Source organism: Thamnophis elegans, chromosome 2, assembly GCF_009769535.1.
Source record: "Thamnophis elegans isolate rThaEle1 chromosome 2, rThaEle1.pri, whole genome shotgun sequence".
Classification (NCBI taxonomy): Eukaryota; Metazoa; Chordata; class Lepidosauria; order Squamata; family Colubridae; genus Thamnophis; species Thamnophis elegans.
The window spans coordinates 103,926,516-104,185,195 of NC_045542.1; the positions used below are offsets into that span (position 1 = coordinate 103,926,516).

The 258,680-nt window shown below is 38.7% G+C and overlaps 1 protein-coding gene across 2 annotated transcripts; it reads left to right on the plus strand.

Moving 5' to 3' along the window:
* Positions 1-9,002: 9,002 nt before the first annotated feature.
* On the plus strand, positions 9,003-181,063 carry TEX264 (testis expressed 264, ER-phagy receptor). 2 transcript variants are annotated; one of them, XM_032209477.1, is made up of 7 exons: positions 9,003-9,121; positions 17,860-17,900; positions 18,647-18,686; positions 20,687-20,976; positions 57,821-58,042; positions 134,982-135,159; positions 176,118-181,063. In XM_032209477.1, the coding sequence occupies exons 4-7, from the start codon at positions 20,719-20,721 to the stop codon at positions 176,432-176,434; spliced, it is 975 nt and encodes a 324-aa protein (XP_032065368.1). In that variant the 5' UTR covers positions 9,003-9,121; positions 17,860-17,900; positions 18,647-18,686; positions 20,687-20,718; the 3' UTR covers positions 176,435-181,063. The 2 variants fall into 2 exon arrangements, with proteins under 2 accessions (XP_032065368.1, XP_032065369.1); XM_032209478.1 differs by lacking the exon at positions 9,003-9,121 and adding an exon at positions 9,136-9,196.
* The last annotated feature ends 77,617 nt before the right edge of the window (positions 181,064-258,680 follow it).

Below are 258,680 nucleotides of genomic sequence, written 5' to 3' on the forward strand. Positions count from 1 at the left end.
GCTATTTTGTTAATGCAGTTCAGGACTGCACCAGCTTTTTCACTGCTTCCTAACATTGCTTTCTCACATTCACTTAGTGCCGTCCCCTGCACTCCTGATCTTTCTTGCTTCTGTTAATACTGAGCCACACAGGCTAGTTTTACACTTAGAATCCCTGGTTGTATAATTATATAAATATAATGATGAGAATAGTTGGGAATTGTAACCAGGTCTACATCTTGGCCAAAATTAGGCTGGGGGGTGGGATTTAAAAGCACAATGACTATATATGTATATTTTTTGTTCTATTTTTTTTTAAAGGAGGAGGAAGATATATGTTAAAATTAAATATGTACAGTATACTGAAAAGGAATTATAAATACAATCAACATAATGTGGAGCTCGCTCAGAAGCTGAAATATAGTAAGTAAATGAGATGAAGAGTGAGAAGTAGAGGGGAGAGGTGAGGGAAGAAGAGTGGGATAGGAGAGCGGGGGAAGAGGAGGAGAGAAAGGAGGAGTGGAAAGGGGAGAGAGGAAGGGGAGGTAGAGAAGAGAAGGATGACGGGGGGAAAAAGGAGGTAGGGAGGGGGAGGAGAGAGGGAGAAGAAAATGATGGATAAGGTACAAATATGGTGTATGGAGAGCAGAAGAGCCAATAATTGTTTTTGGGAGTTGATGGTAAGATGAATTGATGTAAACATTTAATAATACAATACAATGTTGGCTATATAATAGTATACATGTGATTATACGTTATGAAATGAAAAAAAAAAAACTTTATATAGAAAAAAAGAATCCCTGGTTGCGTTCACCCATTACACTAAGATATGGTGCTGTTTGGTTAGTTTTTGTTTTGCATAATATGTGTAATCAAGTCAGTATGATTTATGTCACAATTCATGGCTTCAATCTTCCCACTGTGGTTTATTCTACAAAGCACAATTAAAATAAGCCACGATTAGGTCGATGTGTGAACATCCGTGGAAATGTGTCACTTTCTCTTACTGAGAGCTGCTGTGTATTTGTCCTATGTCTATTAGCGAGTGCTTCCAAGGCTAAATTTGGAAATTGCAAATCGTGAATGTTTCTAGCTTCCACACCCATGTCTCTCTCTGTTCAAGAGTGCAATTGGAGAACTCCAATAGAGCCAAAGTGGTCTGGGCCCTTGACTGCTTTGGAGATGCCCACACGTCCCCTTTCCTAATTATACAGCTTAGCTATGTAAACATAGATGCATACCACCAAGGGGCTTGTAACTTGGGCAGGGAAAAAAGAACTATTACATTTTCCCCCCTTAATTAGTTGTTATAAATCTTAGTACATTGTCCGGTTTCCATACATTGATGTTTATATCACATCTTCGAAAACACTAAAATTATATTATTTAAATATCTTAGACTATTGAGAATAGAAAAGAGAGAAAATATTGTGTATGTGTGTGTGTGTGTGTGTGTGTACAATACCTATTAAAAGGAAAATGTCTATTAAAATATTTATTAAAAGGCAAAGATAAACAGAGCAAATTTAATAAGAATTACAAAAAAAATAAAAATAAAGAACCACTGAATTTCTAACTCATTCCTTTTTATATATCTGCTGACTTACAATATTTGTCGATACTTGGGCTACCTTCAGTTGTCAGTAAGTGATTATGTTTGCCCTGTTGTGTGATGTGTTGTATGTGTGGGAAAGAGATATTAAATGTTAGCTGCCACAGAATCAGAATATTTCTTAGTGGCATGCTTAAGGCAAATTTGGATACAATAATTAATGTTACATTTCCTTTAAATATGCCTATTTAATATGCAATCTGTTTGTTAATTATGAGCAGGTTATGTGCATGTCCCACATTTCTGTTTAATACTGTATCATATCAAAGCATTTATTTGCTATTCAGCTTCCATGCTGAGATTAGGTGTAGCTAGGTTGAAAGATTGAATTTTTGGAATTTGAAGGACAGAATGCTTGACCTCTGATAACTAAGACAAAAGTGATAATTTGTGACTGTTAGTGAATTCTTACACACATCACAGCAGAACTTTCTTCTGAGCAAACCCGCATGGGACTGAAGTTTTAAGCTCTCTTCCTAAATGCATTGGCTACAAAATCTCACTAAGAGTTTTCATGTGAATTAACCTGCATAAGATTGCATTACCCATCTCCCAGTTCTATGAATACTAATTTGAGAAGCGTAAAACACATTTTAACCCAATTGCTAGTTTAAAAAATGCTTCCTGACACGAAATACTTTCAAACTCTAACAGGGAGTCCACGATCTTCCATACTTTTATAATTGTTTTACACTGCTTGCTCTCTTTAGAAAGTGTTGCCATGAAGTGTAAAAGTGCACCTCAATCTCCTTGAAATGGAAAGATTATGCATTCCAGTAGTGAATGTCCATATACATTGATATAGTGTCTAAACAAATCTATCAGTTCCTCAAACCAGTTCATATAGTGATAAATAAAGAGAAATGCTTAACACAGAGAACTAATCCAGTGTTCTTTCTAATAGAATTAGAATTTCAAAGAAATGCAGCAGAACTCACCTGTCCTGATGATTCCTATATTCAGTGCTTGCTGTTCAAGAATGTGTGGCTGTCTTCACAATACCCGCTATTCTGTCTCAAACCAGCGGCGTTTACTGTAAGAGTACCCAAACACCTGTGAACTGCAGAGACTCCAAAGTGGGGGTGGAGTGGAGAGGCTATGATGTCATTTGAGACAGCATCCATTCATAAAAAGGAGTAGAAGCTGCTAGTTTGCAAATCATCTGTCTCAGGGTCAGCCCTCTTCTTCGATAATATAAAGAGGAGTGAGATATGAGGCCCTCTTGTGGTGAACTGTCTGTTACTCCAACTTTTCCAGAGAGAAAAGAAAAGAAAACTTGGACCTTTGCTCATGATAATCAATTATACATAATGTAGTTCATGATGAATAATTAAAGATATGCCATCTAAGCTACTTACATATAATCAATGAAAAAAAGAAGTTCCTATCTCCAGTCTGCCACTTAAAAGACATGACCCAAAAGGAAATCAGGTGGAGGAACAAACAAATCCAAGAACTAATTCTGAACATTAAATAAATCTGATGGTTGTCTGCATATGGTTCAAGACCAGACAGCGCCTACTTCAGCTGCCCTTTGCTACATGGCTTTGGAAAGATGACCAGCTTTTCAGCTAAATTGAGAAAATGCCCTAGTGGCATTTAAGGGACTTTGAAATCTAGGCTATTTCATTTTACTGATGGGAAATCAGAGATCTTAATTATGTTTCCTAAGTGTGGAATAAATTTGATATATTATGATTTAACTGTGGATTGTTGAATAAACCTTAAATGTTCATATATGTTAAGCCAAAACTGAATTGCTTAACACTGGGATTCCAGATAGCCCAACAGTGCTTTGAAAATGATGCTTTTAGAACACTGGTGCAAAATGAATAGTGTGATTTGCATGTGTTCATCTACTGACAAATAAACTGAAGTGCATCTTAAATATATTATTATTAGCTCAGGGTTCTGAGAAGATAACTCTGAAAATCGAACACTACTGTGCCAAAGGCTAGAAAGCAGAAAACCGTGTGTTCCCCGGCCATTCCCTATTCATGAAAGCCAGCCAGGTAACCTTGGGCCAGAACCTCCCCCCTCCCCCCCCCCTCTCTCTCTCCCTCCCTCCCTCCCTCCCTCCCTCCCTCCCTCCCTCTCTCCCTCTCTCCTCACAGTTGTTGTGGGGAAAATAGGAGGAGGGAGGTATCTTGTACTCAATTCAAATTCAATTCAATTCAAACCTTTATTGTCAGAGTACAACATGTGTACAATGAGATTGGCTGAGCCTTCCTTCATGCACCCCCCTCCCAACACAATACAACTCACAGTGAAAGACAAAAAATCCCTAGCCCAGTGAATCCTACTAACAAACACCCAGTCCTATTGCACCATGTGAACTTATTGCATGTTGTGCTGGCCCCGCATGTCAATCGTACTATGTTGTTGTAAGGTTATTTTTCATTCAGGAGTCTAACAGTGCACGGATAAAAACTATTCATCAGCCTGTTTGTGCGGCTGTCTATGCTTCTATATCTTCTTCCAGATGGGAGGAGAATAAAGAAGAGCTGACCAGGGTGTGAGTCGTCCCTGAGGATTTTCTTCACTCTCCTAAAGCAGCGAGCCCTAGCAATGTCATCTAGTGGTATCAGGGCACAGCCCACAATGTTTTGTGCTGTGCTTACCACTCTCTGTAATGTTCTTCTATCTGAGACTGTCAAACCAGCATACCACACCGAAATGCAATGAGTGAGGACACTTTCTATTGTGTAAAAGGAGGTCATCAGTTGTTGTTCCATTTTATTTTTTTGCAAGACCCTGAGGAAGTGGAGTCTCTGTTGGGCCTTTCTGGAATATGTTTGTGCCTTGAGCAATTAAAAAAAAAACAATAAAGTTCATATTATAAAATGTTTTTTAAATACAAAGGGTCTCAGATAAAAAGCACGTTTAAATAACTTTAGTTGAATGAGAATTGTGGTACATTGATAGTAGTAAAATATATGAAGATTTTCAGATGTAAATTGTACAAGTATATATGAAGGAAGTATATGTAATGATTGTGGTAGAAATGCACAAAAACTATTTGTAACCAATCAACATGCTTTCTACAAGATGCAATGAAAGATGATTCTTTTTAAAACTTTTGTTCAATTAAAACAATAAAAAACTTTTTCTAAAAAAATAATAAAGACAAGGAAGAAAGAGAGAGAGAGAGAGAGAGAGAGGATAGAAAGAAAGAAAGACATATGAAGAAACCAATAAAAGAAAAATCAGGATATAAAACTGCTTGGATCAAACCAGGAAATATACTTGTTTCAGAAAAAAAACCAATCACATCCCTAAATGAGAGGTAACATAGTTGTAGTTGCGATGGTTCCTTTTTAAGCCTTGTTTTCTAGTCAAGTGATCCAAAATGCATGAATTTGCAATTTACAGAAATATACAAAGATGCAACACAAGGGGAGAGCAGAAATGCATATGCATAGACAGAACATGTTGCTTCATTACACAAAATAAAATATAGGCAGCCTATGGTAAAGTGATTGGAAAGATATTCCAGTATCTATCTAGCATCCAAGTTTTCCAGAAACGTTCTGCATTCTTTATATTGCTTTCTAATTGTTATTGATATTTGTAGCCACTAGAGGTCAGTCCGTTCTTACATTTGGTATTTTTCCAACTTTCTTTCCCTAAGCCTTCCTCCCATCGTGATTTCTTTTCCTACAATTCTCTGTTGCTTAATTTAGACAATGAATGAAATCATGATTTTGATATTTGGGAAAAAGCTGTGGTGAGAGTTAATGTCATTCTGTCCATTTCTTTCACTGCGGAAGAGAGAAACCATCCGATTTTACATGTTTGTCTAAGTTGACTACACCCCAAGTGAAAATGGGATTTCACACATCGGAAAGAAGAGGTTTTGGGCAGAGTCCAGAGTCTTCATTAAGATCAAACCTTAGGTGCTCTCTTGGGAGATAATTTTATTTATTCAATTTACATGCCAATCATCTCACTAAGCATCTCTGCACTTTTAGAATCCTTTAAGCCAAGCCATTCATTTTCCCAAATGAAAGTGCTTGGTACCATTTTTATTTTAGCTTTTGAAATAGGATGTGTTTATTTAGTAAAGTTTCCATGGCAACACTATGGAAATGTCCTGCCTCTACTTCTTTCAAGATGATTTTTGACTTCTTAGTGTAGTCAGTAGAGAGCTCGAATCTTAATCAAGTGCAACTTTGAAGAGACAATCATAGGAATTATATACAAAAGATACAATCTGTAATTCAGCTTGGAGGGTTAAAGTTTATATAGCTCTTTAAAAAACAGCTCATTGTATCTTCATAATATTCATATCCTATGAATATTATATCATAATATTCATAGGATATTATAGTTAAAATTTTAACTCTTCATAACTTTTGTCTCTAGGTGAATGGGAGTCAGAATATGGTAACACCCTCTCTACTGAGAAAAACAACAATGATAACAAGTGACAATATCAACATACATTATTTATTTAATCAATTTGTATAGCTGCCCATCTCAACAAGTGAATCAGGGCAGCAATGTTAAAATAACTTTAAAATTGTTTCTATCACAAATACAAAAATTAAAATACACAACAATCAAGGAAGGTATCATGCTCACTCGTTGTTAACACAGCCAGATGGGGCCTTTCACACAATCAGGGCTCCAGACCTATGCACAGAACCAGGCCTTTAGGGCCTCACCCAAGGTCAACGGAGTCAAAGCCCTCCTTACCTCTGGCGGGAGTATGTTCTATATAGGGCAGAAAAGACATGCCTCCTGGGCCTGCCCAAATGGCACCCTTAGCCAATAGGATCCAGGGCATGTTCCTCCTTCCAGATTGGATCGGAGAAATAGAAACAAACAGGAAGAGATGGTCCCTCATCACCAGTCCCAAACAATAAAGGGCTTTAAAGGTGACAACCAACATCTTGAACCGCACCCAGAAGCCCAGTGATGGCCAATGAAATTCACAAAGTCATAGTGTTACATGAACGAGTAGCTGGCTCTTTTTACGATCCCTGCAGCTGAACCAATGAATTCAGCCCTACTTGAAGCTTCCAAATGTTCTTCAAGGACAGCCCCACGTAGAGCACATTGCAGTAGTCCAAACAGGATGTCACAAGGCCATGAGTGACAGTGAGTAGGGCCTCCTGGATACAAGTGGAACACAACCCCAAGGTCTGCAAATGCCCTCCTAGTCATGGTTGTCACCTGCTCTGCAATCAGGAGTCCAGGAAGATGCTAAGATTGTGCACTGGGTCTGCTTGGGGTAGTGCCATCCCATCCAAGACAATGATGGAAGGTTCCTGACACCAGAAGGTCCAAACACCTGAAGCCTTTCAAGCCTTTGGGGAGGAGTTGATGGTGGGATCTTAAATTATCTTCTAAGTTTGGAACAAATGATACTACTTCTCTCCAATAAATTCTAGTTTGCTATAGAATCTGGTACTTCTGCTTCATAGAATAATTGCTCTCTGGATTCTCCAGCATCATCTGAAACTTTCTTGGGTTCCCCATTGTATGTCTATGTATGTGTGTATGGGAGAATTGTTTTCCCCATGACCACACACAGAAAATGTGAGATTCCACAGGCAGTTCTTTAATATTTTATTTGATTTTGGTAATCAGAAGTCATCCTGTGAGGGTGAACATTGTAACATAAAGTTGTTAAATCCATTAAATAAAACAGTACTTTTAATAATACTATCCAACATTTACATTTATTTTAAATGGCTTGATTTTATTCTTTTATATGGGAAATCTCCTTAATGGAAATGAAGCACATGTAATAGAACTGAACTGTGTTTCAGATGTTCAAAACAATTAAAATAGAATAACAGAGTTGGAAAGGACCTTAGAGGTCATCTAGTCCAACACTCTGCATGAGCAGGAGAGAAGCATTTTATACCATCCCTAACAGCAACTTCTTTTCTTTGGTGCAGGACGACGACTCTTTCCCATTTCTGGGAAGAATCTTCTCATTACAACCTCTCTCCCAATCTTAAAATGCGATCTTTCAAGGGAACTATCAGGTTTGAGCAGCAAAAGTCCGGAGAGCCACTTGAAAGAAAACATAATTATTGCCCGGTGTTTGGAAGCCCAGCTTGCTAGTGCCACGTCCTCACTCTAAGATTGCACCTATTTTCATCGGGTAACCCCGATGTAACTTTCCCTAAGGCAGTGGCGGTGAGAACAGAACCTTTTGAATTGCTGCCTGCGCAATTCGCAAAAAAAAAGGGACTTGACACTGCATCTGGACACAGCCTTAAACCAGGCACTAAATAAGGTTTCTATGGCCTCCCTCCCATCCCCACAAGTATAGAGGAAAGCTTCAAAAGGTTCTGTTCTCAGTCACTCCCTTGGGGAAAGTTACATCAGTGGGTTCAGTGGTGGGATTCAAATTTGTTTTACTACCGGTTTTGTAGGCGTGGCTTAATGGGCATGGCTTGGTGGGCGTGGCCAGGGAAGAATACTGTAAAATCTCCATTCCCTCCACACTCCAAAGGAAGGTTACTGCAAAATCTTCATTCCCTCCTGATCAACTGGAGGCAGAGAACAGATGGGGGGCAGGGCCAGTCAGAGCTGGTATTTAGTGGTTCTCCAAACTACTCAAAATTTCTACTACTGGTTTTCCAGAACTGGTCTGAACCTGCTGAATACATCTCTGATGTTGACCATGCCACCTTCTAGGAAAATAGGTGCAATCGCGGGGGGGGGGGAGGGGGGGGAACCAGCTGGGCTTCCAAGCACAAGGCAGCCATTATGTTTTCTTTTACCATTCTAAGTGTACTTTTGCTGCTCAGATCTGATAGGCTTCTTTGAGCAGTCGCATTTTAAGATTGGGAATAGTTGTAAAGAGAAGATTCCTCCCAGAGAAGGGAAAGAGCCATTGTCCTCCACCAAAGAAAGGAAGTTGCTGTTAGGGATGGTGTAAAATGCTTCTCTCCTGCTCAAGCAGGGGGTTGGACTGGATGACCTCTAAGGTCCCTTCCAACTCTGTTATTCTATTTTTTTTAAATTGAATTGGTGCCTGCTCAAGTCGCAAAAAAGAGAGGGAGTTGACACTGCATTCGAACAGGGCCTTAAAACCGGCACTAAATAAGGTTTATCTAGCCTCCCTCCCGCCCCCGCAAGTGCAGAGAGGAAAGCTCCAGCTAAGTCACGGAAAAAAGCTGTAAACCAGCTGAGCGGGGCCCAGCCCGCCTTTTCAGCCACCCCACACGTGCTCGTCGCCCTCGTCCATGTAGGCAGAGCAGGCAGGAGGCCTGCTCCACCAAGGGCTTCCACTACAGGGCTCTGCCTCAATTGCCACCTCCCGCTCGCTCTCCCTCCCAGCAAAGCGCAAAGCGGCCGGCGTAGGTTCCCGGACGCCTCAGCTGCTGGTAGCGCGCTCCTGCCAGGGCACGTGCACGGCGCGGTGGGCGGGGACGCGCTTGGCGGCGGTAGCCGCCTGGCCAGGCGCGTCCCCGCCCGCAGCTTTCTCAGCCCGCGACTTGAGCCGGGAAGCTGCCACTCGCTTGCCGAAGCGCTCCGCTGCCCATCGCTGTGACGGGAAGGGAGGGGGTGAGTCGGAGGGGCGGGCGGGCGAGCAGGAGCCGATCCCGGTGGCTGGATCCTGCAACGCCGGGGAAGGAGAAGGTGTGGCGGGGGGAGCCTGAAGGACCGGGGGGGTCCCAAGTTGATCGTGGGTGGTTTCTTATGGGTGCCTGCTTAGGTGTCAAATGGGCGGCGGGGTGACTGCTGGGCGGAAGGGAAGTGGGGCATGGAGGGTCGGCCTGGCGGGGCTGTTTCCCCCCCCTCCTCCCCGATCCTTGGAGCAAGGTTGTGGGCAACGAAGGTGACAGACAGGAGGTGGGGGGAAGAAATGGGTGGGGAGCGACACTTGGGGATCCGAGGGGAGGGTAGTCCTATGAACAGATGGTCTTGCGGGTTCCTGGGACGGGTGGGATCAGCAGAGGGGTGGTGGTGGTTTGTGGAGAGGAAAAGGGACCCTTGGCGGGGTGTTGGAGGAAGAGGCAAGACGGGCTGGAGTCCCTTTGCTTGGATATCAACAATAGCCAAGCTGGAACTATCAGGTTGTAGGGGGAGCAGAAATAGTTGGCTGTCACTTTTCCTCAATGTTGCTTAGGGCGGGATCCACAACTTGGGCCTGGCTTCTTTAGAGATCAGGAGATACTTGGATATTATGGAGACAAATGGATCAAGCTCTGGGATGAGAACTTTTCTTAGAAGGAAAGCAAGCAAACAAAGCCCCAACAGTTTACCTACCTTGAGTTTACTTTTTACAGTAGGAAACACTAAAGAAATGATACCCGAATGAGGACCTCTGGTTTTCAGTTTTGTCTTATTAACTTATGCGAGTCCCCTATCTTTGTTTATGAACAGTTTTGTATTTTTGTAGGATCCTATTATAATATCATTAATGTATGTAAGCAATAGTTTGCATTCTATTAATACGTAGTAGGTTCCTGTGCTTTTTTCATAACATAGCAACATAACAAGCAATAGTACAGAACCTTTTAAAATGTAAGTTGTCATCTTATTTATCCCGATAAAATATTTGTACCTGAAATTCTGGTAGTCATAAATCTGGTAGAGGAATAGGATTTTTCCAGAGACTTAGCAACTTTAATTATGAAACAAATTAACATCCCATCTTCGCTGTCGATATAAAACTTTAATTCGGGCATCTTTTAAAGTTATTTTTGCATGCTTACTTGGATATATAAATTATTTTAGTTCAATTGATCTGACTTTAGATAAGTACTGTATGTGTAATTTTAATTTGATGAGATGCCTAATCTCACCCTATTGTATATCTATTCATCATTAGTAATTCTCACTGTTTTTTTAACATTTTGGTTTCTTTTTAAGCCTTTTCTTCATGCTCTAGTCTAGAGCTTTTCTTTGGAGGATATAGAATGAAAACATTGGTTTGATTTAAATACTAAGTTTCTCATTCCCTTGCCACACTGAGATGAAGTGTTGAGAGATGAGTAAACATTGCACAATTTCAAATACAGTGAGCTTTAGATGCAGGGAGGATTTAGTTGATGTAACATAATTCAAACGACTCCTTTCTTATTTTTCTGTGGTTTAGTAGTTTATGGCTTTAGGAATATGATTGTAACTGGACTTAAAATCATAGATTACACTTGGATGGAAAAATGTTTGGGTAGGAAAGACAAGTGAGTGACAGCTACTGAATTGGCTTTTAACCAGACTTGTTGTTTGGATCATATTTTGGACTTGTCCCAAGGACTCATTCCATTCTGATAGTTGTCTTTACCAGCAGTTGCCGTGACATAAATATATGGTTACACTGAGCATTGGGAACATCACAAACAGAGGATAAAAAAGAAAAAAACAACCTTCTTTTCATACAAGTCTCTGCAAATACCAGATATTTGATCTTTCTATTTTTCCAAAACAATGTAGCTATTAGTTTAATTGCTGGTAAAGAAAGCATATTTCAGAGGTTTCATTAAAAGCAGTCCTAGTTCTTTAAGGAATAATTGTAAATGTACATTCTGGCCTTGGAAAACTGTGCACGAGCATAATGATGTCATCAAGCTGGTACACATGAACCAGGAAGTAGAATGCTGGTAAAATAAACAGACTGTTTTGGGAGAGACAAAACAGCTCATTGGAGAGAAAAAGATGAACATGATTTTGTAATTTTCATTTTCAAGTAGCCAAGCAAAGCAACACTTCCATGTTGTAATAATTTTGTCTGTTTCATTTTTTTTCATAAAGTAAGATTTTGATATATGTGGAAGATAGTATGTTTAGATATTGTGCCTCTGATTTTCTCTTCCTAGGTTTAAGAATTAAAAATAAACACTGGAAGAATAAATACATAAGTTACCATAGTACAAACTTTATATTATTTAATGAAAAGAAATTTGTATAATATATGACACTGGAATGATAAATACAGTTTAATTAGCTAGTATTTTACCTATTTTTATATATTTAATTGTGTGAAATGGCATCATGCCATTCTTGTCAGGGCAGGAAAAGAAGTGGCTTACTATCTTCTTTACACCAGTTGTAAATACTGTACAATTATAACTTTACCTCTGTCTCTACGTGTCTCTCTTCTTTTTATGTCCTGCCTAATAGTCAAAATCATGTTCATTTCTTTTCTGTTTTCTGCAAAAAGTCCATAAGGGTAGATGTCAATTTGGCCATCTCATCCACCTTCACCAACAATTTCCAATGGTAAATAATGCTGAATCTTTCCATTTTTGTGCATGCAATAATCTGCTGCAGTATAACCTATACAAATCAAAGTTCCAAAACTTTTTTCCAATTTTTTTTATTCTCAGTTCCAAAAGAAAGACCTCTGGTTTCAATTTTATATAAAACTTCAAACTCCTCTGAATCAATGTATGTATTGGAATTCAAAATTTTGTTGTTTTAGATGTCCAGCCAACATGATAAAGTGTCCCAGTTGTTCATATTTTCAGCATAAATTTGAAGTGCCTTTATACATTTTAGACAATTTTTCTGACATATACCAATCATATGTCATTTTATAAACATTATCTTTAAGATTATAACATAATATAAATTTCAATCCTTTCAACTATATATTTTTTCTGTATATTATAACAAAATTTAGCCCATTTTATCATACATTCTTTCACTTGTTCTTCTGTTTCAAATTTCAGTAAAATTTAATACCTTTTAGCAATTACATGTTCATAATTTGTACACTATTTCATTTCAAACTCAGTCTTAACAGTGCTTAAAACTAATTTTTTGTCTACTTTAAATCTTTCTAATAACTGAATGCAAATAAAAAAATAGTTGCTAACTATATTTCTCTGCCACCAGTTCTGTTAATTTTATTTTCCATTTCCCTTGACAAAATTCTAATATCTCATAATAAGTTAGCTATTTGTGATTGCCTATTATTTCTCATGTATAAAATACTTTCTGTGCTGAAAGCCACAAAAGTATTTTGGGACATAACCTGGATTTGCATCCATTCCATATTCTCAGTATGACACATCTAATATAATTGTTTTTGAAATAATTGACATTTTTGTCATACAACCATGCCATTCAAATCTCAGGTCATGTCCTAATCCTCCTTTTTTTCTTTACATCCTATAAGGACTTAAATTTAACTTATGAATTCCCCCCCCTGCCAAACACGCTTAGATCCAGGTAGTCCTCATTTTACAATTGAGCCCAAAATTTCTATTGGTAAACAAGACAGTTGTGAAATGAATTTTGTCTCATTTTACAACCCTTTTTGCCATATTTGTTAAGTGAATCACTGCAGTTATTATATAAATGACATGATTGTTAAGTGAATCTGGATTCCTCATTGATTTTGCTTCTCAGAACGGCACAAAGTTGATCACATGACCCTGGGACACTGCAACTGTCATAAATACGTGCCAGTTGCCAAGCATCTGAATTTTGATCATGTGACGAGGATGATGCCCCAATGGTAATAAATGTGAATAACAACCATAAGTCACTTTTTCAGGTCCTTTGTAACTGTAAGTTACTAAACGAATGGTTATAAGTCGAAAACTACCTGTATCTTATATCTTTTTGCCATGTTTAAATGATGCATCATTTCTCAAAACAGGTTTTGACTGAGGTTATTTAAATATTTTGTGTAAAATGCAAACCAGAGTAGGATCTTGTCCCAAATGCCCTGATTATCCTAATTAAGTCAGGTGGCATTGCCCAGTGCCCAAAGAAGGGCTTAATGTTCTCCCCTATATTGTGAATAGATAAATGGGAGCCTAGACTTGTCCCACGTAAATAGTTCTTCGCTGTCTCTTGTTCAAATATTTTTTTTTTTTGAAATCTTACATGTTCGAAATAATTTTGAAAGCTATAACTTCAATATAAGAGAAATGCGGCTATTTGCTTCTCTGTTTAAGAAGTAACTGCCTTTCTTCATCCTTAGGTAGATTTAGTTGGTTAAAAAGGACAAGACACTCAGAAGAGCAGGATAGGAGAAGCAGCAATTCCTGATATTCCAATGGATGATTTATGGCATGATATCTATGACATTATTGTCTATGACAGTAAAATTAAATAGTAGTGATAAAGCCAATGGTAGTGATATTTCCTGGTAGCTTCCCATCTAGGTAATGTGATCTGACCCTGAGGCCAGATGAAGTCAGCAAACACAGCTTGGGCAACTATGCAAAGAATAATAACATTGGAAATATGCTATGTGGGGCAGTAGTGCCATTTTACTCTGGTTAAGATCTAGGGAACACGTTTGAAGCCACTGCTATTCTTGTCACTTATAAAGATATTAAATGATCCCCGGAGTATAGCTCTACACTTAACTGTTTCCCATTTTAGATATTTTTGAATTTTTGAAGCCACCACTTAAATGCAAAACTTGACTGTGTTATATAGATCATGTTTACCCAGAAATAACCTTGAGTTTAATCATGCATACTCCTAATTAAACATACTCAGGTGTAACCTTTAAATGTAATCTTATAATATGGGCTAATGTACTTGTAATTACAATATAAATGCAGCTAACTTAAGGAAAAAAATATGCAATTTTCAGCAGTACTTCCTTTAGCATTTTTTAAATGTCTTGCTTCTGGGTATCCTGGAGTCATGTAATAAGCCACTTGCAATGGGATAAACAGGATGCTGGATTATAGTGATATAAAGTCATCTTGGCCTGGATACTTTTCTCCCAGGAATGAAAACAAAAGAACATATATACTGTATTTTTCGGAGTATAAGACCCACCGGAGTATAAGACGCACTAAGATTTTGAAGAGGCAAATTAAAAAAAAGTTTTTGCCCTCTGCAGACTTCCCCAAAACACAGTTTTTCATGAAAACTGGCCCTTTTTTCCCCAAAAGGCATGAATAGCCTTTAGGAGGCTTGTAGAGTGCTCCTGGGGGCTGCCGGGGGGGGGGGGGATTGAGCCAAAAAAAGAGGCTTTTTTTTTGCTCATTTCTGCCCTCCCCAGCCCCCAGGAGCACTCTACAAGCCTCCTAAAGGCTATGCAAGGCCATTTTGGTGAAGGGGGCAAAAAATGCTGCATTCAGTGTATAAGCACACCCAGATTTTCAGCCTCTTTTTTGAGGGAAAAAGGTGTGTCTTATACTCTGAAAAATACGGTATAGGTTTTGCACAGACAACTTTTTTATTATTTCTAAAACCATTGGTTTAAATTGGTTGTGTTTTTATATATGTTTGCCTCTGTCCCCATTTGCTGTTTAGATATGCAATGGGATTCAAATTTGCAGAGGTATCCAAATACGCTGAAGGCAATTCAGGAAAGGTAGATACCTCTATACCTGTTTGAATATGCATCTGATTTATCTTTCCTCTCTGGTTTGGAATGTGACCATACTTAGAAACCTGCCTTCTGGGTACAGATGTTGTTTCTTGGCCCCGGATATAGAATGCCATGGTCGGTTTTGTGGGAATGGTCAACATTATGGAATTAATCAGTTCTTAAATTTTTAAGAATCTTACATGTTAAAGCTGCTTTGAAAGCTTTAGGAACAAATAGGCACATATAAATAATACTACCCAATTTTCTAAATAAATTTAGAATTTTGTGGGTTTGGAGCTTAGTTGGGAACCAAACATTCAAAAATGACGGCAGGAGAAATTAGTGAACAGGGAAAGGCTTTAAGAAACTCAGCTCTCTCTATATCGCCTACACATAGTCTTCATTGATGTTACAGGAGAGGAAGGGTGGATTTTAAATGCTTTGTAAGAGTGAATATCCCTTTGGAAGATGGCATTATTACTAAAAGATTTGGCTTTCAATCAGGCATTTGTATTGATCTGCCACTGTCAGTAGTTCACTTGAAGGACTTTTTCCAGCTGAATCATTTGCCCAATTGAGGTAGAGCAGCTAGATCTGAGCTACAAATCCAAATAACTATTAAATCAGGGCTGTCAAACTCCTGGCCCATGGGCCAGATGCCTCATACACTGGCCATGCCCACACCCAGTTTTGTGAAAGGGAAAAAAAAGTCCCAATACTTCACGTGATGCCGCTGTGATGCTGTGAGTTTGACATCCCTGCATTAGATTATCAACAAAGAGATAGAGAAGGCTCTAATTCTGTGCCACCATTTGGTGGTCATCTGCATTTTTGCAGCCCAGATTTGGTAGGTGTAGAATCAGTTGTTGGGTCACGCTTGCCTAGATTTTCTGATGTTTTCTTGCTTCACTTATTGTAAAGTCTTGTATTTGGGGATCTTCTTTAAAATAGTTGAATTTGCTATTCATCAAAAAGTAGAACTGCTAGCTTATCAATTGGCATAAGCTTGCCAGTTGGCATAGGCTTGCCAGTGACTTACCAGCTGTTCAATGTGGCTTGAATCAGGTTGCTTCAAGTAAGCTTTCTTCCATCAGTTTATGAGATTGTAATGTCTCCAGTGGTGGGATCCTGCCGGTTGAACAACCGTTTCGGTGATCGCGTGCTTCATGCATGAGCTTGATGCGCACTTTGTGCGCATGCACGGTTTTAACAAAACTTACTTTCTACGTTACCTCTGGGGAGTAACACAGCTGAGGTGCGGCAATCCGCTCTGCTGTATGAATCAGCTGAAAGGATATAGGTAAGCAAAGCACAGGAGTAGGTGGGTGGGCCTACCTGATCGTTAGAGCAAACCGGTTCGCTCCCCAGCTGATCGCCGGAGCTACCGGTTCACCTGAACCAGTCCAAACTGGCTGAATCCCACCCCTGAATGTCTCCCTTAAAGGCTGTGCTCCAGAATCGCTCTCTGTTCTGAAGTAAAGTGGATAATTATTAGAATGTTCCCACTTTGAAAACAATTCTGTTTTCAATGACTTGGACCTTCTATGAACAGAAGACACCTCTGTTAAAGCTGTTCTTTCCTCCATATCCCTGGGCTTTTGTATAACCCTAAAAAACAACCCTGCTGCCTCAAAAGTTGCATTTTTAAAATTTCAGATTTCAAAAGTTAGTGCAACATTTAAAGCAACTGCAATTTTTATCTCAAGTGTGCTTTACAGCATGGGCTGCTACACTAATGAATAATAGGGAGGTGTGCTTATGCTCCATGTCTAAGGACTTCTCTTTTTTAAAAATTTTTTGAAGCTCTAAAATAGTAATAGCTCTAGTAATGACAAAAGAGAGAGATTTTTAAGTTGAAACTACCAGTTTTTGAACACCTTCTAGAGAATCCTGCTTAGTTCCATCCTAGAGGGCTTTCCAGGGAAAGTGTATGTGTGTGTTTGTGTGTGTGTGTGTGTGTATGTGTATGTGTATGTGTGTGTGTACTGAAATTTGTTAGTTGAATTTTTGTATGTTTTTAAGTTCTATAGCCTCTGACTAAATTTTTATGGAGGGGGAGCAGAAACTGCTCAGAAACTGTTATGGCATGGCAGAAAAAATGTCATAAATAAATAATAATCAAATTTACTGGGAAACCAAATAGAATTCTTTTGATTTGGGGCTGCTTCCTGATGATGGTGTCCAATCTAGGAACTGCTGGTTGCTTGGTTACTTCACCCCTCCTCTGGCCAGCCACCTGTGGGAAGTGTCCTTGGGTTCCCTCAGGAAAGCTTTATTTTTTGGGCTACAAACCCCATCTGACAATTTTCCCCTCCCTTGTTGTCTGGCAGCCCTGAAGCCTTCAAGACGGCCTCAGCCACGAGAGTTGACAGAATGTTTCTGTCATTACCAAGTTGTACTTTTACTTGGAAGATACAATTAAAACTGTACTTGCTTCCATTTGTTATAGCCAGCATGCCTGTCCTTGATTACAACCTACCGTATTCCATTCAGAAGAATCTACAGATTCTGATTCTTTCAATAAAATTATGCAAGCAACATTGTGCGAGCTGCACCCTTTTTGTATATGCATGTGATATCACAATACACAAACAAACCAGGGTGGAGCATGTCTTGTGTGCTGTTACAATATTGCTTTCATCATTTGCTTACCTGAGCTATTTTTGAATGCCTCTGTTTCATCCACATTGAGTGAATCAGCAAAGATTTGAGATTATGGCTTGAAAGAATATACTAAAATCTCTTTCCTTTCTAAACCCTCCTCTTTCCACCACTGTGAACAGAACTCTCCCATAGGCATACTTTTCATTCTCTTGGTATGAGCATTTGTGATCTCTTCCCATCCTCCCAGGTAGAGATTCATTTATAGGAGGAATACTTCTCTATTTCCATTCTTACTGGATCTTTTGCTTATAACAGTGAAATATTATAGAGCAGTGATATTCTAATGTAAAATTTGAAATTATGAAATCAGGCTACATCACTAAACTTTCGGTTTTTTCCCCCCCAGAAAGCAAATATTGAATCTGAAGATCTTGTGATATTCTTCAGGTAAGACCAATGTCTTCATTGAAGAAGCGTTTGTCTCAAATTGTGAAATTTCTGAAAAAAGAATGAAACAGTGGACAAATCTCAGCTTCAAGAAATAATGTTTATGTATCATCTATCTATCTATCATCTATCTATCATATTTATTTGCCACTCACCTTGCCATAATTATGCCTGATTACTTTGAGCTGCAATATCATATTGATATCTCTCTTGAGCCTAAGAACTATATTGAGTGATACCTTTATCAAGATGTACTTTAAAGATAGGTTAATTCATGGTGTCATCCATCGGAAAAAGATCAGATGTGTATATTGCTGCCTCACGAATTATTTGGCCTTCGGGTAGTGGTTGATTCATTACATGCAGGATTTTTTTTCCAGGCATTTTTCTGTATTCATGATTTGTCCAACAATTGTGTGAATCACTCTCAGATAATTGTGCCAGTTTTCGCATAGATGCAAAAGCTTTTCTGCCTGGAAAATATCCCGTTAATTTAAATGAAATTAGGAAAATATTAGTTAGTTAAATGCGTGGATTGTTAGATGCTTTCAAACAATGTACAGTGAGTTAGGCGATCTGTTAATCTGAAGAAATGAAATCAATGTTAAGTTTATACATTTTTGTGCACACGCACAACTGGCATTTGAAATTCTGGGTAACAAAAATCTTTTTTTTTTTACTGTTTTAGAAACTTTACTTTAGAATTTTGCTACTTAATGTAATTATTTTTTCATTCTTTTTTTTAGGAAGATTGCTTTGGAGAGGACAGTTTGGAGAAAGAAACATGTATGTTTAATTCATTTCGAACTCTCACTCCAGTTGCTTTTCTGTAGGTTTCCACTTACGTGCCCCAAACTATAAACATAACACTTGGAATCTTGCAGGGATAAAAACAGGTTGAAGAATGGTATGATTTGCAATATATATCTGATTTCGTAGGATTTGAATTAGAAATCGTACACCTTTGCAATGCTGCTATAACTATCCAGATTCTTACATCATGAATTGTTATTTTGGTAGGTAAAGAAATGGCACTAATGGTTCCATGCATCTTTTCAATTTAATATGTAGTTTGACTCTTTGAAATTAGAGTTACAAGAGTTGGCATTCCAATGTTCTCCAAGTATTTTGGATGACGATTCCTATAATCCTATCAGCAATTACTGGCTGGAGCTAATGAAATCTGAAACACCTGGAGGGCATTGTATTGCCTGTCTCAATAGTACACTAATGGGATAGAAAAGCTTAAGGGAGTTCCAATTCTTGGTGTAAAATGGGACATGGGAAGAACAGAGGTAAGCTGAATCAAGAGAGAATTTCACACTTAAAGAAAGGCTCAGTAATGCAACAATTAAACAATACTTGTTAACTTTGTTTATGTTAACAGTTAGCTATTTCAAATCAGTTTGTTAAGAATTACAACAAAGTCTTGAAACTTATAAGCAACTTTTTGATGTTGTAATATTTCTGAGCTTTACCTTGAAGATTTTGAGAATTAGGAATATATATAAAACAAATGTTGAGTTCATTAGGAGCCCTGTAGGTTTGGAAGCTTTTTCTGCACAAATTTACACGAACGGCACCACGTTTTTTCCTAATAAGATATTATTTTGACATTTTTTTCAAGGAAATGTTTGCTTTTTTTGTTTGCCTGGCATTTGAAATATATAAATGGGTACTATAATACTAATAAACAATTCATTGAAACTTTGATTTTACCGACCTACAAATAATGGACTTTGGAGGCAGTGGGTAATTGTTGTATCTGAAATACTCCTTATCTAGTCGCTCAAATTATGCTAATTTTAATCTTAATTTTATGGCAGCTAAAGAGATTTGTCATTTGTGTACTGGTATAATTACATAAATGATACAATTTGCTGCAATGATATGTTTTGAATTTAACAGACAGTTAGGAGCAACTGACAATTACTGTTTACAAATGTTTGTTAAAATGAGTTTCGTATTAAAGAAGCAGTAATTATTTCAAAACAATTATGTTAATAAAAAAAATACTGGAAAATTATTGCAAACAGATCAATACCAAAAATGTTGACCCTATTATTCAAAGCTTCTTCCTTGCCCTTGGTTAAATGGACAAAACAAAGAAACAGAAAACTAATTCAAATCTTAATGTTCACAGGCAACAGAACAGCAGTGTATTGCTGTAAATAGAGATTTCTCTATTGCTGTTTACTAATTCTTTTAATTATTTCCTTGCTCAAAGAATCAACAGTTCTTGTTCCATCGAAGTAGCAACACCTCAAGAGTTCTGTCTTCTGACTGATATGTTTGTGAGAAGAGTAGAGTCTTAAGAGTCTTCAGAAAGGCCAGCGGGATTGGTCCAATCTAATTTTGGATGGGTGGAATGGGGTTCCAAAAGACAGATACTGAAACAGAGAAGGCATCTTCCTGTGTTCCACTAGATCAGGGATCTCCAACCATGGTTGGCTGAGGAACTCTGGGAATTAAAGTCCACAGGTCTTAAAGTTGCCATGGTTGGAGAGCCCTGCATTAAATGACATACTTTAATTGGCGGGATCAGGAACATATCCTTCTTGCCAGATCAGATGGGTTAAATAAAACAACTAGAAAGAGGGACTATCTTAGTCCCATCTCATGGAAGGCTTTATAACCAAAGCAGGTTTCATAAAGATTACTTTGAATTGTAGGTAAGGGAAGAAGGAATCCCTTTTAACTCTTCTCTTGCACTGTAAGTCTGAGCATATAGAGAAAAGCAACGAGTATCTGCATTCAGTAATCTTGGTCTCCTCTTTTGTCATTAGTTGATATCTGAACATTGGATACATCAGAAGTCATGTCGGACTGGCTTCTAATTGGACTGTTTGTGGCATTGGTGCTGCTTCTGTTGCTGACGATCTTTGGCTTTGCTGTTTATTCGGGACTGTTTACAGAAGTAATTGTGAATGCTGGTTTGCCCCCCATTGGCAACATCACTGTGGCATACAAATTCCAGGTGGGACCTTATGGTGACTCCGGAAGGTTTTTCACAGAGAGCTGCAGCGTCTCTCCAAGGCTGTCTTCTATCGCTATCTACTATGACAACCCTCACACGGTAGGTCACTCTTGAGAACTACGTATTGGTTTGTCAGACCTGAATTCATCACCAAATTTAGCTGTACATAAAATTGCAGAACATAACTACGTTAGTCTATGGTGGCAAAAAATCAGGAGGAATCTGGTAGCAGGAATCTGACAGACACATTTTAAGTTTAAAAATTAATCAGATGTATAGAATGTCTAGGCTGAAAAGAAGGGCTGTTTTGATTGTAAAAATCTGTTTCATTCATGATTCAAATATATGTCCGTTTTTTACTGTTACATGCACTTTATCCTCACAGCAGCCTTGTGAAGTAAATTAAGATGAGGCAGAGTGGCTGGATTATTCATTGAGTGAAGAAATGGCTATCAGTTGTTCAGGGATAGGTAGTCAGTTCATTTCTGCATGAAGAATAATCTAATTGGTCCTACTGCTTAGGGTAACTATATAGTAAAAAATATGACTGACCTAATAATACTGGCCATTTTCAAAAATGAAATCAGCTTGTCTATTAAAACCAAAGGGAATGTTAGAGATGAAAGTTTGTCTTTAAGCTAAAGAGTCATCTTTTGGGACTTGTTTTGGCATATAAATGCTAAAATGCATGTTTCTGCTAGCATTGTTTCTTAGCATCTCCTTTTTAAAGGAAAAAACATGTATTTGCTTTAACTGTGTGACTTTGAGCTTCTGTAAAAATCTCAGGGTGGAATGAGATTGTGATCTGTTCTGAATATGATTAAGAAATCAGTCTGAACTGCCAAAGAATATGTAGATGTTTTGGAGCCTCTTCAAGTGCTCATTATAAGTGAGGGAATATTAGATAATAATGAAAGGTGTCATATGAGATTGTTACCCCAATTTACCTAAGAGCCACAGTGGTGCAGTGGCTAGAGTGCAGTACTGCAGGCTACTTCTGCTGATCACCAGCTGCCAGCAGTTTGGCAGATCGAATCTCACCAACCTTCCATCCTTCTGAGGTGGGTAAAATGAGGACCCAGATTGTTTGGGGGCGATATGCTGACTCTGTAAACTGCTTAGAGAGGTCTGTAAAGCACTGTGAAGTGGTATATAAGTCTAAGCACTATTGCTATTTATCATCCATTAAATTTTAGAATTAGAAAAAAAAACATGGCGTTTCCGCCAGAGTGTCTCCCAAATAGAAATCCTATCAGCCAGAAAATATTCCCACATCAACCACAGGGAATAAAAGCTAATAATATGTTGTATATAGGGAACTTTAAAAAAGGATGTGAGACACATTTGGGAGAAGAGGAAAAAAGCAAAATGGAACAATGCTTCCCAGAGAAAAATCAGCATATACAATCAATACCTGCAGTCTTGGCTTCAGAAACTGTAGCACCATTTTTCTTGCTATCCTTATGAATATCATAAGACTGAGCAAAAACTGATTCAATATGAGTGGAAAATTATAAAAGAAATTGGTCAGTAAATGAAGTACTTTAAAGACTTCCACAACTCTTTAGACTCTAATGGATTTTAGGAAACGCAAGTATAAATCTGGCACTATTAGTAATATTTTAATGAATAGAAGATTCTGTATTCTGCTTTCAGATTCAAGAACTCTAGAGATTCATTTCCAATTAATAGAGCATCTCTAGGAGATTGCAAGGTAACAAATTACCTTAAAGGAGACTGATAACAAATTACCAAAACAAGTTTGTATTGTTGGATATGGTATATAAATATTAAATAATAGTGTATTATATAATAAATGAATCTGTTTTGCAACCTTTTTTTAAACTCAGAGTGATTTAACATAAAAATTACTTGGCATTTGACTTATATATTGCAGACTTCAGCTTCCAAAGAAATTTTTAACTCAATTTTTATTAGTTTCTGATTATTTTGTCTTTGTATGCCTTTGAAAGTGGTATGGATCATCTGCTGCATTTATAATTGAAGATTTTGTTTGTAGTATATTTATGATATGTCTATGGAGATTTTCAGTCATCCAGGTCATAGTTGTCCCAAAAGTACTTTTCCAAGAGGCAACTGGACTTTCTGGTTTTTCTTTGAAGATGTTTCACTTCTCATCCAAGATATGATACTATTTATAGTACTGTATTGTATGGAGAGGAAAAACTACATTTGAGCATTGTCAAGAAAAGTTTTCAAGAAGATACCTATGCTTCTACTTATATGAAGAAAATGAGTGGGAAAAGGTTTCAAAAACTTTTAATAAAGTAAGGCGGCTTACTTAAGAGATCATAGATTTCTTCATCCGTCTTCTGTATTTCACTGATTAAACTTGTTGATATGCTAATTGTGTTGTAAACAGTAGCAATTAGGCTTCTTATTTTGAAGTGAGTATTCCCAAGGTTGCTTATGAATACTATTGCAGTCTCTTCCTCTTGGGATGGGCCTCCTCCCTATTCTCCCAGGCACCAAGAATTATAATGAGCCAGAGTTACTTTTACTGTGGGTCTTGTGGATTTTGGTTCAATGCCTAACTTTTTCTTCATAACCTGGTTTTCTTGATATTTAATTGAAATTTAGTCTTGAACTGAGATGTGGCTAGATTGAACTAACTCAATGTTCTGCTAGTTGTTTAACCAATGCACTTAAACAATTTATGCAGTCATCGGCTGTATCAACAGAGGGATAGTATCAGGAACACAAGAAGTGATAATATCAATTTATACTAAGCTAGCAAAACTACATCTGGAATACTGCTTCCAGTTCTGGTCACCATGATACAAAAAAAGATGCTGAGGGCCTATAAAGAGTCAGAGAAGAGCAACAAAGATTATAAGAGATCTGGAGGCTAAACTGTAGGATGAACTGTTAAGGAAACTAAGTATGTTTAGCCTAACAAAGACAAGCCTTACTATGACATGATAGACGTCTTCCAATACTTGAAGGGCTGTCACAGGGAAGAGGGGATTGATTTGTTCTCCAAAGTACTTGAGGGCAGAACAAGAAGCAATGGCGTGAAGGTAGTCAGAAGGAGATCTAATCTGGAATTAAAAAGAAACTTAATTTTTTCTTTTTAATAAAAAACATTTTAAATAAAATTTATATTTTCAGACAAACACAAACACAAACACACAACACATATAACATAAAAGCCTCTTCAATTACACACAGTGTGTCGATTGGTTACAAAGTCTTTCTGTGTCCTTTCCGTAGTCTTCACTTGAATTTTATCAAAATTCACATATTGACAATGAAGATATCTTTGTATACATTGTTATTATGCTTCCTCCTATTCTAAGTCATTCAATCACTTTAGCATTGATAACATTCTCTAATAGTTTCCAATTCCATGTTTTTCCCCCATTATTAGTATCATCAATCTAATATACATGTATACAAATTGTTATAATTATTAAACATCCATTAAGCCTAGCTATTACATCCTTTCAACATAAAGCATATTAAATTTAAAATAAATTTATATTATGACATTTTATTACATCATCCTGAACTCATCCAATGATATTACGTCTTTATAATCTATTCTATATAGAATTGTTTATCTTTTATAAAAAGGCTTTTCAACATCATCTCCATGATCCTCACTTACAGTTTGTATAAGATTTCATATTATCAATCTAGTATATATTAATGCCTTGTTATCATTATTAATCATTTATTTGACTATAGCTGTTATTACGTTGTACATTGCACTCAAAATTTAACTATATTTAACTAAAATTTATTGTGACATTTCATTTCATCATCCTGTATCCTTCCAGAGATAGTGTAGTCCAATATCTCTTGCCATTTGTAAAGTCTGTATTCTAAATGTTTTCTTGATAAGTCTTATATGGACTTCCCTTAAGAACTTATTGTTCATTGCATGTCTTATAAGAATTCAAAACCCTTTATCTGCTCTTTTTATCAGCTTCACTTTTGTTATCATTAGTGCTTTTGCCGAGATTACTCTCATTATTTCTGCCAAATTTTCTCTCCATTCTTCATCTATTTTCTGACATCCAAAATGAAGATCTGGTTCATCAATTTCTCCTTTCTGTATTTCACACTTGTCATTTTCCTCCACTCTCAGTTTGCTGTCAGTATCAACAATTTTCTTAGTTAGTTAGTTAGTTTATTAAACTTATATGCCGCCCTATTCCCAGAGGGACTCAGGGCGGCTAACAAACCAATAGGGAAGGGGGGCAATACAAAGAAAACAAACAAGACAGAAACAAAATCCAAAAAACAGATTATCACTTTCATATGTCTCTGTTATTTTTTCAGCTCTGTCCTCAAACTTCATCGCTGTCCCTGTACTTTCTGTATTTTGATCTATAATTTCAAGTCTCTTTTCAACTCTCTCTGTAATTATTAAAAATTTTTGAATTTCTAAGAAAATTCTTTGCAAAGTTAGTGCCTTTTCTTCTTCACGTTGTGCCATTTTCCAGGTTATAAACACTGCCAAAACATTGTTTTAAATGCCTTGTATTTTTCGTTGTAGTTTTTGTGTTTCCCTTCCCCTTCTTGGGTTTGTGCGCCGCCCTGAGTCCCGCTGGGAATAGGGCGGCATATAAATAAAATGAACCTCGAACCTCGAACCACTGTTCCTTCAGAACAGTTTAGATCCAAAAGGACCGTCCAGAAACAGAGATATCGACAGCAATCCTGGAGACCCAAGATTGCATGTCGTGTCATTGCGACCTCAAGCCCCGCCACCCAACAAGAAACTTTCTGATAGATCAATTAGTCAATGGAACAGCTGGAGTTGTGGAGCTCCATTGCTGGTGGTTTTTAAGAAAATATTGGATGCCCATTTCTCCAGAATGGTATAAGGACTCCTGTCTTGGGAAGTGGGTTGGATTAGAAGACCTCTAAGGAGACCTCTAAGGTCCTTCCAGCCCTATGATTCTAATCCTGAAAAAAACCCAAATCTTTTCTCTCTTAATTTAACCTTCTGTTTTTAGGGGCTGCTATTTCAAGATTAAAAAATCAGCTTAAGCATATCCCTCAGTTGCTTTCTTAATAATGGACATGGTCATCACATAATATATTGTCTTCTGGACTATTGGGCTTTTGTCAAAATAATGCATATTGCTTTAAAATGGATATGTATGCTTTCTTGTGGCATAACTATTTAGTATTGCATCACTTCAACCTCTGAAATCTCCTGAGCATTGTAGTGTTGTAAAAACATGCCACTCAGAAATCCTATTTATTAAGTTGGCTTGAATGTTTATGTTGATACATCGAGCTAAGGGATAGGGCAATTGAATGGGTAGGTAGAACAGGAGACAGTAATTAAAGGGAACCAGTGCAGCTTATCTTAAATCACAGCAGCATGTAATACAGTTAAAAATCTTCCCAAATACAGTGAAATGTACGTATTCTAAATTGTTGCTAGTTCTCTTATATGGTACCTACAATAAACTTTTTAGATTTTCAATATTTTTCCTCATATTTTTTTTAAATTATATGTTTTAATTTTATATTGATTTTAATGAATAACCAAGCATCCCTAGTAGGTGGCAGTAGTGTAGAAATTGAACACATACTGTATTTTTCAGAGTATAAGATGCTCCGAAGTATAAGACACACCTAGCTTTTGGGGAGGAAAACAAGAGAAAAATATCTGCCTCTGCCTCCCAGCAATTTCCCTCCTTGCAACAAACAGCAAACAGTACAGACAATATACACTGTTTGTAGTGTTACATTTCAGACTATACTTGTACAGATGCTGTTAAAATTGATGTGCTTTCTGGAAGTATAGTTATTCTCTGCTATTTAAAAGAAGGTACAATAGTACTGGGCCTCTGCAGATCAAGCATTTATTTTAAAAAGCTTCTTCATTTTGTTAAACTGTCTAGAACAATAATAAAGCAGTCTTTAAAAAATAAGTCTAATAATTTGAACATTCTATAGGCATTTATAATTATTGACTTACCTCCTTGCAGCAAACAGCCTGATTAGCACAATAAAAAATATATCTGCCTCTGCCTCCCAGCAATTTGCCTCTTGGAGCAAACAGCAAGTTTCACTTTCAATTTCTCCTGATCATCAGCTGTTTCAGGCTGCAGGGATTGCTATAGCCTATTGCAGCCTCGCAAGCCCCTGTTTAATAGCAATAGCAATAGCAATAGCAATAGCAGTAGACTTATATACCGCTTCATAGGCCTTTCAGGCCTCTCTAAGCGGTTTACAGAGAGTCAGCATATTGCCCCCAACAATCTGGGTCCTCATTTTACCCACCTCGGAAGGATGGAAGGCTGAGTCAACCCTGAGCCGGTGAGATTTGAACCGCTGACCTGCTGATCTAGCAGTAGCCTGCAGTGCTGCATTTAACCACTGCGCCACCTGTTTGCTGCAAGGAGGTAAATTGCTGGGAGGCAGAGGCAAAAGGGTTGGGCTACATTCAGTGTATAAGACGCACCCAAATTTTTACCCACTTTTTTGGGGGAGGGGAAGGTGCAAAGGAATGATTCCTTTGGATACAGATATTATCATGGTTTATAATAATATATCATGCTAAATTGTAGTGTGGTTTGTTTGATATTAGTTTAATGTAATGTATTAGCCATGTATAAAATGACAGTTTATTAGCCTTAGTTTATAATAACGATAGACAGCCTTTTGGAGGTGAGGGTGGAGATGGCACATTTTATTTGTTTATAGCTCATTTATATAGTTTCTCATATACCCACAAAACTCAGGCAGTAATAATGAAATCATTAAAGAAATGGAGGTTGGTATGGGCAAGGCAGAGGGCTATGTCATTAATTGCAATAAAGGTGGTCCTCGACTTACAACAGTTCAATTACTGACTGTTTGAAGTTACAGTGCACTGAAAAAAGTGACATGACCATTTTTCACGCTTATGACCATTGTGGCATCCCCATAATCACGTGATTTACACTCGGATGCTTGATAACTGATGGCTGCAGTGTCCCTAGGTCACGTGATCACCTTTTGCGACCTTCTGACAAGCAAAGTCAGTGGGGAAGCCAGAATTCACTTAACAACCGTGTTACTAATTTAACAACTGCAATGATTCACTTAACAAACGATTCAAGAAAGGTCGTAAAATGGAGCAAAACTGTTTTAACAAATTTCTCACTTAGCAACAGAAATTGTGGGCTCAATTGTGGTCATAAGTTGAGGACTACCTGTATTTAGTAACCTTATTTTGACAGGGCAGCAAAAAAGGTGTTTGGGTCTAGGATCTCAGCTTGTCTCTCTCGGCTTATGTCCTGGGATTTTAGTATCTAGATAGTTGCATCTTATTTAACAATTAAGTTATAATTATAACACTTCAACCATCGTTAAAACTTGATGGCATGATAAAATTTCCTGTACTCAAACTAAGATTAAAAGGGAAGTAAAATTGGTTATAAAATAGTTAGATGGTTTATTAAACATAATTTTCTACATTCTATTACTTAAAAGTAAGCAACACTGAATTCAGCGGACCCTACATTTAGGAGAGCAAATGTTACTACATATTTATTTAAATATTCATATTCACTTTTAAATGGCTGTCAATGAAAGTTCTTCCTTTTCTCTGTTTCTTTCTCCAAAATTATAAAGAATATAAATAACTTTACAAAGTCATTATTAATTAATTAATTTAACAGTTGGCTGTTTAATGTTCCTTCTAAAGAACTGCAGCAAACTACAGCAATGGCTTTTGGCAGACACTTTAATGAGATAATTTCATAGCAAATGCCTCGAAAGCAGATCTGCCATATAATTTGCTGGATTCCACCTATAGAGCCCTCATATGGCATTGTCACTTGCCTGGTGTTTGATGTGCAAGATGTCATTTTTGTTGTTCACTTTAAATAATCATCTTTCCTGTTAACTCAAAGCATTAAGTCAGCACTACAAAAGTGATCCAGAAAAACATGGCTTTGGCATGATGACTTCTACAACGTTCTCTCTCTCTCTCTCTCTCTCTCTTCCTCTCTCTCTCTCCCTCCCTCCCTCCCACCCACCCACCCATTATGAGGAGCAAATAACATGGGTTTTGTTATTTGTTAACTAACATAGTTAGTTTGTATTTTAATCTGATTTATATTCTTTCTTTTAAAGTGATGTTTGAGATTTATTAGCTTTTAACATTCCTAAAGTGATAAATAAGCTAGAGACTAGTTCCTGATAAGAAAAGTTTGTTAGTACAAATTGGGGTCTGGCTTATCTCTTGTGAACCCTAAACAACCTTTCTCCTTACAATTTATTCCCCTTCAGAACCTCATTTTAATAAACATGTACGCTATTATCCTGTCCAATCAACTTTTCTCTTTCAGATTTTTTTGTAATGTTAACTATAAAAGGGGATGTAAGCTAAAGATCGGGGTTCCCTCTTTGAATAAGGAATCCCTTTTGTCTGAATATTCTGATAAATCGTAATAAAATGATCTTCCTGTCTCGGTTTGTCTCATTGTAAAATATGCACACCGAGGCACGAGCCTGAAAAAGCCATATTTGGCCATCATCTTCCTCCTCCTCCCCCCTCCCTCTCCCTACTCCCCTCTATCTCCATCATCATCTTCTTTTAATGTCCCCATAATTCCTTGTGGGATGGAGTCTGGCCAACTGAATGGAACTAGCAGAGTGTTTTAATGGCTGGATGCCCTTCCTGTTGCCAATGTGGAGTTTTGTTCAGCAAATATATTCTCAGTGTGCCCAGAGAGAGAAATATCTGCCTCTACCTAGGATTGAATTTACAGCCTCCTGATTGCAAGGCAAGAGCTTCAACTCTAGGCCACCGCACCACTCCATATATGCATATATATGCACGTATGTAATTTATATTTTACTATATTATATTATACAGTAGGTAGGGTAAATAATTCAATAAGAGATAGTTAAAAATTATGAAGAACCTGAAATGAAAAAAACTTTTAATAACAACAGAAATGGTGGAGAGAAGGGCAAGGAGGATCAGGAATTGGGCCGCACCAGTTGAAGATGAACTGCATAGTTTTGGATGGAAACATCTGACTGACTTACATCTATAGATTGCCAAGCAGTTTGACATCATACTGTAAGAAGGTGAAATTGAAGATTGGCTAACATCTAGCAAAACCATCTAATGATGAAAGAGCCAACAAGAGGCAGCACCAGGTAACTATAGGCCAATTCCTACTTACCAACAACTTTTAGATTGCTAACTGGTGTGGTAGCAGATACAGTCCAACAATATCTTGTCGAAAACAGGTCCTTTCCACCCGAGCAGGACAGAAACTACCAAACAGCAGAGAAACAAAAGATCAGCTCCTAATTTACAGGATGACATTGGAAAATTGCAAGAGACAGAAGACCAATTGAAATGTAGCGTGGATTGATTACAAGAAAGCATTCAACTCCTTGCCATATGATTGGATAATCAAATGTTTAGACATAACAGGATTCATTAGAAACATCAGGAACTTTGTACAAAAATCAATGGCACAATAGAAGACATAATTGCTAGTCAGTGGTGATAGACTGTGAAAGGTTAACACCAAGAGAGGAATCTTTCAAGGAGACTCTCTATCACTATTACAGTTTGTAATTGTGCTGATTCCTCTGTTAACAATACTGAACAAGTCAGGCCATGTCTGTCAAATATCAAAAATTTTACTCAAACTATCCCACCTCCTTTACATGGACGATGTGAAGCGGTATAGAAAAATACCTGTTATAATAGAATCATTGCTCAACACTGTCCAAATATTCAGTACAACCAAGAAATTGCAGTGGAGTTTGGAGTAGGCAAATGTGCCCCTCTCACCATCAACAGAAAAAATAGTGGAAACTGAAGGAATCAAGATGCCCTATGAAAATAACATCAGTAATCACTACAAATATTTCAAGCTGACAACATCAATCATACAAAAGTCAAGAATAACGTTAGCAGTGAATATATCATGAGATTGAAGAAGATCTTAAAATCGAAACTCAGTGGAAAAATCCCATCAGGGCAATGACCACCTGGGCAATTCTAATCATTAGAAACATGATGGATGGTATGTCAAATGTGGTACCCAGTTGCTCTGAAGCTCATATTGAAAAATCAACCTGCGCTATGCTGAGGACACTACACTAATAACCGAAAATGCAAAGGATCTGCAAGATCTACTAATGAAGCCCAAGGAGTATATCGACTAATTAAATAGAGAAGACCACACTAATGACAAGAAGTAGAACAACCAGTTTTAAAATACATAAGATATTGAAGTGGTAGACAACTTCTGCCCTTTAGATTCTACTATCAACAGAAAAGGAAGAAGTGGGAAACAAACTAGCAGTTGGTAGAGCAGCCATGAAAGTGTTATAAAAGATATTCAAAAACAATGATGTGTCTCTACCTACAAAGCAGTGGTGGGTTGCAGGCGGTACTCCCCGGTATGGGCGTACCGGAACATGCCCAGAGCACTGGGTACCGTTCCGGTACGGTGCTCCGTAGGCCCCACCCACCTGCCCCAGCTCCTTACCTGTCTTTTAAAGCCTTTGGCGCTTCTGCGCACACGCATGGCGCGTACAGCGTCTGTGCAACGCTCCACCAAGCAGCTGGAGCATCGCGGAGGTAAGATGCATACGTGCACCGCACGCATTCATGTGGAGGACACCGGACGCTGGGCCCGGTTGCAACCGTATAGGTTGCAACAGGATCCAGAACCCACTCCTGCTACAAAGATCAGAACTGTGCAAGCCATTGTATTCCCTGTTTCACTTTGTGGAAGTAAAAGCTCCTGGTCTTTGAAGAAGTAGGATACGAAGAGTATTGATGCTTTGAACTTTAGCATTGGAGCACACTCAGGGCAATACTTTGGATAGTCAAAAGCAAGCAAACAAATAGATCATTGAACAAATCAACCCAGAGTTCTCACTTGAGGCATAAATCTCCAGGCTCAAATTATCCTACATAGGAGACATTATGTGAAGCTTAAAGCTTAATTTACTCTCTGGAAAAGGTTCTAATGCTGGGAAAAGTGAAAGGAAAGAGAAGAAGATGACAACTGGTAGCAGGCTGGATGGACAATGAATATACTGATGAAAGAGCTGAAAGGCCAGGTTAAGGACAGATCATCATGGAGAAAATGTACCTATGTGGTTGGTAGGAGTTAATAACTTGATGGCATGTACTCAGTCAATACACACACCTACACAATTACATTTTGAAAATGACAAATCAAGGTAGTATAGTGGTTAAAGTACTGGTATAGGAGTAGGAGTGGAGGGGGAAGTTCATATGCTACCCCTGCTTTGGAGCAGGGGTGTCAAACTCACGGTGTCATGTTGTTGTCACATGATGTATTGTGACTCCCCCCCTTTGCTTAACCAGGGGAGGGCATGGACAGCAGTGACACATCTGGGCCCGCGGGCTGCAAGTTTGACACCCCTGATTTGGAGGTTTAGGCCATCATTTTCTCTTGGACCAAGAGAGTGCTCTGCCCATCTGCATAATTGGAGTTGGAGAAGTAGGAGACAGTGGTATTTACACTACCTTGAGTTCCTGAAGAAAGGTGGAGTATAAATTTAATGCATATGTACATATGAATTATACTAGGAAAAAAGGTTCTTCCCTGTATATGTTTGCAAGATCCTGAAAGAGTTTGCTAGGAAAATGTGACGGGGTGTCTGCCAGTACTGATCAAGAGGGCAGGGCTGGAGAAAGAAATTGTGCAGAATTTCAAATCAACCAGTGGAAACCTGTCATTAGCCATCTGTGTTAAATTCTGCTTTTTCAACATGGGCGCTCACATTCCTGATGGATGCTGGAGGTGGGTGGAGCTGCTGGAATATTTGAGTCCTTGCATTACAGAGCTTGTTTTTGGAACTTGCTTGTTGCTGTTGGGAAACTCTCTTTCAGTTAAAGTCATGCTTTGCTAGGCAGCAAAAGGACTTCTTCCCAAAGTCATCCAATCACGGGTAAACGGTTTCTAGCACAAATGCCTCAAATGAAAGGCCCATGGATAGCTGTAATCCAGGGGATGGCATTATGCTTTTGATCTTGAAAGGGCTGGCTTAGCCATAAACTCTAGGCACATTCTTTCGTGGCTATAATTTCAACCTGTAACGTTGGAAGATTGGACTGAATAAACTGACTATCTAAGTGGAAGATCTAGATTAGTAATAATACATTGAGAGATATGCTTTTGTAATCTATTCTTCAGACCCTGAAAAAGTTTGAACTGGACTGAAATTCCTCAGAAATCTGAAATATCCTTATATCAGTCCATATAGATTATGTTGTTTCTAAGGCCGTATTTATTTTGAGCCAATAGAAACTTTGATTTATGGATTATTAGTGTAGAATTGTGGATTCCTATGTAAGTTAAGAAAATTTAGAATATAATGTATAGGGAGAGGGACCTGTCACCTTCACTTTAGCAGAGACGTGGTTGATGCTAGTTCAAAGGAAACCATATTTTACAGTGGTATTTGAGAAGGAAACTATATCTATGCACCTTTTTGGTCCTGTGGATTCATGTTCTTGCTCTTGCTAAATATATTTGCCACTGTTGAAGAAGAGAAATTATATGCTGTAAAGAGTAGGTGTATATTTTCTCAAAAGTTGTTTCATGTACACAGCTGTGGTTACTGGATTTCCACCACCCCCTTCTTATGACATACTAGATATCCTGCCTGCCAAAAAATCCCCACTTCATGGTGTAAGATATAGTGACTCCATGGACAGGAGAATTGGAACAGACAAAACTTTGGCAGCTTTTATCAATTCATTCTTATTTTCTGTTAAGTCTTATTCTGAATGTCAGGCAGGTTCACCTTTGAATGTGACTGATTATTTAAGGGCATCTCTCACAAAGGGAATTAATGACAGCATTGAAAAGAAATACTGACTAGATCTATGGAATTCCCCCCCTGCCAGCATAGTTGCTCAAGCTGCTATATTTGAGAATTCTGGGTGTTACATTTCCAATGTATTTGGGAGGCCTGATTATAGTTTTAGGTGTTCTATTGCAAACTTCCTCAACTTCAGATGTCGAAACTTGAAATACGAGGTAGATTTTGCACACTATTGCTGAGAATTTTGGAAGTTGAAGTCCACTCATCTGAAGCATGTCTAGGTGTGAAAGTTTGCACTAATGTTTTTCTTAGGGTGGATTGGAGCATTACCGACAATATTTACTAAGAACAATTGTATACCTCCTGTTTACCTGAAACTGAAACATATTTCCAAGCAAATTTTGGGCTCATCATCTCATTTCACTTATTGCGGTATGAAAACCCATTGATACACATTTCTATGGGATGTAAACTTCACCTTTGGCTTATCCCCAGCTTGGTGTGGGGGCAGCCTGAAACTATTGTTTATGCTCTTCTCCCAATACAAATATTGCCATATAAAGAGTCTACACTCTACAACATTTGGCAATGATGCTGGCAGTGATACAGTTGGGAGAAAAGGATCTGTCCAGCTCACATGAACTGCTTAAATATGCTGCAAACGTACCTCATCCCCTTCATTTTGAATGCCGGTCCTATCCTTTCCTGAAACAGGAAGCAGTCACTCATAGTCACTCATATTTTTATCATCACCCATCAGAAAGCATGCCTTTTGTGTCATAGTGCTTGCTGTCTGGAACACCATAGCACCCATCATTAGGTTATTATGGACTTTATTATCTTTTGGAGATCCCTTAAAACCTGGCTGTTTTTGCAGGCATGGGATTTGGCAGGTTAGTTGAACCCAAATGGACTGGTTGCTTGTTGCCTTGGTGGCCATAAGGATGTTTTTCCTTGTCTTTGATGATTCTTTATAGTCTTAAAATTTGTTAGCCTTCCAGAGTCATGTTTATGAAGTGAATAAACATCAGAATTGATTAAATGAATGAAAGAGTGGCTGGGGGCTGACCTCCATGATTGTTTCAATTTGAAATGCAAGAGACACTAGGCAACTTGCTTGTCCAAATGCCTAATCGGAGCTTTCAAAAGTTACTCATCGATAGTTGTTTTTCTTGTCAAAAGGTGATGCTGGGTTCCTTTTATGAAATTCTCCCAACTTATATTTGCAATAACAACATCACTCATGCTGAGGCAAAGTGGAGCAATTCAATGGGTGTTGCCTTATATCCTGACTTAAGAATGTGGGAGAAAAATGTATATTAATGGGATTGCAAATTTTTAGATCTGCAAGTGAAATTTAATCAAGGGAGTCTGGTTTAGCAATAATGGGCTTCTTTTAAGTATAAACTGTATGTGGATGATCATAATAAATTTAATATATTTCTGTTACAAGAAGTCAGTTGGACTCAGAAAGTTACAGAAATGAGTTTTGTGGGACCCAAGACTAGCAAATTCGTTGAACAGTGAGAGTATTATGCTCTCATATTTGTTTAAAGAAGGAGTTTGAAGTATAATAGCACTGCCTTCATGACTGTTTGTCTTATTTAAAAGATGGAATAATTTGTGTATCTTAGACTGTTGGTCTTGGCTAAGATGAACTAGGATAACAAGCAAAACATAATAACAGCTTACTAACAGCTTTAAAGCAAACATAGAATGTGTAGGTATATATTACAATACATTAAGTTAATGTTCAGGTAGTCAATAAATAATCAAATGTTACTATTCATAGTTTTGCTATTGCTTAATACTAAAAGATAGCTACTTTCTTGGCAACTTTTTTCCCTGCTAGCTATGGAGTATTCTGTTTTTCACAACAGAAGCTGATGAAAGAAACCCATGCACAGCACTATATCATATAAAGAGAAGTCTTAAAGTCATACTTGATAGATATGACATACTTTGACGCTAAACTTGTAAATACAGTAGTTATTTCTAAAAATTAAGAAAATTGTGGCCTCCTCTTAAAAAACTAATGTCAAGAAAGATACATTTTGTTAATAATAGCAATCTCTAAAATAAAAACCAATTTGTAATGTGCATAATCCCTAAGGAAAAACATTGCTGAATAATAAACTAATCCCAGAGTTACTATAATTAATACTCAGGGATGTTGGGAATTGTTTTTCAACAACATCAAGAGGATTATATGTTCTTAAAGCATTTCTAAATTAGCATGCCTCCAATTATATTTTCTTTGATTACATTGTTGATTTTGTGAGGCTTATTGTGCATTCAAAATGGATTTGATAAAGATGACAAGTTTGTTATTCAATTTTTTTCTTGAAAAAAATCCTAGGTGTTAAAGGTAACACTTCCCTTATCATTCATTTATTTCTAGACTTAGATCCCACTTTTCCTCCGGGGGCTCAAGGTACTCTATGCAGCACTCTAATATTTATCCTAATGGGTAGGCTGGACATTGAACTGGATTTTGTGCATGTAGAGTCTGGTTTTAGTGCTGAATTGTGGTCCTTTGTTTTCATGCTCTAGCTTCAGTTACTGATTTATCTCCCATTTTTCCTTTAGGAACCGAAAGGGACTTATATTGAGATTTCTCTTCATGCTATTCTCACAACAGCCACCCAGTGAAGTAGCATTTTGGCCCTTCAGTTTAAGGTGCTGAATGATGTACTCCCTTAACCTTAAATGCCCCACTTCTCATTAATGTTGCTTGATGGATTGCAGTGACATTTAAGTGCTTTTTCTCTTATCCTCTTTATGCACGTGCCTTTTTGGAAGCTTTTCAGCAACTTTTGAGCATTGCTTGCAGGCTTAAAATAGGATAAATTCAGTTCCCATCTGGTGGTTTTTTTCCCCCAGTGTGATGACCAGCTGACTCTTGGTGAGGAGTCTGAGAAGCATCTCCACCTTCCAACTTTTTTTTTTCCAGTTCTCAAAACAGCAACTGGAAAAGCCAGTGGAAACTGCTAGCAGAGCAGTACTTTCTTTCAGTTGCTGCTATAAGGGAAACGAGTAATTGGCAGGACAATACATTTCCCAATAACGTACCCGTGTCTATTCCATGTGTTGGCAACAAGACTTTTCAATCAAGAATGAAAGCATAATAATGGTTTAGAGGGTGGAGAGCTTATGGGCTTCAGAAGCTGCTGAACTTCAATCTTAAGTAGACCTAGCTGGCATGGGTAATTTGAAGGCTGCTAAGAGCACTATTGCCACGATCTCCGGAGGACTACAGATTCCCCACACCTGATTTGTAGCATAGTATCTACAAAAATATACTAAAAATGATGATTGCAAATTTAATAACCCCAAAGAGGTTTTCCCAACAAAGATTTGAAATTTCTGTAAGGTTTTATTATCCTGCCTTTCCTTTATATCCTTTTGAAATGTTAGGTCAGGTATAATGTTCTAGATAGAATGATACCTGTGTCAAATATAGGCAGTCACAGCAATCTAAAATTTCATGTGAATTGTGAGAAAATATAGTATGGATTTTTCATATGGATTATTCTTAATATACGATTATTCGTATGGCTGATTTTCTGTGAGGTAAAAGCTTCTCATATTTGTCATTTTAACGTGTTTTACTTTAGAATAGAATAGAATAGAATAGAATTCTTTATTGGCCAAGTGTGATTGGACACACAAGGAATTTGTCTTTGGTGCATATGCTCTCGGTGTACATAAAAGAAAACAAATATTTGTCACGAATCATAAAGTACAACACTTAACGATAGTTATAGGGTACAAATAAGCAATAAAATCATACTAGGAAACAATCAATATAAATCATAAGGATACAAGCAACAAAGTTACATCATACAGTCATAAGTGGGAGGAGATGGGTGATAGGAACAATGAGAAGATTATAGTAATAGTAATGAAGACTTAGTAAATAGTTTGACAATGTTGAGGGAATTATTTGTTAGCAGAGTGATGGTGTTTGGGGAAAATGTTCTTGTGTCTAGTTGTTCTGGTGTGCAGTGCTCTATAGCTTTGGGAATTGAAACAATTAATGTCCAGGATGTGAAGATTCTTTAATTTTTTCACAGCCCTCTTTTTGACTTGTGTAGTATACAGGTCCTCAATGGAAGGCAGGTTGGTAGTAATTGTTTTTTCTGTAGTTCTAATTATCCTCTGAAGTCTGTGTTGGGTTGCAGAACCAAACCAGACAGTTATAGAGGTGCAGATGACAGACTTAATCATTCCTCTGTAGAATTGTATCAGCAGCTCCTTGGGCAATTTGAGCTTTCTGAGTTGGCGCAGAAAGAACATTCTTTGTTGTGCTTTTTTGATAAAGTTTTTGATGTTAGGTGCCCATTTTAGGTCATTTTACCCAAGTAAAACCAATAAGCAAAAAATTAGCATAAGGTCAAGATATAAAAGAATTAGATTAGGAATCCTGTTTGACTTAGAAAGATGGACTGAAGATGTGAGACTTGGGTGTACAATTTGGGAGATAGCAAAAATTGGTAAAGTGTCATATATATGGGCCAGGCTAGATTTGGAGAGAGGAACTTTTGGGATAATTTTTTCAAAAAAAAACACCCTCTGGCAGTGCTATTTTGGGGATTTTGTATGTTCTTTTCTTCAAAGCAGCAGAAAACTGTCTGAAAACTAATTATGGTGAAGAAAGTTATAGAAGTTGCAGGAACCATGGGTTGGGACCTTATGTAGTTCTGGGGTTCAGCTTTCCCATTCTTTATGAGGGAATATTTGGAGACCTTGATATCATTTTGGTTCTTAATCATAGAATTTCTTTTGAAGAATGTGGAATGTCACAGAATTCCTATAATAAAATATTTTGTGTGTTGCTAAGGCCCAGAAACTATAAATGCAACCTGTGAAGGTAAAAACGGCTAACTGAACCTTTAGAGATTTATGTAGTACTCTTGATGTAAGTATAGAAGTATCATTAGTAGCAATTTGGCAATTGCTTTCTCCATTTTTTCTAAATCCTTGATTTCAATAAACATTCCATTGTTTTCATCTATTTCATGTCAGCTTCTTTCCCTAAACCCGATTCTGAATTCATCTCATATTTCATTACAAATAAACAGTTGTGCCAAGAATGACTGATTTATTTACTTTAGCAAAAGTTATTGGAAATCAAACTGCATTTGATATTGGAGAAGGAAGTATGTAAGTTTTGCTCTTGCGAGCTTTGTAAACCTGATATGTCTGTGTTAATATATAAATACGTTTTAAGTTGGCTGAACAGTTTAATCAAACGGTAAGAGTTTCTTGGTAACTTTATGAACTTCAGAATTTTAGAACTGACTCTATATTTCTTCTTTTATTACCTGGAGGTGGTTGCTAGATTGATGGCAGACTCCCCTCCCCTCCCCTTGCTGTTTGCTCTCCAGCCATTTTTCTTTTTTGGTTATGTTGATTTATTTCTCATTGTGTTCTTTTTCATTGTTTATTTTATTTTCTATTACTTTACTTCTGATCTGTTTACATTCCTCACAGTGGGATAGGCAGCAAATTATTTTAACAAATAAATAAAATAAATCTTCAATGTGTTTAGTGCTTTATAAAATTTGTATGTAAGATGTGTTTGTAAAATCGTGCCATTTTGGGCACATTTTTGCAAGATGCATTGGCTTTTTACATTTTTTACCGACATCCGGGCACGCTCTTTCAGAATGATAAAATCTGTACCTCAGATTTGGATGCTTCCAATCTTTGATTTTTAATATTGTAACTCCCTTCTGAGATACTGGTTTTACTAAGCACATTTTTCTATTTCATCATTTATCTATTTCCATATAGATATGCTCATTATTAATTGACATAGTTGCTCCTTGAGTCTATAAACATCAAAACTGTGTTTCATCATTAAATTGTTCATCCTTAACAGTTTTGCTTTTACTCTTTTAGATCTTATTCTTTATGCTACATAGTCTTTAATCAGAGTTGCATAATTCTCTAAGCTCCTAAGTGTGCTAAAAGTTTAAATTCTAAATAGGATTAATACCTTCTCTTTGTTTTATGGCTTCCTTTGTGCAATGCCTTTTTTTATTGAGTTGAAGTAAATACCAAATTTCCCAAACAATACCTGGATTTTTTGCTTATAAGAATCTTATCAAACTGGAACATATTAAACCATTCTCTCGCCTCTTCTCCAGCAACATGCACACACAAGAGTACCTGCAATTTCTCATTCTTATCAGCTCTTCTAACTAAATGGTGCAGCCTCGGTTTCCATTTTCCTGCCAAATTTGCCAAAAAATTGATCTGAAATCTGCTGTTGATCCCTTATTGTATTTATGCCTTCCAAAATATTTCAGTTTCTTTCCCATATCCTGTTTTATTTGTTAAATCACAGTAAACAGAAATAACAATAAATCCAATATCCATCTAATTTTTACTGCTACATTCCAGCTTACAACGTATGTAGCCTGCACACCCACCTTTGCTCTTTTAAACTACTCCACAACTCCCATTACAATGTATTCCCATTACAGTTTACTCTTACTGAAAAGAAGGACTGGGGGAGACATGATAGCAGTGTTCCAATATCTCAGGGGCTCCCACAAAGAAGAGGGAGTCATGCTATTCTCCAAAGCATCTGAGGGCAGGACAAGAAGCAATGGGTGGAAACTAATCAAGGAGAGAAGCAACTTAGAACTGAGGAGAAATTTCCTCACAAAACCAGTAATCATTGGAATGCAGAGGTAGGTTCCTACCAGTTCTGACTGGTTCTCTCGAACCCGTAATGCTGCCTTCAAACAGAGAGCGAACCAGTTCTCTGTTTTTTTTTAAAAAAGTGGGCCCGCCTCCACCCACCCCTGGGTGATACCTTTATTCCAGTTTCCGAACCACAGCTGATCCGGAGCAACAGCTTCAATTGCCACTCCTCAGCTGTTTTCTCTCTTTTCTGACTAATTTGTTCTGACGCAATTGTTCTGGCGTCTGGCGTGCATGTGCTCAGCGCACCGGTAGTAAACCAGTTAGGAACCCACCACTGGTGGAATGGCTTGCCTTTAGAAGTTGTGGGTGCTCCATCACTGGATGTTTTAAAGAAGGGACAACCCTTGGTCTGAAGTGGTACAGTGTTGCCTGCTTGAGCAGAGGGTTGGACTAGAAGACCTCCAAGTTCCCGTCCAACTCTGTCATTCTGTTCCTCTCAAGCAGTAAAACTTAAAACATACTGTCCTATCGCCTAGGCTGTTTCAAAAGAATATGGATGTGGCCTTGGGAAGGGGGAAGAAACGAACTGTCAAGGGAGGAGAAAAAGAGGAAAGTGTGAGAAAGAAATGGGATAAGATGGGGCAGAGACAATCTCAGATAGGCATTCAAGGTCTTTCAATTGACTGTCTGTCTCTTTTTCTCTCAGAACCAAACATATTTAGTACCCTTACTGTACCTCCTATTTTCTCCATAACGACATCCCTATGAGGGGGATTGGGCCAAGAGAGAGTGATTGGCTAAAATCACTCAGCCTAAAGTGGGCCAAGAACTCACAGGCTCTTGGTTTCTAGGCCAGCACTTAACCATCACACCAAACCGGTTCTCTGGTTATCTTATCCTTCAAAAATAAGAAGCATCCTGGAATCCCCACTGCTTCTGTTTCTTGATTTTGTCTGTCTTGACAATTGCCAAAATACCAGAAAACAACCTTCTGACTAAGATTCTGCCCTCATAAACTGTATAATATATACATTTATAATTGATTGTAGTGATTCTTAAGCATTTATAAGAAGGCCCTATTACCAAGGTGGCGCAGTGGTTAAATGCAGCACTGCAGGCTACTGCTAGATCAGCAGGTCAGCGGTTCAAATCTCACCGGCTCAGGGTTGACTCAGCCTTCCATCCTTCCGAGGTGGGTAAAATGAGGACCCAGATTGTTGGGGGCAATATGCTGACTCTCTGTAAACCGCTTAGAGAGGCCTGAAAGGCCTATGAAGCGGTATATAAGTCTACTGCTATTGCTATTGCTATTGCTATTTTGCTGATTCCTCTGATGTGTGTGGAACTTAATGTAATCATTAAAGTTGGTAACTGTGTCTTTATAAACAAGCAAAAAGCTAAGAAGCAGCCAACTGTTCATAGGCCAGATGTTTAATTTAGTTTATGCGCTGCTCAATTCCAGATGATTCTGTTAAGCTCACACTGTAACAACATTGTGGAACAACCATGTAAGTAATCAGAAATAAAATAGAAAAATAAAAACAAGAGAACAAGATATACATAAAATGAATATAATCCACATTATAAAATTTGTATAACCATTGTGCCCTATGATAAGGCAGTGGGGGACTCTGAATATATACTGTATGTAGGAGCAAGTGGCTACTCTGAGCTACATCTACATTTTTTATGTTCACCAGGATTCACAAGTAGATTTTTCTCCAAATTGATAAAAAAATCATTTGGTTCTATTTGCACATTTGGAGACGGAATATTAGCCAGGGTGTGACTCACATCTGTGCCTGACTACAGCAACTTCATATTCAATTTCCCTGCAGATCTTTCCCTGCCACAGATATGTGGTAGAAACATTTTTGCTATGTCATGCTCTGCAGAAATAATTCAGTTTGAATATTAGGAATGGTACAGTATGTAGATCGCTTGCACAAAGCTGCACATTCTCTTTGAAGTTTGTTATTTCTTTTGTATCAAACTTGTCATAAAAAATGATGTCAGTGTTCCCCAATCTTCAAAGTATCTCCTGATACTTTGATCTACTTATTGTTGTTGTCCCTTCTGATTTAATTAAATATGGGGCATTGAGGGATTGGGGAGGGACCACCAGCACATTTCTACCTGATTTTTTCATCATGCATTGCCTTACTGACATATAGAGATGTTAAAGCATTAGTTCCCTGCATTAGATGGGTATCAAATAGAGAAGGGCTGCCATATGCATTGATAGAGTATAGTATAGCACATGCCAGGGGTGTAACCTCGCAGTTGTGTCATGTGCTGGCTCTGCCCCTGCCTCGTTTAGCAAAGGGGGAAAAAGTCCTGATATGTCACATGACGATGCCATGATGACGCAAGTTTGACACACCTGGCAATATGCTGTGGTTATTGCCTCACCTGACTGTGCTACGCCTTTTTCTGCTTCGGATATTTCCTTAGTTATGATAGCGCAACAAATTTACTGGTCCTAGTCTGTTCCTACTTGTAGAGCTAGAATCCCCACCTTCCTACCAGTCCCACTCTCCCCATGTGCCTTGCTCGCTGCAGGACTCATTTATTCATTCCTTGGTTTTAGCCCTCCCAAATCTCCTAGGTGCCACATAATGGAGTAAACCTGATGTGTTTAAGTTATTAAGAGGAACAAGTACTATATAAAGCCCATTAACCCAGTCCATCAAAAATAGAGAACGCTGGCTGCTACAAAGTTGTAGGAGGAAAGAATTCTCTCCTGTTATATGATCTGTGAGTCCTTGGAAAAAAGTGGCTTCTAATAGGACTTTAAACCTCCCTTAAAGATCGTTCTAAAACTCTTTTCTTCTTCTTTGTGCCTCCTTTTCAGCTACAGTCTTTGTTTGGAAGTGTATATTTACTGATTTTTTTCAGAAAGCAACATTTGAACCTGTCACGGTAAGTGAGGTAGGACCGGGTCTGCCCTATGGAGACTTTAGCAGAGCATAGTTACTAGTTGCCCTGAGCACAGCATACGCCTTTCAAGAGATCTGTGGCCTCAGCTGTTTACTTTTGTGGCTGATTAAGTTCTTTGTATGTTTCCTAACTTTTACTTGAATATAGACAGTAGGCTCAGCAGATGTCTCTCTGATACCAAATTTCAAAACTGGGTATCTTCGCATCACATTAATAAAGAGTGCAACATCATAACGTAGCTGGTATTTTAGAGTTTGGAAAGCCACAAATATTAATCCAAAGGAGGCAGTGGTTATGGTTGAGAAGAGGAAAGAATTTATGTTTCAATTCCATTTTCAATTCTAGTTGAACAGGATCTGCATCAGTTAAGTTGTTTGTTTTTGAGCCTTCCATTAGATTTCATTTGGCCAACTAGTCTATCAACTAGCCAGCCAGATAAAGAAATAAAATATTTGTGGGTTTTTTTTCCCCAAACCCAGCCCAGGAGGGTAACTCTTAAGCTTGGTGAAACTGGGAAATACTTTGTGTTAGCATTTACTGTGTATTCCTTTTACAAAGGAGTTTTTGATTTAGAAAAAACCAGGATCAAACCAGATCTTAACTTGCCAGAGGCTCTGTGTGTGCTAGTGAATGGAAGCAGTCAAGTAGTTCAACCTCCACATTGATTTCCTGTACCTACCTGCTTTGATTTAAGCCTGGAGGAATGTCAAAACTTGTGAAACAGTCAAACCAGTCTTTAGATTAAATTGTAAACGTACCCTGGCCCTTTGAAATGCATTTCCTTTTATACAAGATGCTGCTCTTGACATAAGAGAAGCAGCCAGCACTGCTATAAAATGCATTTTACATGTAATATGCTAGGCTGAAGCCAGTATGCTTGGACCACAGCTTGAATACAGGCAGGTTAACCGATGAGCAACTGTTTTGTTTCTTCTAGTCAAACTGAATTGTCTGGTTTTTTTACATTGCTTATCAAAGTTTGTTATAAAATAAAATAGAAATAGAAATAAAAGTTAAGAAAGTTAAAGAGGAAAGAAAGAGGAGGGATGCAGAGGGAAAGGAAAAAGAAAAAGGAGAAGTGATATGACTTTGTTTTAATGCAGCAGAATACCAAGAGGGGGGGGGGGGAGTTACAACCCCAATTCTTTGCTTTACATTTCTGAACTTTCAACCATCTCTATAACAAGTCATTCTAGTCATCAAAACTTGAAATCAAAGTTTCATTTTTGTGATCTGTTAGGAACAGGAAATGTTCTTGGCTGTCTTTAAACAAATTCGTAGGAATGAACAAGTCACTTTTAGCAAACGTCTTATGTCTTTTTGCATAGGAATATCACAAAATATTTTAAAAACTATTACCACAATATTTTCTATAGCATTTTAAGAAACTGTACATAAACTGGTAATTGTTAAGATTCTTGGACGTGCATTATTTTGTATTCTTCTTGCGGTAGCATCAGAGTTAGAGTAAGAGTTAAAGTAAGCAATAAACATTGTGAAAATTTGAAGGAATCCTAATGAAACTTTAGGTGATATTCCCAGAGTCTCTTGGAGAAATCAGTAAATTGTAGCTGTGAGTTGGTTGCTTACATTTAAAGCTCTGTAATCTTGATTGTAGGTTTGGTACGCCACCTAGTGGGAAAGTATTCTAGTGGGAATAGTGGGAAGGTATACTGCATTAACAAACCAAAGAATCATTTTGATTCATATTGCCAAAGCTGAAATATAATATCATATTCAAATTCACTTAAATGCTTGCCAAATGTTTTACCTTTCTTTCCTTCCTGTTTCAGATCCATTTATGCCATTCACAATGTAGATTAGATTTGAAGAAACAATTAGATTGGGACACTGGTTGTTTTGCAGTCTTCCAGCTATCCTGAATCTTGACCAGGCCGGCACAATTTATGGAAAAGGGGCACATTGGTAAATTAAAAGTCTTCATGGACCACACACAAAAAATAAGAGTGCCAACCAGGTGCTCTGTGGCTGGTAGAGTGATGGAAGTGGTAGAAATGGTGGCAGCTCTAAAAGTATTATTTTTAAAAATCGGGTGGGTGGGTGGGTGGGTGCTAGTACAAAGCTGCTGGTGGGCTGTATGCCACCCAAAGGTTGTATGTTGTGCAGCCCTGATCTAGACTATGTTTAATTGTTGTTTAGATATTTTATTGCAGTTAGTGCAACTTGGGAAAATAGGATCTTTTTCACTTTCTTCTATCTAATTATAAAGACTCAATATTACTTCACGTGTGAGATATACATTAAAAAACAGTTTTAATTACCTTTCATGTTGCAAAAGGAAAACAGTAAGGTGACTGAAATGTAGTTGTAAAGGTGAGCCTGCAAGTATGGCTCTTCCTGGGTTCAATCGCTCATTGCCTTTCCAGTTTAAAGGACAACAGCCAAAGCTGAGATATACAATATTTCCCAATTCATGACCATTTATTTAGTGACAGTTTGAAGTTCCAACGGCATTGCAAAAAGTGACATCTTCAAGAGAGACGTTTAAGGCTTAATGGGCACCAAATGAGAATTGATGATATTACAGTAGAGAGCAAGAGATGATGTGTGATTGGGAGTAGTTGAAACAGAAGTGATTAGTAGGAGGAGCCTTGATTGATTGATTGATTATGTACTATCGAGTAATTTTGAATTCCAAGTGACCACATAATTTTCTCCATGACAATCTGTCTTTCAGGATTCCTCACAAGGATGGACTCATCAGCACTGTAACTGGGTCCATACATCTTGCTGCTCTTCTCTTTCCTTTCACCTTTCCCAGCATTAGGGCCTTTTCCAGAGAGTAGGTCTTCACATAATGTGTGCTGGGAAGGATAGTTTGAGTCTAGTCATTTGTGCTTTGAGTGAGAACCCTGGGTTGATTGGTTCAATGATCTGTTTGTTTTTCTTGGCTGACCATGGTATGCTCAGGAGTCTTCTCTAACACCAGTGTTCAAAGGCGTTGAATGTCACAAGGAATACTTTTTTGATCAGGTAGAGACATAATACAGCATCCAATTTTTTTCCCACTGCCTTCACAGCTGCTCTACCAAGTTCTCTTCTATGACGCATTTTCTTGATTGTTTGTTCCTTTACTCTGGATGTTTGAAAGGCAGAAACTTTCTACCACTTTAATATCAGTTCTAATTGCTGTTGTTGCACCTGTTGTCATTAGTGTAGTTTTCTTTATATTATATTTAATATTAGTCCCCTTTTTTTCCACTGTGCTCTTTGATTTTAGTACTAGGGTGTGCAGATCCTTTGCATCTTCTGCTATCAGGGTAGTGCCATCCCCATAGCACAGATTATGGATGTTTCTTCCTCCAGGAGAGGCATAGCAAGTAATAACTGTCAACATTCATCCTCCATTCAGAAATGAGAATAATAATAAAAGAACTGACTCACAGGTCGCAATGACATGCTTAAGTGAACTCATACCTTTTTGAAACAGCTACCTACAGGGGAAGTATAATAATTAAGAAATATAATGGAATATGCAAGGATTTGCAAGATAATAATAATTTGCCAGAGATACAGAAAGGGATAGAAAACAAGTGCAAATGATTGAAGAGGAAAGTCTCTGTAATTGAAATGATAGCAGTGAATTATTTTAAAGTAAGATTTCGACAAAAGGTAAGAATAATCATGTGTAGTAGTGGGAAGGCTGGAAAGGCTGCGGTAGTTGAAGCAAATGACAGCCAGGTTAACACGAAGCATGCTGTGACTGAAGGGACCATGATGAATAGGTAGAAAGTTGCAGCAGAGAGAAGTGACAAGGCTTGACAACAGATTGATATCCACATTTAAAGCAGAAAAAACAGCTTAAAATATAGTTGAAGCTATGAAAGATGTTCCCTTCCAATTGTTCCTGAATGATTAAGCAATTGAGTATCTTCAGTACGTACCTTCTAGCAGTCTCTGAAATTGCAAGAGAAATGCAAAGTGGCTTGTCTTTTATTGTTTGGTTTTCAATGTTGACATATTGCAAAACATCTATCTTGCGATTTTATTTAGAAGGTTTATATATAGATATAGATCTAAGGGCTCAGTGGCTAAGATGCTGAGCTTGTTGATCAGAAAGGTCGGCAGTTTGGTGGTTCGAATCATTAGCGCCGCGTAACGGAGTGAGCTCCCGTTACTTGTCCCAGTTTCTGCCAACCTAGCAATTTTTAAAGCATGTAAAAATGCAAGCAGAAAAATAGGGACCATTTCGGTGGGATGGTAACAGCATTCAGTGTGCCTTTGGTGTTTAGTCATGCCAGCCACATGACCACGGAGAGGTCTTCGGACAGTGCTGGTTCTTCGGCTTTGAAATGGAGATGAGCACCGCCCCCTAGAGTCAGGAGGGGAACCAATTACCTCCCATAGACCCATTAGATCTCACAGGGTTGGCCTCCTCCGGGTGCCATCTACCAGCCAATGCCATCTGGCTATTACCCGGGGGAGGGCCTTCTCTGTGGCAGCTCTGGCCCTCTGGAATGAACTCCCCGCAGGGATTCGGACCCTCACCTTTCTCCAGGCCTTCCGAAAAGCCGTCAAAACCTGGCTTTGCCGGCAGGCCTGGGGGTGATGAGTTCCCTCCCCTCTCGACATGTATGGTTGTGCGACTGTTGCCTATTTTTATTATTTGTATTTCAGTTTTATGTTCCCCTTTTTCCCCTTTTGAATTGTTCGCCGCCCTGAGTCCTCCCGGAGAAGGGCGGCATACAAATAATAAAATTCTATTCTATTCTATTCTTTACCTTTACCTATAAGGCCCAAACTCCTAGCAGCCAAAAAACAATTTCCCTCAGTCAGAAAAAAAAAATCACTACCATAAAGAAATCGATTTATACTAAAGATGGATCTATCTGTTCATTATCTGGTTGCTGCCTGAAATGTATTTTTTAGTGAAACAACCCAAAAATGCCAAAAAGGGCACATAAAGAAGTTCTAGACAGGGATACCAATAATATAAACTCATGTTTATGTGTACATGACCAGATTAAGATTTAAGTACTGGTATATCACTTATTTTCCCCCCCAAAAAACATTTTTGTGACTCTGAGGTAAAAATGTTTCCTGCAGTATTGAGTTCTGGACACATGGTGGCAATGGTGAGCTGCAAAAAACTTTTTGCTTTAAGTATTCCACTATTTCTGCCAAGATAATTATGGTTGATTTACATTTATTTCTTGGGATGTGGATGGAAAAACCATGCCTGCATTGTATGTGAATTTCAGCATTACTCTAAAATGTCATTTTGTGATATTAATTTTAAATATCTCCTGTGGTAGAAAAAAAAAGATGGCAAAAACATACTTCATTACAATATAAGAGTTAGCAAGTACAAGCAACCATTCAGTAATTGGCTGGACTTAAGAAAGCCACATTCTTTCAAACTGAGCCTATCCCAGGTAGTTTGAGAATAATATTTGAAGCATAAAAGTGTAGGTGCATTGAAATAAATAGAAATAAAATGAATTATAGTTAGTTCAGCTAATATTGCTGGGCTTCTCCTGTCATTAGGCTATGTGTGCTGAATTAAAAGTTTTCTGTAGCTTGGCAAAAGGTGCTTTGGGATACTCTAAGACAGGGATTTTCAAACTCTTGGAGCTGTGGAACTGGCTTAAACATTTTCTCTGGAGCCCCATATTAACAGGCAAAGGTCCAGTAACAGAAAATTGGATGGGTTAGGATCAGAGATGGTATTCAGCAGGTTCTGACCAGTTCTGGAGAACTGGTAGTGGAAATTTTGAGTAGTTCGGAGAACCGGTAAATGCCATCCCTGACTGGCCCCGCCCCCATCTATTCTCTGCCTCCCAAGTCCCAGCAGGAGAGAATGGAGATTTTGCAGTAACCTTCCCCTGGAGTGGGAAGGGAATGGGGATTTTGCAATATCCTTCCCCTGCCATGCCCACCAAGCCATGCCCACCAAGCCACGCCCACAGAACCAGTAGTAAAAAATATTGAATCCCACCACTGGTTAGGATAGAATAGAAACGTAGAGCTGGAAGGCAGTGGTGGGATTCAAATAATTTAACAATCAGTTCTCTGCCCTAATGGCCAGCTGGGTAGGTGGAGCTCAGTGTTCACATGACTGAGTGGGTGTGGCCAACTCAATGTCACCCTCGTCGATTGGTGCTTCGCCTTACCTCTTACAATGTAATCAGGGTTAACCGGAGAAACAGTTTCTGTAAGCAGGTCAACAAATATGAGGCTAGAGACAACACCAGAATGTTTCCTTCCTGCCTTTCTTACAGGATTAGCCCTGTAAAGTGGGGAAAAACAAAAGGAGATTTCTTCCAATAACCGGTTCTCCGAACTTCCTGGAAAGTTACCAACCGGTTTTCCTGAATAGGTGCGAACTGGCTGAATCCCACCACTGCTGGAAGGGACATGGAGGTCTTCTAGTTCAGCTGCTTTCCCAAGGCAGTGGACCTTATACCATCCAATGGTTGTTCAGTCTTTTCTTGAAAACCATTACTCTGGAATACCCTCAAATCTGGGAGGCAATTAACTAATTAAATAATTGTTCTCACTATTTTCAGGATATTTTTCCTTAGTTCCAGACTGGATTTGATGACCTTCCACCCATTGTTTCTTGCCCTACTCTCAATGCTTTGGAAAATAAAACAACCTCTTCTTCTTTGTGAGAGCCCCCCCACCCCAAGTACCAGAAGACAGCTATGTGTCACCCCTAATCCTTCTCTTCTTTAGGCATACATAGTTCGCTTCACCATTCAGTTTAGTTTCCTGACCTCTTATTATCTCTGTTGCTCTTCTCTGCACTTTTTCTAGGGCCTCTACATCTTTTTTTGAATCTTGGTGACCCAAATTGGTTTAAAGTGATTTTTTTTCTTGAAACAGCTTTTATGTCCTTGCAGAACTTAGAAGTTCTGTGGGACATAATTTGAAAAACCCTGGTGCCAGGGTTCCAAATAGCATAAAAAAAAAAAAAAAAAGAATCCGAGGCAAGAGATTCCTCAAAATTCCAATTTATTAAAAGAGCCATGTTGGCAGATCTGGAAAAACCCAAATCTGAAAGCTTCCAGTTTTCCCCACCCAGTTGAAAGTTCAAGCCCCTGCCCCAACATCCACAAGTTCATCAAATGGTCCAATCTTCCACTGCCACGAAGACAGATTCCTCCCATCCAGATCCAGCCAGGTGCAGAGACAAAGATGACCTTGGCTTTCTAAAAAGAATGCTATTATGGCTACATATCACTCAACTCCATATAACCCCCCCGCCCCCCATTTTCCCACAGTAGAAAGTGTGGCAGGTCTGAAATCCAAAAAGAAAAGATGGCTTGCAGGTCTGACACCTGGTCTAGGAAATGGAGAGAAGGAAGGATTTGAAGAACAGTCTCGAGTACACAGAGAGCATAGCCTAGACATGGTTTGGAAAGATGATTTTCTTTTTAAATGGTTCAATATGTACTAACATACTCAGCCTGGAGAAGAAAGAAGCAAGGGAGATCTTTTTGTTTTTGTTTTAATTAATGGCACCCTTGCAGCACTCTTTCCCTCAAATCTTCAGCTTCTGTCTCAGCTTTCTCCTTTGGCTACGCGACTGTCAGTTAACATAACAGATTAACACAATATTTTATGCTTAACATGTTCACAATGCATTCAAGGGTTTAGAGTGCAGCAAGTGCGCTGTTTAGGTGGAATCCTTATAAGACCTTGTAAAAGGAATCCATACTATTATCCTCCTTGCGGTTGGGAAGACTGAGGCTAAGGAATAGCAGCTTACATAAGCTTCAAATAAAAGAAAAAGAAAGTCTATGTCTTGAGTAGTCTGTTTATTATTTATTATTAAGTTTCTATCCTGACCTTTTTGGGGGCGGTATAAATAGACGCAGCTGGCTTAAGGTAGCTGAGTTATAGCATTCCTGGCCAGCTTGTTAATATTCTTTTATGTGCAACAATTCTTTGCTGTAAATAAATAACCCGAAATGAACCGATAACCCGATAGTGAACAGATTTAATTTAATTCTTAATTAGATTCATCTGATCTGTCAATATCTTGAGATGTGTTAATATGAATGAGGAATTAAATGTAGCACCTTCTGAGCATAAGAGGTTTCCGAATTTTAATTCTCTGCATCTTATGACAAAACAATAGAATGGGAGTTTTATAATTGAAGGAGATTTGAGAAGCATTTGATTAGGAAGTTGTGTGCTTTTTATGTGTGATTGTAATTCAGAGGTAGGGCCTTTACGTGTCTCTGTAACCTCCTTTGTAAGCTCTCTAGAATGATTGGCAGATCCTTGCTTTGAAAAAGATCTGCACAAAATATCGTTTCTCCTTTCCTTTTGTGTTCATTTCGAACCACTTGTTTGGATTTTGTTGGTATTGGTCCTGCGTTGTGTTTTCTTGTAAGCACAAAAGAGTTACCCCCTCCTGCTATGCAGATTGTATCCCCTTGGAGCTTTCAAGCTATTTGTCAATGCAGTTAATTCAGATGGATGATTTTCTTGGAACATTTTTCCTCTAAGTGACTAAGTGAATAGTTTGTCCAGGGTCTCCTGTATCATTTTCCTGGGGATAATCAAAGAAAACAAATAGCCTAACCTTGATAACAGCAACCTCATTCAGTGTGTCTTTTTTCTTTCTCTATTGTAATTAGCTGCTCTGAAAATTTAGTTCAAATATTTTTACAGACTTAGCTTTAAGAGATCACATTTTTACTTTCTGTATATTCCTGATACATTAAAATGTCATATCACCCAACCCTTCTGTCAAATTAACTTGGTGGGGAAAGGTAAGTGGGAAGTGAGTACAGGTAGTCCTCGACTTATAACCACAATTGAGCCCCAAATTTCTGTTGTTAAGCAAAATATTTGTTAAGTGAATTTGCCCCATTTTACAACCCTTCTTGCCACAGTTGTGAAGTGAATCACTGTGGCTGTTAAGTTAGGAATATGGTTACTAAATGAATTCTGTTTCCCTGTTGACTTAGCTTGTCAGAAGGTTGCAAAGGTGATTACATGACCACCACCACCCCCAAGACACTGCAGCCATCATAAATTTGAGTCAGTTGCAAAGCATCCAAGTTTTGATCACCTCACCATGGGGATGCTCATAAATGTGAAAAAATGATTGTAAGTCACTTTTTTTGGTGATGATGTAACTTTGAACAGTCACTAACTGTTGTAAGTTGAGGACTATGTATACTGTAAAGTCTAATATCCCATCCTCAAGTCTGTTGCCAAAATGAGCCATTGTTTAATAAGAAATCTTCCTAGCAATAAAGTTGAGAGATGTTGAGTGTTATGCTCCAACAACATCTAGAGAACCACAGATTGCTCACTTTGTATAACTCTTGTACTATAAAAGTCTTGAGTGTGTCTTATTGCAGAATTAAGCCTCCAGGTTTTTCCACTATAATCCTGCAGCTAAATTGTGTGGTGATTTGGAGGGAATATTCTTACACCCCATCTCTCATGCCTATCAAGTTTTTCCTCCTCTGTCATTAGATTGGTGATTTAATTTACGAATATTTTGATGGCTCATTAGAAGAACAAACCCATAGGCTTGTAAGGGTGACATTATTTCATCTCGGTTCTTAAAAGCAGTAATGCAGCACAGTTCTTTAAAAGTTTTATCTTTTCTGTTCAACTGGTTGAACATAGAATATTTTCTATGTATTGGTTTGTTCTGCATTGTAATCTGTAGCATTATAAATTGATTTTGAAAGAAAATTTAGTCTGATCAGATAAGGAAGGGAGTTAATGTTGTTGCATCAGTGTATATTCAGGCCAGATTATATCTGCTCAGTGACCCACATTTTCTCAATTGAGACACAGGGGAAAAATATGTGAAACTTTATCATTTGTTTCTTTTTAGCTTATTTTTTTTATAAATGATTCAGTTTTAACACTGTGGCGACAACCTGAACATGACAGTCCCTGACAAACATCATTCTGCAACTGATGTCCTATATCCGTGATGGCAAACCTAAGGCACATGTACCAGATGTGGCATGCAGAGCCCTCTCTGTGGGCATGTGTGCTCTTGCCAGCTGCTCTTCTGGTTTTCCCAGCCAGCTGGTCTTCCCGGGCGCCGGAGTGCCTAAAAATGGCCCGAAAAACGGCCATATAACAGGAAGTTTTTCGGGCCATTTTCCAGGCTATTTCTGGGCCGTTTTCTGGGCTGTTTCCAAAAACGGTCCAAAAAACAGTCCCCCAAAATGCCCCAAAAGCAGGCATGCGTGCCCCAGTCAACTGGTCTTTGGTTTTCTGGTGCTCCGGCATGCATGAAGACCAGCTGACTGACGCGTTTGTGTGTGCCGGAAAACCAAACACAAGCTGGCCGGCACGAGCATGCGCACTGGCCAGCTGGTCTTCGGGTTTGTGGCGCTTCAGCGCATGCAAATACATGTGCATGCAAATACATGCACATGCATGCACGTTCCAGTTTGGGCACTCGGTGCTGAAAAGGTTTGCCATCACTGTCCTATACAATAAAGCTTCTACCTCTACTGTGATTCTTTCCATAATGAATGGAGGAGATGTATCCTTCAGTGGAGATTAGAGCACAAGATGCCAGGTTTTGGATCTGCCCACAACAAAACATAACATGCCTAGGTGTTTAGTGGGCATGGCTATGTGCTGCAATTCTATAGCATGGATGAGGAAGTTCCAATGCACTGTTAGTTAAAGCGTTTACTTAGGTTGGGCATTGCACTTTCTGGCTCAAAGTTTGATTAAGACGGGGATTAAGGCAGTTGGGGAAACTTCTCTCATAGGATATAAAAATTTGAATTATGGAACAAAATCAGTTAGACTTGGCTACTAGGAGAGAATGTGCTGTGCTGTGGATGGGGATAGAGCAGTTTGGGGAACTTTCCAGATGGAAACATTATTTTGGTTATTTTATGATGCAAATGCAATTTTAGAGATTTTATATAGCCCCCAAACAACAACAACAAAGAAAAAGTTTTTCAGTTCATTTTTCTAACTTTTGTCCTTGACGTAGGAGTGGCCTTGGGGACTAATTTTGAGGAGCAAAGGGGAGTTAAATAATATGGGTAAGAGAATGGTAAGTTTCCCCTGCTTGTTTATTAGTGTCATGAATCACATCTGACTATTAACATTCTTCAGTTCAAGAGACTTTGACTGCTATTTTTTTAAAAATATGCATCATAGATTAATAAGGTGAATACCTTGAATATCTTCAGAAAGGAATCAGAATATGGTGACCTTGTTTCTAAAACTGCAGAGGCTATGCTGATCATTGGATAAATGCCAGTATTTCGCCCAACAAAAACAACAGTCTGGTAGGTAGTGTTGGCAAGTGTTGTCTGCCTCACCTACCTCCATGTCTGCCTTGCTTACTTGTATTCTGGGCCAATCTTACAATGCTTCACCATGAGGACTTCCTCAAAAGTGAGGCACTTGGACCAGGAACAGCTGGATGGAAAGACTGCTGCTTCCATGGCTTTCTTGAATCCCGTGGGCCAGGTGGAAAAGGAGTGGGCAGATCCCCGCCCTGCAAATGGAAAGGCCTTTTGGCTTACCTAATAACAAATTTGTTTGATGAGGATCCAAACACACCATGTTAGCTTCTCACTGTGTAGAATAATAATAAGATATCAGGGGCATTGTTCTTCATTAGCAGATGGAGCAGTGAGGCCTTTGAACTGACAGTAGACAATGGGAGTTTATTTATTGTTTCTGTCATAGCAGACAATTAACTTACATTGGCTCTAATTGGTGTGTCTACTAAGTGTAATTGGCACTGGTGAATAACAAATGGATTTTCTGTTTCAGAAGTCCATGCAGTTTTCTACCAGAGAATGTCAACGCACATTTATGGAAAACATCTGTTTCTCCACTCCTTAGATCTGGAAGAGAGATTTGATAGATATCAAGAATGCTCATTTGCAAATGCAAAATCTGTTATCAAGCTTTGGATTTTAAGGTGCTACTCACCATTCATAAAGCCCTTCATGGTAGTGGATCTGACTATTTGAGAGACCGCCTTCTGCCAATTACCTCCCTTCGTCCCATCAGATCGCATAGAGTAGGCCTCCTTCGAATTCCATCCGCCAGTCAGTGCCGACTGGCGACTACGCGGAGGAGAGCCTTCTCGGTTGCAGCTCCGATGCTTTGGAACGATCTCCCCGTGGAGATTCGCACCCTCACCACCGTCCAGACCTTCCGCACAGCCCTTAAGATCTGGCTATCCCATCAGGCCTGGGGATAAGATCCTAATCTCGACCCGCCCGAATGTCGAATGAATGTTGTGTTTTTATTGGTTATTTTCCTTTATTCACATTTCTTTTGTGTCCTGTCTTACACTCCCCTCCTATGAAATGTAAGCCGCCCTGAGTCCCCTTAGGGAAAAGGGCGGCCTATAAATGTCAATAAAATGACTTAAAAAAAAATGTACAAGATTTGCCCACTTTTTAAAAAGCTGGCATATATCATTGTTACTCAAGAATAAATGGCGAAAGAACTAGTGCTGTTTATGCAAACCCTTAAATGGTGGCTTGTTAGAATTCTTTAGATACAATTGATAAGCAACTAAATAAACAGTAACTTATTTTCAAATTATCTGGGGATGTGTTGCAATTCCATCGTGGCAAAATGGCCCAAGAGGATTTTTCTAACAAATGCTATAAACAATGTCTTGGTAAATTTAATGATTAACTTCACACATGTGAATTGAAACCATTCCTTTAACATTAAATTTTCTAAATAAATGAATACTTTCTGATCTGAAATATATTTATTTGATTGACTGATATCCTATCTTTTTGGGGTATACCTCAAGGTGGTGTATATAAGGCTTTCGCTCCACAACTACAACCTTGTGAGATGGGGTTGACCCAAAGTCTTCCAGCCAGCTTTAATACCTAAGGGGGAACCAAAACCTATAGCTCCCTGTTCTTCTTCTAGCACCTTAATCACTATACAAAATGTTCTCTAATTACATTTTTTTCTCCTGTTACGGACGCATTGTGATTATTTAGTATCTGAGAAATTAGCTATCTACCTAAGTGTTTCCCTGTCCTTTGTGGCTCCATGTATTCCAGGGCTGATTCAGGCATTACAAACAAAGGAGTTATGGAGCCATATTAAAACTATAATTAAGTCATTTTAGTTATGCCAAGCTGAACTTTCACTCTAAAGTCTAAGAATTTTTTTTTAGATGTGCAAAATTAATGAGCTAAGCTGTCCCCTGTCATTTAGTTCCTTAGTGACTGTGAGCAAGTTATTTTCTGCCCTTGTCTAATCAGGGCTGCGAAATGGGACTATATTTCTAGCCAAGAAATAATGCGGCACTATATAATAGAAATTTCAATCCCAAATAAAATATTTTTAAAAAGAATAGCAAAATAGCTAAATGATGCACCAGTGAGGGAAATACCAACAAAATTTTGTGGATCTCTATAGCAAAAAAAAAATAACAAAACACCAGGATAGCATAAGCTTCTATGGATTGCAGTCTATTTCGGCACTTATGCAAGAATAACCTTAGCATGAAACAATTAGTCATTCTAATTTTACATTTCTATATCATACTTATATCATCAATAACATTGATAACTTGGCTTGTTAATTGGCAGGAATTATTTGGAAATTGGATGAAAAATGGCTTGTTTGTGCTTGCCATTAAACTGTATTGTACCTCATTTGTCCACTTCTTAAAGGGGGAATTTTAGAGTGCCATAAGAGAGATGCTTATTAAAGCTGGGGTTATTTTGTTACATATAAATCAACTTCCCACAATACGTATCCAGTTTACACAAGTTTATAAATGCATCTTTGTAGGTATTTGTGTTGTGTTTTAGCGAATATGAAACATCTGATGAAGAGATACCATTCATACAGCCTTGTAACTTGGTAGCTTCCTTAACCAGAGTTTCCCAACCTTTCCAGCTTTGTGGAAAGGAGGGGAAGAGGGGAAGGTTCCTCATGAGTGGTGGGCAAGCACCCATGCACACGCAGCTGTCTTTGTGTGAGCGACAGGCACGCGTACACCTCTCTCACACAAATGGAGCATGCACACACCTGCTTGCCCACTGCTAGTGCAAGTAAGGATGTGCATGTGAATGAATGTGCTCGCCTGCCATTTCTGGAGACTTGTTCCCAATAGCTGAAGGCTTTGTAGTGGGCTGTAAGCCAGGGACCCCTGCCTTTAACAATGTCTTTCCTTAAAACTGATATTTTCAACCTGCCAATCTTCTGGATGACTTTTAAGATTGATTGTTTTGCTGGAAACCTTGGACATGTGTCAAAAAAGGAAAAAGGATTGGCACTATTTTTGGAGTGTTCATTTAAAAAAAAAACCTCACCTTACATTGATTCTGATGAAAACTACCCTGTGGCTGTTATAGGTTTTGAGAAAAGAGCTATAGTTGGGAAAATAGTGATACATAACAAAATTTCTGAAGAAACCAAAATTCTCCAGAACAGAATACAGTCTGAAAAGAAAACTATAACAGGAGAGAATAATAAGACTGGTATATGTTATTATTTTAAATGTAGCATTGTAGTTCTTTCGCCTTCTAATACCAGTTCTTGCTTATTTCCATAGGTGGATCCAGAGAAATGTCGCTATGCTGTAGGTAGTGTCCTGAGTGAAGGAGACGACAAGCCATCTGAGAAAGTGATCAACATGTTTCTGAAGTATGGCTTCAAGATTATCAACTTCCCAGCTCCTAGTCATGTAGTCACGGCAACCTTCCCTTATACGACTCCACTATCCATCCATCTGGCAGTGAACCGTGTCCATTCAAGTCTTGATGTATACATCAAGGTGAGTGAAACAGATCTTTCATTTTGAGCCTGGGAGTTAAAATTCCATTAAAAAAAATTCTGCAGAGGATATATATTGTATGATGTATTTCTAGTTGATCACATAAATTCAGATCGTCTGCTATTCAATAAATGGCAAGCCATTAGTTGTGTTTCTGCTGTTGTGGACAACTAAATAAATATTCAGAAAATGTGAGAACTGTCCAATTGAACAAGTACTTGATTGAATGTTTTTATATACATTCTATGCTACAATAAGAAGCAGCTGGATGTTCTTCAGTGGAACTATCTGAACACAAAGGGCTTGGGACAGGTAGATCTCTGACAAAGGTAAATTCCCCTTTTTAGATACTCATCATTGTATTTCCTATTTGCATTTCTCTTTTCAGGTTATTGGACAAGGTCCCAGCTTTACTTAGCGGAGCATATGTGAATTCATAATTGTTAAATTGTCTTTCCAGTAGGGCACTTCAGAGTAATATTTAACTCATGGCTCTAACCAAGATGGTGAATAATATTAAATAGTAGTGATGATTTTGTGTAGAGTTCTGTAGTAGTCTGGGCATGTTTGCTATGCTCCTAACATTTTTGCTTTTATTTTTCTATGTAATCCCAAGGTGAAAGATATTTTGTTATAACTTTTCTAGCTATTTGAGAAAGGTTAGGGTTGAAATCTTGTTAAAGCTGTTTGAAAGTGAACATGTCTAGGACTCATAACATCTCTTTTCTAGAGATTTTCCTGTATATCTGCCGATAGGTTTTAATAAGGGAGAGAATAATGACGCTTTGTGAGTGAGGAGAAGTTCAGTGGGAACCAGCCCTGTTCTATTTGAAGGGAATATCTCTCTTTTATCTCTTAGACATGAGGAACATTTCCATTCATATCACCTGTACAGCGTGACTGATTCTTATTTCCTGTCAAACTAATTCTCCACTGAAAATTTTAACTGTGGAAAGCACATCACTAAATCTCAACTCTCACTGAAACGTTTGCCATTTAAAAAAAAAAAGTACTATGTGAGAACGCTGTGTTTCACCACACCTGAGATTTTAGATCTCTAAACAGTAGGGTTGCTTTTGGAAAAGGGCCATTCAGTTAGATTGTTTATTATCTGTCTCAGATATGGGCTCATACTTGAATGGCTACATCTTGGAAAAGGGATGATCTGTTTGAAAGCAAAAAATTGTTAAAGGCAAAGGCAACACAATTAAATTAAACTGTTGAATAAGCCTCATCCTCGGGGTTTTCCTCTGCTTTCTTCTGCTGCTTGGAATGTAGATCATGAAGAAAAAAACTTGGGAACAACATGGGCAGACCATGAATATAGACATTTTTTTTAACCTAAAGCTATTTTTATTTTATTTTATTATCAAATTTGCATAGCTGCCCATCTCACCAAATACGACTGTGGGCAGTGTACAATAATTAAATAACAAAACATACAAAACCAGGAAATATGAAACATGTAAAATGAAGATTAAAAGATAAAAAATTATAAAAACAAATATATCAGCCTTAAGCAAAGGGAGGATAAGAATGAGCACCTAGCCACAGAACCATTGGAGCATATCTCTGGTTCCCTGAGAGCACCAAACCTAATTAGATAACCAGGTTTTGAGGGACTTCTGGAATATCAGAAGGAATGGATCTAATCCAGAGATGTCAAACTGGTGGCCCACAGACCGGATGAGTCACATGCAGGCCATACACATCCCAGCTCTGCAAAGGGGAAAAACGTGGCAAAATGTCACATGACACTGCTAATTTGACATCCATCATCTAATCTAAGTGGAAGAATATTCCATAAGGCAAGCGCCATGGCAGAGAAGGCTTGCGGTCTGAGACCCAGCAGGTGTAAGACTGTAGCTGATTATATCTGCACATGCTCTGCCAGATCTAGTCAGGCAGGCTGATGTAATTGGGGAGAGGCAGTCCCATGTGATAAAAGGCTTTAAAGCTTAAATTTAGGACCCGTGCTCAGAAGCAAGCTGGTAAACAGTGCACCTTATGGATCAGAGGTGTAACATTCCCTGTTCTAGAAGCGCACACTGTTGCATTCTTTGCCAGCTGAAGCTTCTGGATACACTTCAAGGCAGCCCCATATAGAATACATTGCAGTAGTCCAATCTGGAGATGACTAGAGCATGAGTAACAGAAGTGGGTTGCTCCTGGTTCGTCCCAGTTCTGCCGAACCAGTAGTGGAATTCAGGCCTGGGTCGCAGAACCAGCAGCGCTTCCCTCAGCATTGCTGGGGCGCTACCATTTTTGTTTTTAGTGACTGCGCGTGCGCAGTTCACTGTCAATTGTTCTGCGCAATTTACATTGAAAAGTGCATGTGCATTGCGCATGGGTTGCGTACCGGTAGTAAAACCGGCAGCAACCCATCCTTGATGAGTAACTGTACTGTTATTAATTATGAACCTTTAAAAAAAAACTATTTAAAAAGACAAAAACTAACAAAAACTAATATTTAGAATACATAAAGAAAGGAAAGAAGAAAGCAAATATACAGAAAAAGAAAAAATATATAAAATAGCTTTCAATTTTTTTTACAGAAGCCACAAGTATAAATGTAAACTATGGTTACAGCGTGACTTTTATTTTTTCTATTATTATTTTTTAATAATCAAAACCATATATCATATGTTTACTTTTTTCTGTTTGATGTAAAAAAATCTATAAAGTGATTCCAGATAACATTAACTGTAGTCATCATATATAAAAACAAAATTCCATATTTTTCCCCAATTGTTTATTGATCAATCTGAATAGAAAAGTCTCTGGTTTCAATTGTATATTAATCTTAAAAAAATATCTGAATTAGTGCATAAAGTTGAGTCCAAAAATTGGCTTTTTTGCACAACTGCTATGCATCCCCACTTGGTCGCATTTCCAACATAAATTTACCTTTATACATTCTAGACAATTTTTCTTGTGATATATACCAATGATATATCATTTTATAATGAATTCTCTTTAAGAATTCAATGTCAATTTCGGCCTTTTCAACCACATATTCTTCCATTATTCCATTTTGCATGTTATAATGAAATTTTTTAGCTTATTTATCATTCTTTCATTTGTTCTTCTGTTTCAAATTTCAGTGGAAATTTTAGCAATAACATGTTCATAACTTGTATATAATTCTGTTTTAAACTCAGTCTTACAATGCTCAAACCCAAATTATCTTCTTTAAATCTTTCTAATAATTATACATAAGAGAACCATTGACAAGCATATCCTTCTGCCAGCATATCTTCTCTTGATTTTATTTTACATTCCCTGTGGCAAAAATCTAATATGTCCCAGCGTTAGTCATTTGTGTTTACTTATTATTTCTCTTCTATAATAGACTTCTTGAATTGAGAGCCACAAAGGTATTTTCAGGCACAACATGGGTTTATATCTATTCTATATTCTCTATATGGCATGTCTAACAAAATGATTTTTAATATCTAAGTAACCTTAGCTTTATCATACTATAAATATCCGCGTCCCTCAACTCTCGTGTCACAATCCTTCTAGTTCCAAAAGCCTTCTGTTTCTCAGCAATGTCTACTTTTGCATCCAAACCAAACAACAAACTGCAAAATATAATTTCAGATATGGTAAACCCAATCCTCTTTTTTTCTTTTATGTCTTACAATATTTTACATTTAACTTTGGTTTCTCCCCTGTCGTTAACTTTCTGCCTTTGTTTAATTAGTACATCAGTTGTCAAAGCAGGTATTTTCTTTCTGGAAAATCTCAGTAGAAATATTGTACCTTCTCCTCAATCTTAAAACCCATCTTGTTCGCCTATTCTGTTTACTCTTGTGTCATCGTATTTCGTTACTTCTGTTTATTAATCCTGAAACCTGCTAATGCACCAAATTCTTTTAGTTTTCCCATTAATATTTCAATTCCGTTTAAAGACGCTTCCAAAATCAGCAACTACTCATCTGCAAATCTTAATTTAAATTTTAAATCTTGCCTCTTCTTAAATCCTCTTATCTTGTGCGTCTCCATTCAAGATTTCCAAAATGAACAGAAGAGGAAAGAGTGGAGAGCCCGGGCTTTTTCCCTTTTGTCTCTCACATGGTTTGACTAGAGCTCCACTAACAATAATTTGTACTTTTTGTGAAGGATACATTGACTATACCCCTTTTATAAAATTCTTTCCAAAAGGCATATCTTCCAAAACTTTAAACAGAAAAGTGCAATTCAAATTGTCAACAGCTTTCTCTGCATTTAAAAAAATTAATTCAGCCTGTTTCCATTATGCTGCTCCAATATTCTAGCTCGGTTCTGATACTATCTTTTAACTGACTTTTATTTTAAAAAAACCACATGGGTCTTCATGAATACATTCTTGCAAAATTATTTTTAAACTTTCAGCTAGGATCATTGTGAACAAGTTATAATCATTATTCAATAAATGATATTGAATTATAATTTCTTATCGAAGTCAAATCTTGTTCTTCTTTTGGTGTTAGTCCTATATTAGCCTCTTTCCAAGTCTGGAATCTTTCCTTTGTGTAAATTAGAATTCATCATATTTTGTAGAGCTTGTGAGAGTTCATCCTCAGATCATTTATAGTAACAAACTGATAATCCCTCTGGTCAAGGTATAGGTAGTCCTCAATTTACAACAGTTTGTTTAGTCAACGTTCGAACTTACAACGGTACTGAAAAATGTGACTGTTTTCCAAAGTTATGACCTTTGCATCCCCGTGACCATGTGATCAAAATTCAGATGCTTGGCAAATGGTTCATATTTATGACCGTTGCTTTGTCCCAAGGTCACCTGTTGTGACCTTCTGACAAGCAAAGTCCTTAACAGCTGGCTTACTAACTTATCAATTGCAATGATTCACTTAACAACTGTGGCAAGAAAGGTTGTAAAACGGGGCAAAACTCAATTAACAAATGTCTCACTTAACAGAAATTTTGCCCTCAATTGTGGTTGTAAGTTGAGGACTCCATGTATTTTTCATAATTTAATCTTTTTATAGCTTCAGAAACGTATAGATCCATTCATGTTTCCCGTGTAGAAATTTGTCGATAAATGTCTTGTAGATTCTGTTTTTCTAAATATTCAACTATTTTCTTCAAAGAGATACCATGTCCTTTATACAAATTAGAATAATAGTGCTGAAATGATTTTTTGTAGCCACATTGCTCGTTAATATAGAGTCAGTTTCAGTATCATTTTTGTTTCTTTGTATTTTTATAATTAATTTACGAGCCATTTCCCTGATTTACTTGCAAATTGATTTTTTGCTTTAATTCATTTATTTTTATTTCCATTTTTCTTAATGTTAACATTGACAGCTGTGTAAAAGTTGGATTTGATGATACGTATAGTCTCTTTGGGCACTGATTTCCACTTCAATACTGTCTCTGCTCCTTCAGAGAAACTAGATCATTAATAGACCCTAATCAGGGGTGAAATACTACCGGTTCGGACTGGTTCATTACCGGTTCACCTGAACTGGTAGTAAAAATATGCTACCAGTTCAGGTGAACTGATATTTCTGATGATCAGCTGTAATGCATGATTTATATTAACTAGAAAGCAGGATTTCACATTTGTGCTTACATTTGCGAACTGGTAGCGAAGCTAAGTAGATTTCACCCCTGGCCCCAATGGAAGCAACAAATAATAAACTGTTCTGAGGGTGTATTCTCTCTGTTACCTCTGCTTTTGGAACAAAGATGTAGCTAATTTTATAATAGCTACATACTGTATGTGCAAGAAGTAGATAAAGTGAATTCGTAATCTAAATCACTTGTTTTGGAATCTGTAGCTGAATCCAGAAGCACTCACCTTGTTTATGGAAGAGAAGCACCCCATTGCAAATATTGTTCATCTTTTGCATGACACAATTATTTATGAAGTGCCTGGGCAAGAATCCCAGTCTTGTGAAAAGCTCTGGCTGCGTCTGGCTTTGTGCGATTTTGAAGATTCATGCCAAGCTTAGCATATCACACTCCATGATTTGCATTGGAATTCCCAAAGTCCTTTTAAAAGCAGTAATCTGTCTTTAGTTGTGGATTCTGTTCATTGAATAGTTTTATTTATTAAGTTCAGTAGTAAGGAGCGCAGGTTTAAATGGCAGCAGAATATGCAGAATGTTGTGGCATCTTGCCATATTCCTTTTGCTTATACTTGATTTTCTCCTGGGATTGCTGTCCTGTAGTGCTGATAAGAGGTAAAACCCTTGGTTCAAGAAACTATGGGATTATGAAGGGTACTTTTTTCAAGAGGCAACTGGACTTCCTGGGTTTTTGTTTTTCTTTGAAGAGCTCAGAGCTGAAGAAGCTTCTTGGATGAGAAGTGAAACCTCTTCAAAGAAAACCCCCATCCAGAAAGTCCACTTGCCTCTTGAAAAAGCATCTTTAGGGCAAACCATCACCTGGATGACATAATCTCCATAGACATTGAACTATGGAAGTACCGCATTTTTTGGAGTATAAGATGTACCTTTTCCCTCAAAAAAGAGGGTGAAAATCTGGGTGTGTCTTATATACTGAATACAGCATTTTTGGCCTCCTGAAACCCTGCCCCCTTTGCAAAAATGGCCATGCATAGCTTTTAGGAGGCTTCCAGAGTGTTCCTGGGGGCTCGGGAGTGTAGAAATGAGTGAAAAACGGACCATTTTTTGCTTGTTTTTGGTCCCCCAGCCCCCAGGAGGACTCTATAAGCCTCCTAAAGGGCATGCATGCCAAAAATGGGCCCATTTTTGTGAAAAACAGACCATTTTGGGGAGGTCTGCAGAGTGCAAAAACTTTTTTTAAATTTGCCTCTTCAAAATCCTGGTGAGTCTTATACTCCAGTGTGTCTTATAGTCTGAAAAATATGGTAGGTACAGCATTTGTTTACCAGTTTCCTTTGTCTATAACTGTGGCCAGTTGTACAAGCTTTGTGATGCTTTGAGCTGATATGGATGGTAGAGAGGGAAAGGAGAAGAGCTTCATCACTGGTGTTAAATGTAGGCTTGCTTTGTGGAGTAGAATTGACATTTTGATGCTGTAGGAAAGGTCCTGGAGAGAGCATCTGTCACAAAAGCGCTGAAAATATTAAAACTAAAAAGAGAGCTGCAGATTATGCTGAAAACACCTGGTAGCTTTTTTAATGAGACTGTTTAATGGAATGCATTCAGAATCTAGATGCTTACATTTCTCAGACTGAATGAATAATGCCATAAATTGAAATTCTCGGAAACAGAAATCGAAGACAGAAACTTATATCTGCTTGGTGTGTTTATCTTTCTTGAGAAACAGAAACAGATGGGGATAGTATTGCAAATTTCAGTCACCAAAGTGGAAGAGCATAGAATGAGAAGCAGGTTGGAATTAGTTGCATAGTTATCCTAGGCACAATGGCAAATGACTCTGTGATAATGTATTTTCTAAATTGCTTTTTAAAACCATCTCACCTGCCCACTATTAATCTTGAAAAAGATTGAAAACTTGATTCAGGGAATCGCTTCTCCTCTCCCCACAAGTGATACATATTTTCTAGCTTGATCATTACACTGGTCGTTACACTAATTCAGATTTATTAGTCAGATCCAGTTAAGATTTTGACAGAAAATTGTCAGGGTTTTGGGCCCATGTTTGAACTATAAATTTAGCTTTTCATAAAATACAAGAGATTATGCTGTTTAAAATCTGCCCGATCTTCACTTCAATCTAGAAAGTATATCCGGCACAAGCTATAAGCTCTCCTATAAACTAAGAAATAAAGTAATGTTGCTCTCCTACTGTACTATTAGCTCTTGGTTTAAGGAATGTGTTATATTTCCCATTCTACATGTGGCAAATATATTCCCAAATAAATCTTGATCTTTTAAATTAAGGGAGCAGCAACATCATTGTTAGAAGTCATTGTAGGTTGGGTAGTATAGAAGCATAATAAAAAACAATAGCAGCAATGCCAAGCTGGGAACAGAGGGTCTCAGAAGAAATCTGTAGAGTGGATTAGTGAAGCTAGCAATTCTACATTCATTGTGATAAATGATTTCCCCTCCTCTGATGTGGCCTTTGACCATACAGATTTGTGAAGAGTGCTATATGCTACTTGAAATTACATTTGTAGACATTGTGATAGCATCTCAGTTCCATATTCCAAAAAATATCTGGGTAAAATAAAGTAAAAGAAATGAAACAGATATAAACACACTTGATGTTTGGTATGCACTTTTATCTAAATAAAGTACAAGAGCTATATTTTGTCTCTCACTGTTGCTTGTTTCTTGGATAGATAGCCTTGCTAAGACCATATTTTATGTAAACATTAAGATCATTAGGCTTTTTAAAAAAATGTCATGTAGTATCTCAGACTTAAGATGGAATAAAGTTAAGAATTCCAGTGGCTTGACAATGTCACTATTCTTCATTTATATACTGAAACATCACTGGATACTAGAAGTTATGTATTTTGGGGAAACTATGATGTATGGTACTATTTGATAATTCTATCAGAATGTAGGAGGTTTTTTTTTAAGAGAAGGAAAATTAATGTTGACTGTGACTGCATATCCATTTTTTGTCTAGGTTGTTATTGAAGCGGGAGAGCAAAAAGACTCATATTGAAGAAACTAGCAGTGCTGTAATGTCCCATTTTCTTTGCAAAGTCAGTTATGTCAATCCCTTCTGGCTTGAAAATCTCATTCTCTCTCCTATACTTTAGCAACTTTTAAAAACGTGGCAGTAGGACATGCAAGCATCCAGGCTTGTCACCATCTGGCCTTTCTGTTTCACCAGGTTTGCACTTAAGCCCTGAACTGTCAAGGTTCTTGTCTCCCTCCCACCATGTGAATTACTTGGAATTCTGCATTTTATTTCTGTTCACATGCCAAAGCAGACGTTTGCAGACTTTCGAGCCGGCGGGAGGTCAGCCTTTTTGAGGTATCATTCCTGAATCAGAGACGTTCTCACATCATCTGGCTGGTGTAGCAAACAGCATCTGCTTCCCTGGCACCTGTTGGAGAGGCAGGGAAAGAAAATAAGGGAGAAACTTCCACAGAAACAGGTGACCTGTGCACATTTGCTGAGGGGAATATGAGTTGCCATGGAGACAACTTCTCCAAATAGCTTCCCTTTACCTCCCCCAAAGCAACTAAGGCACAAGCAAGACATTTCTGATTCTGGTCTTAAAATATTAATGAGAGACTTTGGTCAGGTGAACTGAGCCAAAGAAGAACCTCTTTCTGCTTCTTCATCCCAAGGGCTCTGCAGAAAAGATAAAGCAGCTGATTTCTTCAAAAGGTCCCCATGCTAAAGATGAAATGCAGCTCTGGTTGTCTTTTTAAAAAGAGGAGGGTGAACATTTGGTTCAAACAATCAGCTGCCCTCTAGACCAGTAACTTAGCAGCTCATTTCAAAATGGAAGGAGGTGGAAAAAGAGATAAAAGCAAAAGCAAAAAGCAAAGCAAAGTGATGAAAAAAGAAGCAGTAATGATTGAAGCAGCAGAGTATAATCAGCAGCAACACAAAACTTGGCATGAAAAGATATTGGAGGCATGTAAAGAAAAATAGCAGGGAAAAAACCTCAGAGATTGCAGAGGATAAAAAAAAGGAATGAATTTTAAAAACACTGAAGATTATATAAATTGATGGTGCATTTCATTCCTTAAACGTTATGAGCAGACAGGCAATTTTGGGTTAGGCTAGGAAGGCTGTGGATTAGATTAATGTATCGCAGAATGTAAAAGTTGGAAAGGATTTTGGAGAACTTCTGTTCCAACTCCCAGGTCAGTGCAGGATTCCAGCATCCCTGGCAGATGACAATTTCAACTCTGCTGAAATACCTCTAGCAAAGGAAAGTCCATCAATCCCAAGGCAATCTGTTCTACTGGTCAACAGCTCCCCCCCCCCCTTCCATCAAGTCTGATTCTCGTAGAATGCCTGGACAAGTCCCTGCAATTTTCTTGGCAAGGTTCTTCAGAAGTGGTTTTGCCATTGCCTCCTTCCTACGCCTGAGAGAAAGTGACTAGCCCAAGTCATCCAAGCTGACTTTGTGCCTGAGGCGGAACTAGAACTCAAGCTCTCCCGCTTTCTAGTCTGATGCCTTAACCACTGCACCAAACTGGCGTTCCACAATATTCTTCTTGTTTCGCTTTATTTCCTTCCCCAAAGATATTCAATTAGACTGTAATTTGCAAGTTCCTGATTCTTGGTATATACCTTTCACATATAACTGCAACAATCTCCTTCTCTTTTTGTATAGACTAATATTTTTGAATGCGTTATACTCTCTAATTCTTGTGTTCCACTTGCAAGTTTCATCCTAGAAGACGTTGATCAGTGGACTTAACAGTCTTGTTTTTCTAGCACATCCTGAATGTTGGTTTGAAGAAGTGTTAGAAGAAATATCCAGGTCCAGTTCCAAGCTGGGAGAAAGGCACTGGAGGCAAAATGGAGGCTGGAGGCTGATTGGAAAGAGGGTCCAATTAGTGATGAAGCAGTAGTTCATGGGTGGTTCTGGGCAGCTGACCACATGGAGTTGAGAGTGAGCAGTATTTATGCATTCTTTTGGGCTTTGAACTTGAGCTTCCTGTTCAAGAACATGTATGCTGTTGGCTGTTGTAGGGGTCATAGCTGGCTCTGTAGGTTGTCTGAGCTAAGCTTTGTTGAAGCTTGGTCTGCTGATGCAATGAAGGAGCTTGTTGGGCAATTCCTATTGTGCCTAAGGGCTAATCCTATCTTTGTTCAGACCTTGCTGCAGGGAATTTGCTTATGAATAGAGCTACCTAGATCTCAATAAGTTCTTTACCTCTTAAGTGCTGACATCTGCCATCAAGAAAGGTGGGGACTGCTTTCTGCCTCCAAGAGCATGTTTCTCAATTTCTCATCCAGGAAAATATAATATTCTGCCTTTTAAATATTTCTCAAAATATTTCATTCTTCTAGTAGAGGAATGGGTGCTAACTTCTATAGAAGGCAGCACATTTCTATTAATAAGCTATCTGGCTAACATTTCTATTTTACTCCCTTTTCAAGGACTTCTTGATCATCATCTGTTCTTTCTCTTCTGGGCAAAGGCTGGAAGTTTTGTCTTATTATAGCTTGCATTGTCCATCCTTTAATGCCTATAGTCTATGAAGACTGTTCTTCTTCTAGGGATTTAGAAGCATCATAAACAACAAGGCCCTGAAATCTGTTCTGGAGATCCAAAATATAAGAGCTCCTCTTCACAGTCTTAGAACTTTGGGTCACATTCCTGCATCATGCTGTCTCCTCCATTTGGCTTTCTTCTGTTTCTAAGAAGTTTCTTCATGTAGTTGTCCCCCTGCAAATATCTTGTATCTAATTCAAAACTTTCTCATCTTCCCTGATCAACTGTAGAGTGAATGTTTTGCATCTTGCTGTTTTTAATCCTCTCTTCCTGGAAGAAAAATACAACAGTTTAAGAAAATCTACGGTCTCCTATGAAATTACATATGGAAGGAAACTTTTTATTAGTGTTTCTTAAAATGTTCTCTCCGGAACGTTTGCACTTTAAAAAATTATAGAGAATCCCCAAAGTGTTTTGTTTATATAAGTTATATTTAGCAATGTTTACTGTATTAACAATGAAAATTGCCACATTCACTGCCACTACTACTTCTCACAACTGTTTGATAGAATTTAATACTGTATTATTTTTCAACATAGGCTGGAAAATAATTTTGATTTCGTGGACCTTGACCTGAAAGGGCCTTGGGGGTACTTCCTGGTGTCCTCTGACTAACTGTTAAGAAACATTGCTTTATATGTTTCCATTCCCATGTAGACTTAAGAGTAGAACTTTTATTTGTTAATGTACTTGTCCTGGTCAGGAAATTGAAGGTCACATTTTAGACAATAAGCAACTGCATCTTGAATTATGTACAGCTGAATTAAGACCAGCAGTCTTGCAATTTCATATATAACAAGTGCTATATAAAGGAAGAAAACTGGTTCCCTTAAACTAATGAAAATTTGATAATTGAATTGCAAATCAACATTGTGTGTCTATTCTGCTGTTGAATCAGATTTTCAGTAACTAATTGGCATATTCTCTAAAGAATAGTAGTATTTCATTTCTTGCATGACTCTGAGAATGTTCTGTCCTGTTCTCAAGCTACAGGAGCATCAGTATCATAGGTTTATTGTTAATCACGATTTCTATTAATCAGATGATAATGGCAATGGCAAAACCAATGTGACAGTTCTTTTTTCTCAACTTAGCCAATAAAAACAACATTCAGAAGGACACATTACACATTTACATTCAGGTGAGTTTTGAATCTATCTGCAAGTTTCACTGAAGAGTGATTTCAGAACTATTGCTAATAGAGTTCTACATAGCAGCCTAAATTCTCTTTGTTCCAATATGGGTTTCTTCAAAACAGGTAGTTCTGTTTTGTGTCTGTGTGAGAGAGAATGTGCATGTGTGTGCGCACGTGTGCACCCTGTAACTCTAAATTCCTGAGTTTTGTTGGAATATACTGTATGTATACACATTTATTAGTTTCTTTGTCACATTTCTATATTTCTACAATCAAAAGCCTTTTGGTGGTACACAACATAAACAGTGTAAAATATTTGTTGAATATATAACCCACAGTATGCTTAATAAGCAATTAGCAAGATCAAAATCAACATAATAAACACAATAAAGGCATCATGTAAAACTACTGTATTTTCCAGAGTATAAGATGCACCAGAGTATAAGACGCCAAGGCTTTGAAGAGGCAAATTAAAAAAAAAAAGTTTTTGTACTCTGCAAACCTCCCCAAAGTGGCCCGTTTTTCGTGAAAACAGATCCGTTCCCCCCCCCCGCCCAAAAGGCATGGCCTTTAGGGAGCTTGCAGAGGACTCCTGGAGCCTGGGGCTGGGTATAAAAGTGAGCAAAAAATGGGCCATTTTTTCCTCATTTCTGCCCTCCCCAACCCTCAGGAGCTCTCTAAAAGGTTCCTACAAGCTATGCACGGCCATTTTGATGAAGGGGGCGGGGGTTTGGGAGGCAAAAAATGCTATATTCAGTGTATAAGGCACACCCAGATTTCCAGCCTCTTTTTTGAGGGAGAAAGGTGTGTCTTATACTCTGAAAAATACGGTAATCTACATAATAGCATCAAGCCATTCTGTAGGACTCCTACAAAAAAGAGAGCTACCTGTTTTTACCACTTTTGTAAACAGCGTTGGGAAGGGACATTTCTGGGGAATAGTATTCCAAAATATGGGTTCCATTATGGCTGGAGAAAGTGATTCTACAAGTATCTCGGCACCAAGTCAATCATATAGAATTTAAAGACTTAAAGCAGCAGTTTAATTTGCAACTGATATAGCCTATTAATAGCCAATAACAAGCAGTCTTGAATATGCTCACTTTTTTTTCTGCATTATCTTGTTCCTTGTGTTTTTTCTTTTTCCATGAAACAAAAACAATACTGTCTACGTACATGCATACATGCCTTAAAGGCATTGTAAAGCTAATATATTTGCAGAAAGTCTATTTACATTCTTCAAATGCTTGCTATATATTATTATTATAAAAAGCAAATACCTTTTTAAAACACTACCTAAAACAATAGGATGATTCTTGTAGTAATTGATAATGTTATTGTGGCATTACCTAATATAATATAAATATCAATAACCTCCAGTACTCTGATCACACTGATACATGAAAATGCAAATGATCTGTAGTGAAAATCAAGAAGCAGAGTGAAAAACTGGGACTAAGATTAAATAGAAAGAATACCAAATCCATGACAACAAGTATAGTAACCAGTCTTAAAATTAAAAATGAAGATGCTGAAGTGGTGCATAGCTTTTGTCTTTCAGGAACAACTGTCTACAGTAAAGAAATAATCAACCAAGAAATGTGCCATAGACTAGCACTTGGCAGAGTAGCCATGAAGACCTTGGAAAAAAATACTTAGAAGTTGGGAAGTGTCAAAAGATCAGGATCAGACAGGTGATGGTTTTCCCTGTGTCAGTCTATAGAAGCAAAATTGTACTTTGAAGAAGCAGGATAGAAAGAGTATCAACACTTTTGAATTATGGTGTAGAAAACTCCTGAGAATACCATGGACAGCCAATAAAAGAAATGAATGGATCATAGGACAAATCAACCCTAAGTTCCCATTTGAGGCACAAATTACTAGACTCACATTTTCATACTTCAGACACACTTTGCAATGATCTATCTTTTTTGAGGTCTATAATAGTGCGAAAGATGGAACAACAACAAAGAGAAGACAATGACCAGTGGCAAGATGGGTGGAGTCAATTATAGTAGTGATGGATGTAATATTGGAAGACCTGAAAGACCAGACTGGAAACAGATTGTCCTGGAGAAAGTAGAAAATAGCTGATAGTTGATATCAACCTGATACTCTTGATACTATGTAATTATGACTAACGTTGAGATTTTCAAAACAAGTAGGATGGATTTGTCCCTTCCCCTTTCCCTCCCTTATAGGAAGTTGAATGGTTTTGGTCTTTGTGTTACTACATACTCCAGCCCAACATCAAAGCAGGAATGGATTATGTCTGTTGATATGCAGAACCTTTTGTTTCATCACTGGCAGAAAGCTTGGTAAAGGGCAAGAAGTTGTGTGAAGTAGGTCCAGATTGCTCACTTTCACCAGTCTGCTTTGTGTGGTATGCAGTTTGAGCCTCTCTGCCTCCCACTTTAAAAGGCTTGCTTTTTCACTTATCTCACAGCAACCACGGTGAGCTTCCTTGTCCTATAGTGTGCACTCATTTTAACAAGTGTTATACTTGTGCTTGGCAGTCACTTTTGTACTCTTGAACCTTCCCATATGTGAAAGCAGTGGGGCAAGAGACTCTTCTACTGTTGTCGAACTTGCCTTGGGCAGAAAAGAGATAAGTAGCGCAAACTAAAATATGGCACATTTGTTGCTAGGCAACCCTCTGTCTAGCAGCAAGGTAGATATGGTGTTCCTTGTTTCCTTTTTTCAACTACCATTTCTAATGGGGAAGGAGCACTTTCATATTGTCTTTAGGTAAAAAAAATATCAGAAACTATCCTAAAATAAAGTGTTTACAATCTCTGTGCCCAATGTGTTCTTGCTCAGTTCTCTTGCTCATGCTGAAAAAGATGATCAGAATAGAAAAGAAGAAAGAACGTCAGAGAAAGCCGTGTGATTATGAAAAGACTTTCCTATAACTGGTATTATTATTTTTTGGTTTCTTTTACTCACAAATTCCATCAGATGTTAAACAAATTGTTGACTCAGAAGCATAGATGTTCTGATATATGGAATAAAGAGGAGATAAAAATGTACACAAGCTATTTGAATTCTACCAGTCCTTCCTACCTGTCAAGCTCTCAAAATATCAGGAGACAAAAAAACAACATAACTTTCCTGTCCTTGGGTAAATGTTTTAATGACAGTGATCAGTATTAAAATGTAGCCTGCCATTTCTAGGAGCATTTAACTATTTCCTGAGTGTAATTATTCATCTGTGGCATCAGAAATTAAGCTCATAAGCAGAGCATAGGAATATCTTAACAAAAAAGAAAGAATTCCATGCTTTCCATTGGAAGATCTTTATTGCTCTGAGACCTCTGCCTTATGACAGCTTAGAAGGTGTTTTTCATTACTTTATGGCAGTGTCTCTCACTAAGAATGCCACAATTCCAGGCCATATTTTGTTGGACATCTTCCTTCCTTCTCTCCTTCCTTCCCTCCCTCCCTCCCTCCCTCCCTCCTTCCTTCCTTCCTTCCTTCCTTCCTTTCTTAATACAATTTATTGTATAAATCTGTAGCCAATACTGCACTTATCTAACAATATTATTTTATTTTATTTATATGAATTTTCTACCAGTCTTGTTTAGCTATTTTAACTTTCACAGTTGATCCTTAGTTTTGAACATCAGTTTTTAAAAATTGCTATACTTGTCAGCCATCAGGAATATTTATGAAGACTTCTATAGATAAGACCAATCATGTACTTTGGAGCTGTACTCCAGAAACTGAACAATAGGCTTGCTATCTTCTGCCTCAGAACAAGAACAACCATTGACCATGAACCGTCTTCCAATTTTTTACTGAGCTTTATATTTCCAAGGATGCTTAGTGACAGACAGTTGTCAGTGGTTTTAACCAAAAGGCTTCACAGAGGTTGGCACCCCAGCTGCATGTCAGTTCACATCAGTCTAAACTCTCAGTAACTTCTGGTAATAACTGCAACAAAACCTTTAAAAGATGCCCATAGCCTGATGTAGGATCCAGAGCTTTATTGAATGATTTAATTGCAGGAGAAGGCTGCCTTCTGTATGTGGTACTTAGTAAAACAGAGTTTTGATTGACTATCACATCTATTAATATTTGAAACACGTTGAAAGCTAGGTGATAGCAGGTGATAGGTCAGAATTACAATACATGTTTTTGCTAATAGAAAGAAAAGCTGGTTATTCAAGAAAATGAGGTATTTATAAATTATCCAGAATGTGTTGCTACTAAAACTGAATATTTCTGTACTGTATTGTACAAATGCAAAGACTGGTTGAGATATAGTGCGTCTTTCGGACATTTTTTTTTTAAAACCGACTTAATTAAAATGAGCACTTTCTCTCAGTTGCTATCAGGGAGAATGCATTAAATTGTTATGTTCTTAATGTTACCAAGCTTGCTAATGAAATGTCTCCAGGAAGAGAAGCAAACTCAGAGAACCCTAAGAACCCAACTTTCTGTGTTGGTTCCTAGCCAGCTGCAAATTAATTTACCAATCTGAGATCCTGTTTCCTTCATTCATGCAACCTCTGGGAAATTGCTTAAATTAATTTGATGACCTCTTTTGGACTGCCCTTGGCATTGGATCAGAGACTTTAGCTACTAATTTAGTGGTTTTTTAAAAAAAAACATTTAAGTAATCAGTCGTCAAGAAAAAATAAAATTAACATTATAAAAAAAAAGCCCTACACAAAAGTGAACCCCCCCAAAAATCACATAGTGGAGACTTTACATAAATGCTTTTGTATTTTTAAGGAGTGTGGAAGGAGAGCTTTGCCATGATCAGTGCATTTCCCTCCTTCCCCTCTCTTCCCTTCCAAATCTTCAGTCCTTCCAAAGTCTGAAGACTCTACCCACTCACCAACCATAAAAGGAGGTGTTATGGGTATATCAGTGAAAGGAATTGTGAAGGTATGAATCCTTATGGAAAGTAACCAGGAACAATGAAACCCGCAGGGTGTCTGAATTTGCCAAAGGTCTGTGAAGAAGACACCTCAGCCAGACCTTAGAAAAGAAGAGCAATGTGGGCAGTGACTGGGTGATGATCATGAATGATGTGATAGTTCCATGGCAGAAGCCTCAAAAGGACTTGAGGGATATCAGAAGTGGGTAACCAAGTGGCACATTATTAGTTGGAGACTTAAGAAGGCTAAAGGATGGAGACCCAGCCACACCTGGGAAATTACAAGATCTGGAGAATCACAGGCATAATAACCACATCAGCAAAAATAGACAAAATCCTAGGGGTCTAAAAGTCAACCATTCTTACCAAACAGCACTGTTTCACTGGCAAAAAAAATGTTTTGCCAATGAAAAATCTAGCAGGGACCAAAAAAAAACCCAAACAAAACAATAGAAAGATTTTCCTTGGCTTAGGCTGAAAACCTTTGCTGCTTGAAAAGAAATGGTGAAGCCTAACTGAGAAATAAGAAAGTACAGACACATGAAAGTAGAATGTAGATGAGGGGTACCTACATATAGAAATAAGCCAGAGATATAAAAAGAAGAAATAAACAGCACACTGTAAATATGTAGAAAAAGAAATAAAACATAGACATAAAAAATAAGAAACACCACTAGACACTTAGAAGTAACATATCTACCTAGAAATAATATAATTACAATAGGTAATATCAATATCAACATAGTAGTTTTTTGTTTTTATATAATTAATTCTCCCCTGCAACAAAAGGAGTTAAAATTCATCTGAAGTGAGTCAGTAGGCCTCCCTCTCTCCTCTCATTAATTACAAGCTAGATCAGTGACTACCCCCTCAAAAAAAAAACCCCACCTAAATAAGATAATTTAAAAAGTACAAAGTTCCATTGGCTAATGGTAGAGAAGCTCTGGCTTTGCTTTTCCCTGCAAATGCAGCCATGTATGTTGAAACTGGGGATAAGACAATGCTTTATGTAGCTCATCCCAAGTCTCTCCTACCTATCCCCCCCTCCCCTTAGTACTCTTAGTGTTGCAGTTTAATTTCTGACTCTCACAGGAGCTCAGCCTCCTTAAGTCTTGTAATGCCCCAGATAAATTGGCTACTGAAGGACATCATATGAAGGTTTACAAGGAGTCAGAGCCTCGTGGGAATGCTATAATAATCCTTTCACTCCAATAGTAATTGTTCTAGTTGGGGGCCCTGTCTGGAAAGTTCCTCCATGGTGAAGAACTTGAAGTCCGTTTCTAGCATTTTTTCATAACAAATGAAACAATTGGGTCACTGGCTTCTTTGGAAGCGATATTGGCATGAAAAATAATAAAATGTATAAACCCCTTCTGTCATTTTATGGGTTTCTTTCAAATCTGGACAGCTGACTATCATTTTCTAGGACAGAGGTCTTCAAACTTGGCAGCTTTAAGACTTGTGGACTTCAACTACCAGAATTCTCCAGCGAGCTCTTAGAGTGCCAAGTTTAGGGACCCCTGTTCTAGGAGTTCAGTAATAATTAACAGATCACAGCAAAAGATCATGATTCCGATTCCAAAAAATCAGCTGTAGTTTACTAAGGTATGTGCACTAGCTGAAGAAATTATATAAAAAAGCCTTACTGGTACTTTTGACAATGTGATGTTATTAAAAAATAATAGCCAATATGCGTATCTTTTAGTATCAAAGATGGATAACATGCTGTTAAAAATTCACAACTCAAGTGCTTTTAACTCTATCTACATTTCTTAACAACAAAATCTGGGTAATAATTTTTTGGACTCAAAGTAATATTTCCAAACCAAGCCTATAAAATGTATTTAATCAGGGATTTCCAACCCTGGGCCGGGGCCTATTCAGAACTGGCTCAAGTGAGAGGTAGGCCGGCATGCACAGGTGTGCAGCTTAACTTGTGCTAGCAGTGGGCCAGCGCACATGCACATGCATGCACAACTCCACTTGCATTAGAGTTGTGTGTGCATGCATGTGAGCGCTGGTCCACTGCTTGCATGGCCTGGTTCCATTCTCTCCCCCAGCCGGTCTGCTAAGCCACAAAGGTTGGGGACTGCTTTATTAAATGAACAGAAATGACTTTTGTATGTCATCATCATGTTAAAATTATTTGATTGTATTTATATGAAGCCAGATTGGTGTAATGGTTAAGGCATCAAGCTACAAACGAAGAGACTGTGAATTCTAGTATCGCCTCCAGTATGAAACCACTTGGGTGACCTTGGGCCAGTCCTCTATCACAGCAATCTCCAACCTTTCCAGCTTGGCGGACCAGTAGCCAGGGGATGACTCTCCATAAGCAGTGAGCAAGTGCTCACACAGCTCCATTTGCATGAGTGGTGGGAGCACGTGCCCTCTGCTTGCACAAATGGAGCTTCGCACATGTTCTTGCTGCTCACACGTGGAGGAGCACACATGCACACACTCATCTGCTGCTTTTGTGACCCAGTTCTGAACAGGCTACAGCCCGGTAGTGACCTGCAGTCTGGAGGTTGGAGACCCCTGCTCTATCAGACCTAGGAAGGAGGCAATGGCAAATCACTTCTGAAAAAAAAAATGAATAAAACAGAAGGGATTGGTCTGAGAAACAAATATGGAGTATTGTATGTCTGAGAATAACATTGCAGACCACTTTACCAAGGTTGGGTTGGCAATATATAAATCATGTAACAATGCTATACCTGTTCCTTTAAATCATACTGTAATATGTGATTGGTTGCTGTTTTCCTCAATCGGCCATAAGAGGGAGCCAGAATGACTGTTAGCTCTCTGCTCCTTAGATGCTGGGCTGATCTGATCTGAGTGCCGTGTGCTATTATAGGTTTTGCAACTGCTAGCAAACTTTGAGTTCTGAACTGATTATATGATACTGGACTATGTTATTTGGATTATCCCTTAACTGAAATGTTGGTTTGTGTGTTCTCCAACACAACTTTAACAACACTTCTTTGAACGTAGTCACTCTCCCAATGGGGAGCTCACCTAACAATTAAACAGAAAGGAAAAACAATATGAAGACACAATCACAGATAGAACAGCTTTAAAATGAAAGATTCTTCTCAAGATTTTTGGTTCTTGTTGTTATCCAAAAATATGTATTACCGAATGCTTTAGTCATATATTTTCTTAAAATCTGAATGCAGATTTGGTAACCTTTTAAGCAACAATAATAAAAAAGACAGTACATTATATATAGAAATAAAAAAAGGTGGCTGTCTTTTTTGCTGATTGATAGTGGCAGTATGAAGCAATGCTCTTTTAAGATATATAAAATTTCAAAGTGCTGTATCCTGGACAATGTATAAAGCCCAAGATAGCACCGACTACCCGTTTTCAGATTCTATTGTTTTGAAATAGCATTTCCTTTAACATCAATTGGGTTCACATGAAAATAATAGCACAGATTGTCTTTGGCTTGGTAGGTTTGATGAATCTACCCTTATGGCTTAGTACAGTAGAAGAATCAAGTTATTATTGAGTGTTCAAGGAAGTATGGATAAAAATATCCTGTTTTTTTTGTTATTATGGATACAGCCATAAAAAGGGAGGAGAGAAGGTATAATATTGATTCAGCCAAATCTGAAATATGTTCCTATTTTAATAAAAAGAACTTCTGTGCCTCCTGGCCAACTAATTCCATTCAAGTTCTAAAAATCGTTGGGCAGTAGGGCCGAGTTACTCTTTGCTCTGTAATGAAATTATCATATAAATGGATGGTCCCAGGACTGGGTGGGTAAGTGGAGGAGAAAGAAAATGTACACATTTATCTCCTGTATATGAGAGACAGGATTAAAACTAACAGATTGAGTATGTTTCAAGATTGGCTGATTTGCGAATTTGGATGATTTCCAGTTTGGTTATAGCAAAATAACTAAAGTCACACAAAGCCTTCAGAAATAAAAAGGGAAAAGGGTAGGCGTGTGTCAGTGCTTTTCCCCTAGTTAAATTATAAAAAGAGGTAAATCTTTAATTTAGTAAAATATATCAGATTAGGAGACCTAAACAATTTCCAGTTTATATAAAAAAACAGGCCCTGTGCTGCAGGCATCCAAATGTAGAGGCTGGCTGACTTCTTGGTGACTCTGGGTGTTTACAAATAAACAAAAACAAGACATCCTGTGCCCCATTGGGTCATCCATCATTTCAGAGATATTTCCTTACTTAAACAAAAAATAAAATAAAAATAGAATGATCAAATGTTGGCAAAAAAGCAGTGGGAACAGGAACAATTTCCAACTTCTTGCCAGTTTCTCCATTGAGTTTCCTTGTGGGAATCTGGCAAGGAACATTGGAGATGTCCCTTCCATTCCTTTCCCGGCAGGCAGGGAAGTGGCTGCTGCTGGGTGGGGAAGGGAGTGAAGGATTATGAGATTGGCTGGGAAACTGTCATAGAACATTGAAAATGGAAATAATGTGACTGCAACACCAGCCAGCAGCATTGGAGAAGCCACAACCTCCCCAAATTTCAAACCCTTCCGAAAGTATTGCCTTATAATGCACTGTTTTGCCCAGTTATATAAGGCCATGAGGAAAGTCTTAATAGTATATAGGTATATGATGCAAGTAGCACTAAATCCAGCTACAGTATTTGGCAAATGTAAGTAAAATAATGAAAGGGAGTGTTCCAGTCACTGTGTCCCAAGGCCTGTGAGAACAATGAAGTTTTTAATAGTTTCCTAAACATCATAAGGGTGGGAGCTTCACAATTTTTTTGGGTGGTGGTGGTGATAATTCCAGAGGGCAGCGCTGCATTGGAGACGGCAAGCTTCATGGGTCCTACAAGATAAAACTATTTAATCAACAGGACCCGAAATATATTCCACCTCTTTGATTGTGCCTGGAAGAACAGAAATAATTAGAGTTAAGTGGTCCCTTAGATAATAGTCCCTTTGCTGTGTAGGGCTTTAAAGATGTTACCTTAAATTATACCCACAATCCAATTCACAATCAGTGCAGCTTGCAAAGCAGTGTGGCTGTGTGAACATAACATAGTACTCCAAACATTGTTTGTGCTGCCACATGTAGCTTTTCAGTGGTGTTCAAGGACAGCCCCAAGTGCAATACATTATAGTAATCCAATTGTGAAGTGACTAGGGCATGAGCAACTGTCTGAAAAGCAGAATAACAAAAGTTGGAAGGGACCATGGAGGTGTTCTAGTCCAATCCCTGCTCAAGCAGGAGACCTGATATTATTTGAAGCCTCCCAGTCCAAGAAAGGCACAATTGACCCAAGTGATCATCCTGTGCAAAAGCCCTCTTGGCCCTCTGTGCCTGGCTGGGCACAGAAGGAGGAGTCCCCCTTGTAGAGATGTGCCCAGAGGGATTTCAGGTGCTTCATCAGCCGAGAGCCCAGGGAAGGGGTGGCGGTGTGGCTATTGTTATCCGGGAGTCTCTGTTACCTCGTAGGGTCCCTGCTCCGGAGCTTGTCGGGTGTGAGTCCCTGCTGATAAAGTTGGACCTCAAGGGTCAAGTGGGTTTGCTGCTAACGTACCTGCCTCCCAACTGCGTTGCAGCATCCCTCCCCTCGCTCCTCGAGTCAGTAGCCGAGCTGGCAGTTGAGTTCCCCAGGCTCATAGTTCTGGGGGACTTTAATTTGCCATCGCTCGGTGAACGCTCTGACGGGGCGCAGGAGTTCATGGCTTCCATGACAGCCATGGGCTTGACCCAGGTAATTCGGGGCCCAACTCATGCAGCGGGTCACATGCTCGACCTCGTATTCCTCTCGGAGCAGTGGATGTGTGATCTTGGTCTGAGGGGTAATGAGATCATACCCCTGTCGTGGTCAGACCACTGCCTACTGAGGCTTGACTTCCGGAGGCCAAACTCCCACCGTAGGGAGGAGGAACCGACCAGGTGGTTCCGCCCCAGGCGACTTATGGACCCTTTGAGGTTCCAGACGGAGCTTGGGGTTATTCCTGATACTCTCGCCCACAGTTCGGCGGAGGCTCTGGTTGCCGCCTGGTATTCGGCGGCGTCGGAGTCTCTTGATCGGATTGCGCCACTACGGCCCCTCCGGATCAGCGGATCCCAGAAACCTCCTTGGTTCACCGAGGAGCTCCGGGAGAAGAAGCGCCGGAGGAGACGCCTAGAGCACCTGTGGAGGTCCGATAAGTCCGAGGCGAACCGAGCACTTTTGACTACCTGCACCAAGGATTACGTCCGGGCACTAAGAGCTGCCCAAAGAACACACATCTCCGCCTTGGTAGCGTCCGCCGAGTCACGCCCAGCCGCCCTGTTTAGGATCACCCGCTCCCTCCTCAATAGGAGGGATGCGGGAGACCCCTTGCAGGGTAGGGCTGAGGACTATGCTCAGTTCTTGGCGGACAAAGTGGCTCGGTTTCGGTCGGACTTGGACTCCACCGCAGTAGATCCAGCCGAGACACAGGAGGATTACTTGGCAAACCATCACTGGGTTGAGTTCCAGGATGTTGCCTCTGGGGATGTGGACAAGGCCATTCGAGCTGTAAGTGCCTCCACCTGCATTCTGGACCCGTGTCCCTCCTGGCTGGTTGCCAACAGCAGGGAGGTGACACATGGCTGGATCCAGGCGGTCGTGACCGCCTCCCTTCGGGAGGGGCACTTCCCCGCCGCACTCAAAAGGGCGGTGGTGAGACCCCTCCTGAAGAAACCATCCTTGGATCCAGCCATTTTAAACAACTATCATCCTGTCTCCAACCTCCCCTTTATTGGGAAGGTTGTGGAGAAGGTGGTGGCCTTCCAGCTCCAACGGGCCTTGGAGGAAGCTAGTTATCTTGACCCCTTCCAGTCCGGCTTCAGACCTGGTTACAGCACAGAAACCGCCTTGGTCGCATTGACCGATGATCTCTGGAGGGCCAGAGATGGAGGCCATGCGTCCATCCTGGTTCTCCTTGACCTCTCAGCGGCTTTCGATACCATCGACCATGGTATCCTTCTGCGACGACTGCGGGAGGTGGGGGTGGGAGGCACTGTTTTGCAGTGGTTCTCCTCCTACCTCTCGGACAGGTCGCAGTCGGTGTTGGTCGGGGGGCAGAGATCGTCCCTGAGCCCCCTAACATGCGGGGTGCCGCAGGGTTCGGTCTTATCCCCCCTACTATTTAACATATACATGAAACCGCTGGGCGAGATCATTCGGAGGCACGGGATAAAATACCACCAATATGCGGACGATACGCAATTGTATCTGTCCGCCCCGTGCCAACTCAATGAAGCGGTGGACGTGATGAACCGGGGCCTTGAGGCCGTTAAGAACTGGATGAGCGCTAACAAACTGGTACTCAACCCAGACAAGACCAAGTGGCTGTTGTGTTTCCCTCCCAAGAATTTGGCCAATGTTCCAACACTTAGGCTGGGGGGTCAAATTTTATACCCCTCAGATAGGGTCCGCAACTTAGGAGTCCTCCTGGACCCACAGCTGACGTTTGACCACCAGTTGTCGGCTGTGACCAGGGGGGCATTTGCCCAGGTTCGCCTGGTCCGTCAGTTGCGGCCCTACCTAAACCGGGAGGCCCTCGCAACAGTCACTCGAGCCCTTGTGATCTCTAGGCTGGAATACTGCAATGGGCTCTACATGGGGTTGCCCATAAAGTGCATCCGGCGACTGCAGTTAGTCCAGAATGCAGCCGCGCGAGTGAAGTGGGCGCACCGCGGTTCGCCCACGTTACACCCATCCTCCGCGAGCTGCACTGGCTACCTGGCGATCTCCGGGTGCGCTTCAGGGTATTGATGACCACCTTTAAAGCACTCCATGGTAGTGGATCTGGGTACTTGAGAGACCGCCTTCTGCCGATCACCTCCCTTCGACCGATTAGATCGCACAGATTGGGCCTCCTCCGCACTCCATCTGCCAGTCAATGTCGACTGGCAACTACACGGAGGAGAGCCTTTTCTGTTGCAGCTCCGACCCTGTGGAACGACCTCCCCGTCGAGATCCGTACCCTCACCACCATCCAGACCTTCCGCACAGCCCTCAAGACCTGGCTCTCCCATCAGGTCTGGGGATAGGTTCCCAATTTACCCGCCCGAGTGTTGACTGTTGAATGCAAGTTGTGTTTTTATTATTTTCTTTCTTTTGCTCACATATTGTTTGTCTTTGACCATGCACCCCCTTCCCTTTGATTGTAAGCCGCCCTGAGTCCCCTCAGGGAAAAGGGCGGCCTATAAATCTCAATAAAATGACAAATGACAAAATGACACTGCTACCTGCTACCTTGTTTTTGAGCAGGAGTTGAGAGTCCAAGACGACCCACAGATTGCACATCAATCTTAAATGGGGAAGTGCAACCCTATTGATAGTGGTGGAATATACGTAGGGAGCCATGTGGTCTTGTCAGAATTGAGCCTACTCTGCTTCTTCCGATCTATAACCATACAACCTCAAGGCACCTGACTATGACTTCAACAGCATCACTTGACCAGCCAGGATTGAGATATATAAGAGGGAATTACCAGCATGCTGATAATATTTGACCCCAAATTGAAGGATGACCTGACCCAGTGATTTCATGCAGAAGTTAAATGTAATAATGTTTACTAATCCTACTTTGTACTTTGGCTCAATTTTTTCACAATATCCAACAATTGGAAATGCTGGATATTTCGTAGTACAGGTGGTCCTTGACTTACAACAGTTCATTTAGTGACTGTTCGAAGTTACAACGGCACAGAAAAAAGTGACTTATGACCAGTTTTCACACTTACGACATTTTCAGCATCTCCATGATCATGTGATCAAAAATCAAATGCTTGGCAACAAGCTCATATTTATGACTGTTGCTGTGTCCCAAGGTCATGTCATCCCTTTTGCGACCTTCTAACAAACAAAGTGAATGGCGAAGTCAGATTCACTTAACAACTGGGTTATTAATTTATCAACTGCAGGAATTCACTTGACAACTGTGGCAATAAATGTTGTAAAATGGGGCAAAACTCACGTAACAAATGTCTTACTTAACAATACAAATTTTGAGCTCAATTCTGGTTATAAGTCGAAGGACTATCTCCTTTTCCAATACAATAGTTGTTTCTGCATCATTCTTCCTCTGTAATATGATATGAGAATTGTTGGGAATTTGCATGTCAGTATTTTATAAACTGTATACATATTTAATTAAGTTTTTTTCTTGGTTGTAATTCAGAAGTGATTGTTCAGTGCCACCTTCTGGGGTTTTTTTCTTCTCCGTGTAGCCAATAGTCATAGTATTTCCAGGCAGTCTTACATTCGGATACTAACCAAATTTGACTGTGTTTAATTTATTAAGATCAGCCAATGTCAACTATAGGCAACCACGCAGCAGGGAAAAACAGGAGTGAATTAAATAATTTAAAGACTAAGCATTTTTCCTTGCCCATGTTTTAATGTTATCAATTGCAATTAATAGCCTTCTGGATTCTGTAAAGAAGAAACAGATTATTCCTTATGTGAAAGGTATCAGAAATGACAGTATTGAGTAACTGTTAGCTGACTAAACCTGTTAGACCACTCTGCTAATGATCACTGAATAGAAACTGAACAGACACAGACACACACACATACCCTTATTTGAGACTAAATTTATTAGATCTAATTCCTAATTCTGTTTTTTGTTATCATTATTGTTATTGTTTATTCTAATAATTTATGGCAGTGGTTCCCAAACTTGGCAACTTTAAGACTTGTGGACTTCAACTCCCAGAGTTCTCCAGCCAGAAGAGCTAGCTGGAGAATTCTGGGAGTTGAAGTCCACAAGTCTTAAAGTTGCCAAGTTTGGGAACCACTTATTTATGGTATTAGTTTTTAGGAAAGTCATTTCATCTTCCACTCCATTCTATCCTTGTATTACAGGTAGTGCTTGATATACAACAGTTCATTTAGAGACTGTTCAAAGTTACAAGGGCACTGAAAAAGGTGACTTATGACTGTTTTTCACAATTACAACCTTCGCAGCATCCCAATGATCATACGATCAAAATTCAGATGAACTGATCACAATATTTTAAAAGTACTTGACCTGGGTGGAGGGGTGTGTGTCGGACATTGAAGTATTTGATCTGACTAGAATTATATTTAGGGAGAGTCTTTGAAAGAGATCTAAATAGAGAATTAGATTCTGTTTTTACTTGGAATATATGGTAAGTTTTAAAGTATAATTCTCAGACCCAAAGATGCTTTTCAAGAGGCAACTGGACTTTCGGATTTGTTTGTTTGTTTTTGTCTATTTACCTCTTGAAAAAGCACCTTTGGGACAGCCACGATCTGGATGATTAAGAATCTCCATAGATATAATTCTAAAACTATCTCTAAATGTTGGGCTTTGATTTTTAATGTTGCAAAAGGGGAATATTATTAAATATGCAAGCTAATTTAATTAAATGATATTTAATGCTATTTAATGCTTATTAAATTTACATTGGTGAAGTCCCTTGATGTGCATAGAACTGTGGGGGATATTTTAATTTCAAGGCAGGAAAAGTTCTATTGCTTACAAATACAGTTATTTTAGGATGGAATTTCCATGGATCCAAAAGAACAAGCAGTCTATCACAGGAATCTTATGAGGTTATCATGACTGCAATTATGGCATGTAAAAAAGGGTTTGCATGTAAGGTAATCCCTTAGTCAAACAATTTTGCCTCACCAAAATTTTGGTACTGCTAATTAAAATGGATATTTGAAGATACCTCACTCATTTTTCTGCACATAAAAAAGCAAAAATCACCTTGAAACTTTTATGCTGTATGTATATACTCACTCTAAATACTTTCCCACTGAAAACACAGTCAAGGTGCCAAGAGCATGCTTACAATGCCAATAAGATTGAACTTGCCGTTAGTATCAGGAATGACTGAGTGATGGCCATGTTGAAAGCATTTCTCTTTTTCTTTTCCATTATTGTTGCAGTGCTTCATTTTCTCTTTTTCTTTCTGAATTCTCATTTTATTAAGATAATTTTTTAAATTCCAGAATTGGAGATTGTTCAGTCTGCCTCAGTTTGGGCCTTCCCCTTTCTTTTCTTAACTTCTGTATCTGCGGTATTAAGATACTTGTTTTTCTAAAACAAATTTCCCAATTAGCACTTAGCACTTAGACTTATATACTGATTCATAGTGCTTTTTTCATTGAATAGAATAAGAAAATTTGTACAGTCAAATAAAAGTGGTATAAATGCTGGATGGTTTCTTTCCCTTTTTAATTAAGGGCGGGAAAGGGCTCAAATGCCTCAGCAAACGGAACTCCTGAAAACTTTTGACATTTGACTATTAACATTGAATAGAAATATTGACAGGCTTTCAATTGCCCCCGCTAATAGGCAAGAATGGCTCTTAGCTTCTCTCGTCTTCTGGGTAAGGCTGATGGGATGAAATGCTGCCATGAGCTATTGTACTGTAGAGTTGATGGATGTTTCCAATCTGAATCCCCTGACAGAACAGTAAAATCTTGGCTTTGCATGCTGTGTACTGTTACCTGGTTAAAAAGAGAAGCCTGACAAGTAACTAATGAAAAAAGAAACCCGGCTGGCTGTGTTACCTCATTAGAGACAGATAAAATCCGGAGCTCTTTTCCTTGTTCTTATCTCTCATCTTAAAAGTGGATGAATGAGAGAGATTCTTGTATTCACATTTGGAATTTATCAGATAGTGAAAGAAACAGACAATATGGTATAATGGTTAATGGAGAACTATTTGAAGGCCACGCTCTGGAGGACCTTGGCGTTGCCTCGCTTATTGTCTGGCTTAAATGTGCTTTGATTTTTGTATAACAGATGATTAGTATCTTGTTCCAGGCTAATATTTAGACACTGAGATATTTAGACATACGTTGCCACAAATCCCCACAAGGGACCTGATGCTGATACCCAGAGTTTCTGGATTTTGTCTTCCTTGTTGCTTTCTCCTCATTTGTTTTTCTCCAAGCAGTTAATCAAATATGGGGGTGGGGAGCGTAAAGAATGGTTGCCTTCCAAATATTCCCATTTTGGACAGTGGATATGGATTGGGTCTACATAGAGGAGGTGGGTGAATGGCATGAGATATAATAAGGACAAAAAAAAAAGACCTTGGCTTGTAGAGGCTATCTTTGTCAAGAGCCCTCACAACTCTGGGAGTAATATTGATTGTGTCAATCAATGATACTCAGGGGGTAAACAATGGTCATTGTATGCAATCTAGAATTAAAGTTGCAATTTCCATTGAATATTTCTTAAAAATCCAAATCTGATCATATCTGTGTATCTCAGTTGCACTCATGAATATAACAACAGCGAATAATTGAAATACATTTCTCAACTCAGGTATACAGTAAGTATAAATATTTTTTTATACTTACTACATTTAAACCCAATATCCATGCATTTGTTGATCTAGAGTAATGTCCTTCTAAAGTTTTGACTTCCCACGGTCAGGGAAGTGGCAAATCTGTGGCAGGAGAGCTGCCTCAGTATTCTCTAATATCAGCAAAAAGTTAAGGTGGCAGAGAGAAATGGAGAAATAAATTTATTCTTCCCGACATTGTACAGAAAGAATAAAACTATTAATGAGGCTAAAACTGCTTTTAAATCTTCCAAACCACTGAAGTTTGACTGCCTTTAGCTCTTTGTGATTTGTTTATGTGTTTCTTCTGCTTGTGAGGCTTTTTGAATTTAAGGCATAGAAACCAATGAGCTTCAAATCAAATTATATCAGACTGTGTAGCTTTACATTTCAAAGAGCTTAAGGGAGAATGAGTATGGCTCTGAGTGTGGCTCCTTCTGTTGCTTTGTGGAAACTGAGATAACTTTTTTTTAAAGATTGTATGATTACTGCTGGATTCTAAATCCCTGGCTAGTTTTCTGCCAGTTATTTTATTTGACTTTAATTAATTAATTACTGAAATCCAAAAGGACTCTTAGCATCTTATATTCCCCCCTTGTAGGAAGAAAGTTAAAAATAGAAACAGTATAATTACTGTATAACTGAAAACCTTGATATTTCAGAAATCCTTAGACATTGAACAAACTCATAATCAGGTTTGCCTGTAGTTCCTAACCAGGACTCTTAAAAACCCAAGTGTCAACGGCTTCCTTGAAGCTTAACAGAACTTATCTCTATTGATTACAGAAACTCTAAATGATGGCCATTTATATAAAAATATCAGTTAAAATAGTTTAATGCTAGATCAAGGGTAGGGCATGGTGAAACTAATGCTGACTGGATGTGTGCAACTTTTAATCTTTATTAGTATCATTATTCAACAGCAAGTCTTCACTTTGTCTTTTAAACATAAACAGTGTTTGAGTTCTTTAACACAGCACATTTCTTTCTTGTTACAAATGATAGACTTGGAATGTACAGTGTGACTAGTTATGAATTCCTAAATATTGAATTGTAAATAAGATTAGAGACCACTCTTTGAATCTGAAGTGTGGAATGCATGCCCTTCATAGTTCCTGCCCTCCCTGGGTTGGTTGGTTGGTTGGTTATTCCTTCCTTCCTTCCTTCATTCATTCATTCATTCATTCACTATTTTTTGTGAATGATGAAGGTGTTTTGTGCCTTTGGTGTTCTAGTCTTTATTGCAGCCATTCATATATAAGTGGCAGATTCTGATTTACTCCCTTTAAATAATAAAATTAAATAACTTTGGGAATCTCTTTCTGATAAATTGATTGTAGCACTTTAAATGTTAGTTGGAATGGATATAAAAATTGCAGAAGAGATTGGTTGAAGAACAGATTATAATCTGTTGAAGAGAAGTGAGAATGTTGATTTATGGGCAGGATTCAAAAACTAAGCTAACAGCAGTATTTAATACTAGGTCTTTTGACTTTTAATGATTGAATGCCTTGAAACAACAGTAGAATCTCAATATTGATTAAGGGAGAGGGCAACCATTTTAATTTTTACTTTGTAGCTTGAAGTTTGATTTTTTCAATTGATCTCTATTGATGAAAAACAATGATCCTGAGCTAGTTAATAGAAAGCATAGCTGCTGCAAAGGTCACAAGAATCAGTTTCTAACCTTTTCTTTCCTGGCTGCCTGCGTTTAGGTTTGGGGGGGTTGGGGAGAGAAACACTTACAAGAAGCTTGTTTTCTGTCTCAGCATCTCTCCTATGTGACAGCACAGGCTGGTAATTGGCTTGCCTTCCATCCTGGCACCACAGTGGAAAAGCTCTCAGCTAGTTCACTCTCTTTGGGTGGAAGTAATGAGACCGCCTGGGATAATTCACACAAGTCCCCAGCTGTGCTGATTGCTATTTGGGAAGTGGCTGATTGCAAAAAGGGAGAAGGGCCCGCATAGGCTTTCTGGCTTTCCCCAATGCTGACTGGGCCTCCGTCTCCTTTTTAGGACTACTTTCCAATCACTCATGAAGTCATATGCTACAAAGTCATATTCATATCTTTATGTGAATAGTATTGTGCTTATCTTTCAGACTATCACTCAGAGAGGGTTAAACTCAGTTCCAAATAACACATGCAACAGATGGGAAACATGCCTAGTCCCTAAAATTCCTTTCAGGGAATGAACAACTATACTTAGCTTTCAGAATTATCTTTTGGGAAGATGTTACGTAATTTTTTATTCCACTTTTTTTCCAGGTGGCAGTATTAAGTGCAGATTCTTATTCTTTCTGAGTATCATTCACATTCCTGTGTACCATATTTTTTAATAAGTAGTGGCCTTTTGAATTCTGCTTGATAAAAAAGTGAGTTTGTTCCGCTGAATTAACCTACTGGTTATAGCTGCTTCAGGATCAAAGGGAATATTTTTGCTTTGCTTTGCTTAAAAGACAGATGCATCTCTGAAATTTGAAATGGTCAATTCTCCTTTTAACCCTAATACTATTTATTTAATTGATTAGAATAATTCAATTTGCAGCCCATCAAATCTTCATGAGGCTTGAGTTGCATATAGAAAAGGTTACATACCCAATATAATATAAAAAGAACAAAAATAATGGATAACTACCCAAGAAATGTAAAACATCTAAAAAACATAACATACCAGTGAGTTCACGAAACATCCCAATTTGGGCCTGCTGGAAGAATCAATTCTTCACAGCTTCTTTTCAAATCAGTTGATTAAAATAAGTATTCAGAATTCTTAAAACTTTATACATAATGAAAAATTTGTTCCCTGCTTATCAAGATACCATTTAAGATGAAAATATTGATATCCTCACTCTAGAAAATCCAGTTGGATTTCTTTAACTCTAAGATAAAATTCTTAAACTTAACATTCTCTTTCTAAATCTCATCTTGAACATGATTTTAAAAGCCTTTCCCCCATTTTTGTTTGTTTCTTCAAAATTATTCCAGCTTCTTTCATATATGACATATGTAGTAGTGAATGTGTTTCTTATTCTAATTAATAACAATCCTCCTAAAGTTTAAAGCCATCTTCTATCTCAATAATTTTATTTTTTCTTATCCTTTTACAGTTTGCCAATCATACTTCTTAATGTGGTATATAAAAAGTACACAATATGTAGAAAGTGATAGACTCTAGAGGCATCATTAGCTGGGTTCTGTTTATCTAAGAGCAGCCATGTAACCTCTGTTGTCTCTGCAACTTTGTGCGCCCTCTCATAAATACACATAATTTACAGGATGCACTTTTGTATTCTATGTTTGGAACCATTAGCATTATTTTTCCCTTAGAAATCTTATGGGAAATAAAGTTCATTGTTTCCTTATATAGATTTCTAAGGAGGTCTCAGTTAGAGTTCTGGTGAATAAATTCAAACTAGTCACTTGATAGATAGCAAGATAATAGTTTTTCCTCCTTTCAAAGAAACCATATCCAGGTATTTCTCTTTATAGTTTATAGTTTATATACCCCTATATTGCACACACTACTACTCTCTCTTTGTTGCATATATGTTTTCCACCTTATTACTCTTTCTGTTTCTTATTGTACATGTTACTTTTGTCTCTCTCACTCACATACTACCTTTTCTTTTTATATTTTCCTCAGATTAGATCTTGGTTCTTTTTCATATGACAAAGCTTTGCAATTGTTGGAAAAGCAGGTCAGAGATTTGTCTGGTGGCCATTCTATCTTTCATAGTGACTGCGGTGAGGATTACGGTTGGTGAGGCAAGAGCACGGCAGCAGCAAGAAGCAACGTCCCCGCCGCTGTGTCCAACAGGCGTCTCGCATTTATGTCCGCCATAAATGCGACCCTACCTAGATCGGGAGGCCCTTTAGACAGTCACTCACGCCCTTGTGACCTCAAGACTGGATTATTGTAATGCGCTCTACATGGGGCTGCCCTTGAAGAGTGTTCGAAGACTCCAATTAGTCCAGAATGTAGCCGCGCGAGCGATTGTGGGTGCACCAAGGTACACCCACGTTACACCTATCCTCCGCGAGCTGCACTGGCTACCTATTAGTCTCCGAATCCGCTTCAAGGTGCTGGTCGCTACCTATAAAGCCCTACATGGCATCGGACCTGGGTACCTGAGAGACCGCCTCCTGCCCATTACCTCTCTCAGACCAATTAGATCGCACAGGTTAGGTCTCCAGATTCCATCTGCCAGCCAATGTCGGCTGGCGACTCCCCGGGGGAGAGCCTTCTCTGTTGCAGCTCCGGCCCTCTGGAACGAGCTCCCTGTTGAGATCCGGACCCTTACTACCCTCCCGGCCTTCCGCAAAGCCACCAAGTCCTGACTGTTCCAGCAGGCTGGGGGGAGCTGAGAAGCATCTATCTCCACGGAAATTGTGAATGTTGGTTTTGTTTTTAATATGTTGTCTTTGTCTCATTCCCCCCTTTCCCTTGTCTTTTGTAAGCCGCCCGGAGTCCTTCGGGAGTGGGCGGCATACAAGATAAATAAATAAATAAATAAATAAATAAATAAATAAGCCCGATGGGGAGCTCCGGGGCTTTGCCTTCGTGCAGTTCAGGAATGTCCTGGAGGCGGGAAAAGCCCTGAAGGGGATGAACATGAAGGAGCTCCGCTGCCTCGCCCCCCCCGCCTCCTCCATCCCCACCACTGTGTCCAACAGGTGTCTCACGTTTATGGCAGACATAAACACAAGACGCCTGTTGGACACAGCGGTGGGAACATTGCTTCTCGCCGCTACCGCGCTCTGCCGCCTTGCCCCCCGCCTCCTCCATCCCCGCCGCTGTGTATGACAGGCGTCTCGCATTTATGGTGGACATAAGCGTGAGACGCCTGTCGGACACAGTGGCGGGGATGGAAGAGGCGGGGGGCGAGGTGTCAGCCAGCGAAGAAAGGGGAGAGGAGGAGGAGGAAAGGGAGAGGGGAGCAGGACGGGGCTCCCAGTGTGGGGGAGAGGAGAAAGGGAAGGGGGGCACAGCAGGCAAAAGAAAGAAAGCGCCAGCGGGCTGCCCCTCTCTTCTCAAACAAGGCTGCCCTCCCTGCCTCTGTGTCAGCGGGTTGCCCCTCTCTTCTCAAACAAGGCTGCCCTCCCTGCCTCTGCCCCCTTTCCTCTCTTCTCAAACAAACTCTCTCTCAAATTGAAAGAGATTTTGTTTGAGTGAAGTGAAGAAAGAAACATGCATGCACACACACACACACAAATTACTCACAATAAAAAATTAATTACAAATTAAATTACAATAATTTTGAATTCCTCCCCCCTCCCTCCGTCCGACCCACATACTTTTTCCAGCTGTGTCACAGAGGATTTCAACTCTCCTCTTGTCCGCCATGATGAAAATGTAGAAAATGTAAAAAGAAAAAGGCACGATCTGCTGCTGCGGTGAGGTGAGAGAACCACGTGCCTCCTTTGCATAAGGAATTTTTCACCTTTTAACCCTTGCTTAACTCTGCTCAAGTGATCATAACAATAGTCTAAAGGAGGCACGTGGTTTTCTCGCCTACCCCTGCAGTTAATCACTAAGCAGAGTCATCCACTGTGACTCTGGCAGCAACTACCTCTGCCTTTTTCCTTTTAATTTTTTTTCTTTTCATCATGACAGTGGTGAGGCCCTGCCTCCCCTGACTGCACCTCCCTGCATATATCTTTATCATTCACCCAACACTTAAAAGCAATCAACAAAAGCTCTCTTTCAAAACTCTTCCCTTCAAAATTATTTTAATGACTAACTACACAAAGTAATTATAACTTCTTTTTAAAATTCATCTGATCTCTTTCGATAAACATCTATACTGGTCTTTACAAATAGTCCTGAAGCCTACAAAAATGTTGCCTGGCATGATTGTCATCTTATTGTCTTTCTCCTATGTTTTGATAAAATATGTGAATCCTTTTTAGTGATTTTAAAAAGCAGCTAACACATCATTATTACAGAAAATGGAAGGCATGAGAAAGAAAAATTGTTGGTTATGTCATTCTATTTTTTTCCCTGTTACACACAAACTACCTTGAAAGTGAAACATGAGAGGGCACATAAATAGTACAAAGGAATAATGTTTAGGTGCATAATTTGTATAGTTAAGTAGTAGAATGGAATTCAGTATGGATTTATTATACTTATAGGTAATAGGAAATTTCAATAGATTATTCCCAAGAGAAGAGAGCAATGCATTAAATTTGAATGTGCCCCTTTCTGTTTATCCTTTTCATTCAGTGCAGATGTGTAAAGGGGGAGATTCTTCTATTTGATAATGAGCAAGGTCAGTGTTTGCAATCTGAAGAGATTGCCAAAACAGGCTCAGAAGTAAAAAAAATCCCATATAGGAAGTGCTTTTTATATCTTTTGAACAGTCAGTCTTGTTGCAAAAACCTCTTTCTTTGGCTTGAAGGACTGGCAGGGTAATTTGTTAGGTCATGCAACGCATAGAGAGAAGGGGAATAAACAGCTTTCTACACATATGTATAATCTGTCCAAGTTGATGGTCACTACAGGTCCTGAATTACACTGACTTCTCGCTTTGCAAGGCATTCATATTGCAGTATTCACACTTGCACAATGTTGCACTTAAAGGATTTTACCAAGTTGGACAGCTGTCACTTCCTGGTTCATCTGGTTATACAGTTGTATATGTCTGTGCCTGTATACTAGAATGCAACCTCCTCAAAGTGTGATAGAGACAGATGAGGTGTAAATTGCATAGTGGACTGTCTTCTTTAGGTGAAAATTAAAAACTTTCCTGCTTTTTGTGGCAGTGCTTCTCACTTTCCAGCTTCCTGCAGGCATTAAATTGTTTATCTCCGCCTTTTACTGCAGAAGAAATATTGTACACTGATTCTTTCTTTGTTTCCAGTGGAAAATATTATACACATTCTTCCTATTTTCAGTGCTTGGGCTTGTTATTGACTCTCAAGATGCTTGCCTTACATTTGTCCTAGCAGAAAGTTTATCTTAAATCTAAATTGAAGCTATTCTTCAAAAATTTGATAGTTAAGGAATTCTGCATTCCACCTTTGGATGCAGAATTATAAACAAAATATTTGCTGGAGTGTGGGTTTATTGATAGGCCATTGATCCACCTTTGACATCCTGAACGTGTACCATACATTTTTCAACTTCTAGTTGATTGGACGCAGGGAAGAGTGTGTTAGATTGCAAAGTAGACTATAGATTAGGGTTCCTAAACCTAGGATAAAATCAAACTTTGATTGCAACAGTGGTTTAGTAGCCGAAATGTAGCCAAATTGACTCACATTCTCCTTACTGTTTAGTATGGAATGCTGCGTGCAACTTGGGTATGGTTAAAGTTAAAAACCTAGTCTGACCAGATTTATAAAGAATGGTGGAAATAAAAATAAATTGGCATATCTAGTTATGATGAAGAAATATGGAAAATTGTGACTTGAAATGTATAACATTAAAATGGCAACAAGCATATATTAACAAATGAAATTTTAAATGAATAAAATGTATTTTGTAAGACTGCGATTAAAAGAAAGAAGTATATAATACATACTTATTATTTATTTTAATACAAGGAGATTAAAAAGGATAAAAAAGAAAAAATAGAAGTAATACATATAATTCCACGTGTTAAGCCTTGACCCCACAGAATAATAATTAGTCTTTTCATTATATCTCTTTAAGAGCTAATTCATCCCCAGAGAACAAATACATATCAGCAATCCGAGCTTGTAAATCCAGGGTGGCACTGTTTTTCCATCATAAAAGGGTTATACTGTTTGCTTTCTCCCAGCTAAATAAATCCACAGTTCTTCATATAATGATAGATTCTGAGTGATATAATTCACAGTCATAGTCACATCATTAAACTAAGCACTTTCCCAAATCTATATTAAGAAATCAATGAATATTAAAATTAAAAAAAGGATGATGGAACAAGTATTGATAATATGTGTAAGTGTCCTCTCCATCATTTTATATTTCCAGAATAATGATGCTAGCATCCAAACTTTATTAAACTAAATTCCTCTTTCAATAAAATGATTTAAAATGTTATTGGTAATTAACCGATTTAAAGTACTAATGTCCCTATTACAGAGATGGTATTCAGCAAGTTCTGACCAGTTCTGGAGAACTGGTAGAAGAAATTTTCAGTACTTTGGAGAACTGATAAATACAACTTCTGATTGGCACCGCCCCCATCTATTCTCTGCCTCCCGAGTCCCAGCGGATTGGAGTAACCTTCCCCTGGAGTGGGGAGGAAATGGAGATTTTACAGTATGCTTCCCCTGTCATGCCCACCAGGAATGCCACACCCACCAAGCCACGCCCACAGAACCGGTAGTACAATTTTTTGAATCCTACCACTGCTCTATTATCCTGTTAATGTAAAAAAAAAAATCACACCCACAAGGGATTGTCCCTAAATTTATCAGGTGAATAAAGATCAAAATTATATTTCCAAATAGTTAAATTTTATATTTTTATCAAAACATATTTCAAATAAACTTTGCAGAATTTAATATTGAAAATACAATAGAATCTTGAATGCAAAAGGAACCTAGCCCCTGGCATGAGATCAGGGGAATCGTGAACTATTTTTTTGCAATGGATTTGGGACTTGATCACTTGATTTTCATAAAGAAATGGAAGTTTAGCCAATGCTAACGTCTGAAAATCTGTAAGTTTAAAATCCCCCTCAACACATATGTCATTCCATATAAATCTTCTTAATGATTTATCACTCTGCTGGAAATACATTAAAGTTGTTAACATGGAAATCTCTTTGTGTTATATCAAACTTGATGTAATATTATTTTTTATAATATTTAACTTTCCCATAAATTCACTGGGATTTTAAACTAGTTCTATTAAAATCAATCTGAGATGAACAGTTTGAAATATTCACATATAGTTAACTGATTTCCCCCCTTGGATAATTATTTCAAAATATTTAATAAAACTTAAAGCACCGAATTAATCTTAGTTTTTACTGGTTAGCACAGATACCATAAACCCTACTGGAAGCAAATGAAAGTTATTCCAGTTGCTTGAGTAACCTAATAGTTTACATAATTGTTGTACTATATATTTAATTATTTATGTAAAACATGCAGAATTATCAATTATATAGTAGTTCATTACTATATAACAATAATTTGTGTAAAACCTGAGCCACTTTTATGCCCATAAAGTCTTTCAGTTGTCTGGGAAATAGCTCAGTGATTTCAACATCAAATTAAGAGTATATAAAGGTCATCCTTGCCAGGTTCTGGAAAACATTTCCATAGTACAAGAAAAAGATCCATTTGTGATAAAACTGGCCGATGGATTAGAATATTCTACTTTAATCCACTTTATAAAAAGAAGAAAAATCTATATTTATTTATCTGTAGAATTTTAAGACTACTCACTTGCCAAATTCTTGGGCAGTTCGCATAGATTATAAATAACGAAAACACTGGACAATTTCGCCCCAAAAGTTTTACTTCCTGAAAAACTTTGATTTTATTATGACAGAGACCTTTGAACTGAACACGAATATAATTTTAAAGTGACACACCAGAGGTATTAAAGTCGCGCCCTGCGGGCCGGATGTATCACATGCTGGCCATGGCCACCCGCATTTTAGTGAAGGGAAAAGAATAAGTCACAATATGTCACATGACACCAACGTGACATCCCTGCTTTATCCCAAAGGAATTTAGAGAACTATAGTATATTTTATTGTATAATGTTTCTGACACGCTGCATAAGTTCAATAGTGTAAAAAGTGTTTTACTGCTATTTTACTCAGTGTTGATTCTCTTCATTGTCCAACAGTAGTCAGCCAGCATTGATAGATTCCAGTTGCCCTGATACTGTTTCTTCATTGTGGTAATGTCCTGGTGAAAACTTTCCCCACATTTGTCACTGACTGCACCTAGATTTTTGGAAAAGAAGTCCAAGTGTGATGCAGAAATGAACCTTTAGTGGCATGTTGCACTTCACTATCTTCTATGCTGTAAAACATTTGTCAATCAGCTCAGTATAGTTTAGTGATCTGTTAGAGACAAGAAAATTCTCAAGGACATCCTTGAATGCTTTCCAGGCGATTTTCTCTGGCCCCAAGAACTACTTATCATTGATGACGTATGTGGACCAAGAAAAATGATTCCCTCGATCTTGGCAACAGTTGTTCTTGAAAGCATCTGTCTCAAATAACTAAAATCTTCAAGTTTATTGTTCACCACTTTCATACATTTTTTGATCGGTCCAAGTTTAATGTGAAGCAGAGGCAAAATAACTTTGTTGGGTCATTAACTGGTTCATGTGCCATGTTTTTCTCTCCTGGAACCAAATTCTTTTGGACTCCAAGATCCTTCTCATAATAACTACCATTGAGCCAGATACCACCTATTCTATCCAGGTGCATTTGGTTTTTCTTGTCTAAGTATAGAACCTTACTTTCCTCACCAGTGAATTTCATTTTGATAGATAGGGCCCAGTGTTCAAGTCTGTTGAGACCTTTCTCTATTAGTTCTGTAGTTTGTTGATTTACTTATTTATATTCCGACTTTATTATTTTTATAAATATTTCAAGTTGGTGAACATACCTAATACTTCTTCCTCTTCCTATTTTTCCCAAAGTAGCAACCCTGTGAGGCAAGTTGGATTGAGAGAATGACTGGCTCAAAGACACCCAGATGTCTTTCTTTCATGCCTAAGGCAGGACTAAAATTCATTTATTCTGGCTTCTAATCTGGTACCTAAGAATATGTGACACAGCAAAATAGACTAGCTATTGAAACATATACAGTATGGAATAACTTATTTCATCTCTGAGTGATCACTTTGCTTGCTGCTGTGCAGTGAGATGTAATAAAGATTGTATTCAAGAGAGGGAATATGGTTTCCACGCAAAAATCTATTCTAAAAATAGATTAAAAAATCTATTTTAAAGAGTAAATACAAAGGAAATGTATTGGTTACTGAAGGTAAATCACAATTAGGTGGAATCAGAGGATGTAATAGATTGGGTTATTTTAAATGGGGAAGGAAAGAGTAATTTAGGTTATGGTATGTCAAAACAGAAGGTGGGGAATAATTATACTATTCTAAAAAGATTATTTTATTTTATTTTTTAGAGAGCTTAAAAATTTCTAGTCGTAGATGACTGAGGTGGGTAGTGGATGTATTCCAATGTACCTCCTTTCATGGGACAATCACTCACTTTTCAACAGGGCTAATACCCCATCAGGCCATGAGTGAATTATGTTCACTGTGTTAGGAGGGTGGGAGTTAGAGACAAAAAGGGATGGATTTTAAACCAATTAGAATAAATCTTTCTGCAAATGTTGTGGGCTTCTATTTGTATTCCATAGGGCCTTGTTACAAATAATGAAAAAGTAATGACTGGTTTTAATGAGGCGGAGAATTATCTCTAGGCAAGAGGTATCATTTAATCAGCAATTGCTTTTATCTATTTTAAATTGTGTCTAGTGATGCAGAAGTTAAGACATGAAAAAAGGTTTTATATAATGTTGGAGACAGAGGGTGCCTTTTTATCTCCCCCTTTTTCAGAGCTTTAGATCTTGAAAAAGCTGCATTGGGGGCTGAAAAAAAGAAAGAAAGAAAGATAAGGAATGGATTATTATGGTTTGTTCGCTCATGAAAGGTCTGCTGTGGATGTTTGATCTAGTCATAATAATTGTGATACGAATACCAGGAAGGAATTGGTGGAAATACTGAGTTTCAAAGATGGAAAGGGGATCCTGAGTGCCCTATAATCTGGAAATAAAACATATTTTAGTGAGAAAATAAATTTTTATTTCTTCTGATTGTGTACTTTTTTCTTTTATGTCTGCCCACCCTCCATCAAAATATTTTCAACTTATTCTATATCAAAATATTTAAAATAATTACAGTTATTGTCTTTTATAAATAGCAATAGCACTTAGACTTATATACCACTTCACAGTGTTTTACAGCCTTCTCTAAGTGGTTTACAGAGTCAGCATATTTCCCCCACAATCTAGGGCTGTGATGACGAGCCTACGGCATGCCTTCCAGAGGTGGCACGCGGAACCATTTATTAGGGCATGCAAGACATTGCCCTGTCAGCTGCAGCACGCATATGCACGCTGGCCAGCTGAATTTGGCCTTCATTTTCAGCTGTTTTTCACCCTCCAGAGACTTCAGGCAGAAAAATGGCCCTATGGGCAACCCAGAAGTTCGGGAACGGACTTCTGGGTTGCTCGTAGGGCCGTTTTTCGCTGGGAAAGCCGTTTTGTCCTCCCCAGGCTCCAACAAAGCCTTTGGATCCTAGGGAGGGCAAAAAACAGGCCCATTGTGCGCCAAAAGTGGGGGGATGTCAGGGGCCGTGTGCTCATGCTTGCGGGGGGAGTGCACAAAGGAGTATGGGTGTGGGCATGCCCGCACATGACCCCCTTGCGCTCTGCCCACTTTTGGCACGTGATGGGAAAAAGGTTAGCCACCACTGATCTAGGTCCTCTGAAGATAGATCTACACTTTACATCCATACCCTCCAAATCATGTCATTAAAACTGTCCATATTCTTTCTGTAGGAAGGTGATATGGTACTTATCCAAAATTAAAATTTTGTGGGGTCCTACAAGTCTTTGTATCCTTCTATTGAATAACTTTTAGAATAAGTACTCAGAGCTTATGGGCGAATTCTGTAAAATTCTCCCTCCTTCCTGTTTGCACTTTATTTTCCTTTCCTGAGTGTCTATTACATTTGAAATGAGTAGACTATCAACCATAATATGCTTTTAAAACCAAACTGAAAAGCTCTTTTCACCACAGTTTTCAATGCTTTTTATTGTTGTTATTGTACATTTTACAAATTATCATTTGTAGATTTTGGATATAATAACCATGTACAATTTACTGCTAAATTGGAAGTGAGAGGGAAATCAAAGAGGGAGCATCTGGCTTGTTGAGATGTTGCCAATCATGCATAAACTATGAATCCATTGGAATTTTAATACAACCAGTTGACTGATGTTCTTCCCATATCCAACAGAAGAGACCTATGTGGCCAGAAGGATCAGTATTGTGAAGAAAAAACATTTTCTCCATCATTTTTATTGTATTTATTTTATTAAAGAATAGCATTGTGGAATGCAACAATGCATCTAACGGGCTAGCTTACCATGAGATGGAAGATTGAAGAGAAAGAAATATTACCATTTAATAAATAATAGTATAAGTCTTATATTCTAGTTAGCATATTTCACATAACTACACACTATATACATCCTATAGTATTCAATGCTTGAGGACGGAGACTATAATGAGGATAATGCTTATTTTTCTATTATTATAGTGGCTAAAGCAAGTGCAAAATTAATTTTGAAAAATCAATTTTGAAGATTTGGACCACTAAAATTAAACTTGATTCAATGTGCAACAACAATATCTATTTTAAACCTTATTATAATTTGAATGAAAATTAGTTCGAAAGCATGCAAATACAAGTAGATAAATAGGTACCATTTTGGTGAAAAGGTAACAGCTTTACATGTGCCTCAGCATATTGTCATGCCGGCCTCATGACCACAGAAACATCTTCAGATAATGCTGGCTCCCTCAGCTAGGAAACAGATGAATAGTGTCCCCTAGAGACAGATTCAACTGGACAGGGAAAGCCTTTATTGTTTTATATATCCACATGCTGATTTCCACTCTAATCATGCCAGTTTCATGACAAAGGACACATTAGGCACATTTTATGCCACTTAATAGCCTTTAGTAATTTAGATTGTATTTTCATGAAGTGGGCAAAAGAGCTACATGGGCCTAAATGGGGATCAAATAAGATGTGCATGTTAACTTTTGCTGAAGATACTTTTAAAAGCAGATGGTAAAAATAGTGAAAAGATTGCAGTCTTAATGCAAAATTGCAGTCAATTTTGGGGCATTTTAAGTTATACAATCCCAATAATCCTATGCTTATTGGAGGAGTCAAATACCATCTCAAAATGTTTAAAGATGCTACCGTAGCTTGATCCTCAAACGTTCATTCATCTGCCAAGTATAGACTCGGGGCTTCTGGTAAATATTATTAGCTAGATTCTATCCTGCTTTTATTACTTTAGAAGTAACACAAAGCAAACAAACATACCGTGCATAATATTCTTTCTTCTTTCTATTTTGCCCATAACAAACACTATTGTGAGGTGGGGTTGGCTGAGAGAAAGTGACTGGTCCAATTTCACTCAGCTGGCTTTCATGCCTAAGAAAGAACTAAAATTCACTGTGTAATGTGATTGGGGAGTAATCACCAGAAGATTGACTGTGTAATATGATTGGGGAGTAATCACCAGAAGGTTGACTATCGTTGAAGAACATTTGTAGAGAAGAGTCAAAGCCAAGTTGATCTGGATCCCAGTTCTGGAAGAACCTTCTTTTGTGTGTTTTTACTGGCTCCCAATAGGATTGCAGGGTCCAACCTCCCAATCAGATATTTGTTCTTATAGTTACCTATTCCTTTTATTGGTGAAGTATCATCAATATGCAGATTACACCCAGTTGCCAACATTGCCAACCTAAAGATTCTGTGGAAGACATTAATAGTTGTTTGGGGGCTGTAAGGATCTGAATGGGACAAATCTACTCCGATTAAAATATTCTAAGTTGGAAGCGCTCTTTGTCAGGTTCTGACAGTCTTGATTACTTATTTTTGTGCTACATTCCCCCAAAGTTGTATGTGACTTGAGGGTACTCTGTGATTCTCATTTGTTGCTGAAACAGGGAGAAGCTGTTGCCAGGGACCCTTTAAGCCTGGTATGGTTTGATGCATCAATTATCGCCTTACTTGAACAGGATACGTTGCAACAGTTACTCATGTCTTGAACACAACCTAGTTAGAGTACTGTTCTGACCCCCCTCGTCCCACACCAACACACTCCGAGCCAAAGATAAGTTACGGCATTTAATTAACAAACAGGTCCTTGGCAGCAAACCGGCACAGACAAGCTTGGGCAGCAATCCAGCACAGATAAGCCATGGCAGCAATCTATTGTGTGCCAAGCTCACAATAATGTTCTCCAACATTAATTCCTGCGTTGACTTCTGCAAGAGAGGCGTGTGCACAAGCAGTCCTTTTATAGTCTGGAGAGGAGCATAGTGACCACCAGCTGAGTGCAATTACCTCCTGTAACTGCGCAACTGTTCCTGATGCCTATTAGCTCTTTGGTGCTGGGCATCCAGGAACAACTCACTACTGGCGTCCGGATCACTCTCCCTTGTCTCTTCCCCACTGGTCCAAGGGTCAGGCGCGTCCTCGTGGCCAACCAGCCTCTCTGCGCCCTGCTCGGAGTTGGAACCCTGTCCAGGGTCCTCCACATCCTACAGAGCCGACTCATAGGGCCCCTCGCTGTCGGAGTCTGGTGGCAGCTCCAACAGCTCCTGCTGGGCCACAACAGAGTACTATAAAACATGTTATGTTCATCTGCCTTTGGAGACGAGATCTACAAATACAATTTACAAAGAATGTTGCAGCAAGACTGCTAATGGAGCAAAGGTGAGATGAGTAATATGGATTTTGAAGTCACACTGCACCATGTATTTAAAGATAATGGCCTGCATTGTGAATTGATTTGCACCTCAATTTTGATCAATCAACAATATTGATCATTACATATTTGCAGCTAATTGGAGGCTTTATGCAACATAGAAGCATAATCTTAAATGTTTAACTAATACCCCATATATATTTTGCAGTGCAAAAGTATGCCTAGGGACAAGTAATGTTGTTTTATGACTTACACTGTAATGCACGATTACCTGACATAGCATAGCTTTTACAGTGAAATCACATCTTGTTGAATGTGTAAAGTGAATAAATGTGAATATGATCAGGTAATTTTAAGTTTTTAAATCTCTGAGGATTTAAAAATACATACTAAACTTTTCTAAAAAGAGTCACACATGCTTGTAAACTGAAAGCTAAAGACATTACAGTGCTTATATAGTTGGGTATAGATGTGCAATAAGAAAGCGAAATACCCACATTCATTGTATGTCATTTTATCATTATCCAGATAAAATACAGGATTACTGTATATTTCTTAGATTGTACTACCAGTATTTCTTTCCTAATCTCTGCAGCTGCTAGGAGCAATAATAGCAAATAAAATCCATGTCTTATTATGTCATTGATTATTTTTGCCTGAAAACTATATTTGAATCTTTTGGGATGTTCTGTTAGCGTAGAACACAGTTAGACTTGGAAGGTTCTGATGTTGTAGCCAATCTCAATAAAAATAGTTTTAACCCATCTGGTCCTCCTAGTGGGCATAGGTAAGTATCTTTAACAAGCTCAGGAAAGGAAACACTCTAAACAGCATAGCATTTAATGGGTGAAAATGACAAGGTGCTCCAAATGGCCCTCTTAACTCTCAGCTGTGTGCTTAACAAAAAAGATGCTGCAGAAGAAGATTCCCAGCCAGTTCAGGGGATTTACAAGATTACAAGACTACAGTCACACTTATTTAAGTGTGAAAAGAATTAGTTTTACTGATGAATTATTATCCTTCAATCTACTTACTTTGCAAAGGGAGTTGTTGAAATCAGGCATGATTGAAGCCTGTGGCTGTGTTGCTCTGTTCCATTTAGGTAACAATTTGAAGGACAATCACATGTTCCAAAATGATGATTCTTGCTTACAAACACTATTTATAATACATTATTATTAATGCAGGGACATTTTATGGTAGCTTTCACTGTTTGTACCAGAGCTATTGACAACCTACTTCCATTCTCTCTAGAATCAGCCATTTCTGACCTTTCAATGATAAAACTTTAATCCAACAGGTAAAATGTAATCCTAAATAGTGATGTCATCATCACTGCTGCTTTTTATATGATAATATTTTCCAGAGAATTCTCACACTACACTATATCAGATGTAATATTTATAAGACAGTATGTATGAAAAAATACATATATTTCTTACATTTCTATGGCTATCCACTTCTAAACTTTCATGTACAAGTTAAAAGCAATATAAAAACCTCATTTATTCTAGAAAATACTGCTTTCTGAACAGAAAATGATGTGTGTATATATGATGTACATAAGTGTGTGTTGTTTTTGTTCCTCCTTTTCCTTTCTTCAGTTTCTTAGTTGGTTCTCAAAGACCTCATCATGTAAGATTTTAGGGCTTTCATAATTTTCTAGAGAAAAAAAAATCTCAGGGTATTAGATTTTAGTATTTATTAAACTTTATTTAATCAACTAGAAATGTCCAACTGACAGCCAATTGAACTCACTAAATGTCAGACTAACAGCCTACATAAATTAAATCAATGAGTTAACATAGAAAATAAAATGCATTAGGTTTTCACAATCAATTATTATTTTTTAAACAAGAAGAAAATAGGACCAGACTAAAGCTATTAAAACCCCTACCAGTGATTATGCGTGAAATGCATCTTGGATTTTTCTTTTACTTGTAATGTATTTTGTATATAGCATAATGTAAAGTGTCATGGCATATTTTAGCTGTAAGAGAAGAGAGAAAAATCCACAGCTTCTTGACATTTCAATATCCATGGTGACAAAATAATGTATGAACAACAAGCTTCAAGGAAACAGCTCTTCTTTGGCTTTGGAGGGCAAACCTCCTCTTGTAAATTTTAAGAACCGAGTATGGAAATATCCTAAATGTGGATAATCATGAGATCATGTAGTGCTATAAATTTTAAACTACATCCTTAGATTTATCAAGCATAAGTAAATTAATGGAACAAGTTTCTTTAGAAGACACTTTGCTTGTACCAGTTTTCCCATTGCATTTTGCAGAATATTGTGTCATGCCAAGTGAAAATGAAACCCATCATGAAGTGATTGCTGGGCACTAGAAAGGTATTATCTTAGCACAGTGTTTTTCAACCACTGTGCCGCGGCACACTAGTGTGCCGTGACATAGTGTAAGGTGTGCCGTGGGAAAAACACCTTATATATAGTCAATATAGGCACAGAGTTAAAAATTTTTAACATTTTCTAATGGTGGTGCCTCGTGATTTTTTTCATGAAAAAAGTGTGCCTTTGCACAAAAAAGGTTGAAAAACACTGTCCTAGCATATTAAATCTTAACATACAGAATTTCAGTAACAGTAGACTCTAGTCACTGTGAAATCTGTTCCCTGAAGATTTAGATTGTTTTCTTCAGATGCTAGTAAATGAATATAATGAACAAAATTATTTTGCTTCTGGCCACATTAATTTAATCCACATTTCCCCTACAAACCACCCTTGACATTGTTTCCTTAATCTTGTCACATTATTTACCCATGTATATGGATGACCTTAATATTTTATTGGTACATGGCCTTTATTTTGTTCCCTTCCACAGTTGCTTCATTCTTCAGGCTGTTCATCACAGATCTTGATCCCTTAGACTATGAAACATGAATTAAAACTTAAATCCTTTTAAACAAAGGCTTATGGTGGGGTACAGATTAGGTCATATTTTACTGTGAATTGAAGTTGAATGAATAATCCATGAATGTTGACATATGAAACATGTGTAAGTATTATTTGAATTTTTAAGCAGCTGAACCTGCCAAGCCATTCCTTTAGTACCCTTGTTTGTTTTCTGTTTCCAATAAAGTAGAACAGGACAACTGTGCTGACTGAACAAATTATTCTTATATATCAGCAGAGTTGTTCTGTTTTACTTTGTTGGGACACTGAAGAATTGCCAAGCATCCAAATTTTGATCATGCGACCATGGGGATGCTACAATGGATGTAAGTGTAAAAAACGATCATAAGTCACTTTTTTCAGTGCTGTTGTAACCTCGAATGGTCACTAAATGAACTGTTGTAAATTGAGGACTATCTGTGACTGTCTCCGTCATCCCTTCATAAACAATTTTAGTAGCTTATCACCATCGGTACAATATATCCTCTTTCACCCCATAACTCATCTGTTAACTAAAAAATAAAATCCAACTACCACTCATCCTTTTTTATCAGTAAAAGTCCAGTAAGGGAAGCTAGACATAAGTAATTTTCTATTTTAACCTTGAGCAAATAAGCCAACCCTATATTCTTTCCCTATACTTTTAGCTATCTGAATTTTAGTCCTTCAGATATAGTCCCAGAGCTTGATTCTGATCATCTTTTTTTGCTCCCAAGAATTTTTCAGAACTTTGACAGATTTATTTTGTACATCCATTAGGTAAAATTTGTTTTTTTTTAATCACTTCTTGCAAAGTCTTTCAAGACCTTAATAAACTTATTTTGTATGTTCAATAAGAGAAGCTATCCAAATTAGTTTTCTGGTTTAGTAATTGTACATCTCCCTTAAGTAATAAAACATCCACTGATTTTATTTCTTTATCCAATGCATCCTTTTTCATTTCCTTTTCATTACTGTACACATTTAAATTCACTTTCAAATCAATTTCAAACTCATCGGGTGTATGTTCTTCTTCTGCAATTTCATTAACATACAATCTGTCATATTAACTAATTTCAAAGATCAATATTCAAAAATATTCGTCAAAGCTTTTTGCTCCATTCTTTATTAACAAAACAAATTTATTATCCTCTAGCTCCCTCTAATGTGAAATCTTCAAGGTTACATTATCATGTTTCATTTTAAAAATATCCAAACAATTGCCATTTCCTACAGGAAGTTCAAAATTATAATTCTAAGTCCATTTGGACTTTTAATATTTTATTAACTTTCTAAAATCCATATTCTAAGTATCCTTTTGCTATTTAAGAAAAAAAAATTTTTGCCAGAATTTAAAAATCAAATTAAAAAAATATTTTCCCAAGAAGTTTGAAGCATCCAAAGGAATGGGGAAAAAAATCTGATAAGTGATTAAAAAGTAAAGAGATTATGTTATAAGCATGATTTTAGATGCATCCCTTAACTCCCAGCCACTCATCTCATAAGCCCAACAGCAATTCCTGTTGGGCTCATGAGGAGCAGTTGTCTGGAGTCATGTGGGTTATCTCAACTATCTCTCCTTCCTCTGGAGAGATTTTACCAATCCAGATCCAGCATCCAGCCATAATTTTCCTTATAAATGCTGCCCTGTTGTCAGCAGGACATCAGTTTGCCATAATACTCACCAGAAGTCTATGATTCAATTTATATTTTAATGAATTCAGGTTAAGCTTTAAATTACATTTTAATTAGAGCAAATGCCTGTTGCTAGCAATTAAGAAGACCTCCTCAGTGGAAGAGAGAGCAGCAGTTGAGCAGGAGTTGTGGGGGAGGATTTCAGTCAGGGTGACTGAAAAAATGGAAAGTGATCCCATCCTGGTCCCTGACAGCTAGTATATGACAGTCTAGAAGATATTCAAGTTCAGTAATGAGGATTTTGAAGATGTGGACAAAAAATGGTGTCCTAGAGTCTGAATGAGGAATTATTTGTTAATCCTTTTCTTTTTCCTTTAGGCCCATTACCTCTTCAAATTCTGGACAATTCCCTTAAGGTGATGAGATATCTCATGAAAATAGATTGATATCTTGTTTATATGTCACCATTTTTAGTTATTTAATTCATGACTTCAGAATTATTATTTTAGATTTTTTTTTATCCTGCCTTATAAATAACTCAAGGCAGTGAACTCCCTCCTTCTGTTTTCCCCACGACAGCCAACACCATGAGATGAATGGGGCTGAGAAAGAGTGTCTGGCCTGAAGTTATCCAACTGGCTTGCTATAGTTTGTAGTAGTCCAAATTGTACATGAGATACTTTGACTCTTCTATTTCCTTCATCCTACTATAAGGAATTCCCCCTGAGAAAGTGACATGCATCGTTGAACGATAGGATGACTTGTAATTTGTAGTGGTTGAGAGGAGAGGACTCATATGTTCTTTGATTGCCAGAACTATACTGTATGGAGCAACTCCAGAGGCTGAGACTAATTCTCTGTCAGCCTTCCCCTACTTGATGCCCTTCAGATGTTACAGTGACTTCTCAATGTATCTGGGGAGTCAAATAAGGAATATTTTGTAGGCTAGCAGAAAATGTTTTTAATTTCTAAACATGTTCAACTTTGAGGGGGTCGTTGGTACTCTTTAAGCTTGGTTGTTTTCTTGCAAATGTTTCATTACCCAAACTAGGTAACATCATCAGTGTTAGTAAGGAGTGAGATTTGCTCTCAGTTTATATTCTAGTGGTTTTCCCTGTTAGTGTTGGTGGGGTTGGTCTTAAAGGTACCTCAGTTGGGCTGTTTACTGTTAGCTTCTTTGATTGGGGTATTGTTTACTTGCAGGATCAAATCTGAGTCAGTCGCTGGGACCAGTGCACATTTTCTGGAAAGAGAGAGGATCCCGGATGATGGGCTCTATCAGGAGCCTGAAAGCTTAGAAGAATAAACGTTTGGTTCTGGTGACCAGTTCAGATTGGGTCCTGCAACATTATCCTGAGACAGATATACTGTAGTTACCTTCATTGTTTACTCTATACTCATCTGGGTGCTGATTGCTAGTGGGGGAGGTGTTTTGGTCTTTGTGTTCCCTTTTTGGCTTGTTGATTGTGTCTTTTGCATAGTATGTAGTATGTAGATACTGTTTATGTCTATGTGTCAACTGATGGCTATTTTGTCAGAGTGCCAGGCTTCTGTTCAACTTTCTCAGAAAACAGGGCATGTGCTTGTTGAATTGGAATAAGAAGGCATTCTAAATGCAAAATTCCATAATTTAGCAAGCTGTGTACAATTTGACTATATATTGATTTTAATTAAATATGTTAAAAAGTATGATGTTGTATTGGAGGGAGCTACTAAAGGTTTTAGGCATGGCTTCCAGAATTACATATTGCCAGTGCTGCATTTTGCTTTTCTAACTGCTTTAAAATTGATGGATAAAAATGCTGTTAAGATTGGACTAAGCAAGGAAGAAAGCTTTGTACATTTATCATATGGTCATATATTTATACTATAAATTGTACTGAAATTAGCTTTATATCTATTTATATAGATTTAAAATAAGCTGGTACATTATTACTAGGGAAAACGAAGCAGACCTTTAACTGTTCTGACCTTTGTTGTCATATTCATATTTTACGAACTTGCATAGGTTTGTCACTGTTTTCTTTCCTAGGATTATCTCTTGATTTCTACTGTACATTGTCCATCTTTATTTTCTTGAGTTCAGGAAAGTAGAATTCATTTTTAATTCAATTATAAATTAACTAGATATGCTGACTGAAATTATATTTGTGCTTTTAATAGTTAACGTTAACTCAGATTTTTTACTTTTCCATTTTTACTTTCATAAGGAACTCCTGCAACTTTTTTTTAATGTTTCTATCCCTAGTTTTGGTTACAGTTGTCTTGTATTCCAGTCCTGCCATTTTTCAGATATAGTTGTTGTTTAGATATGATAACAAGATACATCCTTGTTTCACTTCCTTTCCCATTTGAAATTACCACATTTTACCATATTCAGCTCTGGCATTATCTTCTTATTCATTGCACGTTATTTAGAACAACAATGATATGTTCATGCACATCTACTGGCCTCAGCATATCCTGCCTTTTTGGTATGATCTGCAGCGAGGCCTTGTTTAAGTCAGTAAAGCAAAAGTGAATCTCCTTATTTTCTCTTGCTCTCTCCATTATCCCTCAGATTTTCTACCTTTCCCAAAATCTGCTTGTTTATTATCTCCATGCCTAGCTGTGCTCTTTTTTTTGTGGGATCTTAACTTCATGTATTTATGTGCAATTAATGCTATAGTTTGGTACTTTGCATGTTCTTGTCATCTCCTACAGTTCTCTTGCATCTCTTTCCTGCAATATGGATATATACACCAAACTTTTCCAGTCTGTAGGCCACACAGCCTTGTTCTGTATGGAGCTTTAGTATTTTAATGCCTCTTTTCCTGCACCTTCACACAGCTCCATGTGTTTTTCACCTGGACTAGATGCTTCTTATAGAACAGCTAATGTATTGCCTGTCCTAGCTTACTTTCTACTGGAATTGTTTCCTTAGTATATTATCTGTCTACAAATGTTTTCATTCTATTAACCTGTAAAGAATTTGCTAAATTTTCCATCTTCTTTTACAGTGTTAATCTTTTAGATCTTGTCTATGATTACTCTCAATTTTCCGGTAGTTTCTCTGATTTAAACAACTATGTTCCCTTTTCTTGTTTTTTCTCTTATTTGTTGACATTATCCCTTGTTAAAAGCTTACATTCATTTGAATGTCCTTCTTGTGGCTCAAAGCTTTCATCCTCTGCTTTCTCTGAAAGCCACCTGGATGTTTGAAATTTTAGGAATGTTTTTCAATCCCCAATCCCCATTAACTAGAGAAATGTTTCTAAACTTGGGGGATGTCAATGTGTGCCACCCAAACTTATTTAAATGTTATAACCATTTATTTATTTATTAGTTTTATATGCTGCCCATCTTGTCTAGACACTACAAACATCATTTTTAAACCAGTGGACATTAAAATGATAAAACAATGAATAACAACGATAATAAGTACAGTTAAAAGATGGGGAGGAGTAAACAGGGAGAGATGGGATTTTTTATTAATCAAATAGCCACTTCCAGAATGTGTACCGCTATTGGGACACCAGGCCAGTTGACAAAACCAGATCTTCAGGCCCTCACTTTGGAGAGGGGGTACAATGTTCCAAAGGGTAAGAGCCATGACAAAAAGGTTCTCCTGGACCCCACCACCCAAACTTCCTTGACTGACAGGGTCCATAGCATGCCTCTTTTCCTACACAGGTGGGGCAGGCCAATCCCATTGAGATGAGACAGTTCAGCAGATAACCCGGAGCCATGCCATGAAAGGCTTTAAAGGTGATAATCAACATTACAGCTGGTAGCAAATCAGCAACCAATGAAGAATATGGAACATGGGCCACCCCAGGGGTCCCAAGAACTGCCTGAACACTGCATTCTGCACAAGTTGTAGTTTCCAGGTATTCTTCAAGGGTAGTCCTATATAGAGCACATTGCAATAATTCAGGTATAAGATGACCAGGACTGGAATGTCTGAACACAGGACTCCTGATTCAAGAAAGATCATAACTGGTGTACAACACGGAGTTGTGCAAAGGCTCTCCTAGCCATGACTGCCACCTGCAGTTGAAGCATAAAGTCACAAGTCTAGGAGAACCTGCAAGTTGTACCCTGGCTCTGTTTGGGTAGTGCCCAGAGGTGGTATTCAGCAGGTTCGGCCAGTCTGGAGAACCAGTTGCGGAAATTTTGAGTAGTTCGGAGAACCGGTAAATCCCACCCCTGACTGGCCACGCCCCCATCTATTCTCTGCCTGCTGAGTCCCAGCTGATTGGGAGGAAATGGGGATTTTGCAGTATCCTTCCCCTGGAGTGGGGAGGGGATGGAGATTTTATAGTATTCTTCCCCTGCCATGCCCACCAAGCCATGCCCACTAAGCCACACCACACCCACAGAACCGGTAGTAAATTTTTTTGAATCCCACCAGTGGTAGTGTCATCTCACCCAGAACTGAAGATGACAAAAGTCCTGAATCTTGAAGCCCCATGCACCCAAAGCCATTCAGTCTCCCAGGGTTGAGCTGAAGCTTGGTGTTCCCCATCCAGGCCCCCACAGTGTCAAGCCATCATGAGAAAGCAGTGACAGCATCATTTAGGTTACTAAGAGTTAAAATATAGAGTTCATCTGCATACTGATAAGTCTTCAAACCTGGTTGATGGATAATCTTACCCAGCAGCTTCATGTAGATATTAGATGGAGTAGAAAGAGTACCAAGCATGCCTCAGAGGAGCAGCCATGGACTGAATCTGTCATCCCCTATCCCCATTTCGAATCAGTCTTGGAGAAAGGAATCAAATCAGCACATAACCCTATACCACACAGCCGATCCAAAAGGATACCATGGTTGATGGTTTTGAAGGCTATTGAGAGATCAAGGAGAGCAAGGATGGTTGCACTACCCCCCTCTACCCTCTGCTCTTGCCAGAGATCATAAACAAGTAAGACCAGTACTATTTTTGTCCGTAATTGGGCCTGAATCCTGACTGGAAGGGATCAATAACATGTCATTAAAGCAGTATATTTTTTAAAAAAATAAAGAATTGGTCCACCTTCTTTTGCGTTTGATTTTAGAGTTCCTTCTGTATGGCTTGGCTTCACTTCACCTATGATTGCATAGCTCCACTTGGCCTCACACCATGAATTATCCTTAGCTTTACCTCTCTGACCTTACAGCCGTGTGGTGAGGGAAGAGGAAGGTCCATTATCATAGTAATGAACAGATGGATGTGTCTTAAGACTATACGAAACTTATTAAAGTGTCTCAGATAGACACCTTCCTAATTCTCAAGAAGATAAAAGAGGGGGGAAAGAAAGTATGTTCAGACTTAAACGTTTCTGTTCCTATAGCTTTTCTAATGAAGGTAGTTTTAGGCTTATTTGGTATCTCTCTCTCTCTCTCTCTCTCTCTTGTTCTGATCTACTTTGTAGGCCTACTGTATATGGAACTCAGCATTACTCCATGTTACTGACAGTGTTGAGCTTTCTCACCATATCAGGATGGTAGCCCCCTAGAAGGAAAAATGAGCTCTCAAACTGCTGTTTCTTTAGCATATTGAACAAGTTGAGTGCTATTTTTTTCTTTAAAAATATCAAGATCTTTACAGAAATTGGGGTATCACACTTGAATAAAGGGTACAGTATGAAGAATTGCTGCTTGAAAAATGTTCACACTCTTGGCTGCAATTACAGAGAAAGGAGTGTCATACCAACAGGTGGTGGAACAGAGCTTGCTAGCCACTGGGACTTATTTGCCCTTTATCAAAGAAAATTATCCTCTGCCAAACTATTCTAGGCCACCAGCTGCAGGGCAAAAAGCCAGTTTCTGTTTGCTTGTGTTTCTTGTTAGCTGCCCTTTAAAACAGATGGAGAAAGAGATTTGGGCAAAAGACTCCAGAGTCATAGGACAGCTAATTAGTTGGATGAATTGGGAATAGAAGTATATTTTGGCTGCCCTTCACTAGCATATACAGGCTTGGATGAAGCACTAAAGAGGGTTTCATTTTCCTTTCCAGCTTGATACTAAGAAGCAGCTAATGTGGAATCTATGATAGTTTAATCTTAAAATCTTTTGAAATTGTCTACATGGTTTAATCTTTTTGTTCAAGAACAAATATGACTCTCGGTTTCTTCCTTTCTGATGTGTACATTGATCCAGTTTCATGGAGCAATTGTAGTGTGAAAGAAAAGGACAAGGAGCTGTAGCAGACTTAACATGTATGAAATTGTGGCCGCTTTTTGTTAATATAGCTACAGAATGGTGTCTGGATTTTGAGTCTGGTGGTTTTTCCCCCCTACATTTCCCCCCCCCCCCTATATTTGGAGTTCAAGAAAGGAAAGACAACTGTGGACAATATTGAGACTTCATAGATGACTCATTTGATACTATAGAATCCAAGTAACTCAAATTTTAACAAAAATAATATATTAGTTAGATGTTAGAAAAAGCATAGTGATAATTTATTCTTCTTTGTAGAATTTATTTTGGGAGTTAAAAAGGGATACTTTTCACAATTAGTAAATTTGAACATCAGATTCCTTTTCTCTGGTGTGCTTTAGAAACATAATACTACCAGGGTCATTTTCTCTAGTTGTATCTCTGAAATTTAAATCTCATGTTAGCTGTCACCTATACTTATTAAATCCCGCTAAAGTCTTTTTCTGTGCATTGCTAGAGGGGCACTAAAACAGCATCCCTGCTGACAGATTATATCAGCTAATTGACTTGAGAGTCTCGCCTAATAAACTGTGCTGCCTCTATCCAGTCATCCCATTTATTGATTAGCTGCACAATCATCAGAAGTTCTTTCTTAATTTGCCTCTAAACCAGCCTCTTTTCTAATGGCACTATTGATTTACTGCATTATAGAATCACCACTAAATTATGGTAAAGTGTCTTCCTTTCCCTTTCTAGGCGGATTTCATTAATTGCTTATTACTCTGCTTGCTTCCCCCATCAACCCTGACTATTTTTTTACGAGTGACTTATTTTCTGTGTCAGCTCTGTTACTTAGTTAAGCTCCAAACAATCATTTGCCTCATCACCTTTAGATGTTAGCCATAACTTTTAACTAAGCTAAGGACTCCTTTTTCTTCCAGCCTTTCTCTCCCTTTCCCCCCCATCCCATCAGAATGCAATTTTAAAAGTTTGCTGTCATTTGCCCTTACTCATCCAGTGTTTGAAATCAATATCTTTAATATCGACCAAGTTTCATTTTTCTCTTGCTCTTTCCCATCCTTTCTTCTGCTTCCCCTCATTTGCTAATAATACAAGTGGTCCTTGTCTTATAATCATTTGTTCAGCGACCATTCGAAATTATCTTGGTACTGAAAGAATGGACTTAGGACCCATGACTGAAGTTATGGGCATTGTAGTGCTGTCATTGTCAGGTGATCAGAATTTGGATACTTGACAGCCCACTTATAACCACAGGGGTGCTACAACTCCATCACCTGCCTCCCCACAGATCTTGGTTCCTTTGCCTGCTTTGCACAGTGGTTCTCAATGGCAGCAGGCCCAGGAGTGGGGTTGAAATAGAGGCTCAGAGCCTTCAGTCTTAACCAGCTGCCACTCCCTCCAGACCTCTACTTTAGCCTCAGTGCTGCTACTGCTGTCATTGAGAAATGTCACCACAAGACCCACTGCAGCCAGCCATACCAACACCATAACACAAAGCTCCAGTTTCCCCCACTGCCTTGCAATTGACAGGTTCTGCCATGCCTTACTGTATTCCATTGACCTTCCCTGCTTCATGCTGCTCTCTAAGCTATGTATCTTATTCCTTCCACAAATGGCATCCCATCCCTTCAACAAGCCAATATCCAAATCACATTGTTTGGAGAGAGAATGATATGTGTGATTAGGAAAATAGGCTTTCCAAAGTACTGTGACAATGGAGATCCTGCCATTCTCCAAACTGGTTTTCCCCTTTTTTGTCTAAATGGCATCCCATTTCTTCTCCAAATCAGCATCTAAATTGTACTATATAGAGAAGGAATGGCCCATGAGATTTGGAGATTGAGGCTTCCAAAGCAACATGAGAATGGGGCTCCTGAACTCTCCAAGATGGAATCCCATTCTTGCAAGACCTGGGGAATACCATGAGGTTTCCAAAGGATCATGAGAATGGATGCCTGGCTTGGAGAATGTCAGGAGCCCCATTCTTGTAGTGTTTGAGGAACCCTGTTCTCCATATCACTTTTTTTTTCTTCAAATACTGTAATTTGAACATTGGATTGGAGAAGAAATGGAATGCTGACGTGGAATGAGACCAATGGCTTGGAGAATGGTGCAAGGCGGGGAAGGTCAGTGAGGCACTGCAGAGCCTGGGAAGTGCAGGGTAGCAGGGGCAACTGGGGCTTTGCGCAGTGGTGCTGGCATGATTGACTGCAGTGTGGGGCTTTTAACATATTAACAGAGTTGGGACCTTGTAGATCATCTAATCCTACCCCCTACCCAAGCAGAAGATCCTACACCATTTCTGACAAATGGCAGTCCAATCTCTTCTTAAAAGCCTCCAGTGATGAAGCTCCCACAACTTCCGAAGGCAACTTCTGTTTCATTGGTTGATTGTACTCACTTTTAAAAAAAATCTCCTTATTTCTAGGTTGAATCTCTCCTTGTTCAGTTTCCATTCATTATTCCTTGTCTGGCCTTCAGGTGCTTTGGAAAATAGCTTGACCCCTTCCTCTCTCTGGCAGCCCCTCAAATATTGGAACACTGCTATCATGTCTCCCCTGGTCCTTCTTTTCACTAGACTAGCCATGGCCAGTTCCTGTAACCATCTTCATATATTTTTGTCGCCAGTCCCCTAACCATCCTGTTTGCTCTTCCCTGCACTTTTTCTAGAGTCTCAACATCTTTTTTTATAGTGTGGTGACCAAAACTGGATGTAGTATTCTAGGTGTGGTCTTACTGGTCTTGTAGTGGCAGCTGGAATGGAAGTAGAGACCTGGTAGTGGTAGTTGGCTGAGAGTGGAAGACTCCGAGTTTCTGCTTTAGCTCCAGCCCTGGCAGTGCTGCCATTGAATGCCACTATGGAAGGGGGGCAAAAGGACATACATCAGTGGGATATAGGCAGGTGGCGAGAGTTGTGGCATGTCTGCAAATTGTAAGTGCTGCTGGGCTGAGTGGATAGCTGTAGCTTCCCAGGATGTAACAGCTTTGCACACACTGCTGGGCTGGGTTGGGGTGGTTGAGGCTTCCAGGGATGGCAATGACTTTATGACACAGCGCAGCATGCCTCCAGCTTGTCACTTGTGTTTCCCAGGGCCTCCCCAGCCGCCTTAGGTAGTCCCCTACTTCTTTCTTGGCACTTCTTCTGCTTAACAACTTGTGATTTTGTTTAACAATGGCAGCTAATAACGCTGGAGTTGTGGTTGCTAAGCAAAACTGTCATGTGATGTCTTGCTTTATGACTAGTTCATTTAGCAATCAAAATTCTGGTTCCAATTTTGGTTGTAAGTTGAGGACTATTTATATCCACCTCTAACTCATAGTTTCATTAACAGAATCATCCCTCTTCTTGCTTTCTTTGAATTGTATTATTTTATAAGAGATAATAACAGTTTAATATTGATGTCTATGACATATTTGACTTCTTGGGTTCTTGTATCTCTGTGATTTGAATAATAATGAGATAATATATTTTAAATAAAGCCACACTTATTAATTGTCTTGGCTGTAAATAATACACAATAAAGCCTTTGGACAGTCATAAAACACTTTACCAATAGAAGAAAATATATGTAGCTGAGGGTTGAACTGCAAACAACCAAGTTCAGAGAGCACCAAGGACTCCATAAAACATTTTTTTCTTGCTGTGCATTTTTTCCTCATATATTCGGATTTCCATCATCTCCCTTAGCTTTTTAATAGTGGCCTTGATATCTGATTTATTGTTTTGGTTCCAAATTTCTGTGTTTTAAACCTGTAATCCAGGAAAAGTCATTACCTCCATTAAAAGCTGGGGTTGTAGAGACACCTTCTTGGCTATAGCTGCTAGCTGTTCTTTGAACTGGGGTGTGATTTTGAGAGAATTCCTAGATAAGAAGCCCATTTAGATTATAATGAAACCCAAAGCCACTCCAACTTGCTGTGATTGAAAATGAGTCTCTTATTTCCCATTGGGAGTGAAATGGTAGCTCAGCGGTTAAGACACTGGGTTTGTTGGCTGGAAAGTTGGCAGTCCAGGTTCGAGATCTGAGTGCTACACGATGGGGTGAGCTTCCATCCTCGCCCCAGTTCCTGCCAACCTAGTAGTTAGAAAGCATGCAAATGCGAGTATATAAATAGGTTCTGCTTTGGTGGGAAGGTAACAGTGCTCCGTGATGTCATGCGAGCCACATGACTGTGGAAATGTCTTTGAACAGCGTTGGCTCAATGGCCTTGAAATGGAGATGAGCACTGCCCCCTAGAGTCAGCAACGACTAGTGGAGTAAAATCTGCAGGATCTCTCTCTCTCTCTCTCCCCCTCCCTCTCCCCCTCCCTCTCCCCCTCCCTCTCCCCCTCCCTCCCTCCCTCCCACTGCCTCTCTCCTCCTTCCCTCCCTCTCTATCTCTCTGTCATTCACTTTTACAGTATTTCCTACCCTAAGAACATCAACCATGTTTGTTCAGCCTATGGTCAAGTTGCATAAGATTTAGCTGACTCAGCTTGGACAATAACTTGTCTCTTTTAATAGAGATAAAGGCAAAATGAAACCAACAAAAGCAAAAGCAATTGCATTTTGGTATGTTTTAAATACTTACCAAATCAACCAAAATAATGATTTATTGGAGAATATCTTGCTTTATGCAAAAAAATGAGATGCAAAAACCGAATAGTTCTGCTTTCTCCCTTTTGCTTGTCACCTTCTTGTCACTTTCTCTCAGCAATGGACCAATGTTTCCTTTTTTCTTGTTTTTAACCTGATAAACCAGGTCTCTAATTTATTGGCCAAATCTCTTGCATAAATGTTGTCCTTAATATCATTTTTGACAGATTTTAATAATTTTTTAAATAAATTGGAATACGGTAGATATGCTTGTATCCCAACCCTGGGGAAATTGATTTGAAGAACTGATGTTGAAATTTTTAACTAGAATGGGCTTCCGTGAAACATTGCCATCTTTTAATAATTCACAAGGGAAGTAATCATCTCCTGGGACTTTGCCCAAAATTAAGGCCAGAATCAAAGCTTAAACTTCTTAAACCAGGACACTTTGTCCTGAAATTCTAAACTTAATGAGAAATAGTTTATTGACTAGATTAGAGTGGGGAGAATTTCTATAGTACTGATATGTGGTAGGCATTCTGATTTTTTTCTGTACTGTTGGAAATTATTTAGGCGTTACTATAAATGAAACAGTGTATAAAATCTCTTGCAGTCTGATTACCACCTATTTCTTCACACTAAATTGGGGTAAGGTTAAAGGTGAGTGAAAGAGTCAAACCTTTAGCAGAAAAAGCAGAAGAATGTTTAGAATTTTATTGTATATTTAAATAAGTCACAACCAACATTCTTTTCCTTTCTCACACCTCTTAACTGAAGCATGCACTGAGTGTCAAACCATATTTTCTGTAGTTATTTCCCAATAGCAGTAATAAGCTGTTCATTTTAAAGTATGTGGCACTTTACTTTCCTGTTCCTATTAGAAAACTTCTAAGGTATAGAACTGAACTGGGATTCAAAAATTATAGGCAGTTATTGCCATCTTTTTCATCATGAAATGCTAAACCAGAAGCAATTTGTGGCATTTCGGGCATTCCTAAATGCAGTTCCTGGTATCCCTAGAAGTTATGGCCAATTGTAGGAATTACTGCAAGTTGTAATTCAGCAATATATGAAATTTTACAATGAATTAGTTTAATTCATGGGTGCCCCCCCCCCAATATCGCCCTCCTGACATGAATTTTAATACTTATCATCCCTCATCATTGAACCACATCCTCTGGCTTTAAGTGCCGTATTTTTCAGAGTATAAGACACACTTCCCCCCACTTCCCCTAAAATAGGCTGAAAATTTGGGTGTGTCTTATACTCCCAATGTAGCTTTTTCGAAGCTTTCTTTCAGCCCTAATGTGGAGCTAATGAGTGAAGCGATCTTCTGGACTTCCCCTGCTTTTCTCATTGCTTCTGTCTCCAACAATTACCTATGCTTTAGAAGCTATTTTTTATTCCCAACCAGGGGATTTAAAGCGTGCACGCTCAAAACCAACAAACGTATGTGCTGAAACTAACCAGACTAAGAACTCTAGCCAGATGAATACCTGGTAGGCAGAATTTTTTCCCTACTTTCCTCCCCAAAAACTGAGGTGCACCTTTTACTCTGCTGCGTCTTATATTCCGAAAAATACAGTATTTGCTGGAGTGGGGAAGGAAGCTATTAAACAAGACTTTGCTACGGTAGTGGGAAGCTTACTTACCAAAAAGCAACACCGATAGGTTGAAATTGGGCTTGCCAATACTGTTTTTGTTCTACTGGCTATCGTTAGAAAGTCCTGTTTCTGGTCTTCAGAGTTGTGGATAGATAATATGCAAGCTTTCTAAAACCTGCCTTTTTGGTAAAGAGCCTCTTTATTCTGGAATGGGAGCTGAACCATTGCCCAGTCCTAAAATAGCAGATTAAGGATGGAATCAGCAGCCAGCTGAATAAATTATCATCAAAGAGTCCAAAGGAGAATATGTAAATAAAGGATTACTTATGAAAAAGTCTCTCATTTCCAGTATGAATCCTAAAAGGCCATATTTGATACAGTATACACAGTAGCTAAGCTTTGTGAGAAAGCTTTCACAATTTAGGCTTAAAACTTTTGGAAAACTGTTGCCCTTTGGACTGTTTATTTTCATTTAATATAATTTTTAGACTCTTCCTTATTATTTCATTTTGATAACTTAGTTACCTGAAAATTCTAGGATGATTTTGTTGTTGTTGTGGTTGTGCAATATTTTGGAGACACCTGCCTCTTGTTAGAAATACATGCGTATTTCTTTCCTTTCCTAGATAAACTTTTAATGAAGTTGCAGCATATGTTTTGTGATTCAGGAGATTATGCTTTTCTCCCTTGTTTTTAATAACTACAACAGATCAGAATTAATGAAGAAATTAAATTAAATCTTCATGGGTATTTGCATAAAGATAGCAGTTCTGAAATGTTATTAGTTATATGCGTTAGTAAGTAATGTCTTCAGAAGTAACAGGGTAGCATAATGTTATATGAAAAAATGCCCTATTTTCTTAGACCTATGGTTAGTCTGATTCACTGACCAATCTGATGGACCTCAATAGGATCCTGCATAGAATATTTAATTTGAAAAACCAGAGGTCCAAGGGATTTCTCTTGCAATAGTGGAGGATGTATGTAGCTCAAGGTTGAATTCCTGAATGTTAATATTCTCTGAACTTCAATTTCTTCTTGCAGGTGTCTCATTAATAGTCTTCTATGCTGCTTCATAGTGCTTTACAGCCCTCTCTAAGCAGTTTACAGAGTCAGCATATTGTCCTCAACAATCTGGGTCCTCATTTTACTAACCTTGGAAGGATGGAAGGCTGAATGAACCTTGAGCCAGTCAGGATCGAACTGCTGTCGGTTGGCAGAATTAGCCTGTAATATTGCATTCTAACCATTGTGCCACTATTAGCTGACCTAATAAACTAGGTAGCAACATGATAGAGTGAACTTAGTTGATTGTTTACAGAGTATATGGTAGTTTGTCCTACAAGTACAGGCACTCTTCAACTTATGACCACAAATGAGCCTGAAATTTTTGTTGCTAAGTGAGAAATTTGTTAAGTGAGTTTTGTCCCATTTTGTGATATTTCTTGCCACAGTTGTTAAGTGAATCACTGCAGTTGTTAAATTAATAACAAGGTTGTTAAATGAATCTGACATCCCCATTGACTTTGCTTGTCAGAAGGTTGCAAAAAGTGATCACATGACCCTAGGACACCACAATTACTATAAATATGAACAGTTACCAAGCATCCCAATGTAAATTACATGACCATGGGGATTCTGCAATGGAGATAAGTGTGAAAATTGGTCATAAGTCACTTTTTTCAGTGCTGTTATAACTTTGAACTGTCACTAAGCAAACTGTTTGTAAGTCGAGGACTACCTGCACTGTTTCTTCTTTGATTGTTCCTGTTTAATTGTTGCTGATTCCTGTGGATCTCGGGGCTGGTTAATAAGTGGTGTGAAGAAGGATGTGCTTAGGAATGTGCTTAAGTCAAAGGTTTCCTTGATCTTTAGTTGCTTCCTAGTCCATCTGTCTATTAATGACTGATTTGTCAAAGTAGCAAGGCTATAGGAGCTGAATTGCTTTTGGAAGTACCTACAAATAGGGCACATCACATACTTGGTCTTATAGCTGTTAGTTCATACTACCTGTAGTTTGTCTATGAATTTTGTATTATATTTGAGTAGAGTAGGCCAAGATAGAAACCAGCTATAGGCAACATGCAGATAATGTAGGTAATAATGTTTTGGAAACACTTTGGAAATGGTCTAAGGGCTGTTACCATTTGTTTCTTTTCCTCTGTCCTATATTGAATTAAATTTGTCAATTTTACAGGAAAATAAGGTGTAATGAAACAGAGGAAGAGGTCCTTGTTATATTTTTATGAACTCGGGGCAAATAAGGAGCACCATGGCCTGAACCTCACTAGATCTGTGTTCTTCCCGAGAGAGGGGAACCAAGAGAGCTTTTATTGCTGTGGGTGATTATATCTGTCAATACCTGGATAGGAAGAATGTACTCATGTTGGCCCTAGTTGATCTCTTGGCAGCTTTTACTACCATTGACTATGTCCATGGAGATTCTCAGTCATCCAGGTAGGTCATGGTTATCCCGGAGGTTTTTTTTTGTTTTTTTTCCAAAAGGCCAGTGGCCTTTCAAAAGGCCTTTAAAAAAAAGCACCTTTGGTGCTGCCATTGAGTATAGTTTCTTTCTGTGAGTTTTGGAATTTGAGGCAGTCCTGTATAAAAATTCCACACCTTTTAAAATAGGGAGAGGAAAATTTGATTCAATAGGCATTTTATAGGTTTCACCGGGATAATTTGGGATATTGCTTAGAATCTGAAATTCTGATTCCAGTTACTGTCCTAACTTGAGGACTACCCATATGAAAATGCCTTAAATCAGTTAAAAGATATGAATATCTTAGGAACCAAGAGAAACTAGATTCTAATAATTGGTAGGAAAATCATAACAATAGCAGTAACAACAACAGCAAGAAGCAGCAGTCCAGCAGTGGTATCATATATGGGAGCATTTTGTTTTGCTTTTTTGCCAGTAATTTAAATGGAAGCTATTAATCTTTTGCTTTTAACAGCCAAGTGGTTTCTATATGATGCGAAGTAAGGATATCATTGTCTACAAACATGATGTTTATTTAGAAATTTTGTGTATATTACTAAAGTAAGTAAGTTGAGAAGACTTGGGTTTGCAAATGAAGGCAATGACAAACTTTTTCCCTAAAAGGATAATTGTACTTGTGTAAAAGCAGGGTGGGAGTGGGGAAGAGAATGAGGAAAAAAGGAAAGAAATGAATTAAGAAACAAACACCTGAGGTTATTAAAATATTTCTCATTTTCTTCTTCCAGACGATCTCTATTTTAGAGAAAGCAATGTGATTTTTGTGACAAATGACACAACGTATAGAATTTTCAGTTTTTTGGTAGACGCTTTAATGCATTTTCTTCTCTCTCTCTTTTTTTGTACCCACCTTAGTACAGCATTACTCCTCCTTTTGTTCTTGCTTGATTTATGTGAAGTAAACCATCCTCTGCTACCAAATGTGATGTTCCCGTGGGTCGACCATGAGGCCAATGTTGAGAAAAGACAGGAGTCAAGCTTTCTCAGGATGGAGCGACCCAGATTGGGGGTCTGGTAGCCCCTTTTATTGAGATAGGACAAAGGCAGGAGGAGCAATAGCATGTGATAAAAAACAGCCTGTAAAAGTACAATTTCTAATCTACTGCTCAGGAAAGTTCTCTCTATATATGGTCAAATCCTGGGCGTCATTGGTAGGGCACATCTCAGGATGTTATGTTATGCATTATCAAGATGTTATGGCTTTCTCGGAGCCAGTTGTCTCCTGTGTGATTCAGCGTGACCCTGCAGGCCCTAGTGTGACCTAGGCCATGGAGGACACACACCTACACAAGGAACTATATTACAACATCTCCTACTTTTTTATTTTCTTTTTGTCAAAAAGACTTTCCCTCTTCATCTGACAGGGCTGATCACAGCATTCTACACATAAACCAATAGAAAATCACATCATGGCAAAGGGTGGGCAAAGGGGGAATAGAAAGTTACAAGCTGCATGGCATTGGGAGGGGAAAGGGCATGTGTGGGAGTAGCTGGCTCACATAGTTCATGTTACATGAGGCTGCATAGTGAGTCCTGGCCGTTTAGGCCGGAAGGATGTTTCTGGTGTGATGTTTTTGCATCCCTGTGTATGTGTGTTTCAGACAGCAGAAACTGCCCTGCACACACACACCCGGAATGGATTCCAACACTGTTTTTGTTTTTTAAAAGGCAGCGTCTCCTTCTTCATCGCTGGGCATGCGGAAGGGATCTTTCCCTATGAAGGGGTTGACTGTTCATGTAACTCCATGTGGTTGACAATGTGAATATTCTTCTGTGGAGCTAAGCTAGAGAGTATATTCTTACATAGTTAATAAAGAGGGTACACATTGAATACAGCAACACAACAGTATCAGCAAAGCAACAAGGGTTATAACGGTCTTGACAGTATTTCCCAACCAGCTAAAATTTGGTAACCAAGAGGTCATCCAATCCCACCAGGAGTCCGAGGCTTTGTATGTTTGTCCAACTGTTTGAACGGTATCATGTAATATGTCCACACTGGTTTCCATTTGTCTGGACTTGTTCAAATAATGACAACAGGTAGCATTCAACCAAACACATAGTAGGGGGATCTGCGGCGAAAGACGGAGTAGCCGGTCGGGGGAGTGGAGGGTGGAGGGTGCTCTGCTCTGTGTTCCAGGTCAGAGACAGAGACAGCCTCAAGCTGTGGTTACTGCTGGTTGGTCATGGTCAGGCTGCTTCTGTGTTTGTGTAGGTGGTTGTATAGGTGGTTTTGGCAAATATGGTCTTACGTGCCGTCCTGGAATCCAAAGAACTTTGTCTTTTAGTTGGATTGCAGCGTAGTTCCTTTCCCAGGTAATCAGGTCAGCAGGTCCTCGCCACGTCAAGTCAGGCAAGCAGCAATAGTAGGCAGGTGGACGGGAGGTGTCTGCAGTAGGTGGAGCTGCAAAATGACGAGTCGCTGCCGAGGATGATGGGCTTCCGGTAAGATTTTAAAAGTCCAGGGCATAAAGGCAAAAGTTAAGCGTGTGTTGCACTGCTGGGAGGCCAGGGGGCATTTTCCCCTATTGCCAATATATCTGTCCAGGGCACGTTTTAATGTCTGGTTGGCGTGCTCAGCCAACGCCTGACCCTGGCTGTTATAAGGAATGCCAAATTTATGCACAATGCCCCATTGATTACAAAAGGCAGCAAAGACTGTTTTTAATTCTTTTGGGCGTCCCAGCGATGCAAAGGTCCGAATAGAATGATTAATAACATGTTTGGTGGCTTCACCCCTTTGTGGGGATGCCATAATGTAGCCTGAATATGTATCAATGGAAACATGTAAATATTTCCAAGGGGCAAATGGAGGATATTGAGTAACATGCATTTGCCAAATTTGGCAACACTCTGTCCCCCTGGGGTTTACCCCCATAGGGAGAGGGTTTGCCTGCTGGCTACAGGTGGGGCACTGCTGAATAATTGCTGATGCCTCCGCCGACGTAAGGCCAAATTGTTTTATGAGCGCTTTTTTATTCTGGTGAAAGTAAGAGTGGCTATCCCAAGGCGTGATAGCAGAACAAACATTGACATGGGGTGGGGGGGCTGATGCCGCAGCGTCAGCAACATCATTGCCCTCCTGGAGAGGCCCAGGGAAAGGCTGATATGGGAGACATGGAAAAAATAACAGCGAGAGGAGACAAGACCTTGTAAAGTGAGAAACAGAGACAAAAGTTGTGAATCAATAGAAGAAGAGAGATAAGACTCATACAAACAGGTTATAATCTGAGTCACATAAAGACTAGCAAGAATTAAGTTAAAGGTTGTTTGTCAAATAACTGAAAGGCCAAGATGGAAGTGGCCAATTCATCTCTTTGAGCAGATTTTTGTGGCTCTGTGAGCTGGGTGTGCCATGTACCATCCTCCTGCCAGGCACATGCTCCCCGATGTTTGCTCCCATCGGCAAAGACAGTTGTAGCGTCTTTGATAGGAAAAAGCTGTTGAAGGAGGCTTCCACTAGAGCGGAAGGGCTTTTGTAATTAGGGCTGCAAAAAGGGTGGGTTTCTGAGAAATAGTGGACAAGTGTTATGAGATCACATTCTTGGGGAATCAAATTTGGATTGGAGAGGCCACACTGCAGTGCTCCCGTGGGTTGGAGAATTTTATTAACAGCCCGCAAATCATGCAAAAAACGCCATTTACCAGATTTCTTTTCTATAACAAACACAGGGGTGTTATAAGGGCTGTGGGATATCTCTTTCCTCTTCCTCTCTTCTCTCTCTGTCCCTCTCTTCACTTTCTCTTTACCCTCCACTGCCCAACCTGTCCCTATAATTTACCTACTAAATAGGTGCAGTTCCCTTACTGGATCCTTCGCTCACTCAAACACACACACACACAAACGTACACATGCACAAAACCATTTTTCTCCATTCCAATTCGGATCCTATAAATCAATTGCTCTGTGAAACATCTGTGAAAAGAATTCCAAGGGCTTCCCGGGGGGCCGTGGCCTGCAGAGGCCCCGTATCAAACCCATCCCCTCCCTTTAGCTGAGGGGCGGTAACATTGTTGGACAGACCCTTGGCAATTGCCTTGTTAATCTCTCTAAGGTATTCGGAGGTCCAAATGGCAAACTGAGAGGGGGTAAGAAGCATGCCTGACAAAAGGGTTTGGAACAGTCCCTTGCAGTATGAGGATTGCACCCCATAGGTGGAAACTGCTTGCTTAAGATCCTTAACAACCCTATAGGGGATTGAGTTATGAGTGGGCACAACCCCCCCAGCCGCGTTGGTTTGAAAGGAAACGGGGAAACAATCCTGTGCCAATTCCATGTCCCCTTGATTGAAAGCATCGTGCAGAGCGTCTTGGAGAGCGCTACGCCACACTTGCGGGGCGGGGAAAGGGGCGGAAGGGAGAGGGGAAACCTTCTCTTCTGGAGAGGCCAGGGGAATTGGAAAGGCCTCGGAGAGGGCCATTGCCTGGCAAGCAGGAGAGGCGATCTCCTCGTAGTGTGGGGGAGGTGATTCCGAGGGCTTAAAAGCAGCCCCCTGCATATCTTCTTCATGAATTTGAAAGCATCTTACAAGAAGTCTCCAAGTAGTGAGAACTTCTGGCGGGGCTCGAGGTTACTTTAAGAGAGCCCTTCTCTGGGTAAATGGGACAATTCTTATAGATGTAAGCCAATAGAGAGAGGAAATGTTTTTTCAGGGGAATGGGAAGCGGATGACCTATCGCCTGAGAGATTGCAACAGACGATTTCCCGATTTCCCGAAGCTCCAGCAGGTGTGCTGTCTGAGCCTTCGAGAAACCTGAGCCCATACTCACGATTGGGAGGGTACTCCGTTCGCTAACGGCAGGCCCTGGTTGCGAGACTTTGCCAAGTCGGGGATGAGTGAAAGGCTGGTGACACAGGAAGATCACTTCGAACACGTTGCATCACGTCGGGGTCACCAAATGTGAAGTAAACCATCCTCTGCTACCAAATGTGATGTTCCCGTCGGTCGACCATGAGGCCAATGTTGAGAAAAGACAGGAGTCAAGCTTTCTCGGGATGGAGCGACCCAGATTGGGGGTCTGGTAGCCCCTTTTATTGAGATAGGACAAAGGCAGGAGGAGCAATAGCATGTGATAAAAAACAGCCTGTAAAAGTACAATTTCTAATCTACTGCTCAGGAAAGTTCTCTCTATATATGGTCAAATCCTGGGCGTCATTGGTAGGGCACATCTCAGGATGTTATGTTATGCATTATCAAGATGTTATGGCTTTCTCGGAGCCAGTTGTCTCCTGTGTGATTCAGCGTGACCCTGCAGGCCCTAGTGTGACCTAGGCCATGGAGGACACACACCTACACAAGGAACTATATTACAACAGATTTAGTCACTTCATTTCAAAATGTTAATTTGTGTGTACGGACAACAGATTTCATTAGCTATTTTTCACCCTATTTCCATAAATGAAAATGAGCATAAGAGCTATTGACTATTAAAGAGATTGAACTCTGATAGTGATTCTTTGTGTAATTCTGAGGATTGGCTAGTATTCCTCTCAAAGTATTCTTTGAATGTGCACAAGAATACTTGGGGAAGGGGTGTTAAAAATGGGGCCACTTGGGTAAGAAGTAGGCCAACACACACATGCTGATTTCCTTCTGTTTTACATTAGAAGTTAAGAGGGGTCAATGGAAAGAAGAATCAGTCAAATATTGGTTTTAATAATTCGATTGAGGCAGACTTCCCTGCAGAGCTCATCTATTTTTTTCACGTAAAACTGAACAATAGTGAATAGAAAGGTTTGCTTCTTATCACTAAAACACAGTGTATTCTTTTATTTTACTTTAAAGTATATTCTAATCTACAATTTTTTACACTTCTGGTGTGATTTTAATGTGTTCCTATTCCACATTTATCTCTCTGTCCCACCCCACCCCATCCTTCCCTTTCCCGAACAGTTTAATTCTTAAGCTTTTTTGTTCTATCCTTTCAAATCAATGTGCTTTTGGCAATTTTCTTCCCAGCGCTGAGATTGAAATATATCTGTGTTCAGACAGTGGTTCTGTCTGGCTTGTTACTTTCTGCCTAATCAGCTTCTGTCTTTACAAGTTTGAAATTCTATAGATGTGTTGGTCGTGTACACAGTTCTAATGATGATCTAATGAGTTCTAATGATTTCTTTTTAAAAATTGATTAGTTTAGCCATGCTTGAAAAGATTTTGCTTAAATTTAAGTGACATTATATGGTTGCTTTCATAGTAATTAATATGTTGCTTACAGGGTACCATGTAATGTATGGTTATGAACTGGTATCCATTGTTACAGTTTACTTTAAGAAATTTTGTGTTTTAAGTAATGATAAGGCAGTGATTTAATAGCTAAGGGTCATTCAAGGTGAAGGTTGCATAAAGTACTAAAGTATCAGAGTTGGATTGTTTTCAGGAGGATAGTAACAGTGAAAGTAACTTTCACAAACCTAGACAAGTTTGAAGACGTAAAAATATCAGTGTACAGGTAGTACTCGAGTTACGGCCACAATTGAGCCAAAATGTCATGTTGTTAAGTGAGATATTTGTTATGTGAGTTTTGCCCCATTTTACGATATGTCTTGCCACAGTTGTTAAATGAGTCACTGAAGTTATTAAATTAGTAACCCAGTTGTTAAATGAATCTGGCTTCCCCACTGACTTTGCTTGTCAGAAGATTGCAAAAGGTCATCACGTGGCCCCAGGACACAGTAACCATCATAAATACAAACCAGTTGCCAACCATCTGAATTTTGATCACATGACCATGGGGATGCTGCAAAGGTTGTAACTATGAAAAATGGTCATAAGTCACTTATTCAGTGCCATTGTAACTTTTAATGGTCACTAAATGAATTGTAAGTCGAGGGCTTATATTCGAATATGCCATGTGGTCTCACCAATTTGCATTGCTGCTCTCAGTTTCCCCAAGGAACATTGAATGAGTCTCTGCTCCTTGATTGACAGTCAGTTGGTATCTACTGTTTTGCAAGTTCATTCACCTGATAACATTAAATGTACTTACTTTTGTTTTAATTAAAAAAAGAGTAGTACTTATAGAACTACAAATTTTGAGTTCCCAATAAAATTGGTTCTCCATTTTTAGAAACAACTTAGAGAATCTCAAGGGAAGATGCAAAAATATATGGTCCCATTATGTCAAAAGTGTCTCCCACATGCCTGGCCAGAAAGAGTGATCTCTGACTCAAATCTTCATATTAGACTTTCTCAACTTTGTGCACTTCAAAAGAATTATAGGCAATATATGATAGAAACCAGATTGTGTAAGACTCATCTGTACTATCCAGATTTACCCCCAGAGAAGTGTTGTATTTTAATCATTTTAGTAAAGAGATTAGGGAAATCTCAATAGGAGGCATGTATGTGGTTGTTTGCAAGAAGATAGGTCTCTTCTTCCAGCAGCAGAGGTCAAAGTTGCTGTTCCTATCCCTGGGAATTGAAATAAATTGGCTTCTCTACAAGTGAAATAGAAGTTTGGTTCTTTTTGTTACATGGCAGCCTTATGATGGATGAAACTCGAGCTCACTGTACTGCCATCATTGCACAAAACAGAGTAACAGCAAGAGACAAAGAGGGAAGACACTATGAATACTGAGACGGTTATCTAAAAAATGGCTGCTGCTTTGAATGGTTATGAGCCATTCATTTATTTAGAAACATTAAGTTATTAGCTCCTTCTATTGAGACATGGTCAAAAAATTTTGTAACTTAATTTAATGTAGTTTTTATTTTCACATCTTCCTACTGCTAATTCAAAACTCTGCACAGCTATTTCTGGACTTCATATATTGGAGAATTTGCTTCTCATGGTTTTTGGCTAGAAGCATGTTGTATAGCATACTGGCAGAGCCATGATCAGCAGAGGCTATTTGAGGATACCAAGTCTGCCACCCTCTGCTATTTATTTAGGAGAAACTAATCTTCCTTCCCACCCCTTTGCTTTTTCATAAAGAAACTCACCCCAACAATCCTCAGATGTATATTTTGTGCAAATGATAATGCATACAGAGCCATGCAGATGCTAGTGGGCAGGGTGTGGGTGTTCATTAAACAGCCAGATGTTAATTCAATGCAAAGTCCGTTCCCTGCACAACTCATTACGGCCTACCTTCTTTGATCTTATGTGTTTCAGGATTCTTTTTATTTCACATTTTTGCCATCCAATCCCCTCTCCTTATTTAATTGGCAACAAGTTTGTTTAGAAGTGGCACTGCTAATAAAACCTATTAGATTTTATGAAAGTTAAGAACACTGTTAAAATTTGAAACTCTTGTCCAAACATACAGGTAAAGGAAAAGCAGGATACAATAGATTATAGCCACCACTACCCCCTTACATAACTTACTTAATAGAATCATATGATTGCTCATCTTAAAAGTGCGACTCTGGGTGGCTAAAAAATATAAAAACAATATACAGGTAGTCCTCGACAGTGGTGGGTTGCAGGCGGTACGCCCCAGTACAAGAGTACCGGTGCCTGCCCGGAGCATCGGGTATCATTCCAGTACGGTGCTCTGGAGGGCCACCCGCCCGCCCGAGCTTCTTACCTATATTTGAGCTCTTCGGCACTTCCGTACATGTGCACGGAGCGCACGCTGCATAGCAGCTGGAGCGTCATGGAGGCTTGTGGAGGCATCGCAAGAGGTAAGGACATATGTGTGCACTGCACGCGTTCCTGTAGTGGATGCCACTGGTCCTCGAGTTACGATCACAATTGAGTCCAAACTTTCTGTTGCTAAGCAAGACATTTGTTAAGTGAGTTTTGCCCCATTTTATGACATTTCTTGACATATTTGTTAGGTGAATCTGCTTTTCCCGTTGACTTTGCTTGTCAGAAGAAGGTCACAAAAGGTGATCTCATGACCCCAGGACACTGCAATCATCCTAAATATGAGTCGGTTGCCAAACGTCTGAATTTTGATCATGGGGAAACTTCAACGATTTTAAATATGAAAAATGATGATTAATCACTTTTTTCAGTATTGTTGTAACTTTGAAGAGTCACTAAATGAACTTTTTAAAAGTTGAGTACTGCATGTACACCAAACACTAATAGGAGACAAATATCTTTTGGCAATTGAATAAACCAGCAACCCATCCATTTGGGCTCATCTAAACTCTCAGTCTCCTTGTCTGGGAAAATAGCCAGGACTTAAGGGAATTCGAAGCACAGTCTTTATATCCAGTCATAGAAATAACTTATTTTATGTGTGTTTTCAGAACTAATAACTTGGGAGAGGCTTTGAGCAAGAAATAGCTCATAGGAGTTGTTTCTTCATGCTGAAAGCAGGGACTTCATCATTGGCAAGTTCCTCCTAGAAGCACTAGCTGGTATTCTCTTGGATCGGCACTGCTGAGTGCATTAAAAATGGGTCATACAGTAACATCCATTTTCCAGAGTTGCCAAAAAGAAAAGGAAATAAGGACTTGATTCCTAGCATGAACATGTTTTAAAAGCTGAATCACAGAGCACAATATTATCAAGGTTTATATTTGTCAGCTACTGGAGAAAATATCTTTGAAAGTATAAACATTCCATCTTTGCTCACAGTTTGTGGTTATATGATTCACTTTGTCCCAAAAATTCTGAATGGCTTATTAACTTGAAAACAAAATCAACATTAAAAGTAAGCAAAGTTTTAAAAAAGAATACATTAATGATCATAAGAAGTGCTTTATTAATCTCTGACTGCCCATTCTAATCAAATAACTCAATGTAGCTAGCAGGCATAAAAATAGAAACAATAAAAAAACCAATAAAAGATACCAGGTTAAAAAAAAAAAATGAACTCAGTCAGTACAGGGTAAATGTCAGGGTTTTTAAGGCCTTCCGGAATGCCAACAGAAAGGTGACCATCCAAAGATCATAGGTCAGGTACCGTAAGAGAGAAATCTTGCTCTAAGTTCCTATAAAGTGTCTCTGTTTTCATGGAAGGCATCTGGAGCTTACTCACCCTGCTGGATCTGGTGGAATAAGCAGAAGCCATCAGACACAGGCATCAAGTATCTTAGCCCTGTGCCACGTAGGTAATAAACTAGAACCTGGAATTGCAGTCAGAGATTTACTGGAAATGAATGCACTTCAGGTATCAGTGATATTATGATTATGCTGCTAGATGCAACCCCATGCCAGCACAGGACTTGACCCTACAGTTTCATATAGATTTTAAATGGGAGTGGAGAAAGAGGGTCAAGCTCTAAGGCACCTTGCAAACCAGAGTTCCAAAGCTGGTTCTCTCTCTTTCCCTATCAACACTGAATAAACTAATCTCAGAGGAGAGAACAGGAGAACTGTCAAAGAGCAAGAAGATACAATGATATGTGGCATTGAGAGCCATAATTTTTAGCCACTTGTATTTTCAGTGTTTTGAGTTCGATAAAGAAGAATTTGTAGCTCAGGGTAGAAAAGAGTGATCTCTGAGGTTGGTTGTTTTCCTGCAGACTTTCCATTACCCAAATTAAGTAAAACCATCAGTACTAGTAGGGAATGGAGTTTGCTCTCAATTTATATTCCAGTAGCTTCCCTGTCAGTGTTGGTGGGAGTGGTCTTGGAAGGCTGTTTTCTATTAGCTTGTTTGGCATTCCTTGATTAGGATACTGTTTACTTCTTAATTGTTGGTCTGATGTTAATCTTGGTGTCAATCTATGCTCATTGGGATGTTGATTGCTGGTGGGGAAGACCAAAACACCCCCCCTTTGGCACTTGTTCCAGGGTTTCCAAAATGACCATGTTGTCTTGGAATTTGGACAGTTTTATTCTCTACAGTTCAAGGGTGATGGATGGTTGAGGAAGTTTAAGTTGTAATTTGTATTTCAGAAACTGGATTAAAGATTGGACACAACCTGTGTACAATTACAATCTTTGTTGATATAGATGGTACATATTGTGCCTGATGTTTTTTCCCCCATTTATGTGAACATAACATTAAGAGAAATAGTGCAACAATAGTTTTGGGGTGGGAATAGGAAATAAACAGGGAGCAGGAGTGGGCAATATACCTACTACTTGGCATAAAAGTGTATGAGAGAACTGGACAGTAAAGGCAGTGCCATATTTGTCATCTACTGTATGTCTATGAATATTATGTGTAGTTAATTTATCATTCAAAGGGTAGGAGTTGTTGTTCTCCTTCTAGAAATGCTTCCTTTGGGATTGTAAAACAAGCCAGGGATGTCTTGTGAAGAAGCTTTGAAGTGAAAGTACTGAAAACACAGCTAACTGCATTAGGCTCAAAGAACTGACTGACTGCAAAATGTCTCCTGCTGAAAGACCTCACATTAATTGATGAAATGACTATGCCCTGCTTTTCAGAGAGGAGCTAGCAGACCCTATGATATTATATCCCATTCCCAGATAGTAGTCTGTTTGTTGTGATTGTAGTGTAGTAGAAAATAAATTAAAATCTTTAAATCATTAATATAACACACACATACACACCAGGGGTGGGTTTCTCGCCCCGTTCCAACCGGTTCGGTTGGAACGGGGCCAGCGGCATCCTCGTGCACGCGCGTGGTGCACGCATGCGTACTAGCGTCTGTGCGATGCTCCAGCTGCTCCTGGAGGATCGTGCAGGCGCTGTATGCGTCCTGCGCATGCGTGGAAGCGCAGAACTCGTCAAAACTGGGTAAGGAGCGCGGGCGGGCGGATGGGCCCTTTGCCGTTCCCGGAAGTTAATTACTTCCGGGTTCGCCGACCAACCGGTTCGCAGGGACCACCGCGAACCGGTTGAAACCCACCCCTGATACACACCTAATAATCAGTGTTACGGTTATTTTAGTAGGCTAACTGACAATGAAAATAATTAAGGTATTTTACCTGGATTAATTCATGTTTTATTTATCCAGATTTACAAACTCAGTTTCACAGTGCAAGAATTGATCTTCTTACCTAGTTGGATAAGGAAATGTCTGCAAGCAAATGAGCAAGCTCAGAAAGTATCCAGGACTCCTGAGCTACATATATTATTTTTTCTCAAGAATCTCAGATCTCTCCTTCCTTGCCTTCCCCTCCTCTCTCTTCTCCTTCCGCAATATATCAGGATTCGATAGGTCTTTCTACCGTATATGAAAATTAGAATTCTCTGCCATTTAACGTTTGGCCTTTTCCAAAAGCAGCTGAGCTGGGAGTAAGCTTATAGATAAACCTGGAAGAGAAAATGCGGAAACGTAAATTAATGACACCTTTCTCATGATAATTTAGAAATGGAATCAGATTGAAATCTTTCTCAGATTTTTTTTTAACCACTGCTGTATGTCATATGGTCTTTCTGAAATGAATCTCATGCCATTTGGAATTGGTGCTCAAAGCCTGGGCTATATAATTTAGCACAATGAAATATGGATCAGCTCCTTGAAGGAGTTCATTGATCTGCTAAGCACTCTCAGTGCTTTGCAATTGGTTATATGTTTTATTTCAGAGCCTTAAAGCCCTTTCCCATTTTCACAAGATGCTGAACCATTTATAAATTTGATCTCGTGGTGTCTGAAAATGACAAAGAACATTGGATTTGCTGAATATATCATAGTATTCATATTAAAGATGGGAATATCACCCTGGAATACCAAGAAACTACAACCTGGCAATTCCTAATCTTGATATAGTGCTCAGGAATGCATTTATTAATTGTAACACAATGGTAGAGAAAAATATATCTTCAATGCTATGTGCCTTATGTATTTTAGGAGCGGAAACTATGTGCCCATCCTAGACTGGAGATCTACAAAGGAGATAAAATCTATTTTATATGCCCCCTTGCACGTCAAGGGGATTTCTATGTGCCTGAAATGAAAGAGTTGGAGAAGAAAAACAGAGCAGCCGCAGCAGCGATAGAAACTGATGATGATCAAACAGATATTACAGGTACCTATGAATTATAAAGTGTGCACTGCTTTGAAGTGCCAAGGGAAACTCCTTCACTGTTGTTAATAGCATAATATACATGTTAAGAACATAAACAATTCATTTTGTAGATATGCAGCTATCTGCTTTAAAGCAACATACAGTAGCTTCAGCTAACCTAGCATCTTGATTCTAACTGCAAGTAGATTTATTGAATCACAGTCAGAAATCTTTCCTATGATTTTTATCCCCTTAATTATAGATTCAAGAAAAGGACTTTCTACATATTTTACCACAAGAGCTATTTTAATAATGTTTTATGCTGGGATAATGGTATTGACCTTTTCCAAAGTACACGTATATACATAATCTAGAAGCAGACTAGAGTGCCTTCTTTTTTGGGAGGGGGGGGAAGGGAGATATGGCATTGTGCAAGGCAGGATAGTCTTAGTATAACAGGTAAGGATATTGGATTATGATGAGAAGAATGTGCATCAGGTTTCCTAATTGCATAAAATTCCTAATTGCAAAATGCAATTATCCTTAATAATTTTCAGAGATAATATGTACTGATTTATACATGGTTGCCTTGGGTATTATTTACTTTACCCATGCTTTATCTAACAAAGTTTTCAAAGTATTGTAATAGCACGTGCACCTAAGTCAACAGAATCTTTTCACGTTATGGCTAAACTGCTGCTTACTTCAGTTCAAACCTTTTGCAGGATCGAAGAGCAATAGCTGCATCACCTTAGTGTCTTCTAAATTGAATTGAGTGAATCCTAAAGACCTAAAGGATATTTCTCCTTTTGTCAATACTGATTTCTTCCTCCTTATTTTGATGAGAACTGTGCATGTTTCTAATCCTCATGGACTGCCTTAATGTCAAAGAACACTCACAATGTATCATGCTGCTACAACAATTGTGGGATAAAAATGAACAAGCCATGCTTATTATGGGAGCAGAAAAGAAAGGGAAGTACTGTTAGAATTGCTTAATTCTCACTTTGTTCTGAGAGTAACATTGGCAGTCTTCAAAGCAGTGCAAGCTGATCAATACAAATATATTTTGTACTACAGTTCAGTGAATCTCTCTCTATATATATCTTTCTTTTTAACATGTTCAGTGGATTCAGCCTTTGTCCTAAAGCTCCATAGCTAAGTGCCAAAGTTTATGCTGTAAAACAGAAGGTCCAGGTTGAATTCTTGGTATACCAGGAAGATCTGGAAAGGAGTAAACTCTGATGAGCTGCAGCTAATCAGCATAAACTAAGTTAATTAAAACCAGGGTCTTTCTAATCACATAAGTCAATGTCTTGGGTTCTTAATAGTATTGCTTTTTTTCTCCTTTAGTTCTTGGACAGATCAAATTATCTGCTGAAATGGTCAGATATTAATTTTGCTATCTTCTTTGATGCTCTGTATGGTTTGCAATAATCACTAGAAGCTTGACTATCTGACAAAGCACCTAGGGATATTTAAATTGGTAGCTTTTCTTAAATAGTTCTGAAACACAATTTTAGTTGTTTGAATTTCATGCCTCTTTCAACCTTTAGTTTCCGGTTTAGTTGGATTCTAATATCTTTAAATGATGATATTATGACTTAGATCACTCTTTTGGTAAGCAAAAGACATTTTTTGTATAAATTACTGGCCAAGGTTTTTTTTACATTTGATTTGGTAAATTGTGATGGCAAAGAAAATGAAGGGAGAGGAGTATGTTGATCTGGCAGCAAAGCAGAAAAACTCTGCTGTGTCCATCCCCCATCTGTAGAAAGGGAAAACAAAGCTAAACTTTTCATTTTTTAGCAAGACTTTCCTGTGACATATATATTGTAGAATGATCATATTTATGCAGATAAAAATTTCAGTGGAGAATTTGTATCAACATTTGAGAATTTAAACCAGAGGTTCACAGTATATATTTTAGTTTTTAAAAAAAATCATAAACCTGGTGATTGGTTCATATGAAACAAGAAATATTCCATTTGAAAATCTGATAAACAACTTGTATGACAAATGGTTTTTGGAAATTAAAAGAGTGAAGTGATCTGCCTACAGAATTTTTACCACAGCCATAATTTAGATTGTCTAAATATTCTTTACACTGGTAAGCAAGTATAGCAACTTTCATAGAAAAAGGGGTAAGAGCTTATCTGGGAATATACACTTGAAACTGAAGCTGGCTATTTTATGGGTTTCTGGTTCTATTTGGATCAAAATAACAATCTAATTGTTGCAAGCAACGTGAGAGTTATAGCACGGGACTAAATTCTGCATTTGTTACGACAAATCAGAATTCTTGACTGAAATCTTTGAAAAACAAAGATGATACTGAGTTTTCCTGATTTTCCTCCAAAGACAGTCCACAAGTGGATTGAAGTCCATTTGCAGCAAAGCAAGAAAAGGAATGACATGTTCTTTTCCACTAATTTTCCACTAATTTTAATCCCTGAACACTGATATGAAAATCATTACAGCCCCTTCTGCTGTTCAATTGTTCCTGGTTGTGAAATCATGTGATAATCTTTTCAAAGCCTTTCATTCTCCATGCTCCACCCCCACTAGTTCTTAGAGGGAATAGCCTGACCTGGGTAAGGGATCAGTTTGAGGGATCAGTCCCTTTACTGACATTTGAGTGTCCCCCAAGTTCAGTGTCCCACAAAGGCAGGAGGGTTTTTAAAGGTTTTTTTTTTGTCTGCTTTTAATGTTGTTTACTTTTTCATATGTTTTATTAGTTGTTGTTTTTTGGTAGATTAGTGCATTTAATGTTTTCTTGAATAGCTTCCTTAAACCTTCAACAAAGTTTTGTTTGTTAGCTCTCTTATGGCTATGAAATCGTCACAGATAACTATCACTGGCTTTGAAGCTTGTGTTCATGTGTTAGTTGCTGATCTTATTTACACTTTGGATGGAATAAGACCACATGAGGATTGCATGAAGATAAAGATGCCACTTCATCGCTGCTACATTGAGTTGTGTTGCCTCGCCATTTTCCTATTTCCTTGCCCAATTTCTGTTTTGCTACTAACATTTTAGTTGCACTGCAATTCACATTTCTTCAGTTAGTCTTTATTTTATAAATATCTGACACTTGATTTTTTTATAGCAATCTTCACAAACACACAGTACATAATGGATACCTTTGGGCAATTTTTCAATCAAATGTAATATTTTAGCTCAGATTTACTCTCTTTTTCTGTCTACTCTGGAGACCTTCAAAACCAATGTAAAATAATTGCAAAAATAAATAAAAAACCAAGATCCTTCTCTATCCATCTCAAATGCCTTTGAAACCCTAATGGAGAATATATTATAATTTACACTGGTAAGCCAAGATTACCAACAGAAACAGTACTGCATATGTAAGAAAGAAATATTGCTAATGCATGTACAGAAACAACTGACTGACTTTAACATCTTTCAAAACAATGGACTTTATCTCTTATCTGGAGTAAAATACGGATTCCCATTTTATTCATGACATTTGAAGTAAACTGAATGGAGGGCTGTAAAATAATGATTAAACTATATAAATAATTAAGATGCCTGTTTAGCTCCAAAAATATTATACAAAATTAAATCTATGAGAACAAAAAAACCTCCTACTCCAAATGGTTATGCCATTAAGTGATATAAGATCCACATTGCATTCTTTGCCCCAATGCAATTGGAAGTCTGAAACTTTTCTTGTCACCTTCGTTGAGGAATATAATATAATATAATCACAATTTTGAAGACTGGAAAATATCCTGCTGATGTGCAGTCTGTCATGTCATTTCCTTGTTAAACAGAGATGCAAAAATACTGAACTCAAGGACATAGATTATGGACAATATTAAGCATGATGTTCATCCTGTGTAATCTGCTTTTAGGTTGCTATGCATCTGATAACCAATTACAATTGATGTGATTTATACATTCACAAAAATTGTAATCAGCAATAGTTTCATTAGAGGTTGATTGGATGCAGCAGTGGTGTGGGCAGTTTTTTGCATTTCTTGTTATGCCTATGTAACATTGCTGCTCTCCATACTGCTTTGGCTCAGAGTAGGCTTCCAAGTGCAGTTCAAGGTGCTAGTCTACATCTATAATGCCCTCCATGGTATAGGGCCAGGCTACTTACAGGAACACCTTTCTCTTTCCTGCCTGCCCCATCAAATCTATCAGCAAGGGCGTGCCCAGGCCCCTTCTATTAAACAATGCCATCTTGCTGGATTATGAAATCCTGCCTTCTCAGTGGCAGCATCTGCTCTATGGAGCAGCAGAAAGAAGGGAACACTCCAATCCCACCAGCCTTTCACAAGGCATTGAAGGCTATTTCCCAGGCATTGGATCAAAGGTAGATGGACTCCGCTATTCAACATAGTGTAACAATTGGAAGCTACCTTGGGGGTCTTCTAGTCCAACCCGCTGTTCAAGCAGGAAACCCTATAGCATTTCAGACAAAAGGCTGTCCAGTCTCTTCTTAAAATAGTGAAACATTTTAATGATGATAATGATAGAGTACCCACAATTTCTGAAGGCAATGCATTCTACTGATTAATTGTTCTCACTGTTAAGAAATTTCTCCTTAGTTCCAGGTTGCTTCTCTTCTTGATTAGTTTCCATCCATTGCTTATTGCCTTGCTTTCTGGTGCTTTGGAAAATAGGTTGACACATCTTTGTGGTAGCCTTTCAAATACACTGCTATCATGTCTCCCCTAGTCCTTCTTTTCACTAGGCTAAACGTTATCCAATTCCTGCAACCGTTCTTCATATGTTTTAGCCTCCAACCCCTATATCATCAATTTCTCTTCTCTGCACTCTTTCTAGTGTCTCAACTTCTTATTTATATTGTGGTGACCAAAATTAGATGCATTGTTCAAGTGTCGACAGTAATTTATCTTTGGGGGTGGCTGGGTTATGTTTGGTGAACTTGTCCGTTCTAATTTTGTGCACTCAGTTATTTATGTGAGATGGACAACTGTATAAATAAAATAAATAAACAATGAAAAGGCCTTTAATATGATGCAGCATAAAAGTTTGAAACAAATGTAGGTAGAATGGAAATTGATATTTTCCTTTTCTTTCCTTTGTAATTAATTGGATCAGAATGTAGTACTCTACTACTCTATCTTAGCTGGGGTTACTAAAAATGGAATTATTTCTTCATACCATCAATGAAGTCCCTTACCTTCTCTTATTTTTATTTTATGTGGAAACTTCTGACTTTCTTTATTATACAAATAGGTTGTAGTTGAAGGCAAAATATTAAGGTGTAAGCTAACAGTCGTGTCAGTTACACATTTTCTCTACCAAAATGTATTTTACAATATTTTGGTAATTTGTTAGGGTATTTGGTTAATTGCATAATACAGCCTAATATTCACTGCAGATTAGTCCAGTTCTCAGTCAACAAAAGAACATTATCTGGATAGAAAAGTACATACACTTTTATGTCTAATTCACTCCAACAGTCTGTAGAGATTCTCAGTCATCCAGGTCATGATTGTCCCAAAGGTGCTTTTTATGGAGGCAACTGGACTTTCCAATGTACTTTATTATATACTTTATCTAAATCAACCAACATTTTCTGTTTCACTTTCATAACTATGATAACCTAAGTAATTTTAGCAAATGCTAGATTGCATGTTACAATAAGAAGCATATATTTAAAATTAATGCATCAGAGACCCAAATACTTATATTTGGCAAAGAAAACAGGATTCAAAATTATACATATATGGCAAAAGCAAAAGTAAGTAGATGAATCTATGTGTCATAGGAGGATGTTTAGATATGTTGCAATTGGATGGTTCCAAATGATCAAGTTAAGCTCTGAAAGATTCTGAATAATTCTGAGCCTGCCCTTGACTGTTTGTGATCCAGATTAGAATAACTGTGGGAAACTTAAAGAAGTTCTTCCTTTCAATCAGCCAATTTGGTCTAATGGCTAAGGCATGATGTGAGTTCTAGCCTTAACTAGGGCATGAAAGCCAGTTGGGAGACCTTTGACCAGTCACTCTCTCTCAATCCAACCCGCTTCATAGGAAAAATAAGAGGAATGAATATTATATTTATTTATATATATATTTATATATTTATATATTTATATATTTATATATTTATATATTTATATATTTTTATATATATATATATATATATATATATATATATATATATATATATATATATATATATATATATATATATATATAATTATTTATAAAAATAGTAATGGTGGGATGTAAATAAATAAAATTTTAAAAAACCCTTAAAATCACATAGTGGGTCATTGACAGTTCCTATCGTTGTGATCATCATCATCATCATCATAATATCATACATGGAGGAAGAAGAGAAGAACCTATATCTTCTTTATCTTTAATAGGGATTATATTAGAAAGTTTTGTTACTTTTATTTTTAATTAAATACTACTCTCATTTTTAATATTTTTATCCTAACCTCTAAAGGTCCTTTCCTCTTAGCTTTGCATGAACAATAATATTAAAATGTCCAAGGTCTGTTCAAATTAATGATTTCATTTTATGAATTTCCTTGCAGAAGTGTCTGCCATTTTTCCCTAGTGATTTCTGATGCAACTGATGTCATTCAAATGCTAGCGACCTGCAGACCTGCCAACAAATAATTTGCATTTTTTAAATTAGGCAATAATCCTGTGAGTTGAAAAGATAATGCCACATCTCGCCATCTAATCTATTCTTTCTTCTTTTCTATTCCTCATTCCCATATTCAACTTTTATTATAAATAGAAGCTACTGATAATGTTGATAAATTTGTATGGGAGAATAGAGAGTATTGAAGCCTTTGCTGAACTTGGTTTTCTCTAGTCTTATTGTATGGTACCTTTTATATCTGCATATTTAACAGCAAGAACAATTTTTTATTATCATCATCATCATCATCATCATCATCATCATCGGTAACAAGGAAGGAAGCATCACCCAGTATAATTTTCATGAAGCATTCGTCTTGAGCCTCCTTTCCACCCAATCTTTTAATGCTGGTTGAAGCTAGAGCTTACACATTTGCCTGCATTTTGTCTGCTCCTACTTGTGATGGCCAAGGCTTGCTCAATCTCTTGCGAATACTTCTAAGGCAGCAGCAAGTAGAGTGCCCAAGAAAACTGTCTTGCCACTCCTGATAGGTTTCCTCAAAGCCATTGATTATGAAGCTGCTTTTCTTTTGAGGCCATAGGATCATATATGCCCTTTTCCTCTTTCACTTCTTATACCACCAGTTAAGTGCTTGGCCTTTTGTCATTTTTCTGGACATGCCCTGATGGTACCTATAAGACTGGGACTGTATGGTCTCCCTTCAAGACATCAGGATGACTCCAACACTGTTGGTCTTTCGTAAGGCTATGAAGACTTGGTTGGATGTCCAAGCCTGGGTCCCCATGTGTGTTAAGGGCCCCATTTCCTATGGACCTTAACATTCATAGTAAGAGCTTTACTTGGTGCCATGTATATTTATTTCATGTTGTTTTAATTCTTTTAATTATTTTTAATTGTATGCTGCCCAAAGTCACTTATGAGACTCTGGGTGACTATTTAAATCAAATGAATAAATACAACAGGTGCATTCTGATCTGGTGGAGCTTGTGGGAGGGGGAGGAAAAAGTGTTGATCTGAAAGTTTTAAGATTCCCAGGACTGACAGATTTGGATTGATTTCTAAATCTTGTTGTAAAGGACATACTTGTCAGCAGTATAGTAACTAATGTAACCTTGAGGTTTTTGTTGTTGCCTAATCCTGAATACAGGGTTCAGTTTCTGGAAGAATATATTGATTTGTAAGCTTCTTCTGAATCAGACAGTGCCAGATATTGATCCTCTGCAATTGTGCATATGGTGAATTCAGCACATCTGTATATGTGCTGTGGTGGTTCTCTGTCCAAACAAATTCAGTCAGGGTATTTTCATCAGTAAAGCTCCTTTTAGCTTCTGATATATTTATTCCCTTTCCATCTTAGTTTGTGATGAATAAAAGATATGATCATACAACTGATCACTGCATGTGCTTAATCGCTTACTGGTCAGCTTCTAGTTGCAAATCAAGTGTTGGTTCCTGTATGAAACCCTTCATAACACAGGGCCAGGATTTTTAAGAAATTGTCTGTTTCTGATTATCTCTGCCCACCCAAGAAGATCAGACAAGGTTGGCATTCTCTGGAATCTTCCCATTGAACAGTATCATTTTGGGGAACAAACCAGGAAATATGACTTCTATAATGCTGTGCTACACTTGCACTGTGGAACAGCAAATTTTGCATCACTGAGAGAACCCCAATCCTGCTGGCCTTTAAAAAGGCTTTGAAAACCTGGCTCTTCCCTTGGGCAAGGCCCCAGAGTGTGATATAAACCATCAATATATGTCAACATATATCTTGTATATTATTGTGCCTAGTGCTCAAGTTTTCATAGCAGGTTTTGCTGGTTTGTTGGATTTTTATTTTATACACGTAGAAATAAAGACATATATAGATGTGTTGTTTTTAATGTGGTTATTGTCCCAAAGTTGCTTGATAAATGGGTAACCATATAAAATGAATGAATGAATGAATAAATAAATAAATGAATCAGTCAGTCAGTCAGTCAGTCAGTAAGTAAGTAAGTAAGTAAGTAAATATTTGTTTCATTCATTATGGAGGGAACTGCTTTATCATTTCATTGCTTCCCTGACTAGTGGGCCACAATAGTACTCACCTGGTGTATCTCAGATTACCTGGCTATACCTATAAAAAAAGAGCAGGCTTTGGAGCCCAAGCTTTCTAGGCAGGACATCTAACTGATCAGGCTAGGGAGATGATGTTCAGGGCTTGTTATAAACATTTCATTGTACTTTGAATGTAATTATAAAGTAGTATCAATTCTAAAGCTAAGAAACATTTCATATCCACATATCTGAGAACAATGATGTTCCAGAAATAGATGATTTCTTGAAGGCTAATAAAACCTGATGGATATGTTTGGTTTAATAATTCCTGTAAGTCATACACATTTAATGTATGTTTTAGTGCAGGGATGTCAAACTGGCGGTCCATTGGCCGGACACACAGGCCACTCCCACCTCAGCTCCACGAATGGGAAAAACATCGTGAAACGTCACGTGACATGGCGAGTTTGACACCCGTGTTTTAGTGGCTTGTTATATTTTTCATTAATCTTATTCATAATCTTATTCATAAAAAGGTTGGAGACCCTTAATGTGTGTATCTCTATTTTTTTTATTACAGCAGGGAAAACTAGATATAAATTGAGGAAAATTGATTTTACCTGTGCAATTGGAAAAACATTCCTTTTGTTGCTTATTAATAATGAAAGTCATTAGAATGAGATAAATGGTATGATAGAAGCCAAAATGCTTCTGGGCTTTTCTTCAATTATAATTAGTTGTATGTGTTCTTAATTGTCATTTAATTCTCAATCATAAGCTCTGAATCCTGAGAGCATTTACTATGCCCTTGCTCTCAGCAGGGTTATCTCCTGTGCTTTGGTTTGCGAATGAGTCAAAAGTCAAAGTAAATAAAAAATAGCCTCTTAATAGAGTTAGGAAAAGAATTACACTTATTTTAGTGACAAGGGACTGTCTTTTCCTGAGGCATCAGTTAATAAACTTACACCATTTCAGGACTACAGATACATTTTCCAGTTCTGTTTCAAAGAGAGGAAAAAGGAAAGGGGGGAGAGAAATGCTATAGCAGACAAAAAAGGCAATATATCCTACCTCTATTTGAATTTAAGCACAGCAGTTGCTACAAGAAAGGCATAATGTGTTTTCTACCTCAGCAGACTACTTTTGTTTGACAATGCATCTGCCACTAGTTCTTGTTCCCAAGGCAGCCCTGCTCACCAGCACACATCAGCTTTCTTGACAGTATCTTTGTAATCTTCTCTTGACCTTTTCAACTTAACAGTTTCAGGACTTTGCAATGGGTCAATAATTCTGGATGTTTATACCAAAGGATTGAACTCTGGTCCCTTTTTACAGGGAGGCCGGTAGATTGAAACTGTACAGAAATCTGAATATTGCTCAACTTACTTCCTACCCCCTTTCTCTCTCATGCTCTTCGTCTTAAGTGTCTGTTTCTGTCCACCTTGGCACCGTTGGGAGGAAAGCTGTGGCTGGGTTCCAACCCACAAGGAGCTTGCAGCTGCATCGTGTGCGGGGGACGGACCGGCATCCAAGCTTTGGGTTGCTTTCCCCTTGGTATGTGTTGTCATCGCAGGCTGCTGACGGCTTGGGTCTCTGGACCCCTACAGCAGCATCTATCCCTGCCCATCTCCTGGCAGCTTTTGTGTGGGGTTTGAAAAGCTGTGATTAACTGCACTTTGTCTGTTATTACATTGATCTATTATTTAGAAAGCGAGGAGATGAATATTTGATAGAGCTCAGAGCCTGGTTGGAGAAAGAAGGGCAAAACATTCAAGGGGGGAAAATATATGGATTATATGCTTCTACCACAGCAAGACTCTGCCAGATCGGTCAAATTTGTGCTGAAGAAAGCTTTGGGGAATGGTGACTTGATGCAGGGCTTCATTTTGTTTTTGTTTTCTATTCTCCCAGGAAAGCAGCAGGGATTCTCCCCCTTCTTCTCTCTTTTCAGCTTATTTTCCAAGTTACAGGTCTTGGTTATCAGACAACATTTTGAAAAAAAAAATGTTTGTTTGTTTTTGTTATGCAACGCATAGTTCTGGTTCTGGTTATTAAATGATGGTAGATAAATAGATACTGTGCTTATTATTTATTGAGAGTATGCTTAATTTTCCAGCGCTCGTTTTTGAAAAAACTTTTTTCTTCCCCATGCAGATTTTATTCTTTCATTAAAAAAAAGTTTTAACAAAGGAACGGGGAAAAAAAAGATTTGCCTCTTGGTGGTTATTCTTTATTCTGTTCCTTTGTGAGTGTTCTCTATGTACAGGATGAGAGGTGTTACAAACCATAGCTCAAGTAAGAAGCTGTAGAAAGGCTAATTTTCCTTATTCTAAAATTTCACAGTTGAAAGCCTATCTCGGAGCATCATGGTTTACTTGAAACTACATCTTCCAGTAGATATCAAGTCTATTCTTCTCTTTATACATACACACACACACACACACACACACCGAATGCAACAACACCAGCATATCTACACTAATGCATATTTGTTGACCTTTTTCATAGTACTTTGTGATGTCATCATTTCCATCTTACAGTGAGCTACCCTCTAAAATAGGGAATTCCTTGCTGATGAAAACAGCAGGCGGATTGAATCCTGAACATAAATTTATTACATCCCCTGGAGCATATAGTGGCTTTGTGAAGTGATGTGAGAAGGCAAATTCAATGTTCATCAAAGATTCAGCTCTCTTTGTTCTACTTGAAAAGCTTCCTGAACCTGAGATGCATGTTATTTCATAGTTACATTTAGTTCCATAGATTGCTCATTTTTTGGCCTTATGTTTTGTGTCTTCCTCCTACCCCTCAATATACTGATAATATTCAATGCAGTTACATTGGCAGTGCTGGATCAAACTTGTAGGAGCTGAAGTTCTACATTCAAAGGGCTGCAGGTTCCTCACCTCTGCCCTGGCTGAATGACTCACAAACTGATCAAAGATCCTGTTTCCCACCAACACATCATGCTTTGATTTTACCTCACTTAGCTCTGCAGTGGGGTTGGTTTTATTCCGTGTGAGCCTTTGAAGTGTCTATCGTGTCATATTTGAATGATGTTGTGAAAAAGGAATATTTTTGATGGGAATTCTGCATCAAGAGTCTGCCATCTTTCTTGATAACATAGCAGGCATCTCTTTTACAAATTTCAAATGGCAAACAAATGTATGAAATACACTCAGGAAGAATGTGTTACCGCATCAGATGAAAGGCACATCTATTCCTAAATTTCGGAATATTAGCTATCCAGCAAAGCATGGAGAAAGTGCTCAACCGCTGCTGCAAGTATTATTCAGTCATATGCTCCTCTTTGAATTGTCAAATGCTATCTGTAATTTTTTTTCTAATGATATTGTAAATTATTTTTGGGTTGTATCAAAAAATTATTTTCTATTATCTATATGGAATCCATTGCTGTGGGCTAATTCTATATTGTTAGAAGACAAGATTTTTTTTTTTTGCATGATCGATAAAGTTATACAATCTGCCATAGGACCTCTAGGTGATTTCTCTCTCTTTTTCTCTCTCATTTGTTTAATCTCTCACACACTTACTAATATCCTCTTAATGCCATAGGCTTTTCTCAAAGTAAAACTACACTACTTCCCTTTAAAATAAAGGGGTTGGGCATTGCTTTTCTTTTGCCTGTAATTGTATGTCCAGCTCGTCATCTCTATGAATGAGAAAGAATCAGGCAATCATTCATTCCATCATCCAGCTCTTATGCACTGATGCCATGCTTTTCAATTTCATCTAAGTTCTCTTTCAGGCTGAAACTGGCTTGTAAAAGTCACCTAGTTTCAATTCCTTGCAGGCCAGTTTTACACATGATTTTGGCTTTTTGGATAAGCCTTTTTGCCAGATACTCTAAAAATTAACTGTTTCTGATACAGCAAATATTTTCATGCTCCAACATGTTTTGTAATTTGTGCATTCTGCAAGTTCTGCATATCTTATTGCAAACGACATTATAAATATGACTTACATTAAATTAGGTGTTGTTTTGACTGAGCAAACATAACCCATTATTCTTTAGTTAAGGCCAAAGGGCTGTGCAAATTCAGTAGCAAGAATTGAAAAATAAATTGATTTTTATATGGAGCTACAAAACACATTTTGTACACATAAACAAAACCAATATGGGCATAATTTGTGATCATTCCCTTATGACACTAAAAAGTTATTTCTGGAGAGATTTCTTTAACCAAGAGAATGGGGCAGAAGGGTATAAAGCACCATAGTGATGATGACAGTTTATTGTTGATAGATGAAACATTTCCTGCATATTAAATTTACCCCAAAGATTTGAGATTTTTCAGGCTGAACAAGATTTTTATAAATAAAAGCTGCATTGCATTATGCCCTTTTTAAACCTTGGTTCAGATCCCAACACTGTCTAGTATTCATATTCTTTGAGTTTAGTGATGCAGTAATTTGGCCAGCAATTCAGTATTGTTGATAAAGGTGCATAATTGCAGCACAAAATTATATAATTACAGTCTATATCTCATGCTAACTCTTTGACCCTAAATAATCACTGTTTGGCAGATTCTTTGCAGTCAGAATCTTTCTTGTTGCTAAAATTAGTTCCCCATAGACTGCACATATTTGCAACCGTCTCCTTGTAATTGAAAAGACCCAGCTTAGCTCCAAGCTTGTACTTTGCAACAACTGCTTCAGTGGGGCAAGGAAACATCTCTTAAACTAATTGATGTGAATTGGCCTGTATCCGAAAGAGGAACCACACAGTAAATAAAAGAGAAACTACTTTTATTTTATTGATACCTTCAATGTCATGTTGTATAGATTAATCCCTACTGTCTGTCCAAAAGTAGAATACCAATTCTGCTATTTATTGTGATATAATAGGGAAGGGGAGAAAGACAAGCTGCAAATTCTCATCATCTAAATTCAATGGGCTTAGAGAAAAGCAGATAATGCTCAACTCTAGCAAAAGCAAATGGCTATAGGTTGTGGGGCTGCCTGGATCCTGAAAGTTTCCATCTTTTGTTCTGGATGGAATTGCAGTATCCCATAGAAGTCTGGCGCTCAGTTTGACAGCTCCTGCTTTAAAGTGGCAACTATGGTTTGAATGGGCCTTGCCTGATTGCACCCATTTCTAGTTTGGAAGGCTTTATACTTGCCTTGGCTACCTCTGAATCACTGCAGTATATTCAAGACCATTTATAAGCTACATCTGCTTAATGCACTAGCAGATGTAGTTATGGGCACACCTTGGTACATGCATACAAGCCACTTCTTTATAAGCTGCACAGATTCAGGGTGCCAATCGTTATTAACAAAGCCCTCATAGCACAGGGCTTGTGAACCACCTATCTCTGATTATCGTTGCCTATACAAAAAAATTGGAAAGCATAGGCTTACTGAAAGTCCTGTTACTTAAGCCATCTATTGGGACCCAAGAGACAGATGTTCTGTCTCACTGTACCTATCCTATAAAGAATCTCCTGGGGATTCAGATAAACTTAACCATGCCTGCCTTTCAAAAGACTCTGACACTCTGTTTTCTCCCTGAGTTGGGAGCTTTTGTTCCCGACTTGACAGTTTCTGACTCTGAAATTCTCTGGAAAAATATTTTTATTGTATTTTAAGATTTTTTTGTGTGATTTGTTGTTTTTAATAGTGTATGCTGCTAAGACTTGCACATTAAGTGGGTGGCTGTAAAATTGATTGATTTGTTCGTTCATTCACTGAGTAAATGAATGCTGAACTATGAGACCCTTAAGTTATAATTTATATGTTGTAATTTTTCATCTAAACATATGGGCAGGATATGAAATTGATAAAGTGGTGGAAAAGTTCAGAAGTCCATCATTAAACAATTAACTAAATTATTCCTCAGTCACTAGACTCTATGTGGGGTAAACAGATAAAACAATAAAAACTTAACAAATAATGATACATAATACAAAAAAAAAACCCCTCGATTTATTTACCATTTAATATCTATCCTTTTGTTTCCTCTATTCTGTACATATCAACCAGAACGGATGGGAATCTGACTTACAGCTAGCTAAGGATTCTTCTTCCTCAGGAATCAGGTGCTCAAAAGAATCTCAAATAATCTTGCAGGATATTATCTCCGTCATCTCAGAAGACTCTGCCCATCTAGAGTCAAATTTACAGTGAATATGAATAATTTCATCTTCAAAGTGCCTGGCAAACTCTCCATAACAATCTTCCATGCACATTTGACCTAAAAGAAGAAATTGCCTTAAAAAGCACATAGCGTTCTGCAGATATGATAAATGCAGGAATCTATTCCTGCTTTGCCACTCTTACCACCAAGAGATCTTGGACTTGGACCTGCGTCTGTTCATTTTTTTCTCTTTCACCAGCATCCAGGTGTCTTTTCAGATGCATAATCCATCTTGCATCAATAAGCCATTTTAGCTAATTGTATTGGTAGTAAATGTTGAAGAAATCAGATGCTAAGTTGTTTGGTCAGATCTGTGTGAAGTCTCTAAATCTTGCAGGAGCAGTGCAAAACAAAATTATGGATAGGTTGTACTGTTCTGCCAATATGTAAAAGACCATACATATCCTTTTTTTTCTTTCTCAAAAACATTTTCAGAAACATCTAATAAATCAGGTTCTACACACAAGACTTAACAAGACATGTTCGGGATATAGTAGTGGGGTTTCAGATTATATATTAGGCACTGAAGTCAACGAGGCAGAATTGCTATCTTCAAGATGTTTAGCTGCTTACTTAACAAATACTGTTATTCTTTTAATGGCATCTTTTGATACATTTTTACTTAATTGTTTTTTTTAAATTATATACCCTTTTACATATCTACAGGACCTATAAAAGGATCTTTGGCTCTGAAGGAGGGAAAGGAGGCAGACATGTATTCAGCACTTCATAATTTGTAATGCATACATGGGGAAGCAGTGGATCCTGGCAGACACCCTGAAATAACCACTCTAGAAAAGACACCATCCTGGGATATTGCAAGAACAGGGAAATCCTGATGGGACATGCAACTCAATTGCAGATCTTTGACAATCATCCTTTTTCCACTGCAGAAGCAGCCAGTTATAAATGCAAGTCATTGCAGAGATAAGAAGTTGCAGTTCAAGTCTCTGCTTCTGAATCCCTCAGGGGAGGAGCTCTCAACAATACTTCAGATTAATGTTCTGCTGATGCTCCAGGAAGGGATGAAGCAGTGAGGCTATCTAAAACTTTTCCCTTGCTGCTCAGCTACTCTGAGTGTAATTCTGCCGAGTTCCCTGCTTTATGTGCTAGTTCACAGCTTTGTAGCTGAATAGTCTCTGTGCTGCTTCAGTAACGTGGCTTCAGATCTACCCTTTGCTTTGCTGGACTTTTAGGAACTGAGCATGTTGATAGAAATGGAACATCATGGAACCGTTACTGTAGTTTCTTAGCATGATTTGATGTAGAGGAGATAATAACTTATCTAGTAGTTCATTTTGGGATCAGAACAAGTGCTTGAGACAATGAATGGTTGAGCTATCTGTTATCTTCAAGTCTTTTCTGTCAATTTGGGATATCCAGAACAGATCTTTCCTCATAGGAGATATGTCTGCCTGAATGGCCAAAGATGCTAACCAGTGATTCAAACACGATTGAAAATGATGGAATGAAAAAGTATCTTGGTAAACAGAAATATGAATGTATTTATTGTTGCCCTGAATATAGTGGGCCTTTTTGAATGATGGCGTTATCTTAAGGGTAGTTAAATGTTAAAAGTGTATTCTTGTTTTCCTTTCCTATTGCTATGTCTGGTTTCATTATAAAATTAAATGAGTTAATTTATTCAATTAGAGTGTATCTTCGGTTTATTTATTTACATGAAAACTAAATTTATAAACCTCAAAATCATGCTATATGAAAATGTACATATGTTACAAAATGGCAGTTAGTGATGTACAACAACACGATTGTCATTAAGAAACCCAGAGGATGTGTTCTGATGAGAAGTTTACTGTAAAGGATATTTTAGAGGCTATGGCTGCTTCCAGATGGAGGACCTCTATTGCTGTCAATCAAAAGACTCTGTTTACTTTATTCACAGCTTTTTGAATATGTGTGTGTTAAAAGAAGTAAGACAGAAGTTAGTGTGCTTTTAATATATTCATGGATATATTGTCAATATATTTAGGGGGTAAGATTTTTTTTCTTTATAAATACAGAGAGTGATTGTAGAATTGTGAGTGTAGAACTTGAATCTTAGATGTTTAAAAATACTGCAAGAGTTTCTTTAATACGGTAATTTATTTTGTGATATTTTCCAATCCTCATTATTAAGTCTTAAATGATATTTTCCAAGACTCATCATTAAGCCTTAAATGGTACTATGACTAACAGAACCCACTAGCTGGGAATAGTTTTATTATTCTTTTATCATTTTCTGATCCTGAGCTACACCTTGAATTAATATTATTGATATCCCTGGCTATGGAGATTCAATATATTTTTCTTTCCTTGGTCCAGTGAACAGAATGATCCTTGCGTTCCATCACTGTCTTTGTGTAAAGTTTTCCAATTAGGTTTTACACAGAGCTTCATAAGGATTATGAATAATACTCAGGTATATATTTTCAGTCCTCTCATCTTGTATAACAAATCCAGCTTTCTGAAAAAGCATCTGGTATGATGAAACTACTTTCTAAGACTTTCTCTTTGGGTGTTCAGGTATCCTTTTATACTATTAAAATATCTTCCTTGCCACAGATGACAGATGGTCTTTAATCATTGGAATGTTGACTGTTGCGATGCTCTTTCTCAAAAAGCTTCATCCAGAGATTGCTTCAAGTGGAGATGGCTCACATACAAAGTTACCAATAACATCTTTGTTTCTCCTTTTCCAGCTCCTTAATTTGGAAGTCATTTGTTACTTTTCACAATTTCAGTTTCAGCATCCTGTTCATAGTTCTTATCATAATATTCTGTCCATCACTTTCATTCCAGCTTGTTCCTGTCTTCTGAAATGGAAGCTACCACATGCAAGGACATTAGAATCTGCTTATGTAGCCCTCCCAGGATTCATTTAAAAAAAAAAAAGTGAAGTCCTCAAAAACTTGCATTTTTGAGTTGATTGTGTATTTTATTGCATAATATGGATTTTGAAATTCTGTTTATCAAATGAATGATAAATTGCTAAACTCCATGCCTGGTGGAGGCCTTAACTTCTGCTCCTCTTTGACTTCCCTGGACTGTTAATCCTCTTTGAAAGTAAAATCTGGTATTCTTTTTATATGGAATCATTTAGTTCTCATTGTCATAAATTTAGACTAATCAATATTTTGCCTTAGCATTTCAAATGTTAATCTTACTGCAGTGCTAGTAATACAGATTTGCTGTCTCCTTTTCAAATTATCTTTGCCATACGCAGTCAGTCCATTATTATATCACATAAGGTTCTATGCCCACTACTTTGCTATCCAGAAGAATAGAAGGGAAATATCTATTGCTACAATGGATCTATCTATTTGTCTGCCTGTGTCTTTCTTTCTATCTATCTATCTATCTATCTATCTATCTATCTATCTATCCATACATACATACATACATACATACATACATACATACATACATACATGTATACACACACACACACACATATACATCAGATTTTTTCTGTTCAGCATATTACTGCAGAGCAAACAAAAAGGTAAAAAAAGTGTTTTGTATATTTGTTGATGTAGATAAAGAATAGGACAAAGTAAATAGGCTTGAATTATGAAATGTTTCGTGTGAATGTGGATTGAAAATTAATGCTATAAGGTCCTTGAGGGTCCTCTGAGCTTAGTGGGTTTTTTTGCAGACATTTCATTAATAAACTAGGTAACATCATTAGTGTTGGTGGAAATGAGGTTTGCTCTCAATTTATATTCTAGTGACTTGCCTTGTCAGTGGGAGTGATCTTAGTGATTCTTTGTTTGAGCTCTTTACTGTTAGCTGGTTTGGCAGTTTCTTGACTAGAGTATTGTTTGTTTGTTTCTTGATTGTTAATCTAATGTTAATCTTGGTGTTAATATCTGCTCCCCTGGGTGTTGATTGCTGGTGAGATGTTTTGGTTTTTTAATTCCATTTTTGGCATGTTGGTTGTCTCTTTTTGAATAGTATGTAGATGTTGTTTATGTCTGTGTGCCTGTTGATGGTTAATTTCTCAGTGCCAGGCTTCCAGGCACTATCTGGAAGTTTCCCTGTTGAAACTATGGTTAAGTCTGTCCACGTGTTATGAAATTAAGGCATTTTCATCATCCCTTCTGATGGCTAGTTGATGTTCTGCCTGTTTGTCCTATGTAGTGGCTAGTGCATACTTTATATTGCATGTTATAGATGGCTCCGTTTTTTCTTCTGGATCTTTTGGTTTATTTAGGAGGTTTTGGTGGGCTTTGTATGCTATGGTAATGCCATCTGGTTGTAATACACTTTTGCTAGTTTTTGAGATTTTTTGATGTATGGGAGTGTTATCTTTTTCACAACTTGTGTTGGCTGTGCTACATTGCGTTGAGTAATCAGGCACCTTTTGCTGAAGTTGCATGGCTATCCAGTTTGTTGGAAGCTGTTGTATTGAGTTAACTGTCAACAAACAGTAAGCAGACCAACCAAAGAACCACCAAGACCACTCCCACTAACACTGACAGGGCAATCCACTAGAATATAAATTGAAAGCAAACCCCACTCCCTACTAGCACTGATGATGTTACTTAGTTTAGTAATGAAATGTCTACAAGAAAACCACTAAGCTCAGAGAGCACCAAGGCCCCCACAGTTTAGAAGCTACAAATACTCTCTTTTTTCAGTGTTGTAAGAGTGATATATAATGGAAGTAAAGTACACATGAGAGTAAGTAAATATTTAGCCAATGGATCATCATTAAGCAAAAGCAAGACAAGGATGTGTGATGCCCTCTTGGTTGTTTAAGATACTGATAGATAAACATACAACAATGCTTGTAGTTGATAGTACAGATGTGATGATAGGTAAAGGTAGGAGGATTTATCTATGTAGCTCTTTGCTACTTTATTGCAAATAATACACAACAAATGTTTTCTAGATTGTGTGATGTAAAGAAATAGATGTCAAAAATATATCAAACACATCTAATGTATCAGGTTGTGTATCAGGTTGTGTATAATAGAGAAAATGGACTGAATGATTGCAAGTTATACATAAATGGTGAAAAACTAGACCAAGTAGATGAATTTCTATAGTTGGATAGACTATTCATTAAAGATAGGGAAATGCTAAGTGCAAATGAGGTTTCTTACAAAACTAGTGCATAGTTTATGGTTTTCTGCCAGAAATGAATCTTTTGTCAAAAAAACTGAAAATGGATGAAATTACAAGTGAAAATTCCACATGAGTATAAATGTAAGTACAAATATAAAAATAAATTCATTGTAGAGGAAATGAGGTACTTAAGTGTGTGAGGTAAAACGAGATGAGATATGGTAAAAAAAATGAATGGATCTAAATAAATGTAAATTGAATACAAAAGTGAGTAACCAGTATTTAGGAAATACTTGGAAGTTTGATTGCCTAGAGCAGGGGTGTCAAACTCAAGGCTTGCGGGCCGAATCTGGCCTGCAGGGTGCTTAGATCTGCCCTGTGGTGTTGTCCTGGATACAGCAAAGGACTGGCCCGCAATGCCTCTGCCAGCAAAAACAGAGCTTGTTTTCGCTGACAGAGGGTTGCAGGAGGCCATCCCAGCTGGAAATGGAGCTTGATTGGGAGCCCATTTTTGCTGGCAGAGCGCTCGGGCCTCTACAGACGCCCCCCACATGAGTGACATCAAGCTGGCAACGCCCACCCTGACTGTGGCCACCTCGCCCATCCTCCCCGAGGTCAAACTCAACCCTGATGCAACCCTCAGTCAAATCGAGTTTGACACCCCTGGCCTACAGAGAACAAATAAGGATTGAGTTATAAAAAACTATATGGAAGAATGAATGGCTTCAGAGGAAGGAGAACATCAAAAAAGTCTTGGATAGATTCAGTTGATCCCCAGAGAGAGAGATATACGGAGATTAAAAAAAGGTGATGAATAAAACTGTGTATGGATTCAATGAACGCAGTGGAAACAAAGGCAGAAAGACATAGGAAGATTTCAAGAATGGTGCTGATATACACTTGTTTTATGTTTCATTTTCTTAATTTCTTATCTACTGTTGCTTACTTCTTGTCTGTGCTCTGAATAACTGCTCGCTTTGACTGAGATTGCATGATCGCTATGCACATTTGGCCCCTGGGTCTTGTAGGATTTCAAGATTTCCAAGTTTAGTATTTAAATTTGTTCATTAATTCATTATTTCAAATAACAAGTATTTTCACATATATTACAAACTTAGAATGTGAAATACAGCAGTTCTAGCTATGGATTTAACCACTGTGGCCTTAAATCTGGTTTCATTTCTCACTGCTTGTTAACTTTCATAATAGCCTTCCTTATATTACCATCTTAAATTATGGTTCATTATTTTTCCTGTTTCTTTTTTAGCAGTTAAAATAAACTGAGCTTCCACATTAGAACATTTTAAAAGACTGATTCAGTTATAAAACACGTAAAAGTTTTAGATTTCCAGCTATATGACACAAAAGGTAAGTTGAGATGCAGAGATTACAACATGGGGAGAATTAAAAAAAATAACTAAAATTAATAAATGGAAAAATTAGTATGCAAATTCAAAATAATTTCCGATGAAAATATTATAACAATCTATGCTTTCCCTTCTGGTGTACTTTTTCTTGAATAATTGTATCTACTTTCACCTCACTCAAGACTTGCTTAGCGGGATGACAATGATTGCAATGTTATACAGGAGAGGTATAGAATTCTTTATAGAATAGAATTCTTTATTGGCCAAGTGTGATTGGACACACAAGGAATTTGTCTTTGGTGCATATGCTCTCAGTATGCATAAAAAGACAAGATACATTTACTAGTATTTATCTTTCCATTTTATAGGAGTATGGAAACTTTCTTCATAGTGGTAAAGAATATTCTTCTGTTGAGTGATTTTTGCTATTGTACTGCCATACCGGTGTTCCACATATGTCAAGTCATTCAATAACCTGGCTACTTCTCACCATGTTTTTGTTACACACCTATTCTTTTTTATAGTTTTTGTGCATCACTAGGTAGTTCACTTACATGGTGTCCTGATTAGGAACCTTTTAAGGCTAAGAAGGATTTTTGCTAGGAAATTTGATTTCTAGTGTAAATGCTTCTGGGTACAGCTCTCACTGTTTCCTTCCTTCTATGCAGAATATTCCCTCTGTGGTTTTTCTCTTCATTAATTTATTTTTTAGATTTATACCCTGTTTTTTCTTCAGGAGCTGAGAATGTGTACACTGCATTTTTCCTAACAACTTTTCCTGCAACAACAAGTTGGGTTAAAAGAATATAACTGATCCAAAGCAGGGGTGGGTTCCGGCTTCTGTTACTGCCAGTTTGCTCAGGGGCACACTTTGTGTGCGCTTGATGCGCACTATGCACACATGCACAGTAGTGAAAAAAACCAAGATGGCACCGCCTATGGTGCTGCTGATAGAACTGGTTCAAGGGTGTGGCCAGCCGAGTAACTACCTATTCGGCCGAACCGGTAGGAACCCACCTCTGGTCCAAAGTCATCTAGTAAGCTTCCAAAGCTGAGGATGGACTAGAATTTGAAGCTTCACTATCCTAGCAAAGGAAAGTGAAGCTGTTTATATGGTTTTTTTTTTTTTAAAAAAAATCTATTTTCATTTGTTGTCAGTTTCTCTTTTTAAAAAGAGAAGGAGAGAATATGACAGCTAATTCTCTGTGTGAGGGAGTGTTTTTATGTGCCTTGTGGTGCTGCAATTCCTTAGATATTTCTTCAAATATCTGAACGGCTGTCACAAGAAGATGAAACAAAAACAATGGATATAAATAACAAGCAAGCAGATTTCAGTTGGCTGTTAGAAAGAAGTTGCCATGGTAAGAATGACCAACAGTGGAACAGCCTATGGGGCTGTTAGGACACTGATGACCACAGCAAAACCAAAATAGGTACACACACCTTAATGACATAATAACACAAATGCATCAGAGTATCTGATACAAGTACGTAAATCATAGCATTTGCATGATTGTTATTTTACACATGTCATCACTGACCTTAACTTCTACAATGGGCACTAATTCTTCAGGAGAAGCTGGGTTCTCCTTTGTTGAAGGGAGAGGCTGGATGACCACCTATGTGGGGGATGATAGACAATAGATATCTACACAGCCCAGAGGATTATGCTTGATTATTTTTAGGATCTCTCTGAATGTATATGTTCTTTGATTCTGACATTCCTACGGGGGGGGGGAGAGAAAAAGGAGTTTTTTGTTTCAATTTAGTAAAAAATAATTTATGGGAGTAGAATAAAATTCCCATAAGAGTTGTGCAGTGCTTCAATACCAAAGAGATGCCATTGAGCAGCCTGGGGGATAAATGTAGCTCTTTAAAAGCAGCTATATCTTTTCCTGGATTGTGTGACTTCATTCTGCAGCTGCCATTCGAATCATGAACTGCTTTAAAGTTTTCTAGACAAGTGCTGTATTCTTACACACACACACACACACACACACATACACACACACTACTCTAAAATACCTTTTTTTTAAAGTTAAACATGAAACATTGCAGAATTACAAAGAGGACTGTTTCAGAGGTGATAAAAACTGTACAGAATCGTAGAACAGATGAATTTAAAGGACATCTAATCCAGATTCCTGCTCAGGGCAGATAGCCATGAAACAGATGGCCATCCAGTCTCCATTGAAAACATCCAGCATGAGGTGTTTGCTACTGCTTCAAACAAATGTTCCACTGCTTAACACCTCTAACCAGCAGGAAATTCCTCTGTTTCCTCCTGAGTCTTAATTTTGTTCCATTTCAACCTGTTGGTCTTTATCTTGCCCTCAGTTCCAAGCCACGTTAACAGGCTAACAGTTGGTCAAACCAGGCAGCGTATGTAATGCGTCTCTTCTCTCCAAAATGATATGGGTGAGTTTTGGGGAAATTGTAGTGGAAGTGGAGGGAGGGGACTGAAAGGATCATGAAACCATTCATAGAATTCTTGCAAGCAATCTGTGTCTCCTAATATTTGGCATTCAGAGGTAACAGTCAAATTGTGTGTCTGTTGGCACTACAGATGGCAGAAGCCTCAATGTTTTTGAAAAAAGCATTTTTCTCTATAAATAATTTTCTGCATTTAGGAAGATTTGATTATGTGATGACATCACTGAGGACACCGGAAGTAGTTCACATTGAAGGCAATTTGCCGAAATAAACATTCTCCTTGATGTTGTCCACATTTGGACCAATCTGAATTGTTTGTGAACGGTATCATTGCTACAAATCAGAATGTTTTGTTTGGATAATGGACTTGCACAATTGACCCATGCTACAACCTTCTACAACTGAGACAGATTTTTGAATGGGAAGCACCTGAGTGTTTCTGCTGTTTCTGCCTTTTTCCTCAGTTTTCTATTGGTTTCTATTTACCAACATGCACATTCTTCTTTACACTTCTACAAACATTAAACAACTGTTTCCAAAGACCTTCAGGGTTGGGGTTTTTGTTTTTTTGCTTTTAAATTGCTGCACAGTTTATTTCAGTGAGTAAAACTTTTGGGAAAGCAGAATAGAACATGTCTTCCTACCCTGGGTATATGAATGTTTCCATACTTTTCTGTGAAAGTTTACTTTATGGAATTATAGTATAACCAATGGATGACAATTCCTTCTTTGTGGATGGCAATTTTTTCTTTGTGTTGTGCCTTGGTAAAGGTTATATAATTGAACACTGTTCTCATTTTCAGAATTTATGAACTACTTCATCCTCATCAGGTGTACTAGATATCATCCCAATCTCATCAAAACTGCTATGGCTCCAGGGCATGTTCCTATAACAGTGATATCAAAGATACATTCTGGGAATATTGGAGGAATCTTTTATCACTGATCCTAGCTTAAAACTATGTTATCCAGAGTTTGTGTTAGGTTTAGGCTTAGTGTATAACATTTTTCTTGAACAGTTATCAAAATAGACAATCCTAGATACGATTGATTGTCTGAATCTATGCCAGTAAAATTTAAAACCTAGTCATAGGGCAGAAACAGCGTAGACCACTCTGCTTGATGAACTTCACCGAAACATTGATGTATTGGATTTGTGTGTGCGCGCGCGCTTCATACATGATTCTATTAGATGTCTTGGTGATTCCCAGGTTATCTTGGGGTGGAGATGTGCAGATGTGTATTATCATTCCATATTGATAGATTGTATTCCCCAGAAACTTCATGTAGATATTAAATACCCTGGTGGAAATCTACAGTGGAGTAATCATTGTACGATCATTCTTCCCCAGTCCAATAGCAGTCGGAATGGCCTGCTTAGGAAGGAGTGGAGTCATTGCAATGTAGTGCTTCTAAGTCCTAATCTTTGTATACTGTCAAGAAGAATACCAAACTGTACTCAAGGAGATTGAGATGTCTGATAGAATCAAGAGGGCACATTCCCTCTATCCAAGACCTACGAAGGATCATCCAAGAAAATTGCAATTTCTACTGACCATGTCTAAACTATCTTGAGTGCAATAGGAAGAAAGAAATCACATTAAAATGGAGCATATAACATCAAATTTAAAATCCTCTGCCGTATTCCTATTTGCATTCATAATAGTTGGGAAACAAACAGATTTAATGATTATTTGCCACAACTTGCTAATAGCATGTTTAGGTACATCTAAACAAGCTATATATAACATAAAGATATAACAAACTGATTCTTATTATTGATATTTGCTAACATTAACCATTGTATTCTGCTGCATCATTTGCAGGGGTTGGAATTTGGGGGCATCATTTTACAATAGTTCTTTCATACTTCAGCAGGCGGTTCCAGTGAGTAACAACGTTCCATAATTTGGTGCTTTCTCCTATATGATATAACATCCGTACAGAGTCACTGGGCAAGGACATCTGCCAGTTTGAGGTAAAATGTTATCAATTTGCCAATGATACCCAAGTGTAGATCACCACCATGGACCCATCTGGAAATGTCATGAAAACATGTACCAGCGTCTGGAAGTTTTCAGGATCAAGACGGGGCAAAGCAAGCTCAAATCTGTCCAATTTTATTGTCAATAAACAGTGGAGCATTCATCTACCAGTCGTCCTAGCAAACACTCTGGATGAGTTTGCTCCTTTTCCAAAGAAATCAGTCATAATTTGGTAATTCTTCTGGACTGACACTTCTGATTTAAAGAGCAGATGAAAAACCAATGGCCATGGAGCCTTTGCTCAACCTTGATTGGTATAAAGTGGCAGCCCTACTTAGACCAGGATGCCTGGCAATAGGTATTCAAAACCTGATCACCCTGTGCTTGGAATATTGCAATGTATTCCATGTGGGGCAACCTTCAGAAATGACTTGGAATTTTTAATTGATCGATAATAGTGCTGTTAGCCCAGTGGAACAAATCAGTCATTGCCTAGTAACATTAATCCTGAGATTGATATACTGGTTTTCTGTCAATTTCAAGGCTCAAGTCAAATTCCTAGTTATTACTTACTGATTTACAATGTTACACTAGAATGTATTGGCACCTTCTGGTCTAAGTCAGCTCTGTCTGCCTGGTCTGGTCATCTCAATAAGTTTTCCTGAGAACTCTCCTCCTTATGATGAGAAGTAGACTTGAAACTTAGACATGGGGGAAGGTTTTCTCTTTGAGCCCCTCATATTACGGAACCTTATTTATTTTGGAACATTGTTAAAACCTTAATTAGAGTTCAGCTCCACTTGGTTGCCTGATGGGTATTCATCTATGCATTATGTATCTATGTATGTAGATGAACACCAAACAGGCAATAATTTTGCATAATTTATGTGCCAGTGATTGTTTTTTTCTGTTATTTTTACCTGATTGGGTTGGAAACATATATAATAAACAAACAAACAAATAAAAATCTGTAATGCTTGCAAGTGCTGCACAAGATCCACTCAGTATAAGTTGTTCACTAAGCCCCTTGCAATTTGCCATCCAATTAAATTCTGACCCCCTCCCCCAATTATACAGAAAAAATGTCATGGCTGTAGAATGTAAATACATAAAGAAAAAGTGCAAGCAGACCAAAACTAGTTAAAGAATCATTTCTCAGGGCCTTGAGAGCTTTTGTATAACAATTATTTGCCCTGATCTCTACTAACCATAATGTAAAAATATACTATCTTTGTATTTTGTCTCTTTTTGAATTATACTGTATTATGGCTAGTTGCACAGTCAACCAGATGTTTAGATTGGATTTGACAATTACTTTAAGTTACCTTTTCATAGGTTTCTTGAAGAACTCCATTTTAAACTAATAGAACTGTGTAGCACATTTAATTGGAAGGGAAAAGATGCTTCAGAGAGTGCAGGTGGCATGAATATAGCACTTACCTGCCCTTTCATAAGGGTGTAGCCTCCATACTTCATTCAACAGAGATCGCAATATCAAGTAGTTGCAGACTTCTATCTGTTCCAAACAATATGAAGCACTACCGTAACTCTGTAAAAGCGCCTACACATCTCAATTATTGATTCATAAAAAATTAAACTAAGAATCTAAAAATTAACAGCTACTTTAAGAGGCAAAATGTTCCAAAGTGTGTGAGCAACAGAGAATGAGTGTCATTAGACCCCCAAACTCCCTTTCCCTCATGTACAGGAGGGTGCGGGCCCTCAGCATCCTTCCCTAAAAAGATGCCCAGAACAGGTTGAGGTTCTCTGAGAAAGACAGTCCTGCAGGCATGTGATAGCCAAAACAGTTTGGGCTTTACAGATGATAACAAACACTTGGCATTGCTTTAGAGACCTGGATGGGTGTGGAGGGAGATGCCCACCTCTTGGAAATGTGTTGCCTGAATTTTAAGTGTGGAACAACCAAGGTTCCGGGGGAAAACAGATAAGAATAGTTATGATCATCCGTGACACTGGGGCAGGTATTTCAAGGTGCTGCTCTGCAGGTGACTTTGTTTATTACATGGGTCTTTACAGATCAGTTGAGATTGTAGCCAGTGTACCAGTCTCCCTGCTGCATCTGTGTGATAAAGTTGGTGAATCCATCCTTGAGGAAGGTGGTGTTCCCCCTCCTAAATGCAGCAAGAATGGTTCCCATAAATAGAAAACATCACAAAGGATAGAGAATATAACCACTTACAGTGGCTTCTAAGGAGCCTGAATGTCCACAAAAATCACAATTAGCAAATGTATACAAAGCTGGGACTCAGAAACCAATATCCATTGTTATTATATACATAACAATGTGAAGTCACAGCTGCCAATTATTTAGCTGTTACTGTCCTTTTCTCTTTCTTCTTGTTTAATTTTTAGGTGTTTTAAATTTTCTTCAGTTTGCATCTTCTTTTTTCCTTTTATCAAGATAGATAGACAGGCAGAAGGTTTATGTATGTGTTATAAGTTTGTGTAACTTTGTATATACACACATACTTAAACAATACAGTAGAAAGTTTAACATTAAATAATCAATTTAAAACAGTTATCCTATAACTTATACTTTCATGTGGGTTGCAGTGGTTCTTTTTAACATTATATGATATTATATAATTTAGGATGAAAAAGCCAGATAATTCTGTGCCTGTAATATTGACATCATAAATGCTTATTAATATTGATATATTTTTTCTTTCCTTTTTCTTTGTTTAGAACTCAAACTAGTTAGAATGTTATTAATCACTAATCACATCTTATAAAAATCGCACTATTGAAACAATACAATATATATTATAACAATAGAAAAAAATAGAAAAAAAGATTAACTTCATTTACCATAACATTGTTAGTTCTGTGTAGCAATGCAACAGTTGTAATGTTACAATGCAATATTAATTCTCTTCAAAATTAAAAGTGTTCCTTTTATATTCATAATCAATTATTCAAGGTAACTTCAGAACTAAAAATGACGAATGGCTTCCAAGGACAGTTTTATCATCTCAGATTTCACCATCATAGCAATTATTGGACATCTTCTAATTTAACATATGTACACATATTACCTAAGATTGTTTTAGTTGTTCTGGTGACATTATTACAAATACAGAGTAGTTGAGCAAATTTCATGTAACTTCTGAGGCAAAGTCTGAGATAGTCTATGAAACAAACTATGTAGCTCCCATAACAATGAGTGAAATGTGATGAAGAGGAGTTTGAGGAAGAGAGTTGTAGTTTTCTAGTGTTGTTGTTAAATCCATGAACGTCTCCTGACAAAGGATCCATGTAGTGCTTCACCTCTCTTGCCAGTAAGATGCAGCGCTCAAAACCTGACTAGGCACATCTTAAATAGCAGATTCCCCACTCCTATCTTTCTCCAGCCAGAAACATGTTAGAGCTGTTCAAAGATCTGCCCCGTCCTTGTTCAGCCGGGTGTTGGTGATACATTCTTGACAGGCCAGATGGTTAAACTTTGTTGAGAATAGATATATATTACAGGCAGTATTGGTTTTAACAACTTCAGTCTGAGCCCAAGACAACTAGCAATTTAGCTACCTGGTTCCTGAGAAGAGATCTTGGACCCAGAAGCAAAGACTGGGCACATACTTCAAATCTCTCTTTTTTACCTGACCCTCATCTTTCCCCCTACTTCCCTCTGCTTCTAGTGCCGTAATTTTCTCCTGCATATTATGCCCCCCCTCCAAGCTTCCTCTGCACTTCTCAGCCTCAAGACTTTCCCAGGTTTTAGCTGTTCCAATATGAATACATTTTTCTGTTGACAGCAAAAGTAGTAAAACCAATCATTTTTTGAGAAGAACAACATGAATGTATGTATGTTTAATGTGTCTCTTCCTTTGATTTTTCATGTTCTAGTTGCAGTGAATATAGCATAGGTAAAAGCATCAAAACACAACATGTTGAGTGTTTATTAATTCAGAATAATGTGGTTTCATTGCAAGGGTGGTCTATTTAGTGTTTGTACTGCATAGGATGTTGACATGAGCAGACAATGATATTTTTGAAACTACTACTTCTTCTTCTTTTTCTGCTTGCAAGACTACATGGACCGTTACATGATCTTCACGGGGTGTCAGACCAACTTTGACAGAGTGCTGTTGATTGGCAAATATTTCAGTACTTGATAGCTTGTAAGACACCATCGCCCCAGGCAAGAAGTCCAGAGCTCATCCTCCTTCTCAAGAGAATGTGAAAATGCACTGCCTGTCTTGTGCTTCGGTTTCTACTTTTCTTATCACTTATTTCCTCTTCAGGCTTTGCTGAAGTTTGCATGTCCTTGTCCCCTTGGGCAGAAATTACCTGTGAGAATTTTGTTTGGAAATAATCCCTGCCAGCTTCATATGACAGTTGTGCGGAGAAATACTGAAGATTTCATTTAAGCAAATGTCAGTTTTGTGCTCATGAATGAGAAGGCAAATGATTCTGTGTACGAAAGCCAAAGAAAAGGCAATACCTCTCTCATTCACTTCTATGGGTTTTCTTTCTTTTTGGATCCATCGCCTCTGAAATTGTGCTCCTCTGTTCCATCATTCCAAAATCCTGAGAACCTTTCGCAATTTTGAATTGCAATCCACAATGACTTTTTAAAATGCAATTCTTGTTCATTAGATCCCTGATCTAATTGAAGAAAGGAAGGTCATACTTCCTCAGCCTTGCTCAGGTGTTCTACTCTTATGCACGCACCAGCCTCATCTGCATTAGATTCACTGCAAGTACAGAAAAGGGAAATCAAGTCCTTTTACTTTGTCTCATTTTTTAAAAAAATTTAGCCATTTGAAATTATCCTCCCCAACGAATGAAAGAGGCAACATAGGAAGGTCTGTGGAGAATGAGTTTCCACTTCTATTGATCTTGCAGCTTTTGTCATTGTGCCTGTTGGAGAAAGTACCTAGTCTGGGATTGAAAGCTTTGTACATAATACACATTAGAATGTATCTTTAGGGAAGAAGGGGAAGGTCACTTCTCAGAAGGAAATATTTCAGCAAATACCATGTTTTCCCCCAAAAAAGCGTGGTCACCTCATGGCTGCTGCTGTGTTGCAATATTTTGGGGGAGGGCTTATATTCAGGGGAGGTCTTTTTTTAGTGCATGCACTCAAAAGCTCAATTGGGCTTATTATCTGGGGAGGTCTTATTTTTGGGAAACGGGGTATATTTATATACTTTGCTGTTTTGTATACTTCTCCCTCTGCCTATCTCTGGCAACTTTCATAACTTACTTTCCAGGCAAAAGAACTCATGGTTGAAATTCCAGGACTGTCAGTGATCATATATCAAATAGGGGCGGTTGGAATTATAAGTGAAATTTTCATATAGTGTCGTTCTCCAAAAATTGCTGGAAAATTACACCAAATTAGAGAGCAAATAATTAGTTGAAGATATGTCAGAATGACTATTTGAACATGGAAGAAAATAAATGGCTATCTGGATTCTTAATCTGCACTGCATATTTAAACAGCACAATGTTATGTTTTTCATATATTACCAGATGAGAGAGAGGCTTTATGGAGGCCACCAATGTCAGAGTCTGCTTGATGGAATATATATCAACTCCTCTCAGATACAGGCTTTCCCAACTACACTATCAAAAATTGATTTAATTAAAAATGCCATGGCTTGAACTTTTGAACTACTGAATGCAGAATGTGTGTTGTGTTATAGAGTTATGAGCTGTCTGACAGTTCTCCTAAAAAAACTATTAATATATATTGCTATATAAATTATATGCACTTAAAAAAATACTGAGATCTTCAAACTTTGTCCTTGTCTGACCTCATTTAATCCACTAAGAAGGAAATATATCTTATGTACCACTCATATAGACAGATAACGGTGCTAGCTGTCTGCCAGTTGAAACACAAACAAGGACTTCACTCCATGAGTAAAACATCATCAAAAGTCTTGGAGTCTGAAGTAAAAGGAGCAGACAATTTTCCATCCAATATTTGAACTTCTCTGTGGGGATGTTGACAAAATGAGCATGCACTAAGCTTTAGGCACACTCTGTTCCCAAAATACATAGTTTTTGTTCCTCATATGTAACTCATGATTAGGGACAAAAGTGCTGGAAGGGATAGTTTCTTGTCTCTTTTTTTTAAAGTTTTTATTTTTTTATTTTCAAAACAAACACAACACATAAAATCTTCCTTTTTTACATACTGTAGAAAGTGTATCAGTTGGTTACAAAAGACCTTCATGCATCTCTTCCACAGTCATCAAGCATAAATCATATTAACTCAAGTATTTTAACTCAGATATTTATACATGTTACCGTCATCATACCTCCATTTTCATTTGACTATAGTTGTTTAAATGTCCTTCATCATAAAATATACCAAGATTTAATACATAACCCCATACTGGCATTTCATTTACTATTTCCAAAATCCTCCAATGACACTAAATCCTTATATCCTATTCTAGCTAAACATACATAACATTTAATAACAAAGTTTTCTATCCTTCTTTCCAAATCACTTTACTTTACTTTATTTATTTATTTATTTACTTTATTTATTTATTTATCAGCACAAATACTACACAAATGTAACAAAGGCAACAGTAAAATATTGGGCTTTCTGTCTGGATGGTCTCTTGTGATGAGCCGATGGACAGAGAATGGAAGCAGTTAGCTTCCTCCCATAATTGGGGCATACCAGGGGTTGTGACTTTAAGTATATACCTCCCACCCTGGCTGGCTGATAAGGAGTCGTTCTCTGTAGCTCAAATGGTTAACTCCCTGCCTGGGAGGCAATGGAGCACAGGTTCGATTCCCAAACATGGGTATGGCTAGCTGATGAGAGCTAAATAGCTTGAAATAGATCTATACTAGTCTCCCTTTATTTATTTATCAGCATAAATATAACATATGTATGTATGTATGTATGTATGTATGTATGTATGTATGTGTATATATATATATATATATATATATATATATATATATATATATATATATATATATATATATATGATTGTTACATACAGCACAAATACAACAATATATTGTATTGTATATATATCAGCTGACAGTGAACCTTGACATTTGAGCAGTAATTGGCTGCTTTGGAACTGAGGCTGAAATCTGAAATGTCTTAATGATGCTGGGCAGCAAGGGAAGGGCGAGGGAGTGACTTGGTTGCTTGCTATGAGGTAGGGCTGGCTGGGGGAGATCAGCAGTTGATAGATAAACCCTCTTTCTCTCTGAAGGGAGGGGCCTTTGGAGACATGTTGGGATGGGGAGTGGGGCTGAGGTTTTCCTTGTGGTCCACAGTTTCCTTTGTTCCTCCTCTCCTCAGCAAAGTGGCATACAGTTCTGTGAATCAGCTGAGGAGGAGGAGGAGGAGGAGAAAGAGGAAGAGGCTTCACCAGGAGTCTACTGTGGGTTGTTAGGGGAGGAGAAATGGCAGTAGGCTATATTCATACATTAAAAGAAAGATGACTCAATAGATCATGAGTTGTCTAGTTCATTTATATATATTAACAAAGGATGCTTTCTAAATCTAAGAGTGTTCCTCTGTGAAGGTCATATTTCTCCAGCATATGTTTAAACACTGAACTGTTTTCAGGAAACAAATTGTTCTAATGAAGTATTCTGTCCCTGTTTATTTATTTATTACTGAATTCCCATGTCAAATCTGCCAAGAGCTACAATACATACCGTAAGGAACAAAAATAAAGTGCTCCTTTTTCAGAAGATGAGATCTATTCGGAAGAAGACCTGAGCTGGTAGATACTAAAATATTAGTATGCATGGGATGCTTGAAAATATTTTCATATCCCTGTGGGGTAAGCCTGTAACTTATTTTTTCCAATATGAAGTAGATACAATTCCTTTCATGTAGATCAAAGATACATTCATGGCTGCCAATGGAAGTTTTCCATCTTACAATTCAGGCATTGTTCAACCATGTCAAAATAAAATTTTCCACCCAAGTCCTCTTTTTAATCATGTTTGTGTTTTAGATTGTTTCTTTAGGGAATATTAGTTACTGTTGTGGAGGAAATTCACACTGCAGTCTTTAGTGTTTAACATAAATCTTTTTATTTTCTTAGATTAGATATCATAGAATGCATATCCAACCATTTTTCTCTCTCATGCCATTTTGGTTGGAATTCTGTTTATCTATCTTATCTATCCATCCATCCATCCATCCATCCATCCATCCATCCATCCATCCATCCATCCATGCATGCCATCTATTTTTAAAAGGAAAGATTAAAAACTACTGCAAGCTAATATAAACTAAGACAAAGAAAAGAAAAAGTAAGAAATCAAAGAGAAACTGCAGGTAAGGGGCAAAAAGTAAAAACAAAATTGAAGAAAAAGATACAAGGAAATAGCTCCCAATCTTCTTCACACCAAATAAAACACCATTATAAATTTACCTCTTACTCCATGGTTATAATATAACTCTCTTCTTTGTATAATTTATACTCTGATCATCAAAACCGTAAACAGTAAGTTAGTTTCTTGCTTTTTCACACAAATAGTCTAAGGAGTTTCCAGTTAGCAGTAAATGTAGATGTCTTTGCTCTGATCAAAAATATCAATTTAGGCAGTTCAGCAAGTTTAATCATTTTCACCAACCATTCCTCCATTGTGGGTAATGTTGACTCTTTCTATTTTTATGCAAAGAATGATTTTGCTGCAGTTATCATGTAAAAAACCCAAAGTTTTATTATTTTTTTCCAACCGTTTGTCCATCAATCCTAAAAGCAAAATATCTGGTCTCAGTTTTATAATAATCTTTAAAATCCTTTGAATCAGTGTGTGTATCTGAATCCAGAATTTTTTAGTTGTTTTACACACATGGTGACATATATCAACAGCACATCACTTTATAAAAAATATCTTTAAGTTTATAACATGATGTAAATTACAATCCTTTTAGCCATATATTTTCCCATTGTTCCATCTTTATTTTATAACCAACATTTTAATCCACTTTTTAACTCGTTCTTCTATTTCAAATTTCAATAAACATCTATACATTTTAGCTATTACATGGTTGTACATATTTGTAAAAGTTTCCATTTCAAACCCAGTCTTACATGGCTCAAAATCAGAAACTCTTTTATCTACTTTAAATCTTTCTAATAACTGTAAATAAGAGAACAATTGACAACTATGTTCCTCTGCTGCCAGTTCTCTTGATTGCATCTGGCATTCTCCTTGACAAATTCTAATATCTTACAATAAGCGATTTGTGTTTGCTTATTATTTCTTGCTTATAAAATGCTTTTTGTACCGAAAGCCACAAACGTTACTTAGGCACAACTTGGTTTGTATCTATTCCATATTCTCAATATGGTGTGACTAACATCATGATTTTTAAAATCCATATTAACTTTGACCTTGCTATACATCAAAGATCCATGCCACCCAAATCTCAGGTCATGTCCTTCTGAGTCTAAGAGCTTTCTATTTTTCAGCAATACTTATTCTTTCATCCAAACCAACTAGCAAGCTGCATAACACAATTTCAAATCAGATAGATTCAATCCTTTTTTCTTTGCATCATGTAAAACCTTATATTTAACTCAGGTTTTTTTCTTCTGTCATGCAAGTTTAGATCTATTCTTCTGCCACTGTTTAAATGATGCATTGGTTGTCAAAACAACTATTGTCCAAAACAAAAACATCATTCTAAGCAAGACTTTCATTTTTGTCACAGAAATTCTCCCCAGCAATGACATTTGTAGTTTCGCCTATCTTAACATTGTCATTTTTTAATTTCATTTCATCTTCTCCTTCTCTCTCTTAAAAACCATTTTATTTATTCTGTTTGAGCTTTTATTCTCATATTTTTGTTAGTATTGACTTCTGTTTATTAATCTTGAAACCTGCTAATGTACCAAATTCTTTTACTCTACCCATTATTATTTTAATTCTGTTCAACAGGTTTTCCACCACCAAGTTATCTGCAAAAGCTCTTAACTTATAACTTGCTGTTTAAATCTTTACTTCCACAGTCCTCTCATTTTGTCATATATTTCTATTCAGTATTTCAAGGACCAAAATAAACAAGAGAGGAGACGGTGGACATCCCTATCTTATTCCTTTGTATATCTAACAGGGTTTTGTTAGATCTTTGAATAAATCAAAGAGACTTGCTTGAGAAAATTTCAAAACGAACTCCACCATTGATGTTTGCTCTGAAGCAGAAAAATTTGGGTGAGCCAAATATGGCGTCTGGGATTACATTGACAATTGGAGATACCATAACCAAGATATAGAGGCTGACAAATAGCCTTTTTTATACTTCAAGCATGGAACACATCAAAATTTGAATTTATTATCAGGCCAGTCTTGGATAAACATCCTTAGGTTGGAAGAGTGATCAGAAGGATTAATGTCATAAAGGACACATTTGTATTGTGTATTCATTTTGTATGAGAGTGTTACATTAATTATTAAATGGAGTTTAATTAAATTTAACATGCCATTTTTTTTCTCAGTAGAGATTAGGTAAATCCTTGAATTCCCTAAACTTTAATATAATTAGTTATTAGATTTATAGCCCACCTTTATTTTTGATCAACTCAAGGCAGCCTAAATACTTAAATACTTATCAGTCCACAATAGAAAGTGTCCCCACATATTGCATTATAATATGATACGCTGGTTTAACTGCTGTGGACAGAAAGGCACTACAGAGAGTGATCAATTCGGCACAAGTAACCATTGGTTGCCCTATAATATCACTGGATAACACTGCCAGGTCTCACTGCTTTAGCAGAGTAGGGAAGATACTCAGAGATGATTCACACCCTGGTCAGTGTCTCTTTGCACTTCTACCATCGGGCAGAAGACATCAAAGCTTAGCCTGTCAAACAAATAGGTTTAAAAATAGTTCTATCTTTGTCAGACTTTTAAACACAACCGCAATTGTTCCACACACGGAAAAATATATGACTAGTTTTTTTTCTTTTTCTTTCTTTTTCTTTTTTCTTTACGGCTATAATTTTGCACCAGTGAGGCTAAAACCAATTTTGTTGTATTTATTTCATACAATGACAATAAAGACTATAATATTACTATTAATGCTCCCATCTCCTGTTTTCTCCACAACAACCCTATCAGGTTGTTTGGGCTGAGGTAGAGCATCTGATCTGAAGCTACCCATCTGGCTTTCATATCTAAAGGAAAACTAGAAGTCACAGCCTTAATTTCCAGCAGATAGCCCTAGATTAACCATTGAGCAAAATACGCATATCCTTAGAGGGCACTAAGAGAAGTGGGTGCCACAATATTTTTCCCCTAATTCTTTCATTACCACACTTGATTTTAGTCTTTTCTCCCCTTGGTATTAGTCCTTTTTTGCTTGGTTGGACTTGAATCTGCATTATTTTTTTTAAAAAAAATCATTTTTGTAGTGTCTCCATTAAGTAGGTAGAGGTATTTACTCAATTTTAATTTGACTAAAACTTACATAGGCTCAAATCCAATTAGTAATTAGGTGGGAGAACCATCAAAAATATCATACTATAAACTAGATTCAGAAGTTGAAAAACAAAGTATTGCTGCCAAAAAAGCTATCTGACTGTATCCAATTAGTGATCAAGAATGAAACACAATAAAAGAATTTTACATTTATAGTGTCTGAATAGAATTTTCTTTCATTTCCTTCCTTGTTCAGTTGTTTCATCTACTGTATTTGCTTCCTATTCATCACATTTTCCTCCTCCCCCCTCCTCCTCCTCCTCCTCCTCCTCCTCCTCCTCCTTTGCTGTTCCTGTTGAAAGGAGGAACAGGAATGTGTCTATGTGTAATTGTGTTCATCTCTATGAGTAAGAGGGAATAGTTGGTAGATATAAAGGTAGAATCAATCAAGTTTATGAATTATGTGCTTTATTTTTGTAGGCAATACATTTTAATTAATAATATTTATTAAAATATTTTCCCTCCCTTTTTTCCTTCCTTTACAGGATATGTATTAAATTTGTGGTTGTCTGCCTTTGGGGTAAATTTGGTATGAATACATAGGACAATAATTGCACTGTTTAGATATATGTCTTAACTCATATTTTGTTCTTAATTTTTTTAAAAAGGTTTTATGTAAATATATATGTCACTTGTAGTTGCAATTTGGGGGAATTAAGAGCATTTTGACATTCCAATATCTGGCTGAAAATTATATCTTGAATGCATTTGGGTCAATATTAAAGGTTGGAGGGAGAAATGACATTGCCACAGGTCTATGCCACAGGCCACCCAACTAAGCAGAGGAAGTAGATGAACTTTTTGCTAGTCAGCTAACTAAGGTATGTAGGAAGCACACCACAATAGTAATGGGGGATTTTAACTACCCTGACATCAATTGGGAAACAAACTCTGCACCAAGTGGAAGATCCAACAGGTTCCTAACGAACCTAGCGGACAACTTTGTTTCCCAAAAAGTAGAGAAGGGAACAAGGGGATCAGCCATATTGGACTTAATTATCACTAACAGAGAGGAAATGATAGAAGTGTTGAAGCCACAGGAACCCTGAGGGCAAGTGACCATGCAATATTGGAATTCAACATTATGCAAACACAAGTAGTAGAACAAAGTCAAACTAGAGTCTTGGACTTTAAGAGAACTAATTTCAATAAACGTAGACAGAGCTGGGGAAGAATTCCATGGATGAGAATCCTGAAGGGGAAAACAACTCAAGAAGCTTGGGAAATTTTGAAAAATGAGATTACAAAAGCCCAGTCTAGCGCAATACCAATGAAGAAGAAGAATAACAGCTCTCAAAAGAAACCAGCATGGCTGCATAAAGAACTCTCTGACAAATTGAAAGACAAAAAAGATAAATATAAAAAGTGGAAAGAGGGGGACATAACTAAGGCAAAATATCAGCAAATAGCCGAAGCCTGTAAAGATGAAGTGAGGAAAGCTAAGGCTCACAATGAAGAAAGGCTTGCCACAAAAGTAAAAAATAACAAAAGAAAGCTTCTTCCAACATGTTAAAGACCAAGAAAAAAGTTAAGGAAACAATTGGTCCATTGCTGGGAGAAAATGGCAAGAAGGTGACAAGGAACAGGGAGAAAGCAGAACTATTTAACTCATTTTTGCATATGTCTTTACACAAAGGGATAAAACAGTCCAACCTATCAAAAACAGCACCACAAAAATCAGATTAGGAACACAAGTTGAAATAGGGAAGAAAATGGTAAGTGAGAAACTGTCTACCCTAGACGAGTTCAAATCACCAGGACCGGATGAATTACACACCAGGGTTCTGAAGGAACTGGCAGACGAGATCTCAGAACCACTGAACTATATCTTTCAGAGACCCTGGAGCACTGGGGTACTGCCATAGGCCTGGAAAAGAGCTGATGTGGTTTCTATCTTCAAAAAAGGAAAAAAAATAGATCCAGGAAACTATAGACCTATCAGTCTGACCTCAATACCAAGAAAGATTCTGGAAAAGATAATCAAGCAACAAATTAGTGAACATCTAGAAGTAAATAAAGTAATAGCCAAAAGCCAACAAGAGTTTGTCAAAAACAGATCATGCCAGACTAATCTTATTGCATTCTTTGACAAAGTGACAAAATTAGTGGACCAGAGGAATGTTGTCGATATAGTTTACTTCAGTAGGGCATTTGATAAGGTAGACCATAACCTACTACTAGATAAAGTAGAAGAATGTGGGTTAGACAGCATCACCACCAGATGGATTCATAACTGGCTGACCAACCGCACTCAACATGTAGTCCTCAATGGAACTGCATCTACATGGAGGGACGTATGCAGTGGAGTACCCCAAGGGTCTGTTTTAGGCACAGTACTCTTCAACATTTTCATCAATGATTTGGATGAGGGGATAAATGGGGAACTCATCAAATTTGCAGATGACACCAAGCTGGCAGGAATAGCCAACACTCCAGAAGATAGGCTTAAAATACGGAAGGATCTTGGGCACTATCTAACAAAATAAATCCAATGGTGAAAAGAGTAAGGTTATACATTTAGGCAAGAAAAACAAAATGCAGTATAGGTGATTCCTTGCTCAATAGTAGTAACTGTGAGAGGGATCTTGGAGCCCAAGTGGACAACCATTTAAATATGAGCCACCAGTGTGCAGCAGCTTCCAAAAAAGCCAATACAGTTCTAGGCTGCATAAACAGAGGGATAAAATTAAGATCATGTGAAGTCCTAATACCACTTTATAATGCCTTGGTAAGGCCACACTTGGAATACTGCATTCAGTTTTGGTCGCCATGATGTAGAAAAGATGTGAAGACTCTAGAAAGAGTGCAGAGAAGAGCAACAAAGATGATTAGGAGACTGGAGACTAAAACATATGAAGAACGGTTGCAGGAACTGGGTATATCTAGTTTAATGAAAAGAAAGACTAGGGGAGACATGATAGCAGTGTTCCAATATCTCAAGGGTTGCCACAAAGAAGAGGGAGTCAAGCTATTCTCCAAGGCACCTGAGGGTAGAACAAGAAGCAATGGGTGGAAACTAATCAAGAAGAGAAGCAACTTAGAACTGAGGAGAAATTTCCTGACAGTTAGACCAATTAATCAGTGGAACAGCTTGCCTCCAGAAATTGTGAATGCCCCAACACTGGAAGTCTTTAAGATGTTGGTTAGCCATTTGTCTAAAATGGTATAAGGTTCCTGCCTAGGCAGGGGGTTGGACTAGAAAACCTCCAAGGTCCCTTCCAATTCTGCTATTGTATTGTAAGTCTTCAGGCCTTTTTGTAAGACCAGAAGGAAGGATAGGGAACTCACCTCAGGTGGTGGTGAGGAGGACCGTCCAGTGGGCAGGCACCATGGCAGAAAAGACTCTTCTCCCTATTTCAAAAGGTAATCTAGGTGGGATGGATGGCAGACAAGTCAAATAAATAAAGAATCATAGGACATAGTTGGAGTTCTTTAAATGATGGGGTCAGCAACACACCTCTTCTGCCAGCATGGGTGGGGCAAGGTCATCAAATTGGAATAATCTGGTTCCTCAGATAATCTGGACCCATGCCCTGGGTGGCCTTACAGGTGACAACTAATACGTTGAATTGGACACAGAAGCAAACTGTGCTTCTGTGTCCAATTCACTGGCTACTACAGCCAATGTAGCTTGCAGAACAGCGATGTAACATTTCCCTACGTTCTTCCAATGGAGAATGAAGAGACCTTTTAGTGTAATAGATTACTATGGTTTTTAATCTTAATGATTGGAGAATTTAAACTACCTTCAGAGAAATGCAAGGGTGAATGATTGCTGTAGACACTGAATGATGATTTATTTTATTGCCTCCATTTGGTGTTAACTTTCTCTTTTAATTTCAAATAAAGGTTTGGACACCATGAGTGAGACAAGTTCGGTCAGCCTCGAAGGCACAACTGACATCAGTGAGACTTCCGTAGCTACCTCCATCCTATCTCCTTTTGCATCTGGCCACAGTCGAGATGAGGCAGATAATCGCAGTGAGCGTAGCTACAGTGAATCGGGGGGCAGTGGTTCCTCCTTTGAAGAATTGGACATGGAAGGCAATGGTGATGGAATGGCAGGTCTGTCATGTGACCTTGGTTCTGCAGAAGACCGAGACACCGCCCAACTCAAGTGGACCAGGGAGCCTATTGCCCCAGAAGAAAAAAGGGGTGAAGAATAAAGTTATCTGTTTACTTATGTTTTTAGGGACTGAAAAGAGAAACTGCTGATAGTTTTTGATTCTTTTCCGTCCAGCCAAAACAAAATTTGGTTACTGATCCATGTTGAGAGCTTGCTACATTTTGTCTGCAAACAAATATTTGGAGAGTAATATAAAGGAGAGGAAATTATATTCGGTAGAACAATGAATATAATCACATTTTATAGCCAGACTTAAGAAGGTGTGCTGCAGTAGGAAATTGAAAGTGAGATGGGATGCAGTGGTGGTGGTGAGTTCTGTTTGAACCAGCAAATATAAGATTTTACATAGACAACCCCCAATCTTAGCATCTTTTAAATTCTTCCTGCATCCTATTTTGTTTGACCCCCGATTGGCTGCTTTACTATAACATACACACTCGATTTGGTGCTGCATCTAATAAAACCAAAGAACTGTAGCACTTATTATTGAAAGAGAATAGTCCAGACTTTCTTACATGTTTTTATCATAAATGCAGCATATGAATTCTTATTATAATACAGTTGTGCCCTTGAAAAGGTAATGGATTATGTGCAGGTTAGTGTAAACCCAATTAGTCTCATGTTTCTGCTCCATTTCCCTCTCTTATTGGTGCCATTTCTCTCTCTTTTTGGTTTTCATGATATAAACCAAGTTCTTGATAGTTACATTTAATATCTGTGGGAACCAAATTTCTTCTCTAGTTTCTTATGTGAAAGTGTCCATTAGAAAGAAAAATCCATCACTGTTAGTGTTAATGGAGCCCTTTTTCTGCAGTCTCAGGAAGCAGGCTGTTGAGAATGAGGAATTGCAAAGTAAGCCAATGATCAGTAGATGACCCACTTGCCTTTGCCACTACTATTCCTTCACGACTATGATGCGGTAGTAACTGAATGTAGGAAAAGATCAGCCTGCTCAGTGCTGTTCAGAAGACTCAGGTACTATAATAACCATAGATAATTTGAGCCAGCGTGTGAACCACAGCTGAAAGTTATTATATATTATGACTTGGTGAAATTGAGTTCTTCCAACATGATTCCAAAGCACCTTTTACATTAGGATGAAATGACAGGGTTTATCATTTTGCACTGGCAATAGTTTTGAATGCTTGGTCAGAACAGAAAGGTCTCCATAAAAATGGTATTCTGAAGTATTGAACCAAATTTGTCACTCCTGAATCTCTAATAAAGCTCTTCTACAGAGGAATCAATAGCTGAGAAATGTGGCAATAGTTGGAATCCTCACACTTTCATTATTGTTGCTTGAGGAAGCATTGAGACAGCAGGTTGAAGAAAATATTAATATCTGTGTATTAGGGATAAAGTATTGAAATATTTTGCTCTTCTTCAGGACTTCTTGGTTCTCTTGCTTGCATCCTTTACTAGAGATAGATGGCCCACTCTCTTTCTTAATGGGTTTGTAGATAGAGGAGTTCAAAATGTAGCCACCTTCAGACCTGCCTTGCTCTGAGCATTGACTTAGCCTGGGAGAATAATTAATCGAATGCAGTGTTAGAATGGTCTTTTTGAATTTTGTGGTCCATAAGGCCGTTTACTTCCTTCTCTCCAAGCAATCACAATTGATTCCTCCTTTTGTGCTCTGTTGTTGCCTCTAAAGTCTCAATTCCCAGTTTAGCTTTTTATTTCCTAATGCTTAAATCTGTATTCAGATGCTCCAAATTCTGATTTAATGTAACAAACCAAACCAGTACTGTGCATCAGAAGCTTGGAGTAATAACATGGAATTATTTGAATGAAAATCTTCCAACTGTCTCATTTTAGTTTCATTTGTGCAGGTCTCCTATGCATCCCCATCTCCTCAGACATGCTTGAATGTCTAGAGCTTATATGACTGTTCATATCTGTAGCTCTGGCTAGACTTTTGTGCTCCTGAAAAAGGCTACATTAGACATTAGACAAAATCATTTATGCCATTGCTGTGTTTTTCCTGTGTATCCTATAAACACTTCCAAACAACAGGGATACAGTGAAATAAGGAGGCGGCATATAGTTATTAGTGTGCTATGTTCCCAGAGTTTATTTGACATGATAATATTCCTCCCTCCCTCCCTCTCTCCCTTTCTTCCATATATCAGTATCAAAGTATTTTTACTGGATTATGATGTTCCATTTAGGTTTGTGCAAACATTGTTTCCAGCATCTTCTTTTACTCCTCTGCACCATGCCAATCTGGACAGTCTAGAGTTGGTTCAACAACTTTATGTAAATCTTCAGGGCATGCTCAAACTACTTTTTATTCTAGAAAATTTACTTCCAGAAAGACCACTTCCTACTTCTGGGAGTTTTCCTACTTCCTGGAAAACTTCCGGACCACTCTTGAAGCTGTCAAATCTGTGTGGCTTGGAGAAAGGATAGGATCATTTTTCCAGCCATCCTGTCTTTGGAACAATTTGCACATTTTGTTGCGAAGTGTATGTGTTTATCTCACATATTTGTGGATGAACAATACGCATCCTCATATGAATTCCCATGTATGAATATGCATAATCATACATGTTTATAATCTGCAAGTGTTTAGGGCGTGTGTGTTTACAGTGATGCCATATAAATTCACCATTCTGCAAGTGCCAATACACATACCTTCTTTTCTTTGAGTACACATTAATGTGCTGTTTATTTGTTAACTGTTTTATAGATATAGACAAGATGTTCAAGGAAGACACATACAATAATTAAACCTTCTTTCTGATTGTAGAGACTGTTTTGCACACCTGGAAACTAGCCTGTTGGACAACTTCCATAGCAGGGGAATTTCTAAATTAGGAAACTGTTTCTCTGGTTTTCCAGTTTTTCACCAATAGGAAATACAGTAAGGCTGATCAAAAAATAGAATATAAATCTTCAAACATCAAATCCCTCATGCACCTTCTAAAATTCCCCGTGTTAATGAATCAAAATGTTTTCTTTGCTAACCTGAATCATTTAGAGGCTCATGGGCAAATGTTTCATGGGACAATTTTCTTAGGTCAAAAATAAACAGGTTTGTCATATATATATATATTTATAATAGCACAGATAAATGATCCCCCCCCTCCCATTCTTCTTTTCTCTAATGCTAGGCTTTGGGAAAAGTTTTGTCTTGCCCTGGAAGTTAACAAGCAGTGTGAAGTCATTTGGACTGACTTTGTGAAACATGAGGAACAGGTAGGAAGTAACTGGGCATGCCATGTGATAGGATGATGAACTGGGGATGAATTACTGTGAGAAATGTCTTCATTCTGAAGATGGCAGAGTGGAAGCAGTTCCACATTCATTCAGTGTTGGTTGGATATTCCGATTTAACAAGACAGACAACACAAGACTTCTGGTTGCTTTAATACAGTTAGAGAATAACAACACCTTAATCAATCAGATGGATAAATTTGGCACATTGTTTGCTTGCTGTGACTTGGACCAAGAGCAGGGCAAGCTGGCCAGTTACTGCTTCTAGTCATAATCAACTTTATTTGGACTTGGCCATCAAAGTTTTGCTTTCTATAAAGACTTACTGCTGTGGTTTCTTCAGGTAGATACTGACCCTAATGTTTTTCTGGGTTTCTCTCAGCACTCCCTGTTTTGGCCCAGGGGAGGGAGGGCGAGGCTGCTAAAGTAATGCTGCATGACAGTCACTTGGTTTTGGTTAGTGATCATTACTGAATGACTAGCCTTTTGTAGAATTTCAGGTGCCACAGTAGAATTATTAAAAATCTTGGTTACATCTCTTGGGCCAAATTTAGAGTGATTATTCTAACGTTCAAGAAGCAAGATCTATCTGGTAGCATATTCCAGACTGCTTCGGGAATTATGTCATATGACTGCATGTTTCCCAGGCTTGCTTGGGGCATTACTGGAGTTAGTTCATTGTAGGCATTTGCCTGTCAGACAGCTTTAAGATGTCCTTCTTATTCTGTGCTCCATTTCTCTTTCTCTGTTTAACACTTGCTGTGCTTGTGGAGGTACTGTGATAGTGAGTAATACATCCAAGCATCTCAAAAACAACTAATGTTTCATCTCTTGCTCTAAGCACAACTGGCTCTTATGGCAGAAAAAAAGACTCTGTAACCTACAACTGATGCAAAATGCAGCACTTCAAAATGAACACATTGGAAGAAAACGATGCTGATAGATAAAGAAGTCCTGCTATTTTTCTAATTTTATTGTTGCCTGTTGAGACATTTCAGAGGTGAAGACATGCAGCTTTTCTGACATCTTCCTTTTTTTTTTAGCCCAAATATCATCTATGGTGAGCATCTCATTTTCGTTACCATCTCTGTGTTCTGAAAGATCAGTAGCACCTGATTAAAAGCCTGCTGATACTTATAGAAGTCTCTCATTAATAAGGTTGAGGTTATGATGATGAGTAAGAATCATATGGGCGCCTAGAAAACTAAACACGAATGAATGTGGAACAAGATTTTAGACAACACAGAAAGCAGCACATTCTTCCTACGGCTTAACTAGTATCCATGTACTCAAAATTATTAGGAGCATTGAAATATTTGATTCAAATTAACCACCTTAAAGTATTTGGGTTACTTCTATTTTCTGCTGTGCTTTACTTAAAAAAAATTCTCTGCTTCTGTATCCCAACATGTTTTTGAACCTAAATATCTAGATAAAACCGTCTTATTCAAGAGAAAAATGCAGAGTGCTCCCTGCGTATCTCTGCCATCCTCACATAGGACTAATTCGTGTACATCTAGATAGGGTACAGTTCCATGACAACATATCTCTTGAACCGACTGTTGGCAGGAAGAATGGGTCTGATGTGTTATTTTTCATCCATATATGTTCTTTGTTGAAGCATTATTTCATAGGCACACCAACATTATGCCATACAGCTGACCAGAGTTCTGAACCCACCCATTAAAACATATAAAGTTCCTATTGCTAAGGGAGGTAATGCTTTTCATGTGGAACTTGCATGTAAACAGGTAAACTGGAAGAGGTATTACATCTGGATCTTAACCCTACAGATCATCCCTCAGCCAGCAATTTGCACTGTAAAGCGATAAGGAATGACAGCTTAGAGCTTGTTAATTATTAAAATACAAGCTGAGCTGTGAGAGAGGTTTGCTTATTAGTTTGGTCCTGAAGTGAAAATTTTTGTTCTGTTATATATTTAATCATTATTTTGGTATAATGTACAAGGCTTAAAATGATCTATGTGCCAGACTGATTAAAATCTAGGTGTTGGGTAAGCAGGGCTGTGTGGGGGTGGAGGGTAAATCCTTGTTAAAATTAAAAGTGGCTCATAAAAAAAAAAGCCATTGTTCTCTGTATTTTGTGCATGCTCCATACCAGCAAAACAGTGGCAGCCTCCTGGGATGAATGAAATGGAACCTGCCTTATAATTTGTAAATCTGGAAGTATAAATGATTCTTACAACTAAAATACACACCCAACTGAGATACCCAGAGTGGGGAGATGTAGGTTCCTTGTATTTCGAGATTAACATAGAATGTTAAAGGTATCAAAAAGCCTTTGGGAAGCACAGTATCTTGTTCACTTGCAATTGGTATACTATCATCATCATCATCATCATCATCATCATCATCATCATCATCATCATCATAATCATGCCTAGCCGTCATCTAGAGCTGTGTTTTTGCAAATTTGAGATGTGTGCCCAAGAATCCCTCCCAACCCCAGCCAGGCAACATCTCAAAAGTTTCCAAGGTTGAAAAACACTAATCTAGAGTAATGGGTGGGAGCTAGATTTGAGATTTTTGGAGAGAGAATGTGTGAGTGAGTGAGGGAGGGAGTGTGGGAGAGAGAGGGGGGGAGGGAGAGAGGGAGGGGGCTCAGTTTGGGAACAATTATATAAATGGGTGAGTCTGCCTTTCATAGATGCCTAGGAGTGCTGTTTTCTGTTTTTCTGCAGTGGGAAGGGAAGGTGTAAGAGGAGCGTAGTGGAAGTTTGGTTTTAAACTTCATTAAACATTTTATTTATCTATCGTATGGCTTCCACTGCCACATAGCAATAGCAATAGCAGTTAGACTTATATACCGCTTCATAGGGCTTTCAGCCCTCTCTAAGCGGTTTACAGAGTCAGCATATTGCCCCCACAGTCTGGGTCCTCATTTTACCCACCGCGGAAGGATGGAAGGTTGAGTCAACCTTGAGCCGGTGAGATTTGAACCGCCAAACTGCACCTAACAGTCAGCTGAAGTGGCTGCAGTACTGCACTCTAACCACGGTGCCACCTCAGCTCTACATGTGCTGAAAATGATGGGAAAGTGGCAATAGTTTTCAATAAATAAAATGAAAAAGAGCTCAGAAGCTGTCAAAATGAAGTTTGAGGACTAACGTTGGTTGCCATTCCCCAACATATGCTGTATTCATCCATTTATCTGCCTTATACTTCTGAATGAGACCACTGATCTAGGATGCCTAGTGTCGCCTACTTTGGTAGCAACTCATTTGCCAAAGTCTGAACTTATTGTGTAAGTTAAGGCATGTAATTGAAGACTCTAATGGACAATTGTGTGGCATTCCTTCATGAAGAAAATCGGACAGCATTTATTTAGACTGAACAAATGCCTTGCTCCACATAATTATTTATTGTGGTTATTGACAATTACATGTCCAGGAGAAGCGTTGAAATTGTAGTCTTAGGCACATTTATTTGGGAGTATCATAAATCTCACTAACCATAGTAAATTATAATTAGCTTGGGATGCCAAGAGATTTACAAAGTTTAAGTTTTATGTTCTATTTTGGTAGGATTTTGGTTTTCATAATTGCAAAGAATTGTCTTTAGGGATCAAAGAATGATGGCTCTAAGACTGTGATCCTAGAAAAATAGTGTTGTGTGCAACAGCCCTCACCATTTAATTTTCCTCTTAATTCTTTGGCACAATGTCTTTTCCAGGCAATACATCAATATTTCCATGGGTTGGGTTGGAAAATATCAATGCAAGAAATTTATGAGCATGTAGTTGTTAAGATCTAGGATTGATTCCAGGAAGACCTAGATTCAACTCCATCTACATCCAGGAAATCTTCCAGAGCGAATTTGGAAGAGCCGAGGTGGCGCAGTGGTTAAATGCAGCACTGCAGGCTACTGCTAGATCAGCAGTTCAGCGGTTCAAATCTCACCGGCTCAGGGTTGACTCAGCCTTCCATCCTTCCGAGGTGGGTAAAATGAGGACCCGGATTGTTGGGGGCAATATGCTGACTCTCTGTAAACCGCTTAGAGAGGGCTGAAAGCCCTATGAAGCGGTATATAAGTCTACTGCTATTGCTATTGGTCACACTCAGCCCAGTTTGCTTTCCATGTTGTGGCAAAAAGTGGGAGGGAAGGAGTACTTGAATCCCTGAAGGAAAATCAAAATAAACATTTACTTATTCGTTTATTGTACATAGATACCCAGGTAGGATGCTAGATGGAATACATCAATAAGAGAAAAAAAAACATTCTTTTTTAAAAAAGAAAAAAAATGCCAACAGCTAGATGATTGGGAATCTTCAATTTACATACCTTACCAAGGAGACCCTTATCATCCTTCCATGCCCAATGCCAAAGGGAAAAGCCAAGTTTTTAATACCTTTCTAAAAGCCAACGGATTCAGGGCCAACCAAATGCCCTGCATTTGCAATAGAAAAGGAATGTCTCTTAGGCAGAGGTGGGCTGTCTCCAGTTCGAGCGAACCACTAGTTCCAACCACCAGCTGGACCCATCTACTCCCCCGTGCTAGCTTCTCCTATTTATCTCACTCTCTGGCTTCGTTCCCTGCCCATGAAGCCCAGCTGATTGCCATGCCTCACCTGCTCTACTCACCATGGCTGCCTGAGAAGATTTTTTGTATGTTTAAAACCGTGTGAAAGCGAGGTGCTCACATTTCCGGAGAACCGGTTGTTAATGTATGTGCAGCCCACCTCTGCTCTTAGGCCCCTTCGATTGACATTACTTGAAGGAATAGATTTGGAGCATGTCTGTAATATCTTTAGAGCATATGGGATTTGCAGAAACAATGGAAGAAAGGCCCTCCTGCAGATAACCTAGTCCTGCTCCAGGTAGGTCTTTATAAGGGGTAATCAGCATATCAAATTGCTCCTCAACACTAATTGGGAGCTGTTGCAATTCACCATGCAGTGGTGTTATATATTTGCACCAGTGCATTCTGGATTAATTGCCACTTCCAGGTGGACTTCAAGCATGGGCAGACTGGATGCCAATTACTTCTGGATGTTGGCTGCTGAAGTTGGACCAAAAAGGAGGCAATTTTGAGGAAACAGCATGACTGGATTAGAGGAGGATGGTGGCTTCTTGCAGTTTTGATACAAGAGTGTCCAAGATTCTCTTTCTAATCCCTAAAGAAGAAAGAAAAAAAAAGCAACAAAGGAAACACCTTGCCAAAATACTTTTGAAATTCCATTGAAAGGATCATTGTATTATTCTTCTGCACAAAAATGTACGTGCTTTGGGGAATTGATAAAAGCATATAGTATTATACCACAGGAGCAATGCAACTCACTATCCCATTGCCAAGTGAATAATTTGAGATTTACAAGTGAAGGACAAAGAATGTGATGATCTGTTAAAACAGCTGCAATACAATTTAATGTGCGGCACTTAACTCCAATGTTTCTTTGCAGGTTTATTAATGATTCTCGTGTTGATGTATATTCCAATGTACTGTCACCTGTAATTAAATCAAAAAAGTTTGTGTTGCTGGCAGAGGTGTTATGCTTTACACAGGAGTATAAGGAGGTTTGCAGCAGCAATGCTTTGATTGAGCAGATGGCGAAGCAAGGAATCAACACTTCCTGTAACAGTTTCAGAAGTAGGCTCTAGGCCACAGTTTCAGAACTAGGCTCTAAGCCAGGGTGTCAAACTCGCAGCACATGGGCTGGATGCGTCACGTGCTGGCCACACCCACCTCATTTTAGCGAAAGGAGGAAAAGCTGCGATACGTCATGTGATGACGTGTCATCGCAAGTTTGATACCCCTGCTCTAGGTTTCATAGTACCGGTAGCCTGTGTAACTGGAAGAGTAACTTGTTGCTAACAAACTTAGAAGGTAAAGATAAATCAGACAAGCAACACATAATGAGATTGTAACATTCTAATTTTAGCTGAGGGAATCATGATATTGTATTTTCCCAAAAGGAAGGCTACCATGAATTTGAAACAACTCTCTCCCTCATCACCCAGGAAGTGTGAATAGGCAAAAAATATAAAGAAAGATAAAAACTTTATGACACAATGTGCCATCTTGTCAAGTTTGGTTTGCCAACTTCTGCTGAAATCAATGCTGGAGATTGCCACCTACTCAATAAAAGGTGTGGATGTGACATATTTGAATATATGTATCCATCATATCCCTGCTAAGAAGAAATGAAAAATGGCACGGCCAGAACACCGACAAAATATACCTATTGATTGAATAACTATTAAGTAATACTACTTGCCCATTAAATAAAGTATATCCAATTTACAAAATTTATCTCCATCTATGAACATTTCATACAAGAAATACAAATACACAACCACAGAATTATGGAAATACAGATCAAGAGTAAGAAGTTACACTAGAGATAGTTTAATCCAACCTCCCTGCCCAATACAAGAATCCACATCCAGCTTCTTTTTATATACCTCCAGTGTAGATGTACTAAGGCAGGCTGTTCCATTGCTTAACTATCAGAAAATTCTTATGTTCCTGCAAATCTGCTTCCTTGAAATTTTAACCCTTCAGATTCCTAATGGAAATTAACCACAGCCTTCTCTTAACTCAAGTTCCCCAATGCCTCTAACTACTACTCATGTCTTTCATTTTCCAAAATTTTTAGTATATTTTTTTTGGGATATGCTCTAGTCTAGTTTATCCTTCCTAGGATGATATGTCCAGAATTGGACAAAACATTTAAGAATGGCTTATATGGCTCTTCTGATCCCATACTATGTTTTGGTTGATGCACTTTAAGGTTGACTGTGCTTTTATTGCCAATGCATCAGTCTTGGCTCAAGTTCAGCAGATGATTCCCTCAAGACACTGAAAGCTTTTCTTACGAACTGCTGCACTGTATGCCTCCCTTGTTCTAGACTCATTTCCTTTGGTATTTCTTACCCAAAGGAATGAATGGCTGTGTTGCTGTTCCTTTGCAAATTCAACCAGTCTAAGGGCTGATTCTTAGAATGATAAGACATTAGAAGCCGTTTCTAAACTAATCAATAGGTGCAGTTTACCCTTCCCTTGACATAGAATATGAGAAACTTGTTTGAAAAAAAGTTTGAAAATTCTTACTTGGCAGAATTCATGTATTGTTATTTTAACCTTAATAACAGATAATATCTATATCTATATAGATCTATACATTATCTGTCTGTCTGTCTGTCTGTCTATCTATCATCATCCATCTATCTATTATAAAAATACTTCATTTGACACTTTTTTGATGACAGCATGTACATTAACAAGCACGTAAAGAGCACTGCGGCAGCTTTTTACCCTCTAACTGTATATACAGGTCTTGATCTTGGAGAAGATCATAGGAAGCTGAATCTGTTGAAAGACAGAAGATGGAAAGTGCTGAATACATGGGGAAAGCTTTAAAAAAAAAGTTTTCTGAACTGAGCTTATGGCCAGCAAAGTGACACCTGAGACACAGGCTGTTTCTACATAGAGGGTGCATCATTTCACTGCATAATCGAACTCCTTAGTGAACACATTCCAGCTTTCCCCCCTCAAGGGGTGTTCTTTTTCTCTTACAAAAGAAATTTGGGGTGGACATAGAAGGGTATCAAATGTGACATAATCATGGCTGAACCTACCTCATCCCTTTTATCAAATAGCAATAGCACTTAGACTTATATACTGCTTTACAGTGCTTTATAGCCATCTCTTAAGTGATTTACAGAGTCAGCACATTGCCCCCAACAATCTGGGTCCTCATTTTACCCACCTCCAAAGGATGGAAGGCTGAGTCACCCTTGAGCCTGGTGGGATTTGAACTGGCAAATTGCAGACAGCCAGCAGTCAGTAGAAGTAGCCTGCAGTACTGTGCTCTAACCACTGCACCACCAAGGCTCTAATAATGCACAGTAGTTGCAAAATAAAAGCATAATCCACAAACATCCTTGGCAGGTACAGACAGAAACAGACAGACACATGAATGTTTGGAATGGGTTTGGATTGACTGGCCACTATAGAAAGGAATGGTTATTATCAAAGAAAATATGCAGGTCTTTCTCTTATACTGCAGCAAAAGCAGCTGGATCAAAAAACTGGTTAAAATAAAACCAAAGAAAATTGGTTTAAATCAGGGGCGTCAAACTCGATTTCATTGAGGGCCATATCAGGGCTGTGTTTGATCTTGGCGGAGAGGGGGAACATGGCCAGGGGTGTGGCCAGCTCGACATCATTCATATTGGCGTGCAGAGGTGGCCCAATCTCTCTGCCAGCGAAAATGGGCTCCCAAGTTCAGTTTTCAGCTACGACAGCCTCCTGCAACCCTCTGCCAGCAAAAACGGAGCTCGTGAGCTGGCAGAGGCACCACAGGTCAGTCCTTCACTGTTTCCAGGGTGGACCTGCAGACCAGATCTAAGCACCCCTCAGGCTGAATCTGGCCCCCGGGCCTTGTGTTTGACACCCCTGATTTAAATGGTACAATAAACTCACCATACGCAAAGAGAATCTGTAATCTATACTGTGGCACAAAACCTGCTTACCAACTCAAATGGTTATCCTGGAATGGATTGGACATTAACACCATTGATCCAACCACTTAACACTAAAGTAGAACATGACTATATTTCAACCTTCCATAGCAAATCCATCTATTTAATAAATGAAAAGAAAGAATGATCAAACCCTTCTAAAGCTGCCCTTTGCTGAATATATCCCTAACTGCCTATCTTTCAGCCAGCAAGAATTATTTCTGCTAGTTCCTGTCCCCATTAATTCTTCCACCCTTTGTAGTCTTTCTTGCTCTTCCTATACCTTCATGCTTGGCTTCAAATGTCACCCTTTCATGTCACTGCCTCTCTTACTGCTTATGCTTCTAAGATCTTTTGCTGGCTTAAACCTTTGTATAACTTTCCCTCAATGCCTCATTTTGTTCTGTTTAACTCTTCAGAAGGTCCAAAAAGAAGACCATTTCCCCTTCATTTTATAAAGAAAATGGTGAATATTTTCTGAGAATTGAAAATTCAGAGACATCAAGGCCTTTATGATGTAATTCTAGCCAAGCTGGGCAGCATCTGTGTTAACTTCATAGGCGAAACCTTTAGACTGATAGCAGCAGGAAAAAGGTTCGAACAATCCACATTATCCCCATGTAAAATCTGTAAACTTCATTGAGGGACACTACAGTATAGTCAAACACATGGGTGACCTGGATGCTTCAGATATCATGTAAGAGATATCTTCATTCCGTAGAGTCTGGTGGATTATCACTGTGTATGTATTAGCCTTAGAGGCCATGTTTGTCTTTGGATCTTCGGGGCTGCTACATTTAGTGCTGTGAGAGAACGGGAGGGTGGTTGCATTGAGTTGGTGGAGATATATAGCCATAACAACATTCCTTCTCTGGAGTCAAGGACGTTCAGCCTGCACCTGGAGAGGTATGACTGGGGGAACATTCCAGTTGGGATGGTGGATTGATTGGACCATGTGATGGACATGTGGGTGCAGGAGAAGGGACTTTGACTTTCCTTTAGGTGTGGAAAACCCGGGGGCTTTCAGATTCAGGTTTTCCCAGATGAGCCAATATGAAATCTCTAATAAAATGGAACTTTGAGGAACTGCTGGCCTCGGAGTCTTCATTGGTTGGGGGGTATTACTTGGAACCCCGACAGTAGGTTAAATTTATCAGGAAGGAGACTATTCCAATCTACTTGCAAACAGGCCTTTGAAGTTCAACACCAGCACATGTATTCTTAAGCAGGTTATATTCAATAAAACAGCCATCAATCAAGTAAGTTTGATCCAACTGTTCTAGTGAGCTGAATAGTCCACCTTTTCAAGCTCTGAAACTTCCCCAAATTGGTGTCATGATCTTCATGGCACAGTACGCAAAGTTTAAAACAGTTCTTAAGATGTTGGAAGGAACACAGTCCTGCCTTAATAGTGACCTACAGAATATCACACAAGCAATTCTTCCCAATTCTTCATTTTAGCTCCTCCTGTTCCTCTTAGCCATTTTTATAGAAAGGAACAGGCAGGAACAAAACTGGGGAAAGTCAAGTGCTTTTGATTCATGCACTATTCCTGCCCCCCCACCCCCCCCAACTAATTTGAAGACTGGATACCCTTTTGATTCTGCATTTCTTACTGAATTATCCATGCGTTAGACAAGTCTGGTTGCTTTTTGCTATGTGAGCTGTTCCAAAGAAGATAATGCCAAAAACAAAACAATCCCCAAACACCTGATCCCCAGAAAAGTCATATATTTAGCTCCTATGTACAATTATTGAAGGGCTTAAAGTCATCTGCTCTTTCATTATCTGCCATCCTCTGCGAGACAAGAATTATGCAGGAAAGAAGGGTTAGAATACCATGACAAGGAAAGGAAGCAATATTGCTCCATGGAGCCTCTTTCTGGGTTAGGCATCCTAGGAGAACTGAATCCATGCATCTCAAGGTGACAGACATCTCTGCTTTTGTTTCTCCCCATTAATAAAGTGGTGGTGCCTGTGGGCTTGTGAGAGTGACTCTGCCCCAGGGACTTGCAGACATTCAGTGCACATTTATTTAGGAACGTGATGCGCATCCTGTTTAGAAAAGGTCAGGGTGAATCCTCAAATAGCAACTGACATGTGATAATTCAGAAGTATTTTGTGCTCTGACTGATAAAATATTAAAACCTTCCAGACTGGATGGAAAATATTTCTCTCCCCACGTGTTTATTTGTTCCTTGTTATTACAAAACAGCAATAATAACGACAAGAAGAAGCTTGAAATATTTATGCCCAGCTGATTCTCTGGAGAGAGGGCTTCTACCTGACTGAGATGCCAAAAGGCTGCCTCTTCCTTCACCTTGGCAACTAGCATTGAGCCTTGCAAAATAATGAGAAAAGGGACAATGACTGAAGCAGAAAGGAGTAAGGCTCGTTCCATATGCTTCTCTCTGGTGAAAGTCACTCTATGGCAGTGATGGATAACATTTCTGTCATCGTGTGCCAAAAGCATGTGCTTTCGCACCCATAATGCAATGCGTACGTGACCACCACCCCTGCATGCACTGCCCCTGCCCCGTTTTGGGTCTAGCAGGCCTCCCTGCAGCCTCCTGGGACCAAAAACGATGTGCACCCCTGCAACCCCCATGCATGTGCGTGCACTGCACAGCTGGCAGACAGGAGGCATGTGCGCATGCACAGTGGAGCTGAGCTGGAGCAACACCTGATGTGCCCACAGAGAGGGCTCTGCTTACCACCTGTGGCACCGGCACTATAGGTTCGCATCACGGCTCTATGGTATCCTATTCCTGTTATTTACTTAGGGAACATCTTCCTTTCCGATTTCCCAAGAACTGACAAGGCCAGTGTTTTCCTTTTCACAGATACCATCAGTGCCAATCATCAGCAATTAAGTGTACAAACACTAAACCTGACATATGTAGGACAAGATGATCTGTGCAATGGTGTGTGTACGAGGGCCCCAGAGAGATCATTCCACTCTCAGACTAAGAGTAACCAAGTGAACGATCTTCTGCAGCATTTAGTACTAAACCGAAGCTGTACTAAGTAGAATATATTGCAACGTACTTCATTAAATTAGAACTTAGATGCCTAATAAGCAGAGTACTGGAATATGCTGGGCTTAGCCATTTTATTTATTTCTTATAGATTTCTTATATTCTATTTAATTTTTTTTCCAAGGCTGAGTCTGCAGACAGAGTGGGGCTATTCAATGTGTGAGCTTATATTAAAGAAAATGAATATTAATTTTAAAAGTTATTAATAATAATCAAAATTAAATTTATTATGCATTTAAAAATGCAACAGTAGTTGGCCACTCATTAAGTAGCTGCTATATCTGTGTTCCTGTTCTGAAGTACTGACCTCTTTCTAGATAACAACCAAAGCACTGTTTCAATCCTAGGATGTAGCCCTTTCCCCTTCCTTTGTTTCCTTGTGGGGTAAATCAGGCTGATAGAGTATCCCAAAGTCACTTATCTTCCATGGTTGAAGATGAACTTGAGTTCAGATTCTTCAGATTCTGCTCCAACTCGTTGCCTCCACATCTGTCATAATTTTTGGACTATAAGACGCACCGGAGTTTAAGATGGACCAAGATTTTGAAGAGGTAAATTTATTTTTAAAAAATTAGCAAAAAAAATATATGCTCCAAAGCGACATTTATAAGATAACACATTTACAAAATAACACAGAATGAATAGATCCAAATGAAATAACCAGAGTTACTTCCAACATGTAACAAAACATAAGATTTATGGAGTTTAGAAATAACAAAAGAGACAAAAATAGTCAGAGTATAGTGGTTCCCAAGTGGCCTGGTTTTCTCCATGACACAGCAGTCTGAGTGCCCCTTGTAGTAACAGAGAGGTTACATGGTGTGATTGGGTATTTAAAGAAAAACATTCATTTGTCAGCATTCTCTTTTCTTGGAAAGCAGGCATCTTATGCCTATAAACACAAAGATTCCTCCAAAACATATCAGGCTACTACTAATCTGCTGCCTAGGTTTTTAAATTACTGTTCACTTGGTGACACCCCACATAAATTTCATCTACATCCTCCCTGCCCTTCTTAGTGTGGGAAACCATAAATGAAGCATAGACCCGGTAGTAGAGCAGTGAAATGCCATCAGTGTGTTGCATTTGGGGAAATCATCAGTCTGATGATTGACAGAACAGTCCATGAACTATGGCACATTAGCAGACCAACAGAATTTGTCAAAGAAATTGACCAGAAAGTAGAATATGCTGAAATAGACTTTGTTTTTAAGAAACAGAAGATACTTTAAAGGACATTTGTAATCGGTTTTTTAAAAATGTATTTATTCCAGACCATTTCCACATTCTCCCTCTGGTCTATGTTGTGGCAGCCTTGAACATAATAATTAATGTAGTGCTGGCTGATGTTGGTTTCAGAGGCAAAGTTAAATAGACCACACTTTATGGAATAAACAGACTGGCTGTTTTTCCTTAGACCTCTGTTAAGGGTCTCAGGAGTTCTGTGCCACTCCTCTTAACACCACCTCTTTAGCCTATTCTGTTTCTCATGCCAGTCTCAGGAATAATATGACTAACCTTGTCGAGATGTTAAACAAGGCGGGTGTATATTAGGTGGGAGGAAACTGAAAAGTACAGACAGAAAATAGTTGCGATTCATATCTACATGATTGTCAAGAAAAGGGCATAAATATAGTTAGGAAGTCACCAAGAGTCCAGCTTATCTTGTAGTAGATTTTATATTTTATGTGCCTCTATCTTCTTAGTACTGCTGGAGAATTTAGCACACTCTGTTCTCAGATGGCTACCCATGGTGAAAACTTAAGGTGTTGTTTTGTTGTCTAGATACTCATGGCACCACTAGCTGTGTAACTGAAGACAGCCATGAGAAAATACTTGGGTTGTGCATTAAGAATTTGGAAGTCCAATTGAGAGAAATCAACTATGACGCTGAAAACATCAACATGTTACTGATGTTCATCTTTTTAGCAGCCCAAGTATAGTAGAGATTGAACCTGCCTCTTAGGCCATTAATAAGCACAAACTCTCATGGACTTTCTAGTCCTTGGCTCCCAATATTTCTTAATAAATGTTTTCTAGTATAGTTCTAACTCTTGTCAGACTTTCCTATTCAGAGATGAGTTTCAGAGTTCAGGAAGCCACATTTGTGCAGTTCTTCATAAGCTCCGTAGAAGAGGACAGCTCTCTTAGGCAGGATACAATGTGCCTTCATAATTCTTCACACAAGGCATGCCTTGTTAAGACCTAAAATTTGTCTTTGTTGAACGGTCTCGAATATGACAGCAAATGTATGAATACTTCATGAACATATGAAGCATTTCCATGATGGGTGATGTGACATTTATTGAATGTATCAAATTGGTCTATTTGCCCAACTTATCAAATATCCCGCTTGGTGAAGCTGGAGCCCTTCTATTTGTGATCAGCACACTTCTAAGAGGAACTAAGTAACTACAATTTCATAATTTATTAGATGATCATGACTCCCAGTGATTCTGGGAGAATGATAGAATAACCACAAAATTTCTTTCTTTGCTCATCAGGATGTGCTTTGTTCATAATCAGAGAATTCCCCACTGTTCTTTAAAGACAATTATGTGGGAAGGGCAGGGGGAAAAAAGGATAGAAGTAATCTCTAAATATATAGTCCACATAGCATTCAATTTCTTTTTTTTTTCGTAAAAAAATTTATTTTTCCATTTTCACAACATATAATTACATGTATACTATTACATAACCAACATCATTTTGTATTATTAAGTGTTTACATCAATTCATCTTACCATCAACTCCCAAAACACAATTGTTTAGCTCTTCTGCTCTCCATACACCATATTTATCCTTATACAACACTTTCTTCTCCCTCTCTCTCTTCCCCCTCCCTACCTCCTTTCTTCCCTCTGTCATCCTTCCCTACTCTACTTCCCCTTCCTCTCTCCTTCTCCTTTCCCCCCTTTCCACTCCTCCTTTCTCTCCTCCTCTTTCCTCCTCCTTGCCCTCTCTCCTATTCCTTTCTCCTTCCCCTGCCTCCCCTCTTTTCTTCCCACTCTTATTATTTACTTGGTGTATTTCAGCTTCAGAACAAGCTCCGTTTTATGTTAATTGTATTTATAGTTTCTTTTCAATATACATATTTCAATTTAACATCCTTTCTTGGAAAAAAATAGAACAAAAAAGTAGACATATATAGTCATTGTGCTTTTAAGCCCCAGCCTAATTTTGGTCGAGATGTAGACCTGATTACAATTCCTAGCTATTCTCATCATTATCTTTATATAATTATACATCCTCACACGCCCCCAACTTGTGATTCTATCTTAAAATCATAATAGTTTCCCATTGTAGATATATTCCATGTTCCCTCTCTATTTTTCTATAACTTGGATCAAATTATCCTTAAATTGTCTATAAATGACACAGCATGCTGTTCAATGTTTATCACGATTCCCTTAATCTATTATGTAAAGGAGAACAAGCAGTAAACATCTTGCTTTATTCATCATCTTAAAATTTAACCAATGTTTAGTTATCCTACTGTTGTCATTTTCAGTCAAATCGCAATTCAGTTTAATTATCATATGCAAAAGTGAAACAGAAACCTCTGCTTTACAATCTCCTCATATCAGTTTCATGTTTATCCATATTCAATGTTTTTGGCCTTTTTTAGTTATAGTTCCATTATTATGTTCAACCAGTTATCAACTCCATTTTATTTTCATATTTAAAAATAAAACCTTTATCTTACTTTATATTTTCACCTATCTAGGTATCTGGTTTTTTTCCTAGTAAGTCTTTTCTCTGTTCCTGTCTTCCCCCTTTTCTTTGTTTTAACATCTCCATTCCCAACAGTTTTCCCCAAACCACCCTCACTCAAGTATTTTATATTTCTCTTTGTTGGGCTATAGCCTCCTACTTCAATTTTCTTTATACCACTAACAACCTTCAAGAGCACTTTTATCTGCTCCCCCCACTTTTTATTGGGCTAACTCCCCTCTTTACCATTTTCCCTACACCAATACCAAAACTGATGGGGTTTGTTGGCTGTTTTTTATTTCCCTCCATTTCTCCCCCTTCATTGTCTTGTCCCCCTTCTTTGAATTCGTCCTCTTTGAATTCTTCTTTAGAGTTCTTCTTCACTGGGTTCAGAATTCTATTTAAGCTTGATTATATTGATTTATGTATATTTTTTATAATTTCACGTAGTTCTTCTAATTCCCAGTTTTCCATGATGTCCAGTTTCAAAGTTATAGTTAGTTATACAATCCTTGTTTCAGAGTTCTAGTTCATCTTAGATTTATCTACTTCAATTGCTATGGAAAAAAGCAATGAGGGCTCACTTAGTCTTTTGTTCCTCCTTGATATCCAATTCCAAGATTGTAGTTGGTTATACAAATCTTATTTCAAAATTCTGGTCCATCTTAAGTTTAATTAATCCATTTACTCTGAAACCGAAAAAGAAGCTAACACCATCTTAGTCTTCCGCAGCAAGCAAACAACGTAGAGAGAGGAGAGGAGAAAGAAACCTTCATGATTCCCAAGTCCAATACTTATTCTTTGCTTCAAACACTGCTCAAAATAAATCACTTATAATAAGTTTGTAGTCAGCCAAAAGTTTTTCTCTGTCTCTACTTTTCCAAATTCTGATTAGGGCAGTCGGTTAATTAGGATTTCTGCACAGTGAGGGTTGAGTTGTCTGTTATCAGTAAGAGAATGTGCTTTTTTCTTCTTCTTTTTCTTAGTTATATTGGCTGGAAGGGGTTCAAACAAAGCAAAAGTATTGGCTTCTGTTTAAGATCCATCTACTTTGGGGCCGAAAAAGAAGCTAACTCCATCTTAATCCTCCACAGGAAAAAGAGAAGAGAGTGGAGAAGAGGAAAAAAAAAACCTCCGTAGTACCCAGGTCCGATATTTATTCTTTGCTTCAATCACTGCTCAAAATAAATCACTTAATAAGTTTGTAATCAGCCAAAAGTGTTTTTTTCTCTGCCTCTGCTTTTCCAAATTCTGATTTATGGCAGTTGGTTTTAAATTGTCTGTTATCTGTATGAGGATGTACCTTTTTTGTGTGGTTATATTAGCTTGAAGGAGTTCAAACAAAGTAAAAATATTGGCTTCTGTTGAGATCCAAAGCCAAATTTAACATTTATAATTGAGTAAATTTGTCACTTCTCTGCTTTCTATTCTGTTCAAAAGCGTTCCAAACAAAAAATTTCAAGGGGTGTGTGTGTGTGTGTTACAACCCTTCACCTTCTTTTCTTCCTTTCTTTAGGAAAAAAAAGTCCCGATCTGACCATCAGTATTATTTATGTTCTCAAGATTTCTTTGCCTTTTCCAGATTTAATTTATAGACAAAATTCTCTTATCAGGCCTTCATCTCTCCCGGTCTCCGCCTGCTCAATTAGCTTGACAAAAAGACAGCCTCTTGTCAGCCATATTAATGACTGCCTCTCCAACTCCGATTCATAGGCAAATCTCTAACCCACGGGGGATCAGTTGCTTCCCCCAGCTCTGATGAGATGCTGCCCTTCTTTGCTCTCCTTCAGGGGGGTTCTGCCCCTAAAAAAGGGACACCGGAGAAGGTTTGTCAGATAGGGTTCATGTGAAGCTCTTCGGAGCTCACATCCCCCACGTCTGTCCAGCATTCAATTTCTAACATCAAATGTTGCAGCAAACTGGTCACAAATGAGCGCATACAGTTGCTGGCAAATCTCAACTCTTGAAGCTTAAATCAGTGCCATCAGCCTGCAAGGAATCCATTCAGCACAAACCTTCCAATACTGTAAATAACCTTCCTGCGAAATGCTGAGTTTGACAACAGTTTTCCTTTCTGTGATTTGCCAATTACCCTTAATCAGTTAATTAATCTTTCTCACATGGAACTCACTGGTTGCTGCCACAGATTGTCCATATTGTTCTGGGAAACAGATCAGCTCTTCATGGTTCAGCGTCTTTACATTTTTTGGGGCCAGCGATGCCCAGAATTCATGTCAAGGCAGTCCTTACCATAAACAACTGCAGTGCTAAATTTCAATTAGAAAGTTTCATGTGTGTGTGTCTGTCGATGTGTGTGTGTGTGTGTGTGTGTGTGTGTGTGTGTGTGTGTGTGAGAGAGAGAGAGAGAGAGAGAGAGAGAAGAAAAGAGATGTGGGTTCCTACTGGTCTGGCCCAGTTTGGCTGAACCAGAAGTGGTATGCCGGCTTGGGTCACAGAACTGGCAGTGACCCAGTCTGTATATGCCTCTGAACCAGTTCCCTGGGCACCACTGTCACCATCTTTTTTTACAGTTCTGCGCATGTGCAGAACAATTTCCATTGAACTGTGCATGCGCATGCATGAGCAAACCGACAGTAATGCTGGCCAGAACCCACCCATGGTGTGTATGGGTGTGGGTGTGGGTGTTGCATTGCTTAAAAGTCACCAATGAGTATTCCACCAACAAGAGCAACGCAACCTTTTTACAGCAACTTCCTTCTTTTATAACAACTTCCCACAAATTGAAGCGAAAGAACAGATGCTAAAACTGTGTCAGAGCTTCTACCACATCACCACTGCTATCAATTGGTAACTTATAAATAAAAGGCATTACTTTTCATTCAATCCTTGTTTATTTCTATCCAGTTTTCAAGGTCATTATTCTGGTATTGTAAAGCTAAAGTCAATCTTTCCCTACTGATTACAAAAAAATACAAATACCATATACCATACAATCAGAAGAGGAAATCCAAAACAAGGATAATATTTCTCCAAAATTTCAGGGATGAAATCTTTGGCTGAATCCAAGGTTACATTACTTAACTCTAAAGGGAAAATAAAAATTAAATGCTTAGCCTTCTGGCTTCAATCATTTATCCGACTATTGGAGAAGAATTACTACTCAACAGAGTTAGGGAAAAAAAACATCGACGACACCTCAAAACAGTTCTATAAGATTGCTTACAGGATTGTATCAAACTATATTTCTCAGATTCCCTTGAGGACAGTCCAGAGAGCAATTTCATTTTCCAATCATTTTGTTCTGCATCGTACTGGATGCTTCACCCAGATGTTGTTGGTAAAATTCATGCGGAGAAATCCTTTGAACCTGCACCTTCATTATGGAAGCTCTCCTTTCCTAAATGGAGACACCAGCTCATTTCCACCCAAGCATAGCTTGCGAGTCTGCATTTAATGTATTCTGAACAAAGTTTGATAGAAGGATTTTCATGCTTAGCTGAGTGGGTGGATAAAGAAATAGGAATCCATCTCAAGAAATGCTGAGGTAGGAAACGCCTGCAGTGGGTTCAAACGAATAGCAGCACATACTGCCTCTCACACACAGGGACTCATTTTTTAATTTAACAAGGATAATATCATTTAATTTTACATATTGCTTGTGTGCTTTTTATAGTGGTGGTTCATATGAGTTTCTATCTCAGCAGCTCTCTTGCTGCAGAGGTTAGGATAAAAACGACTGAAGAAGTAATGAAAGGATAAGAGAAGCATGATCTGATATTTCCTCCGTAGCTGTCAAAATTCTCTGGATTGTTGCTGAATAGAGAGACCAAAGACCAAAAAGTATAAGGAAGGAAAGATAGAAATTAGCCATGGACTTCTCAGTTGAGACTTCTATCCACAAGGAGAAGCAAAGAGAGGTGAAAAGAGCAAGTATTGTATCTTGTATGCATTGGATATTCTTAACCTGCCCTGGGACAGAAACCTTCCTACCTGATAGGGAACAATAAAGATAAAGATTTATCCTGTCCAGTCATGTTTGACTCTAGGGGCAGTGCTCATCTCCATTTCTTAGCTGAAGGAGCCAGTGTTGTCCAAAGATTTGGTCATGTGGCCAGCATGGCTATACACAAAGGTCATGGAACTCTGTTACCTTCCTACCAAAGTAGTACCTATTTATCTATTCACATTTCCCTGCTTTCAAACTGCTAGGTTGGCAGCAAATAATGGAAGCTCATCCTGTTGCATGGTGCTTGGGTCTCAAACCTGGGCTGTCAGCTTTTCAGCTGACAAACTTAGTCTCTTTAACCCCTAAGCCATCATTCCCCTAACATATTTGGGAAGGTAACTAGGGTCTGAATTCACTTTTTCTTTCTAAAAAAAGCAGGTCTCTTATGTAATTTCATTTATACAATTGTATAGGTAATAAAAAAGAAAAATAAATGGACTGCAGCTTATGACTTCACCCAGGATCAGTATAGGAAAATGTACTTATCCATGAAATAATTTCTGACTGTTGGCTAAATCCAGATAATCATAAATGTAAGATTTTCATTCATTGACCAAAGCAATAGCCTCTTGACCCTATCCTGAGCATTCCAAGTGAAGGATGGCAGGAGAGCAAGGAAATGGCTTCTTATTAACATCTAAAAGGATGCCAAATTGTTTTCTCTCTCTCTCTGTAAATATTTTATTTATAATGTCCTCTGAACATGCACTGAAAGCAACATCTCTGGCAAGCATGAAGTCAGTAACTAATTTAGTTGGACTGCATTGCTTGATTTTATCTGAATTTTGTACATATGAATGTTACTTTCCATTGTTTTTCCTATATTTCAGTTTTTTCCAATAAACTCCTTTCTAATATCTAAAGAGTTGGCTTTTTTGATTTAATAATGGCATTTTTCAATAAAACCTTCCCCATGGGCAACATTGCACAGTTCCACAGCAACCCTGGCACAAAAGGTAGTTAAATTGTATGTTTCTGGCTTTGAGCAAGAAAGATTTAAAGCACCTTTTTTTTAAAGTTTTCCCAAGGCTGGGCTGAAGAGAGAAAAGCTTGGTAAAAGGGCTAAGAGGTCCCCTGCTGGACAACCAAAGGTGTGCCAGAAGATTTAGCTTGACGTGTGTGTGTGTGTGTGTGTGTGTGTGTGTGTTTGTGTGTGTGTGTGTATCTGGGGAATGTTCAAGATTTTTTTTCCACCTTGGCTAGAATCAGAATCCCCAGAAACTGATCCTATAATAAATTAGTAACAATTCTTTGTGAATGTGGCATCAGTCTATTTTATTAATTTATATTAGCAAAAGTATGGATATTAATGGGCCTGTTGAATGAACTAAAAGTATAGATCTGGATGCAGAGAACCTTAATAATTTGATTGCCAGTCACTGATCTTTTGTACAGTACAGCACTCCAGGAAACCAAGAAAAATGTCCACAATTTAACTCATGCAGGCAAGTATTGTGAACTGACCAGAGAGAGAGTTCTAGCTGGGAAATGATCACTTACATTTAACACAGATTGCAGAGCTGAGTGGTATGTTAATAACGGTTGTCTCTTCTTTATTTCTTTGTAAAATGGTTTTCTCCACCACATATTGCTAATTGTGTCAATGAAAAAAAAACATATCATATAGCTCTGAAAATCAGCATAGTATCAGATTCTTCTGACTGTATAACATTGATAACTTCCTACATGTGTTAAAAATGAAGTAGAGCTGTATAACTTCAATGTTTGCATAGTCGTTGTGAAAGAGAGAAGACCGATGCCCCACTACCAGTAGTTGAGGGGACAGTAGGATTCCAGTTTGAACATATTGCTCCCAGCGGCTCTGCCTTTGATCACAAATCAACATACTGGCCACAATTCACACTGCAAAATTCTTCTTTTATCCATCCCTTGTATTTCCATCTCCAGCTGCATTGCTCAGTATATCACACTTAACTTCCATCTAATTTAAATATGATTGGTTGCAGGAAGAAATACAGAAGAAGAAGTTTGAATAGTGAACATCCTGGATTTGCTTTTCGTTTCAAACTTCTACTAATTTAGCACTCGGTCATAGAAATATTGCTATGAAAAAGATGGTGACTGTTTCAAGCCTGTTGGATAAGATGGTGATAGGTGATTGTAAAAGGCTTTCACTCAGCAATGATTAATGGGCCAAGGAGGAATGTTAAAAGATAAAACAGATTGAGCCTTTACTACTCCAACCAAGGAGGTTCAAAGAGTAACTTTGTGCCAATAAGTGTCTCTTAATGCAACTTACTTTAATGGGGATATTGATATTAGCATAAAATGAAGAGATAACCCAAGTAAGCAACCTTGGATTCCTAGGATGAGGCAACCACAACTACTCAATGTGTTGCTACTCAATGTTTATTCTATATTAATCGCTCTTGGCAACTCCTGCAGAAGTCCGTGTAATTTTCTTTGGAGTGGCCTGCCATTGCATTCATTCTGGGGCTGAGAGAGAGAGAATGAATGTCCAAATTCAACTAGCTGGCTTCCTGCTTAAGACAGGAATAGCATTTATAGTCTATTTTCTACCCCATTGCCTTTAACTACTATATCAAACTGGCTCTCTTAAATATACATCTTTCCAGTTTTTGTAGGATTCTGGCTCTCATCAGCTTTAATCCAACATAGTTATGAATGGTAAAACCTTCTGAGAAGTATCATTCAACAATCTGGATGTTCCCACAAAGTATACATGATGGTTGAGCATAGGTTGGCCTGATTCAGTATAATAATAAGACCCATACTCTATTCATATGTGGGTACAGTGGAAGGATTTTGGATGCTGCAGAAGATGCATATTAATAAGGCCAAAAGTGTTAGGTTCTTAAGGAACTTTTATAAAGGCAGAAGTCTGATTGGAAACGATCGCATTTAGCAAGTTGTTCAGACTTCTTAAAAATGTCTTAGAGACATAAGAAATGTACAGAAGCAGAGAAAAATTCACAGCCATCTGTGATCTCCCAGGAATAATTCCATCTTATCCTTCTCTCTGTGTGAAATTAGAGTATAGGATGGCAGTGAAATATCCAGATTTCCAGATTTGAATTTATTTTGGTAGGACAAAATCTAGACAAATTACAATATGTTGTGAAAGGATGGCTCATAGGCAAGTAAATAAAGGCAAATGACATTAACGTGCAGTATAAATATACAGTGCCCAATACAACAATCCTCCTTCCTTCAATTTCCTGTTGATGGCATTTAAAATGCCTATGAATCTCCACAAAAATATCTTGGCATCATAATCAGCTTAGTATACATCTGTGGGGGAAGCAAATTTGGTACAGTATCTCATAGAAAAGGGTGGAAAATGAACCTGGCAGTATTGCGATGCTTATTATTGGTACCATCACATTGGGATATTATGAATAAAGTTCTGGTTGGTCCATTTCAGAAAAGAAACCAGTCAGATTGTTTAGTCCATCTACATCAGAATTATCTAGTTTGTTGTTCTGACCGATGCTTCCCAAGAGCATGAAACAAACTCCTCGTCGCGACAAAAAACCCTTTTATTAATTTACTGTGAATTCTGCTCATTCACATCCAACAAAGTCTTTCAAGGGAGGATTTACAGTCACAGACCTTATCTGGCTTGGAGAGCTGCCAGGCCAATATCTGCAAAACTTGGCAACGAGTCTCGGAGAGTCACAAACCAATTAAGTGAACTAATTGCCTCCTGCAAACCCCACTCCCCTTTCGCTCCTCTTTATTTCCTCTGGGAGAAGCCATTCATCGTCCACCTGTGGCCTTACTCCCAAGTCGACCCCTGTTCTTTAGCTGTTCCCTTCGTCTGGCAAACTCTGAGCATGCGCACACTGGGAACAGGCCCCAGCTGTTTGTCTGCCTCACTGATGTCTGACTCTGAAGGCAGCTGATAACTGGCACAGAGCCCTCGTCAGAGCCTTCCCCAGACTCCAGGACTGGCCCATGTTCCTCTCCAACCTCCTCACTGTCCAAATCTGCTGCCAGATCTGCTGCCGGGCTGCAACATTTGCGGTGAGTGGTGCTCTAGAGATTCAGACAGAAGTACTTCACAACCATAATTAGAACTCTGAAATATAATTTTCTACATGCAAACAAATACTCTACCACTGAGATACATCACTTTCTCATCAAAAGAATGAACCAATCCAAGCAAGTGCTTCCTGAAAAGGTAATAAAATTGATTTGGGAGATCTGAAACATTTTTGCCATTCAAAAAAAAGGCAGAAATGCTAAGAAAAATATTCCAAAGGTTTACCAAATTATGGCTGGGTATGGCAAAAGGATTTTTTCCTTTTCAGAGCATGAGGTTATACAGTCATTCATTGAAATTTATTGTCGGATTTGGGGTAAACAAAATAAAGCCCTGTTTATAATAAACTCCATAATTAGTTTATTTCATTTGCTTTGTGACCATGTCCAGGTGGCCGCTGGTTTAGTTGTAGAAGGAAAACTATCAATAATTAGTCATAATATTTTCCATGTATTGTTTTCTTTAAAAATTCTCACTTTTCTGGCATATTTTTTCTTCAGAAGTCTTCACCGATTTCAGTTCATGCAACTCTTGATAACAGATAATCCTGCAGACAAAATCAGCACTTGTCAAAGCTGGTCTCTGCTAGCAACATCTTCCATTTATGAGGTGGGGAAACAGTGTGAAAGAGGTTGAGGTAGGAACAGCAGCATTAGTTGCAACATATATTGTGATATAATGATGGGAGCTCTAGTCTAATGCATCTGGGAATTGCTGATTTAAAGATATTCGTTTTTTTAAAAAAAATGGAAACAAAACAGAAAGATGTTTTGCTGAATGAATTGTTTCACCATAGCACATAATTAGTGGCTGATTAAAGTGGTTGTTAACATAAGGAAAGGGAGAAAACATGTCAGACCTGAACACAAACTATCCCTAGAAAAAGAGCAAGTCAACAGAATCAGTGGCTTTTCCACACCACCAGCCTAATCTGCCACTTAGTGAATTAAATTCATTCCAAATCATAGTCTTATCCCCTATTGGGATGTAATTATATTAAGTAAATTATTCCACTCCACTCCCCCACAATTAATTTGGGGCAACTCAAGGTCTCCCAGCACAATCTAGGGAGTGCTGTTAGCCTTCTTTATAAAATGTCTGTCCATGTTATATCACTTTTCTAAAGTAAAGGCAAGTTCATTGTGGGGATTTCTTGTCTGAAGTTGTCTGAAGTCTAGATTTCAGCATATTACCTGGGAGCCCAAACAACAAAAGAAGACCGAAGGCCTGAAGCATTTCATGAAATTAAATGGCAGAAATATTCACACCATAAAGAAATCTTAAAAAGAAAGTTCTCTCTGAATAATTGAGTGGAGCCTGAATTTGTTAGGTTCACATTTGCTGCATGGGAAGATTGTCCCAAGGCACCAGATTTTGGTTGGATAGGGTGGTGTTTTGTTTTGTTTTTGCATGTCATCGCCAATGTTTTCTATATTTCTCTCCTGTTTACTTTCTCCATACATTCTAAAATATATGACCATGAAAGCAATGCACAGACAGGTTTGCCTTCACAGCTTCAGATTAACAACACCCACCTGTCTGAGGTCTGTGAAGAAGTGTTTTAGTCTAACCATGAGCTACTCCCTGAGTCAGTCTAGAAAACGAACCTTTGGTTTAATATCTATATTGTGATCCATCCTCAGAATCACTAAACAGGCACATTGATCCTCCTCCCCCAGTTGCTTCTAAGAATTAATCTGATCCTGACTCCCAGCACAGAGAATCAGTCGCACGGAAGATGGGAGCCCCTCACTGTTATCTATCGCTATAGTTTCCCAGGCAAGAAAAACTGTTTCAGGAGACTGCGTGCCCACTGTATCTAGCACCCTTCTCTATTGTCCTGGGCGCTAGAATTCAGCACCACGTTGTTGGACAGCTCCCGCGGGGGACTATTTTGTACTCCGACACGCTGCGTGGGGAGTTTGATTGCAGCACCCTCGTTTCGGACAGCTCCCCGCAGAGGTAATAAATGCGTGGCAAGCTGCTTTGACATCCGCGTCGTCGTCAGAGTTTCAAATGTGAATCAAATAGGCGAGCATCGCAGCGAGCGAGGGACCTGCCTGCACGCTAAGCAAATCAAGAGCTTTCAGCACCCGAGCTGTGGGCAGCTACTTATGTAAGAGGAAAGGATCCGGAGGACGCGTGGCACCTCCAGCATTTGACAGAGGCAAGCATCTTTACAGCATGAAGCGGGCATCCGATCCTTGAGGGGCGGGGAGGAAGAGAAAAAGAGTTGGTTTGGTTTGCTTGCCCCGGGAAACCTCGAAAGCCACCTGGAAAGAAGCTGACTAGTGAGCTGCTCATCCCTCACCTAACAGGTGTCTCTTTTACCAGGTAAGCCTTGTTATTCAGGTGCATTGACCATGAGTAGAATTGGAGCCTGACTACCTCTTTAAATATTTTTACATACATTGTGATGTGTGCCTGTGTGGTGTTTTTTTTTTTTTTAAGAAACAGAGGGATGTTGTGTGAATTTTTCTTTGCTCTTATTTCATGCCATCCAACTGATCTTTCTCTTTCTGATCTCCCCTTTCATCCCATTCACTGCAACGGGATGTAGAAGGTTGTTTCCCAACCCTACAGATATCCTTGCCATCGCATTCTATTATTCCCCCAAAATTTAGACGATTGGACAGGAGATAGGATCTCTGCAAGCCAGCCATGATCACTTCTGGTAACTGGTTGTCTTTCAAAGTTTAATTTGGGAGTCATATCAGCCCACTTCAGAATTCATGATAGGAGCTTGGTCCAGGAGCCAGGAACTAATTTGAGGTCTCACAATCAAAACAAATAAAAAGTTTTGTAATAGGAGTTATTATTAAAAGTATTAATATTTACAGAACACTAGAGACTAATGAGACTTTCTGGGATTCCACTGGATATCCACTGAGACACTAGAGGGCACGGATGATGGGGGGGGAGGATATTGGGGGGGGGAATGAAAAGGTTAGCTTTAACAAATGTATATGTTTAAAAAATGTATAGAAATGAAGCATCCTAAATAGGAAAATAATATCAAAATAGAGGATAATATATACCTCCACTGAGACAATTGTATCATACCTGAAGTTTTTATTTCTTCATTTTAACTTATAAGTGTATTTACTTACCTTAATTATTTAACCCTTTTGCTTATTACTGGTTTATATTTGTAGCGATTTCATAGATCATCCACAGGGGCAAGCGGGAAGAAATTGAAAATTGTCTGCTTTCTCTATTTTTAGTCACTTTTTCTTTATCTGCAATCTTTTTTTAAAAAAAAAAGCTTATAAGAATTCCAACTAGGGGGAAAAATACATGATGGAATGAGGATATTCTCCCTCCCCCCCTTTTCACATAGGTTCCCAGCAGGGATATGCTTTATAATCTAGAGCCAGAGGCAAAGCTAAGAAGAGAGTGCTAGAGCATTTAACAAACTCTGAGGGGAGAGAATGTACAATGATTGTTTCTTTCAAAAGAAATCACAAGAGGAAGCTCACATTATAACATATATTAAAGAACCTTGTTTATCATTCAATGGGTAAAAAGCTCAAAATGCCTTTGCAAAAAGTTTGTTCCGCTTACAAATGTGAAGAGACATTTATTATTCCTCTGCTCCTCTCCCGACATGACACAAAGGAAAAGATGAGAAAGTCAACTCAGCATGCCGATTTTCCCACTGGTGTCTTTCAAATGTTTTGTTTGACCAGCCATCTACTCTAAAAAGCCTTCTGAATGAATGGTTGAATTTAAAATCACCCTGGACTATCATCCATCAGGTGCCACTGTCAAGTCATCCCCCCCACTCAGAAACCTGCCCTCCCAGAATATCTTTTTGTTGTGTGTGTGTGTGTGTGTGTGTGTGTGTGTGTTGGTGTCAATTAAATCAGGAGTAAGAGTAGCTTGATTCTGACCCTGAGCAGATCTTGATACATTTTAGGATGCGTATATTTCTTAAAACACCTGCTGGACAGTACAAAGCAGAATTGCAGATTGTAGTGATGTGGCAGTTTGCATCTGATTTTTACTCTGATGTACAAAGAAGCCTACCTATTGCATTTATGACAGATGTTTTGGCAGAGCTATTTGCCCAAGAAAGCAAAGGGAAAGCTCCCCTTGGCCTTAAGAGGATGGCATCATCAGGTGAATTATTAGATTCCTATAAAGTTAAACACATATGCAAATGTTTGCCTGATCCCTAGTGTAAGGTACTCATAGACCAGACTTCATTTCAACTCCAATTATAAGTATAAAACTCACTTGAGGAAAAAAATGAAGCAAATATCTCCTTCATAGTCTAATCTACACTAGAAAGATGATACTGAAGATAAAGTGGGATAAACTCATAGATAGACTATGCTGATTATTATAAAAGATGAGTGGAGCAATGTTTAATAAAGATTTAAGCTGTCTTAATTTTTGGGTTAGATTGATATCTTGCCTTTCCTCTAGAAAAATCAAAGTAATATATATTATATAGAACTCCCTCCTCCAATTTTTATTATAAGAAAATATCCATGGGAAAGATGTGTTGGAGGGATGGTGGTTGATTCAGTCACCCAATGAGTTCCCATGACTGAAGGTTGACGTTGGTCTCTATTTTTGAAGTCCAATAATTCTAACACCACATCCAGTGAGGAAGAATATGTCACCAAATCCTTCAAAACAGGTTTTCTGGAGCCAATTTCTGGGTATACGGAGGAAATTAGTGGGAAAATATGAAAATAATCTCTAATTTTTTTTAAACAATCAAAATACGGTATGTGTAGTTCTTTTCAACTTAATTCTGGAACCGACCAATGAAAGTAATTGCTTCAGTTAATCTACTACTGTTGGTGCTCAATTTATCACCACATTTGAGCCCAACATTTCTGTTGCTAAAAAGGGAATTGTTCTGTAAATTTTGCTCCATTTTATGATCTTTTTAGCCACAGTTGTTAAGTGAATCAGGGTTAAGTCATTATACAAATCTGGCTTACCCCATTGACTTTGCTTGTTGGAAGCTGACTGGGGAAGACCACACAGCTTCAGAATAGGGAAACTGTCATAAAGACATGCCAGTTGCCAAGTGCCCAAATTTTGATCAAATGACCATGAGAATGCAGCAACCGTCATAAGTGTGGAAACCAGTCATTCAAACTTCAGTATTTAGTAACTTCAAATAGTTACTAAACAAATGGTCGTAACTTGAGGACTATTGTATTTAGAATCTAGTGAGAAATAATATGATTCTAATATTTGTGTTCAGAAACTTGGCAAAATCAAACCTTATTACCCATTTGTGGATGGAACACTGATTTTAAGATCCTTCAAAAGAAGTCAAATATTCAAAATGGTAGATTATGAAAGATATAGAGGAGGACAGTACAAGGTAACTAAGCCCTTATATAAATTAATGGACTTTTTTGCTCTTAGTTCTGCCCAGAAATAATGACTGCATGTCTTCCCAAATAATGGAGTAATAAAACAGAAAAACATTCCTATGCAGTAATGAGGGGAGGATAGCGGTAGCTGCCAATCCACATGGTTAGCTATGGTGTGAAGCCAAATGCTACATTAAATGGAACTTTGATCTAATCAAATAGGACTTTTCTTATATTGCCACTACCAAACACTGTGAATGGTTTTGAAACAAGAACAAGAAGTAATAGAAAGAAAAGGAATAGAAGCACTAACAAAGACAGTAGATTAAAATAGCCAGGGCTGAAGATATTTCTAAACAGTCTGCTGAAGTTTCCAAATGACTGGTAACATTTTCTCCTCCTAGACATTTTATTGATAAGGATTGGACCGAACTAGTTTTTATCAAAAAATATATTGCTGAGCTAAATCCTCTCGTCTGCATCAGCATCCAGAAGCTTGATCTTTGGGTCTTGGAGAGACAGAAAAAAATAGAGAGAGAAAAGCATTGGTTTCAACCTCAGTGCTAACTAATTCTCTTTAGATGGGCCAAACGACATGATCCATTACAACATTGGTAATAAAATGCATGAAACTGCTTTTGTTTAGTACAGGAGATCTGAAACAAGTGCAAATTATAGGAGCGAAGAAAGTTAACCTTCTCCTATCAAAGCCTCTTGGTTCCACTTTTCCTCCAAGGGGGTGTTCTAGATACATCAACAATTGGTGAAGCTCCAACATGCCTTGGACACCATATGCTTTAGGCATCCTAGTAGGAGTGAAGATGCAATAGGAAATTGGCAGTCAGGGAAGGGTAGCACTCCCACCCACTCCTTTTTTTTCTTTAGAAGAAGCAGAATTTTGCATAAGATATGTAGCTTGGCTTTATGGGTATTGCCCAAACAAAGTCTTAGACTCTGTTCTGGCCTTCATCCAAACTGTGGCTCTTTCCTTTCAATGGTAGTATTTAATTAGCTGAAGTAATGATTTTGGTGAGAAAATAATTCTAGAAGGATCATATAAGTGCAGGGTTGGCTGACTGAGTTGGGGATCAAAACAACATGAGTTGCTTGTGGGAAATTAATATCTGAGCCTTTTTTGTAAGGGGGCATTTCTAATTGTTATATTGTATTGCTTGCACTCTGAAATAGGTGGAATCAAGATATTTCAAATATCTCCAAAGATCCATGAATGATATGCAAATGGCAATGTATTTTATCACACTTAATAAAATCATTACGCTTCTGTGATTTATTTTATGATAAAGGGTTTTGCATTGTCTGAGTTCTGCTTTACTAATGGGGTGTGTGTGTGTATGGATGTATACAGTTTATGGTCAACTATCAGCTGACAGTTGCATATTACATATAATGAAAAAGGCAATTAAAAAGAAGGCACAATAAAAAATAATATTACAGAGAAGGGGGGAAAACAATAGTGATATAACAGAGTTTTGCAATCCTTGTAGAGATTTCTAGAGATGAAACAAGTAAAAGGAGAATATTTTTCTCCACCAAGCATTATTAAATATCTGCGCCAGGCTGCCGAAATGGGCAACACAGAAATATGTGCAACTCTATTTTCTCCTAAAGGCAGAAATCTGGACTGAGATATGTACATGGGTACATACAGTATATGCACACATAACATTTCAAATATACATGTAAATTAAGTGGAACTTAAAGCAGTATAATTCTGCCTAATTTAAAATTTGAATTTGAGATTTTCCCATTGTACAGAGATGTCAACCCAGGACATTAAAAAAATGGACCTCCAAGAATTTATCCATTTCTATTTTACGTTCCCGCTATTTCCACATCTGACAGAATATACCTTTTGGTGCATTTCTTTTATATGTTAATATTACTGGGTGAAGCTTTTGATCAAGAAATTTTGATCATGTCCTATTCAGCCATAAAGAACAGTGTATGGGTCTTGGCTCCAATTTTCTTCCATGGTTACATAATCACAAAGTGAGATAATTCCATGTATTCAAAGAGAGAATTTCAAGCATTACTTGGAGCAAGCTGAAGATATGATAGGAGATTTCAAATAAAATGAAAGAATCATGAAAGTACCAGTATCAGTGGAAACAACATTATTTTTCTATATTTCAGTATTCTGCTTTGTTCAAAAGACTGAATGGAAACTCAAACAGCTGCATATTATCAGATTACTTGGAAGATCTATCTGATCTAAACTGCAGAAATCCAGAGGACCCTGAGAAATCTATAAAGAGAGCTCATGGCTGCCATCTACTGGGCTTTTGGATTTTTGCAGCCTTGTTCTCGTAATCCTACTACTTGGTTACCCAATACAACCTTGTCTACGCTAGCTACATCACCATCAATTGTCTGATCCTTTTAAAATTAAAAATATAATCATTTAATAGCAATAGCAATAGCAGTTAGACTTATATACCGCTTCATAGGGCTTTCAGCCCTCTCTAAGCGGTTTACAGAGTCAGCATATCACCCCCACAGTCTGGGTCCTCATTTCACCCACCTCAGAAGGATGGAAGGCTGAGTCAACCTTGAGCCGGTGAGATTAGAACCGCTGAACTGCAGATAACAGTCAGCTGAAGTGGCCTGCAGTACTGCACCCTAACCACTGCGCCACCTCGGCTAATCAGGGATCTTCTACGTGTCAAGGATGATTTGCTTCTGTATTGAGTTTTACCTTTGATCATGCTTTTTCGATTCCCTGAACAAGTGTTGATTTCTTTTTGCTTTCTTTTCTTTTAGCTTTCTGACGTTGACATAAATGTTTGGACTAGTTGGGAAAAGTTTGAAGCATGTATGCATGTGTGGGTGTTCTCTGAGAACTTGCCTTTCAGGAGGATGTGTTGCCGCCTAATTTTTGTTGTAGTCAAAGATTTACCGTGTGTGTGTGTGTGTGTGTGTGTGTGTGTGTGTGTGTGTGTGCATCTATCTATCTATCTATCTATCTATCTATCTATCTATCTATCTATCTATCTATCTATCTATCTATCTATCTATCTACCTACCTACCTACCTACCTACCTACCTACCTACCTACCTACCTACCTACCTACCTATATCTATATTTATATCTATATTCGAGGTGTTCCAGAGTTATGCTGGAACACACACACACAGCCATTGATAGATATAGATATAGATATAGATATAGATATAGATATAGATATAGATATAGATATAGATATAGATATAGATATAGATATAGATATAGATATAGATATAGATATAGATATAGATATAGATATAGATATAGATATAGATATAGATATAGATATAGATATATTGAGGGATAACCTTAGTGTAGCTACTTAATCCATGACTTTATGCCTCATATTACCAGGTGTGCGCTGTAAATGGAGGGGGTGGCAATGATGTTCCATCTTCAGGTGTTGGTTTCCCATCCAGTTTTTCTTCCAGGTCTTCTTGAGTTCAGAATGTAATGTGTAGTTGGTATGTCTCAAGTTATAACCTCTGTGTTATGTTGAAGCATTGGGTAAGTACCTGTTTCCCACTTAGTGTGATGCAGATCTTTTGTCCATCCACAGTTCCATCATATGTTTTCTATATCCCCTCTCATAACGTCTACTGTTGCAGTAGTGTCCCATCATTTTTGGGCTTTCTTGTCTCATCCATGTTTAGATTATTCCAATAGCTCACATATCATCATATTGTCCTGGTTCACCAATATCTGATGATGCTAATCAGCTTGTTAATCCAGACAATGTCTGAACTGACTATAACACTCCCAGTTCAAGTTACTCTCACATTTGACATAGGCAAGTGAAATGTTAGGGAGTCTTTGCCCAAGGACTTCTACTGGTAAGGCAGGGATTCAAATCCAAGTCTCCTGCAACAAAGGGAGCAGAGGTGAGTTGCTACCGGTTCAGACCAGTTCAGCCAAATAGATAGTAACTCGGCCGCCTATGCATCCAAGCTGATTCTATCTTGTTTTTTGCTTCTGCACATGCACAGAAGCAATTTTTTACCTACTGCGTATGCCTGTGCGCAGCACGTCCCTGAGCGAACTGGCAATAAAATAATTCAGAACCTACCCCTGAAAGGGAGTGCTCATACCAGTGTGTGTATGTGTGTGTGTGTGTAATAAATTTGTCAATATGGAATACTATACAAGTAAGTCAATAGTTTGGCCAGTAACTGATGAAATCAAGGACTTGATCTATTCAAATAGATTGTTGTTGTTTTTTCTTGAGAAGTTAGATATTGCTATGGATGCATGCACTAAATAGTACAGGTCTATATTTTATTTTTCCATAAGTATTTTAAAAAATTGTATGAAATGGTACAGTTGCACTCCGGATTTCTCTGAACCAGGGAGAGGCAGCCAACAAAAGGGAACTAGGACAGAGAAATGTGAAGCATCATGATATAATGTTGAAGCTTTTGGTTATGAAGAAAGAAGAAAATACCTTGTTCTAACTTTCCCTAGCTCTAAATGTTGGTATTGTGCTTGAGGAAGAGTTCTTATATAAATAGTGTTAACTTTTTGTTAACCTAATAAAGAGTCAACAGAGCAGCTGTCCCTTTTTAAACGATGATCGAAAATTTAAAATTCAAGTCAGTTTCAATTTACATCTACTGTTTAATGAGAAAACTACTTGTAATAGGAGATCAATGTGCACAAATTAATTTATGTAACAATATTTGTAGCCCCTTCCCAAGTCCTAACAAATTCTGAGTGACAAATAACATAGCGCAAAAGGAATCTCAATAGCAGTAAACCAAATTATTTTGGATTACATTGGATTGGCACAATCAGTTTTGGCAAGATGTTGCCTGATAAATCTGTATAGCCAATGATCAAGCCTTTGAGTTGGGCACAGCAGCCTGCTCATATTTAAGGCACTCATTTTAAAATCAGAGTAATTCTGCACAAGTAGAGTGATCTGTCAGCAGCCTGGTTGTTGTGTCTGTACCAGTGCCAGCTTTCATTTCCATGGACAGTCCCAAATGGAGTCTAATGAGATCTGATCCAGCTGTGGCCCAAACTGGCATACTAGATGAAGCTCAGCTACAAGAGTTCTACCTGTTATTTGTGCAGTAGCTGAGCATCCAAGAACACCTCCAAGCCATGAACCGTCCTTTTGGAGGGGGGGGGGAATCCAGTCCTTCCAGAGTTACTACCAATAGCACATCCATCCTGATAGGATTTAATCTGAGCATGCTTTGCTCCATCCAGATTCTTACGAGACCCCAGTTCAGGTCTTCTAGATTTCATGTTTACTTCCATTTCCATTTCAAGTTCCAGCTTTATATGGAAAACTCCTGCTACTGGGATCCAATCCATAACATAAAAATAAATTGGCAGAAGCTGTCTAATTATCCCGGTAGGAGAAAAAAGCTATATAGTAACTCCAGTATTACAAGTAAGGCATAAAAAAGAAGCATATGCTCGGTGAAACATGGAAATTAGGGCACCAATTCAAACCTGATTCTTTAATTGGCATTTGCTATCTGATTAATAATTTTCATTCTGGAATCCAAATTTACAAGATTTTTTAGATTTGAACACTGAGCACTATCTAACAAAATGAAATTCAATGGTGAAAAAAGTAAGGTTCTACATTTAGGCAAGAAAAACAAAATGCACAGGTACAGTATAGGTGGTACCTTGCTCAATAGTAGTGAGAGGGATCTTGTAATCCTAGTGGACAACCCTTTAAATATGAGCCAGCAGTGTGCAGCAGCTGCCAAAAAAGCCAATACAGTTCTACGCTACATAAACAGAGGGATAAAATCAAGATCACGTGAAGTGTTAATATCACTTTATAATGCCTTGGTAAGGCCACACTTGGAATACTGCATTCAGTTTTGGTCGCCACGATGTAGAAAAGATGTGGAGACTTTAGAAAGAGTGCAGAGAAGAGCAACAAAGATGATTAGGGAACTGGAGGCTAAAACATATGAAGAATGGTTGCAGGAACTGGGTATGACTACGTTAATGAAAAGAAGGATTAGGGGAGACATGATAGCAGTGTTCCAATATCTCAGGGTTGCCACAAAGAGGAGGGAGTCAAGCTATTCTCCAAAGCACCCAAGGAGCAGGACAAGAAGCAATTGGTGGAAACTAATCAAGGAGAGGAGCAACCTAGAACTAAGAAGAAATTTCCTCACAGTTAGAACAATTAATGAGTGGAACACTTGCCTCCAGAAGTTGTAAATGCTCCAACACTGGAAGTTGTTAAGAAGGTGTTGGATATCCATTTGTCTGAAGTGGTATAGGGTTTCCTACCTAAGCAGGGGGTTGGACTAGAAGACCTCCAAGGTCTCTTCCAACTCTGTTATCCTATTCTAAGATGAATGAATGTCAGAGAGTGATTATTTGGAATCTCATTTGATTTGATGAATCCAAATCTCAGTTCTAATTGGAATCAAAATGTGAAATGTTAAAAATCACAGTTCTCTCTTCTTGGTCTAGTGCCCAATAATCAGATAGCCAGAAGACTAGCAACTACCAAGGAAGGGCTGAAATAGCAGAAAATATGCCATTGATGAGGGAAAGAAAATGGTTTAGCTATGGTTTTGTATGGAGTGCCGTTTTTGTTGTGTGGTACAACTTTCAGTGTATTTAGAAAAGTATCTTTCTCAGATTTAAATTTAGAGCACGTGAACAGAATGTTTCCACTTGTCAATTTGACATTGCCAGATGTTTTGATATGAATATGCTCATATGGAAGTTGACAGTTTGTGTCTAACTTATCTTTTCATAATTCTTGTTGCAGTTTGTATAGTTCTGATACATCTATATACAGTATGTTCAACCCAGGAAAACACAGCATATACTATTTTGTTGTGATTTATGGTCAAAGAAATAAAATGCATTTCTATATTACACTTGATTGAACAATCTGTTATTGGTTTCTTATTTGCATTACCCTTTAACAGTTATTACACTTTTGGTAAACAAAAGCCTAAAACAAAACTGCCACCTGTTTTGTGTTGCCTGCTTTGCTCATTATAGGCTATAAACAGAGACACATATAGTTTAATGCTTTTTTTTTCTATAATGACCACAGATTCTGGAATACTTAAAAGAACAGACTCCATCAAGGATGGGACGTAAATATTTAGACCAAATGATGCAACCCAGTTCCTTCTCACTGTTTTGATAGATCACTTCCAGAGTTCCTTTCCAGTGCAATTTGTGGTTAATGCAAAATAGGTACACTAATTTTGATTGAGAAAATGTAGTCATGTTTGTTTAAATTAGGCTACAATTAATGAATAATGGAAGGTCTTTCTCACTGGAGTGGAATTGTGGTCAAATCTAAGGTGTGAAATAAAACAAAGCAATTCTTCAGTCTGTTTTGCCATTTCTAATAAGTAATACAATTCATTGCTCCCAGATCATGCTCATTATAGCTCTACAGCACATATTCTTGAAATATGCATCCAAGAAGGTTTTAGGGCAGCTAAATCCTTCTCAGCTTCCTGCTATTCAGGTGCCTTGTCCTAATTACAGAAACCCTGTGGATACATACTGTATTGTTTGGCCCATTGGCAAGAATGAACTGCTCTTTTCCACCACTGGGTGAGGAGGGAGAGGCAAGAGAAAACCTGGTTGAAAAAAATGTGGAAAGTGGGGCTGATACTCACGTTGAAGTCTAGATTTCATCTACTCTAGATCTGCAGCCTTGAACATATTGCTTTCTCCCAGCCATTGTGTGCCCATTCATAAAACCATCAAAGAATCCTTCACACATTAATTAAGTTGGGGAAATGAGAATAAACAAGCTGCACTGGTGCATCTAAATAAGAGAGGAGCAACGTAGTTGGAAATCCAGCTGGTCTATAAAAATAAGGAGGTTCCCCCTTATAACGGACTTTTCTTACAGTAGCTTTGATTTTGTCTTCCTATTTTTATTCTTTCCAACCCCATGGAATCTTAGAAGAAATTCCACCAGCAAACCTAACAGATGGGAACAAGGTTGCAAAGACCTTGGCAAAAGAAATATGAGATTTAAAAACAATCCAATTGAGGATTGAAGAGTGAAATTCCTGAAAATTTCCCTGATGCTTCCAGACACAACTGGGCAAGCAGCTTGGAACAGTAGCAATGGCTCCAAAACAGGTCCCCTCCTCCATGGTGGCGCAATGGTTAGAAGGCACCACTGCAGGCTACTTCTCCTGACTGCTGGCTGACTGCAGTTTGGCACTTCAACTCTCACTGGCTCAAGGTTGACTCAGCCTTCCATCCTTCCGAGTTGGGTAAAATAAGGATCCAGATTGTTGGGGGCAATATGATGACTCTCTAAACTGCTTAGAGAGGGCTGTAAAGCACTATGAAGCAGTATATAAGTCTAAGTGATATTGCTTTGAGTCAGAGCCTGTCCTAGGCTTAACAAACAAAGTATGGCCTCTGCTGGTAAAGAATTCCAGAGGTCTTGGTCTACATGTTTTCCCTGTATTGTTGGTGTAAACTCTGCTCACAACTTTTGCCATCCAATTCTTTTTACTATTTACCATTTCTGGGGATAACAATTCTTACTTCCCTTTAAAAAGAGAGGAGGGGGTCAACCTGTTTTCCAAAACACCTGAAAACAAGACAAGGAATAATGGATGGAAACTGATCAAGAAGAGATTCAACCTAGAAATAAGGAGGAACTTTCTGACAGTGAGAACAATCAGCCAATGGAACAGAAGTTGCCTTCAAAAGTTATGGGAGCTTCATCATTGGAGGCTTTCAAGAAGAGATTGGAATGCCATTTGTCAGAAATGGTGTAGGAGTTTTACATTACAGATCTAGAGGGTTTTTCAGGATCTAGACCTGTTATGTCAATGATCCACCTCCATTTAAACTCTTTCAATATCAACATACTAAGGTCAGAGGTAGGAGACCTACACATATTTTCAAGGGGGCAGAGAATCTTGAATTAGAGATAGTTGTCTCAAAGTAGAATTCTTAATTAGGAGGAGAGTTCCTTCTTGAAAATGTTTCAATGTTTGAATGATTTTTAGAAACTGGATAATTATTTTCATTTCCTCTGGAATGGCATGGACTCAGCTGCTGAATCTGGATCAAATGACAAAGAACTGGCAATGTTTTCTAGAGGTTGTTTTTTGGCACTGAAATGCTTCCCAGAAGAAACCACGAATGCAACATCACTATGAAACTTGGCTTCCATGCATAAAAAGTTAGTCATGTGGTCATTAAATACACAAATTATCTTGATGTTTAGTCATTCCATCTAAAGACAATCCTTTGCTCTCAACCTCCTTTCACAATTTAGCTGGATACATAATTTAATAAAACACCTTCACTAGAGTTCATGGAGACTTGCAGATTTTTCTGCTGTGTTAAGGCTTTTATTCTTACCTTAAGAAATGGATTGGCCCTTCCATTTCTCATGTTCTGTAGTTGATTAATGTCTTGAGCTGCAATAATAATCCTACCATTTCAGTGCTAGGTTAGCTCCATCTTGATACTGACATTGATAACAAAGCTGGTTTATTGATAGGTTGGATTATTATACTCTCCAGAATGTCAAAAGCAGGTGACAGTAGCTCAATATTAGCAAAATGCACTCTCTGTAATCTGCCATTTATTCTATTACTGAAAGTCACTGTTATGAAAGTAATCAGGGTCTGATTAATGCTGGATCAGCCCGCAGCAAGGGCATAAATAATCTTCACATTCAATTATTATGGCTCTCAACCTCCTCAGGGCCTCCACAGGTCTGAGCATGCATGGCTGCAAGCCACTAGATGTATTGTTTTTAAGCTGTTGGAGCTTGTTTGAGTCAACCTCTGCTCCTTAAACATCATGCTCAACCATATTTATGAAATGCAAGAGGCCAACAATTCTGCATGGATTGCCAGCCTATGCCTCATTGCACCCACATGCTATTAATAAGAGAAAGGCCAGAGGTGGCTAATGAAATATTTAATTCAAGGAAGCTAGTTCTAGTCTATTTATATCTCATTCAGTCTTGGGCTCCATGACAGCTTCAGGATAGTTTACAGTAATCACCGTGGTGGAAATATGTGAGAAATAGTGACTATGTGTCATTTTAGGACTGGGATGTGAGCAAAATGCCTGCTAAAGTCCTCAACTGAAGAAAGACAATTCAGTAGGCATCTTGTTAAAAGACGCAAGTAATTCTTTGGTTTCAAAACTGCACGCATGTTTTAGGAAGAATTCTGTTTCAATTTAAATCCACCAGTCAAATTTGTAGTCTCCAAACTACGATCAAGCTTGTAATACAAATACAAATGCAGTTGTTGGCTGCACAATTTGTATATAGAAAAGGTATGTCGGGGAAATGCAGATTTGAAAATATCCACCTTAGGAAAGTTGTGAATATACATGTTAGAGAATATTGAGTAGAAAAATTAATGTGGGGTTTTTTTGTATGCAGCTTTTTAAATAATTTACGGGATAGAGCTACTATTAAAAGGAACAAATTCTTGAAAAACTGAAATGACCATTCAACCAGGCTTATTCTGAATACTTTATGTGTTTCGTTGCACTAAGAAATTTCCTTTGCTATTATTGTAGCCACCAGGGCTCTTTCTCTCTGTGTATGTGTACATTTCTCCCCCACAGATATAATCCAACAATCTTTGTTTTTCAAACAATAGCAACACATTTCTTTTTTTATAAATGGAAATAAGAGTTACTTCAAATGAAAAATGAATTTTGAGAATGTAATTAACATACATTTTTTTAAAAAGTAAATAGAACAGTCGGAGTATTGGAAATGAGGGAAGAAAGATTTATTATTTCTCTTTCTCCTCATTTCATGATCCAGGTAAAGACTACTTTTCTCTAAATCTTTTCTTTTCAAGAGAAACCTTATTGGCATATCTGCTGTGGTCATAAATCCATAAATTTCAACCCTGGGTATTGGAGGCACTATAAGGGGGTCAAATGATATGTGTAAGTATTACACAAATATTGTAACCTACATACTTGTGTCAGATAAAGATGGAGTACATAATCATAGTATGTATTTGATGACATAAGTCACTATTCTCAGAGGTGGGGATTCAACCGGTTCTGACCAGTTCTGGAGAACTGATAGTGGAAATTTCAAGTAGTTCAGAGAACCAGTAAATGCCACCTCTGACTGGCTCCACTCCCATCTATTCTCTGCCTCCTGAGTCCCAGCTGATTGGGAGGGAATGGGGATTTTGCAGTATCCTTCTCCTGTCACGCCTACCATGCCACGCCCACCAAGTTGTGCCACACCCACCAAGCCACGTCCACAGAACCAGTAGTAAAATCTTTTGAATTCCATCACTGATTCTGGCATAAACAGGGCTTATGTTGAATACCACTATTTTGAGCTCCTTAAGCAAAGATGGAGTAGAAAACTAACAAATAAAGCAATAAAGCTAGAGAAATATAATGCAAAATGTACACACAGTCTTTTGTTTAGGCTGAAGCTAAAAGTAAAGTAGCCAGCATCTATAATGAGTCAGAGTATTGGAAATGAGGGAAGTAATGAGGGAAGTAATAACATAAAGACTGTGCTAAGAAGATTCAAATGGTTTCACACTTAAAACATTTATTTAATGAATTTTTGTGAACAAGTGAAGCAGAATATATAAGGATTCTACTTTTTGGACTCATTTCATCTCCCTGAGTTTCTACGTAACCTTTCAATAAATTTCTTTCCAATGCGGCTTCATGGCAAACTGGACATCCTGGAAGAATAGAGATGACATGGCGATTCACCAGAGGGTGAAATCTGGTCAATAAAGTCTCTTAGGAAAAAAAGACAGATTGTGAGATTGTCTACTTGTACTCCAAACAGCTGCTTCTTTTGAATAGACTGCAGGAAGTAAGATTTTTGTGGTTGGCTTGTGGATCAAGCATCTGAGAATCGATAAATGTCCAACCAAAGTCAAAGCCCATAATGTAGCCTACATGGACATAAAGTTAGCTAAGTCTCATTTTAGGAAATTACTTCTTAACTACTTTTCATCATTTAGGTTTGTTTGCACATGTGTGGAATGAGATCCTAGCCTGCTTACTGAGGTACTGTAATGGAGAATGTCCATCTCTCTCTCTCTCTCTCTCTCTCTCTCTCTCTCTCTCTCTCTCTCTCTCTCTGTGTGTGTGTGTGTGTGTGTGTGAGAGAGAGAGAGAGAGAGAGAGAAGGTTCCAAATAGCATCCAAAATTAAATCAGAGTCCAAGGCAAAGTATTGCTTAAAGTTCCAATTTATTAAGAGTCATGTTGGCACATCTGCGAAAACCCGAATCTGAAGCTTTCCGGTTTTCCCCACCCAGTTAAAAGTTCAAGATCTTGCCCTCTTACCCACAGGTTCATCACATGGTCCAATCTTCCACCACTGTGCTGGCAGTTCCACCCATCCAGTTCCAGCCTGGTGCAGAGGTGCAAAGACAAAGGATGACCTTGGCTTTCTAGGAGGAATTTTGTTTTGGCTACATAGCATCTAACTCTGTACAATCCCTCCTCCCATTTTCCCACAATAGAAAAGGCATAATAGAATAATAGAAAGTGTGGCAGGCCAAAGATCCAAAAGGAATATGACTGCAGGCCAGACAGTGTGTGTGTGTGTTTGTGTGTGCGTGCGCGTGCGCGCGCAGTTATGATCCTTTTAGTGATTATATTTTGCTGTACACTGAAAAGCAAAGAAAACCAAACTCCAATTCATAACAATAGAGGGGGGGAATGAGCCAGATTAAAGCCTTCCTTCCAGGTGTGCTAATTTTTCAGGACTTCTATCATTTCTTTTAAAGTGTGCACAGACACATTGGAGCAGCCAGAAGTGGAAGCCACCACCTGTGGTCCAGATCACTTCCCCCCCCCCTTCAGCAATCTATCATCTCATGGGCATCTTTTCTCTTGGATGCTGTGTAGTGAAGTTTTTCCTGTGAGCAAAAAAAAACATTGAGTAAAATGTCCCACTTGGTTCCCTTTTAGGCAAGAAACAATATGCTAGAGGTGAAACAATTGATAGTTTAGTACTTTATTCCAAGATACCTCTGGGCTTTTATGTCATGTAAAGTGCAGATTGAGGTCTGCAGAGTCACTGATGGTGAAACAGGGTAATCTGCAACATCTTACTTCCAAAAAGCAGCGGTGAGTGAGTCCTGCAAAGTAATTGCGCTTGTCACATATCAGCTTTATGATTATCATGACATGTCAGCTGCAATCACTTGATTTCTCTTTGCTGATACAGTGACCTTGATATTTGCAGAACAAAGAGTTGCCATAGATTTGGCCTGGATAAATTTTCTTTAACCAGAGCTTAAATCTAAGAAGTAGAATTATAACTTCCTCTTGAAATCCTTATTGTAAAAGGAACAGTATTTACAAATTAATCTTGATCGTGCTAAAGCAATTTTATTTTATTATTTGTTAATAATTATTTTGAATCCTGCTTTTAGCAGGCAGATCTATGGCAGAGGTGAGTTCCCACCAGTTCGAACTGGTTCGGCTGAGTAGGTAGTAACTCAGCCTGCCACGCCCCTGAACCAGTTCTATCGGCAGCGGTACCATCTTGATTTTCGGTTCTGTACACACGCAGAACAATCTTCATTGCAAAAATATAATTTCCCCCCATTTTCTAATGTTGTGCGCATGCGCAGACCTTTTTAGGTGCAAATGCGCATGCACGCAGGCAGCAAACCACCCCTGATCTATGGGTTACTTGGTTGAACTCAGGAACAGAAAAGCAGCCAGAACTCTCAATGGGATTGTGCCCAAATGACTTCTTTTAGAACAGCTGCCCTGGAGTGGTGTGTGTGCGTGTGCGTGTGTGTGCATGTGTGCGCGCGAATGCTGGCTGGGGAATTCTGGGAGTTGAAGTCCAGACATCTTCAAGTTGCCAAGGTTGAGAAACACTGCTTTAGTAAGAACCTCTGGGAGATGAAGTGGCAAAGGAGATGGTTGGAGCAATGACAGCAGAAAAGGAGGAATGGCTGCAAGTCTACATTTAGCAATAGCAGTTAGACTTATATACCGCTTCATAGGGCTTTCAGCCCTCTCTAAGCGGTTTACAGAGTCAGCATATTGCCCCCAACAACAATCTGGGTCCTCATTTTACCCACCTCGGAAGGATGGAAGGCTGAGTCAATCCTGAGCCGGTGAGATTTGAACAGCCGAACTGCAGAACTGCAGTCAGCTGAAGTAGCCTGCAGTGCTGCGTTTAACCACTGCGCCACCTCGGCTCTCTGAGCCTTTCTTGAGCCTACAGTGTGCCAATAAGAGCAGCAAAGCTGTTTTGTTTCTTCTTCTTACTTATTGTATCTCTGGAAAACAGGCCAGCAGCATTATTTAGAGTTATACGTTTTCTTTTCAGTTTTGACCAGAAGATCCCTTTACTGGTCTTCATGACCAGTTTGCCAAGTAGTTTTGAGGACTGCTCCCTCGTGTTCTCTGAGCTATATGCTAGATAGACAGACTCTCATGAGATCTCACCTTGTCAGAAGGTCTAGGATTCTTTTGAGGTTTTGACACTCTTTCCATTCTGCTTCTTCAAAGTCCAACTTTCATTTCCACAGAGTGTCGCGGGGAATATCAGGGCTTGGACTATTTGTAGGTATGTAGACGCATCAGGACATCTGAATACCTTTTCCAAGGCCTACATGGCTCTTCCACAGTGTATTCTGCAGTGTATTTCTTGACAAGAGGGCCCCTTTACTGTTGATGGTTGATCCTAAAAGGTAGAAGTGTTACCCACCATTTTGATACCTTCAAATATTACTGCAGATTCTAAGGCTGATTGTTCTGCCTCTTGTCGTTATTTTGGCCTTTTTTTATATGTAATTTTAGTCCCATTTTTTTTCATGGTGCTCCTTGACTTTTATTAATAGGCCTTGCAGGTCTTTTGCATTTTTTGACTATTAGTGCGGTGTCCTCAGTATATATCACAGGTTATTGATGTTTCCATCTCCAGTGTTAAAATCATGCTCCAATCCAGCTTCCCTTAATATATATTCAGCACATAGATTGGAGGTGTGTGTGTGGGAGGGGGGGGAATCCAATTTGTCTCACTCTTATACCAAACCCGAGGCAGTCTGATTCACCATGTTTTGTCTGCATTGTGGCTTCCTGATCCATATATAAGTTTCTCATAAGAACAATGAGCTACACTGGGATTTTCATTTTTCTAAACACATAACATTTGATATGACCGCATTTTTTTGATCGCATTTGATTGATCGCATTTCTGTAATCAATGACCTACATACTGACTTCTTTTGGATACCCTTTTCCTTTCACAATTACCCAGCATGCATCAGCAATAATGTCTTATGTTAATCAGTCTTTTCTAAAGCCAGTTTGAAAAGCATCTGATTTTCAAGGTAGTCAGCATTGCATGACCTCATCATTATTATTAAGCAAAAAAAATGGCATCCCTTCCTTAAAAACCAGTATCTTCATCCTGCCATTTTAGATAACCATGGGTCAGTCTCCAACCAATCATTTCTTGGTAAGGTCACTGAGAAGGTTGTTGGGTTTAGACTCCAGAGGCCCTTGGGTTAGATTGAATGGTCTGAATTCCTTCCAGTTGATTTAAAGTGTTACCATGATCTGGAGATTATGCTGATCACTGTTAAGAATGATTTATGGTGAGATGAGGATAGGAGTGGTACAATCTCTTGATTCTGTTAGATTTTTCAGTAACATTCAGCACCATGTCATTATTTTGGGTTGTCAGCAAGAATTGAGGCTTGGGGATTATTATTATTATTTTGCAATGGTTTTATTCCAGTTTACTGCAGTTGGGGAAAGAGAGGTTTAGTCTATGGGTATTTCACTGTAGAGTGAAAATACTTTATTTAATAATTCTAGAGGAAGGCACTAAGGGAAATTATCCACCCAGGATTAGGTACTGTCAATATATTGAGGATATCTAGCGTATATTTCTATCCCAAACCAAGCAGGCAATGCAATGAAATGCATGGAGGAATAAGATAATGGATTGAGTTAGATTAGAGATGTACTCATTTTTGTTGCCAGCAGTTTAGACATTAACGGCAGTGTGTTGCGTTATTTTGAAGGGACAGCACATTTACACTGTTATACAAGCTGTATACTCACTACTTTACATTGTAGCCAAATGTCATTTCTTCAATGTTGTCACATGAAAAGATATACTTGAATATTTACAAAATGTGAGGGGGTGTACTCACTTCTGTGATATACTGTATGTATTAAAAGTTGCCTAAAATCAAACGAGTAGGCAGCATTCAAAGGCTGGTGAGCAAGTAAATAAGTAAAAATAAATCCCAAACAGTTTACAATAAATACCAAAAGTATTATCAGATAAAAACAACTGTTCATGAACGTGTTACAGGAATTAATGGCTAGGGAAAAATAATATAAAGGCAGCCTCACTTTGTTTCTTTGGGGAACATTTAGTAGAAAAACTGCTCAGAAATCTAACAAAGGTGTTTATAACTATAATAAATCAAGAATGAAGGTGCTTGTTAGAAAAAGCTCTTGCGAACTAAATGGGGCTGGCTTCTAAGTCTGTTGAGTATCAGACAGTTAGTGAGGCTGACTCTTCATCTGAATAGAATACCATGCTCCATAAATGTCTCCAGTATTTGTTTTCCTGACATCAGTTGGACTGTGACAGCAGCTACTATTTTATCAGGCTGAATAATTCAAATAGAGAAATAGCAATTTGCCCAGCAAAACAAGTAACTTCCCTGTTCTCAGGAGATAGCATTGGGATCTCAAGTCAATATAATTTGAGTGGATCTCAACCAAAGCAAGGATGGGTGGAAGCAAAATAAAGTATGGGTGGAAGGCATAAGTGTATAAAATCAGATTATTTTACTCCCAGCTTTTGAAATGATGCCCAATATTTTCTTGATATTTTTTTTCTTTTTCTTTAAAGAAAAGTATGGAACTATCAGTTTTACACTGCATAAGTGGCATTTTTTGTGCTTGTAGAATAGTCTGTAAATAAAATTTCCAAAGAAGTCATTAAAGCAGGGATGTCAAACTCAAGGCCCTTGGGCTGGATGTTGCCCATGGGGTGCTTAGATATGGCCTGTGGGGCTGCCCTGGAAACAGTAAAGGACTGGCCCACGGTGCTTCTGCCAGCGAAAACGGAGCTCGGGAGGGCTGCGCACGCTCCCCCAAGCTCTGTTTTCATTGGCAGAGGGCTGCAGGAGGCCATCATGGCAGAAAACAGAGCTCGGGAGCCCGTTTTCACTGGCAGAGTGTTTGGGCCACCATAGGCACCCCCGACATGAGTGACATCAAGCTGGGCATGCTTACTCCCTGAGGTCCAACACAACCCTGATGCAGCCTTCAATGAAATTGAGTTTGACACCCCTGGATTAAAGGATTTCTCCTTCACAAAGGGGAAAGCCATTCCATATCAACTTTTATGTCAACCCCGGAACTGAACTCACTGTATGCTGAGATTCCAGTGCAATAAACCATTGGGAAATCACAGTGAGTGGCATCCTGATTTGGTTTAGGCCTGGAGCTCAGACATTTGAGGTACCCAAAAACTTTAGTAAGTAGTAAGTAACTTCATATTCCTCCCCCCTTTCAGTGCTTTCTCGAAGGCCTTTGCCAGAAAGAGATCAAGACAGTTAACCTGATTAAGTTGTAGTTACAAGGAACAAACCGACAGCTGGTGGGCTTGTTTTGGCTAAATGATGTGCTGAAATAGGGGATAATTGCTGGGCTCTTAACAACCTTAGTTGTAGCTCCAGGAGCTTTGTCATCCCAGTATTATTTATTAGGAATGGAACTGCTCTTTTGCTGGAGCTGTTGGTTATTGTGCAATTGTTGTGGCAGCTCAGACAGGGAGGTTGCTTGGAGACATGGATGATGCACACTGAGGTAGGTTGGTAGTATTAGGCAGCTTAGGTACAGCTTCTGGATGTGGGCTATACCCGGGAAAAATATTAGTAGCAGAGAGTTTGGAATCTCCATGTTGCATCTAGTGGCTGTCCAGATTTTTGATGCTGATCTTGGAGCCTAATTTAAGATGGCTGAACTGCATCTATTAGTTCAATCCTTATTCAAGATAAAAAAATTATGGCAAGAGATCACATTTTGTATTATTTGAGGGCTTCATAAGCCCAATTTTGCCCTTCCTTGTTCTATTAACTGGGTATAAACCCTGGGAGTTTTTAAGTGATGGTTGTGGATTTTTGCAACTTACATCTGGTAATCCTAATGTTGAATTCATGGAAAGTAGAATCTCTGGCAACAGATTGAATTCAAAATCCATTGTGAATCTGGTTTCACTTCTCAAACGGATTTCTAAGACTGAGACTAAAATTTACTCACCACATTTGTAGAGACGAGTACATTTGAGAATACTTAAGAATCCGTGATCTGGAGAACCTAGAACTTAGTTCCATGAGGACCAAAGATCTTCCCCCCCCCAAAAAAAAAGCTTAGTACCGGTAATTGCTGATGGTGATAAAAGATTAAAAGAAGTTCTTGGTGTTCCTTTGACACCACTTCTGCCACAGGTTGGCTATGCTGAGAAGTATTTAACAGGAACCAGGAAACTGTCTGGTGGCAGGTTGTTTACATTTTTTTAAAATTCATATGCCAAACATAAGGAAATATATAAACTGTGAGCAGTGCGAGGAAGGGTTGTGAAACAGGGCAGGTGTTTGCCATGGAGAGGGCACATAAATAAGCAGCACAACAAATGTGTAAGTGTGAATCCTCAGAAGGCAGATGCTCCACTCTTGTTTCTACAGAGACCTCTCCGGGAATCTTTAAACATTGCCAATATTCTGGATGTATTTTGGGGGGCAACAGACACATGTTAAATGGAAATCTATCCGTAAATCAATGTTCTAAGGCAATACTGGGTCTACCTTGATCTCAGAAAAAGAGCAGAGTAAATAAGTAAGCTCTTTCTTACGGTCAAAGACTAGCAATATACATTAAAAAATACTAACATTAAAATATAATTTAAAAGTATTGACATTAAAAGTGGATAATAACATTATCGAGCCGATTCTCACACACCTTGTTTGATTCTGTCCCTACTGTGGAGAGGCAACCTATTTAGTTCTTCTTGGAACTCCATGTCCCTCATTCTATTGATTACTACTTGCTTTGCTTGCTCAAAGTCTAGGGACATTAAGAATAATGGTGAGAGCCCATAAGAACCCAGCTTGTGATCAATTGCTTGTTTCCAGGGGGAAGGGAAATTGTCAGTCAACACTAGTGGGGACAGTCCCTCTGGAAAGAAATGCATTTTAAGCCAATAAATGATCATCATCTTCCAGGCTCTTACTTGAATTTGAGGCATGCCTGTCTCAATTCTTAACTGGGCATTTGGAGTTCCATTGGGAGCAGCTAAGATGGCTCGCAGGAATTTTATTTGAATGGTTTCTAACAAGTCTCTCTTTGCAAGGATTCCTGTTTGTGCCCCGTAAAGAATTTGTGCCAATGTTTTGGCCTCAAAAAGTTTTAAGGCAGCAGGTACTAACTGACCTCCACCTGTATAAAAGAAATGTTTGATTGCATTTGAGGACCTAATGGCTACTTGCAATGTGTGATCCAGGTGTGCCTTCCATGTCGCTAGCGAGTGGAAAACCACACCAAGGTATCTAAATGTTCTAACCTGTTCCAAACTATATCCTTCCAATTTCCATGAGTATTGGCTTGGTCTTTTAGCAAAAGCTAAAATTTTTGATTTATCGAAGTTAAGGACCAGCTTGTTTTGCCTGCAATAGCCAAGGTCATGTGTAGACTCTTGAGAAACTTGTTCAGGGTAAGAGGTTTTAGCACCAGCTAGCAGAGCTTGCCATTCCAAAGCCTCTTCTCTGGTTGTAGGACAAGGTGTTATTAGGTCATCTTTCATTCTTTGCAATGGTGGCTCTGTCATGAGTCGACTCTCAGTAACTTGGTTTGGAGCTGGCGGTGCTGAAGGTGTCATGGGATTTTCACACAGGCATGAAAACATCTCCATCTCTACTGCGGTCTCTAATACCCCCTTTGGGTCTTGGCTTCTATTTTCTATGATCTTGAATTCATGTAATCTCTTGTCCTCTGGGGGGAAGTGAGAGGCTCAGTTATTGGGGAAACCAGGTCTATAAGTGGCTCTGCTGTGTCCATTGTGACCAATAAGGATTTCTTTAAATTTTCTAGCTTGAATAATATATTGTCTTGTTCTTTCCTTGGGAGAGCACCAAAAACGTCAATGAGGCCAGCTTCTGTGCTGTTAAGTATCTCTTCTCCGGGCAAGACTGGTTGACTCCCACTATCATTCTCTTTCTTTTCCAAGGTTGAAAATGAGATGGTGTCATTCATCTTGGAGGCTCGCATGTTAGCTATTAACGGAATAACCATTTCCTCACCACTGATGGGAAAGATTTGGAAGGAGGCTAAAAATGCCTTCATCTTGAATAACATCTGTGGTATAGTGGGCTGTTTGAAAGACAGAAGGATCCGCTTCCAATTTGGGGCCTCAGGTAACCACTCCACAGCACGGAGATCAATCATGCCCCTGTGACAATGAAGAAGCTGGCTTAGGGAATTTAATATTGCACTTCTGGAATCTCAACGTCCATAATTAAGTCCATTCAAATGGATTCTAAAAGCTATCCTTTGTGTTTGTAGTGAGCGATGTGATTGTTGTAATTGAGTGAGGGATTCTTTCCTGCTTTCTTCTTTATTGATACCTTTTCCTCTTGTTGCCTTGTCTGGGGGAGGGGACTGTTTTTCTAAGAGGACTGCCTCCTTTTATCTGTCTCTTTAACTGTTTCTCTGGCTCTTTGCTCTATTTCCTTTTCCTTATCCTGTGAATGGGAGTTAATCAAATCAAATCTTCTGCCAGAACTTTAGTGGGAGTACTTGGGGCCTGATATTGTATTTGAAGAAAAACAGCTAAATCTTTTTTCAATGATTCTACATCATTTTGGATGGCAATTAATTGTTCAAATATTGAAACCACCTTTTGCGCTGTGAGAAGGCATTGCTTTGCCATAAACTCAGTTGAATTTTCCCAGGGTAAACTCTCCATACTCTGAATTATCTGGTTGTTCTTTGCCTTTTTAGTCTTTAACTTAGACTCCATAAAGGAAGTTATTGGACTAGTTGTTTGTGATAAGAGCTGGCTTTCATTTTGTTCCCCCTCCACCAGATCGGAAAAGTCTAGTAAATGCTGATTTGCCATATCTTTTTGCCGGTCCTGTTCTAATCTCTCCAGATTGTTGGAGATGGTGGGGTTAGTTTTACTTACAGATCTCTTGCCAACAAAGAGCTCCTCAATTCTTGATTGTTTTGCTGTCTTCACTGGAGGGAGAGATCCTGGGCTGGTGCCATGGCGTTTCTTTCTTTTTCCCATGCTTATTTAATTCTTCGGCAGCAACAAAAGTTTTTGTTTGTATTATGTTCTACGCTGTTATCTCCACCAAAAAATGTTAATTAAATAAAAAAGAATCCAGTAGGAGTACTAAAAATTGATAAAATAAAATAACACCGGGAGGCACTATTGCAAACACGCTCCAGCTGCACCGGCTGCAGCTCCGCCCCCTCTCGTGGAGCAGACAACCATCTTGGGTGACTTTTGAAAAACTGTAGAGTCAAGGTTTCCCTATGTGAGTATTTTTGGTGGGGGGAAAACAGCACTTTGGGAGTGGAACACCTTTCTCAATGAAGTTTTTTCACTTTAAACAAACAAACAAATCAAAACCAAATCCTATGGGTTTAAGTAGCCAATCAGATTTGATTAGATGCCATCACAAAGTTAATTCAGAAGACTAATGATCCTTCCTTGTCTCAGTCAAAACAGGGGAATGCCACTATTCTTGACCTCATCATAAAAAAGCAAATTTCAAGAAAGGAGCATTTTTTCACCGGAAAAAAAAACCCTGCAAAAAGTGTTTTTCAGACCATAAATAATACAGAGGGTGAGAATGGATAATTTCAGTCTAAAATTCCAACCAGTCCTCCTTGACCCTAAATCTGGTCTAATATTTCCAACTATTTCTCCAGCTGTTCCACTCCATGACTAGACACAACACCATGAATACAAACCGGAGAGACAGAGAGAGACGGGGAGAGGGTAGAAAATGTATCAAGAGTGTTGATGAATTATGCATCGGAAAAATTTAGTCTTTTTTTCCCCACTCCAGGAATCCCCGTGAGCAAATCAGTGCTTTGTTACAATTATTCATTCCTGAGAAATATTTAGTTTAAAAAAAAAAAAAAAAAACCCTACTGTTTCTCTGGCTGAGAATGAGGCATAGAATTTTTTTTCTGCTAAAGGTTCCATGGCAATTTCAACCTAGGCCATAAGAATTCAAGATATTACAAGATACCGTGAAGACAAGGAATTCCTGAGGCTGAGACTTATTGGACAAAAACATTCCTGATCCCTTGATGAAGTTCCTTACTTGAACTTCATTACTTGAAATGATTTGAAGATGTCAAAAATCATGCCTTAAACTCAGTTATTGAGCTGGTGACTAGTTTCTTATAAGTTTATTTTGTCCACACAGCAATCATTTTTTGTAGGGTGAACTACAATTTCAAAATATGATTGATCCTCAACACAAAAACTGGGCTTTGTTGAAGGGGGGAACCCTGTTGAGGGTTAAAATTTGTCCAAATACATCTTGAAAAATGTTGTCCTTGATCTAGGACAAATAACATAATTGGGCAAATAGATGGTACTGTATGTACTGCTGTCTATTGTTTTTGGTATCTTTGATGGAAAGAACTAGAGTTTTCCACCAGTCTTGCTATTAGGTCCAGAGAGCTTTCCCACTGTATTGCAGGGGTGAGCTGCTATGGGTTCGCCCGGGTTCGGGAGACCCCGTGGCTAACATTATGGCTTGTTCAGAGAACCTCCAAATTCTAGCCTGACTGGCCTGGCCACCATGCTCTGCCCCTGCCACCCCACTCACTGGAGTCTCCACGTGGCCCATTTTTGATGCGAGGTAAGTGCAGGGCCCACTTGGAGGCTTCGGGGGGGGGGGAAATGGGCCTCTCAGAAGGCCTCTGGAGCCCAGGGGCGGAGGTTTTCACCCTCCCAGAGGCTCTAGGAAATCTCTGGAGCCTGGTGAAGGCTAAAACAACTGCCCGGCCATGGTGCAGGAGGTTGACTAGGCCACGCCCACCATGAACATCCCACCCAGCAACCGAGCAGAGAACCCTTTGCTGAAATTTTTGAAGCCCACCCCTGCTGCACTGCCTGTCATATAAAGAAGACCGAACTTCTGTGATAGCCCTACTTTACCCTGCATGCTTTCTGTTAATACAAAATCAGAGGTGGTATTCAGCAGGTTCTCACTAGTTCTGGAGAACCAGTAGTGGAAATTTTGAGCAGTTCAGAGAACCGGTAAATACCAACTCTGACTGGCCCCGCCCCCATCTATTGTCTCCTCACAAGTCCCAGCTGATCAGGAGAAAATGGGGATTTTGCAGTAACCTTCCGCTGGAGTGGAGAGGGAATGGAGATTTTACAGTATCCTTCCCTTGGCATGCCCTCCAAGCCGTGTCATCATGCCACGCCCACAGAACTGGTAGTAAAAATTTTGAATCCCACCACTGTACACAATATGCTTTGAAGACCTTGGTTTTCTCTTCTTGTCTACTGGGCTATCCTTCATAGAGTCGGGGTAGACAAATTGCCTACTAGACATGCCATTCTCTTGAAATCCCAGTAGAGCAATGAATCCCAAATACAATCTCACTGAAGGAACTTAAAAGTACAGATGTCTGTAATCATACCTATGCACATCTGGGCACTATTTTTAAAGCATTGTAAATTTCTTCAATTTAAAAAAAAATACTTTCCAGGCTGAAAACTCCCTAGCAATTCTATATCAGCATTTAGCTAGATCTTGTGGTGGCCGAGCATTAAACCATCACTTCCCTCCCCCTTCTTTGTAGTACTTCTGCAATTGCTATCTTTCTGATGTTTGTTTAAAAGGGAACCTCCCTTGTGTTTTCCTTCCTTGGTTGGTTTGTTTAAATAACTAAGATGGCAAATGACTTTCTCCCCCACGAAGCATCCAGCTGGCCAAATTACTTCTGTGGGATTCCTGAGGTGCAGCTGTGGAATCAGGGCCAGAGAGTGCTGAAAATATTAGAAATGAGCCCTAATGGAATGCGCGTGGGATCTCCTTGATCATAGTTACTCAAAATATATGCTCTTCAGTCTTCTGCAGCTTGATGAATTGGTATTCGATAATTGTAGCCAATATGTGACTATTTTCCAGCCAACACATAATGATTCTGGCCACTAAATGCAGCCTTTGGGCCCTGGAGGTGGGTGGGGAGAACACAATTAAATCAGTAATTGATGGTATCTGTCACCGGATGCTCCCTCCCTCATCTATTGCTCTTCCAGCAAACAAAAGTCTGTGCTGTCACTTGCTGCCTGGCTCTTTGTAGCTTCCAAAACTTTCCAGGAGTCTACAGGTGGTTCATTCCGAAAGGACAGAAGTTTTACAAAAATCAAGGACAAAAGAACTTTCTCTCAAAATGTGACAGCAGTGAGACCTTCCATTATGCACCCTATGCAGGGGTGGGTTGCTGCCAGTGGTGGGTTTCAAAAATTTTTGGAATCTCTTCTGTAGGTATGGCCTGCTTTCCGGGTCCACTGGTGGAACCTCTCCTAACCGGTTCGGTAGATTTGATGAACCGGTTCTACCGAACTGGTGCGAACTGGTAAGAACTCACCTCTGGTTGCTGCCAGCATTGCTGCTGGTTCAGTGCCACAAAAAATGTGTGCGCTGCTTGCGCATTTGCAAATAAAAATGCGCAAAACCTTTAAAAAGGAAAAGAAATGTTTTTCTACTGAAAACAAAAACAAGATGGCGACCCCATAGGAGAACCAATTCGGGGGTGTGGCAGGCATGGGTCATTGCTGGTTCCAATGACCCAGGACACCAAGTTACTACCGGTTCAGCTGAACTGGTCCGAACCAGTAGGAACCCACCTCTGACTCTATTGTTCGTTGACCTGAACCCATTCTATGGGTCATTTTCTGTCCAATCAGCTATAAGAAAGAGGAACCCTCTGAGTAAACAGTAGAATTCCTCCAATGAACACACAGCTTGCTTTATCTACCATCCCCCATGAATATTCAAGGGCTGCCCAGCAGCAAAGCTGTACCTAGAATAGCCCAAGTCCCAAATAAATGCGATCCAATGCATTTAGTTTGAGCAACTTCCGGCTATTCCTACTGAGTGATGGTTTTATAGGGCTATTTCTGGAAGTGCTCCTTTGACTTCCCTTTTATGAATGGCTATTGCTGCAGGCAGATAGGACAAAAGCAATCTGACAAGGCTACGTGAACAGCTTTAGCCAATTGTATCCCATCTTCCATTTAGAACTGGCTTTCGTGCAGGAGCTCATGCATTCAGAATTTGTCTGAGCAATGGCTATGAGAAAAGTGTTTTGCAAGTAAGCCAAATTATCATTGATAAAGTTTTAATTCTTTCAGATGGAGAACTTAAATTGCATTTGTAATTATTTTGTGAGTTATGTTTTATATTTAGCCCAACACAGGGTCAGCAAACTTCGTCTCTGGAGCCGCATGTGGCTCTTTCATTCCTCTGCTGTGGCTCCCTGTTGCCAGTCAGCACCACAATTTTGAGAGGAGCTTTCAGTTTGGGGGAGGGGGAAGCAGGGTGTGCCAAAAGGAGACTCTATGGCAAGGGGTGAGTTTTCTGGTCAGCTCCACAATTGATAGGGCTTTCGGTTAGGACAGGTAGAGGAAAAAGGACGCCGCACTAGGAGGAGACTCTATGGTGGGGAAACCAGACTTCTGGTCGGCTCCAGAATTGAACAGGGGTCTTCCGGTTAGGACCTTTGTGGCTCTTTAAGTATTTAAGATGGCTGACCCCTGGCCCAGGACATTCACAGGGGGAAACAAAAAATGTTAAGATGGCAGCCATAGTCATGCAATCAAAGCCCCACCCCTTTTTACCCTACAACACCACAGGAAATGCATATAAAAGGGGGCAGGGCTTAATCACAGAGAGTAGCTATTATCTTGCCTATTTGACCTCCCCCTTTGTAGACAGGCTTGGTTGTTTAGCCCGTAAACTGCTTAGATTCGTGAAAAGCTGGGAAATCCAGAAATAAAAGGCAAATAAATGAATATAACATGATGTACAAATGAGAATTACCTTGTGCTTGTCGAAATGTTGTTCTTATAGGTAGTCCTCAACTTACAACAGTTTGTTTAGTGACCATTTGAAGTTACAACAGCATTGAAAAAAGTGACTTGAGACCATTTTTTACACTTATGACTGTTGGAGAATCCTCATAATCACATTCAGATGCTTGGCCACTGATTCACCTTTACGACAGTTGCAGTGTCCCGGGGTCATGTGATCACCTTTTGCGACAAGCAAAATCAATGGGGAAGCCAGATTCACTTAACAACCATGCGACTAACTTAACTGCAGTGAGTCGCTGAAGAACAGTGACAAGAAAAGTTGTAAAATAGGGCAAACCTCAATAAATAACTCTCTCATTTAGCAACAGGAATTTTGGGGTCAATTGTGGTGCTACATCAAGGACTACCTGTATAAGCTAATGGTCAGAAAAGGTTTGAAGTGGAGATAAAGGGATTTTTGTGTCCTGTCCCCCCCGAAATGGTTATAAAATTTGCACGGGAAATCAATGCTTTCTCATTGTAGTTTATCAGTCTTGTTTTAAAAGGCTGAACTTCTACTATCTTCATATCTTAGAATAAGCCATTGAATTCATTGAACTCCCATCTAAATAGACATGTACAGGATTGCGTTATGCCAACAGCAATTTAGCCAAACATTCTGTAGGGGAAAAACAGATGGCTTTGTACTGGCCGGCGGGGGGGGGGGGGGGAAGGTGCAGGGGTAAAACAACCTGCTGCTGTGTTAGTGATGAGTTTGTAATTGGATCCTCTCTAAGGAGGCTGCATAATTACTTTGGAATTACTTAGGAGATTCATATCTGAATAAGCATGGCAAAGAGCAGGGCTCTTTCTTCTTAGGATAACTTGGTTTTCTTCTGTGTGGGCATGCAGGGCAAAGAACCTATGTAAATGATGAGCTGGGTTAATTTGTAAGTGTAAGTTTTGTGTGTGTGTGTGTTTCCATACAGTTTAACCTTGGACCATCAATAGTAGAATGGGAATTCAAAGCTTTCTCAGAAAGGTAGAAGGGTAAACATGATGAACGGAGCATCACAAAGCTGTCATAAATGGATTTCATGTTTCACTAGACCTATATGAAGGTTATCTTCATATAGGAAGAGCCTCAGTGGCGCAGTGGTTAGAGTGCAGTACTGCAGGCTACTTCTGCTGATCACTGGCTGCCAGCAATTTGTCAGCTTGAATCTCACCAGGCTCACCAAGGTTGACTCAGCCTTCCATCCTTCTGGAGTTGGTTAAATTGTTGGGGTCAATAGGCTGACTCTGTAAACTGCTTAGAGAGGGCTGTAAAGCACTATGAAGCGGTATATAAATCTAATCTCTTTTACACCAGTGGTGGGTCACCTGTACCTCATGCTATCCAAGAATACTCTAATGACTTTGTTGATACATTTAATAATTCAAAACCTTAAAAATGGAGTGTAGAAATGGGAGCATCCAACATCATTGGATGACTCCCATGGCTCTTTATAAGGTGAGGATGCTGAACTGTGGCTCCCACCCTCTCCAATCTTGAGGCATCAGTTGTAGGTCCTGAAATAAGTGCCTTTAGGAAGGGAATGGTCAAAGTACCCTACCTAACTTTGGAAGAACTGGTCATGATAGGCCAAGATATTACATGCACTGTTGTGTTCACTGAACAGGCTTAATCAGATCAGTTAAAAGACCTAGCAGTTGTGTGAAGCTTTAATTGCAGCTTTGAATGTTATGTGGAACTCAGGCTATTCGATAGCTTATGACTCATTGTATTGAGTTAACTCAGAAATTGGATTAATTCAGTACCCAAGTTGGCATGTTGTGCCACCATAAACACACACACACAACTGCTAATGATTTATACAATCACACTTTAGGATAAACAATTCCAAATATTTCACATACATTACCTGCATAAGGCTAAATAGCCTATGTATATAGATGATAGAGCTGTAAGCACTGGACAGTAATGTACACTTTGGGAATAATTCAAAAGACATGTTTTGAATCTGGCATGAAGGCAAATATAGAATCTTTATTTATTAAAGAAGCCATTTTTCTATGCAGGATGTTGGAGAGCATATTTCCATTGGAAAAATTCAGCAATAACTGTTCACCCAAGTTATTTACCTATAACTTTGATGAAGAATTTCAAAGGGCCATTTTTATTTAGCTTTAGTTCATGTCATTGCTGATAGGGAACCCCATCGAGGCAAATTTATAATGTCTGGCTTGTCTTGCTACCTTAACAAGATAGAATGGGATTGCCACTTCAAGGGCAAATGGAGAGCAATGAACTTTCCATTTGCACTCAACTAGAATTATTTTGACACAGAACTTTCCCTCAGCTCTATTAGACATGAATGGGGAATTACTAATAACAGAATTGTCCAATTCTATTACCTTCATTGACAGGACATTGGAGGTCAAGAATTTGCCAGTGACTTACCACTTGATGCTTTAAGCAGAGAGAGTCTTCCTACAGAATGATCTATTATGGATAAGAGCTTTCTAGATTATAGAAATCTAGGAACAGTTAGCAGAACACAGTAACAGTAAATGAATTGTTGTTTTTTTCTCTAGGACTGTAAATGAGCAGAGGTCAACAATCCAGAAAAATATCTATGGTATAAATCTATTATCAAAACCGTATGCCATCAAAACAAAAGAGCGACCTATTAAACAGCTACCAAACCACAAAGATGTTTAAACTCTGGTTTCCCCCTGACATTATCTAACATTTTACTGGCTCTCCAGGTATATCTCAATTACTTTATTTTTCACTAATGATTTGAAAATAGTGTCAGGCCTATATGACTGACATGTGATTGTGGAATGAGTTACAATTAGTGCCAGAGGCTAAGAAATTAAGCCATGGCCTCCTGCTGTTGTTGCTAAAGGCCAGTTTGGCCTGTGATAAATCTGTTCTCATCCATAATTTATCCTGGATGAAGTTGCTACCCTGGCATGTCAAACTCGCGATGTCATGTTGTTGTCATATAACGTATCACAACTTTTTTCCCTTTCACTAAAACGGGGGTGGGGGTGGCCAGCAGTGATACATCCAGCCCATGGGCTGCAAATTTGATACCCCTTTCTTAGAGGGTTCTAAGGGAGTAGTCACCTCTCGGAGATGGGCCCCAGTGGTGGAATTCAAATTTTTTACTACTGGTTCTGTGGACGTGGCTCAGTGGGCGTGGCAGGGGAAGATTATTGTATAATCTCCATTCCCTCCTTACTCCAGGGGAAGGTTACTGCAAAATCCCCATTCCCTCCCAATCAGCTGGGACTCGGGAGGCTGAGAATAGATGGGGTGGGACCAGTCAGATTCTCTAAACTACTCAAAATTTGCAGAACTGGTCAGAATCTGCTGAATACCACCTCTGCTGGGCCCAACTGGGTTTTGAGTTTAGTACCAACCACTGGGACAGTGTGCTTTGGTAGTTGCTGTCATCCTGGAAGCCTTTATGCACTAGAGGGCAGGACAAGAAACAATGGATGAAAACTAACCAAGGAGAGAAGCAGCCTGGAATTGAGGAGAAACTTTTTAGCATTGAGGACAATTAGCCAATGGAACAGTTTGCCTTCAGACAATGTGCATGCTTCATCACTGGAGGTTTTTAAGAAGAGTCTGGGAAGTCATTTGTCTGAAATGGTATAGGATCTCATGCTTGAGCAAGGGACTAGAATAGAAGGTCCCTTCCTGCTCTATTCTGATTCTCATTGTATCAAAGTCAATAGGATGTGAGACACTGGTTAAAGGAGGGCTCTAAGCATCAGGTGAGTTTGTTGCTGCTGAACCAGCATATCTGTTGCTCAGAAATATCCCTACCTAAGCTACTTGCAGAGGGAAGTGGTGGCTCAGTGGCTAAGATGCTGAGCTTGTCAATCAGAAGGTCAGCACTTCACCGGTTCGAATCCCTAGCACTGCATAATGGAGTGAGTTCCCGTTACTTGTCCCAGCTTCTGCCAATCTAGCAGTTCAAAAGCACATAAAAAATGCAAGTAGAAAAATAGGGACCACTTTAGTGCGAAGGTAACTGCCCTCCGTGTGCCTTTGGCATTTAATCATGCCGGCCACATGACCACGGAGACATCTTCGGACAGTGCTGGCTCTTTGGCTTGTGCAGGGGAACCTTTATCTTTTTAAACTACTTGCTTCTTTTGCTGGGTTGGCAGTGAGGTCTCCAAGGTTATCATATGTTCTTCATGGTTTTAAGTTGCCTTCATAAAGTATTGAGTCTGCTGGGGCAGACTCCCCTGGTCCTTCTCTTCATTAGACTAGCCATGCCCAGTTCCATCATTGCAATCATGGATCAGTCCCAAAATTATTGAGGGCCCGACTCAATAAGGAACCACACATGGATCTGAGTTTTGCCTCAGTACTGTTACATTTTGATCTGAAAGTGGATTACAAAGGGAGTTGGCTTTTTCCTGGGGATCTGGTGGGAAATTTGACTGAGGTCTTAGTTGCCACCTGGAATGGACAAGTAACAAGGGACTTGGGTTGGATTAGCAGCCCATCCCTGGTTGTTGGACCCCAGGACTTTCTGGTTTTCTGAGAAGTCCAGGAAATCACATGATATAAGAGACACTTAGAGTGCCTTAGAGGAAGATGAAGAGTGACTGTAACAACATGCATTGCAGATAACCTCATGCTCATATGAGCAGGAAAACACAGTTCTTTTTCAGCTATTATTGTGTCTGCAGGTAGCCTACCAGCAACCTTTTTTTAAGGTGACACACATTCTGTTTGGGAAGGCAAAGTCATAGGAACATCTTCAAAGGTACTGTGAGCAATATTCTAGGCACTTGTCAGGTGAAGTCACTCAAATCTGCTCAGAGAGTCTGGCTGGATGCTTCTGTGCATCTTAATTGAAGCATTGTTTTGTCCTGTATCTGGGAGATGTTCCTTGTAAATTCCAAGGAACTATCAGCATCTTTGGACTATTAACTTGGCCACCTGTCCTTTAAATCCATGTCCTTTGTGGTTAGTTAAGATTGTTAAGGAGTAACGTAATTGGGACCAAACAGTGGTGAATGCAGCCTTGAAGGAATGTTTTAAACTTCTTGTAGGTGGCAACGGGGTACCTCCCCTTAAACATTGACAGTCCTGGACCTAATACTGCTAGATAATTTTCATTCAGTTTCTAATCTAGAAACCCTTGTCTTATGGAGCACTATGGGGCTTGACACTCTTAGCCCTTCTGTTTAATATCTACATGAAACCATTGAATGAGTTCCTCCATCAACAGAGGTTAAGTACGATGCTGAATTGTACATCTTCCTCTGGCCTGGCCAAGTGATGTTGTTGGGGTCTTGCCCTGGTTCCTAAAGGCCGTAGAGGTCTAGTTGAAGAGGAAAAAGCTTAGGCTTAACTTTGACAAGACTGAGTGACCATATGATTCTGGTCTTCTCAGGTCTGTGAATTTTCCACCTTTTGTTCTGAGCAAGGTAGAACTTCCCCATGACAGTATGGATATGTAATTTGGAGGTTCTCTCAGAGATGCTCTGACTCAAAAATAAGATGGTATCCCTGACTCGGGGTACCAATTTGTCTGATGTATCAATTACATTCTTTTCTTGACTGGGAATCTCTGAATCTCCGAGAAAGTGCCTTTCTCAAAACGTTTCTGCTGATCAAATAACATCTGACAGACCAGGTCCTGTCCACAAAACATTATCATCTCATGAGACCCAGGCAGCTTGCTTTCTCTGATCCATCACCTGGCCTCTGAAACAGCAGGCCCTGAGGACAGTGTTTCTCCCCCTCAGCAACTTTAACCTGTGTAGACTTCAACTCCCGGAATTCCTCAGGCAGCCATGTTGGCTGGGAGATTTGGAGAGTTGAAGTCCATGCAGCTTAAAGTTGCTGAGATTGAGAAATACTGTGCTAATGGTTTAAGTTGCCCTGACCTTGCTGTTCTTCTGGAAGGGGCAAACCCTTTCAGTGGGCACTGGAGAGGTAGTGTGTGCACCAGATGGGTAGGTAGGGGGAGAAAATGTAATCAATACGTTAGTATTTCAGTTCCCAGGCTTTCATCTTTGTTTGGCTTTTTACTGAACTGAATGCTGGTTTTATCTGCATGCTGTCCAGAATCATTATAAGTTTGGCACCTTATAGATATGAATGAATGAATGAATGAATGAATGAATGAATGAATGAATGAATGAATGAATGAATGATCAATCTCATCTCCCATTAAGTCAAAATCCATCTAAACATGCATATAGCTAAAGAATAAACAGAAAATACTGAATGCTTTTTTAAAAGGATAAATCAGATTATTTTGAAAGGAAAAATGGAATCAGATATAAATGGCAAATAGCCATTTTCCATTCCTTATTTTGTTAAGTAAATTGATACTTTTTTCTCCAGAGTTGGGCAACCTTTTTTTTTGTATAAGGCCGCTATCCAAAAGAAATAGGAGGATATGGTAGGGCTAGAACAAAAAGAAGCAACATACAATAAACATTTAAATGCATAAAGAAATAAATTCTTCTTCCTCTGGCAATGACCACACAGAGATTTGATTCCAAGCCACTTTCCTTATGTCATGGTTGTCCCATAAAATCTCCTCCATAAATATTTTTTTTTCCATTTTCATTTTCATAACACACACTCACATGTATACTATACATAGCCAGTATCATATAGTATTAAATAATAATTACATCAGTTCCTCTTGTCAACAATGCCCAGAAAAATAGAAAGCCATTATAGCTCTTCTGCTCTCCATACACCTCTTTCTTCTACCACCCTCCAACTTTCTATCTTCCCTCCATCATCCTTTCCTACTCTACTTCCCCTTCCTTTCTACTGCTCCTCTCTCTACAATCCACTCCTCCTTATCCTTCTCATCTTCCCCCCTTACCCTCTCTCCTATCCTTTTCTTCCCATCTTTCTTCTCCCTTCTGTTTCCCACTCCTCCTCTCATTTACATTAACTTGTGGCACAGAAGCTTAACGCATAGCTTCAGTAGTGTTTTGTCATCTCTGTACTATAATTTTAGTCAATTTTAATCAAAAGAATGTCCATGGGGGGGGGGGGGCGAAATGACATACCAAGTGTATATTTGATATATTTTTAAAGGATCATATATATTACCATATGAGGCAAAGGGAAAATATATATTTTATAGGCTACTCCAGCTAATATTAGGAAAAGTGTAAACAACACTGTGTTTCTTGGTGAAAATGATGTACAAGATCACAGAGATTTGTAATCCTGTTGCAATTTAAATTTGCACATTTGACAGAATGAATACTGGCGACCTTGATAAGTTTCCCATTGTGCTGAACATTCTTGCACCCAATTCTGCATTTTTATGGATATTGACTTTCTAGTTGCAATTTGCAAATGTCGGGGAAGAGCTGAACTAGGGAAAAGTAATGCTTTGCCAAATTTATTGCCCGAAACAAAATCTGAATTTGAGATTTCCTACTCATAAGTCATAATCAGCTCCCAGCCATCAGCTCCAGTGATGGCCATGCCTGAATTTCCTTGGGCTTAAGTTGCATGCTTGCATAATTTTAAGTGCCCATTTTGATTCTCTGAATAGAGAAAACAAGAACATGGATGGCACTCTCGTTTTATGTAGACCACTGAGATATCTTGGGCTTCTGAAGCAAACTCTTTTATTTGATAATGCTTGACCCAGAAACCTCACTCACGAGGCTGGAGAAAAACCAGGGAAGAGACAAAGGAAGAACTGCATTGATAGGATGGACCCAAATCAGGGTAAGCTGAAAGTTAACAATAGCTTTTCACCCAAAAGTTGTGACAATCTAAAAGGCCCCTCTGGCAAGCTGTAATTAGAGAACATTGCCAAAAAAGAAGAAAGATCTGGTTTCCTTTGCACGGGAGGTTTTATCCTCTCATCTCCAGTCCTAACCACCTCTTTGTGCATCTGTTTGTTTCATAGGTACAATAGAAGACACCCCAACATTCAATAAAATTCCAAGGCCAGTGTCAGCCGATTCCATAAACTGGAATTAAGATTCAAACACTCATTATTAAAAGCCCAAAGTTGGTGTTAAAAATGTATGGGATTATCTTCAACACTTATTTCTGTATGATCCACCAGTCCTGTTTCCATTAAGAAATCCACAGAGCAGAAGTGGGTTCCTACCAGTTCACACCAGTTCGGTAGAACCGGTTCATCAAATCTACTGAACCGGTTAGAAGAGGTTCCATCAGTGGACCCAGAAAGCAGGCCACACTTACAGAAGAGGTTTCAAAAAATTTTGAAACCCACCACTGACACACACACAGAGACAGACAGACAGACAGACAGACTCACACAGAGAAAGAGAAAGAAAGGAAGAAATAAATAAAGAAAAAAGAAAAAAGAAAGAAAAGTGAGAGAGATATGAAAGAAAAAAAGGAAAAAGGAACAGAGAGACAAAAAGAAGGGGAGAGAGAGAGAGAGAGAGAGAGAGAGAGAGAGAGAGAGAAAACACATGGCCGGCAAGCCACTCCCACCAAGTCACATTGCTGGAAAGCCACTCCCACAAAGGAGGCCACACCCACAGAGTAGGTTCGAACATTTTTTGAAACCCACCACTGCCACAGAGCTACCCATCTTTCCTTATCTGCAACCATCAGAGACACTATAGTATAATCTTCTTTGATCTATATAAGGACCAGGAAGATCAAATCTCTACATGTAAATCAAGTGGTACTTGTTGTTAAGGTAACTCATCTCTTTTTTGTGTAGTTCATGAGGGAATCATGGCTTTCCCCTTCTCCTCCTGCTAATTTGGTCTTCCAACTAACCCAGTGGTAGGTTTCCAAATTTTTTACTACTGATTCGCTCACACGCTCTAGCAGAAGCATCAGGGTAAATGGGTGGAGCCTCCTGCCTCTGCTACTACCGATTTGCCCAATTTGGACCGAACCTGGAGCAACTCACCTCTGAACTAACCAGAGACGTAAGTTAGGTTGGGAGAGTTCTGTGGCCTCCCAGAAATGAAGCATTGGGTGTTTATTTTCAAATCATTAGGCAATTGTCTCCTTTGCAAGGTTGCAAAGATTTTATTTTATTTATTTATTTTGTCAAGCGTGCATAAGATAATAGATATAAATACAGACAAGATTATGAATACATGAAATGGACACAAATAAATGGGGTTCTTAGGACAAGGATGGTAGGTGCATTGGTGCACTTATGCGGGCCCCTTAATGCTTCCAAAGTTGCCTTCCCTGGCTTCACTGCAGGTATCTAGACAACACTTCTGCTGGGACCACCAGCAAATTGAAGAGGCTGCCTGTGAACACAGCTGAGAAGTTGTGGAGCAGCTGTTTGAGCTGTGCCAAGGAGTAGTTTCTTGAAGGCTCCAGAGAGAGAGAGGCTTTAGTTCGGCAAAGCACTTGGAAAGCAGCTGTTTCAAAAGGATTGTAGGAGACTCCTCTCTTAGGGAAGCAGTTTGAATGGGAAAGCTAAGAGGGTCTAATTCAGGGGAAAGCCAAAGAGAGACCGGGAGAGTAAGGAAGATGGAGTCCCTTGCAAAGTGTCTCTACTCCTCAATATCCAGGGGGTAAAAGGGTGCAAAGGCCAAAGACCTCTGGATGTTGCCTCAAATAAGAACAGGTCTACAATTCCTTGGGTCCTCCTTTGTCAGAAATAAATTTCTCATATAAGAACAAGGAGACTATGAACAATAAAAAACATATTTATTGAAAATACAATTGTATATAAGCTTTTGGAAAAAGATTCTCAATCATGAAAGACAGAAAGAGAATGTCGGATAGATCTGAATACATGGCTTGAAAACATTTTGGAATAATAGTCCATCCACCCACCCCCTTACATGTCCGTGTTATACAATCTTCTGGCTACTTGTCAAACCATTTCCAGACCAAAAATCCCCTTAGGAATTCCCCTTGGCCTCGTTCACCATAAAAGGAAGGTGGCTGCTGCTTCAGTTATAAAAAAAGTGTAAAGATGGAGTCGCTTAGGTTCTTTTCTTTTACAAGAATAACCTCATTTCTCTTATCCTTTATTAAAGGAGGGACTGCATGTGCCCTCCTTCCATCATCTACTATGACACCAAGTCTCCTGGATTTTTCAGATGATGGTTAACCTTTCAGAAAGACCATGAGGAATTTCTTTCAGTATGCTAGGATGGATTCTGTCTGACCGCTGGCAATTTGAGTTCCAAGTTGAGAGGTGATTCCTAATCATATTTCTTGAAGCCTGGCTGTAGGTTGCTCCTTCAAGCTTCTCTTCACAAATACCCAGTAGAATGCTTGGCATGTTCTCTGGAAAGACCAAGCTGAAATAGGTGCAACTCTAGCTTTCCTGTCACCCTTTTGTCATCTTCACTCAACAGCTAGCAAACTGTTTCTTTTCTCTTCTATTTTTTTTTTACGATTTTACTTTTGGACATAACTGGAAAAAAGCTACCTTTGCTGCTGTTCTTACAATCTTTCATTAACTTCAAGCTGTTCTATGCTGCAGTTTTCCTACAAAGTGAAGCCAGTTGGACATGTTCTTTCTTGGTGACCTGACTTCTCTTTCCATCTCCTACACCCATGATGGCCAACCTATGGCATGCGTGCCAGAAGTGGCACACAAAGCCATCTCTCCAGGCACATGAGCCATGGCCTGTTGCTCTTCCGGGTTCTGGCGCCCAGGCAAGCTAGTCTTCACATGGACGGGAGCATCAGAAACCAGAAGAGCAGCTGCCTGGTGCGCATGCCCACAGCAGGAAGATAATCTTCCGGTTTCCAGCATGCACAAGTGCACCTGCCAGCTGGTCTTGTGCACACCAGAAACTGGAAGACCAGGTGGCTAGTGCGCACGCATGCACACAGTCCCTCCCATTTTGGCTTTTGGTGCCAAAAAGGTTCGCCAACACTGTCCTACACAATCTTTATTGATTTTCAACCTTTTGTTAACTTTTTTTGTGCAACCACTTTGGTAACTTCTGCTGTCTCTCTCTCTCTTTCCTCCCCCTCCAGGCAGATACTATCTGAAAATGTGCATTTAGTATCTATGTTACCCAATTCTCACCCGCTTTGAACTCTTTTTCCCACAAGGTTCTCCTGCAGTGGAATCCTATTTATCTTTCTTCTGAGTTCACTAAAATCTGCTTCTTTGGTGCCCAAGGCTGATGCAACCTTAGTTTGCCTTATTATCAAGAATTCTAGTTTACATAACAAACCCCCCCCCCTCTATTTTTTTTCAGGGATCAATCTGAATCATATTTGAAGAAAGCAAACCCAGCCTTCCACCATCAAAAACTAAAGTTTTGGTTCAGTGGTTATCAAAAGGATGACAACGTGGATACTTTCTGTTTAATTCTCCTTCCCTCCATCTGTTTGCCTTTCCTGTTTATGCTAATGAGGAGCAGAAGCCCTATATATGATAATGTCCTTTTGAGAATATCTATTGCATTTATTTTACAAGGAGAGAGAGAGAGAAAGAGAGAGAGAGGGAGGGAGGGAGGGGGGAAAGCACAGCTTTTGAAAGGCAGTTTTTACTTTGTTTCAAAGGCATTTTAAATGAACAACAAACCATTTCTTTTGTTTGGAACAAATAATCTCTACTGTATTGCAAGAACGAAACTTGAGTAAGCTGCAAAAGATTTTGTTTCACCAGCCTACGCACTGATTCGTACAGTATGTTTAATTTGATATCATTTCATTGGGGGAAAATGTTTAATTTAAAAAAAAAGAATTAATACATAATCTGGGGATGCTATAAGACTGGTGAAACAGAAAGAACTCGCAAGGAACAAAATGATGACTTTTGGGCTAAGAAAACAGGAACACATTTTTAAAAAATCCTGAGACATATGTAATAATAATATTATTCTTGTTGCTCTGAAATAATTGAATTTGAGAGAAGGAATTAATTAACTGTGTAGAATGCATAATTTGCTACATGCAAAGCATTCACAGGGATTTTGGGGGCACTGTCATTTTGAGTTGGCAGCTTGCAGAGACATGACATGTTTGGAGGACTCCCCCCACCCAATGTTTCTATTTTAAAACAGGTAGCTAAAAATGTAATGTGTGAATGCAGCAACTGATGTTACAGGAGCAGTCTTCAAAAAGCCAGAACTGATTGTGATTCCCTTTTTAAATAGGGTTCTTTCAAATACCCAGTTGTGGCAGTATTATATGAAAAATGCCTTGGAGGGCTACTTTTACTGCGGTGCTTTAATGCTTTGTCCTGTAGGACAGCAATCACCAACTGGTGATCCATGGACCACTGGTGGTCCACGGGAAAATGTTGGTGGTCCGCAGAAAAAATATTTGCATTTTTTATATTTCACTAAATCAGGGGTCCTCAAATTATGGCCCCTGGTACGGATATGGGCAAGGAACATTTGTGTTGCTGCAGAGAGTCTCCGCCTTTGGGGTCTTTTTGTATGGGTCAGAGGGGGGCAGAAATTTTGACTTGGGGTCTGCTTCAACCTCCTGGTGCTGGGCTTTGGGCAAAGGCTGGAGGAAAGTGCCGCTGGTCGTGAAGAGCTGGAGGGCTTCATTCCAGTGGGACTGCATCATGGCCTGGAACTGGCTGACCATCTCAGCCTGCTGAGGCTCCAGGCACAGGTACCTGCCCTTGCACTCCTGCAGGTCTTCCTTCGGCTTGGAAAGCCTATGCTCATAGTCCTCAGTGAGGTGCTTCTGCTGAGCCTCCTTTTTGGTCAGATCCAATTTGAACTGAGCTGTTTTGCCAACTCTTTTTCATGGTGGCTGCTTAGCTCCAACAACTATTGGGGCCCTAAGGAGCCCAGGTGGGCAGGCGAGGAATGGCTGGGAGGGGAGGGGCGAGTTGATCCTGAGAATTAGAGGGGGAAAAGGAGGATTACTTCATTAGTTTGTCTTCTGGTAATTTGGTAGCCACATTTTGTGAATGGCAAACCCTCACGCATGGCATCCAGCGTGTCCAGACACCCATACCAGAGCTCACAATGTCAAATGTGACCACTATTCTGAAAAGAGGGAGGTTTTCTCCTCTAATTCTCTCAAAAAGACCACACAGCGCAAAGAAAACAGGGGTCAATCAAGGATGAATATGCATCTTTCTTTTCAAAGGAAAAGGGAAATTAGATTAGAAAACAAATATATGATTTAAAATGTGGATCATTTTACAGATGATGATGATGATTTCTCTGAATTCTACTTTTTGCTGATGGGGCAGTTATGCCACTCTCCCATCTGAAGATACTAGTTTAAATTCAATATAATGTAATGACTGTAATAGTTACAAATTGTGGTTAGATGGCATTTACACTGTTGTTTTCAGAATTTAAAGGGTAGTTCTGAAAGAGAAATTTTTCCCTTTTCCTTCTTTCATCCTCTACTGCAGAGTGGAGAAATTACTATTGATCTCTGACACTAGTTTGCATTCTTATAGAAACAAACAGAAAAATAATGTTAAAAAGCCAACTCACACAAAAAAGATTTTCAGTAAAGAAAGAACAAGAGGCATTTTTAGTCCTATAAATTCTAATAGTAACAGCCTGTTAAGGAATCCAAAAGAAATGAAATAAATCCTGCATGGTTATTTGTTAACATGCAATATTATTATTATTATTATTATTATTATTATTATTATTATTATTATTAAATTGTATCACAGCGGCCAGTTGTTTCGCCGGATTTGGCATTGGTTACTAGTCGGGCCCCACCCAGGGGCCTAGGACGTCGTAACGTATTTTCGTAATATGCGTGCAGATCCAAGCAGTGCGGCTTTTTGCATTTGACTGATGGTGATTTTGTCAATTTTTAACTGTTTTAAATGTAATTCCAGTGCTTTTGGAATTATTATTATTATTATTATTATTATTATTATTATTATTATTATTATGTGTTTTTCCAACGTCAGGTTCCCGATGATTGTTGAATGCCTTTGGCTGCTGTGGTTTGTTTTGGCCAGGATGCATTTGGAAGTGTGAGGGACAAAAAGGAAAAGAAAGAATTCATTTGCCTCTTAGTTTGAGGGCTAAACAATAAATGGAAGTCACAAATGTTACCTTTAATAAACTAATTTTAGAGATCTGTAGCAGCACCTGGTACCCAGAATGGGTTTTGCTAGAGATTTGTCATATAGAAGAATTGTGGTTGTGTACCAATTTGCCCTGCAGCCTTTCAATTGCAATTTAATATAGAATCAGTTACTAACTTACTCCACACAGAGAACTATACTTATGGAATTGGATCCGTGGGTGACAAAAGTCACTTAAAGGCATCATAAATGAGGCATTCCAAGTCTGTGGTGATCCATTTGGTTGAAGGGAAATAGATGAGTTATTTTTCCACCTCTTGCCTGTTCTCCTGGGTATTTTCTTCTCTGCATTATGAGCTCAGGATGCGAAACCTCTCACTAACGCAAGCAAGCAAAAGAATAACACAAATAAGGTATCCCCTTTACTCTGTCATCCTGATAAGCCCCTTAGATATTCTGAATAAAGCTCCCATTTCTATTCTGTTACTTTGCCCTCAAGCTTTGACTATTCCTGCCATTGGGAAAATGAAATGAAAGAGTTAGTCTATTGAAAACCTACTTTTGTGAGTCTATCAAACTTTCATCCTATATTGAACACCAAATGGTAACCTAAATGTATTACGAGGCTACTTCCAACCACATTCTTTCCTCTGGGATAGTGGCGAATATCTTCTTGCATTTGTCAAGTAGTTATTCAAGCAATTGCTAACTCAATGGAATTTGAGAATAGATAGAGATGACTTTAAGAATATCATTGCATTTTGCAGGTTGAATAGCTGCAAGCATAACGCAGTGCTGATAAGAAAATAGCACATAATGTATCCAGGCAATGTTCAGCTTGGCGTATTCCTCAAGTGTTTTGCAAATTTGTCACAACACGTTTTGATGGCTCTTCAGCTGGGTTTTTCTGGGCAGATGACACTAAGCTCTTGATACCTTAAAGTGCTTGGCTGGAAGGCTTCTAGAGGATGAAGACTATTTGTTTGCAGCTTTTGCTGCCCCAAGTAGCATCCCTGTATATTAACAAATGACCGGTTGACCCTATCTTACACCTTTTGAAGTGTCTCATTTACAGCCTGTGAGCAGTGTTAAATCTTCACTGTTCATCGATCCAATGGGAGAAAATGAAAAGAACATAATTATTTTATTCTATCACATAATCCCCATTAAAGAGGGATACATTTCTATTTTGGAGTGCAATAAACACTCTAAGTATTATTGGTGTCATCTTGCTTGACTCTTTGGCAGGAAGACAAAGAAATAGCTTGGACTATAGAAAGGAATATAACACAGGCTGAGGAGTGTCCACAGGGGTCAAAAAAGTTAAGATGGCAGCCACACCTGTGCAATCAAACCCCACCTCTTTTACATGGATTACACATGTAAAGATACCCACGAAAAGGAAGGGGCTTCAATGGTATTGAGTTCCCTCTGTCAAGAGAGAAACAGTACATGAAAAACTTTGCTTACTCCTCCTCCTCCTCTTCCTCTTCCTTCTCTTCCTCCTCTGCTTCATTTTCCCTTTTAGCGCCAAACTGAACTGAAATTCATAGTTGGATGTTGGTACCAAAGCTTTCAATATGTCAGCTTGAGCTTAAGTTAGGAATGGTCTGAAAGGAGATCAGCTTTCTGGACAATTTGCAATGATTCAATGTAAAGCGTTTGAATTCTTTGATAATAGGAATAACTTCAGTAGCCGAAATAAAGAAAATGATCTCTTTCTGGGTCTTTGTATTTATTCAATTACACAGGAAAAATAAAACAGAAAAAAAGAAAGCATTATAAGTAAATAAAACTTTGAATTACCAAAAAAAATGAAGTTTGTGTGCTGAAATCAAATTTCCAGGTGCCAAATGTGCTCTGGCCGATGGAACTTAATGTTCTACTACGGAACAAAAGCAGGCAGACATTGTTCTGACAAGTTTCAAATCTGTCCACCCCTGGCTGAAGAATGTGTCTTCCAAGCCATAAACAGTCTTTCCCTTGGTATACACCCAGCGCAGACAAGCAGCCACACAAGTAGATGGTTACTTAGATAGTAGGTTGGACTGTGTTATTTTTACACAGTGCAATTTTACTTTCCAGTAGCTGGAAACTGCAATTGTGGAAACATTAACATTGGTGGGTTCAAGCTGAGAATTGTTCTTTAATGCGTGTAACGTATAAATTGACATTTTAATTGCAGGCTATCAGCTGGCGCTTTGAGAAAATGGTGACAACAGTGATTATTTAAACTTTCAGCACACACCTGGTGTGCTGTACTTAAACAGGTGGTTTGGTGCTTTTTTTCCCAATCCTACCTGAGGGTAAATGTTTTGTTTGCCTTTTTTTTTCCCTTTAAAAAAGGATATGCACTGAATGTAAAGTTTGGTACAGAAATAATAAGCTCTGGGTTTAGATTTTGCAGAAATTATTATATGTCTACAGCACTTATGAATCACTCTGTTTCCTAAAGTAGAACATTTTCCTTCTCTAATTATTGGAAAGGACAACATTCCCATGATACCATTTTACTCATAAAACTGCCTCTGAATTTCAACTGGTTTTAGCCACAAATCTTTATAATACAACTTGGGAACAGGAACAATATTTAAGATATACATATCTAAATGGGTTCAGAGTACATTTTCCCTCATCAGAAGAACTGAGTTTGTGCCTTGTATTAATCAATCCTTTGTTTTAACCACTGACAGCTCAATAAGCCAGACTTGTAGCTCATCCATCTATCATAGTGTTCAAACCAATTGTGGGTTCTAGCTCCCGTTGCAACTGGCACGCTGCAACAGGGCCGCACATGCATACTCACTGCCCGCAACGCTCCAGCTGCTCGGAGGAGCGTTGTGCAGGCGCCATATGCTCCGTGCATGTGCACAAATGCCCCAGTCGGCTCAAATAGAGGTAAGGAGAGCGGGCAGGCACCGCTACACCCATACCGGGACGTACCTGTCATATCCCACCACTGGTTCAAACCAAACCGAGTTTATCAATTGAACAAATCAATTGCAGTTTTGCCTGATGCCTGTGAAGGAATAACTTTAGGCTGTTGTACGGAGTCATTAGTGGTAGCATTAGGGTTGTGGTGGTCCTAAAGAGGAACTTTGTGCTTTGGATTTGATTTTAAAAGGTTCTTTGGATACATGGGAGCAGGGGTGCGTTCCGGATTCTTTTACTGCCGGTTTGCTCAGGGACATGCTTTGGGCGCGCGTGCTTAATGCGTGCTATGCGTGCATGTGCAGTAGTGAAAAATTTTCTTCTGCACATGCACAGAAGCAAAAAAACAATATGGCAGTGCCTATGGTGCCACCAATAGTTGCTACCTACTCGGCCGAACCGGCCGAACCAGTAGGAACCCACTTCTGCATGGCTGCCCCAGTGTAATCTCTCTGGGCAATACTTTAAAACAGCTGCTTCTTTTCTCAGGATCATGTGAGCAGAATTTAGAAAAGACTGGTCTAACAAACTATCACCCCTAAATGTAAGGTGTAATATACACCACACACAAGCTGTTACTTTCCTTCCCTCTTTGCTACTCTCCACAAGCACCAAAACCATTAGTCAGACCTTCTTCCTCATGTTGGCTATCAAGAGCTTCAACCCACTGGATGTTACAGGAGATGGGGAAGACTTCAGGAACCTGGATTTGGTCCAGCAAAAGGGAGATGCTTCTGCACTGCTTGCTGAAATAGGACGTTTTCTACTCAGCTGTAATCAGAACTATGATTTCAGATCTTTTTGGCCCTACATCACGGGGATCAAACTCTCTGCGTCATGTTGCCATCATATGACATTTTGTGACTTTTTTCCCATTTGTGGAGGTGGGGTGGGCATGGCCTAACCCCTGCCCTGCCCTACCTCCACCCCACTTTTTTATGCAGGCTCTCCAAATAGAAAGGGCTAACTGAAGGCCATCTCAGGGTCATTCCTCCTGTCTCCTCTACAGAAGCCTTTCCCACGGTCCAATTCCATTGGCTAAATTTCTTCCAGGCAACTACTAAAGGCAAAGTCTTTTGTTGGGCTTGAAAGATGATCACCTTAATAATCTTGCCAGGTACCTGTGGGGTGTGCTTTAAGAGGTGGGGTGGCACAGTGGTTGGAATGCAGTATTGCAGGCTAACTCTGTCACTGCCAGCAGTTCGATTCTCACCAGGCTCAAGGTTGACTCAGCCTTCCATCCTTCTGAGGTCAGTAAAATGAGGACCTAGACTGTTGGGGGCAATAGGTTGACTCTGTAAACTGCTTAGAGAGGGCTGTAAAGCACTATCATGCAGTATATAAGTGTAACTGCTATTGCTATTGCCATTTGTGACTTCTCACTTGCAGTTGGGCAGAGAATGGGATAGAGATCTTTCACCTAAGTTAGCACAATTCTGCTTGTGTTTTTATAAAGCTCCTACAAAATCTTGGGGTAAGAAGAGAAGAATTGGAGGTCATTTAATAATGAGGGTCTTCCCAGTCTAGATTGTGAGAAGACTAACCTTTGCTTTTCCCAATTCATGTTGAAGATTCAAGAACTTACTGAGACAGGCAACTCCAAGGACTGATGCTACTTCCTGATTCAATGGCTATGAAGTGGATTGGACAGTCTCTGTACAGCCCTAAAATACATCTCAGCTATGTTAATACAATTGAGTTACGGAGGCCGGGATCCCATGCCAATCATTTCATTAAATAATGCTTACTTTTTATGGAAAGCTTCCTGCTTCTCTTCACTTTTTAACATGCTATTATCTGTTTAAAATAATTGTTGGCATGACAGCATTATAAAGCTAATAGCAGCCTCGGAGTAGCTGTGAGTTTGATGGGCTAATAATTTAAACAAGAATGAAAACATATAAAGTACATTCTATGCTATTTGTGTGGCATGCAGAGTGCTTGAAGGAGGGAATCAATCTTAGCAACAGGAAGGAAATATTTGAAATCCTCCTTTAGCCATGCAATTTCTTAGGATTGAATTGCATTACTCCAGTCTGCCAAAGAGATGACAGGGCCAAGTTCTTATCTCCTCTGAACTTACGGTTTAAATGTTGAATCAACTGCAGTTATGATAAACACATTTGTGCTGCAAGCGAAAAAGTAATAACCATTTTCAAGGCTAATTGTGCAATAAGTGGACTAGCAGCAGAAATTGTCACAATGTGCAATCTTACACTTAACTAATCCCTACTGAGACTAATGGACTTCCAGGCATATAACATTAGGCTGGTGGTAGCTAATAACATGAGTTTATTACCTCTGCTACATCTGCGGCAAGGATTCTGGGTGAAGGATCTGTAACATCTGCAAATATGACTTGTCAGCTGAGACAACTTTTCAAGTTTGAGCAGCAGCAAAGGGAGACACAAGTTCAGTTCTGGGGAATTCATGGGAAGCTTTAAAAGCCTGTAGGTCATGGGTATATTGAAGAGAGGGCATAAGCCAAGGGTGTTGAAAATCCATTGGCCAAGGGGCTGGGAAATGCAGCCACAACCTCCACCCTCCTCATGGTAATAAGAATTTTAGAATTGTAAGCCACCCAAAGTCACTTGGTTGGTTGGGTGGCTATAGAAATTGAATAAATCCATTAACAAGCTAGAAACTGGTCCACAGATCTCCATTCAGAAGAGTTGGTATGCAGTATCCCAAAATTTAGTTCCACTTGCTCCCCCATCTCAAGCATGCGGTGTCTTGTTTCCCCAATAGACTGCACAAGTGATGTGTGTTATTTGCATTATTATGTGCTAATAATGAGAAATGGCACTGACCTATATGGTTAGGAATAAAACAAATACTTTTTTAAAAGATTGAAAACTTTTTAGGGGCTTTTTTTTTGCTGAAAATGAAACAAAAACTGATGATTGATGGAGTTGATGATTGAAAAAGGGTTGAAAGGATCTTTTGTAGAGTTAACAAGGGGGGGCATAATAATGAGTTTGTTTACATGTTGAAAAGAAGGTCAAAAGTCACTTCCTTTTTCTGATTCTTGTTTCTTTAATTAGTTCCTCTCCTTTCTTTTCCTGTTGTCCACCCCACATTATTTTTCTTTCATCTTTTTTCCTTTTATTTTTTCTTTACATCTATCTTTTACTTACGTAAAAACTTTCAGTAAAATGTTATATAAAAATAATTAGGTAATAGCATATTTATGCAACTTAACAAAATTGTTGGAAACAAAGTAAAAACAACTGTGTAATGCCATTCTATGACTGTAATAAACTTAACTAATTACGCACAACTAATGTCAATTATATACATTTAGGTTTAACAGACAATTCAAATTTCCTCTCTCCCATTAAACTGAGACTTATCATAGCATGTAACATATGCTGCTGCCGTGAAAAGAAACAAGGCCAGTGGAGCAAGTCAGCTGTCCCTGCAGATCAGCTAAAATTGGATTGAAACGTGGGCAGTATTAATGATACAATTGAGGACCACAATTTATTTTGTATAAGGAGGTATATTTGGAATTTTGGCAGTAAGTTGCATTTTGCAATTGTTGCCTTGGTGAGCATAATTCTTCAGCACCAATGATGACACCCATGGGCAATCACCAGGCTAAACGCCCATTATATCTTTACAAATATTTTCATTTAAAAAGAAATGAATGGGAAGGTAGTAATCCTGCAAAGCAAAACACAGTTTCCGTGCATAATAGATTTTCCAAGGTGTTTTGAGGCTCCCCAAAAGAGTTGGTGCAAGTACAAAAAATAAATTAGTAGGTGGTTATACCCTGGGGCCTAATAGTCCAGAAAAAATTGGTAACACGCACCATAGTAGAAAATATTGTGAAATTGCCCAAAGCTAGTTTTCAAAACTCCCAATATCTCCTCAGTCCAAAAAGACTTGGGGGCTCCTGATAAAGCAGTCAGAAAATTTCTATTTATCCAAAAAAAAAAAAAAAAACCCGAACTGGTGACATTGCTCACCTCCAATCTTTCTAACCCTCCAGGCAGGACTTTTTCTGTCACTCAACAAATTACCTTTTCTTTTTCGGTGTAAGTGGACATTTTTCCAAACAAAGCATTGGTTGCAGCCATCCATCATTTTTATTTCCTTATAATAGCTCTGGAGCCCACCTGGATCCCAGAGGCTTTCTTGGAAAGCAAGGTTTTGTTAGGGGCGGGTCTTTTGCTTTGCAGTATGCTGACCTTTTTTTGAAATTAAAAATCCACCCCAAATTCTCCTTTATAGACACTCCTGTAGTTTCAAAAACTCCACGTTATGACTTCCTTGCATGAAACCCTTGCCATTTTGTATGAGAGGTCTTGGCCAGAGACCTTGATCACATCAGGGATAGAGAACTGCTCCATTTCTTTGCTAGGCTAGGATATCACGAGCAATGGCTATATAAAGCCTGCGATGGGGATTTACATTAGAAGCTCTTTTCCATTCGCCTGTTTTGAAGCAGATATGCCAAAGATGCCTGGGGCCATATGAGATCTTTACCAATGGCTGGTCCCAAGCATTACATTATCTGAGTCACAGCATAATTGTAGATTCAAAATGCAAACATCATCCAAAAGGGCAGTTAAAGCTTCCTCAGCAGGGACACCTTAGGTGACCGAGACTATCAGCAGCCTTTGTTGCTTCATTCTTCTTTAATGATACAACCAGCATTCCTACCAGACTCTACTATCCAACCCTGGACCGAATGGACTGGCAACTACATAATGGCCACCATGGGCTCCTTCTTCACAGACTGAATTTTAAAGAGGAACTCCCTGCAGGCATCTTGCCAAGGAAGCTATATGCAGATACTGTATTTATTTAAAGAACAAGGAAATAGGATACAGTAGATTGACCAAAATGGCAGGAGATTCTTCACAGTGGAGAATTATCATATATATTAGTGCACGCTTCTAGAAATGGTTAAGAGGAATGGTTTGTTCAAGTTTTGAAACACTTGTTCCTCAACACACACACACACAAAACACAAAATGTGGAAAATGAAAATTACTTAGGTTTAGGTTTCGTTTTATTTATATGCCGCCCTATTCCCAGCGGGACTCAGGGCGGCGCACAAACCCAAGGGGGGAAAGGGAAACACAAAAACTACAAATACAAGCATTTAAAAATAAACTCCTTCCTTCTTCTTAGTAACTAGAAGCTTCTTTGTGCTGTGCTGTCAGCCCCTGTCTCTCAAATGATGTGTGGGGGGGAGGAGGGGTCATACTAATTTTCCAGAGAAAATGCTACCGTTGCATAGTGTTGTCCTAGGAAGCCCCTTGAAAGGCGCATCCTTAACTAGGTACACTCACGGTAAAGCTGCCTTCTGGTCATCACCATGGTGACAAGAAACTTTTAAGTGATCCAAATTGGGACTTTATTTTCAGCCTTAATTTTCAGCCTTAAAAAAAAGGGAAACGATAGGAAGGCCCGGCTTTTATTCCCTGGAATTTAGGTTATTCTGGAATGAAGGCTTTATTATTATATCCTGCAAGCCTTTCAAACAAGTGAGATGATTTTCAGCGAAGCACTAAGGACGGTCACCTAGTCAATTTATTTTCAACTCCCAGTCAATTTGTTCAGTATCATCAGCAACGGTTTCAAATAGGCAATTCCAGCGTTACCGGCAAGTGCTTGTCAGCTATTTTGGCTCCTTTAGAAGAGAGGCCCACCTCTGAAAGGACACTTAGGTGGACTGGACTCTGTGACCTCGCAAAATGAAAGAGCTTGCTGTAACAACAACAGCCCTAGCATTACATGGTACTTTAGATCCATGTCATTCATTCTTCCAAATTAATTCTAGAAGAACAACTTCCGAAAGAATAAATGTCAACAGAAAAAAAATATGCCAAACAGCTATTAGCATGCGGTCTTGCTTCTAAAACACAAGGGTGGCCTTAAGGGGCAATTTTAAAAAAAATCAGAAAGATGTAAACACTGTCCTTTATAGTGGCTCACGTCCACGAGCCATGACAAAAGGGATGCCATCTTGACCATTTTTTTCCAAAATACTTTTTTTATTTTTCATTTTCATAACATATAATCACATGTATACTATTACATAGCCAATATCGTATTGTATTAAGTAGTAATTGCATCAGTTCCTCTTGCCATCAACTCCCAGAAAGATAAAAACCCATTATTAGCTCTTCTGCTCTCCATATACCTCTTTCTTCTGCCTCTCTCCTCCCCCTCCTTACCTCCTTTCTTCCCTCCATCATCCTTTTCTACTCTACTTCCCCTTCCTTTCTCCTTCTCCTCTCTCCTCATCCCACTCCTCCTTATTCTCCTCATCTTTCCCCCTTACCCTCTCTCCTATCCCTCTCTTCCTCTCTTTCTTCTCTCCTCTGCTTCCCACTCTTCCTCTCATTCACTTGGTGTATTACAGCTTCTGAGCAAACTTCATTCTATGGTGATGATATTTATGCTTCCATATCAATATACTCAACATATCTTAGTTTTAAAGAAAAAATAAGAGAAGACAGTATACATGTGCAATCATATTACTTTAAAATCTAACACCCCTCATCAAGCCTAATATCTCCCCCCTCATCCCTCCCCCCTCCCCCAACCCCCCCACCTTCCCTCCCCCGACTTCCCAGAACCCATACACAGTATAAATCTTTAACAAAAACAGTCTAAAATATATTTGAAAAAAGAATAGAAAATTGATAACATCTTTAAATTGAACTTAGCTCCTCCTTGCTAGGCTAACTTTAAACAATTTATATCATTCCTGATCTTAATCATAAGCTATCTGGAATTTTGCGGCTGGTCACGCCCCCAAACCGGTTCTATTGGCAGTAGCATAGGTGCCACCATCTTGTTTTTAACTACGGCGCATGCGCACATAGCAGGCATCAAGTGCGCATGCGCGTCCCTGAGCAAACCAGAACCCACCCCTGCCTCTTTCCATGGTGGTAGTGATTTTGCTATTATTAAGAAGCATTATCCATGACTAAGAAATCAAGGGTGTTTTCGACTGGGGTGTTTCTAGCTCTGTGAAACTGCACTTTTCCTATCTAACATTCTAGTATGTCCACTTTATTTCATCTTGGAATTTCTTTTCAGAGCAGAGGATAATAGTGTTGCCAAGGGTTATCAGAAAAAAAGTGAATATTGCCATGATTATGTTATCAACTCCGTCTCCAAATAGGTGTGTTGTTATATGTGAATGTAAATAAGGGGGCTTTGATTCCACGGGTCGTAGATGCCATCTTGAAAAAATTTTCTACCCTACTCAGGAGTCCTGGTGCTGCCTCTAGAAAATAAGGCTTGTCAATATCAGTTAATTATATTAAATTTAGGGATGCATAGGTGACGGGGAATAGTTATGGAACAGTTTAAAATAGAACAAAAAAAAAATACCCCACAACCCTTGGGGATATTATGATTGGTGGAACTGTATAGCGTTTACTTTTTAAAAAAAAACTTGAAAATAAATAATGCACCTTGAAAATTAGAAGTGATTATTTTAAAAAGGAAATAGAAACTCTAGAATTT

Excerpts from the sequence above, each read along its gene's own strand:
- TEX264 (XM_032209477.1), top strand. The coding sequence starts at position 20,719 with ATGTCGGACTGGCTTCTAATTGGACTGTTTGTGGCATTGGTGCTGCTT. Across the intron at positions 20,977-57,820 it reads ACTATGACAACCCTCACACG|GTGGATCCAGAGAAATGTCG; the intron begins GTAGGTCACTCT and ends TTATTTCCATAG. Across the intron at positions 135,160-176,117 it reads TGATCAAACAGATATTACAG|GTTTGGACACCATGAGTGAG; the intron begins GTACCTATGAAT and ends TTTCAAATAAAG.